General features: G+C 38.0%; 1 protein-coding gene and 1 pseudogene across 1 annotated transcript; one reads left to right on the top strand and one right to left on the bottom strand.

Moving 5' to 3' along the window:
- Positions 1-14,238: 14,238 nt before the first annotated feature.
- IGF2R (insulin like growth factor 2 receptor) lies at positions 14,239-172,241 on the bottom strand. Its single transcript, XM_072643845.1, has 48 exons — positions 171,921-172,241; positions 125,995-126,131; positions 118,196-118,320; positions 116,633-116,731; positions 110,874-111,006; positions 108,989-109,109; positions 107,845-107,950; positions 104,023-104,185; positions 103,602-103,779; positions 100,892-100,995; positions 96,262-96,426; positions 93,834-93,974; positions 85,283-85,426; positions 84,477-84,614; positions 83,389-83,536; positions 82,671-82,848; positions 81,920-82,035; positions 80,702-80,870; positions 70,103-70,282; positions 66,606-66,704; positions 64,509-64,610; positions 57,150-57,345; positions 53,744-53,914; positions 49,309-49,452; positions 49,012-49,187; positions 48,537-48,624; positions 47,892-48,107; positions 46,486-46,616; positions 46,223-46,320; positions 45,547-45,683; positions 44,842-45,035; positions 42,964-43,090; positions 42,132-42,251; positions 40,505-40,761; positions 39,965-40,180; positions 38,446-38,595; positions 35,211-35,372; positions 33,553-33,760; positions 33,021-33,167; positions 32,418-32,652; positions 31,588-31,724; positions 29,755-29,869; positions 27,291-27,437; positions 26,110-26,297; positions 24,931-25,117; positions 20,673-20,822; positions 16,700-16,769; positions 14,239-16,055 (listed from the first exon to the last, which is right to left on the bottom strand). The coding sequence occupies exons 1-48, from the start codon at positions 172,115-172,117 to the stop codon at positions 15,639-15,641; spliced, it is 7,527 nt and encodes a 2,508-aa protein (XP_072499946.1). The 5' UTR covers positions 172,118-172,241; the 3' UTR covers positions 14,239-15,638.
- Positions 172,242-246,224: 73,983 nt separating this feature from the next.
- Positions 246,225-246,521, top strand: LOC140523868 (heat shock factor-binding protein 1 pseudogene; annotated as a pseudogene).
- The last annotated feature ends 4,131 nt before the right edge of the window (positions 246,522-250,652 follow it).

The following is a 250,652-nucleotide window of genomic DNA, read 5'->3' as shown; positions in this document are numbered from 1 at the left end:
CTTGGGACCCCCTACACTCATGGTACAGTGAAAAGACCACTGAAGTCAGAAAATTTGGGTTCCAATTCCAATTGTATTCCTTTTTTTTTTTTTTTAATGATTCATATGATCTTGGGCTCATTAACCTCTCTGGCCCTGAGTTTCCTCATCTGTAAAATAAAATTTGCCTAGATTGTCTCTAAATACCCTTTCAGCTCAATCTATGATTTCTATCATCCAACGTTTATCTGCTCAGTGATTTGTAAGGAGAGAAGCTAGCAAATGGTACAGAGCCTGTGGTCCTCTAGGTCCTCAAGTATGGCCTTTTGACTGAATCCAAATTTTACAGAGCAAATTCTTTTATTAAAGAGTAGAGAAGGAAAAGTGATGCCCAGAGTCAAGTGACAGAGTGTCTTGTTCACAGATTAGCCATGATTGCAATGTCACTGGTAGGAAGAATATGGGTAAGAAAGTAAAGTGGAAGAAGACTTGAAAGACTGAAGAGGAACAAGATTATAAAGGGTTTTGAATGCCAAATAGAGAATTTTATATGTGATCCTGGAGGTGATGGAAGGCTACTATAGTTTTCCAAGGGGAGAAGGGTGTCATGATTAGACCTGAGCTTTAGGAAAATCACTTTGGTGGCTGAATGGAAAATGTATTGCAGTGGGAAGATGAGGCAGGCAGATCCACCATCAGGTAATTGCCAGGTGTGCACTAAGGTGATGGTAGCATGGGAGCAGAGGAGGTATATTTGGAGATGCTGCCAAGGTGAAATCAACTCACCTTAACAACAGATTGGATATGGGCAGTGAGAGATTAATGAGGAGTCCAAGCTGAGGGACGGGGAGCTGGTAGGGATTTACCTGGGCCAGGGTTTCTTCATTTGGGAGTATGTGAGTTTGTTTTTAAAAATATTTTAATCATTGTATTTCAATATGATTGGTTTTCTTTGTAATCCTGTGTATTTTATTTTATCCATTTAAAAACATTATTCTGAGAATTCTGAGAAGGCTACAAGTTTTTTCAGACTGCCAAAGGAATCCATGACACAGAAAAGATGAAGAATCCCTCATCTAGTCTAACTCCCTCATTTTACAGATAAGTGCACAGCCCAGGTACATCCGTTGACTCTAAGTATTTCATGATCATTCTTAAGTAGACTATATTGATTAAAGAACATTGTTTCACTGGTCCTTCTTTGGTCTCCCCTGCTACTGACTATCTCAATCAATATAAAGTTGCTTCAGTGTTTCCATGAGAAGAAGCTTTTGTCAACATTGTAGAGAATGGTGACTATCCTGCCCCGATGAGCTCACTGACAGTACTGCCGAAAGCTAACCAAAAGTGTGGCAGCTGATGAGTGGTAGGCCTGGATTCCATAGTCCTATAAAAGAGTGGACACTGACCTCTGTGCCTGATAGGGCAGGTTGGCAGACCACAAGTATTTATTAATCACTTGCTGTGCCTTGTTTCTTTAAAAAAAAAAAAAAAAAGCTTGTTTTTGTATCATCTTTATTGTTTTACTCTGTAACACTTCCTGCCTCTCATCCCTGATGTCTCATCCCTTATGCCCAAATACCTAAAAAATATAGGGAAAAAAGATCAGAAAAACCAAGAAACTCATCTGATTGTGACAATACATGCGATGTTTCCCTGCTTTAGTTGCAAGGCCTTTCTTAACAGAGCAACTTACAAAGTTAATGCATGAATTATGCGAATTCTTAAAAATTTTAAATCATTATGACAAAATAACTAGAGCAGAATGACTCGCTCTTTGTCCCAAAGCGAGAAAATTGAGAAGATCCTGGAAACGCTGTCCCTTGTGTCTTAGAAACAATAGCACCTAGTTTTTTTTTTTTTCTAGATCTGGATATTCTTTGCTGTGGGAAATATCAAGTAAGGAATCATCTCCTCCTGGGGTTTTGGGTGGAGATGGGAGGATCCCCACCAGCCCCACCACTAGTGTAGATTGGGAATTATTCTATAGTCTTAGAGAATTAACCTAGACGTCAACAGGTTCTGCTCTTTTAGCAATGCCACACTTGCCTCTCGTATCACTGATTTACAAACTTCAATTTTGTTAGGTACATACTATTTATGTTCATGAATTCTCTCCAGTGGCTCCCTGTCCTCCTCAGGACTAAATATAAAATCCTCTCTTTGGCTTTCAAAGCCCTTCATAATCTTGTTGCTCAGTCATTTTCCAGTTGTGTCCTACTCTTCATGACCCCAATTTGGAGTTTTCTTGGCAGAGATACTGGAGTTTGCCATTTTATTCTCTAGTTCATTTTACTGAGGAAGAAACTGAGGCAAATAGGGTTAAGTGACTGCCCAGGGTCACACGGATAGTAAGTGGCTGAGGACATATTTGCACTGAGGGAGATGAGTCTTCCTGACTCTCATCCTGGTACTTTATCACTTTATCCACCTAGACCCCTCCAACTTTTCCAGTCCTCCATTCCCCAACACATGATCTTTGATCTCATGACACTCAGCTTCTGGTCACTCCATAAACAAGACACTCCATCTCTCCTCTCTGGGCGTTTTCTCTGACTGTCCCCCATACCTGGAATACTGTCCTTCTTCAACTCCACTTACTGAGTTCCCTGGCTTCCTTTAAGTCTCAACTAAAATCCCATATTTTACAGGAAGTCTTTTCTGCTCTCTAAATTCTAGTGCCTTCTCTCTGTTATTTCCTACTTATCACATGTATATATATATATGTATACATATATATATACATGTATACATATGTATATATACATATATAGTATGTATGTATATGTGTGTATATATACATACATATGCATGACATCCTATTATATATACATATATGTGTGTTCCATATTGTTCCCCCCTCCCATTAGATTGTGAGCTCCTTGAGATCAAGGGGTATCTTTTGTGACTTTTTGTAGCTCCAGTCATAGCACAGTGCCAGTACATTGCAGGCATCTAATAAATGTTTGTTGATTGATTCTCTTTGGATCTTGATTAGGTATTGTAATAAGTCAGTACAGGAGACAGACACAGGAAAAACTACAGCTTATATACTCAGTGAACCACACTTCAGCAGCAGATGATGGATACGTGTCTGTTACAATTCAACTAGTGATATTTATTCGTCTCCTATTCTTCTATTCATTTGTTAGATGAAACAAAGAGGAAGATACCCTTTTTGGTCACCCAGGGAGGGTATGTGTATTTATAATAACAAAAGAGGATGCTCATCACTTGTTAAAATAGAAGGAATATGTCCTTGTTAGCATAATTATTCATTTCGAAGGGAACCACACATTACCTGCCAAATAAGACAGAAAAGAGAAACAGAATTCCTTGGCCTATCAAAATCCTTCTGTGCATAATAAAATATTTTATAGCAATTAGTTATTGTTCATTTTCTTTTTCAGTTGCATCTGACTCTCTATGACCCCATTTGGGGTTTTCTTGGCAAATATACTGCAGTGGTTTGCCATTTCCTTCTCTGGCTCATTTTACAGATGAGGAAACTGAGGCAAACAGGGGTAAGTGACTTTCCCAGGGTCACACAGATCGTAAGTGTCTGAGGTCAGATTTGAATTCAGGAAGATAAGTCTTTCTGACTCTAGACCCAGCACTCTATGCACTATGGTGCCACCTAGCTTCCCCAATAGCAATTAGAGGCATAAGAAAATAACTCAAGGAAAGAAGAAAACAAGTATTTTTTTTAAGTACCTATGTATTAGACCCTGTGCTAAGCACTCTACAAATAATTCATTTGATCACAATAACTTTACAACCCTGTGAGGTAGGTGCTGGGACAGATAAAGGTTAAGTGAATTGTGCAGGATCATACAGTTAAGTGTCTGAGGCAGTGAGTGCCTGAAGTCTTCCTTACTCCAGACCCAGCACTGTATCCATTGCATCAGCCTGCTGTATAGTATAAGCATAGGTTCCCAAAATGGGCGATACCACCCCCAGGAGGGCACTGGAATGATGGGGAGGGGGTTGACACATAGTAGCCTCAGGTGCAATTGTAGGTAGTTGAATAAAAATAAGGGAGTGGTGAAAATATAAGGAAAGAAGAGAAGAAAATTTTGAAAAACCTTTTGTACATGTTTCATTTGTTGTGTAACAGAGTTAATGTCACAGTGACTACATGATTTTTCCAAATAAACACACAAAATCCAAGTAATAGCCCATCAGTCATCAAGTTCACTTACAGGTCTTAACCAGCAAGTGTTGTCAGGTGAGCATTGCAGTACATTGTTAGTCCAAAATGCATCAGCTGGAACATGTGCATGTAACAACTTGTTTACAATATAATACTATACAGTTACATGATATAATATTGTATCATCAAAATTTCAATGCCAGGGAAAAAATGCAAATTTACAATAAGCTGCATTGATCAAGATGCATCATTTTTAAATGATGTAATTTTTTTAAAAAACTGTTGAAGTGTTTAAAAAAATAGATTTCCAGGGGAGCACTGAGTAATTATTTTTAAAGTGGACAGTAGGCCAAATAAGTTTGCAAAGCTCTTTTCTAAGGCAACACAGTCAAATGCTGAATATAGAATAAAATGCAATTGTATCAGTTCTCTACAGGCCACTCAGCTCCCCACAATCCACTTTTGACCCATGGTATCACTGGCAGAGTCATGCTTTCTATAACCACAGAATCACATAGATCTCTGATCCAGAAGGAATTCTAGAGATGAGTCTCCACAAACTCAAAAGACCTTGGATAGAGGTTCACTGAGCGGGCTATCTGCAAGCACAGCAAATCAGGGCTTCATTCATTGTTTTGTTGATTGTATCAATGGAAAAAATGTTAATTAAGCAGATTGAATTTACAAGTGGGTCACACACTTTTTTTTTTTTTCCCAAGAGAGACAGTTGTTAAATTTTTATAAGAATATCTAGGCTTCAGAGTCATCTAGTGTAACCTCCTCAGTTGGGAAACTGAGATCAAAAGTCACCCAGGTAGGCAGAGACAACATCAGAACCCAGGTTCTCCAATTCCTTCACTTTTCAGATCTGCAAAATGAGGCTCAGAAAGGTAAGAAAAGGAGCTTAAGTTCACACAGTTCATGGCAGAGCCAGAAATAAAAGTCAGTACTCCTGACTAATTTTGCTTCAGTGGCCTTCTTGATGCAGCTCACTGTCCTTAAGCTGGCAGCAGAAAAGTACAAGAATATTTAGCTATTAGTCTTTAGCTCTTTCTGGCTATCCCAGGCTTTCATGTATCAGATAGAAGATGGCAGATGTGAAAGGAGGCAGCTCAGGAGCATGTAGACACCTCCAAAAATGGTTCTTAATAGCTGCACACAATAGGGCCCAATCCCACGTGAACAGTTTGGGGCAGGGGAATGTGGGATTTCTCATAATTTTTTGTTCTCTGATTTTAGCTCTAGACTGTCTCATATCAAATAAAGCAAACAGAAGTTGTTAGGTGTAACTGGTTCTTTAGCATCTCAGCTGTCTGATCAATTGAATTTTTCAAATACATTGTTTAAGCACCTGTGATGCTCCTAGTATATGGTTCCTGAGTTCTGGGGCTATGATAAAGCTTTTGGAACCCTGTGGGGGCAGGGTAAGGAATTAGGGTTAGGTTTGGAGGAAGGAGAACATTCAAGACAGTCAAAAATATCACAGATGTGTACAAATAGTCCAAAAAAGCCAGAATATGATGCTGTGTAGAGGAAGAGTTATACTGTTAAGGGACTCTAAGAGAGAAAGGGGTGGGTCAGGAAACCCCCTGTGGAGGAGGCAATGCCTTGGTTGGGCATCAAAGGAAGAATATCTCACTTAAATTTTCAGAGATTGGGGTGGGGCTGCTGCTTCAGCGAGAAGGGAATGATGTGTGAAAATGCAGAGCAGAAAAGGGCAAGACAGATTCAGAGAAGAGAGAGTAGCCTAAGCTGGTGAAGCACTAAGTATATAATGAGGCGTAGTTTTTAAAAAAAAAATACTGAAAGGGAGGCTGGAAGCAGATTGGGGAAGCCTTAAAAGGCAGTCTAATGCACTTCTATTTTATGGGATAGCCAATGGGAACCTACTAAAGGTTTTTGAGTAGGATGCTAAGTAAGCATTGAGCCACAATCTGTATTTGTCACTGTCAATAAGTGTTGAAGTTTTTGAGATCTGTTTATTGGAAGGTATTATTAGAGGGTGGAGCCACGATGGCAGAGCAAAAGCAGGGACTTGCTTGAGCTCTCCCCCTAACCCCTCCCCCGTAAAAAAAAATGACTCTAAACAAATTCTAGAGCAACAGAACCCACAAAATGACAGTGAAACAAATTTCCAGCCCAAGACAACCTGGAAAATTGACAGGAAAGGTCTGTTATACCCAGCTGGGAGAGGAGCACAGTCCAGCACAAAGTGAGTCAGCGTAGACTGAGCCCCAGCAAACCTGGACCAGGCCTCAGGGAACTGAATCACTGGCAGCTATGGTGGTTTCCAGACTTCTCAACCCACAAATACCAAAGATAACTTAGGTCAGTAAGAAAGGTCTGTCAGACCTAAGTGAGAGAGGAGCAGGTCTAGCCCTAGCCCCAGGGCAGTGGCTATTTTCTGGAACTCTCAAGCCCACAATGGGTGGAGGGATTGAGCAACTGATCAGAGGGGGATTGCAGGGATCTCTTTGCTGGTGCTGAGGTAGGATTCTCTTCCTTTGCTCCTGCTTGGATCTAGGTCACAGTCTTGGGTGATGGTCCTGGGGCAAGAAGGAGCACTAGCATAGCAGAGTTTGTGGAGGTGGTGGAAAGGGAATCCTCTTCATAGTTCCAAGGCAGAAAAGAGTGCTTGTGATCACTTCACAGTCCAGAATACAAGCCAGGAGAGGAATAAACACCCCTCCTTTGACCATGCCACTTCAAAAGAATTGAAAATTACAGGTCCCTAGAAGTATCCTCAAAAACAGCTGCACAAAAGTCCTGAATCTTGGGACAGTACACCCTCCACACTGGAAGCAGAGCCCTACCTTAAAAAAGAGTTAAAAAGTCAAGCAATTGGCTGGGGAAATGAGCAAACATTGTGCGGGTGGGGGGGGGGGCAGGAAGGGAGGGGGAGTCAGACTAAAGAATCTTCGGTGACAAAGAAGATCAAAACATACAACCAGAAGAAGACAACAAAGTCAAAGCTCCTACATCCAAAGCCTCCAAGAAAAATATGAATTGGTCTCAGGCCATGAAAGAGCTCAAAAAAAGATTTTGAAAATCAAGAGAGGTAGAGAAAAAATTGAGAAGAGAAATAAAAGTGAAGCAAGAAAATCATGAAAAATGAGTTAACAGTTTGGTAAAGGAGACCCCAAAAATAGTGAAGAAAATAACACCTCAAAAAACAGACTAACCCAAATGGCAAAAAAGGTCCAAAAAGTCAATGAGAAGAATGCCTTAAAAAAGAAAAATTGGTCAAATGGAAAAGGAGGTCCAAAAGCTCATTGAAGAAAACAATTTCTTAGCATTCCTTATTCTACTGAGATAACCAAGATACCCCTAAACAGTAGGAAGGATACACAATCAGGCTGTTCCATCACACAAGCATACACAAGAGGGAGCTGTCATAACTGATAGTTGAGCGTTAATTAATTACCTTCTCATTCTGCTGCAGATGTTAGTTGGTGTTTCAATTCCACATTTCCATTCATTAGACTGAAATGCTTTCTAGAGGTCTTTCTGAGTCCTCACTATTCTCAAACTATCAGCTGCTTTTGACACTACTGACCACTCTCTTCCTAAATACACTCTCCTCTCCGGTTTTTCATAATCTGTACTTTCTCCTGGTTCTCCTTCTAACTGTTCCTTCCCAGTTTCCTTTCCTGCTTTACCTTCCATGTTACAGCCCTTATGATCCTGAGTCCCCATTCTCTCTCTAAACTCTATGACCTTATCAGCTCCCAGGAGTTAATTAACATCTCTTTGCAGATAACTCACAGCTCTACACATCTAGCCCCAATATCTCTCCTGGGCTTTAGTACCACATCATCATTTGTCTATTGGACATTACACAGTGATTGTCCCAGAGACATCTTAAGTTAAGATTTCCAAAACAAAACTCATTCTCAGCTTACCCCCTCCCCATCCCTTTCTGCTGAAGGAACCATAATTCTTCCAGTCTCGCATGTTTGTAACCTCAGCATTATCATCAACTTCTCACTCCAGACACTCATCAATTGCAAAATATTGTTGTTTCTATACCTCTGACCCCTTCTCTCTATTCATCTGGTTCCATCTCTTATCCCTTTCTTGTATATTATTGCAACAGTCTCCTAATTGTCTGCCTGCCTTAAGACTCTTGCAACTCTAGTCTAACCTAAGCGTTACTGCGAAAGGAATTTTCCTTTAATCTGTCATCTCCCTATTAAATTTTAGGAGCTGACTCTAGGACTGAATATATAAAAGTACTCTTTTTTGTACTCTATTCTCTTCTTTGCACATGATCTCCATCACCCTCATACCTTTCAATAGTGGAGAGGCTGCTCAAGCACTAACTTCTACTCGAGCTCTCCCTCGCCTCTCAATTGCTAGTGCTCTTGCCCCCAAACTACTTTGTATTTATTTGAATATATTCTCTTTACATTTATTTGGCCTATAGTACTTGTCTCCTTACAGTAGAATGTAATTTTATTGAGAGTATGAATTTTTTCATTCATTGTATTTGTAACCTTTGTGTTTGGTATATTGGAAGCACAATAAAAGCTAGATAGATTGATAACATTCCAAGAGTTGTCCTTCCTAACCAAAGCTTTGCAGACCAAGCAAATTGCCAATATTTATTTACATGGAGATTTGTCTGGACACATTATTGATTTAAGATCAGCAAATTGCAAAAGTAAAGCCATTTTCCTTTGCTTTGGTTTCTTTTTGGTTTGTTTTGGTTTCATGGTCTTATCTCCACAAGTTGAGCCAATGGAAAGGTAACAAGCACATTCTGGGGAAAAGCAGAATAAATTGAGTAGTAAAGCAGAAAAGTAAGCCACCACTTCAGCAAGTGTTTATGGGTATTGCCAAGTAAGAGATGCCATTTTCCTCTTCTCCAAGTCTCCATTATAACTACCAAATGCAAACCCTTCTCCAACCAGTCCCATTCCTATGGCCCTATATATGTTCTTTCCCCTGCTTCGCATTTGTCATCATCCTTTTCCCCCTCCTAGAATGCTCTCAACTTGGCTAAGCTTTCCCTCCTAATCAATCAACAAGCATTTATTAAGAGGTTATTTTGTAACAAGAAGGACAGCTAGGTGTTGGATAGAGGCCTGAAGTCAATTTGACCTCAGACACTTACTAGCTGTGTGATGCTGGGCAAATCACGTAACTGTTTGCCTTAGTTCCTTCCTCTGTAAAATGAGCTGGAGAAGGAAACAGTCAGCCATTACTGAAAAACAAAAACAAAAATGACAATATGTAACAAGCATTTATTAAGAGCTCATTATTCACCAGTCACTCTTCTGAGCGCTAGAGATACAAAGAAAGTTAAAAATAGTACCATTCAAGCAGAGGCTTACATTCTAATTAGGGATACAACACATGGATAAACAGCTACATAAAGCATACATATACAAAGTCTCTACAAAGTAGCCTTAGAAAGGAAGGCTCTAGATGCCTTGGAGCTTGAGAAAGCCTTTCTGCAATAGGTGGAAGTTTGAGGGGGTCTGAGGAAGTCAGGGATTCTAAAAGGTGATGAGGAGGGTGAACATTCTAGGCTTAGGAACATTTAGTACAAAGGCATGGAGATGAGAGGTAGAATACCTCATGTGAGAAATGGCAAATAGGGCAGTATGGTGGAATTGAAGAGTATGGGGAACGACGTATTTAGGAAGACAGGAATGGTGGAGAGGTTGCAGGCTATGAAGGGCTTTAAATGGCAAAGAGTATTTAATATTTGATCATGAAGATAACAGGGAGCCTCTGGTTTATCAAAGACGGAAGTGACCTACACTTTAAGAAAAATACTGTCAGCCAACCGTAGGAATGTTTGGATAGGGATTGATTTCATGTGCCTTTCCTCTCCTGTAGGAGTAGTTCTTTGTAAACTTTAAAGTGTTATAGAAATGTGAGTTATGCTTTAAAAAAAAAAACACTTCATCTTCTATTTGTAACTCATCTTATACAGTGCTCTGCATCCAACAGCCACTCACTGTTTGTGGAATAAATTTGGTATAACCATGACCCTTAGTGGTTCAGGAAGGCAAAATTCATTTTGTTTACACTTACACAAAACAAGGACCATGTGATTTTCCTTTTGTATCTGCCTATGGTGCTGGTGAAATAAAGACAAAACTCAGTCACTGTTCTCTCCAAAATCACCATTGATCTCTTAATCGCCAAACTTAATGGTCTTTATTCAGTTTTCATCTTTCTTGACCTCTCTCTAGCCCTTGAAACTTAAATCATCCTCTTTTTCTAGGTATGCTCTGAGACTGCATTTTTGTGACACTGATCTCTCCCAGTGCTTCCACCTATCTGATGGCTCTTCAATCTCCTTCATTGGATCTTTATTCTGGCCATGCTCACTAGCCACAGATATCCTCAAAGGCCCTGTTTCTTGGCTCTCTTCTCTTGTCATGAGTTATCATGTTTGATCCTTAGATCTATACATCTAGTCCTTATTTCTCTCTAGAGTTACAGTCCCACAAAAAACATCTTGGATACCTCAACCTGGATGCCTCATATGCATCTCAAACTCAACATGTTCAAAACACTGGCTTTCCCTCCCAGGCCCTCTTTTCAACTTTGCTAATACTATGAATACCATTATCCTTCTAGTCATTCACAATCACAACCTCAGTGTCATCCTTAACTCTTCTCTTACCTGCACAAACCTGTTAGTAAATCTGGTTGTTTCTGCCTTCACATCTCCTGAAGACATACCCTTCTCTCCATTCGTACAGCCATCATTTGGTTGGAAGTTCTTATTATTTCATGCCTTTACTATGACAGCTTTCTGGTTAGTCTCCCTCTCCCTACTCCCATCCATTCTTCACTCAGCTGCCAAAGTGATCTTCCTACAATACAGATCTGACCATGTTACCCCCTACACAGTAAATAAACTCCAATGAATTCCTGCTACCACCAGGATCAAAAATAAAAGGCTGTTTCACACTCTCAGGAGTCCTTCACAACCTAGCCCTGTCTCTCTCTCCAGTCCTTTTACATTTTACTCTCCTCCACACACATCGAGTATCTGAGGCTGGATCTGAACTAAGACCTTCCTAACTCCAGGTCCTATACTCAATCCACCGTGTCACCCAGCCCCAGGGAGTAGGTAGTACAAGAATTATTGCCATTTTACAGAAGGGGAAACAAACTCAAGAAAGTCCAAGTACATTGCCCAAGATTGTTTTGTTCCCTTGACATTGAATTAGGAAACAAGTATCAGTTATACAATTAGAGAATTAGAGGCACTTAGAGGTAGATTTATTACAGATTATGGAGTTAATTCTGTCATTAAGGAAAATTTAGGCTTATGAAGTGCCTTATCCTACAAGGTCATACATCAGGTTAATAACAGAACTGAAATTAGGCCTCCCATTTTTTTTTTACTTCCATTTTTGCTGCTTCTCTTAAGTATTCTCTTTTCAAACCTACATTTCCAGCTTTATCATACATTAATCCCCTTCATGTACTCTTTGGTCCAAACAAATCAGACTCCTTTCTCTACCTCCCATACAACACTCCATCTCCTGACTCCACACCTTTGCATTCATACCTACAGTGTACTCTGTCATCTCTGCCTCTTAGAATCCCTTGCTTCCTTCAGAACTCAGTTCATGTCACCTTCTCCATGAGGTCTTTGCTGAACCCTCAGCCTCTTTCTCCAAGCATTCTTTTATTTTATATATTTTGTATGGAGCACTGTATAAGATGAGTTACAAATAGAAAATGAAGTGGGGTTTTTCTAAAGCATAACTCACATATATATTTTGTATATATTTATATATTTATGATGTCTCCCCTGATGAAACATAAAGCCATTGAGAGTAGAGGCTGTTATTTTTGTCTTTACATTCTCTGGAACTAACACAGTACCTGGCACATAATGAATGCTTCTTTATTGATTGTAGTATTTGCTTTAAAACAGAGCTAATTGTTTTTTCTAAAGAAATAAACTAAAATAGCCATATAATTAATCTCTACTATGCTCTACAAATTTATATTGAAATAGAGGAAAACAAAACTTAAAGTAATACAGCCTTTCCCTTTTGGCTTAGCTTTGGCTTTTTTTGAGTAGCCTTTTCTCTGACCTGTGAGCTGGCTCACAGATACCAGAAAAACTTGGGACCCTTGGCCTTTTTCTAACTTCCAAAAAAGTTACATTACAAGCTCTCCAGGCTTAGCCTTCTCCAGTATAGCTCCAGAAAAAGCTATCTTGCCCTTGGGGAAATTTTAAAACAACTTCTCCTTAAAATCTTTATAAATCAAACTCAATAATAAAACCCTAACCTGCTTCAATAAGTTTGTGTCTGGAAAGGGGCCAACCTTTTATTTCTCTAAGCATCTGAAAATATAATTGAACCTTCAGTTGATTTAAAATACTTATAAGAAGACTTCTGTCTACAAAAAGGAGTACAACTGGCCCCATTCAGCAGTTCTCTGGATGAATCACATAACCAGGGCTGTCCTATAGACAAGTCCTATAGAAATAACAAATGAATATATAGTAATAACCTCACTTTACAACACAGAAAACTATCTCAAAAGTCTTATTATAAGTGGATTGTGGTGAATTGTAATTTTCACTACAGTTTCTTGGGAAGGGTAAGGGGATATAGGACAGTAAAAATTGTAATTTAAGGATGCAGCAAACTTCTTACAAATCACAAAGGGGAAAAATAAACCATGACAATTTCTTAATAAAGCAAAATTATTCTATTAAGTCTTGGACAAAATACTGAAATGTCATCCCAGAAGTCACACCCTAGATCTCTTGTGCTGATTAAGCCTCTGAATTCAAGTTATCTTTCCACCTTGAGGTAAATATTCCTGAAAGCTAGAAGAATAGGATAACACCAGAGTTCTTTCCTTCCCTTTGCCTTTAATAACTTTAAGGAACCAACCCACTGGTTTTACAGTATCAGAGGTGTCTAAGTAGATGAATGTTATGAGATTCTAAAAGTTAAATTAATCTATTCAAACTGTGTTTCTCTTATCTAAGCAAACCAAACAAGTCCGCAGGGTAAAAGCGAAACAATATCAAGCAGCACCCTAGGAATATGTAGAAAAGGCATTCCAACCCTCTCCAAAGGGTGAACGATCTGATTCAGACTCTGTAATAAGAATCTAGGGCAGAGAGGATGAGCTTGAAGAAGTCAATATTTGAAAAGACCTGGTCTGGTATTCATTTGTTTTGCTGAACGTTTTTTCCCTTCCTCCTTTTTTTTAAACTTTTATTTAAAAAGATGGCTTAATGAGTGGGTGCAGGAAGGGGCAGGGACGTACTTAGAAATAAATATGATATAAAAACAGAAGGTATCTATAAAAAATAAAATTAAAAGCATCTAATATTTATTTTAAAATTATATATTCTTCCCTTAACCTGAAACATAAAGAGGAAAAAAATTCAAGTAACCCCACAAACATAAATACAACTCAAGCATTTACCCCAATGTTGGCTATAGAAGAGAAAAATGTAACATTTTTACCCAAGTTCCTCTACCATTTTCCATATACTCTGAATATCTAACACTATTCTAAGCTTATCCTAGTAACACTCAAACTTAGAAAATTAGAATGACAGATCCTTCAAGGATTTATAAAATCAATAAACAGTATATTCTCAAAATATTTACTTAGGTGAGCTAACTTTTAGTATAGACATTGTATTAATTTTGTTTTAACGCTAATATACTCACTCTCGACTTTAAACCAGTCTCTTCCTTCAACAAACAAAAAACCCAAACATATTTTGAAACTTTTCCTTCACATCACCGTTACTCATTTTTAATGATTGCTTCTATTAAATTCCATATAGTTCCACTGTACTGTTATTTCTCTGGGATTCCAGGTCACCATTTGGGAAATTAGAATCACAAAGAGATCTGTTATCTTGGAACTATGAGAAAAATCAGATGAAAATGAAGGGAAGGGAGCTAATCAGGTCTGTTAGGATTTGGTACCCTTCTACAGAGAAAATAGCATCAAGAAAACCCAAGACTCATAAGTTAAGAGCCAGAACACTTTACATTTAAAACACAATACCTTAAAATCATTTTTCTTTTAAGGTAAAAGTCTTAAAAGTTCTCTCTCCACTGAGGAGAATAAACTGCAGTACCAAATTAATAATTTATCTTTTATTGAAATTGCAGAATACTTTATTTATATTACAGTAAATTTTATTGGAAAAAGGGGAGAGAAATCAACCTTTAAAAATACACTCATGTTGAAACCAAGTAAGCCAGCCAAACCAGGTACAAACCAGGGGACTTTGCTTTTTCTATTTGTTTTTAAGAATTTGAATACCACATATCTATATACAATTCTACAACATCAGGTTAATCCCCCTGAAGATAATTCAACACTTCCAGAAAGGAGTTAAGAGCTAGAGGAAGAATGCCATAATTTTCATTCTATAGAGGCAACACTATAAGTAATAATTATGACCTCCAAATAGAGGATGAATTGAAGTATGATACTACTGATAAGATTTTGGCCCATCATTTTTCATGCAATTAGTTCCATAAAGATACACATTGTGCAAATTAAGGCTTCTGTAGGTCCGATGGTTTACAAAGTTCTTTTTTTCTTTAAAAAATAGGATTAGACAGACAGTGAAGATGATACTGAGATGACCTATACCCACAATCCTGAGGAACCTGGTTATTTTCTGTGGTATGGCACCAAGTCTCAACTCCATAGGAAATCAATCTTTGGGTCAGTTGTTTGGGTTCACCAGAAGTCTAGCAAAAATACTGATAGATTTGCTTCATATGACCAGGACCAAGAATAACATGCAAAGAGCAGCAGCTGTTTTTGGCTAAAGCCATATACAGAATGTGAACCGTTTGAAGCACCCAAGAAACTAAAGAACATTTTGTTTCTTTAAAAAAAAAAAAATCCAAAGCCCAGACATGAAATATTTCAACATAAGGGATAAATGATACACCAGGTCTACCTCAGACCATCCCAGCATATGGATTAACACATTTTCTTTCTCCTACAATGGGTGAATCAATAGAATACCCCCCTGCCGGCAGGAAGAAATTGTTACTGTTATTTCAGCAAACCTGAGTAGTCAAAGTCAATAAATAGGGGCTGGAGAGAGAATTAAAATGCTAATAATCAAGTATCTTAAATGGTCTAAAGTGTCAGGGCTTTTTTCCCCTTCATTTAAATCAAACCCTGCTTTCTGGGAGTATATTTGTATTAAATAAGAGCTAATAAGCTTCTAATGGCTATGCTTCTAAATGCAGACATGGACAGAACCCTGGAATCAGAGTACCAATGTTATCTGGCTAACTTAGGCAATGACTTTTCCATCACCTGTAAACAAACAGGAATAAGCTGAGCCATCATTCCCCTTCTCCCCATCACCAGCACAAAAACTTCTTCCCTTTTGAATGAGTTCTGGTTAAAGGCAAAAATTAGAGAAGCATCAAGTTGTGAAGTCTTCATATTTGGTTGGAAATGCTTTTCTGTCCCACTAATACATTTTCTCTTGTAGGCACGAGAGGGAGTTTTAGACATGGAGCAGGTCTTCATCACTGTCGTCATGAAATGACATGGGGTATGCAGAACCCACTGCTTTCTGCTGTCCTGACTTAGCTTTTCCTTTCCTTTCTTTCTCTCCTTTAAGCAAACCAACTGTGTCATCATTCTCATGCTTGAATGTCTTCCTTTGCAGACTTCTGCCCCTGTCTGCTCCTCCTGGCCGTGGGCCCCTCGCTAAATGAATTTTCACATCAGGAATGGTCAGCACTTCATCTTCGCTATCCTGGTCATCAGCCTGCAGGGAAGTCAGGGCATCTGATTTCACAGACTTGGTGGTAATGTGGCCATTTTCTTGCCCTTCCTTCCCAGGTCTTGAAGCTGACAGCTGGATCTCTTCCATAAGCCACTCAGTTTCATTTTCATCTGCCTCTTCTTCTGTGTTTACCTGTCAAAAAAGCAGCAGCACAGCAAGAACATGATGGAAACGTTGTTTACAACTCCAACATTCCCCCCCACCACCACATTGGATGAAATGTTCTCAGTGTCAGATTCACTTCTTTTCAAACAGTTACCCATAGTGCCAGCTATGCTCTTCTTCCAGTTCTGGTCATTACTAACTGGGAGGACAAGGTAGCAGTTCTCGAACAAGGGCAAGGGCAAAACAGTCCTTTCTACCAACGACTGAGTCAGAGCAGGCCAATTAAGAGTTGTGGTACTTTGGCCTAAAGCTCACAGCTGTCTGAACAAAATAGTCATCAACTGAACAAGCCTTCTGCATCACTTGAGAAAGAAAAGGAGAAAAGCACCTTTCACAATTTGTCTGCATTAATTATGTCCAAGCCAGAAGCACCTGGAGGACTTCTATGAATCCCTGAAGTCAAAACATGCATGTTCTGATCTATATATCAGGAACCTATCTTAAAGATTTTTCCTTTTTAGCAAAAAATAGAATTTAGGAGAATGGATATGTATAGAATTGAGGGAAGCAAAGAGTAGGATAAAGTATGGATAAACTAGAGAAAGGGGAATTTCTTTAAGCGTCCAAATCTGAGAATCTAAAGTTCTATTCATAGTAGTCCAGAAAATTACCTTAGTGTATTTGTAAGACACGTTGGAACTTCTCTTACAGCAGTTGCTTATTCTATGCATGACAGTTTCCCTATGGAAAAATACATATTTGTGATGATAAGAGCAAATTAATAACTTCTCTTTGTTCTTAAAAGAAACAGCAGAATAGTGTGGTAGAATGACTAAAGAAATAGTATCCAGGAGACCTAGGTTCTGGTCCCAACTTTGTATTAACCCAATACAGGATTGAAAATGGGCATATGAGAGCAGTGTCATTATCAAATGTATTTATTAGAATTTTATACTTACAGTATCTTCAAATACAATTTCTCTGAATCCTAGGGCTACATTGCTAGGTATTTCTTTATTTTAAAAAACTGTAACAGTTTTTTTAAATATGTTCAAGCAATAATAATAATATTTATAAAATGCTTGGAAGTTTTCAAAGAGATTTGCATATTTCATCTCACTTGATCCTCACAACTTTTAATCACTTGAATAGGCATTTGCCTCAGTCAAACTGAGATCTGGGAAAGACCTTAGCTTAAAAAGGTTAATGTCTCCCACTTCATCTGAGGCCATCTCCAGTCATCCTGATCTAAATTTGGCCACTGAACCCAAATGGCTCCAGAGGAGAGAGTGAGGCTCGTGACTCTGCACAGCCCTCCTCACTTAAATCCAATTCACTCACAAGTCATGGCATCACCTCCCTGATGTCATGGTGCTCTTTGAGAACAAAGGACAAACAATATAACAACCCTATGAGTCAAATATTATTTTTACTTCACATTTTACAGATGACAAGGTGTCAAAGTTGGAGTCTGAGGCAGGGTTCAAACTCAAGTCGTCTTCACTCCTTCCTAGACAAGCATTCTATCCATAACACCACCTATCTGCCTAATATCTACTCTTCTATATTCCCCTGTCAAAAAGCAGCAGTATAGCAAGGTTATAAGATGTAAACCCTGTTTCAACCTCCTGGCCTTATTAATTTGTCCCACTTACCACTCCCTACCACCTTTGAACAAACTAAAAAGAAAACAAATTCTTCAATACATTTTGCACAATCCAGGAAAACAATTTCCCATATTAGCCATGTCTGATTCTCTCTCTCTCTTCATTTTAACTTCATCATCTCTCTGTTACGAGGTAAGTGGCTGACAATTTCTTTCCTTAGTTTTAGCTGTCGATATCTCTATGAGATTTCTGACTAAGATGGTGGACTAGGAATAGTCCAGCTCTCTTACAATTTTACCGTTGATCAAAAAAATAAACCCAAACAATAAACTGAACAATGATCAAGACATGAAGGGTAAAAACTACCACAAGTGCATTTTTCCAGTCCATGTCCATACTAAAAGACAGTCAGTGACCTGTAGGCTCTAGGCTAGGGGTCCAGCCTGAAAAGCCCAGCCTGGGACCATGATACATGGAAGCTAGGGATGCCTGGAGCCTAACCTGAGCCTAGAGAAAACAAAGCTCACACTGGGAAAGCAATGATCTGACTGTATCCTAATGCTCTGAAAGGTCACAACTCACTAGCCTGAGCTAGCCCTGAATCCTAAAAGAAGACAGTTCTCAGTAGCCTGAGGAACCAGAGGCAGGATCCCAGATAAAGTCCCATAAGGCAACTAAATGACCCAGTGGATTGAGTGTTGGGCCTGGGATCAGAAAGACTCAACTTCAGATCCAGCCTCAGATATTTACTAGCTGTGTGACCTTGGACAACCTCTGCTTGCCTTAGTTTCCTTATATCCTGTAAATGGGTATGAGAATAGCATTTACCTCACACAATTGTTGTAAGGATCAAATGAGATAATATTTTTATAGTGCTTAGAACAGTGCCTGGTACATAGCAGGCACTTAATAAGTGTTTGTTCCTTTCCCTTCACCTTGCCTTCCAGAAGTGTGTAAAGCCTAGACTCAGTTCAGGAAAGCTTAAAAAATAAGTAAATAGAAGGCATGATGATAAAGAAATATAACGTATCTAGGTATGTCTAAGTCGTAAACCCAGAAGTAACCTCCACAACATCTGTAAACAAAGCACCAAACAAAAACACAGCTTGGTTTCATGGTTTACACTAGAATTCCTGATAGGAATGAAGCAAGAGTTTTAAAATGGCAATATAAATAAAATGAGAACTCTAGAGAAAAGACATGGAAGGAGAATAAATATCTCTGTAGAAGAACTACAAAATCTTACTCAAGTAAGAAACTCCTTAAAAATTAGAATGCAGCAGATCAAAATCAATGATTCAATGCAAGAAATATTAGAACAATTTCAAAAGACTAGAAAAAGAAAATGTAAGTTATCTCTTATCGAAAATAACTGAGAAAACAGGAAAAGGAAAGATAAAGAATCATTTGACTTCCTTAAAAATCACCCTCCCCTCCACTAGAACCCCCATACTCACTACCCCACTACCTCAAAAAAAAACCTTATTTCAAGACATCATGAATAACAACTGCTTGGACCTATTAGATCTAGAAGACAAATAGAAAAGATGTAAAATTCCCAGGCACATCATGGTCAAAATCTAGGTCAAGGAAAAGAATGCCGCAAGCAGTCATAAGGGGAGTTAGTTCAAGTACCAAAGAGCCCATAGTATCACATGAGACTTGGAAGCTAGCTCTATAAATGAGAAGGCTTGGAATACAATATTCACAAAGGCAAAAGATAAAGACTTACAACTAAGAATAACTTGTCCAGAAACTGTATGGGACTTTGGGCAAGTTATTTCACCTTTCTATGGACCTGTTTCATTCCCTACAAAATGAGAGAGATTGGACTAGATGAATTCTAAGGTATCTTGTAGCTCAAAAGCTATGATCCTCAGACCAAAGATACAGTTGGAAAAGTCATGAACGACATCTTTGTCTCCTTCCTATTCAATGTAGACCACATCTAAGGTTATCAAGTGCATATTCATGTGACTTACATGAATGACATGGAATCATCATATAACAAACATGCATCGATCCTTCTACACCAATAGCACATGCTTAAAGAGGACATTCTGGTGCTATACATAATAGATGTTGACATTATGACATACACAACATTATCTGAAGCAAATGAATTCCAAATGGACCTTTGATAAGATAAGGACAGGTAAAATCTGTGATTTCATTATAAAAGAAACTCCTTATGAGGAAATTACCTCTACTAATTCCGGGCAGTATCTTCCCTGTGATAGTCTTAAGAGAGATGCCTAGAACTGGGAGAGGTTAATCAATTTGCTCAGGGTCAGACAGTCAATGTATCAGAGACAGAACCTGAACCCAGGTCTTCTTGTACTGAAGCTGACTAGCACCTTTCTATTGCTCATAAGTAGTTTAAAATGCTATGTAGCCTAGGGGCTCGATACGTTCCTAAAGCTGAAGCAATGGACAGACAACATTTTTTCCACTTATAACTTTCACATCTGAACTACTAACGAGACAAAGGCACTAAAAGATTGCTCTTGGAGAAAAGAGCAAAGGCAACATTTCTTAGGTCTTAATTTGCCTTTTTGTTTAGACCTCACACAAACATCTGAATAAAAAGTCATTTATTTAGAAAGAAGACAGTATTTAATTCCTTATAAGTCTTAGACATGCAGAAGAGACAACCAAAAAGAGCTCAAAATGGATCTAGTCTATGAAGAAAGTGGCTCACAAAGGCATTACTTCCAGCATGCAGGAAACCAAGAGCTCCAAGGAGCTGTGATCAGACTCAACGGTGCCAGCTTCTAAATTTCTTCACATCAACCATTTCTGGCTTCACTGAGTCGATATAAGCCTACCCTCACGACAGAAACAACAGAATCTATTTTCTTACATTTCAAGGGTTTTTGCACATATATCAACAGCTCACAGAGATTTTAAAGCTCTGGTGTGACTACTGTGTTCCTATATGAATGTTACCAGGAATTTTATTTGTCATGTGCTCTCACCTCAAACCCTAATAACCAAATCACCCATTTTTCCTTCTCCCCAATTCTTTTCTCCTTACCTTCTTTCTTTTTTATATAGTAACATAATCAAGAGACATGCAGTAAGGACCACCAGTAGTAGGCTGAGAATTGCCCCAACTGCCTGACTTCTTCCAGAGAGACCCTTGTGATTCTGCCCATCTTCATCTCGATCATTAATAATTTCCATCCTAGAAGGAAGAGAAAAGGTGATATCACTTTGACATAAATTATTTTTTTTTGCTTTTTAAAAGTCTACCCTAAGGATTCCTACCCAATAAATAGCTTCATTTTGATTCCTAGGGGAAATTTTTGTATCCAAGTGACAGCACAAGCTTGACCATGTTACTCCTCTGCTCAAAAACGTTCAATGGCTCCCCCTTATCTATAGGATAAAATATAAATTCTTATTTTGTCATTTAAGGTTCTCCATGATCTAGGTTCCACCTACCTCTCTTTCCTCATTTCTTACTATAGCCCTTTCAACATTTTGATAGGACCATTATTTACTAGGGTTTCCCCTACCACCATCACATGGGTTAGGCTAATTTTTCTGACAGGCAACATAAAGCCAGTCCAAGGACTTCATTGTTCCAGGGGGCCAAGGCATCTCTCATGTAGCAGCTTCCTTGTGGAATCTGTCCATATTGATGTACGGTTTCTTGGTCACTGAAGGGCATCAAAAGGACTACATGGAGTCCGAACCCTTAAGACTACATCAGTCACCATACTTTGCCCTGCTGACCAGACATGTTTCCATATGGAGGCAAGGGGGATTATGTCTACCCAAGACAAATGCTTCAGTATCCTGGCTGAATAATCTTCTTATGCTATAGCTAAGTAAATCTCCTCTTGTTAACCAATGAATCACTTGCGATTTTCATTTGGTATGAAAATTGGAACTCAACTAACAGAAAACTCATTTGAATCAAGTCCATCCATCGTATATATTCTAACCAAATTGGTCCTCTCCTGCCTCTGTGCACGTGCACAAGCCTTCACCCACGCTCAGAATGAATTTTCCTCCACATCTTCCCCAGCTGAAATCTTTTTCTGTCTTCAAGGCAGAGTTTAGGTAGTACATACCTCCTCCCAGATGAAAGCATCCTCTTGTCCTCTTCAAATTGGCTTCTACAGGTCCTTTGCTCTTAACACATTATACCTTGCATCTTGCTTATCAATGTTTATGTCTTCTTTGTATATATCGTTTCTACATGTCTAGCTAGTTTCCCTGAGCATGGCCCTATCCCCAAAGGCAGTATGATTTGGTTCAGGAATATCAATCAATTATGTTATAGTCAAGGACCACACAATTACCATCTAAAAATTTGCAACCTGTACCTGTGGGGTGAAATATACTAACTGTTAAATACTTAAGGAAAGCCTCAGCAAAAGAAAATGCTAAATACTAAGGTATTTCTTGCCACCCAAATAGTTATTGCTGCCAGCATTAACAGAGCACAGGGAAGAGGCCCTAATCCTTAAGAAGCTGCTCTACAACAAAGGGAGAATTTTATACAACTAAGTCTAAAAAGCAAAGTATGCTCAGAAATTCTGTGTAGAGGCAATTAGGAAAGAAGTCTTGAAAGAAAGCAGGTATTCACATAGTTATTATTCTTTTAAAACCCTATTTCCTACAAGAAATATGGTATTGTAAAAAGATCATCGAATCTAGAGTCAGAAGATCTGGATTCAAATCCTGCTTCTGATACCCAAGTAAAATCACTTGATCTTTCTGTGTCTCAGCTACATGTATAAAACATTTGGATTGGGCAAGATGATTTATAAGGCACCTTCCATCTCTAAATCCTATGCTCCTAACTGCACAGTTTAAAGCATTTTTTGTAATTATTTCATGATTCTCCAAAAAATCAAGCTGGAGGTCCACTGATGATCCACTCTAAGGCTTCATGGCAGTATGTATAAACCACTCTTCTGAAAGCTATGTAAACAGAGCACACTTCCAATAGATCCTACCAAGATGGAAAGGCTTCAACAAGTATAGTCTGGAAACAAATTGTATGCCTGATGACCAATGACTAGCCTACTTCATTACCAGACTGACAACTGGGTGATGAAAGTTTTCTTCAGAGCATCTCACAAAGACATCCATGGTTGAACATGATGCATGCCTATAGACACTGTTATACTGGGCAGGCTGAAGTTGGTGGGAATTCTGAGGTTCAGTGAGCTAAACCAATCAGGTATCTGCACTAAGTCCAGGAGGGAAGGAGGAAAGACAGGACAGATCAGGCTGATCAGCACTGGTGCTGGACCCATGAGTAGCTGCTGCATTTCTAGATTAGGAAGTATAGGGAAAGCCAGAATAACAGCAGCAGTAGCAACAACAGTTTTCAAATTTTTTAGTCTTGGGACCACTTACTCTCTTTAAAAATCACTGAGGACCTCAAAGAGCTTTTATCTGTGTGAGTTATATCTACTGTTATTTAGCACATTAAAAATCAAAACTGTACTATATGTTAGTGTAAATAACATCTTTATGAAAAATAACTACATTTTCCAAAAGAATTTAGTGAGAAGAGTGGCATTGTTTTATATATTTTTGCAAATATCTTTAATGTCTGGCTTAAAAGAAAATGACTGGATTCTCATATTTGCTTGTGCATTCAATCTTTTTCAATATATTATTTTCATTAAAGTAAATGAATAAAATCCTATTTCACACACATATGTAGTTGAAAAAAAGAGGAGCACTTTAATAGACAAATAACATCTCAGTATTATTAAGAAAAAATTTTGACCTTCAGGATCCTCTGAAGGCATTTCAAGAAGTCCCAGGAGTCCCTGGACCACACTTTGAGATCTCCTGCACTAATGCATAGGAGGGCTGCAAACTGCATCTTTTAAGGGAGTAAACACACTGATAAGATATTTGAAGTTAAGCATGAAGTATATTCAGAGTGCATACAAGATATGAAGTAGATTCCACAATATCTAAATCTAAGACAACTATTCCAGTACCTTCTCCTGGATTTCTAATGGTATCATTGTTCTCCTAGTCACCCAACATAAAGAACTTGAGGTCATCTTTTGATACGGATAGTGAAGAAAGGAGAGGAGTTAATTACTAAAATCTTGTTGCTTTTTCCTTCACAAAGCCTTCACACTTAATCCTCTTCCCTTCTCTTCCTTTCATTTCTGTCGCATTGTCACCACCCTAGTCCAAGTTTTCAGTGCCTATCATTTTGATGGCCTAACTGGTTCTCCCTCCCTCAAGTTCTTTTTGCTATCTTTCATCCTCTAATGACTGAAACATTAACTTTCCTAAAGAATCCCATCTTAACTTAACCATGTCATTTCCCTGCTCAAAAATTTCAACAATTTCAACTGCCCAACTCATGTCTTAAGTCCTTAAACTGGCATTCAAAAGTATGGTCCTAACTTTATTTACACACATACACACTTTATGACTTAAACTTGACTACTAGACATTCCGTGAATATACTGTGCCCTTTCTCATTTCAGTACCTTTGCCTACACTGTTCTTTCTGCCCCAAATAATCCCTTCTCTGTACTACCCCATCTTTCAAGGTTCAAAATAATACTACCTCCAACAATAAGACATCCCTGATTTTCCAAGTTTTTCAGAAATAATCTCTTTTTCCTTTGAATTCTTAATGCCCTTTAAAAATTTTTGTTTCTTTTATTTATGGCATTTATTACATGATACCTTATAATACATGTAGTTCTTAGAAAGAATCAACAAGAGAAGCAACTGAGAAGTTTTAGAAACATGTGGAATGTAGAATGACTTGGATGTAGTAAGGCTAAAATCTGCACCAGACAATGAAGTTGATAGTTTTGGGACAGGGCAGTGGGGATGAGAGACCATAAAGCAAGAACACTCAAACTTGACTCCTTTTGTTCTTTTGTTCATATCCAATCACAAATGTGAAATGTTTTAGCAATTGTGGATCTGGCAGGAGTCTAAAAGAGGTCTGCATCCCCCCACTCCCTTGATACACACGTTTACAGTAGAGCAGAAATGGGTGAACTGGATCAACAGAAATAAAGTACATGTTTATGTAATGCTAACAGTAGAGATTAGTCAGGAGGACAGATTCCTCTTGGTCTTTCAAAGTCCCACAGTAGATGTGTTGATTAAGCACAAAGACCTAGTTTCTATTCTCCTTTCTATCCCCCAACGCTGCCTAGCAAAGGGCCTTACATATGGTAGGTGCCCAATTATTTATCAACTTTTGTTTCAAAGTCAAGTTAACAAAAATGGAAAGGGACCATCTAAGAGTTACAGGGAAAAAAAGAAAAAACATCACTTACCCTAGAGGGCACACAGCAGAGGTATACCATGAAAAGAGGTACTGACAGTCTGCTGTTTCATGACTAAATTCAGGGATACCCTCCTTCACCAACGGGTCACAATGGAAAAAGATGGTAGAAGAGACAAATTTCGTATTATCTTTTCCACACTTAGAGGAAGAGGAAAACACAACATCTAGGTCATCATCTAACAAGAGAAAGGAACACATATTTTTGAAATGCTTTAACAACTTTCATCATTTCATGTTTTCCAGCTTTATTTAGTCTTTCACAGCTATAATTACAATCCTTCAAAATTACTTTCTACTCTGGCTTGTTGCAGGATATCATCAGTAATTGGAGAGTAATGGTTGAAAAACAAGGCTTTGAATCCATCATTTAAAACTCAATGGCATGTTAGTTCTTTCAGGACAGGGACTGTATCATTTTTTATCTTTGCTCCCCAGAACCTAACACAAAGCCTTGGATAGTGTTTAGTAAATTAAAAGGAAATAGAGGAGAGGAAAATACCACTAGAATGAAAGTCAAGCCCTGGTTTCAGTCTTAGCCTTGTGCAATCTTGGGCAAATCTTTTAGCTTCTCTTGAGTTGCAATTGCTTCATCTATGAAATCATATGATTGAACCTAATCACCAAGATTCAATACAACTCTAATATCTTATATTAAAAAAAGTAAAAACCTTCCTTTCCACTATAGTCTAGTCCCCTAGTCTGTTTAATTGTAGTAGGCATTATGTTCAAATACTCATTGGCACCTGTGAATGCCTTGTTAAGTTCACCTGTACCAACATTACTCCATTTTTTGGAAACCAAAAAATATGTATATTCCAGACCATCCAGCTTGGCATTGCTATCTACGATAGGATCAATGCCAAAATATCACAATGCACCTTCAATAAATAACCTGACAAAAGTATATTTTTTTCATTCTTTCTCCTCTAGGGAAATGTATAAGCCTAAATATAATATACACTTTATATTACCTAATAATAGAGCTGGCTGATTTGCTGATAAACAAATTTTCTTCTGAATATATTATATTAGTGTTAATAGCAAAGCCGTTATTAAGTATTATAATTCTAGTTCACAAGTTTAGTGAGAAATTAAGAGAGAATGAAATCCACTTGAGACTTGAAACCCATTTTGGGAAGAAGATACTGAGAAGATTAAGAGTAATTACCTTGAATGTAATATCGAGTTTTATCTGAAGACCCAACTTGTCTACCAAACTGCTGATCATTTGTTTTAATCTGACATATGCTAGCTCCATAACACAATGGATTTGCTGAATTTGTGATAGAAGAAAGTTGAATTTCATACATATAAGCATCTCCATTAGGTCTCATATCCCCAGAGGCACTGAATAACCTGAAATGAAAACAAAATATATCGTTATAGCGTCTCTAATCCCTGAAAAGCCACAACAGCCACACCACAGGAGTTGCCTTCTAGTCTTGCTCTAGTCTTGCACAACAATGGTTGTGGACAGTTCAGCACATAACCAAGAACCCTGACAGGGTGCTGTGTCTTACAACTCTGTCCAAACTTGGTAGTCTGCTCTTTCATGACCAGTTTCAGTGATACCTCTCCTTCTCCTAATGCAAGTTCAAAGTAGAAAAAAGATAGCTCCAGAGCCACATGCTTCACTTTGTCTTTTCTACACTGGAAGGAAGAGGTAAACAGCACCCAGGTGAACATACAACCCTAAGAATTTCTCTTAAGGCATGAGGTTCCTTATAATGCCCTAGCACTGTCACTACATGGTCATTTTTATAGCCTTAAATATACCTGGCAGGTGTTCATACTCTGCCTTCCCTCACTCTGGCCAGTGCGTTGATCATTATTAATAACCTCCAGAAACCAAAAAAGACTATAGAAAAATAAATTTTCTATGAACTATTAAGCATAAAGGATGAATCCTTTTCTTCTTAACATCCCAAATCCCAATAGCCTATGTGACAGATTATTTAAAAAAATCTTCTGTTCTTCAACCCTACTAATATAAGGGAAATGTTTTTGTTATATGGGATAACTCCCTGGGGATAGAAGAAAAGACAGGGCAGGGGGTGGGGTGGATTTAAGTGATGTAAAAACAAAAGATATCAATCAAAATTTATTTTAAAAAAGACTGGAGGGAGTAAAGAAGGGGAAAAATTTTTCACACTGTAGAATTCACCATCTTTGGTGTTAAACCTAATAGTTCAGTAATGCTTTCTCCCATAATAAGGAAAAATATAACTACCCCTAGCTACAGTAACTAAAACACAACACTAAATTTATCTTGCTTTGCTCTATGCTGGTGAATTAGTGGTTTAATTTTAAACACATTTTGGTACTCAAAAAGAAAAATATTTTACTTACTTAAAATAAATATCTCCTAGGCTGAGACGCTTGTCATTGACAGGATTGATGATGGTCCCATTCACCATTTCCACCTCCTGTGGTTTCACTGCACAGGCTGCACGAGTTTCCCACATAATGTAATATGTACAGTTCTCTCTATCAAACCTAGAAAGGAAAATGAATATATCATGAACTCGAATGATCACATTAGCCTTGGGGATTGTTGACTCTTAAAATATAGTTTATTGAGTGCCTGAATCAAACTTATTTGTTTTGAGAAACAGACTAGGAGAGTGTTCACCCTTCATGAACTAATACTGTCAGATAATCCCCAAAGTTTCCTATGCTAATTCATAATTTTGACATCAAAATAAAGTCAAGCTAATGAAAGATTGGTAAAATCCTCTTAATGACACAATATTCCATCTATACAAGTAAGAGGTATTTAGGGAAAGGGACCACACAGTATGTTGGCATTATTATAAAGTATGCAAACGTTTTTAAAACTACAAAAATATATGTTTTAAAATTTAAAAAATAGTACAAAATTCAAAAGAGAAGCCTATTTGCTTTTAGAATTCTTGGTTTTGGTTTTTGCAAACTTTTCAGAAATTTGAATCCTTTGAATTTGTTTAATCCTTTGCTATTTCTGAATTTTCTCTTTCCCAAACCCACAGAAATTCAAGTCATGGCAAGCCCAAGTTATTTGACTTTACTTTTTCCAGCTTCTTGGAAGCAAAGATATATAAACATTAGCTAACATACTCCCTCTGCTGGCCAACTTCCTCTTGACACAATTCATACATGGTAAATCAATCACTCAAAAAGCATTTAAGTACTTATTCTGTACCAGGCACTGTAAAGACAAAGACAAAAATTCTACAGTCCAGGGCCGCAAGAAAATTATATTTTACTGAAAGACACAGTCTGTAAATGCTCATAATTAAAACTATGCAAGGTGATTTTAGGGGATAGGGAGACAGACAATCCTAGCTTAAGAAAGACTTCTTCATATAAGAGGTAGCACTTGAACTAAGCTTTAAAAGAAGTTAGTGATTCCAAAAGGCAGAGGTGAACAGGAAATATATTCCAGGAATAAGTGACAGCCTATATAAAGTACAGAGACAGGAGACAAAATATAGTTTACAAAGACAAGCAAGCAAACTGATTTGGCTGAGCCCCAGAATAAAAGAAGTAATGTCTATCTAATAAGCCTGAAAAGGAGGAGGAGGCAGGCTGCAAAAGACTTTAAATGGCAAACAAAGGAATCTATATTTGATCCTTGAGGCATTAGGGAACACCAACTCCTCCACAACTTTTTGTATTTCTTCCACCACTCACCCACCCCCACTCCCATCTCTACCAAACCTCAGCTATTAGTATCTTCCTCATAAAAAATTACCTTGTATTCATTTTGTGTGTATCTTGCTTATACTCATTTGTGTATGCTTTCTCCCGATAGAATGTAACCTCATTAAAAGTAGGGAATGGTTTTTTTTTCATCTTTATATTCCCAGCACCTGGAACATATTAGGCATTTAATAAATGCTTGTTGTAGTGGGTTTTTTTTTTTAATTTTATTTGTCCAATCAGCAAATGACTGGATATAGGAGTGGGAGAGGAGAGAAAGTAGGAGTTGGAGACATCTATAAAATTGTGAACCTGGGTGACTGGATGAGTGCCCTTAACAACAATCAGGATATTAAGAAGAGGGGTGGAGTGGGTTTGGGAAAAAGATCAGTTCTGCCTTGGGAATGCTGAGTTTGAGATGTCAATCATACAGTGGGAAATGCCCAATAGGTAGCTAGTGTTCTAGCCCTGGAGCTCAGGAGAAAAACCAGAGCTGGGTATATAGATCTGTGCATGAGGAAGAACTGGAAGGCTAGTCCAGTTCTTTAATTTTGTAGATAAGGAAGCTTAGAGAATCACACCACTATTTACCTAAATGCACCACTGACATTTCAACATAGATACAAGGTTAAGAAGGACTTCAGAGGCCATGTTACCCATTTTACATAAGAAAAAACTGAGGCCCAAGGAAGTTAAGTGACTTGCCCAACGTCATAAAGGTCAGATCAAGTCAACAAGCATTTATTAAACACCTACTATGTGCTACTGGCTCTAAACTAAGCACTGACAGTATCAGAGGTAGGATCTGAACCTGAGGTGCTTTCCTGCACACAGTTTTTGTGAATATTACCTAATTAAATCCAGGGTTTGAAATATCCCACGAGAGTAATTTAAACAACACTTGCCTTCATACCCAGAGTTTGGGGATGGAGGTGAGGGTCTAAGATGTCTAGAAATGAACAAGGTAAGTTTTACAAAGTATATATATATTTTAAGAAATATAATTCTAAGATTTATTACTTTCTGGACCCAAGGCAGCCGTTTGAGGCCAGAACCACTGAGAAAATTCTTGTCAATATACAATTTCCACAATCCTATTCTGAAAAACAATTCAAATCAAAGCAATCCCTACCTCTTAAGTGTGGGCTTCCCAACTGTCTTTGCACATTTTAGCTCTATAACTGTAGTGGCAGTCTTATTTCGCCTGCATTCATAGCCATTTGAATAAGTTACAAGGACTCTGTCACCTGCAATAGATTAATAATTTAATTAAGCAATATTTCTAGTACACTGCAGAAAAAAGGACTTTAGGGAAATATACACAATATTAACAACCAAAACAAAATTCTGGCATGCTAAAGAGAAACTCATAACCATTGGTCTAATATTTATGTCTAAAGAGTCCTAATAAAAATAATTAACTCACATTAACATCATAACTCTCACATACCACTCTGAAATATTTACTAAAGATGAAAAAATTAATTGTTCATTTTGAAGAACTTCTGGGGGAACTAAGCTACTTTTAACATGTAGTCCTTGGCCCATTCATTTATATAGAGAAAAGGTTTATTTCAGTGACCTTAACTGAGCTCAAATCTTCTTTACAAGTGTGCAACATGTTAAAAACCTAAAATCTTTGCCCTTCTTAAAAAAAAAAATTACAAGATTCTGTATTGGATGTGATTATTTGATGCCTCTTTGAAAAAGGTCCAGCTTTAATGGTCTTGACAAATTGATGAATCTCATTTTTTTTAATTTGCATGAAACATTTAATCTGCTTTACACCCCTACTCTACTGGATAGTACGTACATGAGCCTCACTTACAGTGGTATCTGTCCTTCCCAATCTAAATTTGTTTACACTAAAGTCAGCTTTTATCATGACAGTCATCCAACCTCAATACAAATACTGAGGTTCTTAACCTTTTCAGTGCCATGGATACATTTATCAGTCTGGTGAAACCTAAGGACCCATTCTCAGAATGATGTTTTTAAGAGCATAAAGTAAAATACATAAAATTATCAAGGAAACCAATCTTATTGAGATGCAGTTATCAAAATATTTAAAAAGTAAGCTCAGGGAGCCCAGCGTAAGAAGCCTTGTAGAGTTAAAGGAAATTATTTTAGATATATGGTAAGGTAGGTCTTTCCATTGCAGTCCTCTTCTGATGATGTATCCCAGCATCAGAAGGGACTTGATTCCCACAGGCTATGCCAGTGTAATGCAGACTCTAGCAGAGCTTACACTGCTGGAAGGAATCAAGAGCAGGCGCAGCAAGGAGCGGTTTGAAGATCGGCTTAGCTAAGTTTGAAGAAGCTCATCATTAGAGGGAGTGTTGGTTAACAAGTGACTGATTTTTTTTGTTGTTTTTGGTCACAGCAATTCAAATGTAGAGAGGTAGAAAGGTTATGATCTACACTGATGGAAGAAGTTTTTACACAGATAAAAATCACAGAACTTTTGAAGTAATCAAGTTGAAAAAACTAAGACAATACAAAAATATATCTAAAAATAAATGTTTAGCAAGTTTCTGGGTAATCCTGTAAACTGCTTAAACAAATGTATATTTGCAAAACAGTTCTAGGACCTTTATATCTCATATAAGCCAGTTAAGCGAGTGGAACCAATATGGACTTCAGATGAACAGTAAATGACATGTGTCATTTATGGAATAGTAGTTCCCACTGCCTCCAGACTTAAAGTCAGATACTTGGGGCCACTAAACTTTGAGTATGGATTCAAATTGGACTAGGACTTCAAATGAGCTAGAAGACAACAATGGTTCACTTGATATGCAAAGCAGGTATTAAGAGTCAGTTAAAGTGTGAAAGTATAAGTGTACAATTTTTGGAAATCTTTCACAGACCTAAAAGACTGTCACAGATTCATTGAGTCATTTCGTTTTACAAAGATGGATGACCAGAACTTTAATCAATCGTTATAAGGATACAATAGGATTACCTGTCACATCTAGCTTCTGTGTATGAACAAGTCCCAAAACCTGGACAGTACCAGTTATACTCTTTTTGCAGATGCTCGCCCTTTCAGGGCAGCCAGAGGGCCCTTTATATATGCTCTGACACAAGTTAATATAGTACCTGGAAATCAACAGAAGAACATTGAGGAAAATGCAGTATGATTATTCTAAAGACACTAAAGATTATTCTAATGCACTAAGAAATGTACAAAATGTTACTCTCTTGAATTTTCAAAAAACTAAAATCTTAAAAAGAATTATAAATTCTTATAAACGAAAATTATTTGGTAAAATTAATTAGGATTGAAATTTTTTACAAAGAAAAAAAGAACTCAATATATTGATATTCTCTCATGAAATTTGGAAGAAAATACTCAGTTTGGGAAGTAGATTAATATTAAGACATCATACGACTGATACACACACACACAATTTTAAAGACAACCTAGCACCCTCGTGGACAGTAAAAGTTAAAATACTTTCAAAAAACCTGAGCAATACTCTCCAAGTGATTTGATTTTCATTTGAGGACAATAGTCCATATTCTACCTATTAGGACAGCTCCCCCATTAACTTAAGGAGCATTTATTTCCAACAATATGATGGAATTCAAGCACTGTATCCACCAGAAGATTTATGCTTTGTTCACATTAGGTGATTAATAAATACTTGTTGTATCTGAATTACAGTTAAAACTGAAAACAAACATTCTCTATTACCAATTAATGAACTTGAGATCAAGCAGTTTTAAAGTCCATCTAACACTCTACTGCTACTCCTATCTAACAGATGTTAAACAGAAATCTCTACTCACGAGGTACCATCATGGACAAACAACCAGGACCCAGTAAGAGAAGAAAGCAGTCGCAGGTCATAGGTTTTGTGTTTCTGAATGAATTTACAATCCATCTTCTTTGGGGGACAGACAACTTTTGTTTTCCATTCAAAAGTCACCTCACATCCACGGGTCTCACTGAAGACTTGTGGTGTCCCAATATCAATATTTTCATCACAGCTGAATATAATTGTAGATGATCGATAGCTATTTGCTGTGGAGAATAATGTTCATGAAACAGATTATATTTTGGGCTTTCCTGATTTTAAAAAAAACATCTAAAATTTACTACAAAATTCAGAATTTCTCTGTTCATGGAATTCCGAAGACACAAAAGTCTATGCTATTAATCTTGCAAGGAAATACATACAGTCTCCCTACTTCTCATCATGTGGTCTTTTGTTATAAATTTAACTTTATTATTTAACATTTCTTAGTAGCTTTGAGGACATCAAGAAGAATGGTGGGTTTTTTTGCAAAAGTATATGTAGATTAATGTGGAAATATGTTTAATATGATTGTACACATATGGCTGAAGATCACCAATGTTCTTTCATGGTCACAGGCAACATTTCGACTTACAAAATCTGCAATATCCCCATTTCTGATCTATGTCATAGTTTGCTGTTGTGGCACACCAAGGTTTTGCTTTATCTTCTCTAATACAATCATAGTAGCTCTTTTCATGATAGATGAAAGGAAAGACACAGGGATCACCTTGTTCAGTTTCTGAAAATAAATACCACATATATAATTACTATAAAAGTAGCATATGGCCCATGCCAAGGGGTTAGGTAGGGTTTGGAATGTAAGGCAGGAATTAATAACATTACCACCAGTTATAGAAAATCATTCACCTAGATAGTAATAATTACAAGTTGTGGTCATTAAATGTAAAACATTCTTCTGCATATAGTGCTACTGAGGTGATATTTTAAAATGTCTATATTAATTATGACTATTCCAAGAAGTTATATATTTTATCTCCCAATTTCAAAAAAAAATTTAAATGGGTTTGGCAGCTTTCAGTGTTTGGTGTTTTAAGTTCCCAGTTTTCTAATAATTCCCATAATTTATGTTTAAATTATAATATACTCCCATTATAATGACTCACCTGGAGGACACTGATCACCATTTAGATATTTTAAAATAACTGTTTCATCTTGATGTCTATAATCCAAACTCATTGATGCTAGCCGTCCAAAGGAAGAGGCCTTACTACCTGAGAGCAAGCACACCCCTCCATCTTTACAGCTCCCTTGAGGATCACTATTTGCTGCAGAACACACACCCACATTGTAAGTATGGGGTCCGTGAGTTACCTAGATAGACAAAGGATACTTCATGGATTACTACGAAAATACATCCTCAGTTATTTGGACTTTGCTACTGAATAAACTATCTTTACATAAGGCCATATATGTTGAACTACCTTAACATATGCACCCCTCTCACCTTTGTCACAGTCTTGCCGAGGTCACACCTTTGTTCCTTCCTACCAGAGGTTTACCTAGATGTGTTATTGCTATGGACAGGTCCTTAATCTAATCAGCCATCACCCATGGCAAGTCTGTCAAGAGCCTCTATTGATTTAGGATCTCTGCCTCCACTTTTATCATTCAGATTTCTCCTCCTTTCCTCTCCTTTGTTTCCAGTCCACCACCAAGGCTTCATAAATCATGCAACAGAGGCACACCCAGCTATCCACAACCAAGGCCTTAAGTCTGCTACTTGTATTGTCTTCTTTTACCCTGAGCTTTCACACATTAGCTAAGATTGTTCCATCTTTTCTAAGTCCCAGTGTACCTAACTGAGACTCCTTAGCAATAAGGGTGGGAGGCCATGTACATGTTTCCAACCTCAAAGAAACACAGATGTCTATTCCAAAAGTTGATCCTACAAGTATAACTTTTCAAACTCTATGTCAATGAATTTGATCACAACACTCAAGGCCCCCAATGGACAGACACATCACTTGGAAGATACTGCTGCAACTTAAACATCAATGACATTGGCAAACGACAGCAGGGCGTACACAAAACATAGTTTGTCAAGGCACAGGTGCTTCTCAAGTTGGATTCCCCTTCCCTACCTCTAACCTCACTTCAACTTTCTGATGAATTAATTGTTATCTACTTAATCTTTTTCAGCAAGTTGGCCAAAAGGCCAGAGAGTCAAAGAATTTAATACATTAAACTGCTAGCTAACATTTGACACACTCCACATGTGACATTAAATATACGCAGTAGCATCTAATACCTAATTCCCCATCAAATGGATATCTACCACTGGTCATTATATTTAGAAAGGGCAGGAAACTGGTTTTATTCCTCAAAACTCTGACATCTTTGTAGTAGCTTGACTTTCACAGCCCCTACGTTAAAATTAGCCACCACCCTCAGAAACACAAGAAGTCATATACATCTATAATAGTGAAAACTATTCCAGTTCTGGAGCAAAGGAATAATGAAAAGTTTTTGCTACCTGTGGTGATCTATTTGTTTGAAAATACTAAATATATTACTGATAAGGGGACACTTAAAAATTCCAAAGAACTCTATATTAGAATTATAGTTCTTTCAAAAATATTTGCATTCACAACGCATATAAACATATATGTCAAATTATATCTATATATTTACACACGGATACAGATATCTATATATTTACATATACAGATAAATATCTATATATATATGTATATATATATATATCTATATCTACACATGTAGATAAATAAAAGTTGATAATGACAAAGATTAAGAATATTACCTTAACTGTTTTTTTAGAAAGACTGGACAAGTTAAAGCTATAGTATAGCTGTTCATCTGTCACTGAACAGCCCACAGTTTTTACATCATCTGGACATACGATGGGAGTTTCCCATTCAAACACATAATCACAACCACTGGTTCTTATTATCTTTGGTGACCCCTAGTTAAAAAAAAAAAAGAAAATTTTAACTTCATAGGAAATGTCATAAGTTTCTTTAAATAGTACTATTATCCTAGATGACACAAAATACACAATCTGATTTATCAAGAGATCCTAACCACATTTGAGATAGACCACAAGGTAAAATAAGCAGAAGTACAGTGCACTGCCTACCAGAAGGTATTACACACCTGTTCTTCTGGGTACCAACAGTACCTGTTTGGCATATCAACAACAGCAAGATGGCACTGGGGACAAGGACCCAGGGCCAAAGAATGTTCCATAGCTGCAGGTAACTTGGAGTAGGCCTTCTCTGAAGCCCAAAAAATCACCCATGACAACTGCAAGGAGTTCCATAAAGGTCTCTTTGGAGCAATTCACTAGTTACCTGGAACTACCTACATAACTCCAGGGCATAATTACTAATAATTTTTAAATGCTACTTTACATTTATTCAGTGCATAATGCATACAAAGGGCTTTCACAAACATCTCACTGGATCCTCAAAACAATTCTATGAAGTAGAGAAGGCATCACTTTGCAAAAGGAAAAAAATGGCATTGAATTACCTATTCAATATCAACTCAGCTATTAAGTGGTAGGCAGTGCTCCAGCCCAGGTCCTCCAGATCCTTAGAGAGCAATGGCCTTTCCACATTACATCACACTACCCCAGAAACTTACAAGTCTGGATCAAGAAATTGAGATTTTAAGTAATCTTTGAAGGGTAAAAGAAAAGGGTTGTGAAATAGAGGTTGTCATTGCAAAAGACAGAAACAGCTTACTTCTGTTTATAACTAAAGTTACCTCCTCTACCAAAACATATGAATTTGTTATTTCTAGAATCTAAAGCCAATTAAAACAGTAGAAAAAGGTAGAATATACTCATTAGGCCAAATATTCTATTTCTGTCTGATGGTAAAGATTTCTTTTCCACATGATCTATATTCAATTGCTCCTACATGGTACACACCATTCAGGAAGGAAAGAAACCACAAGGAGAAAAATACTTCAAATAAGCCCCACAAACCTGGAATATTCAGTCTCCAGATTTCTAAAGGCAAGCAAACACTGACTTGTTGCCAACATGCAGCTACTCCAAGACTCAGCCATAGTGTTCCTACGTGTAATCCTAAATGAAGCATAAAGCCTCATTTATCTAACACTGTGAGAGAAAGAAGTGTCCCACATAAAGGAACTTTCTAGATTTACCTCTCCAAATACAATTTGAATAATTCCAACCTTTATCGAAATCTTTCTATAATATTCTTCATGGTTCATCTTCTTAGAACATGCTAAACACAACTGAACCTTTTCTTAATGATTCAGCATTATAAATGACAATTTTTAAACTAAATTAAAATATATTAAGAACCTCAGGAGCTATGTGATGCTATCTGTCCCTACACTAAACTATTCTTTTTCAGCTTCTTATTAATGTGATTTTTTGGAGGGGAGGGGGGAATCTCTTCTCATTATTACTGCCACTCTGTCTAAAAGTGTTGATAACCTTCCCATTCTAACTACCACCCCACCCCACCCCCAACTTGTCTGATATTCTTGCCTGAATTCACTCTGGATTCCTGGGAAATAACCAAGCTTTTTAAAAACAGATATAAAGGATGAAAAGATAGATTTATATCAAAAGACCCGAGGCCCTCTCCTGAGAGTAAAGTACATGGATTTTGACTGTAAATTCTGCCATTCAGAGTGGTCTTTTTTGCTTACTTCTGGGTCTGGGGATTTGTTCCATAAACTTGTTTCCTGTGGACAAGTCAATTAACTTAAGCATCAGTTTCCTCATGTGCAAAATGTGAATAATAGAACCTATTTTTCTCGATTGTTGTGAGGAATACATTTTGTAAACCTCTTAGTTCTTTAAAAATGTTTTGTCATTATTGTAACAAATGGCTAATGTTGCTCAAGATGGTCCACTGGCCAAGTAGTACCATGAGGTTATTGGGTGTTTAAGAGCATAAGAATTATAGAACTGGAGTTGGAAGCAATTTTAAAGGTAATCAAATTTAATCCCTACCCAAAATATGATTACTAAGAACATCCTTGAAAAGTAGTACCACAGTTTCCATAGCTAGATCACCAGTGATGGAAAACTCTGAAATTTGCATTAGTATAATTTTTTAAAAGCATTTCCTTATGTTGCTATTTAATGGCTGACTCTCTGTGGCCCCATTTGGGGTTTTCTTGGCAAAGATACTAGAGTGGTTTGCCATTTTCTTCTCTAGCTCATTTTACAGATGAGGAACTGAGACAATCAGGGTTGAGTGACTTGCCCAGGGTCACACAGCTAGGAAGTGTCTGAGGCTGGGTTTGAATCAATGAAGAAGAGTCTTCCTGATTCCTGGCCCAGTGCACCCTCTGGCTGCCTTATTTCCTTATATTGGGCTAAAATTAAACCCCTTGGTTTTACACTCAAGATCCTGAGCTCTAAAATACACTGCTACTACTTTATTCATAATTTACAATGACAAAGTTTTCTGTAGTAAAGAGTGATATTTGTTTTTCTATTGCTAACTTGTTCATTGTTCGCTTCCTAATTATTCTTTCCATCCTTGAACTAAAATCATGAATTTCATGAATCAGAAGAGATTTTAGAGATCAGCTAGTTCAATTCCCTCATTTTACAAAAGAGCAGAGAGGTTAAATGATCAGCCAGTATCATCTTAGAATCGGATTTGGAGCTGGCAAAGAACTTAGAGGTCTTCTTATCCAACACCTTCATCATACAGATAAAGAAACTGAGGCTCAGAGACTGGACTCTAGGTTACTCACAATTGTAATAAAGTCTTAGGTTCTCTGGCTCCAGATCTAAGCACTCATTCCACTGTACTCCCAGTGGCTACAGAGTTGATTGGTAGCAATGTTATCACATCTGCAGACTCCCAGCCCAGTGATCAGGACTAGACTTAACCAAAGTAGAGCAGTTTTACTGGGTTCTTTTTTTTTAAAGAAAAGGAAAGATAATATCCTTACACTGTAAATATACATTATGCCATGCATTTGCGACACCAATAAATGAAATGTTAATGTTTAGGCCATGAAAAGAAGTTGCTTACCATATTTATTCCCCTCTTACAATGAAATAAAATAATTGAGGAATAGTTAGCACTTCTATCTAAAGGACATGGGGTAGAACTATCAAAAGTGATATAAATTTCATTAGTTGCACGATTAAGTTGTGGAGGTCCAGTGACACGACCAACATCCTAAGAGGTAAGAGAAAAAACAATCAGCTCAGGAAAACAATTTCTGAAGAGAGAGCTGAAGTATTAAAATAAAATAGCAAAAAAGTATATACATCTATGAATCCATGTGCAATTAAGACTAGAATGTTTGCCACAGAGAGATCACATGATGCTACCAGAATATAAAGTTATCAGTTATGATCTAAAAAGTTGTTACAACTGTTAATTATTTCTATTTGCATATCACTCTCAAAGAATTTAAACTGTTAAATATTACTTCAAATGAGCTCATAGCTCTTATCTATCTGGCTACCCAGAAAGATGTTAGGTTACAAAGGGACTTAAAAGCCAAATGAAGAGTTTATTATTTCATCCTGAAGGTAATACTGAAGGAACCATTGGAGTTTACTGAATGGGGGGAGGGGTGTATGCATGTGTTTATGTGTGCAAGCGTGATAGGGAGAGACAAGGTCAGGCCAGATCTGTGTTTTAGAAGATCATTTTGATAGCTGAATGGAGGATGGACTAGAATGGGGGAGACTAGAGTCAGGGAACCCCAAAACCAGCAGACTATTGCAATGGTCCATGTGTGAGGAGATGAGAGCTGGCACCAGGATGGCAGTGTCAGAAGACAGAAGGGGGAGTATGAGAGATGGTGTGAAAGTGGCAGAAATGACACAATAAGAAGTCAAAGATGGTACCTAGGTTATAAGTTAAGGTGATTGGGAGGATGATGGTGCCTTCAACAGTAAAAGGGTAGTTAATAAGAGGTAAAGTGGTTCAAGTTTTGGAGAAAAGATAAAAAAGTTCAGTTTGGGACACATGAAGTATACAGTTCAGTTCACAAATAAAACTATCTTTTACATCCATCTTTTACAATGGTATTTAGTCTCTCAAACACTGCAAAAATATAGAAATAAAATGCTTTTTAAGACTTTTTTCCAGAAATCATAACCTGAAATAAGTGAATATGATTACTAAGAATGGTCAATATTAAAAACCTATACATTCATAACACTGTAGAAAATCAAAATACAATATATTCACTTTCCTGCAAGATTTATTTATTAAAAGGTCTTAATAGGAGTTCTTAGTCAATAAAAAACACTTGCATTTCACAGGTGTTTTGAATTGCATGTCTTATACTTCACATTAAGGAGTTAGGCTCAACAAATATCATTTCCAGGCCCTATGACTCAGGGATAATGACAAGTGAGACACACACATATTTAGACACACACACACGTATACATATACAAAGATATATACATATAAACAGTAGGTGACTCCTTAGCCTTCTCTCCATGTCAAAAGACACAGTATGCATACCAGTTTTATTTCCATAGAGGCTATTAAAATTATTTTTCAAACTTGTATATGTGATACTTACTATAGGAGAGTCATCAAGAGGAACCTTACACACTGCTGCTCCAGCAGGACAAGAAACTCCATGGATGGGATTCAGAGCCTGACATATGTTAACATAGAAATCTGGCTTGGTATCAGATAGATCGTCATTTTCATTATAGGCTTCATAGCCACCAGTTCGGTGGATCAAAGGACTGAGGTCAATAACAGAGCTTCCATTTTTCACTGAACACTGCTCCTGTTGCAGGAAATTTGGGTCATGTTATATATCAGCACATCCAAAGACATAAAGCAGGATTTATGTCAGAGGATTTGAAAACTCTACAACATAAACACAACTCTGAGCTAATTTTTTAAAAAAGTTTCACCATCTGTTATCTTCACCATCTGTTATCGTCTATCAAAGTGTGTTTTATGGCTAGCACAACCTGGGTAGATTCAGATACCTTCAATGTCAGTGATAAAATTGTAATATGAAAGACAAGACACTGAAATCCCACAAAGATATACCAAAAGTCAAAGCAAAATCTTTCAGCGTTGACACATAGTTCAGTGGACTCACCTCTTTTTCACAAGCCAGTGGGGTGTGCCAGGAAAAGTAAAGAGTGCATGTCTGTTTATCCAAGGAAACAAACACAGGCTTATTGGTTGCCCCAGAATTGTGTGAGCACACAAAGCTAATTACACTCTTATACTTCAGGAAAGTCTTGGAAGGACAAGGACCTCCATCATCATAAACAAGTTGTAAGACTTGATCTACATACATTAGCTTGTTGTTCCAACTTCCAGCATTAATTTTGCTCAATCCAAAGCAAACACCTGAAACAAATGAAAAGGAAAAAAAATTAATGATGCAAAGTACCTATTTTTCATTATATTATTCCTTAAATTCACATTCATATTTAAATCTCATGCTTATTTTTAAATAGCTCACTATAGCACTGTACATTTAAGACTACATCACTCATTTATCCATCAGCTTCTAAAGTGTGATATACCTCCATCAATGGATCTACAATCTCATTGATTATGACACTCCTTCCAGTGGTACAAATTGTAATTTATCCACACATTTTCATCCTGTATGACTCTTACCTTACATCTTTATGTCCTCTTTTACATATTCCACAGGGGCTCTGAGAAATACATTGAGGAATTTCCTCTGGATTTTCCATCATGCCATAGATATCACTGGAGTACATCAGTTGCCAATGATTATCTCTCACTCTCACTGTCTGACTGTTACACATCTCTAATGGTATCCTTAATGACACTTCTCTGTGCCATTCTTTGTTGGTAATATATCAAGGACTATTCATGCCACAATTAACTATTCAAGGTGTTTTAGGTGACCCACAATTTCAATTTCTGGTCAACTGTTATTCCTTGACTCTCAAAAAGCATCATAAAGAAAATATTTATGTCTTCTAAAAGATGTCTTTATTTCAGGGAGAAGCCTGCATAATTTCCCAGTGGTAATTCAGTCTATCCTTCTTTTCATTCTGTGCCTACACTTCACTGTCTTGCAATGGTGTCCATTGCGTATTGATGGTCTATCTGACTCTGATTTCCTTATGTGGATAGTCAGGTCAAACCCTTTTGAGTGACTAAGGATATCATTGAGGAAGCTCTGCAATGCTCTGGATTTTGATTTCATTAGTACAAGGTAAGGCACAAAAACCATCTAGTTCATTGCATCTGTTAATAGAGAATTAACTCTTCCATCTGGACTCTACATTGGGCATCCTTCATTACTATGAAAAGTAATTTAGGCAAGCATACATCACTGAGTATTAAAAGTATAGTTTGACTTAAGTTAGACATTCTTCTCAAATTCATTTAACTTTTCTTTGCCTCTAGGCAACCTAATACTAAATTGCAGGCAGGTGTCAATCTGCACTGTACACATTGAAATACAAAAAAAGAAAGAAATGAGAATAATTTTTTTTAATACACAGATAAAAACAAAAAAAGTTGCCTGGGACACTGAGTGATTAAGTTTCCTAATTCTTTGCTCTTCCTTTATACCAGAGTTCATACTTAAAATGTTCAGTTCAGAATTTAATTTTCAGCAAAATTGATAAAATAGCAGGATAAAAATATATTTCTCTCACAGTGCTTCAGCACGGGAACATCTCGATGCCCTAAAGCATTAGGACTTTAAGAAGGAAACCTATTTCGGCACTTACCAACTCCAGAGGGGCAGTTTTTAGTTCCTCCACAAATGCCCATATAAATTAATCCCTTTTCACTATAAGAAACTGAGTAACCAGAATCATTCTTTAAAGAGTTCAGATCAAATAGATGGCCTGTAAGAAAAGGGAAAACTTTAGTCTTTTAAATGACAGACATTTTGAAGAACTGGGAATACAATGTTTCCAGGACAGGTTTCTTTTCTTATGAGCACCACTACATTCTGTGGCTGTCAGTGCTAAATTTAACAATCTATCAACACTCTTTTCTACTGAAATAGCATAAAAAATGTGACAGACAATATAGATATCCTTCTCTAGATTGTAGCACTTAAGCCTTGCATTTCTAACTGAATGCCTTGATATTTCCCTGGAGGCAAGTGGCTCAGAATACACTCTTCCTTCCATTGCTGCACAATAAATACAATCTAGAGCTATGTCATTTACTCCCAAAGCCCTGATTTCTTGATGGGCTCTTCCAGATGTAGTCCTCTCAGTTTCCAAACAGAGGACCTTCTGAGAACCTTCAAGGTTCCCTTTTCCTTCAATCCATACTGGAGAAGCCTGTGTTCCACATTCAGATGTGCTTACTGAGGCAGCCCTCCTGATACAACAGCAGGAAGAGGAAAAAGCTGAGCCTAGAACCCAAAAAAGTAGGCCTGTGTCACTATAACATAGGCACTTCCTAGTATGTCTACTGCTTCTTCTGTCTAAACAATCAGTGTGGTCTTTTTTCAAGAAAAGATTTACACACACAAACCCAAGTTGGTATTCAAGTCAGGTTCTCTGCTTCTTAAATGTATCTCACAGAATCCTTCTGAGTAGTTACCTGTAGCAGGATTGGTGACTTGACAGTTCTCCTGTACATTGCTCTTTAAAGGACATGCAGCTGAGGTCTGCCATGAGAAAGTATACTCACAGTCTTCCACTGCACTTATAAACATGGGCTTAGAATCCTATAGGCAAAGTACAGACAAAGTCCAGCATTACGGGGAGCTGAAACAATACCAGTTTATATCAAATTGCTCTGAACACTTTAAAAACATTCTCAATGCCTCTACAGAAGAAGGGGTAGTGCTATATCATGATTACAGAGTGAGAAAAGAATTTGTTCCTAAACAGAGCAGAGGTCAAGTAGCAAACTACCTTTCTGGAAAAAGCTAAGCAAGTTTAAAAAACCAAGCCACAAGACACAGCTTCCATAGTGGCAGCTGCTAAGTAGGGTTATTTATCAAGCAACAAGTATTTTAATTGCCTCTTTAGGTACCACGCTCTGTGGTGCCCTAAGGATGCTGTAGCAATAAACACAAGGCATTGTGTCCTTTAATCTGGTGGAATAAAACAACTCCAAACAAACCAAAAAATCTTTATACTATTACTATTAATAACAATGATAATGGCAACTAAAATTTGCAAAAGTACTTTATAAATATCATCTCATTTTATGCTTACAACCCTGTAAAGTGGGTGCTAATATTATTCCCATTTTACAGATAACAAAACTGAGCCTGAGAGATATTAAGTGACTTGCCCAAGGTTGCAAAGCTAATAAAGGTCTTGAGGTGGGATTACAACTCAGGTGTTCCTGACTCCCAAACATCTTTCTTAAATATCTAGTACCTTATTCTTTTAAGCAATCTTAAAAGGTTCTCCTCTACAGTACACTGATTCTGAGGGAAATCTTACTGACCTTATATATTTTTTCTTTCCCTATTTCCCATTAGATACTCCTCTATGTATTCTTTCAAAGGTGTATCTCTCCCTCTCTTCCTGCCCCTTCCTCTCTTCTAATCTTCAGAGTTGATATTTATCATTCCATACTTGAACACAGGGCACAGAAATCAGCAACCTATTTGAAGGCTTCGAGGTGCCCATGCCACTCCCTTCTACAGAAGGAGCTCTAATTTCTATTCAAGTATAGCAGCTAGACTTCATAATTAAGGACCTCCTCATATTTCAGTGTCCTGGGACATCAGGACTATTACTTCTCAAGAATAAAACCTAGTTACCTACCACAGTCTCTTTGCCCTGATAGCCAAAAAGCTAGTTCAATATGGCCTGACTCTCTGACTATAGCCTCACACAGGCAGCTAGAACAATGCTTACTTGAGCCTAGAGCCGTAGGACTACCCCACAATCTGTAAGGCACTAACAAAAAAAATCATCTTATTAAGAAACTAATCAGATTTCATATACCAATTAGCTACAAAAGGCAACTGTGGAAATGAATGAAGACAGAGAATCACTACACATGTGGATTCTACACAAAGCCTTAAAGATAAGAGTTAAATACAAACATGATCAAATAATTTAAAACTTGCAGAGTAGATATTTCTTGAGCCAGAGAAGAAATCTTAAGTCACTGGTGACAACACTCTGTATGTCCTATTGCCATCTTGGTTGTATGGCAAGCTATGTGAGATAGCTTGCTGGCACAATGGACAGGGTGCCAAGTTCAGATCCTGCCTCAAAACACTGACTAGCTGTGTCACTTATTCAGTTTCCTCCTCTATAAAAAGGAAATAAAGGCATCTACTTCACCAGATTGTGAGAATCAAAAGATATGGGTAAAGCCCTCTGCAAAGTGCTAAAGTGTTTTGCCAGTGTTCTACCCCACTAACAAAGGGTTATTTGATTGCTCCAGCTTGGAAATTCCCATCTACAATAGGACACAGTTGGCAACTGTTAACTTAGTAATAACACTTACTATGTGACTCTCACTGCATGTTAGGAGGATTGTTGTCATCTTTCTACGAATCTTATCTGGGCACAGGTCTCCATTGAGATACTTCAGAATGGATGTGCCTTCACTGCTCCACTGAGGGCCTTCACCCACTCTTCCCAGGGTTGTGTATTTAGAGTTCTCCACCAAGCAGACAGCTGCATCAGGAGGGCATGATCCTAAAACACAAATCAGAGAATGTCATTTCCTCTTTTCCTTTTACCATGTGGTACAATATTGAGATTTCCAATAAAGCAGTAAGATGTCCACAGACCTTATCAAGGACAAGTACACAAAACCAGGGTCTCCCAGCACTCTACTCCTTTCTCCTAGCTTAGTAATCAGAAGATTACTAGCTTTAACTGCTGCTGCTACTACCTGTCCCTATACATTCATATCTATAAATTAGTTTATAAGCATCTAACCTTGATATAAATTATGTTTGAGCCTTAGTTTTATCTAGCAGTGTGAACACATTAAAGGCCACTATAAAAAACTGTGCTGCCAAACAATATTTGTTTTCTGTTTTTTCTGTTCCATGACCAAACCTACCAATCACTGCAAGAAACAAGTTCCTCAGTTTTATAAGTTTCATTCTCCTCAATGTTGTCCACCCTAACCTAATTATGAAGATAATGAAGACCATCAGTTCTCAACAACTCATGACCAAATTAGTAACCCTTTCCTCACCAATGCCAGCCTGCGGAGCCAGCGATTTGCAGATATTGATGAAGTAACGTTCTGTAGCACCAGTTCTTGTGATTGCTTCCCAGTTGTCGTTGTATCGTGATAGAGGAGAAAGGTCAAAGGAGTTTCCGTCATCATCTCTAAATTGAAAGATAGGAGCTCAGTTCAACCACAATTCAGTCATATATCCACAATATGCTAAATCAAACATTAACATTAAACCACATCACCATACACATCCTACCCATCTGTGCTTTGGTCAGTACCAGCAACAATATAGTGTTAGATGTCTTGAAATCTCATGATTATTTCATGATGGGAAGTGGGGAGGGGAGGCGCACAGGATGGGCATGATCATTCAAATTCTTGACTAGAAAAAGATATCTAATACATGGCATCACTGCCTCTGAAGGTTATTCAAAAGGTATCATGACATATACACTCTATGTGTCTATAAGTCACCTTAATATAAACCAATGATTAGAAAATCATACTTAACTGGACTATAGGACTCCTGGGTTCTCAGCCTAATCATTTATTATCTGATGGCTACTGTCCACATTAGGAGCTATGAGCCTCTAAAAATGTATGAACATTACAAATTAACTTTGGGAAAAGAATAAATTTAAGTATGATTTTATCTGTTGATCCTGAAGGGTAAAAGTATAAACTAACTTACCTGAATGAACATTCAATGGACTCAAAAGGTGGGCAAGCATATTGGGTTCTCCACTCAAACAAGTAAGAACAATCTAAAGTTTCCTTCAGGAACACTGGCTAAAGAAGATTAAGAATAAATAAATGTGTCACTATGAGAATGTAAAACTGGACTTTAAAATGAAAAATTAGTTTTCTAAAGGTGTTTTCTCTCTCTCCTCTATTAATAGAACACATTTTCTGGATGGGATCTTGGGACTCCTTCACTATGTCAAATACACTCACCTTCTGGGTGATGCGATCACAGTAAAAAAATATGGTTGTAGATCTTTGATATATTTTATGACATGTGTCCCCACCAGTGTAATTAATCTTTATTAATCCATTTTCATAAGTCAGCTTCTGAGTAAGTAACCCTATTTTAAAGGGAAATCAGAAGAACAGAGTAAAGTAAAACACTCACATTTGATACATTATCTAGCCTATACTTGCACTAAACCAACCTTTTTTAAAATAATAATTGCCAATTACTTTTACATAGTGCTTCATGATTTACACAATGCATTTTTCACACGTTAAAGCCTCATCTTTCCACATGATTATATAGCTAGCATCAAAAGAAAGATCTGAATACAGCTCTTCCTGAGTCCAAAAATAGTAATCTCTCTATTACGTCATGCTGTCTTTCTTAAAATATAAATGACCGTCCTGAAAACATCCTGATCATCTCAGTGTTCTAGGGTTATAGTGATCAAACATATGAAGTGAATGCTCTTCATTTAACAACTTTGAAGGATGACCACAAAAACACACTGATTCTCCAGCTCTTGGTTCTTTAACTAAGTACCACTCCAACTTTGTTTAAACTAGTTATCAAGCTCATTATCAACAAGCAATCTACTGACACAGTGGAGGTTTCAGATGCCGTAACATCAAATAACATTTCATTCTGTGACTCAACTCTATTTATTATTGCTACAGGCAACAGCTTCCCTAGTTTGCCCTGTGTTGAACCACCTAACAAGTTGAAAGAAAAGCCATTATCTTTCATTGCTAACAATGAATGAAAATAAAATAAAATCACTATAAAATCAAATAAATATTTGTAAAAGTACTTGGCAATTTCTGGCATATAGAAGGTGCTATATAAATGCTTATTCTCTTACTCTCCCCCCTCATAAAAATAAATTAGGATGTCAGAGAAACATAGAAAGATTTATGTGAAGTGAATTAGGGTAAGACAGCATCCACAAAATCTAAAATAATTTAAGTGACGGCATAATTTAAAAGGCAACCACAAAGAGATCAACTGGACTAAATAATCTTGGTGACAGAATGAATGATGAACTACACTTTCATGCTTTTGAAAGAGAAGTGAAGGATTATGGGATCAAAATGTTGTCTACATCATCAGCTTTGCAGGCTTATTTTTCTGTTATACAATACATTCTGATGTTGGGAAATGACTGGTGTATACACAAACACACCATAACATCTAAAAGCCACCCAATAAAACTTCAAAGAGAACAGAAAGTAAAATATCTAATATTTTGTCAATTTTCTAGATGAAAAAGTCAAATGAAATCCATGAAAGAAAAGAAGAGGTAATTTATCCAACTCAAAGTTGTAACTTAGCATCATGCCTTCAGTTCTCTATTTAACATTATCCTGAGAAGAAGCAAACACCCTACCTGCAGTTTTCTGGAAACTCGAAAGTCCCTTCTTTTCCTGACATGATGATACTTTTTTAGAGCTATCCGTAGACTTGCACACATCTGAAGACAGGCTCCCACAGACCCGGAAGTAATAGTTGTATTCACCCGCAGTCACTATTGTGTCACTTGCAGCAAGGGCCTTAAGGTTATAAATGTGGCCGTGCCTTGGATCTTTCACTTCACAGTTGTCTCCTTCGAGGTCACGTGGGGAAAAAAATTTAAGTGACAGAGCAAAGAGGAAAATACATAATACACACACACACACACACACACACACACACACAAACATACATACATACATACATAATGTCTTCCTTATGATTTAAAAGCTGAATAAAAACAGCATGCAGAGCTTTATAAAAGGCATTTGATACTTTTATAAAAATTAAAAATCAATTTTAGAAAAAAGCAACTTGGGCTCTACAATGAATTAAATTTTTCTAAGAGTCTGTTCTAAAGTTTTATATCTCAAAGGCTTTTCATATTAAAGAACTAAGAAGCAATGAATTAACTAGGGAACATTAAAATGTATCACATTAATATTTTTGTAATGATTAATATGAACTTTTAGATCAATAAAAAAAAAAAACTTTTAGAGTATAAAACACCACCAGATCCCACCTTCTGCTTTGCGAATAGGACAAGCGTCTATGGTTCTCCAAACAAATACATATTCACAATCTTCCTTATGCTGAAACACTGGTGATCCCTAAAACATAAGAAGACAACTCATTTGGGTGCAAGTTGTTCTTTTTATATTTATCAAAGGCAGCCAACCATAAAATGGCAGCTTCAAACAAGGAACCTAGAAAGCATTAATCAAAAGACCTAAGATTTACAAAAAATTAGCTTGGGCACAAATACATGGCTGTTCCTCAACACCTAGGAGTTAATATTTGACCTTTCTTGGTATACTCAAAGGCATAACATCAATTATTTTCCCCATCTGTAACCTTAAATTCCTGGGGGGAAAAAAGATATTTTCTGCGTGAAGGTCTTTTCAGTGAGTTCCCAAAAAGATTTTTTAAAATGCAGAATCATTAAAATGTATAGAAATGTAATTAGAAATGAGGTAAACGTTTATCTAGAAACTTACAGGTGTCTGATCACATTCAAAGATGATACGAGTAGAGAAACGTTGATTTTCACATTTGTCACCATTCACATAAACAATACTCAGGGATCCATTAGCAGCAGTTTGAGGACTGATCTGTACAACACCTAGGTTTGTGCCTGTTCCATTAGATTTTAAACAAGATCCCAATGCACTGCCTGGAGGAATAAGAAAGGCTAGCATTTCAGTAGTGTTTTTAAAATCCTAAGTCAAATGTTTTTAAGATCACTTTATCCAAAGACATAAAAAAACCAAAATAAAAAGATAAAAGGGAATCACCATGACATCCAGGAATATAAGGTAGAGGACTGCAAACATTTAAGTAGAAAGTTCTTTTTTTTCCTTCTGCTGAAGTATCAAGTGCAATCCAAGGTTCTCTTGTTTTACGCAGGCCACTTAGATCATATTCATTGCCCACAAGATCTGAAAAAGATATTGAAAAACACTGTACTTTCTTGTTCAGAATGCACTGTCTCAAAGGATTAAAGAATATTCTTTTGTAGTTATGACTTGCATTTAATTTAGGTTTTCAGAATTAAAGCAAATTCACAAAAAGCTATTTTGAAAAACAATCACAGATTTAGGGCTTGAATGGGACTTTAAGGCTGTCCATGACCTACCCCCTCACTTTGTAGATTAGGATATTGAGACTCAGAAAGCCCAAGTGACTTGAAGAAGGTTTTATCTATCTATCTATCTATCTATCTATCTATCTATCTATATATATATATATACACACACACACACACACACATATATATGCACATACATAAACATGTATGTGTATATACACACATACTTATATATATATGAGATAGAGAGAGAGAGAGAGACTGTGCAATATAGTCACATAACAGCATATATATTTACATAAAGAAGAATACAGTTCCTTTCCCTCAGACATCTTAAATGATTTTATTGCATATTCCCGAAATGAAAAGTGGTTAGGTTAAACTACCTTCTCAGGGCCTTGAACACATCCATTGAACACCTAAGATTCTCTCTAATTTTCTGTTCTTTTTTTTTTTTTTTAACTTTTAACATTCATTTTCACAAAATTTTAGGTTACAAATTTTCTCCCCTTTTAACCCCTCCCCCCCACCAAACCCAAGCATTCTAACTGCCCCTGTGACCAATCTGCTCTCTCTTCTATCCTCCCTCTCTGCCCTTGTCTCCGTCTTCTCTTTTGTCCTGTAGGGCCAGATAGCTATCTTGACCCCTTAACCTGTATTTCTTATTTCCCAGTGGTAAGAACATTACATTTGATCCTAACACTTTGAGTTCCCACTTCTTTAGCTCCCTCCCTCCCCACCCCTTCCCTTTGGAAGGCAAGCAATTCAATATAGGCCAAATCTGTGTAGTTTTGCAAAAGATTTCCATACTAGTTGTGTTGTATAGGACTAATTATATTTCCCTCCATCCTATCCTGTCCCCCATTACTTCTATTCTCTTATGATCCTATCCCTCCCCATGAGTGTCGACCTCAAATTGCTCCCTCCTCCCCATGCCCTCCCTTCCATCATCCCCCCAACCCTGCTTATCCCCTTATCCCCCACTTTCCTGTATTGTAAGATAGGTTTTCATACCAAAATGAGTGTGCATTTTATTCTTTCCTTTAGTGGAATGTGATGAGAGTAAAATTCATGTTTTTCTCTCACCTCCCCTCTTTATCCCTCCACTAATAAGTCTTTTGCTTGCCTCTTTTATGAGAGATAATTTGCCCCATTCCATTTCTCCCTTTCTCCTCCCAATATATCTCTCTCACTGCTTGATTTCATTTTTTTAAGATATGATCCCATCCTCTTCAATTCACTCTGTGCACTCTGTCTCTATGTATGTGTGTGTGTGTGTGTGTACTCCCACCCAGTACCCAGATACTGAAATGTTTCAAGAGTTACAAATATTGTCTTTCCATGTAGGAATGTAAACAGTTCAACTTTAGTAAGTCCCTTATGACTTCTCTTTGCTGTTCACCTTTTCATGGTTCTCTTCATTCTTGTGTTAGAAAGTCAAATTTTCTTTTCAGCTCTGGTCTTTTCATCAAGAAAATTTGAAAATCCTCTATTTCATTGAAAGACCATTTTTTCTCCTGAAGTATTATACTCAGTTTTGCTGGGTAGGTGATTCTTGGCTTCAGTCCTAGTTCCTTTGACTTCTGGAATATCCTATTCCATTCCCTTCGATCCCTTAATGTAGAGGGTGCTAGATCTTGTGTTATCCTGATTGTATTTCCACAATACTTGAATTGTTTCTTTCTAGCTGCTTGCAATATTTTCTCTTTCACCTGGGAGTTCTGGAATTTGGCCACAATGTTCCTAGGAGTTTCTCTTTTTGGATCTCTTTCATGCGGTGTTCTGCGGATTCCTTGAATATTTATTTTGCCCTCTGGTTCTAGAATCTCAGGGCAGTTTTCCTTGATAATTTCATGGAAGATGATGTCTAGGCTCTTCTTTTGATCATGGTTTTCAGGTAGTCACAGAATTTTTACATTGTCTCTCCTGATTCTATTTTCCAGGTCAGTTGCTTTTCCAATAAGATATTTCATATTATCTTCCATTTTTCGAATCTTCACGCTATGTTCTGTGATATCTGTCTTTCTCATAAAGTCCTTAGCGTCCATCTGTACCATTCCAGTTTTGAAAGATCTATTTTCTTCAGTGAGCTTTTGAATCTCCTTTTCCATTTGGCTAATTCTGCTTTTGAAAGCATTCTTCTCCTCATTGGCCTTTTGAACCTCTTTTGCCAATTGAGTTAGGCTAGTTTTCAAGGTGTTAATTTCTTCAACATTTTTTTGGTTCTCCTTTAGCAGGGAGCTGATCTGCCTTTCATGCTTCTCTTTCATCCCTCTTATTTCTCTTCCCAGTTTTTCCTCCACCTCTCCAACTTGACTTTCAAAATTCTTTTTGAGTTCTTCCATGGCCTGAGTCCATTGGGTGGGCTGGGACACAGAATCCTTGATTTCTGTGTCTTTGCCTGATGGTAAGCATTGTTCTTCCTCGTCAGAAAGGAAGGGAGGAGGTGTCTTTTCTCCGAGAAAGTACCCTTCAATAGTTTTATTTCTTTTCCCTTTTCTGGGCATTCTCCCCAGCCAGTGGCTTGACCTCTGAATATTCTCCTCACACCCACCACGCCTCCTGGTCCTCCCAGCCAGCGTTTGGGGACTGAGATTCAAATGCTGCTTCCCACCTTAGGGCTTTTGGCGGGGGCAGGGCTGCTATTCAGTGTGAGAATTAAGTTCAGATGGTCAGGTCGGGGCAGGGCCGCCTCTCAGGCCCAGTTCCCTCAGGGGGTTTATGCACAGACCTTCCACAATGGATCCAGGCTCCTGCCCGCTTGGGGAGCCCCTGTCTGCAGCCGCCTCTCAGCTTCTATCTCCTGGGGGGGCCGGAGCCATGGGGGCACCCCGCTCCCCTCTCAACCCGCCAAAGAGACTCTCCCACCGACCCTCGTCAACTGTGGGTGGGGGGGCTTGTGCCGCCGCTGGAGATCCCGTCCCTAAAGCCTGCTCGGATCTGTACCTCTCGGAGCCGCGGCCGCTGCAGGTCCGGGCTGGGCTCCGTGTCTGCAGCGCGACGGACCTTTTGCGAGAGGTTTGCAGGTCCCTCTGTGGGTGGAGGGACCCTTGTGGCCGCAGGATATCTCGTCCCCGTAGCCCGTTCGGATCTCCTCCTCACGGTGTCGCGGCCGCTGCAGGGCTGCACTCAGCTCCCAGTCCCGGCGCCCAGTCCACAGTGCGAAGGACCTCCCGCGAGAGGTTTGCAGGTCTCTCCGGAACAGAAATCTCCCTCGCTCCATTATTCCGTGGCGTCTGGGTGCAGAATTCACCGTGGGTTGGTCCCCTCTAGCTGTTCTGTGGGTTGTGGGTTCGGAGCTATGTGTATGTGCGTCTTTCTACTCCGCCATCTTGGCTCCGCCCCTAATTTTCTGTTCTTTCTAGCTCAGGTGTGATGTAGACATAAGTGTGTTCTTTTTATCTGAAGATACCATTACTGTTAGTGATAATGATCAGAGTACAATGACGGCATTAGAAAAACCCAGTGCAGAAGTCTTTTCTATATTTTCTGTTCTTTGTTTTGTAGCTAAACTCATGAAGCCTTAAAAAGATTCTGAGGCCGCCCGACTTGTACCATATACAATATCAATATTACTCACTATGTACAAGATCTCTTAGCACTGTTTTTATCGTTTTAATCTATATACTTTCTTTCCAACTAGTTAAGTGAGCCAGGACTATGCCTTGTCCTTTTTATACTCCAGATTTATGGAGCCAGTATCTTTCATCATACAAGCTTTTATTAATGATGATGATTTTCTTTTCCTATAAAATTATCCCTTCTATATAAAAAGATAGGACTACATAAAATTTATCACATAAAAATTAATTGAAAATAATTTATACAAGGTGATTCTAAACACTACTGCTTATGAAATTTCCTACATCTTCCCCTAACATTCTGTTTTCCAATCAAGAAGTGATCTTAAAATATATTTTCATGCTACTAATAAATTAGGCACACAACTTTTGCAAGATGCAAGCAGGAAAATTCTTTTATCTTCATAAATAGAAAAACTTTAGTGAAAACTATTAACATAATAGGGAACTAATATGGTATATACCTGCCTTCCTTCAAAATAAATCTCTCTGTATCTATCTATCTATCTATCTATCTATCTATCTATCTATCTTTCTATTTCCCTGATCTCAGGAACTTACCAGTAACTTGGCAGTCCACTGGAGAAGGTACACAGGCTAAAGCTGTTTCAAACTCAAAGAAAGTATCATAGATCCCTAGTTCAGAATTAATGTCTTGACGTAGGAATTTGGGTGTTCCTGGGTAAATATCATCATTGCAGATAAAACGTATGATGAAAGCATCTGAAGTACCTGTGGAAAAAAAAATAAAGGCCAAATTTCTGAAAAACAGAAACAAAAGGAGATACAAATAGATGCTAGTAAAAAAAAATGAAACCCGTTTACAACACTGATGGTGAGATGACACTAATCTTACAAGTTACACAAGGTTATCAACCATACTTCAGGGAGATATGATTTTGATTATTTATATAACAATGTACCATATTACGACTGATTTCAAGCTATAAGCAAATTATATTTTCTGTCAACATTCTGCATATTCCAGGATCTTCTACTTCTTTCAATTTCTCTCTATTTCTTTCAATTTCAATTTTAACTTATCTGGCTCTTTTAAACAAAATTTAAGTGTCATTCAGTTATCTTCCAGACAATACCAATGTATATAACTCTTTACCATTACAAAACAAAAAAATTTCTAATAGAGAATATTTTAAAGTTCTTTGATTTAAACTTGGCACATATATGGAACACTTTGGTCTACAAAGTGATTTAGATATATTATTTCATTAGATGCTCACAACAGATTTGTAAGGTGCACGTAGCTTCATCCCATTTTATAGATGGAAAAGCTAATGCACAATGAGGTTAAATGACGAGGCCAGAGTCACAAGCTAGTAAATGTCTGAGGAGGATTGGAACTTGGGTCTCTCTAAGTCTAGTTAGTGCTCTATCCATTACTATAAACTGTACCTACATTAAAAATAGAAGGGCAGGGAAAAAGCCTAACTTCTATAGGTGAAGCACTGAGCATATTAAATGACTATGAAAAGCAAGGGAGATGTAGAAGGAAATTGTAGTTACCAAAACTATAGAAATGGAACAGAAATCAAATGATTGACTAATCAGTTTATCTTGTAACAGGTGCTCAGGAAAGTTTTACAAGATTTTGAAATTGATAACTAAACCAATTAGCAAAAAAAATCATTTAAGCTTTGTTTTGTTGGGTGGTTTTTCTGGGGGTGGGGAGGTTAGCTCCTGGGATAAAAGTCATCCCATGAACATTAGCAGCTTTTAAGGAATCATTTGCTGATTTGTCACAATGAAAAAGGAATATGGGTTGTGATAGGCATGGAAGAACAGAGATTCAGAATATATACCAATTATATCTGAAAAAAATACCCTGAAATAGAGTATCAGAGAAAATATAAAAAGGCATAGTGAAGTAACTTTCAGAACTACTTTAGTCAAACCAAAAGCTCATACTAGAACCAAGTGTCTGAGAAAGGCAGGCTGGACAATAATGTAATAATACTCATTTCTTCAAACTAGATTTCAAGTAGTAAGTGAAAAATAAAGGAGAATTCTGTTTTCACAAGTGAAGAGATTTAATACAAGGACTTGTAGATGCAGACTCAGCCCACAATGACTGTATAGAAATATCAGGACTTTTGACAAAAATTTTGGCCATTTGATAAATTTTGAAACTCCATTTCACAGTCCTTAAAGTTCTGAGTTAGTTAGGTACACTGAGGTAATACTTAGTGCTGTTAAGAGAAGTCATGAGAAGAAGTTTGATGTAATGAATAAAAAGCTGGCCTCAGACTCAGGAAGACCTGAGTTCTAGCCAAGTTAATCTAATCTAATCTAGCCAAGTTACGTGACACTAAGGAAGCCTGAAAGAATCTAATTTGCAGAGTAGAGGCTATGTTGATAAAAATAGTTCTTCACCAGGCAGTATCTGTACGAATGAAATCACAGGTCCAGTTGTTTAAAAAAGAAAAAAGAATGTGACTTCCAATTTCACTGACCCTTAAATGAGTAGAATAGATCTAAAACAACATCCTCAAAATGGCATCAAGAACACAGCCCTGATAAAGATGCCCTAATTCAGAATGACTTCCATTCATGCCTTAGAGTACTCCTAGTGTCCAAATATTCAATGCAAGAACTGCAAATAGCATTGTTTACCTAACTTTCATCATAATATTGTGCTTCTCAAGAGAAAGTAACATAATAATATTCCCTAACAGAAGTGCTAAACTACAGCCCCAAAAGCAACAAGAAAAACGTAAGGAAACATGAGCTGTTGTTAGGTTTTGAGATAAGCGGAGTATACTATCAGAGTACGTTGGGCAGGAAAATGTTAAAAACAATTATTTCCTTTTAGTTCAGCAAGAGACAGAAAGAATTATAATGCAATTCACCCTTTCAGGTTAAATAATCTTTATCAACATCCTTGGTATGGCCCCTTATAACACCTAAGAATAAAACAAAACAAAAACTATAGGGCTTGAAAATGAGAAACATAGACTATAAGACAAAGTTGAGAAGATTGAGAAAGGGATGAGGGGAAGAGGAATTGGAAAGCAAAACAATGTCTTTAAATGTAATAAAATAACATCAAAGGCTTTTTTAAAATATCATCATACTATGCCCAAAAGGCTATAAAATTGTGCATACCCTTTGACCCAGCAATACCATTTCTAGGTCTGCATCCCAAAGAGATCATAAAAATGGGAAAGGGTCCCACATGTACAAAAATATTTATAGCAGCTCTCTTTGTGGTGGCCAAGAATTGGAAATGGAGGGGATGCCCATCAATTGGGGAATGGCTGAACAAGTTGTGGTGTATGAATATAATGAAATACTGTTATATTATAAGAAATGATGAGCAAGCAGACTTCAGAAAAGCCTGGAAAGACATATGAACTGATGCTGAGTGAAGTGAGCAAAACCAGGAGAACATCATACACAGTAACAGTCACACAGTACAATGACTAACTTTCATAGGGTTGGCTCTTCTCAGGAATGCAAGGATCTAAGATAATTCCAAAAGACTCACAATGGAAAACACAAGAAAAGAACTATGGGGTCCAAATGTAGAACAAAGCATACTATTTGCTCTCTTTTTTGTTTGTTTTGTTTTGTTTCTTCTTTCTCATGGTTCCTCCCACTGGTTCTAATTCTTCTTTACAACATGATTAAAGTGAAAATATGTTTAATATGAATATATATGTAGATGCTATATCAGATTACATGACATCTTGGGGAGGAGGGAGAAAATTTAAAACTCAAAAGCCTATGGAAGTCAAGGTTGAAAATTAAAAGTAAATAAATTAATTTTTTAAAATATTGTCACATTTTTTACCAGAGAACAGAGGTACATTTTCTTTCAAGAATCTAAGAAAAAAAAAAAAAAGAGGCCTATAAGAAACAGGATTTGCCCAAAGATTAAACAAGGCCTTTGTGATCACTGTTCACTTCTTATGACAATGATCAAATTACATTTGGCTTTTAAGTTTACCTGTAGATGGTGAAAGGGCTCCTCTGTAGGTAAGTGTTATAAAACCTTCTGTGGTTAAGTGAAGACTTTTCTTAGCTCCAACTCGCCTTTCTGGTTTCAGATTATTTGGGTCTTCTGATTTGATCTCTCCTTCACATCCAGCAGCTTCCTTCCCTTCTATCATCCCACAGACAGGCACTGTTCCACAAATATTAAACTGGAAAAGAGACATTTTATAAAAACAGCAACAAACATCATTACATTATGCTATTTATTGCTGCATTACCTTTTCATAAAGTATTATAAACATCTACCTCCTAGAAACAAAGCCCTCTGAACTTAAAAAAAAAGTTTAGAGATTCTGCACTTTTTAGTACTGACAATTTAGAGATTTTAAACTGTTTTTGATCCCATTGTTTCATGAGGTATAGGGTAGTGTGGTTGAGAGACATGTCGTGAAGAATTGAGAGGGTATCACACAGAGGGCAACGATGCAGTGCATGGTGAGGGTGAGAAGAATGCAACAGAAGAATGAAGAATTTCAAAGAAAAAATTGAGTTGTTAGTCTTCAGAGAAAGACATGTTTAAAAAGGGGGAAAGGGCAGGTAGGTCTTTAGCCCACTGGGTGGCCCTCCCTTTGGTGAATTTACAGAACATGGACAAGCATTTGGTCAGGCAGATAGATTGTGATTTGTACCACTGGAATCAAATCAATGAGATCACAGATCCATCATCATGAGCTGATCCTAGTATCCTACCTTAAGTATTGGTTGAATTTATAGAAATGCATGCATTGAATATACTACTATTCCCTCTTGGTAAAGGATGTGATCTTAGGTATTAAAATACAGAAGTCATTCACTTCCCCAAAATTTCACAATAATTTCACTAAAAGCTTGTACACTAGAGAGCAAGAGATGCACAAAGAGTAGTTTTTAAGTCCAGCTTCTGTCTACAAATAGCAGGACCTCAAGGATCTCATCATCTTAGGAAATACCTCTTCCATTTGGACTCTGCAATGGACATCTTCCATGACAATAGCAAATATATCTGGCTGCATTTCCAACTCTACAATGCCCTAGAAACTTCTTCACCCTAGAAATTCACTCCATCTCTGATTTTATACAGCGGAGGTATCCTCAGCCTCTGTGACTGCTTCCTCTTTGATTGACTGGTTCCACCCAGAACCACCATTTTAAGGAGGAAGCTCATATCAATCATGTCTTCAATCTTCTCGAGGCTACATTCCTGACTCCCGTGGATTTTCTCTACCATACTCCAGAAACCTCTTCTCACTAGAAGCTCCCTCCAACCCTAGACTTCACACAATGGAAGGATTCACTGCATCTGTAGCTTTTTTGGCGGAGGATGGAGGGGTGGAAGGGGAAGAGGAGGGTTCCTTCCTGAATTTCCATGTAAAGGGGGAAGAGGTATAGTCATGTCTTCATTCCTCTACAAGTTGCACTCTGGACACTCCCTGACTTTCATTACAAAGTTAAGTATCCTCATCTCTTCCCATCCTTGACCTCCCATCTTCTAGCTTTTCAGTTCTCTTTTATTTGTTGTCCTCTCCCATTAGAATCTAAGCTCCTTGAGGTCAGGATTCGCCTTGCTGTTTATGTTTATATTTCCAGAGTTTAACACAGTGCCTGACACATAGGCACTTAGCAAATGTTTATCGAATTGTATCTCTCTAAGAAAAGAGCAATAGGAACTAAACATCAAACAAAATCATAATTACTTCTTTGACTTATATAAAAGTGTTCCATGTGCCTCCCTATTGGAACAGTGATTTAAAATTTTTATATGAAAAAATATCTCACTTCACACCTTTCTGGAAGTGGGAGATTCACAGGTGGCAACATCATATATAATTTCAGGGTTTTTTTCACTACATTGATCAGTTTTCTGGTTATTATTTTTCTCTTCTGTTTTTTTCTTTTAAAAAAATATTACTTGTCATAGGACATGACCCTCTTGGAAGGGTTAAAGAGAAGAAATACACAAGGGGAAATTTACAGGATATAAAGACAAATAATATCAACACATTTTATTTCAAAAAATAAACAAAACTGTTAGTTCAACCAAAAGAAAGGGGAAAAAATAAATTTATTAAAGTTCTTTCCTTTCCTTAACAAATTACCAGCCTTCAGGAACACTGTATAATAAGAGGGCTTTAACTTGGGGTTCATGGATAGATTTCAGGGGGTCTGTAATTTTTTAAAAACATTTTGATAACTATTTCAATACATTCATTTTCCTCTGTAATCCTATGTATTGTTTTATGCATTTTAAAAAATTTTATTCTGTGATGGAGTCCACATAAGTAAGCCTTGCCTGGCTGCCCAAAGGGTCCATGACACAAAAAAGGTTAAGAACTAGTCTTCAAAGTCCCAGATACTCTATTCTATTACATTCTAAAAACCTCCATTTGTTCTGCGTCGTAATCCAGGATGTGCTTTCTAGCATGTTAATCTGCATTAGTATCTATACATCCCCTCCTTCTGACTATATTTACTGACAACCAAGGTATATAAGCAGTTACCTTGCATCTCAAAATTTCTCTGCTTGTTAAACTGTCCTATACACAGCTCTGATGCCTTGAAAAATCAATCATGTTAACAGCTACATTCCCTACTGGGGGCAAGGTGGGAGCCACAGCTTTAGTTGGAAGCCCCAGAAGGGCCACCTCCTGTCACTATTTCACAAGCTTATTATGAGCTCTTCTCCTTTCTCACTTGGTATAGCAATGGCATTTTTATTTTGCTTTAGGCTTTTATTAAACTATCTTATCAAATAAGAAAAGTTCACTTATTTCAAACAGAAACTTCTCTCTTCTGGACATCTGGTTTTGCTAGTAGTATTAAAAATGCAGAGCTCAAAGAAGTCCAAATGTGGGTGGTTATTTTTCCCCTTTTAATTAAATGCCAGTTTCCAATGGAAATATAAATAACCCTTGATCCTTCTCTCCAGTTATAACCTCATGCACATGCATTTGGGAAATATATTCAGGAGGTTCTACGGCACATAATCAGAGTGTTTCCTTTTTCTCCTTAACTGAGTAACATAACCACTGTTTCCTTTGGACCCTACAGTTTCTCAGTAACAGAACACTGGATCATGCAGAAATGTGCTAAAAGAAAGAAAAACTTTGCAAATGAAAGACATAAAATGCAAAACTAGGTCTTCCTATCTTGCCCAGACTTGAAGTGAAATGGCTTCTGTCAGGCCCACTCCCACTATCAATTAGCACTGCAGCTTTGACCTCTTCCATTCTGACCCAGGCTGGTTCACCCCTCCTTTGGCAGCTTGGCTGCTCCCTACTCCAAGGCCTCACAATATTGATACCAGTCTTAGTTTGAACAATGGAATAGCTTAGTACTAAAGTTCAGAATTCCAGAGCTTAAGTGATTCAGTAGCCCAACTAAAATGGCTCTTTCCAAAGTAGAACATTAGTTTCCTAATAGAAACACAGCTAAAATATTTGTTTCCTTTCTAGATTCTCCTTTCTGGTTACAGATAAAAAGTCATCTTTCTAATAGGCAAGGTTTACCTAGGGGAAGAGACTGTAATAGCAGCAGGGAACTGTGTGACAAAGTGTATAGAGCACTGGAGCTGGACTGAAGAAGGGCATGGTTCAAAACTAAAGGGTTAGAAAACTGTGTATATCCTTTGACACAGAAATAAATATCACTCCCAATTATAAATGGTCAAAAGATATGAACAAGCAATTTTCAGAGGAAGAAATTAAAGATATCCATAATCATATAAAAAATGCTCTAAATCACTTTTGATTAGAGAGATGCAAATCAAAACAACTCTGAGGTACCACATCACACCTATAAGATTGGCAAATATGACAGAACAAGAAAATGATAAATGCTGGAGAGGATGTGGGAGAGTTGGAACACTAATTCATTATTGGTGGTGCTGTGAGCTCATCCAGCCAGTCTGGAGAGTGGTTTGGAATTATACCCAAAGGGTTTCAAAAATGTGCATACCCTTTGACCCAGCAATATCGCTACTAGGACTGTATCCCCAAGAGATCATAAAAATGGGAAAGGGTTCCACAAGTACAAAAATATTTATAGCAACACTCTTTGTAGTTGCCAAAAACTGGAAGTCAAGGGGATGCCCATCAATTGGGGAATGGCTGAATAAATTATGGTATATGAATGTAATGGAGTACTATTGTGCCATAAGAAATGATGAACAGGGAGGCCTGGAAGGACTTATATGGTCTGATACTGAGTGAAAGGAGCAGAACCAGGAGAACTTTGTGCACAGCAACAACCACAGTATGCGAGAGTTTTTTCTGGCAGACTTGGAGCTTCGTAATAACACAAGAACTTATAAAAAAAAAAAAATCCCAACGGTTTTCTAAGGCAAAATGCCTTCCACACTCAGAGAAAGAACTATGGAATTCATTCACAGAATGTAGCAGATCATGTTTGTGTGTGGGTTTGTTTGTGTATTATGTTTTGATTTGGTATATGATTTCTTCCATTTATTTTAGTTCGTCTACATAGCATGACTATAGTGAAAATGTATTCAACAGGAAAGTATATGTAGAACCTACATAGAATTGTATGCCATCTTGGGGAGGGAGGGGTGTAGTGAGGGGTAGGTGAGGGGGGGTTAAAATCTTAATTTTATGGTAGTGATTGTAGAACATTAAAAAAATAAATAAATAAAAATTAATTTTAAAAAAAAAAGAAAAGAAATAAATACCACTACTAGATCTGCACCCCAAAGAGATAAAAGAAAAGGACTTATTTGTACAAAAATATTCATAGCAACTCTTCTTGTGGTGCCAAAAAATTGGAAATTGAGGAGATGCTCACTAACCGAGGAATAGTTGAACTAGTTGTGGTATATGATGGTGATGAAATACTACTGTGGTATAAAGAAATAATAAGCAGAGTGCTCTCAGAAAACCTGAAAAGACTTATATAAATTGATGCAAAGTGAAGTGAGGAGAACCAAGAGAAATTATACACAGTGAAAACAACATTGTAAGAATGATCAAGTGTGAAAGATTTAGCTACTCTGATCAAGACAATCATCCAATACAGCTCTAAAGGACACATGATGAAAAATGTTATCCACTTCCATAGGAAGAATTGATGAACTCCAAACAGTAGCTGAAGTACATGCTTTTCACTTTGTTTTTCTTGGTTTTGCATGTGAATGTTTTCTTTGGCAACATGGGTAATATGGAAATATGTTTTGCATGAACTCTCATGTATTATCAATATCATAATGCTTGCCTTCTCAAAGGATGTGGGATGGGCACAGGAAGGGAGAGAATTTGGAACACAAAATGTTTAAAAATGAATGTTAAATATGGTTACCTGTAATTGGAAAATATTTAATGTAATAAATAAAAAATATTTTTTGGAAAAAAAAGGAAGAGGGGGAGGAGCCAAGATGGCGGAGCAGAAAGACACACATATGCTAGCTCCCAACCCACAGCCCATAAAATAGCTGTAAAGAAGAACTCCCAACAAATTCTGGAGCAGCGGAAGCCACAGAACAAGGGAGTGGAGGAGATTTCTGTTCCAGAGAGACCTGAAAACCTGACGCGAGAGGTCCGTCTCCCACCGGACCAGAGCACAGCCCAGCCCTGCCTTGGCCACGCAGCACCAAGAGGAGCAGATCCAAGCAGGCTTCAGGGATAGAATCTCCAGCAGCTGTGCAGGTCGCTCCACTCACAGGTGACAAGGGTCGGTGAGAGGGTCTCTTTGGCTGGTCGAGAGGGGAGTGGGGTGTCCCCATAACTCAGGCCCTGTGGGGAGGCAGCAGCAGGGGGCAGCAGACAGGGGCTCTCCAAGCACGTAGGAGCCCAGATCCATTGTTGAAGGTCTCTGCATAAACCCCCTGAGGCGGCCCTGCCCCCACCTGAGCACCTGAACTTAATCTCACACTGAATAGCAGCCCTGCCCCCACCCAAAGCCCTGAGGCTGGGAAGCAGCATTTGAATCTCAGACCCCAAGCACTGGCTGGGCAGATCTGGAGGCATGGTGGGTGTGGAAAGAAAACTCAGAAGTCAAGTCACTGGCTGGGAAAATGCCCAGAAAAGGGAAAAAAAATAAGACTATAGAAGGTTACTTTCTTGGTGAACAGATATCCCTCCCCTCCTTTCAGATGAGGAAGAATAATGCTTACCATCAGGGAAAGACACAGAAGTCAAGACTTCTGTATCCCAAACATCCAAAATAAATATATCTGGACTCAGGCCATGGAAGAGCTCAAAAAGGATTTTGAAAATCAAGTAAGAGAGGTGGAAGAAAAACTGGGAAGAGAAATGAGAGAGAGGAAAGAAAAGCATGAAAAGCAGGTCAACACCTTGCTAAAGGAGACCCAAAAAAATGCTGAAGAAAATAACACCTTGAAAAATAGGCTAACTCAATTGGCAAAAGAGGTTCAAAAAGCCAATGAGGAGAAGAATGCTTTCAAAAGCAGAATTAGCCAAATGGAAAAGGAGGTTCAAAAGCTCACTGAAGAAAATAGTTCTTTCAAAATTAGAATGGAACAGATGGAGGCTAATGACTTTATGAGAAACCAAGAAATCACAAAACAAAACCAATAGAATGAAAAAATGGAAGATCATGTGAAATATCTCATTGGAAAAACAACTGACCTGGAAAATAGATCCAGGAGAGGCAATTTAAAAATTATGGGACTACCTGAAAGCCATGATCAAAAAAAGAGCTTAGACATCATCTTTCATGAAATTATCAAGGAAAATTGCCCTGAGATTCTAGAACCAGAGGGCAAAATGAGTATTCAAGGAATCCACAGATCACCGCCTGAAAGAGATCCAAAAAGAGAAACTCCTAGGAACATTGTGGCCAAATTCCAGAGTTCCCTGGTCAAAGAGAAAATATTGCAAGCAGCTAGAAAGAAACAATTCAAGTATTGTGGAAATACAATCAGCATAACACAAGATCTAGCAGCTTCTACATTAAGGGATCGCAGGGCGTGGAATATGATATTCCAGAAGTCAAAGGAACTGGGAGTAAAACCAAGAATCACCTACCCAGCAAAACTGAGTATTAATACTTCAGGGGAAAAAATGGTCTTTCAAGGAAAAAAAAAAGGAAGAGTACAAGACCTGAGTTCAAATATGGCCTCAGACACTTACTATCTATGTGACTTAGGCAAGTCACTTAACTGCTGGTTGCCTCAGTTTTCTCATCCGTAAAATGGACATAATAATAGCATATTGCCCGCCTCTCACAGTTGTTGTGAGCCATCAAATGAGATAATATTTGTAAAGTGCATTGAAAACACAAAATACAAATAAATACTAAAAATCATCATTTTAAAACAATTTCAATCATTCATAATCAAATGAAACTTTAGCATAACTCTTACCATAAAAGCTTTTCCAACACCTTGGAGTACATATCCATTTTGTTTAGTTAGTGGGTCAAAATTAAAAACAAATCCACTGTTTGGGTCCTTTATAGAGCAGGCCTAAAAAAGAGACAAAGATACACATTCGCATACAAAAATTCCATAGAAACAAAGTACAAAATCCTGTGTAAAGAATTAGTCACTAACACATTATAAAATTGTTTGTTTCCTCACAATCAGTTGTGAGATGATTCAATAGGTGGCAGGAAGGAAGTTAACTTTAAAATTACAATAGAGTACAAAATACATTTCCTGTGCAGCTTTAAAAGCAGCATGGAATCTATTTCCTCATTTTTCAATGACACCCAAGGAATATTCTTATTGACCCCTTCAGTAATATATAAATATACACAGATAACCTTGAAGATTTCTCTTGACAGGATTAGCATATTTATATGACCTAACAATTTATTAGCAAATACCTATAAGGTACATGGGATGTATTAGGGAAAGAAAGTTGGTTCTTTAACAAAAAATTAGGCATAAATTATTTTTCCAACAAATTTTAATAAATTTTACATCTAATATCTCTTCTTTAACCCTTCTCTAACTTGACCTATCTTCCCATTACACACAAAATATTACATTCCAAAAGAAGAAGCTAACTATCTCCTTCAGCCTCTTGTTCTCCAGGTTTATTACTTGCACCACTTTCCTCATCATGTGCAGGCCCTGTCAGAAATCAGTAACTGAGTAGGAGTCATGTAAATTGCACTCCATCATAACTAGCCAACAAAGGATTCAGATTTTCCCTTTCTAGCTTCCAGTTCACTTGATACACAGCCAAGCTCCTGGCATATAAACCTCAGAGATGCGAGCAATGAAGTGCTGAATTTAGGCTGGGCTATATTTATATAGTAGGCAAGGTAGAAAAATACGAACAACTCTAGGACTGTCATTTATGATTCCACTCAAAAAGCTTTATCCATTTCCTTGTCTAGCTAAAAGCAAACAATCTCCAATGGTTGTGGTAGACAAAGGCAGACCACAACATACTGTCTACTCACAGGAACGTGAATATTTCAAAAGTTTAGACACTGTAGCACATCATACAAAGTTAAACATGGGATAGACATAATGGGATTCCAGTTTTAATACAAAGGAGATATTCTGGAGATCAGGCCACAAAAGAACAAAAAAAAAAACAGACACAGCACTTTAAAAAATATTATCACAAAATTGGTTTCCTCTATGAATTAAATTTGATGTTTTCAATATTTAAAGTTCTGAATCCAAGAATACCTCCTGTAATTTTGATATATTGCCATTCAGTGTTGGGTAAGGAATCGGAATGGCAAGCATGGTTTTCCTAAATTCAAGACAGCAGTTTTCTGTCCCACTTTTATGCCAAATTATAATTATTGATTTACAAACTATAGCTTTGTGGTAAAATACATCTCTTTGTTAAGTCTTGGGATATTTCTTTACAACAATTTTACAAAAAAGAATTCAGAGGACACACAAGTATCTTTTATTTCCTAATTCTTGACTGCTCCTAAAATAGTCTTAATAGACTATGAACACTAAATTAAAATTCAGGGTGAATTTTTAAAAGTAATAAATGAATCTATTAATATCGCCAAGGGAAGATAATAGTCTTGACTGCTTTCTGCTACTTAAAAGACTTGTCAATTGAATTTTTCATCCACAAGTTTTCTTGCCCCTTTTCTGTGTACTTCCAGAATAATTTTCCATCCTTTTTTCTTACCTAATTTTGTCTTAACAAAGATGTTTAAAGACACAGGCATTTAGCAGAAGAGGCAAAATAGGTCTCAAAACCTTAAGTTTGTCTTCCATCTTACTGGTCTTTTTCAGTACTATCAGCTAGCATATATTCAATATACTCAACAAGAATTCTTATCACCTACTAATCCACTCTTGGAGGCAGGGTACCTGATTTAAGTTACTGATTTTACAAACCTTCTACCAATCTCTGTAAGATATGGCTTCAGTTAGAAAAGCAACTTTCCTTTTTTTAAACTAGCTTTATCACATATGTTGCAACTATTTCTTTCTTTTCCATGTTTTCTGATTTAAGGTAGAGAAAACACTCACCTGATTTTCATCAGTTGTTGTGATTGGACAGGCCGCTTCTGTATTCCATAGGAAAGTGGCAGTACATTCCCGAATAATAGAAAATACTGGGTGAGTATTCTGAGAAATCAAATTCGAGAGCAGAAAGCATAAAAATCACAGTGTGACAAAAAAAAGACACCAAAGAGCCAGTCTCAACCCCTTTGACTATAAATTACGTGGCACTGGAAAAGTCCCTTTCCTTGTCTGAATTCTATTTTTCCCATCTACAAAATATGGAAAAATGCCACCACCACCCCTTCTACTTAGGGTAAATGTAAGAAATGAAATCATCTGTGCCTTAAAATTACAAGGGGCTATGTCAACATGGAATGCAACTGCCTGGAAAGAAGCTGCTGATGGTTGTCTTTGTCTCCACTGCATGCAGCAGAACCTTGCACGTAGTCAATATGTGGTAAATGCTTGCTGAATCAAACTGAAATATAAGGTACTATAGGAAACTTTAAAAAGAACAGTTTTAAGGAATACCAAAATGATTTCTCAGAAACAAGCTTTCATGTTATAAATAATTGCAAAAGCCACTCAAAGAAATTAGGGAAAATTAAGTTAGATGACAGCTTTTTAGATTTACTTTCTTCCTGTTTGCTCAACTTGTACATAATATTTACCTGCTCATACTTCTGTAATTTGACAAGAGAAGCAAAGAAAAGATTCAAGAGGTGTTAGTCAATCAACAAGCACTTCCTAAACACTATGTACGGGAGCTGGGAATACAGGTTAAAAATAAAGGGGAAATTTCATACTCTTCATGGACCTTACATTCTATGAGGGGAAGAAACATGTACATACCCAAATTAATAGAAAATAAAAACAAGATTTAGAAGTAAAAAGGAAATTAAGACCTCATGTAGTCCAACCCTATTATTCTGAGCTCAGGAAACTAACACAAATGGAAGTTAAGAGACTTGCCCACACAGCAAACAGAGCTTGTTGTTCAAAAGATTGAAACTAAGGTATTCTGACAGCAAAACAAGTATTATTTCCACTATTAAATACTGTCATTTCTGTTTGGTACTATAGATGTGAGAGTCAACAGTACAGGAAGTGTCCAGAAAGAGTACGAGCAAATAGCATATATAAACACTCCTTGGGGATCACAACTGAAAGTAGAAAACAAATAGGAGACATACCACACTTAGGGCAAATAAAGTAAAAGGGCCCTGAAGCTCTTAAGGTACCTCTTTCCCGTTGTATCTATAATAAAAACCATAGCCACATGCCAATCTAGTGAATGGGTTTTATCCTTCTCTTCTGTAATACACACAACTAAGTATCAATAAAATAAAGGAAAGACAAATTGGCTTAAAAACAAAAATATATTCTTGATTTTCCTATACCAGGTCCAATGAGCATTTTAGTATAACTTACTGTTAATTATACTGTTGCTGCACAACTGCATTTTTATTTTGAAATTTTGACACAGAACTCAAACACAGATTTTTACTCATGTTTCTTTGCGAAAATAAAAATTACTGGCTTATCAAATATCCCTAATTTTAACTAGTCTAAAGATTTAATTATTGGAAACAATTTCTGGACAAGTCATGAAACAAAATACTTTATCCTTGGGCATGAAAGAGTTCCCAAGGATAGGGAGAAAAAAATCTTAATATGTACCAAATTCCTTGGGTTTTATAGTTTCTATCATTTTACAGATAAAGAAATCATTTTATAAATAAAGCCTATGGATGACTTGCCCACAGAGACTGTGGAATCTCAGAAAAATCACCAAGACTCTCTTCATATATAAAATGGAAGGCTCAGACTAAAAGAATTGTAAAATTCTCGCTAGCTCTGACATTCTATGTCTTTACAATTCTGAAGCTCAGCTTTAATGATCCATACACACAGCAGCAACAATGAAGATATTGAATTTTTTATTAAAAATGTGAAGAATCTTTACAGTTGCATGAGAACTGTTATTGAGAGTCCCATATTAATATGCTGCACATGATACACACTTGAGACTCCTATAGTATATTAGAAAATTAATGACGCTCTTATAGAAATAATTTTGAAATTTAAACTTCATGAGTTAGTTTTTCCTCTCAGCTAGTTCACAGCATCCACTGAATTTTCTCTTTTTACCTTTCCTACCTTTCAGCCTCTCTCCCCATTATCACCATCCTTCATTCTCTTTCCTTTAATTCCAGTCTTTGAAGAAGTGACTCTTTATCTCCCAAAGGTCAACCCACACATTTGCCCTCATTCACACTCTATTCATCAGATTGTCCCCATAATCACACCTGCTCCCCTAATGTTCGATCTTTTTCTATCTACTGGTTCCTTTGATGATGCCTGAAAAAAATGCCCCAAGTCTTCCTCATCCTAAAAAACTCTCAAGAGACTCTACAATTCCTTCAAGCTATCATCCTATATCTCAACTCTTTTACTTTTAGAAAAGGATATCTAAACCCACTGTCTCCACTTCCACCCCCCACATAATCCAATCTTTTGTAATTTGCATTGCAACCTGATACAGCTGACTGTCTACTCTTTCTAGATATTCTCTGTTTTCATGACATTTTATTCTCCTACCTATTTGATTGCTCCTTATCAGTCACATTTCCTGTTTCAACATCCTTGACACACCACACTTGCTGGTTGTGACTATGTTCCAAAGATGCTGGGCCATTTACTTTCCATATATTCTCTCACTCGGTGACCTCATCAGTACCTATAATTCAACTGCCATCTCTATGTTGTATATACATATACATATATGTGTATATATATGTGTGTATATATACACAGATTTATACACACACACATGTACACACATAGATATATATTTAATAATCAAATTCCAGACTTTCCTGTGCCCCAGCTCCATTTCACCAACTGCCTATTAGACATTTCAAACTGGACAATCAAACCTATGCTCATGCCAAAGAGACCTACCCACTGTTCCTTACAAATCACATGCTGTCTCCTATCTTCATACCATTGCTCTGGATGTCCAGGAAGCTTAGAATACACTCCCTTCTTACTTCCTTTCTTTTATAATCCCTTATTTCACCCAAAATTCTGCTCCAAGATTATCTACCACATGAAACCTTCCCCAACCCCTCCCCCAGTAACAAGTGCCCTCCCCACAAAAAAAAAAAAAAATTGCTTTGTCTTTATTGAGTATAACACCTATGTACATGCCATCTCCCCCAAAAGAAAGTGGGCCCTTGGAGGGCAGGGGTGGTTTTATTTTTGATTCTGTATACTTAATGCACAGACTGCTTTTAGACATCTTTAAAGAGAATTTCTCTACTTACTAGTCCCCCATGAAGTTAATACCTATATGACCCTGGGAAAGAAAATTCAACTCTCAGGACCCCAGTTTCCTTATTTGTAAAACGAGGGCATTGTAAAAGATAATCAAAATAGCATTTCAGTAACCCCACAGTATTCTAGTTATGCTTTTTAAACTACTAATAAAAAGTCATTAACAATGTATTACATCTTACCAGACTTCCTCTAGAACAGATAAGATGGATTCTTGTAGAATAAGCAGTGTTCTTTCCTTCACTATTAACACATGAAGAGCCATTCACATACTCTAGAATGAGGCTACCATTGCCATCAATTACAGGACCTGTTTTTGCAACACCTAAGTTGCTGATTGCCACTGTTTCAGAAAATGAATCCTAGGAAGAAAACAAAAAGCTTTGTTAGGGTTTTTTTTCCATAAAAAGAAAACATCAAACCTAGTTCATCAGTACTACTATAGAATAATCTCTTTTAAAAAACTACACTGAAGGGTGGAGCCAAGATGGTGGAGTAAAGACAGGGACTTACTAGCCTGAACTCTCCTCAAAACTCTCCAAATACCTCTAAATAATTACTCTAAACAAATTCTAGAGTGGCAGAACCCACAAAAAGATGGAATGAAACAATTTTCCAGCCCAAGACAACTTAGAAGGTTAATAGGGTGTTGCATCAAGGTGGGAGAAAAGTGCAGTCCAGCATAGGCTACACCAGTGCAAACCAGAGTGACTAAATCAGTGGCAGTAGTAGCATTTTCCAGACCTCTCAGCCTACAGACAAGTAAGGGAATCAGATAATGGGTGTGAAGGAGATTTACAGGGATCCTTTTGCTGACACAAGGGGTAGGACTGTTTCATTGCCTATACTTGCATCTAGGTAACAGTCCTGGATCTTATTCCCAGTGTGAAGAAGGGCACCAGCATAGCAGAGCTTATGGCCACAGGGGAGTGGGGACTCTGGTCATGTTTCCAGGGCAGAAAAGAATGCTTATGGTGACTCACAAACCAGTGCACAGTACAGGAGACTAGTAAGCACACCTAGCCCTAGAATCCTAGATCATACCACCTTATAAGAATTAAAAACTTACAGGTCCCCAGAATTACCTCTGAAAATAGCTACACACAAAGCCTGAAGCTTGGAATTGTGCCCCTCCACCTGGGAAGCGGAGACCCACTTTAGCTTAGAGTTAAAAGTTAATAAATAGGTTGGAAATGAGCAGACAACAGGAAAAAAAATCTGACCATAGAAAGTTACTCTAAAACATACACCCAGAAGAAGACCACAAAGCCAAAATTCCTACCTCCAAAATCTCAAAGAAAAATATGAATTGATCTCAGGCCATGGAAGAGCTCAAAAAGGATTTTAAAAATCAAGTAAGAGAGATAGAGAAAAAATTGGGAAGAGAAATGAGAGTGATGTAAGAACATAATGAAAAAAAAAGTCAACACCATAGTAAAGGAGACACAAAAAAATACTGAAGAACACCCTAAAAAATAAAATAGACCCAATGGTAAACAAGGCACAAAAATCCAATGAAAGTAAGAATGCCTTGAAAAGCAGAATTGGTCAAATGGAAAAAGATATACAAAAATTCATCAAAGAGAAGAACTCCTTAAAAAGTAGAATTGGCCAAATGGAAAAGGATGTACAAAAGCTCAGTGAAGAAAATAATTCCTTATAAGTTAAAATTGGGCAAGTGGAAGCTAATGACTTTATAAGATATCAAGAAAGAAACAAAATCAAAAGAATGAAAAAAATAGAAGAAAATGTGAAATAGATAATTGAAAAAACAACTGACCTAGAAAATACATCCAGGAGAGATGGAATGATTGGACTACCTGAAAGTTATGATCAAAAAAAGGGCCTAGACATCATCTTTCAAGAAATTATCAAGGAAAACTACTCTGATATTCTAGAACCAGAGGATAAAATGAAATTGAAAGAATCCACCAATTACTTCCCAAAAGAGGTCCCAAACCCAAAGCTCCCAGGAATACTATAGCCAAATTCCAGACTTCCTAGATCAAGGAGAAAATACTGCAAGCACCCAAAAAGAAGCAATTCAAATACAGAGCCACAGTCAAGATAATACAAGATTTAGCAGCTTCTACATTAAAGGATCAGAGGGTTGAGAATATATTTCAGAGGGCAAAAGAGCTAGGATTACAACCAAGAATGACCTACCCAGCAGAACTGAGTATCATCTTTCAGAGGGAAAGAAGGGATATTCAATGAAATAGAGGACATTCAAGCATTTCTGATGAAAAAACTGGAGCTGAATAGAAAATCTGACTTTCAAATACAAGATGTTAAAGAAGCATAAAAACGTAAACAGGAAAGAGAAATACATAAGAGATTCAAGAAGGTTAAACTGTTTATATTCCTACATGGAAACATGATATCTATAACTCCTAAAAACATTCTCATTTTTAGGGCAGTTGGGAGTATACATAGATAGAAAGCAGAAGTGTGTTGAATGTGATGGTATAATTATCTAAAAAAAATAAAATTAAGGAATGAGAAAGAATGCACTGGCAGAAGGGGAAAAGGAGAGGCAGAATGCAATAAGCTATCTGACATAAAAGAGAACTGAAAGAGATTTTTACAGTGAAGGAGGAAATGGGGAGAGGAGAACATGAACCTAATTCTCATCGGAATTAGCTCAAAGAAGAAATAATATACACACTCAATTGGGTGTAGAAATCTATCTTACCATAGAGGAAAGCAGAAAGGGAAGGGGAGAGGGAGTGGGGGAGCTGATACGAAGGAGGGCAGTTTGAGGCAGGTAAAAGTCAGAAGCAAAACACTTTTGAGAATAGACAGGGTAAAAGGAGAGAGAGAGTAGGATAAATAGGGGGGAGATAGTAGAGAGGGAAATACATAGTTCATTAATCATTACTGTGAAAAAAATTTTTACAGTGTTTCTCTGATAAAGACTTCATTTCTCAAACATAGAGAAAACTGAATAAAATTTAGAGAAATAAGAACCATTCCTTAATTGATAAATTGTCAAAAGAAATGAACAGGTAGTTCTCAGCAAAGTAATCAAAGTTATTTGTAGTCATATGAAAAAATGTTCTAAATCGCTACTGATGAAATGCAAATTAAAACAATTCTGAGCTAATACCTCACACCTGTCAGATATGAAAAGGAAAATGACAAATGTTGGAGGGAATGTGGCAATCTTAAAACACTAATGTATTATTGGTGAAGTTGTATACTGATCCAAGCATTCTGGAGAACAATTTGAAACTACGCCCAAAGGGCTATAAAACCATGCATACTCTTTGACCAAGCAATATAACTCTTAGGTCTGTATCCCAAAAAGATAAGAACAAAAGAGAAAAGGACCTTCGTGTACAAAAATATTAATAGCAGCTCTTTTTGTGGTGTCAAAGAATTGGAAATTAAGGAGATGCCCATCAACTGTGGAATGGCTGGACAAGTTATTGTATATAATTGTGAAGGAATACTATTGTTCTTTGAGAAATGATGATGAGGATGCTCTCAGAAAAACATGGAAAGATTTATATGAACTGATACAAAGTGAAATGAGCAGAACCAGGAGAATACTGTACACAGTAACAGCAATTATTTTGTCTACTATGAATAACTTAGCTATTCTCAGCAATATAAATGAAACAAGACAATTCTGTAGGACTTCTGAAGAAAAATATTGCAGATCTCCAAAGAAAGAAATGGTAGAGCTTCAATGAAGATCAAAGTAGCTTTTCCTGTACTTTCTAAATTTTTTGTAGGGTATTTTTTTGTCGTGTTTGCTTTCACAGAATGACTTACATGGAAATGTGTTTTGCATAACTACACATGTATAACCTGTATCAAATTGTTTGCCTTCTCAGTGTAGGGAGTAGGGGTGGGGGGACAGTGGGGTGGAAAGGGAAGGAGGGAATTTGGAACTCAAAATTTGCAAAAAAAATTAAAATTGTTTTTAAATGTAATTGTGAAAAAATAAAATAAGATTTTTTAAAAAGCAAAAATTAAAAACTACACTGAAGTTTTCCACAAGATGAGGAAGTGAGAAGTTAGTTCTAATTACAGCTGAATCCATCCCCATGTACAAAATGAGAAAACCAAACAGTATATTAAAAGCAATTAACAAGAAAGGGGGGATCACAATTACCACAGTGAGTGGGGGGGAGAATCTTTTGGTCTTTGTAATTAGGTGGTTCTTTATTAGTTATGCCTAGCACATCCCCAAGGTTCATATGGCTAAGGCAATGAAATTATCTTATGGGCAGGCCTAGGAGTTCTAGGCTTGTTACACTCTTATAAATGCTATGCTACTATACCGTTTGTAGATGTTATATATCTAATATAATACCAAAAAGAAGGAGCCTTTGACAAGAAACTCAAGAGGTAGGTGGAGTATAAACCCAGCTACAAATCCCTCTCAATCTTGTAATTAGTAACTCAGTTAGAAACTTTTACCTCTTACAGGAGAGAGGTAGTAGAATTTGTCCCAATCTCCTAGTCTGTACAGGAAAGTAACAGATCACCATGACAGGAGAGGAGCCCAAATGTGCTAGGACTATACTAATGTTACTTAGTACAGGAGGGAAGGGATATCCAGTAAGAAGGTTAATCAGAAGAAAGATATCATAGGAGAGAAAACAGACAAAATTTCTGAAATGAGAATCTCTAAAAAGGATACATTCAATAAACAACATAAGGTGAATGAAACAAACTAAAAAAGTTCAAAGGAAACTATTACAAGAGATTTTCTTGGACCCTCAGAAATAATAATGGAAGTGGGAGGTCCACAAATGTTTTATAATGCATATATTTTCAGACTTTTTCAATGTACTGATTAGTAACACTAATTTTTCCCCTCCCTTTTTTTTTCTTAAAAATACATTTCTTATGTGGGATGGTTCTCTGGAAAAAGAAGGGGGACAGATACTTGAGGAGACTGCGACAATATTTTTAAAGACATCAATAATACTTATTTTAATAAAAAGACAAACTATAACACGACAGAATCAAAAGGACACCAAATGAAAGAAATCCAAGTTGAGCTCATAAGAAGCACTCTGGTCAAAAGTCCGAACAAAAAGTAAAACAACAAATATTGTAAGCAATGAAGAGAAAGTCTCACTGACAAAGAAAAATTAGTTGAAAATTGCTCAGGACTCCTCATGATCAAGGGAAAATTTGGAACGATAGTCCAAAAGCAATGTAAATCAATTTGTACCCTAAAATAATATCTTATTAAGCTAAACTTAATTCTCAATTTAAAAGAGATGTACTTTGACCAAAAGAAAGAAATTAAGGTATTCCTTCAAAAGAAATCAGAAGTGAGCGGGGTATTGGATATGTCAATTCATCAAATGAAAGAAGCTAAAGAGTAAGAAAAAAATAAAAGAGTGAAATCAGTGCTATGATGTTTCTAAGACTAGACAAGAATGTGGGGCTTTTAAATTCCCACATTCTTTAGGACTTTGAGAACACAAAGATATTTTAGGAATAGGTATTTTAGGAGAACTTCAAGCAGGGGTTGACTACCTTCAGACTACTTCCCAGTTCAAGAGATTATTGGGGTCCCAGATGGACATAGGTCCAGAGGAAGCATAGTCAGATACTAAGGGAAAAAGCTAAGGGAAAGGTTGATCCCTATGATGTGGAATATAGAGTGCCCCACCACATACTATGTTCATCATGAATATTCTAAGAATGAGACTCTTTAGAAGATTCTTTAAAAAAAAAAAATGTTAGGAAAGGGAACATGGAAGACATCTATAATCTCACTACCAAGTAAGATGATTAGAGAAGGCAATGAAGCTTTAATTCTTTAGAAACCATACCTTATATGAGCTATAAAAAGAAAACCAAAGCAGTATGTAAGCACAAAGTCTATGAATGAGAACTTAAATTCAAGAAAGGTAAAGGAATAGAAAGTGACTGAATTAAGTTAATATTCTTTTAAAAGGGATATTAAAAATTAATGTCCTTCAAACTACAAAATGGATTATAAGCAAAGGGGTGAAAAGCAAGGAGTGATTCTATTCTTAACTGTGAAATGAAAGGGTTTTAAAGAATTAACTTGGAAAATGAGATAAGGCAGAGAACTAAATAGAAGGCAAAGAATCTGCTGGAAGTTATTAGAGTTATCATAAGTGAAACAAACTGGGGAGACTAATGATTTAAAAGACAGAAAACAGTGCCAAAGAATTAGAGAACACAGACTTAGGGTGCAATGCATTAAACTCATTCACAAAACAAAACAGAATTGAAGAATGAATAAGAAAGCAAAACCTAACAATTTGCTGCATATAAAAAATGCATTTAAAGTGCAAACAACATTTTTATAGTGAATAGTTTTCAGATTTATTGCTGTAGTCTCTTTGCTTATATTTTATTTTTTAAGTTTTATATCAACACTCATTAATGAAAATGGCCTCTAATTCTTTTTCTCCTTCCTGATGGGGGTACTGATTTCATAAGAATATGAATGAGTAATTTATGATTCTTTTTATGTCCTAGCAGATGTTCAGTTCTGGTAAAGGTACAGCATGAAATTTAAAATGGGCATATTCTTTAATATTTTCATTCAGAAGTCACCATGAGTCTTTTACATTTTTTTTTGGGGGTGGGAGAGGGTGGCAATAATTTGTACAGCTCTATGTTCCAATGTTTATTTTGGTGTTACATACATCCCACACTGAAAAAGGATCATTAAGGTTTTCAGTAGTTATCATACTGACCCTATGTACACATTTTTATGAATGCTAGTCATTCATTTTTATGGTACTTTTGAGTATAATATAGCTTCTGTCATTTTATTAATTTTATCTGAAGTCATATTGCAACTTCTATTTTAGAGAAAATTCCTCAAAGCACAATAAAAAAATGTTCCAGCTCACTTTCATTCCCTGTGTCTTTGTATTTTTAAAAACCCGTTTCTTGTGTGAAGCAAATAGAATTAATTCTGTTAATCCATTCTGCCACTCCCCTTCATTCACATTCTGTTTGTAGTTAAATCTTCTTGAATACATTAAATTCTTTTGCAAAGATCTTTATCTTCTTTTTTTTTTTTTGATAAAGTCAGAAGTCAGTTCTCGCAATTTCTGTTGCTCACAATTTGTTTCTTTAAAGCTTTACAGATGCTTTTTTTACACCAATTACTTCCCAATCCCTTTTACATCCTCTCCCCACCACTTAATCATTTCCTGTAATTAAGAAAAAAATTAATTAAAGCTCATCACCACAAGGCCTCGTTCTGACAGTATATGCAAAATTATACAACTATGGTTCCTCCTACCTCTACTAATAAGTGTATTTCATCATCTATCCTCTAAAACAGTGGTATCAAACTCAGAAGCACAAGCCACTAAACCACACATAAGGATCCCTGTGGGCCACATATTGATTTAAAGAGGCATTATTATCATCAATGCTTTATTAGATTTTTATGTATTTTGTTGGATATTTCCCAATTACATTATAATCCTGGTTGAGTCACACTTGGAAGTGCTGTGGGACACTGAATTTGACACCAGTGCTCTTGAAACAACACTGGTCATTGCTTTTAATCTAAATTCAGTTACTTTTGCCATTTGTACAATTTTAAAATAATTTTTATTCGATTAATAAGCATTTCTTATGTTTTTTCCATGCCTTCAACTGCAACGGAGGTTGAAGACCTCTTGTGACAAATGTTATCTATAGTAAAGCAAAACAAATTGTCACATTAGCCATATGAAGAGGTGGGTAACAGGCATCTTCATTTTTCATCTGAAATTCTAGCTGGTCACGGTGCTTGTCCCTAGTTCTAAAGCCTTTCAAAGTTGTTTGTCTTTACAACATTGTTCTTGTATAACATTTCTGCTTCTGTTCATTTTTTGCTGCATTAGTCCATGTAAATCTTCCCAGGTTTCTTTTGAAATCATCCCTCTAATCATGATGGCAATCTCCTGCAGAATCTCCTCCCCTCTTCTCATCCCTTCTGCTCCTATCCATTATCTCACTCCAGGTTCACTGAGTTGACTTTGCTTTCTTTTTACTCTTAATTTCACCCAGCCCATACATAAGTACTTTTCAGAATACTCCCTGCTTCACTCCCATCCATCCAGTCTCTTAATTTGGATAGTATTCATGTGTCACATCCCTTTTAGAAGTATTCATTTAATTCATCTCCTTCCATATTCCTTTCCCCTTCCCAGTCAGTATGAAATCTAACATCTTATTTATGGGCTTTCTGGTTAAATATTCTTTCTTTAATTTATGTTACTTAAACAAAGTGGGGCATCTGGAAAACAAAAGCCTTCTTTATCGTGTGTGTCTGTGTGTGTGTGTCTGTGTCTGTGTCTGTGTGTGTGTGTAAAATTACAGACCTACTCAAGCCTCTACTATATTTTTTTTAAGGTTTTACAAGGAATTGCATTCCCAGGAATATAAAAATTTTAATGGAGTAGTGGTATGGTGGAAATTCCTTTGTGTAGCCTGAGTAAAGGGGTCCCATCATATTCCATTCCCTTCCAGTCACCACCTACGTATGCCAAGGCCATTATGTCCTATCTCTCAACATATGTGCCCCCTTTTACCCACTCTCTATGCCAGAAACTCTCAGGGGCCCAGCCAACCTTGCCCTTCTAAATAGTCAGAATTAATTTTGTTAATCCATTCTGCCACTCCCCTTCATTTACATTCTGCTTGTAGTTGTTAAATCTTCTTGAATACATTAAATTAAAACAAATAAATTTTAAAAATAAAATAAATGCCTCTCCTCACTAAAGCAACTTTGTACTTCTCAATCACCACCAATACTGATTAATTATTCATTTATGTACAAACTATGGGTTTTAGTATAAGAAATTTCTATTACATTCTTCTTTCCTTCCTCATTTTTTAACCCCTTTGGATATTCTGATCCAGGATCCCTTTTGACCCTAGATGTTCTTTATTGCAGTTCCAAACAATTTGAGGTTGGTTGTCTTTAAACAATAACTGAAGCCAGCCCATAGATCACTGATTTCAAATATTTCAAGGTTGCATGCAATCTCTAGGTTTCCCTTGAAGGAAAGACTTAAATTCTTCCTTGTTAAATTTACTTCCACTGTTTCCTGAGTGGTATTCAATATTTTTTGTTAGGTTGTTTTTTTCTACATCATTATGTTTTTGCAGATCAATCAACCTTAGGTTATCTCAGTGGTTTCTTTCTTCAAGGTTAATCATTTTGGCTAATATAGAATACGTGTTCTTCCAATATTATCCTTTGATCCTGTTCTATCAAATTTTCTTCCACTGTTATATTTCTGAATTCAAAATCTGCCATGTCTCTTTTTCAGAGCCTCTGTTTGGAAGAGATTCTTCTGCCTTAAGTTCTTAACTGCTGATTTTCATTTGTTCTATTTCTTGAGTGCTCTGATTTCTGCCCTAATTTTCATCCTTATTTTCTTCTTTTAATACTTCTAATTCTTTTATTTCTCTTCTAAATCATTCTAGAATTTATATTTGCAGCTCCATTACCATGGTAGTGGTGGAGAAGAGGGGTAAAAAGAATCTGCAGAAATTATTGCTTCATTTCCCATTTATACACTATCTCTCATTCTGTAGTATTTATTCATTATTGTGCTCTTCTTTGGACTGCTTCATTCTTCTGATGCTCCATCTATGATGTCTGGTTGGTTGCAATGACCTCCTCTTATCAAAGGTGGGGAGGGCCCACCATAGAGAGAGAAAGGATCAGCTGGATCACTATAGAAGAAAGGCATCCAAGGGAAAAACTGCTGCTGCAACTGAGCTAACATCCCACCTTTTCCTTGGCGCTCTCAGAAGCCCCTTCTTTTCTATACTATATAACTATCTAAATGGTTCTCTACTGCAGAACCCTTTCACAATTCTCCCATCCAAGGCACCAGGATTGTGGGCAGGAATCGGTAAGAGGACAAGGGGAAATTCCACCAAGACAGGAGAAATACTACCACAACCACAGAAAGCTACAAGTCCAAGTACAGCAACACAAATAGCCAGTGGGGCATTGCATTGATCAGATGCCTTGTTTTGGTTTGGTTCAGGGTTTTTTGTTTTTTTTCCAAGTGTCTCCCTTCTTTCTCTTGCCACTTTCATCACTTTCTTTTGTACCTTTCTTGCTTTGAAGTGGCGACAGAAGCTAGGCTTAGAGTCAACCTTTCACTCTACCACCCTGCTGGACTTTCTTCCTTCTTTAAACAACCTTCAAGCTACCACATAAAGAAAGCCAAGAAAAGTAAATCGCCAAAGACCCATAAAAAACTACAGGAACACAAATGTATCTTTTTACAGCAGCACAAACATATCTTTCATGCAAGAATTAGCATATTCAAACAACCATGGAAAAATATACAGAAGTCGTTCCAGTAACTCAGTCACTTAATGCTACATTGCTAATTAGTCTCCTTAAAAAGCAATTATCTAAATTTCAGATTTTTTAATTAATCCAGAAGCAAGACTTATTTGGTAGTGATGCTGAAATAACTCTTCTTGTATTCCAGAAAATGAAGCTGAATCACTCAAAAGTCTTTGAGTTAGAATTAGTCACTAAGTACCTCCATTCCTTCAAAATCAAAAGTCAGAAGCATTATCATTCTTAATTTAATTTTTTAAAATTTTAAATCTAAATAAATACACAAAATCCCCTCAGCAAGTTGATGAGATTCAAGGTGTACACCTAAGATCAGTAATCACACTCTTGTGACTGCATTACTGTATTCATATTTACAGTGATACTGAGCTTACTGGAATGAGATATACTGGCCCATATCCACAGAAAAATAAAATAGCCAGTAGAAGACAAGACTTACGTGATCCTTTTCATATTTCATCTGACAAGCTGAAGCATTTCGATCACAGCCTGGAATTGGGTTCAAAGGTCGACAAATATTTATATAGTATTTCTTCCATGTGCTATGTTCCCCCGAGTTGTCCATTGCATACCAATTTCTGCCACTACTATCTTCAGACTTTGCTAAACTAAAAAGTCAAAATAAAACATGCCTTTAAACATCACATATAACGTACAGCTCCTAAGTATATGAAATAAGCAGAAAGATATGCCCAATTTCAGAGAAAAAGTTCCCTCTCATTCAAAATTAATAAAATTTGTTTAAATTATATGCTACCATGTTAGCTACTGATCCCTGTCACCAAAAATAACTGCTTTTATTAAAAAGTTTCATAAGGACATAATGAATCTCTAAAAACCAACTGACCTAAAAATGTACCAAAAAATCATCAAGCATGTCCTTCCTATGAAGCTAATTCAATTATAATCAACAATTTATTAAGTTCCTCCTGTCTATAAAGAGTAGAAAAAGACAAAAAAAAAATAGAGAGAGCTTGTTTTAAAGTTTACAATCTAATAGCAGAGAGGTGAAGAGGCAAAAAGTACATTTTTACTTACTAATGATACAAGGGAGAATATATTGGAAGCAAATGAGAGGTCTAGGCAAAATGCGAAGAAAAAATTATTGAGGAAGATATCACTTTCAGCTGAGCAGGGAGAAAGAAGGCTTTAAAAGGAAGTAATGGTACCCAAGTTGTTCCTTGAAGGAAGGGAGCAACTTTATACAGAAATAGGAAATGGATTTAACACTGAATCTTCATTGTGACACACAATGGCTATTCTACCATACCATGGTACCTATTTTATATACTATATCTACCATATCTACCTATTTTATAGTAAGAAAATAGAGCTCTGGACTTGAAGTCAGGAAGGTCTGGCTTCAGACTTCACCTCAGACATTAGGTAGGTTATTCTGAGAAAGTCAATTTCAGCCTCACTATGCCTCAGTTTCCTAAACTTTAAAAATTTGGGAGTTCCACTCTATGGCCTCAAAATTCTTCTAGCTCTAAACTTCCTATCTTTTGAGCCAAATTCCACTTTTGTTCATGTACATGCAAAATTAACTACTTTTGAACATCAATTCAGGTGCATATTCATTAACAATTTCTAAAAGACCAGACATAGTTACCTGCACCCATTCCAGTGAGCAATGGAAAGCCATGAATTACCCTACCTGGATAAATCATACTGTTCCAAGGTTTTGGAATCTGTCACCATACATTCCAGTGGTTCCTCTGGGCATGCATAACTAGTATACCACCTAAAATTATAGGTGGAATTATCTTCTTCCTAAGAAAGTGTAATGGGGATAGAAAATGGAAGAAGATAAAAAAAAAATCTTTTAGAATGAGGCACAGCAAAAAGGAACATGACCAACTTTTCTATTAATATATAAAATAAGTAAAACCTATTTTATTCTTAATTATCACAAATTAAGCAGAGATTTCAGGATTTTCTTCATATCATCATTGCTAAAGGAGAATGAGAACATAAGACCCTTATGTTTTATGCTATAAAATTCTGCAGCATTCCATACTACGTACACTGCACTAATACCATCTGGAGCTTAAGTAAAGGCATTCATGACACCAAACGATTTAGAAAATGAATAGCGCTAGTGTATTCTGGCAAAACTAAAAGAAGCAATTCAGATCCATAGCAGACAAGAATTTGGCCAGGAAACCAGACTAATAGCTCTACTTCTAAGAAAAACATCATGACAGCTTCCTGGATAAGTTTAGGGAAAAAATATATAGCAGTTAGCATCATAGGTTATGTGTAAAGAACTTTGTGGTTCATACTTTCCCTACTATTCATGACATTTCACTTGTAATTCAGAAATGTTATAGTAATTTCATTAAACACAGTACTTAACTTTCCCTTTCTTTTAGTTTTACTTTTCATATATAAGATGTACTTTTTACCTGGTACTCTGGAGCACCTACTCCAGCATCTCTGTCACAAAGGAAAGTGATAAGTGTAGCTCGTGGTGTGTGATTTTTATCATTGTAAGGTGTACCACCTTTGTAGCTTAACTGAATCATCCCATCATAATAAGAAAGGGCAGAACTCTTCATTCCCAGATTCCAAGTTTTCATTTGACTAAAAGAAAAGCATAAAGCTCTCTCAAAAGAGAAATTAAAAGCAATAACATTTTTGCAAAAGAAACATTAATTGTTCAAGGTACTGTTCTTTTTAGGTAAAAAGACACTACTAGTAAAGAAATACACATTAAGTGCACACTAGCTACCTATTCTGAGCTGTTGGAGTGTCTAAAGTAGAATTTAACCAATCATAATGATGGTAATAAGCAACAACTTACAATTATTATCAATTTTCTAAGTTTTTTTCCCTATCACAACCCTCCAAGGTAACAGTTTCAGGTCTTCACTACAAGCCCAGTGCCTGAATCACACATCTCTTCAAGAAGTTTTATTTGTAATATTAAAAAAATAAGTTATCACCATACTCCAGTCACAGATTTTTCTTAGTACAACCAAAATAAGGTTTTAAGCATAGGGTAGGCTTCAGGTTTTACCAGGATACTATAATCTACTCCTGCTCTAAAGCATATTTTATAGTATAAAACCCTCAAAGCATCAATTACTTAAAAGCATATTCAACTGAATAGAGACTACTTGCCTTTTTTCCACTTGGCATGCGCCTGAATTTTGTTGACACATATTCTGAGAGACAGCACCACAAACATTTATATAGAAGTTGTATTTTTCTGTTCCAACAGAATAGTCCCCATTTTTCTTAGTCAAAGGTGACAAATCAAAAGAAAATCCTAAGCGTAAAGAAAAAAGTCAAGACATATGTAATAATTAAGACAGATATTTCTTACAGTGGTCCCATTTTTATGCTCAACTACCACCTCTGTCAAAAGAACTAACCCTATGAACAAATTTTAAAGCAAAGTAGCCATCAAAATTACAATATTATGTGTTAAATGGGTCAATTGTTTCAGTCAACCCTGATGTGAATTTGGCACAAAGACTATTCAATTGCCTTTCCTTGATTCAGCACTTTATACATAGTAGGCAGGTGAATGAAAACAATTTGTTAAGTGCTTACCCTTTGGCAAAAATTGTGTTTGTTAAGTGCTTGAGATACAAATAGAAAAAGACAGTCATTGCTTTCAAGGAGTGCACACTCTAACTGGGAAAGACAACACTGCCTAGAAGAGCTCAGCTGCAGGCAGAGAGAAAAGGAATGGGAGTGTTTAGGAACCACCCGAACAGACCACCAGTTGGCAGGTAGAGTGGACTTACTTACTGGTCAGAGTGGAGAGGTCATTCTCTCTGGCAGGAATGGGGATAAAGTATCAAGCCAGGAAGGAATGATGAAAGGAAGCATTGCCAGGAAGAGTGGGAGTGGACGCTAGGGTAGGAAGAAGTTGGGTCCCATTTTGGGTAATACTTAAGTAGAACAAAACTGAAATTAGGTTTTGACAGAACTTAAACCCTCATTTCCAACATCATAAAGAGCAAGAAGCCACAATCATATAATTTCACTGCATTTCCAAAAAACTGGGTCTCATATTTTAGGGTTCTAAATGTAGTACCATCTAAAATGTACTCATTTGGATCAAAGGGTTGGGGGGGGGGGGGGGAATGACTATAAATATTCCTTATAGAAAGCTGAGTAGATAAAAGTTCTGTAGATCTTACATTTTCATAATTACAAAATAGTATTCACAATAATGTGGATTCTGTTCAGATACATACCAGCCTGTGAATCAGTAACTCTGCAGTTATCTCCTTCAGTCTTAGACAACACACAGGCAGCAGCTGTATGCCACTCAAATTCGTATAAACAGCCGTTATCCCCTGAGTTTCTCAAAACCGGAGCACTTTCAAAATCACCTATCAATAAGAAACAAGAGTGATAATCTCCACTATCAAAAACCTTCTTTTATTCATCCCAATAAACTGAATAAACCAGAATGACCTATCACCTCTAAATTAAGGCAATGATCAGAAAGCTTTACTCATACTCATCAATTTATATTATTTCTAGTTGATTAAATAATCTGTAAAATTACAGAAGCTCTCTACTTCAAATGATAAGCTTTCATTGCCTTAAGATATATCAAAAGGGACTAATTATCAGGAGAGTGATTAAAAGAGAAAACACGCATAATCCAAAAGTCTGAGGCCAACCAGAAATTCCCCCTACCGACCTTTTACTCCCAAATCTCAACAAGCATGTATTATGTGCCTACTAGGTGACAATTGCTATGCTAGATGTTAGATAAGTTAAGACAAAATTGAAACAAACATTCCCTGCCCTCAACATTCTAAAGACAGAGAAATTGACACACAGAAGGAAGTCAAACACATACAAAGTAACTATTAGATGGGGGGGTTGGGAGGGTTGGAAATCAGGCAAGGCCTGTGAAGGATGCAGTCCCTGCGCTAAGTCACAGAAGCGAAAGGATCAGACTGCTACACAGTGAATAGCTAACAGGAAAATAATAAATGCAGGAAATGGCTAAGTTCTACAAAAGCCAAAAGAACATTGTTTTTTTTACCAGGCTTGCATATAAGCGTTATGACGGTTGTGATTGTCTTGTTAGGGCCACAGTTATCACCATCAGAGTAAGAAAGCTGAATGTTTTCCTTATTCTTTATTGGAGAAGACACAAACTTGCCCAGATTTTTAAAACCTTGATCACCTGGGAGGAGAAAGCGAAGAAAACCTGGTCAAGAGACAATACGGATAATGAACTCTGCAAACCTACAAGTGCTATGTAAATACGAGCTAACACTATAGCTGCTTTACCGTCGTATGTCGCAGCACAAACAAACAACGGGCTTTCTCAATGCTGGGTGTGTGTTTGCTTTTATTAGTGCCTAAGGCAGTCTTAGTTCTTTCAGGGTGTAATTTGTTCGGAAGAGATACAGTAGAAATAGACCAGAGAACCATAGCTTTGGGGGAGGGGGAGAGACCAGGATTCTAATCCCGTCTGTCATCGTCACATCTTAGGCACGTCGGGCAACCTTTCTGTGCCTCGTTACCTTCATCTGTAAAATTAGAGGGTGTATACACCAGAGTGTCTCTACAGTCTTAATCTAGAGATGTATCTTCATCTTCATCTTCAAAATCAGAGTTGTATCCCTTCTAAGTCAAAGTCTATGAACTGCATCTCCACCTGTAAAGTGAGGCGGGTGTAGACACCAGCCCGTCTCCAGGGTCCCTTCCCAGGCTTAATCTAGGAAAGTACGAATAGGACAGATGTCCACACAATACGGTCTGGCTGTTTTTCACATTCCTTCTTTCCCCTTCACAATTCCTCCTCATAAAAGCTTTGCATATATGCCGAGAATCCTTATGACGAAGGGCATGCGTGGGCATTGCCTTAAACCAGTCTAGAGGAGAGCGGTCTCGGCCCGACGTGCAGGCTTCCTTCAGGCTCGGTGTCAGAGCGCCTCCTAGTGGCCATGTGTGGGTGGGCGTACGGATGGGCCTGCGTCCCTATGTACATATAAATGTACATATGCACGCACTTACGTATGGCATGTACGTAAGCATGCACTTATGTACAAATGAACGGCGATACCATAGTCAAATGGTTAAGAGGGTGCTTCAGAAAGGTCCTAAAGTTCTTCCAAAAGGGCAACGGCTTCACAATGAGGCTTTAATCACAAGTTCTGTCCCAAAGCGTGTACGAAATGCGTAATATCCGGTAGGCGGCTGACGTTTTCAAAAAGCGCCGCCGAAACGCAGAGGACAGAAGACAAAAAACCAAGCCAGGCCGATGATCGTGCGCATGCGCACACGCGCTCGCTCGCATCCTCATCAGAACGCACGAGAAACAGGCAGGTGGCATCAGGCGAGCTTTTGCGCCGGACGCTAGGCTTGGCTTCAAGTCTGCTTTTGCGGATCCTGGGGGTCCTCATCAGTATCCCCAAAGCTGTTGGCGGGAGAACCACTGGACCGCGGCATACCACGTGGTCCGCCAGCACGTCACATCCGCGGGCGACAACCTTCTCCCCGCGATCCACCAAAGTTCCAAGGGGGTGGGCCTCACCGCGGAATCCCGGCAAAGGTCGCCTAGGAAGGGCCTGGCTTTGGCCACGAGGAGGCGCTGCGGCCTAGGCCATGACCAGAGCTATGCTTTTAAGGGTCACAGCGAGACTGCGCAGTCCGTGTTTTCCCTGTAGCCCGTTCGCATTGTTCCAGACCATCGAGCTGGAGAATACAAAGTTCTAAACTGGTTTGCCTTTTTTTTTTTTTTTTTTTGTCTCGTGTAGACTGAGGCTGGTGGGCTTTTTTTTCCCCCAGGGGACGAGAGTTGGAGAGAGGCAAGAAGAAAAGGTACATAGATAACCATGATAATATCTACTGGAAAATTTTACCTTTCATATCTACCTGCCTTTCGCATGGATATTATTATTATTACAGATATTTATGGAAATCTGTAATCTGCATGTGTATCTTTCCAATAAATCTTGCTACTGTAGAGTCCTTTTTCTTCTAATCCCTAATTCCGTATACATGGGTGTACGTATGTAGCAGTAAAGACGCAGCCCATTCAAAAAGGTATTGCACCAAACCAGGTTTTTACTAAGAAATCCTGTCCTCAAACCGTGGTGGAGGACTTGGGTGCGGACCCCTGCTGGTGTGGTCTAAGGGTCGGAGCTGCTACGATCACTTCCCATACAACGGCCTACAGTGACCTGCTCAAAGCCATCCAAGAGCCGCCAGAGGCAGGGTTCAAACGCAAGCATTCCACCTTTGAGTTTATGATAATGAGAAACGTTTTGGACAAGCTGAATTTTGAGTTATCAGGGTTAAATGCTTATGGAAGGCAAGTAGGATAGGTATAAAAATGTGATAGGAACATGGATTACACTTCATAGTGAATTCCATTAAGGAAGAAACCCCTTCTCTGCAACTTATTTTAGACCCCTTGCTTAGGGCACTGACATTAAATGACTTACCTAGTATCAGAAAACCAACACGCAGTCCAAGGGCAAAACTGCAAAACAAAATATTCTTGGCAACGACATGGACTATCTGTCCACTATTCCATTCAGTTTCTCTCACTGTTATTAACATTAGTTTGGAGACCAAGGTCAGCAACTTGGAAGAAAGGAACTAGAGAAATATTTTGTGCAACTGTTTACCAAAAAAAAAAAATTTAAGCTGAACTCATCAGAAAGATGGAGACTGCCACAGAGATTATACCAACTTTCAGGTAGAAAGATTCAGGAAGGAACTAGGGAAGAAGGGAAACTGTCAGGACAATGAGCATGGCCCTACAATCAAGAAAAGTCTTATGTATAAAGGAGGGAATTCTAGGCCATGCAAAAATGTTTAAGAGAAGCTTACAAAGAGCATGAGAAACAGTGGGGATATGGCAAACACTGGTAACCTTCTGGGTAACCTTGGAATAATGGGAGCAGAAATTACATTCCAAAGCATGCAAGATTAAGTGGATGGTGAAGTGGAGACATTAGTAGTGATTACTTTTACAAGTTTAAAAGTTAAAAAAGAAGTAAAAATGGATTGGTAGCAAATTACTATATAGGAAGTCAGATGGCTACCATTAATGAAACTTACCTTAAAAAGGAAGAAACTTAAGGAGGATACAGAATATTTTAAAGCAAATTACTATACTCCATCAATAATGAATGTTTCTCTTCCCTTCTGAACTGCCCCTTTACTCCCCTTAAAAAAACAAAATACATGGCACCCAGACCTGGATAAAACTCTAAACCTATGACTGGTAGAGTCTCCATGTTCTAGACACTAGGGGGCCCTTACACAAATCCACATTAATTAGCCTAGAAGCTAACAAGATTTGTCTTTCTAAGGTTTCTATAATTCTTGGGGGGACCAAGGGTATGAAACATTTACTACCTGTTTCACTCTCCTCCATATGGGTAAAAAATAATCAACTGTGAAACTATAAAACTGGGACAGTATGACAGTATGGTGTAGGAAAAAAATTAATTGTAAAACTTTAATTTTAAAATCATCTGCTTAGTTTAATAAACAATTCTGTTGAGGGAGAAAATACTCAAAATAGCTTAGTCTAAAGAAAAAAAAGAATTCTACTGAAAATAGACATATTGTGAATTATAGTTTTCTACCAACTTTTCATCTATAAGATGCAATTTACATGTTGTACCTCAGAAAAACAATTTAGACGCTTCCAAAAATTTTTACATTAAGAGAGGAATATCAATGTAGGATAAAAAAAAAGTAATAGGGCTGATCAGGGAAACGTACATTTTCTACCATGGTCTACATCTTAGACACTAGGAAGAACTACCAAGATAAAATGCTAAAAGCCAGAAACTATCATCTTTGAATTGCTATTTCCTAGGGTACTAAAGAGACCTCCTGCTTTTTCTTCTAAGAGCCTTCTAAAAGAAACAACCAACTTATCTACGACAGGCTGTAACAAACAACCTGAATAAACAGAGCCCAGAGGTAGCCTTGAACCTTTCATTTTCACTGTTCCAATTTCATCTCTCCCTCCTTTCTCCCCAACATTTTGCCAAGAAAGTAAATGAGTTTCTCTCTGGGTTTTACTTGATACTTGATGGGAGCCTCAAAATAAGTATAACCCACCTTTTGAAAATCTGTCAGAAGGACTCAGAGGGTAGGGTAGGAACTGCCTGCTAACTTCCCCACAGTTCTCCAAGTGCCAGAAGATTTCATAATTTACCTAAGGGTAAATTACACAGTGTCTTAGATCCTGACCTTGACAGGGTTGTGTATTAAAATAAAAGTGTAACATCATAAGCTGTGGCTCTACCACACTACAACTCAGTTTTAATTCTTAACTGGACAATTAAGTTGTTATATGTTATCTTGTGGGTATCTTTAGATGGTCAAGATAGAACAATCTTTAAAATGTATTGAAAATATTTCCTATAATAAACCCAGATCTAAGGCATATATTTCATAGTGTCTCTATGGGTATGTGTGTTCTTAAGTATCTGGATGAATAATTAAGTACTAAAAAAAAAAAGTATGAATAAACTGGAAGGTCAAACTACATTAGCACAACCTAGGTTCCCAAAAGCAAATAAATGTAGGCAGTGTCCACAACTCCTTTGGTGCCACATTTCAGAGAGGACAGTGACAAACTAGAACATCCAGAGAAGGTGATCTGGATAGATAGTGAGCAGACTACAGAACCTGTCACATGAGGATAAGCACGGATTGAAGCAATAGGGGCTATTTATAAACCATGGGGAAGAGAAGGCTTAGGAGTAAATATGACAACTGTATTCAAATATCTGAAAGGGTGTCAAGTGGAAGAATTAGTCTCATGCTTCTTAGCCTCAGATTAGAATTCAGGAGCTATGGTTACAAGTCACAAAGAAACACAGATATTTTTTAAATAATTTTTATTTTTTATTCTAAATTCAATACAAACACATTTCCATATACAAAGAACAAAAAAGAATTTTATATATATGAAACTATGAATCTCTAATGTTTACAGCTTGCTTTTTAAAAACTATATACTGGTCACATTACTTTCAAAGCTGTCTTTCTTGACATCTCCTTCTGAGCTTTTCTGTTTGCTTTTTAAATAATGTTCTACTTACCCCTCTTTTCTTTTGGCATTACTATTGCTGGTTCTTTCTTCGAGGGTCCCTCTCCAATCCCCTCCACAAATTTTTCTTCCACAATTCTCTGAGAAATAAAAGGTCTTTTTTTTTTTTTAAATCACACATAAACAAACACGCATCTGCAGCTTTACAGGACTGGTCCTCCATTTTAAAAAGATACTGATATCAGCGTTTAAGAACCAAAAGGAAAATTCCGAGGAAGGATCCCAAAATTTCAGAATGTCAGGGGTATTTTCATCAGAAATAATAATGGTAATAAGCTTAATATGGTTGAAACACTAGTATCAAAGAAATGAAAACTAAGCTATTAAAAAGCTTAAAACTGTACTAAGACTTTTGGCATTACCTGAGTATTTCCATCCACTGAGGAACAGCTAGACAAATGGTAGTAAATGAATATAATGCCATAGGAACCAACAAAGGCATATGAACTAAAGTAAATTGAAGTAAGCGGAACCAGGGTGAATGCACAATGATTACAGTAACTGAAGTGCAAAGAACAAGAAGAAAACAATCAAAACTGAATTCTACAAAATGATGATGAGCACTCCTGGCTCCAAAGAAGACACAGAAGAAGGTACCACCCCCTTCTTTTTTCAGATGTGGTGGGACTATGGAAGTGGAACACCATATATGATATTGGAGTTGGATGTGTTAATTAAGATTCTTGAATTGTTTCCCGTTTTTTTTTCTTTTTTGTTGTGTGTTACCATGGATGAATTTCAAGGAGGAGAAAAGGAAGGGGGACACAGGAGAATAGAAGGTTAGGAAATACACATGAAAATAAAAGTTACCAATAAAACGCTAACATAGATGACGAGGAAAATTCCACCAGATTTAGTTGATATTCCAATGAGTTTGATCAACTCAACCTTTTTCAAAAACCCTCCTCAACTTTTTAAAATTCTTTACTAAGTAGGATAGTTTGCAGGTTAAGAAAAGGGATATAGATAAAAACAAAGGCAATATACAAATAAGAGCGATAAAATATATGTTTAAAACAAATATTATTTCGAAAACAGGCATTGTTCTGTACATAGTATAGGCTCAAGTGGAATAAAATATCCTTTTTTATACTTTGATAAAAAATCACATTGTTATAACCCCTTCACAATGTAAAAATATGAGAAAAATGACTTTTATAACTCCACATTATGTGGAAGTACATCATCTATGTCAGAGGTGTTATACCTGTGGCCTGCAACACTCCAGAGTGCAGCTGAAATTAGATTAATATGTAATTGGGAAACATTTAACGAAATAAATAAAAATACAATAGAACATATATATTGTCAATATGTGGTTTTCTGAGTCAATATGCAGCCTGCAGCGATCCTTACAGTTTAGTGACCCCCCATTTCTATTCGAATTTAACACCACTGATCTGATGTCACAAACATGAGCAATTCCTGCTAAGATTCTCTTTCACTTAGCCAACATTTTCCAGAAGATTCTCTGGAACTAGATTAGCATTCTCAGCTGACATATCAACAATCCAGTTAATACACCAAATGCTACAGCACTAAACAAAGAAAAGCAATTAATTATTCATTTGTTTCACCTGGAAAGATAAAAAGTTCAAAAACTGACATTAACTCCATTATTTTATTTTTAAAAAAGTTTTACGAAGATGTAAAAACTTTTCTATCTTTGGGCTTAGATGAGGGACCATTATGAAGTCCTACTTATTAAAAATTTGTCCTTAATTGCTTTATTTGTTGTTCTTGTTGATCAAAGTTTGGTTCCGAACAATGTGTATATATATTGGCATGGGGTTATAATCTAAAGATATGAAACTGTGTCTTCCTAGTGTGATATGCAAATACCATTCCATTTGTGATAAATGTCATTTTCAAAGAACCATCTTTTTGGTGGTGAAGATTATGTCTCTTAATCTTGGCCAGGACAGAAGTAGAGGCCACTCATAATCCTGATCCCAACGTTAACCAGCACAGAGGCTTTCATCTAATTCATTTCTCACCCCCTCCTTAAACAGCCTAGTGGTTGCCCCCCATCCCAATCCTCCCACTCCCAAGAGCTACACCACACTGTTGTTGAGCTGAGTGCAGATAACCAATTGACTTTCGCTCCATTGCAGCTCAGAACTCCCTAGTTCCACCAAACTCCACCAGCCTCAGCCTCCTGGGGGCAGAGATTAGAGTATGTACCACTATAGTCAGCTAAGAAGTCATCTTTAAAAGGAAATATACAATATTACTGATAAAGACAATGACATTTCACTGACCATAAAGTGATGTGAGGTTTCTTCAAATGAGTAATGCCCATAATTACCTTTTTCTGTGGTCCAGACCTATGACTCAGTTTGAAAACTACCTCCACTGATGCAAATGTTTGACATTCAAAAACCAATCAGCAATTACTTCTGGAAAATCCAGAATACTGTACATACCCTCCACCAGTAAGCAATGTAGATGAGGGTATCTAGGGCACTGAGAGGTGACGAGACTTGTTCATGGTCACACTGACAACATGTTTAGAAAATACATTCTTCTAGGGAAGGAGTTGTTTCCTTTTTGCCTTGGTATCCCATTACCTATTACTGTGCTGACACACACAGAAAACATTCAGAAATGCTCCAATTGGATTAAATGTGTGAGAGGCAGGACTTTCTTAGGTCTTCTCAATCCCAAGGTTGGCTCCTTTACCCTCTATACCATTTTGCCCCTCATTGTAGTCAATCTATTTTGCCTTGCAGCCATAATAACCCAGGCTTTTATATATTAATATATGAAGCAATATTCAGAGGTTTTATACTGGGAAAGACACTAGCCAGTTGTTCCTACCATTTTGCCAAGAACACCACAAACATTCAAAATACACATGTATATATAGCCATAAACATATAAAATACCAGACAATTTGGCTAGATATCTCTGAGAAGTTAAGAGTTTTCTCAGTCTCTAATTTAAAATAGAAAATCTTTTACATTTTAGCTTTCTGAATGTTTCTTGATTCAATCAGTTACTCACTGCTAAAACACTGGAACTCGTAGGCCATTGCCTGATTTTAGGGGACAACCGAGCACAATATTTGACACTGTACCTGTCCCAGACAAATCTGGGTTACATGATCAGTTGGATAAAGCTTTTTCTTAAACCACAACTTAAGAAAAGACTCGAGTAATCAACTATAACAGCACAGTTAATGTATACAACCGTCAACAATACTGTCTTAAGAGCACGTAACAAGAGTGTTGAGGGACTGTTTTCTCTGTGGTTCTTTATGCTAACAGCTTTGCCCAACACCTCTTCCATCTACAGCCAGTCTTTATTTCTGACCCTCGACTGTAGCCTCAGTCAGAGAAGCTTTACATGAGACTCAAAGTTCACTGAGCATCACAACCGTATAGCTTATGAATGAGATATTTATGACTCTGAAAAAACAACCAAATTCATTTAAAGTGATAAAGTTTTATAAGCCCTAGAAGAAAACTACCACAGTGTTTTCTGGGGATGTTATACTCACCAACAGAACATATAGCTGCATCTTCTGGGCAGCCTCTAGCCTTTCCTTCCTGAAGTACTTTGTGACAAATATTGATGAAAATATGTTTCTTTCCTGATTCTATGTGGCTGCTGTCCACAACTTCCCAATTTTTTTCCAATTCTAAAACAGAAAAATTTACTTTCAGCCAAAAACAATAGTTTTACTAAGTCACCACCACCACCACAGACAATTAATCTAAACAAAATTAGAGTTAAATTTCAGTAACCTATACTAGAAACTTAACCCAAATAAAAAACAGATGAGATTTTCATGATTGTATTTTAATGTCACTGGAATAGGCTTTAAAAAAGGGAGGAGGAGTGAGGAAAAAGACTCAACAAGGTTCTTCAGAGTCTCGTTTACTATACACTGCTATATAAGAAAATGAAAAGCCAAGGAAGAAGCTACATAGAAATAAAAAATCCAGCTTGTTTTTTTACAAGTCTGAAAAAAAGAGATGTGATACATCAATAGGCCATCAAGTTTTAAACCTGATTCTTCAGTAGCAGTTTTCAACCTTTCACATCACCAAGAAGTTTTACTAAGTGCCAAGAAGTTCCTTTGAATACAAAAAAAAATATTTTTTTGAGACATAGTACTACCTACCCTCAACGGGCTTACAACATAGTTGAGGGGAAAGGATTTGTATGAAACAGTGGACCCATTCCTTGGTAGAGAGGTTACTGGCCAGGGATGTAAAAAGAGTAGTACATTTTCAGACATAGCCACTGTTTCTCATGACTAGGCTTAGGTGTTACTAGAGAAGGCTATTTGGTGTGTGTGTGTGAATGGTGAAAGGTGGGAAGGGTGAGAAGGAAGTAAGAGAAGTTTAAAATTTTACTTAAAGAGCATCACTAAAACATTTTTTAAAATATACTCAAGTTCAGAAGGAGGCACAAACTAACAGCAATTTGTTAGTACCACGCTAAAATTAGCATATACTTAAAAAAAAAAGTTACGTACGAGAGGTTTCATGGTTTCATCCACAATCTCCTTTTTCCCCTTTGTATACTGATATGTTTGTTGATGCTGGCCAAGTTTTAAGTTTATAACAAAAAGGGAAATTTTTAAATAAGATCTGACCATAAAAATATAAAACAATATAAGATTCCAGATGTCAACAATAAATGAGTGGCAAAGACAGTGCACCCTTCATCAAAACAAAACCTCTGAAACAGAATCAAAGACTGTAAATAATAGTGTAAAAAGTCAATCTTTCTTGGCCACAGGGAGCCACAAATCCAAGTGTGACAGAAACCAAAATGGTCCTCACTTTATTTAGCACTTTTGAGGTTTAGCAAATGCTTTCTTCACAAGCTTGTGAGATCAATTGTCATCCCCATTTTACAGATAAGGACACTAAGACTCACAGAATTTAAATGAACCAAAGATCATGTAGCTAATTAAGTGGTAGTACACAAAGGTTTATTATTTCCACAGTGATCTAATGATCACATAGAAATAATCACAACTAATGATACCAATAATCTTGAAATACAAAGACTAGCAGTACACACACTGCTGATGTACTTAATATGCTGATGTGCTGACAGACACGTGGCCAGAAGGTTTCTGAACAGGTTAGAAAACTAAACATTCACAAGAAGAAAGGATGCACTTTAACGCAACAAAAAAGTACAGCAAGTTACTACACGTTTTAGAAAGTGAGTTATATGAGAGGAATCTAATGTGACAATACAAATCATACCAGTGACATACTTCAGTGGAGGTGCAGAATAAGAAATATAGAATATATACATACAAAGGACTCCTGATTTGCATACTGCTTTAATGTGTACATGAGTACATACATGCACAGACATGTTATACAATGCCAGGAGTCAGACTTCATTTCAAAAAGCAACATTTTCTTTTCAAAAATTCTAATTAAAAAAAAAAAACAACAACCTAGAGTTTCTGGTCCAAAACCTGTGATTAGCTATGGGACTTCAGACAATTCACTTTATGGCTGCTTCTGTTTACTCATTTTTTAAACTGCAATAATATCTGCTCTATTTTATAGAGTTTTGTGAAGATAAAATAATAAAAAACAAAAATAGAGGTGAAAATTTGAGTAGTAACAAGATCTATACAAACCTAAGACCAAGACAGGAACCTATGGAAGGTGCTTTAAAGATCAATTTCTTCTCAACCTAATTATCCAAAGTACTAAGTGACCTTGGGCAGGTGATTTTTGTCTCTCTGAATCTACTTCCTCCCTACAACCTTGTGAAACCTGGATTTTCTCCTTTCTAAGGTCCCTTTTCCATCCCTAAAATTCAATATAACACAATTATGGGAAGAGAGTTAAGAGTCAGAAATATCTCCGTTCACCCACTTGAAAGAATTGGGGAGAGAGGAAAAGAGGGAAAGAAGGGAAGAGTACAAATGGCCACAAGAAGTATACCTGAGTGACGAACCAACGAGGACAAATCATATCGCTTGTTTCCATCAGTGACTCTACAAAGAAGATCTTCTTTCTCTTTGACACAAGCATATTTTGTATCCCACGTGAAAAAGTAGGTGCAGTCAACCTCACCCGTGAACACAGGAGTTCCTTTTCCATCATTGCCTATAGAGGGAAACGGTACACCACACACACATATATGCACATACAAACGTGTAACATGCATACAACACACACACACACAGACACACAACAAGTGGTTATTATGGTCAAAATCTTAGGATCTCAAATGTGAGGGAAAACACTAAGGTGTTTATTGACCAGTCACAACTCCATATCTAAGTCATATTTCTACCAAGTGATAAATACCTTTGTGTATGACATAAATATAGAAAAACACTAGTTACATATTTTTAGAAAATGTTCAGTGAAGAAAACTAAAAGTGTAAAAGGTAACAAGTAGATATCGTACTAAGGTCAATCCCACTGCCACTATTAACATTTCTGAAGGTATACTTTCTTCATATACACCCCCCAAATTCCCTCACTGCCCAATGCAGTGTTTCCTGAAAGCCTCAATATGCACCCTTCAAGGCCACTCTCACCACATCATTCATGATTTTAAAGAATTCCCTCATATCTGCTCTTTTGTAAAGAAGTTTATCTTCAGTCTAGTTCCTTCAACTCCCTTCATTATTTCAGTTTTTCTTATCCAGATTGTTCATGGCTTCACTCATCTCCTTCAGGCCCAGACTAGAAAAATACACAGCATCCTAGGTGTGAATACAATATGTTGCCTCATAACACTTTCATCCAATCTTTCTCCTGATGACGCATGGTATTTTGTTGATAGACATGTGTCAATATCTTTACTAAACAATCTGATTACTAGTTCCCTTTTTTTAAAAGATTAATGGAAAATTTGGAGCCTATCATCTGAAGTAAGTGAAGCATTTTTTTCTGACCTGGTAATACCACTATTAGGTCTGTTTCCCACCCCCCCAAAAAAAAAATCAGAAAAAAAAAAGACTTATGTATTCTAAAATTTGTATAGTAGCTCTCTTTGTGCAAGCAAAAAAACTGGAAATTGAAGGGATGCTCATCAACTGGAGCACAGTTGAATAAGTTGTGGTATATGTTTGTGATGGAATACTACTGTGTCATAAGAAATGAGCAGGTTGATTTTAGGAAAACATGAAAAGATTTGCATGAAATAAGAAAGTGAAACAAGCAGAACCAAGAGAACATTGTATACAGTAACAGCAATATTGCTGGAAGATTGGAACTCAAATGTAACAAAATATTTTTTTTTCCGTAAATATTATCTTTGCCCATAATAATGTTTATCTGCTACATTTTTGAAGATAAAAAGCCTTGTGAAATCTTCCTATGATTTACAAATACTGGATGGGCATTTTACTAATTTGAAAAAGCTTTTACAAAAAAGTCTTTGCAAAGTTACACTTTTCACACATAAGATTCTTTTTCAAATGATTTATTCTCATTTGAATTTCAGTATTGATCACTAAAAAAGACCCTACTGTTAATACTTCTCCATACATAGAAGAATTCATTTATCTCTACTTTTACTTCCTGTTTCTAAGCTAGTTTCTTATCCACTGAGATAAATACTTTCAACTAATTTAATATTAATTTAATTATAATAACTTGTTACTTTCTCTGATGTAATTTACTCCTGCAATGAACTTTGATAAATAAACCATTAAGATTTTTCCTTTTTCCCTTATGCAAACTATACTAACTTCTCCTCTATTTTTCACACCCTTCACTTTTTCCCTAAGTCATCTCCTAGTAAAAATCCCCTTTTAAGGTTGGAAAGGAGGTGAAGACTTTATAACTTTGACCTAAGAAGTATATGGGGAGGTATTCCAGCAATAATATCAAATAATAAAGCATTTAAATAATGGTCATATATCGGGGTTCACGAAGGTGACCATTTAAAGATGTGAAAGAAATGGGGGGGAGGGGAAGAATCTTGTGGAAAGCAATAGAAAGACCAGACAGGTAAAGGAATATGTTCTATGAAAAATGTGGGAAAGAGTATTCCATGGAAAAGATAGCTAAAGTATGAAACTTTATAAGGTCAAATGATCCAAAGAGAAATAACAAAGAAATTGAACTTTGTAGAAAGAAATACATTACTTAGGAAACACAGTGGTTCCTAAATAATTATAGCCAACTGATATTCATATATGTGTTTAACATTATAGACAATCAGTTCGTGTGAACTACAAAAGCCTACAGATAAATATAACTGTAGTGGTACTGACTGAAAAAATTGATATTAAATTAGTCCTCTCCATCAAAGACACTTTCATCTAGAACTTTACTATACATTTAAGCCTAACCTCACTCCACAGCAAATTATTCTCATTACTATTATCCTTGTCCTATTTACTATAGTAGTGAGGAATATAGGACTCACTTCTTCATCCACGTTGCTCACATAGGTTCCTAAAGCATAGTCCCTTTACCTCAAGACTTATATTCAAATCTAAACACAGAACAGATCTCTATAGGAATTTTCATATATGAACTACACAAAAAAAGTAAGTTGCTGTATTAGAATATTACAGAAAGGGTATTTGTGGTTTTTAAAAATGCCAAGTCCATATGATTTCAAAAAGCCTTCCCTAATTATGCATGAAAATCAGCAAAAGCTTGTGCTGCACGTCCTATAACAAGCAACTGCAGAAATGTCTGTTTACCAACAGGCTCCTCTCCCTAAGCACATAACATAAAAGACACATAAGGCAACATGGCACAGTGGGAAAAATGCTGGACTGGAAAGTATTGGCTAGCATCCAGATATTGCTGCAGATACTTAATACAGACATCCAACTAGGGACAAGTGACCTCTCTGAGCTTTGGTTTCCTCAGTTCTAAATTGGGTATAATAACCCTCACACCAGCAACCTCACAGGATGGTTGTGGAAAAAAAGCACTCTGAAAACCTTCAAGTGCTAGCATAATGTTATTAAAATTACTATATATGCTTATTAAGTGTTTTGTAAAAAACCCAGATTGTGGCTGAGCTAAAAAATCTGTGAAAAACATTAAACAAATATGTCTTATTAATAAATTTTAAATTCTATCACATCACTTAAGACACACAGACCAAGGAAACTAGATTTTGCTGTATCCTATTCCTCAATGATGGAATCAGCTTCTTATCTCATGTCTTGAAAGAAGACATTCTGCCAAGAGGGGAAAACTGCATAAATAAGGTGTGTATTATTTATGCTTTTTCACTTCCTTAGATCTGACTTTATTTGTGTGAAAAGCGTTTTGTAATTGTGTTCATACAGTCCCTGGGTTTGTTTTGGCAGGCAGACTCCCAGTTATTTTATAATGTTTTACTGTTGCTTTAAATGGGATTTCTCTTTCTTTCTCTTGCTGTTGGGATTTCTTAGTCATATAGAAATGCAGATAATTTATGTGAGTTTATTTTGTAACCTGCAACTTTGCCAAAGTTGTTTATTATTTCAAGTAGTTTTTTACTTGACTCTCTGGGATTCCCTAAGTATATCATAAATATACTGTGTGATGACTGCTTCAGATGACATAAATGTGTTAGAACAGAATAAGTTCAGAAAAAACATTCAGTCATCTAATATCTTCCTACAATCCATTTCCATTAAAGCTTCCTTAAAATTAATTTCTATGCACAGAGTTTAGACATTTATTTCAAAATTTGGGATGATGACTATCATGACAATGACAGCACAAATTTATACTGCACATTAAGGTTTGCAAATGCTTCACATTATCTCATCTGTCTTCACAACAACTTTGGGAGGAAGAGATGCTATTATTATCCCCATTTTACAGATGAGGAAACCAAGGCAGAAAGACGTCTGCCTTCCCCAGGGTCTGATAAGTATCTGCGGCCAGACCTGAACTTAGGTTTTCCTGACTCCAAGCCCAGTGCTCTAACCACTGCATGACCTATGTGCCTGAGGTAACCTATAAAGGAAACTTTTAATTTTTTAAAAAAATTCGATGATGGAATAACCATTTATTTTCAACATTAAGTGTCAGTTTCAAACGTCTTTCACGTAAAAGGCACTATGCTAGGTATTAAATAAAGGAGAAAATACAAACATAGATAAGATATATTCTCAGTGCCTCCTGAAAGATTTATTATCAAGAAGGAAAAACAAGACAGAAATGTACACAGATAATAAGATTAAAACAAAGTAGACCATAAGTATACAACAAAAATGAAAAATACTTAGTTTTGATAAAAGAAAAATTACTACCACCTGGTTAATACCAGGAGAGACTTATAGAAGAAATATTTGAGATGAGGCTTCAATGACGAAGATTTCAAGGAGATCAAGATTGTTGAATTTACTTTTATATCTAATATATCAGTGCAGAAAAAAATGAAAGCTCAACAAGAGTTTCTAATAAGCTGCTGGCACAGCAGCCGTAAAAGTTCAGGTCCACAGAACAACATGCCTAGAGAAATACTCTTATCCATTAGGCAATGGAAAAAAACGTTATCTTGTCACTGCCTAGTTACTACTCCATTAAGCTATCTCCTTTTAACACAAGATCATGAATTCAAATGCGGCAAGTAGATTAAATAGAACTATAACCTCACCTGCTGTTTTGTTGCATTCAAAGTTGATGACTGTCATTCGTTGAAAGCCTGATCTGCATGCATCTCCACCAGGATAGATCAAGGTGAGATCTCCATCGGAGTATCTAGAATTCATTAACATAAATGCATTTTACAGTCAAAATTCACCAGCTGTCCTCACTTCCTTCCCTCCCTCCATTAAGATTTTTGACACACAGAGAACCAATGAGTTTTCCAACAAGACAGTAAGCTATTCAGTGACCGTTAAGTTTTCAGAGTAAATCAAATCTTTTAATCATTTTAGCCTAGGTTAAGAATTAGATTTAAGACAAATAATTCAAAGATATTTTGCCACAAGAGCTAGAACATTTTTTCCTCTTTATAAATAAAACTTCGGGGTTCAATATGTGAAAAAATGCTCAAGATGAAAACATAACAGATGCAAAATTAAGTCAACCACAGCCGTTTCCAAAACAACATTCTATGAAACCCTAATATTCTAGAAAAGATTGTGATGTCAGTGATTATTTCTAGGGGACAAGAAAAGAAAGGAATCTAGACCTCAAAATTGGAAGAGACCTCAGAAGGTATCTCATAAAACCAGTAACTCAAGGATCCAGTCCATAATATATGCTACAAGAAAGTCATTCAACCTTTGCTTGAAGGCCTTTAAGTAATATTCAATCAAGTACTTTCTCCAAGGCAAGCCATTCCATTTCAAGATCTCTAAATGTTAAGAAATTTTTCTCTTACATAAAAGCCTAAATCTGCCTCCCTGAAACTTCCACTCATGCTCTTAGTTCTTCCCTCTAGGGCCAAGAGAACTAGCTTAATAATACTTCCTTTATTTAACAGCCCTGCAAATACTATAAGATAGCTATTATATCCTTCCCATCCCCTCTCCCTCACAATGCTTTCTCTCTGACCAATTAAACACAGCCTGTTCCTCCAACTAATCCTTCAGTCTCCTGATTAAGAACTTCACCAGGTTGGCTGCCCTCCTTTGGCCACCATCCAGCTTATCAATGTGCTTCCTTTAAAACGTGTTGCCTATAACTAATGCTAAATATAGTCTCCCTAAGACACACTGTAATGAAACTATCACCTCCTTAATCCTGGGCACTATGCTTTTCTTTTAACGTTATATAAGACTGTATTTGTTTTATTGGCTGTATTACCAAATTTTTGACTCACATCAAGAACACAGTCCACTAAAATATCCAGATATTTTTCTTTAGAAGTGGTATCTAAACATCTCTCCCATCTTACACTTATGATAGTGATTTTTTTTAATTCAATTATAAGACTGGATGTTTATCCCTGTTAAACTTCACCTAAACTGATCCAGATCAATATTCTCCATCCTGTTTAGATATTTCCCTTTCTTGGAATCCCTTGTGCTTAGTATTAGTAGCATAGCACCTTGTATGAAGTAAGTACTTAACAAATGGTTGTTGACTTGATTATCTTGTCTTCCAACATATATTTAGCAAGGAAGACTCAAGACTTCTCAACCAGTATCAAAGAAAATAAGGTTAGAGGATAAGAGTTAAAAGTAAGCAAGCACTAGAGTGGCTTTTCATTTCTTCCTTCAGCTATAGAACATGAGTTGCTCAGAGTAAGGCACAGAGGTGAGTATATCCTAGAGTCCTGCTAAAGGGCCAAGAGAGGAAATTGTGATACTGACTTTAGACAAGACAAAGGTCTTGGCATAAGTCAAAGACAGATCTATGGCCAAATTTAAGTAGAGGACCTCACAGACAAGCAAAGTAGGCTGCTTTTAGACCATACATCATGAGAACAGAACTCAAACATATTAAAGTCTGTGGTCAATTGTTTGATAACACTACTATTCCTAAAATCTACAAGAAGTCACCAAGGCTACACTTCCGTAAGCCATGGCAGTTCAAGGTTGTGGCAACTGAGATGTGGAAAATTACATGCAGCAGTTATGAAAATTGGCTTAATTTCCTTTATTTTGCTCCCATGTTTCCCTAATATACTTTAAGAAAGAAATTTCATACTCCCAAATCTGCTAGGTCACTAGACCAGCTTTGTGAACTTTATAAACATATTTCAAACCTAAAAGTATTACATGGCCAAATTAATTTGGAAACTTAACTAGACTGGTGAAAGTCAGTACCTATTCTCACATAATCACACGGGTCCACAATATTTTTAAAAGATAAAATACACTCATTTAAATGTCAAAAGCTGCATTGAAACTACCTTTGAGAAATTATCTTTTCCCTGTAGTTATTTGCAAGTTTCCTTCACACACTATAATTTGTCATGGAACGTCATCAGACATTACAGATGTTATAGAAAAACCAAGCTATAACAAAAAAAACCCCACAGATTTGAATTTACTGATATAATTACATTAATGTAATGTAAATACTTGTGTGACTTCTATAGAAATGATAATATTTATAACAAATGCCTATTTTAATATAAGATCACTTATCCATACTACAAAGATAGAATTCCAACTTAATAATACTTAATCATTTGGGTGATTTGATACCAAAACAGTCCTACAAAAAAACACAAGCCTAATTGCAGCAGAAAGGAATGCTCGCTCAAGGTCACTTTTCTGTATACTTTATAGGACTAGGGAGGAGGTGAAAATAGAAGAGAGAAAGGATAGAAAATAAGCTTCTTAGATTTGTTTTTTTAAGCAAATAAGCAGAGGTATGAACAGCATTGCACAAAAGTCACGATAACACACCGGAGAGTCTGGTTCTGGTATTTTCCTGCCACTTTGACTTGTCCTGGATCAGTCTTCTTCACCTGACAAACAGCAGCTTCTCTTTTACTACTGCAAACCTGGGCTCCAGTTCCTCCACATACATTGATATAATAAAAATATTCTTTTCCATCTGTAGCATAGTATGGTGACTCATAAACTAAAAATCAAAAATAATCAAAATGAAATACACATTTAGTGCCAAGTAAGAGTTTCCTTACGTTACTTGGGATCAGAAATATCTTTTCCTTACTTCACTTCATTAAAAATTTCTCATTTAAGTCCCAAACTAAGCTCAATATGATAATTATACCTGATGATTATACAAACTTCCTTGCCAAGAAATTTCTTATTAATAAAAAAACAGGAGGAGGGAGTAAGGGGGAGACTATGGTACACATACCTTTCTTTTGGGTGAGAGGGTTAAGGTCAATGGAGATATCATGTTGTTCACTATTCAAAATACAGGTTTTACTTTCCAAATAATCTCTGTGGCAAGCATACTCTGTGACCCATTCAACTTCAAATCGGCAATTGGATTTAGCAGTAAGCTTAGGAACTGTGCCCTAATAAAACCAAACAGCAAAGAATAGTTATTTAAAAGCACAAAGCTCCAGTCATGTCTGATGAGCACACCACTGGTCAAAATGGGAGCTGTGGGAGCCCAGATGGTGGAGTAGAAAGACACACATACGCAGGGGTCTCCCCACACAGCCCATAAAACACCTGTAGAGAGGGGACTCTCAACAAATTCTGGAGCAGCAGAACTGGAGAACAACAGAGTGGAGGAGATTTCCAGCCCAGGGTGACCTGAAAGGCCCACAGGAAACCAGCCTTGGGCATGGGCACGGCTCACAAACAGCTCTCAGGGGCGGAATGTCCAGTTGCAGAATCCCCAATCCCAGTAACAGTGGGTTCACAGAACCCTCAACCCACAGGCTCCAAAGGTCAGAGACAGGGTTTTTTCAGCTGTCCAGGAAGGCAGCCGCTGCAGAGGTCACATCAGCAGGCCGGATCCATTGTTGGAGTGTAAAATCCCTGGGGGCACGTAGGAGTAGATTCTTGCCTCAGCCCTACGTAGAGGCCCTGGGGGAGCTGGTCTTTGTCTCTCACTGAATGTCGGCCCTGCCCACCCAGCTTATCTGAAAATCAGCCCCCAGTGCTGACTTGGTGGAACTGGAGGCCAGGTGGCTGTGAAGAGGTAACTGCTAAGATTCTGGGCACAAAAATCCCTCTCTGCGCCCAGACCAGTACACACTTGATTGTGCCACCTTGGAGGAACTGAGATCTGACAGATTCCCAGAGTATACCCTACTCTTGACAAAGGACCCAAAAGTCAAGTAACTGGTTGGAGAAAATGCCCAAAAAAGGGGAAAAAAATAAGACTACAGAAGGTTACTTTCTTGGTGAACAGATATCTCCTTCCATCCTTTCTGATGAGGAAGAACAATGCTTACCATCAGGGAAAGACACAAAAGTCAAGGCTTCTGTATCCCAAACATCCAAAATAAATATTCAATGGGTTCAGGCCATGGAAGAGCTCAAAAAGGATTTTGAAAATCAAGTAAGAGAGGTGGAGGAAAAATTGGGAAGAGAAATGAGAGAGAGGAAAGAAAAGCATGAAAAGCAGATCAACACCTTGCTAAAGGAGACCCAAAAAAATGCTGAAGAAAATAACACCTTTTTAAAAATAGACTAACTCAATTGGCAAAAGAGGCTCAAAAAGCCAATGGGGAGAAGAATGCTTTCAAAAGCAGAATTAGCCAAATGGAAAAGGAGGTTCAAAAGGTCACTGAAGAAAATAGTTCTTTCAAAATTAGAATGGAACAGATGGAGGCTAATGACTTTATGAGAAACAAAGAAATCACAAAACAAAACCAATAGAATGAAAAAATGGAAGATCATGTGAAATATCTCATTGGAAAAACAACTGACCTGGAAAATAGATCCAGGAGAGGCAATTTAAAAATTATGGGACTACCTGAAAGCCATGATCAAAAAAAGAGCCTAGACATCATCTTTCATGAAATTATCAAGGAAAACTGCCCTGAGATTCTAGAACCAGGGGGCAAAATAAATATTGAAAGAATCCACCGATCACCTCCTGAAAGAGATCCAAAAAGAGAAACTCCTAGGAACATTGTGGCCAAATTCCAGAGTTCCCTGTTCAAGGAGAAAATATTGCAAGTAGCTAGAAAGAAACAATTCAAGTATTGTGGAAATACAATCAGGAGAACACAAGATGATCTAGCAGCTTCTACATTAAGGGATAGAAGGGTGTGGAATATGATATTCCAGAAGTCAAAGGAACTAGGACTAAAACCAAGAATCACCTACCCAGCAAAACTGAGTATAATACTACAGGGGAAAAAATGGTCTTTCAATGAAATAGGACTTTGAAGCATTCTTGATGAAAAGACCAGAGCTGAAAAGAAAATTTGACTTTCAAACACAAGAATGAAGAGAAGCATGAAAAGGTAAACAGCAAAGAGAAGTCATAAGGGACTTACTAAACTTGAACTGTTTACATTCCTACAGGGAAAGACAATATTTGTAACTCTTGAAACTTTTCAGTATCTGGGTAGTGGGTGAGATTACACACACACACACACACACACACACACACACACACACACACACGCACGCACGCACAGAGCACAGAGCGAATTGAATAGGATGGGATCATATCTTAAAAAAATGAAATTAAGGGGTGAGGGAGAAATGGAATGGGGCAAATTATCTCTCATAAAAGAGGCAAGCAAAAGACTTTTTACTGGAGGGAAAAAGAGGGGAGGTGAGAGAAAAACATGAAGTTTACTCTCATCACATTCCACTAAAGGAAGGAATAAAATGCACACTCATTTTGGTATGAAAACCTATCTTACAATACAGGAAAGTGGGGGAGAAGGGGATAAGCAGGGTGGGGGGGGATGATGGAAGGGAGGGCAATTGGAGGAGGGAGCAACTTGAAGTCAACACTCTTGGGGAGGGACAGGATCAAAAGAGAGAATAGAAGCAATGGGGGGCAGGATAGGATGGAGGGAAATGTAGTTAGTCTTACACAATACAACTATTATAGAAGTCATTTGTAAAACTACACAGATATGGCCTATATTGAATTACTTGCCTTCCAAAGGGAATGGGTGGGGAGGGAGGGATGAAGAGAAGCTGGAACTCAAAGTTTTAGGAACAACTGTTGAGTACTGTTCTTGTTACTAGGAAATAAGAAATACAGGTAAAGGGTATAGAAAGTTATCTGGCCCTACAGGACAAAAGAGAAGATGGGGACAAGGGAAGGGAGGGATGATAGAAGAGAGGGCAGATTGGTGATAGGGGCAATCAGAATGCTCGGTGTTTTTGGGTGGGGGGAGGGGACAAATGGGGAGAAAATTTGGAACCCAAAATTTTGTGGAAATGAATGTTGAAAACTTTAATTAATTAATTAATTAACTGATTAAAAAAACAAAATGGGAGATTTGCTTTTTTCTCCGACAGCTCAACAGACAAAAGGTCAAATATATAAAGGAGATTAATCTGGAGATGATAACTTGCTTTACAGGAGGAATCTCTAAATAGTCATTTCTCTAACTGAATTTGCTATGACACAGTAACAACTCAATTTATACACAAGTTTCCAGGAAACGAGTAAATTATGAGAAAGTATCTTGTACTACATAAACAGCTTTGCATTAGGAAAAGACCTACTAAAAATATAAAGTAGATTACTTTTGACACTTGCTGGGGAGATAAGAATTTCAACTATAAACTAGAGACACAGGTCACATATACACATGCACATATGCATGTACCTCAGAACATTAACAAGTATTAGAAAAAATAAATAATCACACAAAAACACATTTGAACAAATACTAGCCAAATTAGAATAAATCCTAGAAAATTTATAGGAAGCATTTTTAGGGACAAAAATGATATCAATAATTAAACAACAGCATTATCTAAAGAGTAGCTAACTAAAACTGCGTAAGGATATGCTAAAGAGACTCGTATTACATATATTTGTAAAGCCCAGAAAGCCAAACTTAACTCTATAGGTCTCATCAATTTTATATATTTACTTATGTACAAATTGAATCTTTTTTGCTCTTCCCTTTATGTCCAATAATGCAGAAACATAGTCACCCTCCTGAGTTATTTCAGCTGCATGATAATTTAGCAGCAGTTCTATAGAACTTTCAAGAAGTCACATCACAGAATAACTTACTTCTCTTCTCTCCGATGGACAAATAAATGTAATCGTCACTGCTGGAGTATGACCTTCACAGAAAGTAGGCTGATCTTCCCCTTCTTTCACGTAACTAAGAACAAGCCTAAGACACAAATTAAACAGAAGATATCAGATTAAAAGTCAATGTGCATTTTAAATGTACCATTTGCCTCCAGAGTGTAGAACACTTACCCACATTTACTCTTGTTAGGGTTTAATGAAAAAAAAATTATGAGTAACTCATTAAAAAAAATTTTATTTTCTTTATTTCCACAAAATAAAACACAACAGAGACTCTGAATGAGAGTACTGTGTGGCTAGAGCATTTAATCATCCCTTTAAAAAATAAAAAGTAACCCTCCTGCCACAGACATAATATAAATCTCCACTTCAGAGAATCCCTCCTTCCCTTCATGATACAGCTCAACTCCTGCCTTTTACATGAAGTCTTTCCCGAGTCTCCCAAACTGCTAGTGCTCTCCCTCCCTCTCTTCTATTTAACTTCCTTGTATTTGTTTGTATTTTCGGTGAATATGCTTACTGTCACCCCCCACCACAGAAGACAGGCCAACTTTAAAGTAGATAATGTTTCATTCTTTACATCTGTATCCCCACTGTAACCCAGCACAGCTTAATAAATGACTGATGATGGTGGTGTTGGAATACAAGCTCAACAAACAAAAAGCTGTAACCCAAAAACTGAACCTACTTAGTTTTGAATTATGAAAAAAAGTGTTTCCTACAGAGTAGAGGAAGGCAAAGAGAAAAAAAGGAGATCCACAGGAGATGACTTGTTGGTACCGTTTCCTTTTAGAATGCTCTCTCCCTCAAGTGGTGCATGCACTCACTCAAGGCTCAACTTCAAAAATCTCAGATAACTACATCACTTATAATGAATGTCTATGACTTCAGCAAATTACCCACTCCTGCAGGCAGGAGTGGCCTAAAGGTAGCTCTGAAGGTTTATACCACCAGGGCAGTCACTAATGAGCATAAAAGCAATGGCAGTTTTTGGTGCTACAACTTTAGCACCTGGTGAACAAGATGTCAATGATTTTCCATTTCAAATGGAGGAAGAATTATTAATTTAGATATTCCTCAGGTAATAACACAATGGGCAAGACTGGTATAGAAGACTGACCTGTCTTTGTCCATTAATTTCAGTCCTTCTTTTGGTCTTCCAACATCATAACCTTGATTCCCCTTCACCAGGCATGCAGCACTACCAGAGGGACAAAAGCGTGTCTCTTGGCTTGCACCACCTAGTTTAAAAGAACAAAAAAAATCAAGTGACAGATTATATTACAGAAATAGCAGGTCACTTAACAAGGTCTCATGCATGTTGTATATGTTACCATCAGACTTCCTATCCTTTACATAACTTATACCATACTTTACATACTCACACCATAACTACTCTAAGTAGACCATTCTGCCCATTTCAAGAAATCAAGAACCTGAGACTTTGGTATGGCAATTCTCTCCCTTGATGTAGACTTTAATTAAATCATAATTTACAGCAGTGGCATCAAACTCCAAGAGAAACAGTCTTTAGTATTTCCCAATTACATTTTAGTATGATCAGGGTCACACCCTCTAGCCCTCAGGATTGCTGCTGGCCTCAACATGACCTGTGGCTGCGGCTATGTGTTTAACACCTCTGACTTACAATCTTAAACATCAAAGAGTTTAGCTGCCTTTCCCATGGTCACATAGCTAATAAGTGTCAGAGGCAGATTAACAGATCTTCCTGACTACAGGAAGCCAAATGTTACTGGCTAATTATGAAGGCATTCTAGTTTTCAATGCATTTGAGAAAAAGTCCCAATCTATAAAGAACTGTTTTTCTCCAAAGCAATGAATTTCAAGAGGATACCACTGACAGCAAAGAAAAATCTCTTGTCATAAACTGATACCAAAAAAAAGAAAATTAGCTTGAATTAGTTTAGATAAAATATTCCATACAACTGGTGGACTAATTTTCAAAAGTTCTTTTTAAAACTTTCCTAGGATCAAAACCTGAAAAAAGTATAAAAATGGGAAATTTTGGGTAGAAACATATATATATATTTTTTAAAACTTTTGCAGTTTATAGTTTAATAAAAGGTACAATTTAATGAACACAAAAGTACTCAGCAAACACAACAGAGTGTCTTTTTAACTAGATCATCAGCAGTAAGTATATACCAGTCCTAACTGAAGACTCAGTATAGGAGAAAGTTGGCACTATCTTTGTTCTCCTTAATTCCTGTGCCACAGAAAACTTTGGCTTGAAGGATTGACCATATTGCCCTTAGTAGAACAGCATGACATTCATCTTTAAGAATTAAAACAGAGCCAAGTACAAGACTCTACTAGGGACTTGAGCCTTTAGTCTGCTAAGAGCTACTGAATTGGCCCAAGTCTTTTTCCAACTATTATTTTGCAAAAATCCCAAGGCACCTGTGTCAACAAGTTTTAGAATGTCTCAGGACACACACAACATCTAGAAAATGAAGCACTACAAGTAGATGTAAAACTCCCCTAGGGTTTTCCCCTAGAACACAAGGGAGTCATAGCTGTGCCTAGTCCTATCTTACCCATTTAAGTCACATCTAAGGAATCTAATCTGATTCTTTTCTGGATCAGTGATACAAAGGATTATCAGAAAACAGGGCTAAATCTCTAATTTATACTTTACCTGCCCTCTTACCCAATATCCAACAACATAACAATGTTAGTTTTGGGGTTAAGAGCTACTCTTGGGAATCCTGTTAGGCATAAAGCTAACCCAGCACAAAGGGTTTCACCTTGATCAGTTTGATCAAGAATATGTACTGCCGGAAATAAAGGGCAGAAAATTACTAGATCATGAATAGAGAGGGAGAGTAAAATATTTAGGACAATTATAAATGTCGATTTGAAATCAAAAAAGAGACAAAGCAGCTTCAGAAACTCAAAACTTGAGTCTTGAAAAAATCCCAAACAACAATACTAACACTAACACACACACACACACACACACACACACACACACAGATCCAGACCTATGTCTCTACAAATGTTGATGAACAAGGAAGTATCATGATCGGAGTCATCCACCAAGTAGCTACCAGAGGTATTGATCAGTGGATTCAAATCATGCTTTCTTAACTCTTGATCAAACACATAGCAAGGCACCTAGAAAAAAGAAAAAAGGTCAGCAAATAAATGCTGTAATGCAAGCACTAAGTATATTTCATTTATGAAACTAGTATTAAGAATTTTACATATCATAACACCTAGGTTAGTTTGATTCACCATCAATTATCAGCATAGATTATTACTTACTTTGCAACTATGAAAGCTATGTACATAAAATTCAAGCAAATCTGAAACAAATTATGTGAATAGGTCTAAGTAAAAAAGTACACACCAACTCCATATAAACTTTTGGTCACTGGTAATGTAAGAAAAAGAAATCTGCCAAGTTACATGCATACATACTCTCTCTCCCAAGCCTTAACGCAGTTAGCATGAAATTGTGCGCGTGCATGCTAGCAGGCGCAGGTCTACAGCAGCACTCAATTAAACCTGCACATACTGGTACACAAACTGCACATACTCAGGATGAGTAAACTTCCCTTTCCAATGCAGATTAGCATATGCTTAGGACCTTACCATCTTAGAAGGTTGCCTAGGGGCACTGAAAAGTTAAGTAACTTGCCCACAGTTAAATAGCTAGTAAGTGTTTGAGGCTAGGAAAAAGAAGACGTCAGGCCTGGTGCTCTATACATTGTGCCACCCAGCTGCCCCTAATCTCCCATTACCACCTCTGTAAAAAATATTTTTCCATCCTTTTAACCAAAGTTATGTTCACAGGCAGGTCTATTTTTAAAATTCACTTAAAGTTATACTTGACTTTCATACCTTACTAAGACTTATGGGAAATTTCTAACCTATTAACCTTTTCTTCTACTTCTGTTTTTTTAAAGATTTCATTTAGATTTTCCATAGATAGGGTCACACAGCTTCATAGTACCTATTTCTCATGAGTATTATGGAATCATTTTAATCATATTATTAAAGCAAAGACCTCACAAATTTGCCTTTCATTTTGCCAACTGTGAGAGAGAGAGAGAGAGAGAGTGTGTGTGTGTGTGTGTGTGTGTGTACATCAAGGATCCACTAATGGAGCTTGGACCCATTACTGTTTCAGGTTTATAATCACACAGCGTCAACCACCTAGGTAAAAAAAAAAATTCATCATGACCATAATATCAACAAATTAAGCTAAAATAGCTTTTATTTATGAAGTCATTGTGACTCCTTTTAAAATGTTCCATCAATTCAGGAAAGCAACATAAAGGTTCGACTGTCTGGGAAAGGAACTAAAAGAGAAAAAGAAGTAATCACAAAAAATAAAATAAATCCAATCAGATAAAGTTAAAAAGCTTTTTGCAAAACACAAAATTGTTTCAGTCAGGATAATGACAAGAGAACTGTGAAGTTAGGGAAACATCTTTACATTAAATAGATTGGATGTAGAAATCTGACATCAATTACTAAGATCAAGAACCATTACTCATAAGCGGTCAAAAGAACAAAGTTTTCTAAAGAAGAATTGCAAACTACCATATAAAACGCTCCCAATTACTCATAAGAGAAATGCACATGAAAACTCTGAGGTTTTACCTTCCACTAAAGTGGCAATAGTGATAAAAGATAAAAATTCAATGTTGGAAGGACTGCAGAAAGAAAGATATATTTAAACACAGCTGGAAGAGCTGTGAATTGGTCCAACCAGAATGGAAAACAACCTGGCTGCAATTGTATAAAAAATGCCCTTCAACTGTTCACTCAGCCTCAGAGATCCCATACAACAGCAGGGGTTCTTAAACATTCTTTGTGTTACAATCTCCTTTTGCAGTCTGGTAAAGACTATGGACTCCTCAAAATAATGTTTCTGGAAAAATGTTATAAATTAAGGAAACACTATGTTTAAGTTACATGTTAATAAAAATAAAGATGTAATTTTTTTTTCCCTCATCCAAGTTCACAGACCCCCTGAAATTTAGAGTGCATGGAGCATAGATTAAGAACTCCAGTTCCATGGAACACATATCCCAAAGAGGTCAAAGACAGAAAGAAAAGCTTCATGTATACTGAAATATTGAGAGAAACACTTTCTAAAGAAGCAAAAAATTGGAAGGGAAGTACAGAATGATCAACTGAGAAATAAATGAACAAATTATGGTATGGTACCACAACTTGGCCATTCCCTAATGAGTGGGTTTCCAGCTTTTTTCTATACAAGAAGTGCTGCTAGAAATATTCTGGTGTATATGTGCTTTTTTTTATTTTTGCTTACCTCTTTATTTGGTGAGTGATTCAGCGTGTTGTGTTTTCAGACATATCTGCTCATCTCACCATTCCTTTCACATTGATTTTTGGAATTCTAGCGTCTATCTTATGTTTACACTGATGAAGTAGCTTCATATTAAATCTGGCTCACCATTCTAGGCTGCTAAAATATCTTTGGATCCTAAAGTTATTACTCACTGTGTTAGCTAGCCTTTCCAGCTTTGTGTTATATGCCATCTATGCCTCAAAGAAGTCATTGAAAAAAAAGAAAAAATCATTGAACTCAGGCCAAGGACTGATCAATGGGACTCTCCATTAGAGATCTACTCTGAACTGATCACGTCATTAAAGACACCTAATTCATTAATCCAAACCAGTTCCCAACATACCTATTATTATTTATTACATATCTCCCTATCTTATCCACAAGCATAGCATAAGACTGTTAAATGTTTTGTTAAATCCAGACAGACTATATCTATAGCATTATTTTGATCTAGTAATCCTGTCAAAAATTGGGGGGGGGGGGGGGGGGGGGAAGAAGAGTGCAGAAAAGTTAGTCTGGCATGACCTGTTCTTGACAAAGCCATGATTGGCTCCGAGTAATCTTCATTTTCTAAAGGTTCACAAAAATTTCAACTTTACTAGGAATTGACTCAAAGTTCACTTGGTTCAAATTTTCAGGTCTCCTTTTTGCTTCCCTTCATCAGGCTTTTGCCCTTCTCCTATACCTCCTCTTCCATATACTTTCTTTTCCTTTTCTACAAGATCTTTTAAAATTTACTGACAATAGATCAGCAACTACATTTGGCACCTCTTTCAGTACTTTGGGAGGAAGACTCAGTCAGTTATTAGCATACTTACTTAGATTAATATTTTAAAGTCAATTTTAATTTAATTTTTTTAATTTAAAATTTAAAAAATAAAATTTAATTTAAAATTAAAATATTTTAAATATAACTAATTTAAAAAATTAAAAAATTTTAATCCCTTTTAAAAAAGGAAACCCTTTTAATACTGATTAGACGATTTAATACTATGATGAAACTGTTCTTTCTAAAAAAAAAAAAATTGAGATTTATACCTTGGGGAAATAACAAAGATGACATCATTTAGACAAATAAGCAAAGAAAGAAAAATTAGTGTTTACCCATCTTTGAAATTTTTTTCCCTTACCAGAAGGAAGCCATACAATAGTCAAAATAGCAAAGCAAGATAAATGGGATACTCTGATAATAAAAACCAGTGGCAGCTATCAGGGTAAAATGGAAAAACAAAACACAATGAGGACTGTGGAGCTAAAAGGTCAGAACTCCAAAAAAGAAAATTAAAGACCACTTTAAACTAGCTTACTAAAGGACAAAATCTAAAACTCCATTTCTAAATTGAGTGCCTCAACGTATTCCCCTTTCAAGAAAATAGGTGAGCTCCTAGTACAGTGGAGAGCCTGGAAAGCCAAATTGTAGTGCTAGCTCTTCCTACCTATGTGATCTCATAAACCAATCAGGAACTCTCTCAAACTCTGGGTTTCTCTAAATAAAAGATAGTGGATTAGAATCAGACTGCAGGCTCCCCAATCCTGGATTAGATAATTTCTAAGGACTCATGAGCTCTAAGATTCTTTACTCAAGCACTCACTTTCTATTAAAATGTTTACAGATTGACAGTAAGAATGGGTGTAATATATGGGCTTTGTTGGGATGGGGGGAGATATCACTCATGTATTCTCTTCAGAAAAATTAGGGAAACTCAAGTTTAACACTGATTTCCACTTCAGAAAATACTGTCTGCCAAAAAATTCACAAGCTTTGCCATTCCCAACCAATAATTTTCCCTCTTTGGCTGAATCTCCTCCCCTCCATTCCAGAAGGGAACCATTTATCTCTCTTCTCTGCCTGTCTATTGTCATGTCTTCTTTTTTCTTCTTTTACTGCTTTACAAGTTTGAAATATTAGCATTAAATTACTTGATAGTATCTTTAGCTTTCATTATTACCTACGGCATAGTCCTTCAATATATGGTATTAAAACAAAAAAAGACAAACAGTATCTCTTTAAAAAGAATAAAGGACAAATATATTTGGTGCAGTAGTAAAACAAAGTAGGATCAAGGGAGTTAGAATTAAGGAATTAATAATAGCTCACATTTTTCTAGTCCTTTAAGGTATGCAAAGTACATATCTCACTACATCCTTGTAGTAGGTAGTATAAATTCTTTAACTACAAAGGTGAGGAAAATCTACAATTTCTAGTCTTGGACAGGTGTGTGGGACACTGAGATGTTCAGTGTTTTGCTAAGGGTATGTTTCCACAGTGGGGCTTAAAACTAGGTCAATCCATGGTCCACTTTCTATTCACTAATCCATTCTAACAAAACTGAAAATGAAACAAGTGAAGTGACTAGCCCAAGGACACACAGCTAGCGTCAAAAGTGTCAAAAACAAAATGTGAATATGAACCAAGGTCCCCAGACATCAGTTATCATTTCTCTTTCATTTCCACTTCAGATAGAGAACATTATGAAATGCAAAATGGATAATTTTGATTACATTAAGTTGAAGAAAATCCTAGAAAGACTTATATGAACTAAAGCTGAGTGAAATAAACAGAACCAGGAGAACACTGTTCACAGAAACAGTCACAGTGTGCGGTAGCTGACTTTGATAGACTTAGCCCTTCTTAGCAATGCAAGGACCTAAAACAATTCCAAAGGACTCATGATGGCAAATGCCATCCACATCCAGAGAAAGGACTATAGAGTTGGAATGCAAAGCAAAACAGGTTATTTTCTTTTTTGTTTTGTTTTCTTTCTCATGGTTTCGCCCATTTGTTATAATTCTTCTATGCAACATGACTAACACGAAAATATGTTTAATAGGAATGTATGTGTAGAGCCATATCAGATCGCATGCCGTCTTAGGGAGTGAGGTGGAGAAAATTTAAAATTTATGGAAGTGAATGTTGAAAATTAACAATAAATTAATAAATTTTTAAAACAAAGAATAGCTGCTGTGTAAAAAAAAATACAATGAGATGGTCAAGACATAGGGAGAAGGCAATCATGATAAGGAATACATAGAGGTGGAAAGTTCAATGCAGACACAAATAATGATCCAAGATCTTTATCCTGTTGGCTCTCTTATTTAAAATAAATAATCTAGTCATAACCAGGGCAACATTTAGCCCATAGAGCTTAAGAAAGTAATTTATTAAATGGTGTCCAGGAAGAGTTATAGTCTGCTTCATATATGTAAACAGGTTAAAAACTTCCAATCTAAGCATCATGACCTTTAAAATTTAGGCTCTCTTGTTCTTAACTTAGATACTGCCAAACTTATTTTAAACAGGCAACTAAGCTGTATAGGTTTGATAATTAAAATGTTCTTCATCTCTCAAAACCAGCATTTCGACCCTTGAATATCACCACAGGTTAGCTGGTAAACATGCAAAAATTCACTTGTTACCTCTTTATTAGCTTTAAATGTGTCTTTTTTGCAAGCCACAGTAGTCCTCCACTCAAAGTAATGCACACATTCTGTTGAAGTTACAAATTCAGGCGTTCCCTATTTTAAAAAATTATAAAAATTAAAACCACAATTATAAAATGTCTTTAGAAATTCTTTAAGATTTTTAAAGTTTCTTTAAAATAAAATCAAGATGACCATTTGGTTTCAGACAAGCAAATGAACAGGCCTATTCCTACACGAAAGGGTCACTGACATTGTCTTAAGTCACCTAAAGTTACATATGACCTTCAGTCAACTGTACCACTGTTATCGTGTTAACATGCAACAAGTAGGTGATAATTAAATCATGAAGTGTTTTCTATCTGCAAATTCCAGATGTTTCCTCTTATTCAAATGCCATTTATGTCAAAGCTAAAGTACATACCAAAACATGTGAGCTGAGTTAGAAGACTCTAATCTCTCCAAAGTACCATCCCTCTGAGCTCAATTCAAATTCAAATAAATTACTTACATGGATATTCAATTTCAGAATAAAAGCAAATATAAGTGATTTTTGGATATGCTAGAAGATAATAGGTCTCAGGATGGTCGACTCCAAATGCCTAGTAACATGTCTCAGAAGAAGGAGGTATGAGATTAGACATACTTCTTATTTATTGACTTTTAATTTCTTGTGCACTGAAGATGGAATTAATTAAATGAAGGTAATTAGCTAAAATTTAAATGCTGGCTGCTTTTCATCATTAAGCATGTACTTCATAGTTTCACAGCATTGCAAGCAATTTTAGGCCAACTGAGTAATCTAAACCAATCAAAAATTAATACTAAGAGTTCTATTTTCAAATTTCCTCAGGCACCAGTACTTTATAAGGAGTTTTAAATCAGTGGTTGAGGCATATAAGCATCACTCACCCTATTTTTCTAAACAATGATGTACCTGCCCTGCTTTGGCAGATTTAAATTTAAATCCCCGTCAACAGGAATGTCATGACACTTACTAATAAAAGAGGTTTGGGAGACCCCCTAACAGCTCTTAACCCCCAAATGCTAAAAGGTGTTTCCTAAAAGGATCCTCATGGTAAATATCAGTGATGGCATCTGACTAATCAAATGACTATATGTTCAGTTTCACTATTTTTTTATGTCATTACTTTTCACTTTAGCATTTAGTTTCTCAAGGGTTATCAGCTCTACTCCTTACTAGTGGGTGACCTTCCTCTAAATAGATCCTCTTACTATTTCTCAAGTTTAATATAAAGTGGGTGAACTATAAAACATACACTCTCGACAAAAGGAATCTGCTAAGAACAGAAAAAAGAATCTGCTAAGAACACAAAAACTGCCCTATAACTAACTTAACCATTCTAAACTGTCACTCTCTCCATAGCATGCATTTCAAGTTTCACCGAAAACACTGTAAACATCGATTTGAGGTAGTTTAGGATTCATATGCTTTCTTTTTAGCTTTGTTTTTTTACTTGTGTCTAACTTTAACAGAACTAACAAGACACCTGTTACCAGATAATAGACAACATAAAGAATGAATCCATGTTGACTAACCAGTGTTTTCCCACATAAGAAGGCAATGCTACTATGTACTGTTGTCTTTGTGCCTTGCTGGGAACAGGAAACCCCTGTGTTGAATTCCATCAAGGATCTGGTTCCATTTTTCAAAGATAAGTCTCCTATGAAAGGGGAAAAGAAAAAGCCAAATATAAAAGAGATATACCTCAAAGTTAATTCCAATGGCATACAAAAAAGGTTGCAGTTTTTCAATAGAATATTTTATTTAGCAACTTAGAGAAAATCAAACTATGCAACAAAGCATTTCTACATGTACTGCCATCAAAAATTAATTCTTGGAGTACCTGGTGTTAAATAACATTAAATGTTACTGTGGAAGTAATTATCTGTAATGAGGGCAAGCTCAAAGCTTTCTCAATACAATCAGGGGTGAAACAAAGATGCCTATTAACACCTTTGTTATTCAATATTATTCTAGAAATGTTAGCTACAGCAATAAGAAGAAAAAGAAATTAGAATAGGCAATGAAGAAACAAAAATAACACTTTGCAGATGATATGATGTGATACTTAAAGAATCCTACTAAATCAAAAGAATCAACTGAAAAGTCACTTAAATTATTAACAACTTTAGTAAAGTTACAGGATACAAAATAAACCATAAATCATCAACATTACTATTTATTACCAACGAAGTCCAGAAGCAAGGGACAGAAAGAGAAATTCCATTTAAAATAACTTTAGACGATATATTACAGGTGGGAATCTGCCTGCCAAGACAAACCCAGGAACTGTATAAATTTAACTATAAAACACTTTTCACACAAATAAAGTCAAATCTAAACAACTGGGAAAATATTAATTGCTCATGGGTAGGCTGAGCCAATATAATAAAAATAACAATTCTACCTAAATTAATCTCAGTGCCATACCATTCAAACTATTAAACAATTATTTTATAGCACTAGGAAAAATAATAACAAAATTCATCTAGAAGAACAAAAAAAAAATCAAAGATATCAAAGGAATCAATTAAAAAAAAAAAACAAACACTGAAGGAAGGCTAGGGTCTAGCCATACCAGATCTCAAACTGTACTATAATATGGCAAATATCAAAACAATCTGGTACTGGCTAAGAAATAGAGTGGTGGATCAGTAAAACAGATCAGGTACAAATTACATTACAATAAATGACCATAGTAATCTGGTATATTATAAACCCAAAGATCCAAACTTTTAGGACAATTATTCATTATTTCACAAAAACTGCTGGAAAACTGGGAAAAAAATATGGCAGAAACTAGGAGCAGATCAATATCTCACACTGTATATCAAGATAAGTTCAAAATGGGTACATGAGTTACACGTAAAGAATGATTATCACATAAGCCAATTAGGAGAGCATGGGGTAGTTTATGTCAGATTTATGGATAAGAGAAGAATTTATGACCAAACAAAAGATAGAGAGCATTACAAAATGCAAAACAGATAATTTTCATCATATAAAACTAAAAAGTTTTTGCACAAACAAAACTAATGTAAGGAAAGCAGGTAACTGGAGGGGGGGTGGATTTTGCAACAACTATCTCTGATAAAGGCCTCATTTTTCAAATACGTAGAAAACTGAGTCTATATACAAGTCATTCCCCATTTGATAAATGTCAAAGGATATGAACAGGCAGTTTTCAAACCAAGAATTCAAAGCCATCTGTAGTCATATGAAAAAATGCTCTAAAAATCACTACTGATTAAAAACCTCACACCAATCAGATTGACTAATATGACAAAAAAAGGAAAATGACAGATGCTGGAGGGCAGGTGGGAAAATTGGGTCACTAATATACTATTGGTGGAGTTGTGAACTGATTCAACCATTGTGGAGAACAATTTGGAACTATGTTCAAAAGGCTATAAACCAATGCATATCCTCTGATTCAGCAATACCACTGTTAAGTCTATATGCCAAAGACATCAAAAAAAAAAAAAAAAGGCGAGGGGGGGAACCTATATGTACAAAAATATTTATAGCCACTCTTTTTGTGGTAGATAAGAACTGAAAATCAAAGGGAAGCCCATCAATTGGGGAATGGCTAAACAAGCTGTGGCATATGATTGTAATGGAATATTATTGTCCTTTAAGAAATAACAAGCAGGATAATTTCAGAAAAACCTGGAAAGACTTACATGAACTGATGCTAACTGAAGTGAACCAGGAGACCATTATACACAGTTACAGCAATAATGTTGGATGAAGAACTATAAATGACTTCGCTAGTCCTCTTGGGAACTGCCTTCATGACATGGAGTTGACTCTGGTTTCTTAAAGGCTATGCCAAGGAAACACAAGCTCTGGTAGGCCCTTATATCAAGCTAGAAAGCTAATTATAGATCTAGCCATGAATTGTATGCTTACTCTCTGAAAACCAAAGTTCAAAGAATCTATCACCACAGTAGTCTCCAAGTGATGAATTTTACAAATATGGCAACTCTTGAAGGCTATAAACCAAATTAAAGGGACTGTGAGTTAAAACGTTGAAAAGGGTGTACTCCTAAAACGATAAACTCTTTAAGTAGCCAAGAAATTGCCAAGTTTTATTTCTTTTAAATGAAATGAAACTCCTTAAGAAAAGTGATCAATGCTTCAAGAATTCTGAACCTTGGTATTACATACAGTGCAGTGTTAAGGGGGCAATGAGAATCACATTAGGTGCTTAATGAATATCAATCAGTTGTAATTGAATTGTGGGTATCCATTAGATTTCACCCATCCACAGACTCTGAAGATCATCTCAGGATCCCACTTTTGTTAACAAGATCCTCAGACACTTAAAAATAAGGTGAAGAAGTCTCATTAAGTACTTCAGGAACAAATTTACTTTGATTTCTCTGGGGATAAACAAGTAAAGTCACTTAAAAGCAAAAAACAGTCTACAAGATTCAAAATTCTTTTAATTGCTTTAATATTCATTAAGCTTTTGCTTTTCTTTTTTCATAGCATTCAGCATATTTTTTGCTCATTCAGGAGAAAAAACCTGGAATCAACAAGATCCCAGTGCAAACCCTCCCAACATGACCACGGTTTAGTTATTTAGCTTCTAGATAACTTCTTAAAACAGTAAATTTACATCTGCATTGAAGCAGTTTCCAAATATGTGAGATTCCCTCACCCCACCCATCCCACTCCCACTTCAGATCACAAATCCTGACATCTCCCCCCGCAAAAAGCCACCATAATTCACAAATGTCTGAGAGTCCAGAAGCTGGCAAGCATGCAAAACAGTTTTACTTCCATTGTATGATACAACCACCAATCCTACAGAAGACAACCTAGCTAAAAAAAAAAGGCAGATTCCAACAACATTACATAGAAAACAATTAGCCATTACAGATTCAAAACTTGAGAGTATGTACATTTACTATTAAGGACTTTCTTTCATTTTCCTTTTATATTTCATACTCCTTTAATTCCCTCTTAAAGACAGAAATAAGACCATATCATCAAAGATTACTAAAGTATAACTATAAATTGTCTAATTTACCCTTGTGATAGCAACTGTGGTGACTGAAGTATGTCAGCAAAGTATCTTGAATCTGCCTCCACAGACAATATTCAAAAGAATGCAAAGTTCTAGAGATAATTTCAAAGGGGGAAACCCAAAGAAACATTTTGTGCAAAGTTAGCATTTTTGTAACAAAAGTATAGTGTTGACAAGGGCATTCGTTAGGATATGTGGAATAACAAGCAGTGTCTTAGGCATAAAATCCTCCCTTCTATGTCTTTCCCATGCTTTCATCTCTATCCAGCTGAATTATAATCCTCTCTAGATTTACTCCACCATTGTTCAACCCTCTGCTAGCCCCTTTCAGTGCACCTTATGAAAGCCTTGTTCTATTTTTTCTTTTTTTTGCTTCATTGACAGGAATACATCTATGATGTGAGGTGTCATGAAAAATCAATCAGCCATGTATTTATTTGCTATCTACTATAACTATATGGCAAGCTCTAAGGATACAATAAAAAAAAATAAAATAGCTCCTACTCCCAAGAATTCAGTATAATCAAGAAGTCCAATACGAGTGTGTGTGTGTGTGTGTGTGTGTGTGTGTGTGTGTGTGTGTAAAACACAAAATAGAATGTATACAAAATAAAAGGCATGACCAACTGTTCCATGTTTTAGTAGTATCAGCATTGGTGGAATACTTCAAACCTCTCTCCTATCTGGTAAATCCAAAAGAGATAAGAAACAAAGGCTTCCGGTACAATGTATAACTCTCATCATATTTGTTTTATGCAATATGTGAGGTACGGTTATTTCCTATTTGCATGTTTCTTTGGATGCTTATTCCTGGAGAAATATTTTCTGCTCCGCTGGACCTAGTCAACAAATTTGTAGCCTGTGTTAGTAGAAGTTTCTTCACTAAGTGTTCCTTTTATCAATGAAAATACAGCTTGACTCTTCCAAAAACATAAGAAAATGGAGAGAAATAAGTTCTTAAGAATGATATGATAAAAGTAGAAAATTAGCCTTGGCAGGCTACAAATACATAGGACAGACTAGAGAAAATAAAGAACGAGTTAGGAGGCTGATGGTGGCAAAAGGTGATGGGGGGCCTCATTCACAATGAAAGACAGCAAATAGACATTTGTAGCTAACCACTATCCCATAAAATAAGAACTATAGGAATTTCAGCTAAAAGGGACTTTAGAGGTGATATAAACCATCATTTTCAGGCTACAAGTTCACATTACTAATCCTTGAATCAAAAATTCACAATAAATATAGCCCTGTTTCTAAAGCTAGAAACCACAGCTGGAAATCTAAAACCAGATCTTTAACCTCAAGGACAACCAAGAAATACAATCTCTTAAGAAAACCAATGCATTTCTTTCCTAGCAAATTCTTGAGTCACTGGCAATAATTAAGAGGATCTAGTCTTTCCAAGGACCTGCATATCCTCCCACACATGCATAATCAGCTGAATAAAAACAAATTTCACAAATACATAGTTGAGCTGAATAGAAAACGGGAAAGCCCAAGAGTGTTATATCTGCTCTTACAGAGACTAGATGACAGATAATTTTTATGCTACTAACCCTCTCCTACATATTCTTCTGAAAAGTATTAGAGAATTTAATTTTTGCCTACACCTTCTCAGAAAATTAGGAAGTTCTCTACAAAACTGGTTCACTCTGACAGAAATCTTCACTCAGGAGACCATTATTTGGAATTCCTCCTTTTATACAAAGGGCAAAGAATTTTATATATTTATATATTCCTGAGAGACATGTATAAAAACCAAATTTTTTAACTCAAATCTTACTTTAAATGCACTAGAAGAGCAGACTGTTAAAGATAGAAAGAAAAGTGAGACAAATATTTTTTTTAATTGTGATAAATGGTCAAAGAATATGAACAGCCAGTTTTCAGAGGAAGAAATTAAAGCTATCCATAGTCACATGAAAAAATGCTCTAAATCACTATTGATTAGAGAGACGCAAATCAAAACAACTCTGAGACATCACATCACACCTATCAGATTGGCTAACATGACAAAACAGGAAGATGATAGATGGTGGAGAAGATGTGGGAGAGTTGGAACACTAATTCATTACTGGTGGAGCTGTGAGCTGATCTAACCATTCTGGAGACAGTTTGGAACCATGCTCAAAGGGCTACAAAAATGTGCATATCCTTTGACCCAGCAATACTGCTTCTAGGATGGTAACCCAAAGAGATCATAAAAATGGGAAAGGGTCCCACATGTACAAAAATATTTATAGCAGCTCTCTTTGTGGTGGTCAAAAACTAGAAATCAAGGGGATGCCCATCAATTGGGGAATGGCTGAAGAAGTTGTGGTATATGAATATAATGGAATACTATTGTGCTATAAGAAATGATGAACAGGAAGACTTCAGAGAGGCCTGGAAAGACTTACATGATCTGCTCCTGAGTGAAAGGAGCAGAACCAGGAGAACTTTGTACACAGCAACAACCACAGCATGTGAGGAATTTTTATGGTAAACTTAGTATTTTATTACAATGCAAGGACTTAAAAAATTCCCAATGGTCTCTTATGATAAAATGTCTTCCACATCTAGAGAAAGAACTATGGAATTCGATTGAAGAATGAAGCAGATCATTTTCTTTTGTATTATGTTTTTGGTTTGTTTTATTCTTTCTCCCATTCATTTTAATTCTTCTACGCAACATGACTAAGGTGAAAATGTATTTAATAGGAATGTATGTGTAGAACCTATACAAAATTGCATGTCATCTCAGGGAGGGAGTAAGGAGGTAGAGGGAAAGGGGGGCGAAGGAGGGGAAAAAATCTAAGACATACGAAAGTGATTGTAGAACACTGAAAACAAATAAAATAATAATAAAAAAAATAACATGAACAGGCAATTTTCAGAGGAAGAAATCCAATCTATCAATAGCTATGGGGAAAAAAATGCTCTGAATCACTAACAATTTTTGTTGCTCTTCAGTCATTTCTGTTGTGTCTGACTGACCTTATTTGAAGTTTTCTTGGCAAAGATATTAAGGTGGTTTGCCATTTCCTTCTGCAGATTCATTTTACAGATGAGGAAACTGAGGCAAATAGGGTTATGTGACCTGCCCAGGGTGACACAACTAACAAGAATCTGGGGCTAGATTTTAACTCAGGTGTTCCTGAGTCCAGGCCTGGCACTCTATCCACAGAGCCACCTACCTATTCTTCACTAATAATTAGAGAAATGCAAATGTTCTACCTCACACCAATTAGAATGGTAGTTTATAAAAAAAGAAAAAATGACAAATGTACCATCATTTGGGGCTATGAGAAAACAGGCACATTAAAGTACAGCTGGTAGAGTGAGAACTGGTCCAGCCATTCTGGAACTATGCCCAAAAAACTATTAAACTGTGTATATTCTTAGACCCAGAAATACCATTAAGTCAGTACTCCCAAAGAGATAACATAAAGAGGGAAAGGACTCACACAAACAAAATAAATGTAACAGCATTTTCTGTAGTGGCAAAGAATTGGAATCTGAAGTGCCCACCAACTACAGAATGGTTATACAAGTTACAGCATATGAGTGTAGTGGAATACTTTGCACTGTAAGAAATTATGAAGGAGATGATTCTGGAAAAACCTGGGAAGACTTTTATGAACTAATGCAAGTGAGTAGAACAAAAAGAATAATTTATATAATAATATTGTAAAGACAAATAACTTTGAAAGACTTAAGAACTATGATTAATATAATGACCAACCATAATTATAGAGGACTCATGATGAAACATGGTATCCACTACCGAAGTTAGGTGGCACACTCAAGAACACAGTCAGTCTGGGGTTTTTTGTACATGACCAAGGTGGCTATTTGTTTCACCTGATTATACCAGGTTGTAGTAAGGATTTTGTTTTTCTTGAATGCTCAGTAAGGGGAACAGCAAAGGTGAAAGGAGGGAGAAAAGGCAGATCTTCATGAACAAAAAAATAAAATTTAATTTTGAAAACACAGCTGTGATATAAAGTATTCTATTATGTAATCTTAAAAAATGTTAGTGAAATGTTCAAAAACATTAGACTTTTTTTAAAAAGGCCATAAAAAAGGCCATCTCTTAGCTTTTCTAACCCAATGACAGATGTGACAAACAAAAAAATCCTAAAACCCTCAATTGTTAAATAGCTTACAGAAATTTGGGAGCCAATGAAAGAACAACTTTACATTTAGGATACAACCACTGCAAGTGTTTATAATGAAGAAGAGATTTCAGAACTTATTTGTAATAGGTTAAAACTGAGCACTAAACATTAAAAAAAAAAAAGTGGATTAACTTACCTACTGAATGATACAATGAATCCTTCAAATCATATGCACAGATGGCACTAGACTCACATTTGGGAATAGACATACTTCCACAGAGGTTTATTTTATAAAGTATACGCCTTTCAATATCAACAGCTTCCCATGTATAACTAGAAAGAAGAAAAAATAATAATTACATTCTAGTAAAAGTGAATGAGAATTTTATTAGTCAACTCTGTTTAAGGAAGTCACTATAGGGGGCGGAGCCAAGATGGTGGAGCAGAAAGACACACATATGCTAGCTCCCAACCCACAGCCCATAAAATATCTGTAAAAAAGAACTCCCAACAAATTCTGGAGCAGCAGAAGCCACAGAACAACAGAGCAGACGAGATTTCTGTTCCAGAGAGCTCAGAAAACCTGACTCGAAAGGTTCGTCACGCTGCAGACACGGAGCGGAGCCCAGCCCAGCCCAGCCCTGCCTTGGCTGCACAGCACCAAGAGAAGCAGACCCGAGCAGGCTTCAGGGACAGAATCTCCAGCGGCCGCGTGGGTCCCAAAGGTTGGTGAGAGGGTCTTCTCGGCTTGCCGAGAGGGGAGTGGGGTGTCCCCATAACTCAGGCCCCCTGGGGAGGCAGCAGCAGAGGTGGGAGCAGGCCTGGGCTCCCAGAGCAGGCAGGAGCCTGGATCCATTGTTGAAGGTTTCTGCATAAACCCCCTGAGGAAACTGAGCCCTTTGAGGCAGCCCTGCCCCCACCTGAGCAGCTGAACTTAATCTCACACTGAACAGCAGCCCTGCCCCCGCCCAAAGCCCTGAGGCTGGGAAGCAGCATTTGAATCTCAGACCCCAAGCACTGGCTGGGCAGATCTGGAGGCAAAGTAGGTGTGAAGAGAATATTCAGAAGTCAAGTCATTGGCTGGGAAAATGCCCAGAAAAGGGGAAAAAAAAATAAGACTATAGAAGGTTACTTTCTTAGTGAACAGGTTATTTCCTCCCATCCTTTCTGATGAGGAAGAACAATGCTTACTATCAGGGAAAGACACAGAAGTCAAGGCTTCTGTATCCCAGCCCACCCAATGGGCTCAGGCCATGGAAGAGCTCAAAAAGGATTTTGAAAGTCAAGTTAGAGAGATGGAGGAAAAACTGGGAAGAGAAATGAGAGACATACAAGTAAAGCATGAAAAGCAGGTAAACACCCTGCTAAAGGAGACCCAAAAAAAAATGCTGAAGAAAATAACACCTTGAAAAATAGGCTAACTCTATTGGCAAAAGAGGTTCAAAAAGCCAATGAGGAGAAGAATGCTTTCAAATGCAGAATTAGCCAAATGGAAAAGGAGGTTCAAAAGGTCACTGAAGAAAATAGTTCTTTCAAAATTAGAAATGGAACAGATGGAGGCTAATGACTTTATGAGAAACCAAGAAATCACAAAACAAAACCAAAAGAATGAAAAAATGGAAGATCATGTGAAATACCTCATTGGAAAAACAACTGACCTGGAAAATAGATTCAGGAGAGGCAATTTAAAAATTATGGGACTACCTGAAAGCCATGATCAAAAAAAGAGCCTAGACATCATCTTTCATGAAATTATCAAGGAAAACTGCCCTGAGATTCTAGAACCAGAGGGCAAAATGAGTATTCAAGGAATCCACAGAACATCACCTGAAAGAGATCCAAAAAGAGAAACTCCTAGGAACATTGTGGCCAAATTCCAGAGTTCCCAGGTCAAGGAAAAAATATTGCAAGCAGCTAGAAAGAAACAATTCAAGTATTGTGGAAATACAATCAGGATAACAGGATCTAGCAGCTTCTACATTAAGGGACTGAAGGGCTTAGAATAGGATATTCCAGAAGTCAAAGGAACTAGGACTAAAACCAAGAATCACCTACCCAGCAAAACTGAGTATAATACTACAGGGGGAAAAATTGGTCTTTCAATGAAATAGAGGACTTTGAAGCATTCTTGATGAAAAGACCAGAGCTGAAAAGAAAATCTGACTTTCAAACACAAGAATGAAGAGAAGCATGAAAAGGTAAACAGCAAAGAGAAGTCATAAGGGACTTACTAAACTTGAACTGTTTACATTCCTACATGGAAAGACAATATTTGTAACTCTTGAAACTATTCAGTATCTGGGTACTGGGTGGGATTACATACACACACACACATGCACATGCACACGCACACACACATAGAGACAGAGTGCACAGAGTGAATTGAAGAGGATGGGATCATATCTTAAAAAAATGAAATCAAGCAGTGAGAGAGAAATATATTGGGAGGAGAAAGGGAGAAATGGAATCGGGAAAATTATCTCGCATAAAAGAGGCAAGCAAAAGACTTTTTACTGGAGGGAAAAAGAGGGGAGGTGAGAGAAAAACATGAAGTTTACTCTCATCACATTCCACTGAAGGAAGGAATAAAATGCACACTCATTTTGGTATGAAAACCTATCTCACAATACAGGAAAGTGGGGGAGAAGGGGATAAGCAGGGTGGGGGGGATGATGGAAGGGAGGGCATGGGGAGGAGAGAGCAATTTGAGGTCGACACTCATGGGGAGGGACAGGATCAAAAGAGAGAATATAAGTAATGGGGGACAGGATAAGATGGAGGGAAATATAGTTAGTCTTATACAACACAACTATTATGGAAGTCATTTGCAAAACTACACAGATATGGCCTATATTGAATTGCTTGCCTTCCAAAGGGAAGGGGTGGGGAGGGAGGGAGGAAGAGAAGTTGGAACTCAAAGTTTTAGGAACAACTGTTGGGTACTGTTCTTGCTACGAGGAAATAAAAAATACAGGTAAAGGGGTATAGAAAGTTATTTGGCCCTACAGGACAAAAGAGAAGATGGAGACAAGGGCAGAGAGGGATGATAGAAGAGAGAGCAGATTGGTGATAGGGGCAATAAGAATGCTTGGTGTTTTGGGGTGGGGAGAGGGGACAAAAGGGGAGAAAATTTGGAACCCAAAATTTTGTGAAAATGAATGTTAAAAGTTAAATAAATAAAAAATAAAAATAAATGGAAATCACTATAACTGATTAACATTTAATTTTTCCATAGTTATCATATTGTTCTGACTGCAAGTATAAATACCAAATAAAAACCACACTCCCTACAATGATAAATTTTAGGAGGGAAAAAGCACATATGCACACACTGAAAAGTTCTACCAATTATAAACCACATTCAGTTTTTTACCAGGTAGATTTAAGAGAAAAAATACAGCCTGTATTAAGACTATTACAATAACTCTCTGAAGTTATATTCTGTATCTTTCTAGTTCATCTAACTATTTTCATCTCCAGAATCAGATACACAACTATCCCAGAATCAAAAACTGATAGAGCTGGAAGAACATTCAAGGAAATGTAGACCAACTCCCTTCATTTTGCAGTGAGGAAAAGTGAGACCCATTTAGGTTAAATAACTTCCCCAAGATCACAAGGAAAGGTTAAGGGAAAAGCCAAGATTAGAATCTTGTTTTCCTTGACTCACAGTTCAGTGTTTTTACTAAACAATAAATGTCTCACTGGGTATTTATTGTTTATGGGCCCAAGTAATAGGTGCTTGGGGAAAGGGGAGGGGGGAGAGAAGAGGGAGGAGAATTAAGTAATATAAGTACAAGGAAAATATCATCTAAGTAGGGAAACAAAGAACAGTTAAATAATAAAATAATACCTTAAAATTAGGGTAAAAAAAATAACAGTAATGATATCTTATATGGAAGTGCTAAATAACAATAAAGTAATAGTAATATTTTAAATTTGAATTTAGACAAAAATATAAGTGATGCCACAAAATTAATAAATAAAGATATATACACTGGTGATAAACTTAAATTACACATTTGGGTTAAGTCAAGGTAGTCACCTGTTTTTATTAGTACTCCATAACACTGCAATCTAAGTTTTTGCTTCCCTTCACAAAATATTAATCAATTACATACTAACACTGCCTACACCTTAGTTCAGGCCCTCATCACTTCACTCTATATCCATTACAAAAGCCTTTGAGTTGGTCTACCTGCTTCTCTTCATTTAATACCTCCTCTACTAAGCTGCCAAAATGGTCTTTGTAAAGCATAAATCTGACCATGCCATCCTCCTATGTAATCCAGTGACCCCCTAAATTACCTTCAGTTTGGAACTATGCCCAAAGGGCTACAAAAATGTGCATACCCTTTGACCCAGCAATATCCCTTCTAGGACTGTATCCCCAAGAGATCATAAAAATGGGAAAGGGTCCCACATGTACAAAAATATTTACAGCAGCTCTCTTTGTGGTGGCCAAGAACTGGAAATCGAGGGGATGTCCTCAATTGGGGAATGGCTGAACAAGTTGTGGCATATGAATGTAATGGAATACTATTGTGCTATAAGAAATGATGAACAGGAAGACTTCAGAGAGGCCTGGAAGGACTTATATGAACTGATGCTGAGTGAAAGGAACAGAACCAGGAGAACTTTGTACACAGTAACAACCACAGTGTGGGAGGAATTTTTCTGGTAGACTTAGCCCTTCACAGCAATGCAGAGGCCTAAAACATTCCCAATGAACTCTTGAGGACAAATGCCTTCCACATTCAGAGAAAGATCTATGAAATTGGATTGCAGAATGAAGCAGAATATTTTCTCTTGTGCTATGTTTTATTTTGTTATGGTTTTTCTCATGGTTTCTCCGGTTTATTTTAATTCTTCTATGCAACATGACCAATGTAAAAATGTGCTTAATAAGAATGTATGTTAGAACCTATATAAGATTGCCTGCCGTCTGGGAAGGGAGGCAGAAAGGAGGGAAAAGGGAGGGAGAAGGGAGGGGAGAAAATCTAAGACTTAAGGAAGTGAGTGTAGAAAACTGAAAACAAATTAATAGAAAATTTTAAAAAAAGAAATAAATTACCTTCAGGAACAACTATAAAATCTTGTTTGGCTTTTAAAGTCTTTTATAACCTACCCACTTCCCACTTTCCCAGACTTCTCACACTTTACTCTCTACATACTCTGCAATCCAGTGATACTGGCCTCCTCACTGTTGCAAGACATAACATCTTTCAACTGTGTGTTTTCACTAGCTGTCTTCTGTGACTGGAATATCTCTTCTTCATCTCCAGCCCCATCTTCCTTGAAGTCTCAGCTAAAATTCCACCTTCTACCCAAGGCCTTTCTTCTGCCCATAAAGCTAGTGCCTTCTATTTTTGGATTACCTCCAACTGACCCTGTGTATAATTTCTCAGTATTTAGCTAAAGTTTGCATGTTGTCTCCTCCATTAGACTGTGAGCTCCTTGAGAGCAGGGACTATGATTCTGCCTTTCTTTGTATCCCAAAGCTTTTTATTAGCACAATGCCAGTCACTGGCAGGTACTTAATGCTTTGCTAACATAACATGTTCATTTGAAAAACAACGCTAACAAAAGGCTGGACAACAGGCCTTAGAAAGCACCAAGCAACCCAATTAAAGCAAGCATCAGTGAATCTGCCAGAGGAAAGGAATACTGAAAGTGAATAGCAAAAGCAGGAAAAATGGGAAAGGACAAGAAATGTTCAAATAATGAGCTAGAAAAAATCCACTTTTTAGAGTTAAAAAGTGAAGTTAAAGCCCCCCTTCCACATTCCTCTGCAAAAGGGCAAAATCTACAAGTCTGATTCACTGTATGTATTTTCAGATTTTTTCAGTGTATTGATTGGTTTTGTCTACTTTTTCCTCTCTTTTCTTTACAAAATATCCGTCATATGGCTCTCAGGAAGAGAGAGGAGAAGGGAGATTGGGAGAAATTCTGGCGATCTACAAAAGAAAAAATACAAAAAAAAATTTAAGAACTTAAAAATCTAGTTTCACTATCAAATCACAGAATAAGAAAACAGGCCCAATCTTCCTTCCAAACTCATCCCTCATTAAATTTCTGTCTCCAATCTACTAGCCTTTTTCTCTACCTTCATTCCTCCTGATCTATCTACAATATTTTATACCATCAGCCACCCTCTCTTCCTAGTTTTCAAGACAGGGATCACTCTGGGTTCATCTCTTTTGTTACAAATGTCATCACACATTTGAGTGTTCCACCATGGTCCTCTCTTCTCTATATATACTGTTGTTCCTGGTGATCTCTCATCAGCTCCCATTATCATCTCTATGCTGAAGATTCTCAGTTCTACTTACCCAGCCCTAACTTCCAGATTCACATTTCCCACTAACTACTGGACATCTCAAATTGTATGTACCAAAGCATCTCAAACTCAACATGCCCAAAGCAGAATTATCTTTCTCTCCAAATCTACTCTTTTTTCCTATTTCAAATCCTATCTCCTCTTCTCCATTCACATGGCCTTAACCACCTCTCACATGGGCAACTACAATAGCTTTTTATTTGCTTTACCTACTTCTAACTTGTCCTTACAGTGAAGTCTCTATATAGCCTAAGTCACTAATCTGATCATTTTTCTACTTAACCACTTCTAAGAGCTTCCTCTTATTTCTAAGATCAAATATAAACTCCTACGTCTGACATTTAAATCTTGGTCCCTTTTTACCTCTCCATACACAGCAATATCCAGACATACTGGCCTATCTGCCGTTCCACACACGACGTTCTCCCACCTCTGTGCATCTGTACTGACTGTTCTCCTTTCAGCCTCTCATAATCCCCAGTTTGCTTCAAGACTCAGCTCATGAACAACCTTCCAAATGAAGACTTTCGTGATCCCTGCTTCCGTTAATGTATTCCCATACCTAAACTACCTTTGTTTTTATTTATTCTATATAAACTTGTTTTTTCTGCTCTATACAACACACATATTCCTTAAGAGAAGGAACTGTTTTAGTTTTGGGTTTATATTCCCCACACATAACAGAGTATGTTTCATAACGAAAGTGTTAAATAATTACTTGTGATTTAATTAGCCCAAAACTCTTTTCATTCACAAAACTGAAAGTATCTTTTAGAGGGGAAAAGCTCAGAATCTTTATTGTCATTTTAGATAGAACAAGCAATCTGACTGTGATCATGCTGGGAGTGCAGCTCTAAATGGGAATAGAAATATCCCACAGATTTTTCTTCTGTTTATAGTGGTAAAAGTTGTAGATAATTTCCAGGTCTACACCAGAAAGGAAGGGAATAGTTGGTTGGGAAGATGGTGTCTAAGACAGCAACTTTTATGAAAATAAAGTGGAATTTTAGTGTATCATAAGGTTGTTATCAGCCAAAAGGGTGATAAGATAGTCAAAATAGCTAATTAATTAAAAGACACTATCTTGGTTGTACTGTATCTAGGGTTCTGCGGTCAGTTCTTATCACCATGTTTCAGGAAGAATACAGACAAGCTTAAGAACATTCAAAGAAAATTATGATGGTAAAAGGTCTCAGGATCATTCCATGAGGAAAACTGAAGTGGGGGTCAGTTAGCCTGATGAAAAAAAGGCATAGACGGCTATATCTTTGTATATAAAAAACTAAGAACACCAAGAGGTTGAAATGCCAAAGATCACACAGGTATTAAAAGCCTGCTACATATGTATGTGCCAGGTAACAAGAAACACAAGAATAAAAGCACAAATAGTCCCTGTCCTAAAGAAGCTTACAATCTAAGCAGGAGACAACATGTACATTATGGGCAAAATAGATACAAGATGATTAGAGAGATTCAGAAAAGGGTAGAGGAGAAAAAGAAAGATTTCAGGGAACTAGAGACTAAGAGGCAAGGATAAAGAAGAAATGCATTCCACTTAAAGTGAAAAGCACTTTGCCCAATGCAAAGGCACAGAAATGGGAAATGGAATGCCATGTTGGAGAAACACTGAGAAAGCTAGACTGAATGGATCACAAAATATATGAAGGGGAATAATTCAAAAAAAAATAAGATTTGTTCTGCTTGTCCCCAGAGTATATAACTTGGAGCCATGTGTTGTTGTGTTTATCCTTTGTTGCCAAAGAAGACCAAGCCATCAGAGAAATAATGACATGACTTGCACTTGACTTTGTTTTGAGTGAGGGAAGGCTGTGCAGGTCAGCAGCCTCATTTCTCCTCCAGAACCATCTGAATCCAGTGACCAGATATTCATCAGGATGACTAGAGATGACCCAGGATGAGGCAATCGGGGTTAAGTGACTTGCCTAAGGTCACACAGCTAGTGAGTGTCAAATATCTGAGTTGAGATTTGAACTCAGGTCCTCCTGACTCCTGCACTGGTGTGCTATCCACTGCAACACCTAGCTGCCCCTGGAGCCATGAGTAGAAGCCAGAGGGAGGACTATTTAGTCTTGATTTAAGGGGAAACTTAACAATATAGCTATCTCAAATGTAATGGGTCCTTCAGGAAGTGGTAGCTCCCCTCTCACTGGACATTTTCAAAGAACAGCTAGTTGACCACTTGTCCAGGATGCTGTTGCAGGGAGGATTCTGGGCCAGAAACTCTATAACCTGGAGTCAAAAAACTTGGCTTTGAGTCCTGGCTCTGATATTTATGATCTATGTGACCCTGGGCAAGTCACTTAACCTCTCCAAGTTGTATTAATTACTGAAATTTCCTCCCACTTCTAAATTCCTTGATCCTAACAAGGTTCTTCTGGTAATCAGAGGCTCTTAAAGGATCCCAAACCGGCTGATTTTATACTGAGTTCCCTACTAATTAAATATTCTTTGAAACCAGTATGTTGGCAAGGATTATTCATTGATTGAAATGATAAAATTTGATCATTAGTAGCATTCCAGACCAAGGAGAAAATAAACAAACTTCTAGATCTTTAGTGCAACTTCTTAAGTCAGAACAGCAAGCTCATTCATTTTTAAATTACAGGTTCAGGTGATGGCAATAACACATATAGAAAATGGTCCAGACTCAACTGCCATTTTTAAGATCTATTTTAAACATTTCTATATGACTTTAGATTTAGAGCTGAAGGTACCTTAGGCCCTCAAGTCCAGTGCCTTTATTTGACAAAGGAGGGAACTGAGCCCCAAAGATATTAAGAGATTCCCCTCAAGTCTCACAGAAAGAAAATAGGAGGTTTGGGATTAAAACCCAGGTCTCTTGACTCTTTCCAATGCTTTGTTTGGTTGGGGTTTTGTTTTTTAAGGGGGAGTTTTGTTTTTAAGCTCAGAAGTATTACCTTTGACTCTGCCTTCTTATCAGCGTCAGTCAAACTTGAATTGACAATATATATTGTCAATCAATTGAACTGACAATATTTTTGTCAATCAAGAACTTAAGGCAAATAATTTCTGAACAAAAAATTAGGCAATATTATCAGTTTTGCCAAAATCATCTAGATAATCATCTTCACTTGACTTGAGTTAAATCACCCTCTTTATAAAATGTGCTTTCATCTTCCTGAACAACTTAAAAGTATCTTCAGAAAAAAAAAAAAGATTCTATTCTACCAAGATTAATTAAAGTTACCTACCAATGGCAGAGAGAAGAAAGGGTGTCAAGTTCAATTAAAGAAAAAAGGCAGTCCTACCCAAAGACAGGAGGAGATGAATAAAAGTGGAACGTGTGTGTCCTAAACACGGCTGTAATTTGTAGTTTTATCTCTCCTACTGGATCCAGAGTATGGAAAGTGTGGGAGAGAGTGTGGACTGACTACCAAACTGAAGATCTACAGGGCAGTTGTGCTGATCTCACTGTTGTATGCCTGTAAAACCTGAACAGTCTACCAGCACCATGTCAGGAAACTGAATCGCTTCCATCTGAACTGTCTTAGGAAGATTCTGAAGATCACCTGGCAGTATAAGGTACCAGACACTGAGGTCCTTGCTCAAACTAAACTGCCAAGCATTCAAACTATGCTTCAGAGAGCACAACTTCGAAGTGTTGTCCACATCTGGCAAAAAAACTATTTTATGGAGAACATACAGATGTAAAGCAAGTGCTCATAAGGTGGTCAGAAAAAGCAGATACAATGACACTCTCAGGGTCTCTCTGAAGAACTTTGGAATTGACTGTGTGATAAGAGACACTGACAGAGGACCACTCAGCATAGCATGCCCACATCAGAGAAGGTGCTGTGCTCGGTGAGCAAAGCAGAATTGAAAGAGCACAAAGGAAATGCAAGATACACACATTTAGAGAATCCACCCAAATGATCACATGGACTAGTTGCGCCAAAACTGTGGCAGAGCATTCCAAGCTCATACGGGTTGGATCAGCCAGAGTTGGGGCACACAGAAACATGACTCTAGCATAGTGATGTCATTTAGATCCAGAGCTTCTTGAGGGCAGGGACTGCCTTCTTCTCTGTATCCTCAGTGCTTAGCACAGGGCGTGGTGCGTGGTAAGTGCTTAATAAATGTTTACTGAATGACAACTTGAGATTTCTTCAAGCCTTCTAATTTAAAGACATTCCTCTTCCAGATACCAGAGTACAATAAAGCTCAGTCATCTAAGAGTACTTTTTATCAAGACCTGTGATCTTATCAACCTAGGGAACTCCCAACTACCAGAAGAACAGAAGCCAAGTAGTATCTTAGAGTTGCCTGGGGCACTGAGAAATTAAGTGACTTAATTGCCCAGAGTCACACTTGGTATCTGAAGTGGTTTGATATCCTAACTCAGATACTGATGGCCCTCTATCCACTACCCCATACCATTTTTTTTTTAATTTAAAGCCTAAAAATAGGACACACTTCCCTTCCCATCCCACCTTTCATTGAAATGCTGCTAGGCAACAGTCCCCTCACCATGTACAAGCCTACTTCCAAGGTCTGCATCAACATATCTAGTCATGAGTTTAATATCCATAGTTAAGCTAGGCAGGACTCCAAGCATTCTGCCAGAGGACAAAGAGAATTAGGTGCCCATCAAAAAAATACATAATGACCAAAGTTTTAAGGAAGGAATATACATTCTAGCCGGTCACAAAACATTCATCCAATTAGCTTTGAGCTTACCCAAGTGTTACAAACCTGACATTCAGTAATCTTCAACCAAGCACTAGAAAATCCAAAAGCCTGTGTGCACTCCATGAAAAATTAAGGCTGTATTTTTGTTAAGAACAGCATCAAAGTATATATTCTTACAGACTAAGAAGAAAAAAAAAACTATTTCCTACCCAACAATGAAACTTTGGAGGTGAAATCACTAAATTGTTTTATACAACTTAAGGTACATGAGGCATTTTTAATGGGGTTGGGGGACTAAGTGGAAGATATGGGTAGCAATAGCGATGTCAAAAAAAGAGACAGCAAAACTTTTTTTTAAATGCACAGAAGAGAACAGAAGGAAGCACAGATAAGCAGGACAGTTTTGAAAATAGTGTGGAATTTACTACATATTTTTTAAAAAGCAAGCAATATAAAATTCAGTTTCAGATACAAACCTTTTTGTTTTGTGCTATACATATATTTTTATATATATACATACATATAAATATATATGGAAATATTCTTTTGACATTTAAGTTCAGAACAAAAATAATTTTTTTAAAGAAAGTGGATAATGCCAGAAGAAGAAAAAAATGGATACATATTCCCTCTTTTTGCCAACTTACAATCTTGCTGTGTTATACATAGCCCCAAACTGACCAATACACAAATATTCCGTTTAATTGTGTATTAACATGTATGTATTTTTTAAGTACATAACAGCAGAAAAAGTGGCAACCTTTTAGAACTGACTAGGTAGAATTCCATTTTAAAGATATTCAGAACACCCAAAGTGGTACATTATAGAGGGGCACAGCCAAGATGGCAGAGTAGAAAGACATAGATACGGAGGCTCTCCCTACACAGCCCATTAAAAAACCTGTAGAGAGGGACTCTCAACAAATTGTGGAGCAGCAGAAGTGGAGAAAAAAAGAGTGGAGGAGATTTCCAGCCCAGGGTGACCTGAGAGGCCCTGCACCCAACACTGAGCTGCGAGTGGAGCCCAGCCCAGCATTGGCTGGACGGGTGCGGCTCTCCAACAGCCCCTAGGGCGGAACCTCCAGTCCAGGAATCCCCAGTCCCAGTAACAGTGGGTTCCCAGATCCCTCAACCCACAAGCTCCAAAGGTCAGAGATGGGGTTTTTTCAGCTGGCCAGGAAGGGAGAAGGGCCTTCCCATAGCTCCAGCAGCAGGGAGCGGCCACAGAGGCTGCGCAGCAGCCCCTACTGACTGTTCCATTTGTAAAAACCCCTGGGTGCACTGAACAGCTGATTCTAACCTCAGCCCTGAGTAGAAGCCCTGAGGCAGCTGGTCTTTGTCTCACACTGAATGGCGGCCCTGTTCACCCAGCTTATCTGAAAATCAGCCCCCAGTGCTGACTTGGTGGAACTGGAGGCCAAGTGGCTGTGAAGAGGTAACTGCTAAGATTCTGAGCACAAAAATCCCTCTCTGCGCCCAAACCAGTACACACTTGATTGCGCCACCTTGGAGGAACTGAGATCTTACAGATTCCCAGAGTATACCCTACTCTTGACAAAGGACCCAAAAGTCAAGTAACTGGTTGGGGAAAATGCCCAAAAACGGGGAAAAAAATAAGACTACAGAAGGTTACTTTCTTGGTGAACAGATATCTCCTCCCATCCTTTCTGATGAGGAAGAACAATGCTTACCATCAGGGAAAGACACAAAAGTCAAGGCTTCTGTATCCCAAACATCCAATGGAAGAGCTCAAAAAGGATTTTGAAAATCAAGTAAGAGAGGTGGAGGAAAAATTGGGAAGAGAAATGACAGAGATGCAAGAAAAGCATGAAAAGCAGATCAACACCTTGCTAAAGGAGACCCAAAAAAATGCTGAAGAAAATAACACCTTTTTAAAAATAGACTAACTCAATTGGCAAAAGAGGCTCAAAAAGCCAATGGGGAGAAGAATGCTTTCAAAAGCAGAATTAGCCAAATGGAAAAGGAGGTTCAAAAGGTCACTGAAGAAAATAGTTCTTTCAAAATTAGAATGGAACAGATGGAGGCTAATGACTTTATGAGAAACAAAGAAATCACAAAACAAAACCAAAAGAATGAAAAAATGGAAGATCATGTGAAATATCTCATTGGAAAAACAACTGACCTGGAAAATAGATCCAGGAGAGGCAATTTAAAAATCATGGGACTACCTGAAAGCCTTGATCAAAAAAAGAGCCTAGACATCATTTTTCATGAAATTATCAAGGAAAACTGCCCTGAGATTCTAGAACCAGGGGGCAAAATAAATATTGAAAGAATCCACCGATCACCTCCTGAAAGAGATCCAAAAAGAGAAACTCCTAGGAACATTGTGGCCAAATTCCAGAGTTCCCTGTTCAAGGAGAAAATATTGCAAGCAGCCAGAAATAAACAATTCAAGTATTGTGGAAATACAATCAGGAGAACACAAGATCTAGCAGCTTCTACATTAAGGGATAGAAGGGCATGGAATAGGATATTCCAGAAGTCAAAGGAACTAGGACTAAAACCAAGAATCACCTACCCAGCAAAACTGAGTATAATACTTCAGGGGAAAAAATGGTCTTTCAATGAAATAGGACTTTGAAGCATTCTTGATGAAAAGACCAGAGCTGAAAAGAAAATTTGACTTTCAAACACAAGAATGAAGAAAAGCATGAAAAGGTAAACAGCAAAGAAAAGTCATAAGGGACTTACTAAAGTTGAACTATTTACAGTCCTACAGGGAAAGACAACATTTGTAACTCTTGAAACTTTTCTCAGTATCTGGGTAGTGGGTGGGATTACACACACACACACACACACACACACACACACACACACACACAGGGTGAGTTGAATAGGATGGGATTGTATCTTTAAAAAAATGAAATTAAGGGGTGAGAGAGAAATATACTGGGAGGAGAAAGGGAGAAATGGAATGGGTAAATTATCTCTCAGAAAAGAGACTTTTCAGTGGAGGGAAAAAGGGAGGAGGTGAGAGAAAAAACATGAAGCTTGCTCTCATCACATTTAACTAAAGGAAGAAATAAAATGCACACTCATTTTGGTATGAAAACCTATCTTATAATACAGGATAATGGGGGAGAAGGGGATAAGCAGGGTGGGGGGGATAATGGAAGGGAGGGCAGTGGGAGGAGGAAGCACTATTGGGGAGGGATAGGATCAAAAGAGAGAACAGAAGAAATGGGGGGCAGGATAGGATGGAGGGAAATATAGTTAGTCTTACACAACACAACTATTATGGAAGTCATTTGCAAAATTACACAAATATGGTCTATATGGAATTGCTTGCCTTCCCAAAGGGAATGTGTGGGGAGGGAGGGATGAAGAGAAGCTGGAACTCAAAGTTTTAGGAACAACTGTCAAGTACTGTTCTTGCAACTAGGAAATAAGAAATACAGGTAATGGGGTATAGAAATTTATCTTGCCCTTCAGGACAAAAGAGAAGATGGGGATAAGGGAAGGGAGGGATGTTAGAAGGGAGGGCAGATTGGTGATAGGGGTAATTAGAATGCTTGGCATTTAGGGGTGGGGAGAGGGGAGAAATGGGGAGAAAATTTGGAACCCAAAATTTTGGGGAAATGAATGTTGAAAACTTAAATAAATTTAAATTTAAAAAGTGGTACATTATATTTAAACTTCGTTAAAATAGCAGCTCACTGCTACTGTTTACAGAGAGGTAATATTTTACTGTTCCATTTAAACAAATAAAGTAAGTAATCAATCAGTGTACACAGCTGGGGAGGCAGAATGCAATAAAGAAGATTTTCCTTACTCGATGGGGGAGGGGATGGCAAGAAGTCTGAATCTGATCATAGACTGAGCAATTGCTCCCAGAAAAATAAACATTCCTACCACTATCTGAATCTATAACCCTTAAACTGTGATGTCACAAACATTTTTTAAAGTATTCGAAGGGTATAAATCATCAACAAACTTTTTAGGGGTCCATTAAATCTTTAAATCTGCTCATTTAAATCTGCTTTTCTGGAAAAGATGGCAGAAGTACTTCCTTTTGGAAACCAGAGGGCTGTTGTCATGACTGAGGAATGGAACTGAATTGCCAGTCCAAACCAGACCAGAGTCATGTGAGGAAGAGTACTAAGCAAGTTATCAAGACATTCAAGAACAAAAAAATGATATCCTTAACAGCACTTAGGAGTTAAGTCTGTAATAGAAAACTGGCAAGTAAATGATTCCTGAGGACAATACTCAGTTATTCCACAAAATCTCTCAGGTGTCATAGAATTTGTCAGAGACATCAGGTATTTTTACACAATGGAAGCATGATGTTGTGATTAGAAAGCTGGTCTCAATAATCCCAGTTCAAGTCTCACCTCTGATACACACTATATGACCCTGGGCAAATCCCTCAGACTCAGTGCTCCCAGACAATGCTCCCAGACAACTAAGACTAGATGTGGCAGAGGGGCACCATTAGTGGAGGTTTCCTCTCCTTGCACCACTGAAATCACAGGTCTGGGCTCACCACTAAAGGTATATCTATAGATATAGATATACAGACTTATTTATGTATTTACTCTATAATGATCAAGTATGCAAATCCATATTTGTATAGGAACATGAATGCCACATTCAAGACATTCAAATGAGCTCTCCCTGAAAATCCTGAGGGCAAGTTCACTGAATAAACAATGAACAAAGTTCAACTGATATATATACTGGTAAACTAGTTACTGGTAAAATAGTTACAGGTATGTTCATGTGATCAGATATCTCCTAGTTCTCCCCATCCCCCAACAAAACTCATTAATCCTAGATCTCATTCTTTCAGGCCCTAGGAGGTTCCTGGATGGAAAATCTAGAACCAAAGGACTAGAAAGGAATAATAACAAAAAGCATTTACACAGTGTTTTAGGATTTACAAAAATAGCCCAACTGATAAATGGTCAAAGGATATGAACAGGCAGTTTTCAGACAAAGAAATCAAAGCTACCTATACTCACATGAAAAAATGCTTTAAAAATCACTATTGATAAGAGAAATGCAGATTAAAATAACTCTGAGGTACCACCTCACACCTATCAGATTTGTAAGACAGAAAAGGAAAATAATAAATGATGGAGAGAATATGTGGGAAAACTGGGACACTAATGCACCGCTGATGGAGTTGTGAACTGATTCAATTATTCAGGAGGGCAATTTGGAACTATGCCCAAAGGGCTATAAAACTGCGCATATCCTTTGATCCAGCAATACCACTGCTAGGTTTGTATCCAAGGGAGATAAAAAATGGGAGGGGGGTAAGGCAACCACACATATTAGTATGAAAATCTTTTTATTCATTTATTTTAAACTTAAATGCTAAAATTTGAATATACATACATATACATATGTATGATATTATTGAATATACATTATAAACATAAATACAAAATAAAGGAAAAAAGGATTGCCATGTACATAGCAGAACATAAGATGATTCAAAATATACAGCAGTAAATTTCAATTTCAAAAAAAGCCTATATAATAAATACTATGCATTGTGTTCAGAGCTGTCCATCTTGCTTTTTAAGTTTTCTTTTGTTCACTACTGTGCACTTTTTACTTGGTTCTTTTCTCCCCCTTCTCTACTCCCCAGAAGGCTACAATTAAGTCTTGTGTGTATATACATATGTATATGCACACAAACATATACATACATACACTTACATATATATGCATATAATTAGATACACTTATAGCATCTCTTTGTGTGGTGGCAATCAATTTGAATCTGAGGGGTTATCCATCAACTGAGAAATGGCTAAAAGATGTAGTATACACTTGTGATGAAATATTACTGTAATATCAGAAAAACCTGAAAAGATTATATGAACTGATGCAAAGTGAAGTATAGTGTATAGAACACTATACGTAGGAACAGCAACATTGTATGATGACCAACTCTGAATGACTTAGCTATTCTCAGCAGTACAATGATCTAAGACAACTCCAAAAGATTCATGATGAAAAATGCTATCCCTCTCCAGAGAAAAAACTGATGGAATTTCATTGCAGATCAAAGCACACAATTTTTCACTTTCTGGTTTTTTTTTGTTTTTTTCCCCATTGGGTTTTTGTCTTCTTTCACACCATGACCAATATGATACTATGTTTTGCATGATTACAACCTATTTCAAATTGCTGTATCAAATTCCCCTCTTCTTAGAGGGGAAGAGATGGAAGGGGGAAAGGAGATAATTTAGAAATCAAAATTTTTTAAATAAAGTTAAAAACTGTCTTTACTTGTAATTGGAGAAAAATAAAATATTATTTTTAAAAATCTTTGCAAAATGTTTTGCATGTTATCCTTTTTGGTCTTTACAACTCTGTAAGATAGCTAACACTTTACAGATTTTTACAGATTAGGAAACTAAAGCTGTCAGGTTAAGTTATTTACCCAAGGTCACATAGTTGGAATGAGAAGAATATGAACTGAGTCATCGAGAACTCTATCTACCATGCCATTTACACCTCATGGATGAGGAAACAGAAGCCAACAAAGAAGCACATGGACAAGTGCAGATGAATGTGGACTAAAATGCAGCTGTAAGTGCTGATGTCTCAGAAGTGGGAGAGGTATCTGAGGAAAAGAAAGGCAATTAGGAATAAATACATTGATACCTGGGTTGAGGAGCAATGAGACTTGACTAGTCTCCAGTGGCATCTTGGGTCAAACTACAAATTCAAGGACACCTCAAATCTTCTTTTCCTTACCAAGGACAAGAATGGAATAAAATAAATTATCCTGAGTTTAAATTATGCCTCAGACACTAGCTGTGCAACGCTGGTTAAGTCACTTAATGGGTCAGCCTTAGTTTGGAAAAAGATGAGGGAATTTAAAGGGGAGATTTCAAAGTGACAAACTGCTTACTGTAACCCAGCTGTGTTTCCTGGCTGAAAGGGCATGCATTGGGGAAATGGCTGCTTCAGTTTTTCTCCCACTTCCCTTTCTTCATTAGATCATTTCTTCCTTTACCTTTCAGGTCCCCTGTTAGCTCATTAAAAGACCAGTAATTTCAACAACTTGCTTTGAACTCTCTTGAGCCTCAATTTCCTCCATCTGGAAAATGGGAGAATTGAACTTGCTGAGCCTTCCAGTTCTAAATCTTACTATCCCTATGACATCTGTGAATCACTGTTAAATACAATCTAGCTGCTTATCAGCCAATGGTGTCAAACTGCGTAGAACAACAGCAAAAGAAGCTAAATTCTGGACTTAAGCATAAGTTATCTGAGCCACAACATGAGCAGGCAAAAGGGAAATAATGGGAAAAAATATCTAAACCAACATATAAAGGAACTGAAACATGATATGAAAAACTAATTAAACACCATAGCAAGAATCAAAATCCTGATGCTATTAACAATCTATTTTGAATTTTTAAATTTTTATTAACTTTAAAATTTTAATTTTATTAAATTAAAAACCTGTTATTTAACCTCCAAATCCTTACTTTTTAAAAAATTGACTTTTTTTTTAAATTAGAGGGAAAAAATTAGAGCAGCAATTTCCCAAATGTATACTTATTCAGGCAGGAAACACTACTAAACTACAGTAAGAAGTTTATCATTTTAAAATTTCGCTTTCAATCTCTCACTCCTCCCCCAAACCATGTCCAGTGACCTAGGATTGTGAAATTTTGCTTAATCTACCCAGAAGCAATAGTTCAATCCTGGTTAGAACTGCTCTCCTGAGCACAAAACAGCCTATTCAAGGAGTTGGAGGGTAAGCCTAGCTTTGGAATTCACAAAAGTAAGCAAAATTTCCTGCTGCCTAGCATCACTATGTCGTGTACTGAACACAGTAAAGCACACAAAAACACAAGCCTATTCCAAATAGATGAAACAGGCCATATAAACCTCTCCCAGTCATTTGATTTTTCCCTTTTCTATAGCACTTGCTATCTAAATACTTCACACTATACGGCTTAAGGAAGGAATAACATGCTCACTCAATTTGGTATGAAAACCTATCTTACACTACTGGAAAGTACAGGAGAAGGAGACAAGTGGGGTGAGGGTGATGATAGAAAGGAGGGCAAATGGGAGAAGGGAGTAATTAGACATAACACTTTTGGGAAGGGACAAGATCAAATGAGAGAATAGAATAAAGGGGGAACAGGGTAGGATGGAGGGAAATATAGTCAGTCTTATACAACATGACTATTATGGAAGTCTTTTGCAAAAGACACATATTAGCCTATATTGAATTGCTTGCCTTCTCACTGGGGATGGGTGAGGAGGGAGAAAGGGAGAGAAGTTGGAATTCAAAGTATTAGAAACGTACGTTGAGAATTGTTACTACATATAACTGGGAAATAAGAAACACAGGTAATGGGGCATAGAAATCTATCTTGTCCTACAAGAAAAGAGAAGATGGGGATAAGGGAAGGATGGGGTGTGACAGAAGGGAGGGCACATTGAGGGACAGGGTAATCAGAACGCAAGGTGTTATGGAGTGGGAAGAGGGGAGAGATAGGGAGAAAAATTGGAACTCAAAATTTTGTGGAAATGAATGTTGTAATCTAAAAATAAATAAAAAAATAAAGCAGGAGTTCTTTTAAAAAAATATTTCACACTACTAACTCATAATTATCTTTCTCATGCATATACACAATACTGCAAGCTTCCTGAAGGTAGGGCTATGTCATTTTTTTCTCCCATGATAACACAGTAGTTGTTCGATAAATGTCTGTTGACACTGAATTGAAAAAGAAACAGCTGAGTCACTTGGGATGACAAAGGGTGCCAGCCACCAGTTCTTACTATTTCAAAACATTAGACAGATTCTAAATAGCAACTCATACTATAATTGAGGTAAGATGTCATTAAAAGAAAAAAATTGCCACAAGATCTTAATCTTGGAGCTGGAAAGAATCACAGTGCTAGCACATGGTAGGCATTTAACAAATGCCTGTTGATGAATCACTGTAAGGGTAAGAGAATTTGAAGATCTTCCCTGCCCTTCAATAGGCCCATGTGACCTGCCTTGAGTTTTCATCCAGTCCACAGCCTGAGTAACATGGAGATGATGGTGGGGGGACCTTGCCAAATGGTAGGAGTAGGAAGAGAGAGTGAGGTGAAACTGAGAAAAAGGAGGCAGAGCAGAGCAGCTAGCAAGAGAGGAGTGATTCTGCCTAAGGGAGTTTGCTTGTGACAGAGGGAAGGGCTTGAGGATGGCTGTGCTCCCTTTTCTGCTAATGTGTACAAAATTTTGTTGTTACCATGGTGAAATTGGCTTTCTGGTATCTAAATAAATATTTTGGTTTCGTCCTTGAGGAAGAGAGTTTATGTTTTGCAAATTTACCCTGGAAATATACATGCATATCCACAGCAGCTGCAGTGGGTATCACATTGGTGCCTCAATCACCTGGTCCAAAATCATTTTATAGAACTAGAATTTGAACTCAGACCCACTTACTCTTAATCCAGCACTCTTTCCTCTACACCACAATAACTTTCTATACAGCAGAAGGATTTTCCACTTGTTGATAAACTGTATGTAGCAAATGGTCACTACCAAAAAGTTCCTATATAACAAAAATGAGGCCAATCCTTCAGAGTTCTTTATCATGGTATGGTCTCTATCTTTTCAATGTGAGTTCATCACAGATTGCCAATAACGCTGGTTTAGTTCAAAGTGGCTAAGCCTCTCTGATGATGTCTCAGAGAAGAGCTATGGATTTTTTAAAAGGGTAACTTCCATCAGATCATATTGACCAAGAGATCACATGCTATTTTTTGCTCAAGTTCTTCCCTACCCGGACAGCAGATTCTACTATTGGCTCCCAAAGCAGTTCTGCTTTCTTCTTCCTACAACTCAAATGGCCAAACCTCTTAGGAGAGACCTTTGTTACTAATCCATGACTACCCTCTAAAATAACTATCAGTTTATCCCTTTCCTCTTACTGAATGCATTCTCATCATTTTTTGCATCCAAACTCAGGCTCTGAGCCCCAAAGAGAACACATCTATATTTATCTTAGTCATCTCAAATTCACACTTTACAGAAAGATAACTGGTTAGCTACCAAATGACAAGTCCAAGTTAATGGGCCAAAGTACAACTCTAACAGTCTTCACTAACTCTGGAGCCTTTCTTTTGGCTAATACATCAGGCACAGGAAGCAAAAGTTCAAAAAAGAAAAAGAAGAAAGCAGCATGTAATTAAAAGCCCCTCTAATATCCAGAAGTCTTGTGGTTTAAAAGTTATTCTGGGCATCAAGTCACATGAAACCTAAAGTCAACAAGCTTTCCCTGTATCTTGCTAGCTCAGAAGCAACACCTTTTCCCCTCCAATTCCAACTTCCTTACTCCTGCAGAAACTGCCAGTAGGTATGACTGCCAATCAACATCTGTATGTAGAGCACAAGGGTTTCATTCTAATTTTATTTAGTTTAAATTTCATAACATCCTGAAGATGTTGGCAGAATACCAAGTAGATGGAAATACACAAGTCCTACACTGTAAACCAATTCTAAGGAAGGAAGAAGTTGCTCCTTTCCCAATACTGCAACAACTTGGATAACACATTTAATATAAAAACATAGCTGGTTCCATAACCAGACTCATTCAATATAAGGGAAAGGAAGCAAGCTTTTAATAAGTACCTACTATGTGCTAAACACTTTACAAAGGTTGTTGAATAATCAACACAGGATTTTATTTCAGATTCTGGAGGTAATAGGAAGCCACTAGAGTTTATTGAGCATAGAGTGGTGACATGGTCAGATCTACACTTTAGGAAGATTTTTTGAGAGGTGAGTGGAAGATGGAATGGAGTAGGGAGAGACTTAAGGCAGACAAACCCACCAAGTAGGCTGCTAAGATTGTCTAGGCATGAGGTGATGAGAACCTGAAGAGTGGTGACTATGTCAAAGGAGAGAAGGGGTGTATACTAGAGACATGGAAAAGGTAGAATCAACAGGACTTGGCAAAGTCTGGACATCACCACTCATAGTTCTAAAAACTCAAATAAATGTGAGTTTTCCTCAAAGATCTATGAAAAGGACCCAAATGTATCCTATTATGCCTCCCAATGTGTGTTCTCTTACTCCAGCAATATGCAGAGCAAAAAAAAATAGAAAAATGAGATAAGACAGAGGGAAACATTATTAATGAGTGACAGAATGTCAAAGCATGAATATTTAGGTCAAAAAACAACATACAATCCAGGGTGCCTATTAATAACTAAATTCACATAACAGAGGGCATACATAAACCATGTGCCAAGGTCACCTTTTGTCATCTTATTTAACTAATCTAAATGTTTAGAATTTATAAAAAATTTTCCACTTGAATATCCCCTAAGGTTTTGACACTCCTTACTACACAAGCTAGCAAAATAAGTTACTCATCAAGTCCATTTACTTAGTGCTGCCATTTTCCACAGTTAGTCTTCTAGGTCATAAGCCTAGGGGAGAAGGAGAAAGATGTGGGAAGAGAAGAGAAGGAGTGGGGGATGGAAGGGACCAGGGAAATAGAGAGAACACAAACCTTCCAAATCCAGGGAAAGAAGGGAAATAGGAAAGAGAACTGGAATGGACATTTATGGCAATGTGTCCACTTCATGGTATATTCAATATTGTTAGCAAAGTGCCAAAAGTAAAGTGAATACCCAGGGGGAGGAGTGGGAACCTATCTTATTGGGAATGATGGATTTCTACCCTGATCTGGGGGTTATGAAAACAATGCAACACAGCAGCTAACACTTATACAGGAAATAATTCACTTCCTATTTTAACAAACCCACAAAGCTGAGTATAGAGATATATGACCTAGAGAGAAAGGCAGGGAGACATAAGACATTAATCTTCAATTTCCATGGACAGTTTTATGCAGTGTCAGGAATCAGAATGTACACATAACTGGTGTAAGCTACTGTAAAGCAGGCTTTGAAGTCCTAAGTCAGAAATTACCCTCAAATATAGTACAAGAACAAAGAAAATATGTGAAAATCTTTTTTCTTCTTTTTAAAATGTTGACCAAAGATATAGTTTATTACATAATTTTTAATGGTACTACGTCTCCAAAAGTGATCATGAAGTGAGTTTTCATCATTTCAAAACATTTATTAAACACCTGCTATGGGTAAGGGGCTGGGTTAGGCAACTGGGACAAAAAAGGCAAATATGACATAAACCACAGTATTGAGCAGTTTAAAATCTAATGGAGAGGAAAGACACAGATAGCTACAACATAAAAGAGGATATGATAAAGGAGAGCTCTAGGTAAAATGCTACAGTAAATCTGTAAAGAGAGAAATGAATTTCAAGTAGAGTGGAATCAAGAAGGACTTCATGAAGAAGCTTGGCATAGGACTTGGACATCAAGGCAGGGAAACACCTTCAGAAATTAGGAATGAGGGAGGATAAAAATAGATAAGATGCAATGTAAACAAAGGCTCAAAGATGGAATAGAACAGGATCAGAAGAGAAGATGAAGAACTCCATTTTAGTTGGATTTGGAAAGTTACAGTATATTCATATGCAGTAAAGCAACTTGAATGTCAAGATCCAAAATTCCTATTTCATTTGGTAGGCAAACATGGAATGTTTTTTAAAAAGGAGCAGTGATCATAGTGGTACACTATAAAACTTACTCTAGTGTTGTGTAAAACATGAATTGGAAAGAAAACACAATTGAGGTAGGATGATTCACATGGAGGCTATAAATACCTAGATAAGAATTAAGGGGCTGAATAAGCTGCTTGCAGTGGTGCTTGAGAATGCACCAAGATGCAGAGAATGATATGAGTGAACCACAGGCTCGGGAGACCAAATGGAAACGTAAAGCAGGGGGAAAGGGAAAATCAAAAATAATTCTGAGATTACTGGCTGGACAAACAGAAAGAGAGCCAAGGGAAAAGCAAGGTTTGAGAAGAAGATGATGAGTTCAAAGTGCCTAAGGGACCAACTACATCCAGGCAGAGATGTCTAGTTGGCAATAATATGGGACTGGCTAGCACAGTGGAGCACTGGACTGGTAACAGGGTCAAATCCAGCCTTCACACTTAGCAGACTGTGACCACTTAACTTCCCTGTGTGTCAGTTTCTTTATTTGTAAAATGGAGATAATAACAGAACTTACCTCACAGGAATTGTTGAGAAAATCATGAGTTAAAAAAATGCAAAGTATTTTGCAAACCTTAAAATGTTATAAAAATGCTGTTATTATTACAATAATACAGCAGTCCTGATCGTCTTTCTTTCTTCACCTTAGTAATCTAAGTAACTCCAGTTTTTCCTCTGAGTAGGTAGGGAGGTTCCAACAACTTAAAAAATGAACATAAACTAATTTGACCCAGTGGCCAAAGATACCCCAGGATGCCAATAAAAGCACTGAGGTAAAGGAAAACAATGACCAATCTGACAACAAATCATATAAGAGAAAGATGAGGGCCTTTTCTGTGACACAGCCTTTCCATTAGCTTTTCTGTTTTTCATGTCTAATACCAGGTTTGGTTATCTCTCTAGACCAGCTGGCTCCTTCAGAGGGATGTTAATGAGGCCCAGGTCAGGTGCTCTGCCTCCATAAAGGCCAATTAGCTTCACAGAGAAAAACCAGGCAGACAGGTTTTTCACAAGGAGGATTAGACAACACAACGTGGATGGCTAGCCACTGGAAAATACAACAGTAGATGCTCTGATAGTAGATAGATATCAGTTTTATTTGATGACTGATTTAAAACATATACACACACTTACACATACCTAAGTCTTTAGACAGACAAATACTAACTTGTAATAAACCTTAACAGAAAAGCATGTACTGATTACTAATAGATCCATTCTTAGAAGGTAACAGAGGACACACGTTTTGGAGTTAGAAGACCTAAGTTCACATCACATTCTGCCACCTACTACTTTTATGACCAGTTACTTCACCTTTCTGGGCCTCTATATCTTCATTTGTAAAATGAGAACACTGGACTAGGTAATTTAAGGACACTTCTAGCTCTGATTCTATAATTCAACCCTAAAAGTTATTTAAGCGATTTGATGGCAAGCAGGTGACACGATGGATAGAGTATTAGAATTGGGAGTCTGAAAGACTTAAGTTCAAAATTTGCCTCAAACACTAGCTATGTGACTGAGCAAGCAGTGACCATCTCAGACTCAATTTCCTCATCTATAAAATGGGGATGATAGTTGCACCTACCTCACAGGGTTGCTGTAATGATCAAATGAGATGACACATATAAAATGCTTTATAAACCAGTTATTATTATTACTATTACTAAATGTATAATGCAAAGGTCAAAAACTAACTGGTCCCTTGAATTGAGCCAGAGGAATTCTAAAAAGTCAGGAATCTGCAAAGTCACAGCTGAGCTTGCTCTAAAAAGAACACCAAGAGCAGGCTTAAAGCCTGCATCTGTCTTGTGGTGAGTGAATTATTTAAAGGACAGGTGGAAAAACTAAGTCAAAAGGCACCTCACACCAACAAAAAAAGATGACTAATTTTAGCCTGAATGGATTTATGAGAAACATTTCCCCCCTCCCTTTTTTTTCTTTTTTTTCCTGTTTTTTATTTTTTATTTTCTTGTTTTTAACACAGTTCATATCACATAACACAATTCCAACTTTTGGTCAGGTGATATTTCTTTTAAAGCATTTACAATATAGACCACAAACTTTTTTTTTTTAACAGTATCCAACTGAGACACGAATAATAACTATGTATGCTAACTTCATAAGCCCTTGACCTAATTGTCTCCACACTATCACTAAGAATTAAAGGACCCTAACTTATTGTTGTGGGTCTAGTCCTAAGCCTAATAGCTTAATTTAATACATCTGGTATTACGCTTACAAACCTTTTGACAATAGGACAATTGCCACTAAGAGTAGGGACATTGCAGGGAAACAATATCTCCCCAACTTCACGTCAGTTCCACGCAGGAATAGAATTCAGTGAGGCTTAGAGTCTGCCAGGTGTCAGTGGGGAAATTGAGTCAGGAGAATCCTACCTCAGCCCAGGCTGAACAGCCACTCTCCCACCCTTCCCATGAGATCACCTTATGCAGTTCATACCAGCATCTCACCAGCGTACTGGCATCATGGATTGGATGGCTCAGACCACCTTTCTTGCTATCCATACCTGGAGTTAGACTCAGAAGAACAGTCACTTAATAGTCCCATAGCATCTTAAAATAGCAAGTTCCAATAACCAGATTTCAGATATGACTATAATTTCACATTGGCTAAGGAACATCTTTTGAGGCAAGTCTTAAGTGGCTTACATGCCTTTCTATATCTGTTCTAGTTCCTGCTTAAAAAACAATCATAATATCAAATTTACCATTAAAACCTTAACTTTTCCATCAATGCCAAATTTTACCATAAGTTACCTGCCCCTACGAGAGTTAGACTAAAATTCATTTCCCCAAACTAAAGATGTCTCTGATTTAGTCTCAGTAATTCAGTCAATTGTTTTAATACTAATTGCTTTTACATCACTTTGTAACATGTCCAATTTTTCTCCCCATCTCTCCCCTCCCCCACCCCCAATATCTAGCATTCTGATTACTGCTTCCCCCCTCACTCTTTTTATAGAAAGTATTTAAGTTCTAATGGAAAAAAAACTCAAAGAATTAAAATTGAGACTAAAATAAAGACCACTTTTTCAAAATCACTCTTATCAAAATCCAACAGTTAATTCTGAATTACTCATCCCAAATTAAGATCCATTTCTACCCAATTAACTTGAAATAAAATCTGCACATTTTATAAAGGACAAAAATGACATACTTCCTCTTGCACTTCCTAAATCTTCAGCCAAATTCTCTCACTGGTATCTGAATTACAAAGGTCCCCTCTGGTTGCATTGTTATTGGTTTCCCCTTCTCTAACCAATGCTTCATTAACACGAACTCCAGTTTTAGATTTCCTACATAACCTTATTTGTATCACGGGGCACTTCGCAGTCTTTCCTGCCTCCCCCTAGTCTGGTGTTTCTAAATGCATAAAATAAAATACAAAGGATTGCAAAGGAAATCAAAGGTTAGTGAAAATAAAAATGAAAAATATTTTCCCATCCAATACATTGATTCCCTAAAGTATGTCAATTAAAAACTCTTGCTCAGGCTCTTACCCTTCTCCCCCTCCCCCAATTCGATGAATACCATTAACTAAAGGCACCTGCTCTTCCCCCACAAAAAAAAAAAAATGCTCTCCCCATTTTTAACTGTCAAACTATAGGAGACTCAAAAGGTTCCAGACCACACATTGGGGAAAAGTCCTATTAAGGGTTTCCTCTTCAAAGGGAAGCTTTCTAACAAGTTCCCAAATCGCATAACAGGCACAAAGCTAACCAAAGGACTCCACTGAATATAAGAAAAGTGTCTAACTATTCACTCAAAACATCAGTACTACAAAGTCAAGAGTTTCTTGTATTCTCTAAAATTTTATGTGTAAGTTGGAAAGGGACTACATTCATAGATGATGAAACCAAGATGCTGAAAGGGGTGATTTAGAATCATTACAATGCCAGAACCGGAAGGAATCTTGGAAATACAGGCCCTAAGAGAAGAAGTGATTTGTCCAAGGTCACAGTGCTAAGACAAGGTCTCCAGATTCCCAGTATATTTCTCTTTGCACCATATTCAATCAATCAACATGCATTTACTGAGTGCTTAGCCCTGCGCCTGGCGTTAGACATTAGAAAGAAAAAAGAAACAATCTTTACTCTAAAGGACCTTAACACTCTACCAAGGGAGACCATGTACCTATATAAGTATATAAAGAATATGATTATTTAATGTAAGGTAATTAGGGAGAAAGGTCACCAGAGGTAGGGATTATCAAGAAAGGTTTCAAGTATAAAGCAGCGGTGCTTTTAATAAACTCTTGAAGGAAAGAGTGATTCTACGAGGTGAATGAGAAGATAGTGCATTCCAGACATGAGATGACCAGCAAAAGATATGGACCTGATTAACAGAGTGCCGTGTGTGGGGAACAGAGAGAAGGCCAGTTTGAATGGAATGCCCAGTGAGAGAAAAGAAGTAAAGCATTAAGAGGTTGGAAAGATAGGTTGGGACCAGGATATGAAGAGCTTTTCTAAAAAACTGAACTTATATATAGTCATCCTAAGGTTATTTAAGGACGAAAATGGAAAGACAACAAACAGTAGAAAAATAGAAAAGATCTGCAAAGATTCTGACTTTGCAGACTCCTGGCTTTTTAGAATTTCCCTGGCTCAATTCAAGGGATGAGAGGAAATTCCCATGAACCCCAAAGGTTATTTGCAATTTGAAATAGGATTCACAGCACAGATATACCAATATCCTCACCTAGCTAAAACCTTTTTATATTCTGTCATGATGATGACCAATATAACATAAAATCAATTCTTAAATGCTACAAATTTTTTTCCCATCTCCCTTGGGATTTGAATTAGAGCTCGTTCAGCCCTGAAGTGAAGTTAACCAGTACTTAACTGGTTTTACCACTTTGTTTTTACATTGCCTTATATTGTTCATTATATTTTTATGATCAGTCGTTCAATAAATTTTTATTGCATGTCCATCAAGATCAAGAAATCATGGTGGGAATATGTATTGCCCTACCAACTAAACTCTAAGCTTCTTGAGGAAAGGGATTATGACTTATACTTCTTTGTATCCTCCTGCAGTTACCAGTGTGCAATAGTAAATATTCAATAAATGCTTACTTAAGAAAAAAGGAAAAGGACCTATATGAACGAAAATATTTATAGCAGCTCTTTTTATGATGACACAGAATTGGAAATTGAGAGGATGACTATCAATTGGAGAATGGTTGAACAAGTTTATATGATTGTGATGCAATACTATTGTGCTGTAAGAAATGATGAGCGGGATGGTTTCAGAAAAACCTGGGAAGATGTGTACAAACTGATGATGCAAAGTGAAGTGAGCAGAATCAATACATTGTAAATAGTAAACATTAGTGTAACCAGGATCAACAATGAAAGACTTCATTACTCTGATCAATACAGTGATATAATTCCAAAAGACTTATGATGAAAAATGCTATTCACCTCCAGCAAGAGAATTGATGAACTCTAAGTGCAGATTTGAAGTATATTTTTTTTCACCTTTTTCTTTCTTTTTGGGCAACATGGCTAATGCGGAAATGTTTCACATATTTTCACACGAATTAATGGGTGTCATATTTCTTGCTTTTTCAATGGGGAGAGGAGGGGAGGGACTGGTGAGAGCGAGAGAATTTAGACTCCAAATTTGCTTATAGCCTGAAAAAATAACTAAATAAATGGAGATTTTAAAAAATCCTATTGAGTGATTAAGGGAGGGATGGGGGTTGTATTTTATCCTAGATGCAATAAGGAGCCATCAAAATTGAGCAGGGAAGTGACATAATCAAGCTACATTTAGGGAAAATCACTTTTGAAGATGGATTGCAGTAAAGATTTGAGGCAGAGAGACTAATGAGGAGTGCCACTATAATAGTCCACGCAAGAAATGAAGGTCTGAATTATGGTAGAAAAGAGGAAAAATGTAAAAGATACTGTAGAGGTAAATAACAGCAAGATGTCTGCAACTAATTGTAAATGTTTTTAGTAAAGGAGAATGAGAAATTGAAAACAAAACCTGTCACAAACCAGGGAGGCTGAAAGACTGGTAATATCTTCAACAGAAAATGTAAAGTTTGGTTGGGGGCAGAGATGGTTAGGGAAAGGAGGTAATGAATTTGGTTCTGGACCTGCTGGGTTAATTATGATGTGTGTGTACATACATATGATTGGTTGTTGTCCTTCATCTTCAAAGAGGACCAGAATGACATTACCATGATAAAGTGAAAATTCAGTGCGTCCAACTGTGGCTGATCAAACCACTTGAGCTTGGAATGTTCTATCACAGGTTGGGCACAGATATTCCATGTGAATGTTTGGGGTGGATATCCCAAATTTGCACATCCTGTATTTACTTTGTGCTGTCTCAATTCTGCTTTGCTCAAAGAACACAGCACCCTTTCTGATGTGAACACACCATGCTGAGTGGTCCTGTGCCAGTGTCTCCCATGTTGCACAGTCAAATCCAAAGTTCTTGAGAGAGACCTTGAGATATACATAAATACATACATATATATATATATATATATACACACACACTTCATTTGGAGATAAATCAATAAACATTTTTTTCAAAGATTTGTACTGAGATTTTGTTTTTACAACACCTAGCATTCTTCTTCCCTCACAGTAAGTCATACAACTTTTTTAAAAAGAAAAAAACCCAATCCAATTCATGCATCCAAAAAATCTAAAACTATCTTCAATGTGTCACACCCACTGCCCTCCAGGTCTCTGTTTTCCTGAAACTCTTCTTTTATAGTTTTGCGGCATTTGTCTTCAGGAGATCTGGTTGCTGCTCCTTTCACTTATCCTGATGTAGTCACTGTGCTGTTTCCTTGGCTCTGCTTACTTCATGGTGCTACAGTTTATGTGAGCCTTTCCATGCTTCCTGTAATCATCATTAATAATCCCTTATTAAGCACCAACTACATGCCAAGCACTATCCTAGGTACCAAAGATAAAAAGTGGTTTTCTTTTATCCTTACAGTCAAAGAGATTACGTTATATTTTGAAAGGGGAAATCATGTATACATAAAAGTACATAGAGAATAAATAAAAATAAATATAAAGTCAATAAGAAGTAGTTAGGAAAGAAGACTTGCATTAGCACAGGTGTGGAACACAAAAAAGGGAGAGAATCAGGTCACTGGCTCAAATGGACCTATCCCAAACAGCTGCTACCTACAGAGCAGGCACTTTGGTTTGGAGAATCTCTCAGATCTATTGTGGTCTTTTCATCTCAAAACTGTCGATCTCAAGATTAACAATACTGAAATGTACAACAGATTGCACAGGGCTCTGCTTGTATCAGTACAACTGATTCCATAGTTTGAAAACCAGTAACTTACCTAATGAAAACACATAACAATAATAAAACCTTACCACTGAACAGCACTGTTGTCACTTGTTATTTGACAATCATTACCTCAAGGGAGACTCAGAACAAGCCTATAATATAGGAAGGGAAAGTATTACTTCTCCCATTTTACAACTGAAGAAAACTGAGGTTCAGAGGATTTAAGTTACTTAACCAAGGTCATATACTACCTAGCAAATGAATGAATGAAAAAGCATTCATGAAGCAGTAACTACATGTCAGGAACTACTCTAAGTGTTCAGGACACAAACACAAGACAAGTTTGTCCTCAAGAAATTTACATTCAAATAGTAGTAACCAGAGAAGGGTGTAGAGGTAGTAGATAGATGTCCCAAGGCTGGGGAATGGAATGGTCTCTAGATCTCCACAGATAATGACTCCAAAGAAGTGTCCTTTGTACTAGGTATGCTACTCTTATCTCTCTTAAAGGGGAATCCCTCTTTTATTCCCTCCCAAGAAGGATGTATTTGAGAAGCCTTAGGAAGTCAAGTCATCACCCTAAAGTGGAAATGTGTTTAATACACTTGTACGTGCATAATCTATATCAGATTACTTGCTGTCCTGGGGAGGGGGAAAGGGAGGGAAGTTGAAAAAAATTTGGAACTCAAAATCTTATAAAAGTGAAAGTTGAAAAAAAAAAAAAGAAAAAGGAAGTCAATTCACCAAGCATTTATGAAGAGCTTATTATGTGTCAGGTACTCTATTAATGCTAGGGACACAAATTCAAGCTAAAAGGAAGACATTTCCTGCCTTCAAGGAGCTTATGTGCTAATGGGTAAAGATCACGAGTAAAGGGAAGTGAAAAGTAGGGGGTAGAGGGAGAAAAGAACCCAGAGAGAGACATAGTCCATAAATAGCAGAGATGACTGGTCTGGGGACCTTAAATTCTACTGGAGAGCAGTAAAGCACCTAGCTCCAGTAAAACAGCCCGCAAATTTCCAAAGCAGGACTCCAACCCAAGCCAAATTCCACTACTCTACCCTACCTTCTATATTAGACAGACTCCATTAGGCCTCTTCTCAATTACTACCCATCCCATTAACTAGAAATTTCCAATTCTACCTCACCTCATGTCCTTATGGCAAATACATATTGTTCTTGATAAACTGTCACATCTTTAGGATTTTGCTCAATTATTCCATTATCCAAAATTCAGATTTGGAGGAAAGTTTAAACCCCCATACCTTTTTGCAAGAACTTATCCAAAATCGGAACAACTTAAGATGCCTATATTTGGATAGAGTAAAAATTTTTTAAATTATAAAATAAGAACCTAGTAAAATACTAGGGAAAGAGTTGAAAAACATCATATGCTAATATTTACATACTCAAATTCTGTAATTGGAGACATAATTCCAAAGTAATATGTAATTAGATATTCTCATGTCTTTTCTTAAAAACCCACCAGAATTATCTTTTCTCCAGTAGCTAAATCCCAGAGATTAGGATGATTCTCCAAAACCGAACATTCGATCATTGCTTTCATTAGTGAACACTGCAGGAAGTAACTCTATTTCATATTCTTTATAAGTGTTTTAAAAGAAACAGAAAAATTCTCCAGTTTACCTTGTACCTAAGTGATAAGCTGAGTGAACAGCCAGTCAAGAGAATGACTGGAGGGAGACAAGTCCTTCCTGAACTCCAAAGGGACCATTACATAAGTCTAAGAAACCAGATGGCAGACTGTGAAGAGATGCTGAGGCAATATTTTGGTTATAATACAAAAACACTTATATATGCACAATGAAATCTAATACCAGGATGATAAAAGGGCCACTTAGAGGCATTTAAATTTACTCAGAATCACAGAATAATTTATATAACTCAAAAAACATTCTTCTCCAAAAACCACCTGAATTAATCATGTTTCAGATTACTAATCAATTCTCTACCAGGCCCCAAAAACTTCTTCAATCAGGAAGATCACTTCAGCATAGAAACTTACACCTCAAAATACCTTCTGCCGCAAGCCCCTCCCTTTAATCCATTTAAGGAGGATGTTTAGGTAGGTCAGCCATCCTTTTCATTTCCCACCAGCTAGCACCTTTGGTCTACATCAAGCTGCCCTTCCCCCCCAGTTTCCTTTTATGTTATCTTCCCCATTCAAATGTAAAATCCTAGAGAGCAAAGACAGACTTTCTTTTTGCATATATTTTGCATATATAGCCTATCACTTAGCACAGTGCCAGCACATTGTTGTTGTTTACTTAGTCATATCTGACTCTTTTTCATGGGGTTTTCTGGGCAAAGATATTGGAGAGATTTGCCATTTCTTTCTCTAGTGTGTCCCCATTTTACAGAAGAGGAACAGAGGCAAATGGTAGGTTAAGTGATTTGCCCAAGGTCACACAGCTAATGAGTGATGGAGGCAGGATTTAGACTCATATATTACCAACTCCAGGCCACACACTCCATCCACCACACCATCTAACTGCCTCTGCCTGGCACATAGTAAGGGCTTAATAAATATTTTTTGACTAATCAATCAACAATGGGGGGAGGGGAAAGGAAAGAGAAGTGTTTATTAAGTCAAGTACTATGCTAAATAACTTTGTAAATATCTTATCTGATCCTTACAATAATCCAGAGAAGTTAATGATTATCCTCATTTCACAGTAGAGGAAACTGAGACAGACAGAGGTTAAGTGATTTGCCCAGTGTCACAGAGCTATTAAGCGCTTGAGGCCAAATCTGAACTCGGGTCTTACAGAGTCCAGACAAGTGCTTTTATTCACCTAGCTCATTATGGAGTACTCTGACATTCAACGCTGTTCAGAAGGTGCTAAAAGCACTGTCCCTTAATTGAGAGCAATTTTAACAGACTGTGTTACTCTAGAGATCAAAGAACCTTAAAGGATGGGTAGATAAGAACTAGACAGGTAGAGAAGGAAAAGAGACATTGTATATGTGGGATACAATACAGACAAGTGCATTGATACAATGTGAAACAACGAGGAGATCGGCCTAAAACAAAGTATACTGAAGGTGTGCTGAGAAATAACCTTTGCATCGACCAAGTGGGCCAGGCTATGATTAGTCTTGAAAATCAAACAGGAGTTTGGACTTGATGTAGTATATAAAGATGGGATGCCATGAACTTCAAGATAAACAAGCCAAATCCCCATTTTTTCAAAAAGAATGCTCAATTATATATAAGCAAACTTAAGTGTGAAAAATCAAGTAAAGTTGGTTACATTGTTTTTAAAGTAAAATATGCTCTCCAACAATTATGCATTTTTGAGAACTAGAAATCCAACTGTTTCAGTAACTAATTTTTTTTCACATCAAGGTATTTACCAAATCTTACCTTTCTCAAAGAATGAAAAAAAGCATTGTTTGGTAACTTCTGAAAATATCTACGTCTGTGTAAAATTATACCCTTCACAATACCATGACAATTTTTATTGTTTCAACTGCTTGCCCTAGCAAAAATGACTAAGCAAATTTAGAAGAGGGTTAGATGGTTTATTAAAAGTGAATCTATAGCAAAGTCTGAAACCAAACAGGTATTTTGAGAACTGCCCAAATAAAGTTTACTGATTGCTTTAGCCTCTTTGTGACTGTCATTATTTCATTCCCAATGCCAATGGGATCTTACAAAAATGAGAAGGAACATTTATGTTGTCATTCTTCTCTCTTACTTTACTTTCATCAAAGGAGCTTTATATTCAGAAGGTACAGAATGCAAAGGTTTTTTTTTATTTTAATTTTTCCTTTGTTTTTACGTTGTCTAAATTTCCCTCCGTACGCCCTCTTTCCTTTCCTCCCAGAGAATTATCTCATATATCAAAGAATTTAGCTAAGAGTTTTAAAACATATTACCTTCCCAGTTCGCGAATCTAAAATGGCACCCAATTTGTCCCAATTACCACCTTGAGTCAGTACATCCTTCCTCTTTCCCCTAGTAGTGGCCATAACTCTTGCTCTATCTAGCCTCAAGCACCTTCAGTCTTAATAAAATGGTTAATAAACTAAACAAGACCCTCAAACCCTGAGTCCTTTGTTCCCCTGCCCCAGCATGACTTAAGTCATGCAAATCCCAAGATTCATATTACCTCTACTTCATCCCTTCTCTGACCCTCTCCCAACAACAATGGAAGAGGTCAATTGACAATTGGGTACATACAAGTTCATCTAACTTCAACTGAGCCCTCTCTCTTTCATAGCAATAATATACTCTTCTCTGTCTGACTCTGCCAGAGGCTGTTCCAAAACTTCCTCCCCTCCTCTTGCCCCACCCCCCTTCCCTATCAGCAAAGAATTTTGCCTCCTACTAGGAAAAAAAAATGAATTCAATCCATCCATCCATTATGAGTTCTCTCTTTTTTACATTCTTCAAAACGTTCATCCTCTCTGCCAGTCTAAAAGAGATGGCCCTTTTCTTTATGAAGGCCAACCCTCTACTTAGATAAGTGATCATTCCTCCTCTCATCTCCTTACTTAGATAACTGATCACTCCCCCTCTCATCTCCTCAGGGTGTCATTCAAGCTCCCTGGACCACCTCAACTCTCTCATCTTCAATTTCTTTATCTGTCAGGCTCAGTACTAAGTTCTTTAAAAATCTTATGTTGGCCTGGTCATCCCAATAACCTCTTGTCTGAAACCTCTCCTCTCATTCACTGCCAAATTTCTCTTTTTCCTCACACATCACAAACTTCTCAGCTCCCTCCAATGTGACTTCTAACGCCACCAATGGACGAAAACAGCTTCGTCCAGAGTTACCAAGAGATCTTTTAATTGCTAAACGCAATGGTCTTTTTTTAACCCCCAAAAGTCAAAGACTGGAAGCTCCCATATCAAAGTGGGGGTCCATAGATTTGGGAATGATTAAATAAACTATGATCTATGACTGTAATGGAATATTATTATACAGGAAAAAATGATGAATATGAGGAATTTGGAGACATAATGGAAAATCTGTATGAACTAGGAATGACTGAAGAAATTAGAACTAGTAGAATATACATAATATCATCAATAACGTAAATGAGGAGAAAAACTAAAAGGAAGTCGTGTAACTCTACAAATCAATATTGAGAATAGCACCTCCCTCCTAGGGGACATTACACACATTAGATGAGGTCACTGTTGTCAGTTGTCGATTTTGAGGGTGGGTTTGGGGAATTTAGAAATCACTTGCTTTTTTAATCACCAGTAAAAGTTGTTTTAAAGTTTTAAAAGTTTTAAAAAATAAGTAAATCTTAATCTTCACCTTCCTTGACCTCTATTCAGTTTTTGACAGTAATTGTTGGGGGGAAAAACAGATATAAGGTCAGAACATATACATCCGAGACCCTGGTCCACACTCCTCCTCCCTGTGCCTCAACTCGGTTTAGACATGCTCTAAAATTCTTCCTAGCCGTAAATTTTTGATTCTACATATTCTTCTTTCCTCTTGAATACTAACAATTTTTAGAAAGCACAGGTCTGACCATGACACCTCCTCTCCTATTCAAACTGGTTCCCTATTACATCTAGGATCAAACCTAAAACCCCATTTGTCATTTGAAGCCCTTTAACAACCTCACCCATTCCTATATTTCCACCCTTCTCACATATTCTTTACTGCCCTCCCCATACACTTTGTTCATTCCATCCTTACGACATCTTTCATATCCATCTTACACTCTCCATTCACAAGGCCAGCAGCCTAGTTCAAGCTTTCATCACCTCTCACCAGGACTACTGCATCAGCCTACTGTCTTCTTACAATTACTCCCCTACACACACTGTATAATCCAACACTGGCATCCATCTCCAAACTCTGCCTTTTCACTGGCTGTCCCCATGTCTGAATTGCTCTCCCTCCTCACCTTTGCAGGAGTCCTGGCTTCTTTTAAGATTTGGCTTAAATTCCAACTTTCTGCAGGTCTTTCTCAGTTGCCTCTCCTCCAAAAGGCATCCCTCTGAGATCCCCTTCCATCTACTGTGTATATCTCTTTTGGGTGTGTATTTGTTTACATGTTGTCTCCCCATCATTCTGTGGACTCCTTGGGGGGAAAGACAATGTAATGTCTTTCTTTGTATCCCTGACATTTAAGCACAATGCCTGATATATAGTAAGTATTTAGTAAATGCTTGACTAACTGAACTAATCGTCTCCTTGCTTCCTGTATCTCCTTTATCCAACCCATCCTCCTTACCCTTGACAATCTTAGTGCAGCCTTTCCAGGCTCATTGTATGTTACTCCCCTTTACAAACTCCAAATTCCAGATAAATTGGCCTTTTTGCTCTTTCTCAACCCTCTACTTCCCACTTCTGTGCCTGTACAGGCTGTTCCCATAACTGATATGCACATCCTCCTCATTTTAGAGTCCTTATCTTTCTTCAAAAAATTCAGCTCATATGTCTCTGCCAATGACTTTTCTGATCACATTAGTTTAAGGTGATCCATCCCTCCTCAAAAGATTTTGTATCCCCTTATCCTAGGATGGAAGTTTCTTGAGGCACTTTGTACAAAGTAGGCACACTTAATAAATGTTAGTTCAACTGGCAATTAATTGAATCTACATAATCACATCCAAATTACTTTCCCATAATATAGAACCACCACCCAATTATTATTGTTTTGCAAAGCATTATTTTAGACAGCTAGGTAGCACAGTGGATAGTCACAAAGACCAGGCAATCCAGTCTCAAATACTTAGTAGCTATAGGACCCTGCAAAACTCACTTAATCTCTGCCTGCCTCAGTTTCCTCAACTGTAAAATAAAGTTAATAGTAGCAGCACCTACTTTCCAGAATGTTAGGATGTAAGGATCAAATCAGATAGTTTTGTAAAATACTTAGCATAGTTCCCATGCTTGTTCCTTCCGTTTTTTCTCTACTGCTGCCCTTCAAAAACCTCCTACCCTAGTCAAACTAGCCTGCTTCTCACATGTATAACGTACTCTTCAGGCTCTACGTAATGGCTGTCCCCTTTAACTAGATACAGAGGTGGGGAACCTTTGGCCTAGAGGCCCACATGTGGCCCTCTATATCTTCCAAGTGTGGCCCTTTGACTGAATCCAGACTTCAGAGAACAAATCCTTTTATTAAGGCCACAGGTTCACCACCCCTGAACTAAGATGTACTCCGTCCTCACATCCATTTCTTAGAACCCTTAGTTTCTTCCAGAGCTCAGCTAAAGTACTGCCTACATGTACATGGCATTTCATGATCTTCCCCAGCTAACAGCGCTTCCTCAACGTTACTTTACATTTATCTATATGTGCATATTGTCTCCTCCACAGAATGTAAGTTCCTTGAAAATAGGGGCTGTTTCATGTTTTATTTATCTCCAGCACATAGGAGCTGCTAACTAAATGCTTATAAATTGAATGAGCCTTTGTTCAAAATGTTCTCCCCACCTTGCACTGAAAATCAGGAGAATGGTTCAAATCCCAACCCTACCATTAACCAGCTAGTCACTTAGCTTTTCTGAGTCACCATCAGGGAACAGCATAGACAGCTTCTAAAGGTACCTTCTAACCCTAACATTTCATGATTCTATTCAGCCCACACTGAATTCTCCTCCTCTAAACACCTATTAAACTGTGTGGCACTGAATTATATACTAGTTTGGATTGGCCTAATTGTTAATCTTGGCTTTCTAAATAGTATGTGCTCCTGACAATTAGAAACATTATACTTGTCTTTTTTTTTTATCTCTAACCCCTCTACTACTCCCCCACCATACACACACACACACACACACACACACACACACACACACACACACACACACACACACACACAGCAAGTATTTAGCATGCTACTGATCACATAGCAGGCATTAAAGATACATGTTGCTTAGTCATTATCATTCTCTTCAAGGGCACAGTATTTAGCAATAAGGCCTACAGAATATTTATTTACTTTTAAAATATTAAACACATTCAGAATGGTAGTACAAAGTCAGGTATACTCTGGGAAACCTGAAATGGATGGACCGAGACAAGCACAGGCAAGAGTTAATTGAGAATTTGGGAGCGTCTTTATTAGCCGGCGGCTGTCCACAAAGGTGGCAGCCCTGAACAAAGGTGTGTGTGCCTTTTAAGCATCTTAGCACTTCCCAGTACAGCCTTGCGGTTCCAGTAGCACACATTTTTCACAGAACAGTTTTGACAGGGGTTCCTAGGTACTGCTAGGCAAGGGGGCACAACAGAGAGGGGGGCCCAAGCAGCTGCTAGGCAAAGGGGTACAACAGAGATGGGGGCCCAGGCAGCTGCTAGGCAAAGGGGTACAACAGAAAGTGTAGCCACTAACACAAAGTGGCTACTAGGCCCAACCCTGCCTAGAAACTCAACAGACATTATCTCAACCCAGGGGCTGGGGAGGGGGGGAGGGAGGGAGGGAATAATGTCTACTTCAAAACCTTTATTTTCATTTCCTGTTACTCATAACATACTTCTCCCACCCCCAAATAGAGTCAAATCAAGGTAACATGAGAACCAGTCAAAAAAAAGGGATGATATTAAGCTCTAATAAGAGAAGTCTCAGGAAAGAATATGACAGCTACCTTCAAGTATTTGAAGGGCTGTCATCTGGAAGAGAATGATGCTCATTCTGCTCTGTCTCAAAGGGCAGAGTCAAGAACAATGTGTGAAGTTTTAAAAAGGCAAATTTATGTTTCAAGTCAGAAGAAATTTCCTAAACAATTAGAGTTATCCACAAGTGTAACAGGATACTTCCAAAGGGCCTCAGGAGGCTCCCCTTCATTGACAGTCTTCAACCAAAGGTTAGTTACTTGTCAACTACATTATGGAAGTAGCCTAAGAGGTCCCTTCCAACTCTACAAATTCAATCATTCCCCAACATCTGTAATTGATAAACTGGCCAGGGACATGGTTTTGAGAACTACTCTTCAGTAGCACCTTCCTTCCTTCCCACCACAACCAGGGGTACAACTTCCTAACTCTCAACCAAACTGGTAACACTGAGAGCTTGTGTCCCCATAAACAATTTCAACTTCTCAATATGAAGAGCAAAAATTACTCTCATCCTCTTCCACTTTTCATCACTGGCAAAAGCCAACTAGCTCTCACACATCTTCCCTTACCAGTGTCCTAGAGTTCATAGCTCACCTTCCAATACCTCCTCCTCCCCAACCAGAGCCCTTCAGGGAGTCCCTGCTGCAGTCTCACCTCCATTAGGAGGTCTGTATACATTATAGGGATGGAAGGAATAAATGTCCTTTCGCTACTGAAGGAATCTCTTCCTACAGTTCGAAGGTGAGGAAAGGTCTGTCAGTATTAAACACTTACTACGTACCAGGAATTGTACTAAATGCTGCTGAAGGATCACCTAGTTCCCAGCTGTAGGCAAGACCTATTTTCCTCCACAGGAACAGGAAATTATAGTTCTATTCATAAAGCTCAATTACGGTATGAGTTCGGATGAATAAGCAGGAGGAGAGCATACAGAAGGTGGGACTGTGCAGGTACAGGGAGGTTAGCAAGTGTGGAGAAGTAGTCCCTGAAGGGCTACCCAGGTGCTAGATTACAAACTAAGAGGTCTGTCTAAAGGAGCTGGAGAAGGAAAAATTTAAAAAAAATACTTGAGAAGAACAAAGGCCAACCTTGTGGAGCAGAACATCTTTGTGGGATGACAACAGAGATAAATAAGTACTGGCCAATTTAATGAAGCTAAAGAATGAGGGACTGCCAAAACCAGTCCTGTCCATAACAAGGTCAAGCCATGAGGGGGTTTCTCAGGGAATTCAGGGGTATTATATGTTCTCTTAACCAGAAGGCATGCTGGGGGTTGAACAGTTATAACTCCTCTTCTCCTCTCCTGCCCAGTATTACCCGGGCATTTCCTCTTCTTCCAAGGACTCGGTACTTCGTTTACATGTAAAACATGCAATGTTACATGTATAACACAAAATAATGACACTAAAAATGAGAGGAAGGGAGAGACTTCTTGGTTGTATGGTTCCCGAAGACACACAAGACATGCAAAGGCCTGCCCAACCAAGGTTTGGATTCCTAGCCTTTGGAGATTAAAAATTCATCCAGTCAACCTAAAGGTGCAATAAGTATGTACAAAAAGGGACAATTCAGGGACCATTTAGGAAGAAGCATACTACCGAAGTACTATAAATTCTGGATATCCTCTCCCTCCCCTCCCACGCTATGGTCATCTCAACCCCTACACAGCTTGGTTGTATCACCCCCAGCACACCTGCACCCTGGCTCCCTGAATTTTAGTAACTGAAAAAAAATGTATTTTATAATATCAGAAAATATAGTATTATCTATCTTTCAATATCTAGTTCAAGTCCCATCTTCTGTATGAATGCAGTGTGCTACAATAGAAAGATTAATAACCTGGAAGTGAGGAGATATCATCAAGTCTTATGCCAGCTCTAAGTAAGCTCCAAGTAAGGCAATGGAAGAGGACTACAGGGTGACATGGGAACAAATAAGTAAATGTAACTCTGAGAGAACATATATACTAAATGGCAAGCAAATTATCTAGCTTTTAGAATATATTAATAAACTGTGAACAGATTATAAATGACAACTTGCAAAAACAATTCAAACATTTGCATAGTTTAAGGTACCTTTCCACCCATAGTCAGTAGCTACTTGAGAGGGAGGGAACCAGTGCAAGTATGAATATTTTAATGTCAACTATAAATGCTGTACCACCATACCAAATACCACATCCTGCTTTAGCAGTACAACGAATACTCAGCACTGCCACCTGGATTTAAAAAAAAGAAAAAGATCTGATCACTTTCTTCAAAAATATACTGCAGTTTAAAAATTCTTAGTTGTTCTACAACCTGAAGGTCACACATTTCTTACCAGAATCAAAATATTATACAAGCATGAAATATGTGTACTGGAGCCAGACAAAATGTTGTATGAATTTATACAACATTATAAAGCAACTCGGACAAACTTCAGCACTCTGATTCATTCAATAACAACCCTTATTTCCAGAGAACAGATGATGAAGCATGTTCCCCACTGCTTGTCAGGGAGGTGATGGACTCAGAATGAGAAATACATTTTTGGACTTGGCTAATGAGGGAATTTGCTTAGTGTGATTATTGTTATAAAATTTTTATTCTTTTTTAAAAGTGTTCCATAGAGGGGAAGAAGACAAAATAAATACTTGTTAGCTGAAAAATAACAAAATTAATTTTGGAAAAAAATGGTGTATGTATCCAAAGTTAAGAGAACAGAGGGATAATAATCACTAAAGTAAGTCCAGAGAAGTCATACAATTTGGAATGAGAGCATCATTTTAGTTAACTCCCTCATTTAATGAGTGAGAAAAATACAGGAAGTCAATGCCAACAGGGTCACCACCAAAGCAAGTTAATCTTTAATTACAATTCTGTTTTGAAGACTGCCTTTTATATAAAATGGAAAACCCTGGTCTTTCACAGTATAACAAATAACACTGACTAAATATGCATTCAACTCTTTACAGCTGAGGGGTGGGGAAAATGTCAGAAGGCTAATAGGACTGCTTTTTTCTTTATCACCTTAGATCAACTTGCAGAAAAGCATAAACTCCTCTCCCTCTAATATAATCTAAGATTATAATAGCAGATCTTACTCAATTTTGATTTAACTTTTAAACTTTCATTTAACTTTCACTCTAACTTTCATTATGGACACTTTAATAAAACTATTACCTACAACACAGTTTGATCTGTAATTTAGGCATAAGTGTGATTGTAACCAGAAGTCTTTAAAGATAAAAAAAAAATTTACTTCCTACTTAACTGAAACATTAGCAGAATATGAGCTAATACACTCACGTGACTATCACAAAGTAAAACCAAGTATCTTTATTCACCCGAGGCACATGGTACCCTACTTTACCCTTAAAATTCACCTATAAACTTACAAGACAATGAGTATAATTATCAGGCCTGAGGATTCAAAGTCATTAGCATGTTCTCAAATTCTAACTCTGAATGTTCATCTGAGTGAACAAGTCTTAAGTAGTTTGGGGGAGGTTGGTTTCTCCTTCCTAAAGATTACTATACCTTGGTTTCTGTCCGTCTCCTACTTTCAAGTCACAGAATCACAGAGGAAGAGGCCTCAGAAATCAATGAGCCTGACCCTCTCATTGGACTGAGAAGAAAACTGAGGCCCATATAGTTGAAGTAATTCCCCAAGGTTGTCCAGCTGATAAGTAACAAAGCAATTTCTTCTAAGTTTGAGACTCTTGCCACTCTGAACCCAATACTACCATGACCTTGCTCATCCTATTTAGTATTTCAGGGATATCTTCTGTACAGTAAATTATGCATTTTAGTGCCAGCAACAAGCTACTCCTCTATATGCTAATATAAGCTCAATAAAATGGTGGCCCCTAAGGGAAATGAACTTCTCCATTGTATTTTTGCTACTCTTTCTAAAATAGAAATCAGTCAAACAAAAATAACTTAAACTCTAACTATGTACTAAGCACCTCACCAAGTGCTGGGGAAACAAAAACAAAAAACAGTCGCTGTTCTCAAAGAGTTCACAGTATAATGGGAGAAATGTAAATGTACTACTTCTATATACAAACAAAATATATACAAGATAAATCAGAAATCAACGGAGTTTAGGGTGATCAGAAAAAGATGTCTTGTAGAAGGTGGAATTGAGAGCTCCTACAAGTACTAACTTTATGAGTGCTCAGCAAAAAATTCAACAACCAAAATTTTAGTAAACATTTACTATGAGTGAGGGAGAAACTATGCCAGAGGACAAACAGGAATAGGGAATCTACCTGTGATTTCATCAACGTAGGGTACTCCCAGGTGGAGCAAATTCTATCTACCAATGCTAGTCAGCAACTTCTCTGCAATTTTTAATCTTAGAAAAATGACTAGAGCACTGATAAATTAAGTAACTTGCCCAGGATCACATAGCCAGTATGTGTCAGGAGACAGGGCTTCAACCTAGATCTTCCCATGCATTTAGTTACCTATCCACAACACCACAGAAGCCCCTTAAGAAAGTGAGCCAATTACCCAAAACAAAAAAGAAAAGGAGAAAGTCTTTTCCCTCAAGGAATTTACATTTTACAGGATTAATACACAGAACAAGTCACAACTAAAGATATACCAGCTCAATAATAATATAACACTTATGAAGCATTTAATATATGCCAGATATTTACAAAAATCTCAATTTGATGCTCACAACAGTTTTGGAAGGTAGATACCTATTATATCCCCATTTTGTCGATAAGCAAACTTATCATACACAAAATAAAGACACAAGAAGAGACTAAGAACTGGAGATATAAAAAAAGACCTTTTGTAGGTCTCAAAAGGAAACCTTTTGAATTGAGCCTAGAAAAGAGCTAGGGGTCCCAGGAGGCTGCAGCACAGGCTTTACTGGAAAGTACTTTATAATCCACTAGAGAGGGAGGCAATAGCAACATATATGGTTATACAGTCCAGGACCTAACAGGCATTCATAAAATTTCTATTATGTTCTGGGTTGGGACACAAATAGGCAAGCTGATTCAGTGCAAAATGTCTATGGAGATTCAAGAAGGGAGGAACCACTTCTAGATGAGAACGATCTCAGCTGAAAAGCTTTAAGATCCCAGAAGGAAGGAAAAGATGATATCAACTGACTGAAATGAAGGAAGCCATTCCAGGCAAGCAAGATGGTCCAAAAAAAAAAAAAGGCACTGTAATAAGAGAAAACAGGACAATATCTGCAAATGAGTAGTGGTACAATTTGGCTGGAACACAGTGTGTAACGGGTAATGTTGGGAAGAAAAAAAGAATAGAAAAGGTAGGTTGAAGACAGGTAATAGAGCTTGACTAAAAATGAATAATGCCTAATATAAGTTTAAGTTCTAGATTGCAAAGACTGGGTCCTACACATCTTTGTATTCTGCTCACTCCCCAGCACTATCTTTATATTTATATGCAGCCTCCCATCTCCTTTTCAAATTACAGAATCACAGAAGTATACCTAGTTACCCACAAAAGGTGCCCAATAGCTGTTTGCTGAATTTAAAAAATGGATCTCGTATTCAAAGTCTCATTTGTGGGTTCAACTACATATAGCTTTTCAGAACTCTTCATACTACTTTGTTTTAATAAAAAAGTTTTTTTTTTAACCTCTGAGTTTCACTGTTTATTTTACATAGCCCCAAAAAGAAAATATAAAGATCTCCCCAAAAGAAGCTCCTACCAATATGCAAGTCATTTAACATCACACGACAGATGCAGCAATAATACATTTGTGGTTTCTGGGGCAAACAGCCCCTAAATGACCTCATCTAAGCAAGTGACTTATCAGCCACGATACAAGAAAATAGCTACCAGTTGGCTGAAGGGTAATTTCTGAAAGGCAGACAGTTCAGATAGATTCATTCCTTCTTTCCTGCCCTCCCTCACCCATTTCACACGTACAGCAGGAAACCCACCAGTTACTTAAGGAAAAAAAAAAACCCATGGTGCAATGGAAACAAAAAGCAGCTATTACGAATTTGCAGTGCGGAAACTTGGTTGGTGTGTGTTAGGAGCCTCACTAGGACAGCCTCTATTTGTGAACCTTGAAAAGAAGTTTATACCTTCCTTCTCCACACACACACACACACCCACCCTTCTCCTACCCTCCCCCCTTCCCACCCCTCCTACACCTACACACACACCCCCTTCTCCTAGCCTCCCCCCTTTCCTCTTCCCACCCCCTCCTACACCTACAAGCACACACACACACACACACACACACACACACACACACACACACACACACACACACACACACACACACGAACAACTTTCCCAGATGCACCGTGATGCAGAGCAGGAACTGCACAGCAGCCGCCTGTCACCCAGATGGGCCACGGCAGCCGCCGCGAGGCCCCTCCGCCTTCACACAAAGCAGCCCCGCACGGAATGACAGCCACAAGTGGTCAGGGCCCCGGGGCTTCCAGGGCCAGCACTCCGCCTCCTCCCCAGGCCAGGTGAAAGAAATCCTCGGTGCTCCCCCTCCTCTCCTCCCGAATGGTTACAACTTAAAGGGGAAAAAAAAAGAGTGAGCACGGGCAGGGCCCGCGGGGGGGACCAGAGGGGGCCAGGCAGAAAGCGAGGGGATCAGGAGAGCTCGAGGAGACGCAGCTGCCCTGGAAGCAGGCCCCTCCACCTCCCCGCATCTCCCTACCTGCACAGCTCCGGGTACTCGAAGCTCTGGGCCTCGGCGATCTCTCCGGCGGAGACAAGGAGCAGCAGCAACAGCAGCAGCGGCGGCGGCGGCGGCAGCGGCCGAGGCGGACGCCGAGTCCAGGGCCGCAGGTGGGCGCTGGGCGCCGGGGCGGCGACGGAGGCGAGGGCGGCAGCGGCGTCGGCGGCGCCTCCCATCGTGCTCGGGGCTCCGGCCGGACTGGGGACTGGACGCGCGGGCGAGGGGCTAGCGGCGCGCGGCGGCTCCGGGCTGCTCCCGGGTCATGCTCGCGCCGCCAGGGCCGGAAAGGGAGGGAAGGAGGAAAAAGAGGAGGAGGAGGACAGCGCGGCTCCGGCGGCTGCGGCGGAGACCCAGTAACTGCGCGTCACATGACCCGCAGCCGCCCGGGCACCGCCCCCTCCCCTTCGCCTCCTCCCCCTCCTCACCAGCCTCACATGACCGCCTTGTTCAGGTGATCCTCGCGCTCCTCTCGCTCGTGTTGGGCCTCCCCGGGCACGCAGGGGCGGAGCATTCGGGAGGAGGAGGGTGCGCGAGGCCGGGCACCTGGTCACCCCGGGCGCTCTCATCGGGGCCTCGGCAGCGCGCGAGTGGCGGGCGGCGTGGCCGCCGCGCTTCTGGGGAGCAAGAACCGCTGGCCCCCGGGCATCCCAGGAGGCCTCACGGACGCCGGACCAAGGCGTTTCCGTGGCCCCAGCTTCTAAGTGAACGCCAACCGGTGCTTTTGTTACGTAAAGTGGGAGTCGTCGCTCGGGGTTTGGCCTCCCCTGCCCCTGCCTCGCGGGAACGTTGTGGGGATGAGATGAGAGCACTGATGGGCACCTGAGAGCGCTGCGTCAGCGCTGCCTGGAGCGGGTCCGTGCGCGCCGTGGGCTCCCGTGCCCGGCGGGGTCCCGTTCACCTGTACCCCGCGGGCCCGGGTGGAGCCGTATACAAACGGCCTGAAAATCCGGGCTTCCCTAGAGGACCCCCAAACAGCTGCTGAAAAGCCTGCTCTGAAGAACAGCAAATGGAGAATAAAATCAGGAATTCCGAAGATGATATAAGCGCGCGTTACGTATTAACCTGTGTGATAATGGGCAAGAGAATTGAATCTCCCTAAGCCTTGTCATCTATCAAGATGAGACAGATGAGTGTACAAGCCCCTAAAAGATACAGTTTAACAGAAATAAATATGAAGCCCCACGACTGAGTAAAAAAACCCAAAACACAGCTTCCTAAGCCAAACATAGGGAAGACAGCCTGGAGTTGTATTTTTTTCCCAAGTGAAAAAGACCTGGGGGTTTTAGTGGACTGCCCACTGAGTCACCAGCAGGGCATGTTAGCCAAAAATATTGTGATCTTAGGTTTCAGTGATAGAAACCCTGTTCAAATAGCATCCTGAATTATTATGTTCAACAAACGATTCAAATTAATAAGCTTGTACTACTTCAAGCCACGTTGGGGAAAAGAGGAGGAACAAAGAAGGGACAGAGCCATTGGTGTGTTAAGATAGCAATAACGTAAGAGGGAAAAGGCATTGCTGCTCTACTGTTACTTTGCTTCTGTTTCTGTGCCAACAAGAATGATCTTTGGACCAGGAAAGGAAATAAAAAATGAAATTGGGGATTAATGACCAGAGATAAGTAAGGAGGTAGTATGACAGCACCTAAACATCCTTGATGAGTTTGTCACCTGGTGATCTTGATACAGAAAGAACTGGCAAACATTGCTGAACCACTGTCAAATGAACTTGGAAAGATCTTAGAAGATGGGAGAGATACCAAGGATTAAAGAAAAGCAGAAAAGGTGCAACAGTTGTTGCTTCAGCCTCCCACTTTGCAGTGAGGCAAGGGGTGGGGCGTGGCCTGTTTATACATATTTAGGTATCAAAGGGAATTGGAAGTGTGAATTAGAAAAGGCTTTGAGATGTGGTAAAGGACACCTGTTGGATCATATTTTACTGCTTGGTAGAACTTTGAAAAAGAGCAGATTCATATCCTTGTTGCTGTTAGTACTTCCGGCATTTTTCTCTGGCTAACTGAGCTGGGGTGTGAGGAAGCAGGAGCAACACAGAGAGAGGTCTCAGGCATTTGACCATATGGGAAGCTTGAATTAAGAAATTTTTCTGGGAGCCAGTTCATGGAATTACCAAGCACATGAGAGGCCCATGGGCTTCCAACTGTATCAGTTAAATAGGACTGAATCTAAAGTTCAGTTAAGATGTTTGGGGGAGAGGGAAGGAAAGCACATTGTCTGAGTCTGACTCCAGGGCACCGGTGCTTCAGCTTCAGAAAGAAAATGAGAGGAGACACTTGTAGTCCATTGAGAAGCTAACAAAAAGGACCTTTATTTAGCCTGTGGCATGGAAAGGATACTCAGCAAGGATATAGTATTGATTCAGTTGAACATAGCTTTCCTGTTTCCATGTTGGCTATGAGTGCTCTCTCAGAGTAACCCTTGCAGCTGGCTTTTGTACTTGAGCAACCAGGAAACTATGGGAATGGTCCAAGCTTTAGTCCCATGAGCCAATTAAGTCTTGAGGATATTTTCAATTCCTCTTACGGAAAAATTAACCTAAAGTACAAGGCAGATATTTCTCCTACCACAGGGACTATATTTAGATTCAATATGTAAGGGCAATGAGCCAAGTGTATTATGAGTTATTATAGGGATATCTGTGTAGTCCCCTCTCCGGGTTATTCCCCAACTCATAATCTCAGATTGAGTAGCCTGTGCAGCAAACTACCCACAATTCAAGTTAATCTGTGGATTTAGACTCTTGGAACTATATATAGCTCACAAGTTGCACTGATAGGTCTACCTTTATACTAGTTAGCCAGAGAATACAGTGAGCTCAAGCAAAGGTATTTATTAAAATGGCATATTATAACAAGTAGCAGTAGAAACATGTCCCCGTAAACCTGGGGCTCACTCTCAAATACATCTAGCATCAGTAAGAAAAGTTGTTACTCAGAGAGGTGACAAATAAAGAGGCATATATACAGGGAACACATGTGACTAAGGTATATTTCAAGGTATGTTCCAGGGAGGCCAACTCATTCCTCTGATACTGAAGGGCCACAAGTTTTTATACTTCTCTGACCAACTTTGATCTCAAAGTTTCCATTGGGTGATATCCTACGAGTCACTACTAGACACTGCTTCCCTGGATGCTGCTATATGCCACTCCCATGCATACTGCTTCATTTTTTGACTGTGGTCATGACTACTTCAAGCAGGAACCATGTCAGCTGTCTTCTTCCTTCTCCAAGGAGCAGGACACATTAAGACTTTTCTCCCTAGAACAGGAGTTCTTAACGTAGGTTCTGGGAACTTGTTTTTAAAAGCTGTTATGATAACTATTTCAATACAATGGGTAGAACATTGGGCCTAGAATCAGGAAGACCTGAGTTCAAATTTGGCCTCAGACACTAGCTATGTTTACTTCAGTCTCCTCAAGTGTAAAATGGGGATAATAAAAGTATCTACCTCCCAGAGTTGTTGTGAGGATCAAATGAGATAATTTTTGTAAAACACTTAGCACAGTGCATGACATATATAGCAGGAGCTATATAAATGCTAGCTATTATTATTAATATTATTATTGTTACATAATTGGTTTCCTTCCCAAGTCTGTGTATTTTATTTTATGCTTTTAAAAAACATCATTCTGATAATAGGTCCATAGGCCTTACCTGACTGATAAAAGAGTCATGTCATGACACAAAAATGTTAAGAACTCCTGCTCTAGAAGATCTAATACTTTCAACTCAAAGAATTCTTGAACTTGGAATTACCCATGAAGCAATTCTCAAATCTGGTACTTCCCTGGAAATCTATTTTTGCCTCTGTCCAAAGAATTCAGAATCCTCCCTCCTCTGCATAGAAGACTGTAATTCAGGAAGTAATGTTCTGGGACTATCCTCTCAAGCTTTGTGTAGGCACATGTCTCCTGCAACCATGTGTTTTTACTGGAAGATTCGATTGACAATGTGATGGGAGAAGAAAGAAATCCCCTTTCCTTCCTTCCTTGCCCACCACCCCCAGGTTGCTAAATTTTCCAAGAGACACAAGGGAAAAGATGAGAAGCAAACTCTTTGGACCTGCCTCTTGCTTTTTAAAAACCATGAAAGGTAAAGCCAACCCTTCAGCCCACCAACTGGTAGGCATTCCCTATGTCTTGTCAGTTACTTTCATCCCCTGGTGAATGCCTTATAATTAATTGCTCAGGCTCATTGAGGAACTTCTTCAATTTGGTCAGTGTTTTGCAGAGATCATTATGTGATTGTAGAGTTGTTTAGGGTTATTTAAGAGAATTCCTAAATACCTCCTTTATAGTTTTGCCCCTCTACAGGCCCCCAAAAGCACAAGGGAATTTATAAAGGTTTGGAAGATTCAGAAAACTAGCGCTACGTGGTATGTGTGGAGTGAATGAGCTCATAGCTCAAGGACAGAGACATCCTTGTTTTGCACAGTCCCAACTGAGTGAGCTAGCACAGCTCAAATTTGAAGTGTCATCTGATAGCTTACCAAGATATAGCACCCTGACAGGCTACTACAGGCATGCTCCCTGGTGCTAGGTGAACCACGGCCCTTGGAGGAAGTGTTTAGCAATTTTGGTGCCCCAGGCAGTCACCACAAGAGGAAGCATAGAAGGTGCCTTAAAATTAACTTAAGACAAACATACTTGAAGAGAAAGGAGAACTTCAGGAGATATCTCAGAAGTCAGGACATGGTGCTCTATCAAGCCAGAGAGACCCTGGGAAACTGTAAAGCAACTACTGGGGAGGCTGCTGCTGAAGGAAGGAGAAGGGCATGGCCTGGTTGGGAAAGGGTCCAAATATAGTTTGGGAAGACCTCTAGCACCCACCCTCAGCCAGCATGCTTTCGCCTTCATTGCAACAAGTGGCTTTAGACAACTTCTTAACTCACATATGTTAGACTCCTTGGCTAGCAATTCCAGATGGATAGAATAGGTTAGTTGACAGTTGTTGAAATTCACAATAGCCCCATCTTGGGTCCCCAGGGATAGCAGTACAAGAAGGTTGAGGATCACAGAAAAGAATCTCTAGACAGCTCTTTGAAAAAGATTTAGAGGTTTTAGTGAACTACAAACTCAACATGACGCAGCAATGTGATGTGGCAGCCAAAAAAGCTAATGCTAATGAGATACTGGGATGCATTAAGAAAAGCAAAGCTTCCAGGAATAAGGAGGTGATAGTCTCTGTGGATCTTGCCTTGGTCAAACCATATCAGGAATAGTACAGTTCTGGGCATTATGCTTAATAAGGACATCAATAAGCCAGAGAGCATTCAGAGGGCAACAAGGATAGGTAAAAGGCCTTGAGCTTGTCATATGAGGATAAATGAAAAAAACTAGAAAGTTTCACTTAGGGAAGGAAGACAGGGGAGACATCTAGCTTTCTTCAAGTATTTGATGAGCTGTCATGTAAAAGAAAGGTTCAAACTGGTTTGTTTGTTGCCAGAGGAGAGACCAGGAGCAATGGGTGAAAACTATAAAGGGGTAGCTTTTGGCTTGAGATTTCCAGCTACTCTGCTCATGCCTTTGAAGTAGTCAAAAGAAGAGTCTGCCAATGAGGACAAAAATCAGGAGATAATCCACACAAATGTTTAATTGACGCTGAAATAAACAAGTTGGCTCTGCTGACCTGCATTATGTAGAGGTGGTGATTATATTATTTGTAACATACTTTGAAAATATGAAGACTTGTTATGAGTTTTACTGAACTCCATTTTCCCTTTCTTCAGTATTCTTTTATAAGGTGGTTCTCTGGGAAGGGGAGATAAATTTGAAAAAGAAGGGGGTAAAAAATGCCAACAAAATATCTTTTTAAATAATATGAAGACAATAATTTTAAAGGATTAGCTACATTTGATAAATATTAATGATAATCAAAGATGTGACTGCAGACTTCAACAAAGAGGAATGTAAAAAGCTGGACTTTGCTCAGAAGGCCATAGGGTTGTTATGATAAAGGACTTTGAGAAACTTCTCTCCTTAGGGCTTCCAGTTTTGAAACTAGATATGATCTCCCAGTGGGAGAAAGGAGAAGCACCACCGAAGCCAGAGGGAGAATTCCCAAGAGGTTTCTGTCTTGATAAGCATACTCCCTAACTAGACCAATCCAAACCAACTACATTCATTGCTTGCTGCTCTCCAATAATCTTCGTGGAATGTCTTCTAGCCTCCAATAAGACTCTCCCAGCTAGCTCCTGCCCTGGGGTTCTACTTTCTCCTAATTGATAAGAGTTTTCCATAATGAGCCCCACCCACACCTATAACTTCTGCCAGTTATTCTCCAACCTTCTTCATATTGAATATTCTTGCACATACTTCCTTCCCTCCTTTCCCCTCCTAGCTCAGGTAACAGACATCAAATTAATATCACCATTCCCTGAGAGGACATGATAATCAGTTTCCTTATAATTTAACTCACCATCCCTGTGACTTCCCAGATCAAAACACCTCTCCTTTTCCATTCTTCCCCTATATGTACTGGTCTCTTTTATTAGAATAGAAGCGCCTTGAGAGCAGAGACTGTCTTGATTTTTTAAAAATATTATTCTCATCACTTAGTACATGCACATGGTAAGGACTTAGTATGTTTTCATTCATTTCTAGCAAGCTTCTCTTTATGAAAATAAGTCTGAGAAAACATAGGCCCACTTAGGAGCTAAGAAAATGGAGACTTGAAGTAGGGAATGGTTGGAAAGTATAAAGAAGCTTTAGAAGCATCCGGGCCCCCACTCCTCAACTATAGAATTACTTCTTCTTTGACTTGACATACGTGGAAAGTCCAATGGGGCTCCGTAGCTTGAGGATAGGAACTGAGATTCTGTGTCATCAACACCTTTATTAAGCTCTTAGAATGCATGGAGCTCTATGCTAGGCCCTATGGGAATGCAAAGATTTTTAAGTTGATCATCTATTTTACTCTCATCATTTTATAAATGAGGAAACTGAGACCTAGACAGACTGTGACTTTCTTAGGATTATACACGTGGTAAACATCACTGCCAGGATTTGAAACAGATCCTATGACCTCAAATTCAATTTTCAATAAACTTACTATCTAGTTGTTATTGAACCTCACTTTGGAGGCTCTCTCAGTCTTTATGCAATATTCAGCATACCACCAGAATCCTTAATGAATCATCATCTTCTTGATACAGGAGTTCAGGAGGATTGGTGACCTTGTTGTTGGTCCTTTGGAAGAGGACCAAAGACATCAGAGGGTGATATCTTGACTCACCAGTGAATTAGATTTAAGTGAGATAGAGTTGAACAAAGTCATCAGCCTCATTATCTCTTGCAGAATCACTGAAGTCCAGTGGTAGGATAAAAGTCAAAATGATCCAGGATGTGGTGAACAGTCTTGGCATCTTTAATGTCTGACAGAGCTCTAAGCACTCCACAGTGCCTCCTTCAGCCTCCTTTACGACCATTGGAATAAATTGTTCTTGTCTGCCCATTCTGCCAGGAGAAATCTTCACATGCTTGGGGTAGACACCCCCTCCCAACTCAACAATAGTTTGAGGCCTGTCAGTTACCCTCATACTGGTTTAGTCCATTGTTGACACAGGTTTACTGGGATGTGGCTACTATGAATGTTATAGCTTCTTGGAGCCACAGGTGGGAGTTGGGTGAAGGAAGACACCAAAGGTGAATGAACAGCCCTGAAAAGGGCACAGCAAACACTCACATCAGAGGTGCTGATCCTTCCTGAACACCCTATACATCTCATTGGTGGTCTTAGAGAACTGGCATCAGAGGTCTCTTCTCAACCCCACCCAGTCACTGGGGAGCAAATACAGTTACACTATATGTTCCATACCTATATTCCACTAAACATTTTGTTTCTTTCATCAATTACAAAAACAAAGTCACAAAACTGTCTTTATTATGTGTCTTAGTTTGAGTTCCCCAACCCACACCAAAGAAAACCCAGTGTGTGGGAGAAGTAGTAGTGATTATTAACCTGTCAAAATGATGTGGAAACAGTATTCTAATAGTCATTGTGGGTGTGATGAGATTCTACATGCCAGGAAATAGTTGAGTGGGTTAAGGATGAAATTGTGGGAAGAGGATTTTCAGAAGAAAGTAGGCTTTTCATAAATTTCCATCATTTCTGTGCCTAACATCTGAAAAATGTAAATAGAAAATTGTGCTTTATTATTTACTAAAACCAACAATATTAGGTGTGTTGGTCATGCCTCTGGGAAGAGGACAAGTCTTTGACAAAGCTTAGAACCCAGGGTAGAGGAAAGTCAGTCATTTAGAGGTAGCAACAAACCTACCATCAGAGGAATGTATGCATATGAACACATGTACGGGAGCTCATAAGAAACTGATGTCCTTTTGTATGTGAGAGCTATTCTAGCTTTAAATTCAGATAGAATTGGTCATGGTCCAACTTCTAGGAAGTCTGAAGGTGCTCCAGGTTTTTATCATTGGTGTGGATGCTAATGAAATTTCATGCTGCTTTGAGATGGTGACCTCAAAAGTAGTCGTGTTTCCTTCTTCTATATTGTGTATTTAATTTCTGTGATAAGACAAGTTGCAGAAGTATATACAGGACCAGGGCATAAAAGAAGGCAGGGTGGTCCATGAAAAGATGGTCCCAAAAGTGACACTAGATTATTATGGTTTTAAGATGAACCATTAATATGGGTTTAGATAAATTCAATTAAATTCAGTTCACACTAACAAGCATTTATTAAGCACCTGCCCTTTGCCAGGCACTATCCTAGACAATAGGGATAAAGCAACAAAAGAAAAGCTATCCCTGCCCTCAAAGAGTTTATATTCTGCTGGGGGAAAATAACATCAAGTTAAAATGTAAATTCAAAATGTATATAAAATAACTGGTGGGAGTGGGGAAGTGGAGTATTAACAATTTAAGGAATCGAGATGAGATCTAAGGCAAATTTATAATTGAGCTGATGGAAGTGCCTTCTGCCTCCAGTGTTTGTTAGAAAGTCTTGGAACATTTCAACTGGTTGATGAGAAGCGCTTCCGCAGTAGAAAACTGTGGAACGAATGGCAAGAACAACAAAACTTGAGAAACCACTACAGTTATTTTACAGGGGTACTCAGCAGTAATGCCATATACCTTTTGGGGAACAGAGCCAGTGAGAGAAGTGCAATGACATTGCCAGACAGCATGGATGACCCTGGGAGGAATGGGTTATTCCCTCCTCAAAGGTATCCTGGTCTCACGTGTTCTCCACATGTATGCCCTACATCTGTGATACTTATGTGTACCACTTTGCCCCTGAATGGTTGTAATGCTAATGAGAGTTAAAGATCTTCCCCAACCATTAATGGGCCTACTCATTAAGGAAACCTTGATTAGAGGAGATTTATTTTGTTGGAAGGTCCACACCTTTTGTTTATTTTTAATGAGGTCCTGGTTCTCAAGGTCTGTGATACCTTCTGGCTCTGAAAAGTGTATATATCCTCTGAAATGATATTTTACTTTGGGGCTTAGTTTTTGAAAGGTTCATGTGCCAGATGAGACTCTGGGAAGCTGCTAAGGAGCCCCCCTGCTTTGAAAACCCAGATGTTGGTGCTTCTCCCTCTGGTAACTATGTATGTATGTAATAGACAGTTGGATCTGTCTGTTGATCTGATGTATGTATTGCTTGTGGTCAGACAGTTGGAAGACCTGTCTGTTGATTTTTATTTCTCTGTATTTTACTTTGAAGTTCAGAGTGCTTTTTCCCCTGAACTAAGTATATGTGCTTGATTAAAGTGATTGTTGACTCCTCAAAAGTTGCTTTCCTTTTTGAAAAAAAAAAAGCAGATCTAAGAACCTGTACAGCAATCCCTCCTGTGTATGTTGGGCTCCTTGCTGTTACAATGACGTCTATATTGGTAGGATAGTACCTCCCAGATTTATGGAGAGGGTGTTCTATTGTGGCTTTTATTGTTATGCTACTTCATTAAATGTCTTTTCTGTGAACTTTACGTGCCCTTTGATTAACTAGAAAAAATAGTAAATATACAATGGGGGTTCATGAGTTATAGTTTTGAGCAGATTCAGACTCACAAGCATACTTTGAATTTGGGAGAGCTAATCTGGAGGTACCACATATGACAAGAGTGCCCAGGTCCTACGTTATGTATTACCCTCAATTTTATAGCTACCTTGTTGAAAGTACTGAATAACTTGATCCTTTAATACATGTTTTTGGCCCTTTTAAAAGGGAGATCACTTTATTTCCTATAGGCAGTACCACTATCAAGCAAAGGCAAGCTATGCTGCCAATGTGCTAGGGAGAGGGAAGAATTTTCTTCTCTAATTGCTCCTTCATAGCCTGTCACTCTCATCAGCTCATATTTTCTTCTAGGAGTACATAAATCCCAAATTCATATGCTAGTCTCTTATGGTGCTGTATCACTCTTTTCCTAATATTTTTCCTAATATCCCAGGGTAGCTACCACTGACCAAACCTTTTGCCTCTCTTATTTTTTCCCTGTTTATGAGCTTTAAATAACACATAAGGTTAATGTATCCGCAGTCCAACAGTGTTTTGTAGCAAGTACATAAGTTCTATACTGAAAGCAACAGAAACAGATCAGACCAGCTAGCACACCTGGATAGCCAGAAAAGAGACAAAGTCACCTTGGCAGGAAGGAGAAACAACACCCAGAACAGTTTCACCCATTGGCCTGGCTCTCACCACCCCAGAGCTCTGCATCCTCTCACTGCTGTTGCTTCTACTCTCACTGTATCACAGGATAGGATCAGGCCAGATTTTCATATAGGTATCTCTCTCATAGCTTAATTCCCAGGATTACTTTGCTTACTTTCATCTCAGATCTCTAGTCCTCTTTTCCTGCTTGGGCATAAAGGTCAATCCTTCCCCTCAAGTCTCTCAACCCCAAGGCAGATTACATCTTTCATATTATGGAAAAGCTGCAAGTCAAAGCCCCTTAGTCTTATTGGAGATTTTAAGCTAATGTGAGGTAGTTCAATGTAACAAAAAGGGTGCTGACTTGAATGAAAATTATCAAAAAACCTATTTTCTAGTCTAGTATCCATGATTTATGAACCTTGGGAAAGTCAGTCATCAATAGTCAATAAACATTTATTAAGCATCTACAATGTACCAGGCATTGTACTAAACTCTGGGGATACAAATATGAAAAAAGAAAGACAGCCCCTGTCCTCAAGGAGATTACAATCTAAAGGAGGGAAGACAGTACATAGGAAAGTATCCCAGGAGAGGCAATGTAGTAAAGCCAAGTGAAAAATGAAAAGATTTCTGTACTGCCTCCTCCTTAAATGGAGATTTTGGAGTTCATGGCTCTGCCTACCAATCACAGGGGCAGAAAAGAATGATAGTCGCCAGCTAGATGGCACAATGGATAGAGTCACGAAGGTTCATCTTCCTGAGTTCAAATCCAACCTCAGATACTTACTAGATGTATAACCCCGGGCAAGTCACTTAACCTTGTTTGCCTCAGTTTCCTCATCTTTAAAATGAGCTAGAGAAAGAAACAACAAATGACTACAGTATCTTCCAAGAAAATCCCAAATGGGGTCACAAAGAGTCGGACACAATTGAAAATGACTGAATGACAACAAATGAGCACCAAGGCTGATTGGATCTTGAAAAATGATAAGGTTTTCCCAATAATGAGCTTTCTGGGGCATGGCAGAAAATTCAGAGAATCTCTGAGCAGGTAGTATAGTGAAAATGAATTTGGAATAAGAGAACCTTATTTGGATTTCAAGTTACTACTTACTACCTATGTGACCTTGGGCAAATCAATTCACCTCTCTGCCTCATCCGTAAAAAGAAGGGGCTGAACTAGATGACCTCTAAGGTCCTTTCTGGGTCTAAATCTATTATCCTATGACTATATGATATCTGAACTCCCTTTTAGTTTTAACATGTGATTCTAAACACATTCATTGTACTTCTTAGGTACAAGAATCTTCTGACAAGATTGTTCTAGTAAGGAGCTAGGAAATATTTACAAATTAAATCAACCAGTATTCACATTCCTTCACATCAATACTTGTCCTTTTTGTAACATTTTTATTTTCTCAGCTATTGCGTATAATGAAGGAAAACGCAAGGATGTCCTCTGACATTAAAAAAAAAATGTATGATTCATATATGTTATCTACAGTAATACAACTTAAGCCTGTTACCATTCCTTTTTAATGTGCTCCATAGTCACAACATCTGTCCCTAACACCTCCTGAAAGTTCAGCCTCTCCTTTAAACATCTTAATAAATATACTGAATTCTTGCCTTGCTTCCACTTTCAGGGGAAACTAAGAGAGTGAAGACCTAGAAAGGGTAGAATTTAGCAGTACTTCTTAATTAGCCTAAAGTGAGAGGCATGCCTGATTAGAGAAAGAGCATTGTCCAAGGCAAGCTCCCAGTGAATAAACAGATAACCAGGTCAAGGTCTAAGTCAGGAGCTCACAAAAGAGGCCATTTCAGAGAGTCAGGCATAAAATCAACCTGAGTTTGAAAGAAGCAGGAGCAATACCAAGAGGAGGCTGGCATGGATAGACATCAGGAAGAAACCCATGGAGGAGGAGCAGCCCAAAGTGACTTACAGTTTGTCTCAAAGAATCAGGCAGGACAATGCCTTTGGATGACTGTGGTCTGCTCTCTCATGGGACTGTTGTAAGAAAAGTATTTCATGTACCTTCAAATGCAATATTAATGTGAGCTATTATCATTATCAACCACATCCCCTTGCAGCATCATACGATTTGGATCTGGAAGAGAACTTAGGAATCATTTAGTTCAACTCCCTCATTTTACCAATTAAGAAACCAAATTCCAGAGTGATAATGCTATTCCTAAGGTCACACAGGTAATATATGCAGTCAAACCAGGAATCAAATGGGGGTCTTCTGAATCCAATTCCTGGGCCAGCCTGTTTGACTGCATGTATACCCAGTTGTGAGCTTGATGTTCACAAAATGTTCACAATCACAGGCTTCCATTGCACAGCAAAACCACTGGAAACCGGTTGTTTTAATTGTTTGCCTTATCTTGGCACTTATTCTCCTTGCCATAGATAGAAGTTGTACTTTACTTCTTTTAGGAGCTTGTGAAATATTTATGATCTAATTATGGGATAGCAGTTAGAGTGACTTCCTCTTTCCCAAGGGTTTTCCTCCAGCAATTGTGGTTATAGATGTTAGAAAAGACTGGGTGGAGTTTGGGAGTATTGTCTGTGGGTTATTGCATCATAATTGTCTGCTGACTCAGTGCAGAACATGTGGACTTCCATGCTTCATGAACAAGTGTGCAAGGGAAGAACCAGGAAATTTAGGACTAGGTTCATAGGCAGCAGTGGTATATCCTATTTAGGTTCAAGTAATCATCAAACAGATCCGTGTGCACTTACTTATAAATGAGGGAAGGAGACCATTCCATGACATTCTCAGTACAGATATGGACATAGGTTATTGCTGAAGGCAGAAGCACCGGCATCCCGAAGATAGTTTAAAAAAAAAAACCTAACCCCAGATTAGGTTTTTAAAAATGAGTTACATTCCAAGAGAAAATAATTCTAAATCGGACCTAGAGGTTTCATTGATTATTCAGCAAGATTGAAATTCACCGAGACTGTGTTTGGGAGGGGTAAAAGGGTGTTGAGTTTTTCCCATTCTACTTGACAAAATAACAGTTTGTAAGAGAAAGTTGGCAGAATCAATGAGGTTTTATGATTTTAAAGGAAATGTGGTGGTTTTTATACTAAGTTACTATATTAGGAAAAGTGATAATCTTTAATAAACTTCTTGAAAGAATTATAGGACTACTAGCCACTGGCTGGCTGAAGATCTGTCATGCCCCATGAAAAGGTAGAACACAGTTCTGAAGAAAGTGAGTTGACCATGAATTAATAACCAATGAATTGATTATAACAGTAAAATGAAATTATTACTCTTCTACTGAATCAACAATGAATTGTTATAACTATCATAAAATTGAACATATTAATGAAACTAGTAAATGATCACATGGGCAAATTAGAGTATGATTTATTTCTGATAAAGTCAAAATATTGTGGAAACCATACAATGATTTTGTTCATATTAGTTCATAGGACAGCTGTCTTTCAAAAGCAATGTTACCAAGTTTCTCAAAGAATAGAAATGAACATTATAGATAAGGAAAAGTACAAAACAATAAAGGAAGAGGAAACAAAAACTCTTTAAAGAGAGGAGGCTGATTGCCTCAGACTTAGCAGAATTCCACTGGAAAAAAAGTTAGCTTGATAGTCTTATGCAAAACATGAAGGAAATTGTTACATAAAATGATACAGTAAAATGGAGTTCTCTGAGGATTTCACCTGACCTGTAACTAAAGCTGCTTTATCAATGCAATTCCTCTGCTTTGCCTTGCTATAACCAGGGTTTGTGTCCAGTCTATATGAGCTTATGGGCATCAGGTAAATAACGTTGTATAAAAATGTATGAATAAATGAATGAGTATATGTCACTATATGAATGTGAGCTATTCTTTTTTGAGTGGAGTAGGGACTATTTCCCCACGTCATGCTCAGAGATGTCCTTACTGGTTCCAGTTGACCTTTGGATCTAGCTTCATGGATGACTCATTAATGAGGAGTAGGTACTCCTCTACAGCTGAATGGCTTGCTTTGTTTTAGATAGATAGATAGATAGATAGATAGATAGAATAACTCTATTTTATCTATCAATCTGTGCACACTCAAGGTATGATTGATTGTCTTAGCCAATCACAAGATATTTCCTTTGTGATGTTAGTCACTTTTTTCCAATAACCAAGCCCCTAATAATCCTCTCAAGCTGCCAGAAGCAATTTCTTCATGCATTGTGGGGTTGTGGGAAAATTCTTTCACCTTCTTAATATTTTTTAAGTACTTTCTAGGTCTTCTGTGACTATTTCAGCTGAAGTGGAGAGGGGAACTCCATCTCAGATAAATATTTGCTATTCCAAGCAAATTACCTGGAGTACTTTTGGCAAAGTCCACAGTTCCAAGTCCTGGATAGATCTCAGTTGACTGGGAGAGGCTTAAGTCTGTTTGAGTGCCTTCCCCCAGAGCTTTGTACTAAAGAGTCTCAGAAGAGTTCATGTGGAACTATTCACAAATAATTAGAAATTTACATTCTTCCATACTCCCAAACACATGGTGTTACAAACAAACTTAACAAACAGATGTCAAATGCTTCTCTTGGGGCTTGCAAAAGCCTTCCCTAACCCAAAGACAATGAAAAAAAAGAAAAAGGAAATGAAAATCAAACTTCCCTGCTCAGAGGAAAAGCCAGAACCTTACAGAGCTCTGAGAATTCATGGGGCCCTTCCATAGGGATCAGAGACTTATGCCTCACTCCAAGGTGAGAAACCAAACTCTGAAGCATGAAAATTCTACAGTGATTCTCTTTAACATATAGAGAGATCCAACTAGAGATGCAGACAAAATATCTTCAGGTGTCTTGCACAGAGCACCCCAAAATGTCTTCAGGGATCCCTGAAAACATAAGGCAATCCCACTGGAAGTACACACTCATTTCCTCTGGGTCTCTGCACTACAGGGCATCTGAAATATCCTTAAGGCATTCCTGCCAATGCAGAGACCAATCTAAATGGAGTTCTTAATATGCATCATAAGGACAAGCAGTTAATTCAAAAATAAAACAAAGTCAGAAAGCCCCAGAGAAATATAGGACTCCCCAAAAGGGATTAAGCAGTTGGGGTTGATTACTTAGGGTTTCTAGGTCAGAAGGCAAACTTTATTCTGTGGATGTGACATTCATAAGGATATCAGAGAAACCATCTGAACTCATGTCACAAATAAGGTAAAGTCTAGTTCTGCATAAAAATAATCTTAATAAACTTCCAAAGTATTTTTTGAGTAAATTACTAGATACCAGTATTCTAGGGATACAATTCATACTGCTTTTATTAGCTTCCATATTGCAAATGGATATAGTAATACAACAGACATCAGTACATAAAAATTCAAATAAACAAGTTGTCTCAAAGAAAATTCTCTTAAAAAGGAAATACACTGGATGAAAATTTTTTGTTGCTGTTCAGTCATTTCAGTCAAGTTGGACTCTTTGTGACCCCATTTGGGGTTTTCTTGGCAGAGACACTGGAGCCATATGCCATTTCCTTCTCCAGCTCATTTCACAGATGAGGAAACTGAGGCAAACAGGGTTAAGTGACTTGCCCAGGGTCACATAGCTATTAAGTGTCTGAAGCAAGATTTGAACTCAGGAAAATGAGTCTTCTTGACTTCAGGCCTGACCCTCTATCCCCTGTGATACCCAGCTGCCCCAGGAAGACAATTACAGTTTTTTATAAAAGAAGAAAAAAGTGTAATTTTTCTCCAATGGATCCCTGAAAAGCTAGAATTTACAAGAGCAAACATCCTAGATGGAAAACTTCTCTACTGGATACCTGCAAAGATATGGAGGATCCAGATTTATCCTAGATGAGTCCCCCACACACAGTGTAGCACTGAGGAAACAGTATATGGACTATAGCATCTAGGGAACTGAGTATCTCTCTGTTCTATACTCAGACATGTGGGTAAAACTAGGTTCAGTCCTAAAAAACATGCCTCTACTTAAAGGAATGAAGCTCCCTTTTCTAATACTCTTTGGCTTATTAAGAAACTCCACTTTGGTGACCTTAGGAATGGTTTTCATTTATAGCTTCAGTTATGGTTCACACGTCAAGAATTTCCCCAAAATGGGGGAGTACAAAGGTATAATGCAAATCAGATGTGGAACAGATAATATATTCTCACACAAAAGAGAAGCTAACAGAAAAAGCTCATATGTCTAAATTTAACCAGAATTAATAGGATTCAGTAACTTAATTTATAACTATTGTCACAGTCTTCTTTGGGCTAATATTTAAAGCTCCTTAGAACATAGAGCAGTTTGCAGAACTGCTAATTAGTCATTTTACATTTTACCTCAACTCAACATTGATCAAAGTGAGATAGTAAAGAGCAGGGTTTCTTTACTTAGGGTTCAATGACCCCCACCCCCTCAAGGGGGCCTGTGAATTCAGATGGGGGAAAAAAATTACATCTTTCTTTTCTCAAGATTCTAACTGAAATTTAGCATTCCTTCAATTGTTTAAAAAAAATTCTGAGAATGGGTCTACAGGCTTCACCAGATTGCTAAAGGGGTCCATGACACACAAAGAAGTCAAGAACCACTGGTATAGAGTGAAAAGAGAAAGAGGCCCAGGACAGAGCTTTAGGGGATACCCACCATTAGTAGCCATGACATGGATAAAGAACCAGCAAAGGAGACTGAGAAGGAATGGTTAGAGGGAGAGATTGAGAACCAGGAGAGAGTAATCTCATTAAAAATTAGAAAGGAGAGATGATCCAGGAGGAGAGGGTGACCAACAGTGTCAAATGTTCCAGAGAAGCCAAAAAATGGGAAGACTGAAAAAAAGTTATTAGATTTTGTAATTAAGAGATTGCTGGTAACTTTGGAGAGGGCAGTGACAATTGAATGATGAGGTTTAAAGTCTGACTTCAGATGATTTAGAAGAGAGCAAAAGGAGAGGAAATGTAGGTACCAATAGTAGGCAGCTTTGAAATATGGGCTCTACAGATGTTCCTATTTATGAAAGTGTTGGAGGCAGGCCTAACACCAATATCCCGTCAGTTCAGGTTCAACTTTAGGATAAATGAGGTGCTCATAAATTATTGGGTAATTAACAAAAGGAGGTGTAATTTGCCCCAGCACAGCAAGGATATGCAACATGGATTACAGTGGCACTTAGGTTTTCTGGACCTGGTCCCCCTTGTCTTCATATGGAAATGCATCTGCTCAGTAGGCAGAGTAGAGTGATTCATAATGCTCTTCAGGTACCTACCAAGTCAGAGGTGCCCTGACTCAATTTCCATGTTACCTTTTATGTCGTTAGGTGAACTGGAAGTTGCATCAAGGAAGGTAGGGGCTAATCAAGAGCCAGGGACAGCTTTCTCACCTTTTAGAAAAAACCAAAGGTGGCCCAGTGGGTAAGAGTCCCAGCCCTGAAGAGTGCCATTTCCTGAGTTCAAATTCTGGCCTTGCACTTAGTAACTGTCTGATCCTAGGCAAGTGAATTAATCTAGTTTGCCTCAGTTTCCTCATCTGTCAAATGAGCTGGAAAAGGAAATGGTTAACTACTCCTGTATCTTTGCCAAGAAAACCCCAAATGGGGTCATGAAGAGTAAGACACAACTGAAATGACTGAACTACAACAACAATCTTTATAAAGGGGAAATGGAGAGCACTAGTCCTATTGAAGAAGTATACTGTGTTGGAGGAAAATATACAAGTAATTACAGCTTAGAATGTGAAGGGGATGAATTTACTCATAAAATGGAAACTGATAGCAGATTAAAAATTTGAATTCAACAATATCTTGCTTTTAGGAAATGCTATGAAAATGAGAAATACACACAAAGATAAAATAAAGGTCAGGAGTAGAATTTATTATATAAAAAACTGGGAGTAGTAAACTTGATTACCTGGGTAATCCACCACTCTAGGTTCAACAATACCTAGCATACTTCTATGTATATTTGGAATGAATTCTGAATGAGTGAATGAATGGGGAGCAAATATTGAACTTATAGGCTTTTCTACAAAGAATGAAAGGGGGGAAATTCCACCAGGAGGGATTTAGAATAAACATTTGGAAGAATTTCTTGACTTTAAGGACTGGTCTAAATTGAGATTGTTGGCAAAATCTTTTATGATGTATCTATTACAGAATTGAGGTTGTCAGTCTGGGAAGTATTTAATGAGATTTTTCTTGGTCTAGGCAAAGGAATTTGGCCAATTTATAAATATTTATTGAGTCTACTCAGTTCCCAACACGGTTAAGCAATATGGAGAAATAAAAAAAGGACAAGGCATGTTCTCTGCCCTCAGAGAATTTAATTGAAGAGACAAGCTCAATTCGTATGAAACAATCAAAGAACAATGAGACATAGTCTATAATTATTTTGAGAAGGACAACACCCTATCCTTGTTTTTTCAAACTGATGACTCCTTCCTCTTCCCTCCCCACCCTTGAACATTAATGTTGTGTTGTATTTAATTGACCTGAAATTAATTTCATCTTGAGAATTTCACAATATCCTATGCAATAATCAGAAATACTCTGAAGTGTCTCTAGAAAGCAGAACTGTCAATTTATTGAATTTAAGTACAATTTGGAAGAAGTATGGCTAGATAGCAGTTTGTCTAAAAATATCTGGAGGCAGGGGGAGTTAATAGATTACATGCTTAATATGACACAGCAGTGTCATTAAAATACAGAAGATCTACTGTAAGCATGGACTGCATTTAGAAAAGTACAATTTACAACAAAAAATGGGTAATAATCCTGTTGTCTTCTACCCTGGTCACATCACATCTGGAGTACTGTGCCCAGCTCTGAGTACCACATTTTAGGAAAAGTCTCATCTTGATGCTGATAAAACTTATTAAGGATATGGAATAGGGCTAGTAAAATATAAGTTGAACTAAAAAGCCTCTGAGGTCACTTCTAACCCTGAGATTGTATGATTTAATAATAATAGCTAGCATTTGTATCGTGCTTGAAAGCATTTTACAAATATTATAGTATGTGATCTTCATAACAACCATCGGAGGTAGGTGCTATTATTATAATCCTCATTTTTACAAATAAGGAAATTTCACTAATTTGGGTTTCTCTCACAAAGGGAACATTGGACTGAGATGATTTGTTTTATAAATATAAGCTCGCTTTCAGTCAATCAATTTTCCCAACTGCTGGTGTGCTTTAGGTGATTCTCCTATGTTCCTTTTTCGTTCAGTCAATTCCAGTCATGTCCAACTCTTCGTGACCCCATTTGGGATTTTCTTAGCAAAGACACTAGAGTGATTTGCCATTTCCTTTTCTAGCTCATTTTATAGGTGAGGAACTGAGGCAAACATGGTTAAATGACTTGCTCAGGGTCACATAGCTATTAAGTGTCTGAGGCCAGAGTTGAACTCAGGAAGACTAGTCTTTGTGATTTCAGGCCCAGCATTCTATCCTCTGCATAGTACCACCTACCTGCCCTAGTAATCACTAAGTCACATTCCATCCTCTTGATGGTGACTTGAATAGATATGCTCTGAGGCCTGGTCCACCTCTTTGGAAAGTGAACCAAGGGCAGTGTTTGTACTACCAGCATAATAGCTAGGCAAGAACAGGCAAGCTCCAGGAAGTCCCCATAGGCTAAACACTCTTTTCTCCAATCTTCAAGAGTGGTATCAGTTAAAAATGAGATCTATCTGCCACACTCCACATCTGTCTAGTTTAGGGTTACAAAGTTTAGGACAAAGGAACCACTATCTCTTAAGGGATAAACTTATAAATATAACTTGTTACTCACAATAACAAGTTATTATTATAAATATTAAAATATAATTATACAACTGTGTAATGTATAAATATAAATTATAAATATAATATAAATATAAATTTTATAAAATTATCTCGTGCAATATATATGTATAAGCATATAATTATAAGATAATAGATATACTTACATAATTAATCAATATGAATAATAGTTATCATTAATACCTTAAGGAGGAGGGTAGCCCTTACTTTACACTCACCAGCTTCGTTCCTTCCCACCAAATGCTGGTTACACAAAAGACCATCGCAAAGAGCAAATAGTGAGCAAACACATTTACTGAAGCAAAAAGTAAACAGAAATTGGAGATGTTACACAGATTCAATCAACTACAGTCAAAGAATACCCAAGAATGAACAAGCTCTTCAACTGGAAAGGAGATGAGAACTTTTCTCAAATAAAAGAAAAGGAATAACTTCATCTAAAAAAGAACTATTCTAGCAGTGTCTAGAATTTCAAGCAAGTCCAGAGACATGACGGGACCAGCCTTCTATACATATCTGCTATTCCCAAGTCTTTCTCTCCTCCCTGTAGTAGTCTCTGTCCTAGTTTTTTCTCCCCAAGAAATGCCTCCACGGAATGTTTTTGAGATCAGTTCAGGTACCCACTGTTGCAGTCAACACTGTCTCCACCAAGCAGAAGTCATTCATAACAGCACACAAAATGCCACAGGTTTGGGTGGAAACCAGAGTCTATAAAAAAGAACAGTATAATTGCTAGTCTAACCCAGTAAATAGGAATAATTTAACCTAATCACTGTTTTCCTCTATGCTCACAAAAGATAATCTTTTTCACTATTTGGCCCCCCAGGCAAAAAAATTTAACAAGGATTTTGTCCTTTCTTACTGGGTAAATGAATAAATCTCCAGACCCTTTATGAAGCTGAGTCTCCTTCACCAACATTTATACATACACAGAGAGAAAAAGGAGGCAGCAGCCAGGGTAGTCTACCTTGCTCTCAGTCTAGTTTTTCTCCATTGCCTTTTTGCTTGTTGACCACCAAGATCAGGCCTCTACATAATTAATTAGATAATCCTGTCTGGGCTCATCTCAGCCAACTTAGACTCCTTTAGGTATTATAATAGAGAATGGGACATCCAGGATCTAAAAGCCAAAGATTCTATGGCCTATGAGTAGTAAGATTGGGTGGGCCTATGAAAAGAAAAACTGAGAGATTAAGAGATTTGCCCTCAGTCACATAGCTAGTATACAAAAAGAACTGCATCCCAATTCTAAACTTGAAGAAGAAAAAAAAATTAAATACTTTTAAATGAAAACGAGGCAAATCATTTAGCTCAAAGAAATTCTGTCATTTACCTGGAAAAGGTGCATACTATCCTTTCAGGAGGGAACAGATTAATTAAATTTCATTCTAGGATGAACCCCCATCTTCATTTCCTGCCTCATCTCTCCACTCCAGTTTAAATGCCTTCGTTCTCCTTTTTCTTTATTCTTTTCCTCTTCCACTGCTCCCACCTCTTGGATGTCTTGAAAGACTGGATCTCACCAAGTACACACCAAACTTTCACAGGCTGACAGATCTCTTTAATGCGAAGCTGCCATTACATTAGTCAATGTAAATATGACTTATCTTGCTAAATCATAAGACTATAATGTCAATCAAAAGTAGCTCTTCATCAGGAAAATGTGAGGTATTCCTACTCCACAATAATAGCATTAATAAAACATTTACATGGTGTTTTAAGATTTACAAAGTACTTTCCTCACAAGAGCCCTCTGAGGCAAGTGTTTTAGTATTCTATTTATCCTCATTTTACAGATGAGAAAAGGAGACTCAGAGAAGACAGGGAAGTTACCTATAGATACACAGCTAGTAAGTGTTAGAGCTGGGATTTGAGCACAGGTCAAGTCAAATCAAGTTAAATCAACAAGCACTCACAAAGAACTTACTATGTACCAGGCTCTGTGCCAAGGTCTTCTGACTCCAAGTGAATTATTATTCCTAGTACATATACAATGGGCTAGAACATTAAAAAAAAAAATTTGTAGACCACAAGGTGGCAGAATTATAACACTGTACAACACTTTTTTTTTTTAAATCTCCAATTCTACTACATAATAAATGTCCTTAAGATTCATACTCACCTCCTACACACATCCCCACTTAGTCCAGGACACCAGTAGAATCCTTAGAGCACAACCTTTGTGTCATCATCAGGCTCTCTGTACCATCTTCTCCTCCCAATTCATGCTTTCTTCCTCTCGCTGAGCACTACTGTGTACTCTCAAGGTCTCTCTTAAGAACTTGGGAATTGCTTGTGTGACATGAGAGACACTGGCACAGGACCACTCAGCATGGTGTGCCCTCATCAGAGAAGGTGCTGTGCTCTATGATCAAAGGAGCATTGAAACAGCTTAAAGGAAATGTAGAATGTGCAAATTTAGAGAATCCACCCCAATGTTAAAATGGACTATTTGTGCCTGAGCTGTGGCAAAGCATTTTGAGCTCTTATTGGTCTGATCAGCCACAGTAAAACACTGAAACTTGACTCTAGCATAATGATGTCATTTTGGTCCTCTTCATGAATGAAGGACAACAACCAACCAAATTTGCCAAAGAATGATAGTTCTTCAGCTACTAAGCATTAATTTTGCACCTGGCCTATACTATAGACTAAGAATTGGGGTGAAGAGAAAAAGAGAAATATACAAGGAAACCTCCAAGAAGCTTCTATTTAAGAAGAGAAAATCTAAACAAATGAAAAAGATTTAAGAATGTTGACACAACACAAGTTAAGGGATGTCTCAAAGTCCCATGGTTATGAGTAGTACAGTTCAGACTGTGACCTAGGTCATCTGACTTCAAATCTAGATACCACAAGGCCCTACCACAGAATGATAAAAGATTCTCCTTCCTTCTTAGTGATTCTTGGACATCCCCATCTTATCTTCTGGAGTCCTGCCTACTTAACTATTTCACTAGTGGTCTTTTTTAGAGATTAATACTAGCAGATAGGATCTTTTTCTATCTCTCCTTAATCACCAGCTTCCCTTTTTCTTCATTCTTTTCTCTTTCTGTAAAACAAGAGGTATATGGAATAGATAAACTCAAAAAGCCCATTCCAGTTCCAATCTTGTATAATTTTAGATTTTATTTGTGATTTGTGATTTTATTATATTACTTTAATAGAAAATGTCAAATAGAAAATATTGTCAAAGGTACTTCTAGGGCAGGGCAACTAGAGCTTTGTTTCAGGGTGCTGAAATTTAGAAATCTGACAGCACTTGGTAACAGGGAAATAATTTAACTTAACACCTAAAGAAGCTATTGGATAGGGTCACATCCTAGCTGAACTCCTCTATGACCAATCCCACCCTATCCTCCCCTCCTCAAAAAATCATATTGATCTCCCCAGAAGCAGCTTTATAGTGTCCTGGGATTTCAGCTAAGGAAAATCAGTAACCAGGGTCTCTGTCTCTATAAGAAAACCGAGCTACAAGCTGAAGTATCTTAGGTGGCAAAATCCCTAGTTATAGCTGGTTCTTAACCTATTTTTGTGTCATGTACCCCTTCAGCAAACTGGTAAAGTCTCAGGACCTTTTTATAGAATAAAGTTTTCATATGAATAAAATCAAATATATAAGATTACAAAGGAAACCAATTTCCCTGAAATAAAGTTATCAAAATTATTTTGAAAAACAAAGTTCATGGAGTCCAGGTTAAGAACACCAAATGTGGGGCAGCTAGCACAGTGGATACAGTGCCCATCCTAATAAGGAGGATTTCAGTTCAAACCCTGTCTCAGATACTTACTTAGTTGTGTGACCCTGAGCAAGTCACTTAACCACAATTGCTTAAAAAAATAACACCAGATCTAGTCCAGTCATCCCAAACTATGTTTTTTACCTCTAAGCTGATGCTCCCTTTTCCCTCAGCCCACCTATTGATCCTAAACCTAAGGGCTTCTTCCCTAATCCTCTGCATTTTACATAACTGAAATCAGAGAACCATAGGAATTTGAAGTTGGAAAGGATCTTTGGAGATCTTAGTTTTTGAGGAGAGTTGTAGAGCTCATCTGCTCTTGACCCCTTTATTTTACAGTTAAGGAAACTGAAGCCCAGAAAGGTTAAACAACTTGCCTGAAATCACACAGATTGTAATTGGTAATCTGAACTAAGGTCCTCTGATTCCAAATCCAGCGTTTTTGCCACTGTGTACTACTTTACCTTTCCTCTTCTAGCTCAACTCCTACAGGAAACATAAATATTCCCTACAAAATCCCCAACAAGTCCCTACGTCTTGGCTGTTTGTGTTTGAAAGTGATACTGCTGACCTCGACTGCTTATCCTAATATGTGGCAATGGATAGAAATATCATGGGAAGCCAACCTTTGGTTTGGGTGGCAGTGGCTCTGGGTGAGTTGGCTTCTTTGTTTCGTGGAATTTGATTCCCTTTCTAAGAAAGGGCAGCCTGTATCTGATGACTGGTTGCCACTTTGGTCTATCTGCCACTTGTGGTTTCTCAGAATACCACAGCTCTACCACATCATTTAAAGCTGCGTGCATCCTTAGGGTCTTCGTTCTTCCTACCTAACTTGCGGGTTGTTCCACTTCACATAGCAAATGTGACTCTGTTTGAAAATCCTGCTACAAGTCATTCATCCTCCTCCTCTGTTCCACCTAGTGGAGTCATGTTGCAATAAACATAGTTTCTGTACTTCTTAATAACCAGCCAGCATACCAGGCCTTTCCTGTCATCATGGAAACACAGAATGATGATTAAATCCAAGAGGAGGAAAATTTCTCAGTTGTTATCTAGCCTAACTCTTTACCTCTACCACTGCCCAAAAAGTGCTCATTCAGCCTTTGCGGGAAGAGGAGGTATAGCCATGACCATATCTGTAGATTTAGCATGAACCTGCTAAAATCTGGATGGCACAAAAGAAAAATGATTTAAAACATGTTAAACAGAACTCATACATTTCTTTCAGTGTTTCTCATTTCTCTTTCAATGTCCCTTAATGTTCTCTTCTTCTGGCTCCTACCATTCCATATTGACTGATGCCTAAATATCTCATTTCAGTGATTCTTGTCACTTAGTCCTTCATCTGTTACTTTTGGATCATTGAATCTTAGAGCTGGAAAGGATATTTGATATTAGCTGGTCTAATCTTAAACCCCTTTATGTCATGGAGTCTTTTGGGAATCTGGTGAAACCTGTGAACCCATTATCAGAACAATTTTTCTAAAATTTCATAATTGAAGGAAATTTCACTTAAAGGGTAGTGTATATAAAGATGTAATCTTCACCCATACAGGTTCACAGGCCACCTCCCTCAATCTATCCACAAACCCCTTGGGTTCCTTGGACCCGAGGCTAAAAATTAACGATTTAGTCCAATCCCTTCATTTTGCAAATGAGAGGCCTAAGGCTGGATAACCATATATTGTGATATCATCATTATGAGTTTACCTTGTTCCTCTCTTTTTTTTAAAAAGATGCTTTTTTTTTTTACATTACATTTTTACATTGCTTCTACTTTTCTCTCTTCCTCAATAGAACCCTCACTTTGTAAGCATAATAACATGTTAGCGATATTTGATATTGTATCCTTCAATTTGCAACTGTGGTCAGAGAGGAGGAAGGCACTATCAATTCACTATCAGTCCCTTGAAGTCAAAATTATTCACTGTATTGATCAGAGCTCTTAAGACTTTTATTATCATTTTCCTTTCTATTCATGTATTTGCTATGTAAATTGTTTTCCTAGTTCTGCTTACTTCAGTCTATTAGTTCATACAAGTCTTCCCATGTTTCTTTGAATTTTTCATATTTATTGTTTCCTTTGATGCAATAATAATCCAATAATATTTCCCCAACTAATAGGTATCCATATTGCTTCCAGCTTTTTGCTACCACAAAAAATCAATGCAAATAAATATTTTTGTACAACTATGATCTTTCCCTCATTATATCATATTCTACATTTTATTGTATTTCATAATATTTTATATCTTTATAACACTTTATATTCTATAACTCTTACAGTATATACCTAGTAGTACTAGTATTGGATGAAAGAGTAGGTAGTTTAATAACATTTCTCACATAATTCCAGAATGGTTAGACAAATCCAAAGCTCTACAAAGAGCAAATTAGTGTGCCTTCCTTTCTATAGCTCCTCCAACATTTCCCATTTTCATCTTTTATCATCTTTACCAATCTGAGCAACATGAAGTAAAATTTAAGAGTTGTTTTAATTTATATTTAATTGGTTATTTGAATCTCTCTTTTTTTGAATATACAATATAGAAATATCCATATATTTGACTACTTCTCTATTTTTATATATTTTCTATATATATTGGATATTGTACTTCTATCAGGTGTTTGCTACAACAATTTTCCCCCAATCAATAACTTCTCTTTCTATTCTACCTGAACTGATCTTATTCATGCCAAAGCTTCTTAGTTAAGTTCAAAGACAGTTTTGTTTGCATTTTCTGATTTGTTCTGTTTTTGAGATATTAAGCTTGATTCTCCCTTTCCATTCTGAAATGAAACAAAGGTCTGCCCCCTTCTGCTTTGTTCCCAAAGTCTCTAGGCCTGAACATCCTAAAAGAATTTCCCATCTGTCATAGCAAAAAGATTCCTAGCCTGTGGAGTAAGCAGAGTTTGAATACAAAGAGCTAAATATTGCAATGGCCAAACCACAGTCTCCCCATATACCTGTAATGCTTTAATTCAAGAAGTAATCCAAACATGCAAGCTACTTAGAGAGAGTTCTTCTCCTTTAAGGCATCAATATGTGGTCACTTCCCAATGCCAACCAATTCACTTAGTCACCTGTTACCAACTCTGAGAGCATTCATGTATCAAGTCCTGAAATAATTCAGTCTTAAGTGGAGGAATAAAGCATTTTTAATTGAGAAAACAGAATAGCCACCCTGCCACCCTGGGGGATGTCCAATCAGCAGAATCACAGGAAAAAGTTCTTTTACTTTTAGGAGAGGGGGAGGGTGGTCACATTAGGAGGCAGGGCCTGGTCATGAGGTCCCAGGAGCTCTTGGCAATCCCAGCAAGAATACACACTCGTTCTAGTTAACTTACCCTTCATGATCTAACTTGCCATAATGAAGAGTACAAGGATGTCAGGAGCAGAGATCCAGATCAGTCTGGTTTCCTTGACAAGGTAAAATCCTTGGGTGGGAGACTTAGGGTGTGGTTCAGGGCAATCAAATCCAGAATAAATAACTTAAGGGTAGGAATGTAAGGACATTACTGAACTTCTGACATTACTAGAATCATTTAAGGGAGTAGCAAGTAACATTACATTTGGTATTAACTATTTTCTGACATTATATTAACAATATTTTTGTCATGTTGTGCCTTATATCAAAGATATTTGTGTACAAGTTAGCTCCTTTATTAGTCTCCATAAGGGCAGACCTTTTGTTCGTCTTTACATGGTCATTTTTAGTTGAGGAAGCTGAGGCTCAAAGAGGCAAAGGGACTTACCCAAGTTCTCATAGCTGGTAAGTGTAGAAACCAGGGCTCAAATCTAAGTCTTTTTCCCAAGTCCAGCGTTCATTTTTCTACTGCACAGTGCTTCCGAAAAATGATGAGTTTTATTATTGGACTAGACCTATGAGGTCACTTGCACAATAAATTCCCAGTGAGGAAACTCTGGTCACCAAGCCAGTATATGTCTGAGGTATGATACCAGGCTGTGTCTCCCTAAATAGAAACCCCTTAAATACTTGTTGAATAATTAGACGAATGAATGAGTGAGTAAGTGAATTCGAAAGGTGTGGTGAAGTAGTGATTGAACTTTAAGACAAAAATGTTATTTTGTACTGATAATATAGAATTTCTCTATCTCTCTTTAGTAATGAAAATTAAGAATTGGTTATACTCTAAAAATGGGGGGGGGGGAGGAGAGGGAAATAATCTGCTTTATGTCCTATGCAAACCAAGGACCATGATATTGGTAAGATTTTTGTGTGACCTAACATACAGTAAACACTTGAGAAATAGCAACAGAAATAGTGATGCAAAGAAGACTTACTTCTTGAAGTTCTAAAGGGTTACCATTTGCATTTGTTTATTTCCTTCCCAACTAAAAAAATGATTTTGGGCTTTAAACATCTCAATTATTCAAACTAGATTATGTTTGATGACTTTTTTTAATTTAGCAAAGTACAAGCTGAAAAAATAGCCTTCAGACTCATCCATGAAACAGAAGTGGGTTTGTTTTGGTGTTTCCCCCAACCTGCCTCTTCTCAGTCCAGACATTCATCCATCTGTTTCTCACTCCCTTTCAACCTTGTTCGTGTCATCTTTCCTGGTTTAATCACACATGAGAAAAAATAAAATATTGAGAAAGCCTGCAAAGTAGAGAGTTAGGAGATGAACAGTGGTTGAGGAAGATGGAAAACATTTTAGAAATGAAAGATGGGGATCTCTGAGCACCAACTTCTGTCGACCTCCAGCTACATTTTTAAAAGTGACCAATTAAAAGTGACCAATAAAAGTGATCAAGACTTCTTGGTAAAAAGAAGAACTCTGCTGAAATTCATTCATCTGTATACCGGCTCAAAAAGAGAAAGAAAAAAAAAATACAGTTACCGGGAACAAGGTAACTCCAATGAACTAGCTTGCTATGACTCGTGGGAACCAGTACTATACAGAGGGAAGTCAATCCAGAACGCAAATACTAAAGAGGAACATAGAACTAGAGTAAAAGAATAGGAAAGTATATTAGAGGTCATCTAATCCACCCCCTCCTCAATTCATAAGTGAGGAAACTGAAGTTCTGAGAAGTTAAATGACTTACCCAAGGTCACAAGTACACAAGTACTGAGTGACCTAATCTCTGACTTTAAATCCAGCACTCTTTCCACTAACAATTACATTATCACCCTTTGCCAGCAATGACTAAGACAGAGATCCCTCTGTGATTGTTGCAGGACAATCTATTACTTTTACCTTTATAGAGATGGGCAATGGAGGCATCCTTGAGTTCCTGGGGGATAACCTCCTCTTACTATATAACCTGGAAATTTTGCTCATACAAATTGCTTTTGTATGAGCAATGGTCCCCCTACCTTGTAAATCTCAGCTGGAATAGAATCAGCACCAGGTGCTTTGCCACATGAAAGGAGCCCAATGGTCCTCAAAACCTCTTCTTCAGTTGGAAGTTCAGCTAAGGAGGGATTGACTTCAACCTGAGGTAAATAGTCAATGGCCTCAGCACTGATTGATGATGATCTGTTGAGAACACTCTGGAAATGTTCAGCCCATCTCTCTAGGATCATGTCCTTATCACTAATCAATGTGGCTCCATCATCTTGCTAGAGTCCTCCTTAATAGGTTGATCCTTCACCTGGAAGATGGTCATATACCTGAGAGCCAATGTGGCTTCAGAAAGGGCTGAAGAACAGTCAATATGATGTTTGCTGCCCAACAACTCCAGGAGAAATGCCAGGAGCAGAACAGAGATCTGTACACAACATTTGTAGATCTGACCAAGATCTTTGATACTGTTAGTCACGAGGGCTTATGGAAAATTATGTCAAAATTTGGTTGCCCTGAGAAGTTCATCAATATTGTATGTGAATTTCATGATGGCATGTTTGCCTGGGTTCTGGATAATGGACAAAGCTCTCGTGCCTTCCCTGTTACCAACGGAATGAAACAGGGCTGTGTGCTTGCTCCCATGCTTTTTAGCATGATGTTTTCAGCCATGTTGACAAATGCTTTCAATGAGGATGAACATGGCATCAAGGTCAACTACTATAACGAGGGTAAGTACTTCAATTTGAAAAGACTGTACAAGCCAAGACCAAAGTGGAGGGGGTATTGGTGTATGATTTTCTGTTTGCAGATGATTGTGCACTCAATGAAGCCTCTGAAGCTGAGATGCAACAAAGTATGGATCAATTCTCTGCTGCTTGTGCTAATTTTGGCCTAATAATTAACACCAAGAAAACACAGGTGCTCCATCAGCCACCACCACACCATCCATATCCATTGATTACAACAAATAGAGAAGTTTTGAATGCTGTGGATAAGTTTATTTACCTTGGTAGTATACTTTCCAGGGATGTACACATTGATAATGAGGTTGATGCACACATTGCCAGAGCTAGCTCAGTGTTTGGGAGTCTCCAAAGAAAAGTTTGGGAGAGAAGAGGTATTAGACTGACTACCAAACTGAAGGTCTATGGAGCCATTGTGCTGACCTCATTGTTACATGCTTGTGAAACCTGGACAGTCTGCCAGCACCATGCCAGGAAACTGAATCACTTCCATTTGAACTGTCTTAGGAAGATTCTGAGGATCACCTTGCAGGATAAGGTACCAGACGCTGAAGTTCACGCTCAAGTTGAACTGTCAAGTATTCAAACTATGCTTCAGAAAATGTAACTCTGATAGACTGGCCATGTTGTTCCAATGCAAAATGTACACTTGACAAAAAGATTATTTTATGGAGAACTCACATGGGGCAGGCAATCACATGGTGGCCAGAAGAAACGATACAAGGACACTCTCAAGGTCTCTCTCAAGAACTTTGGATTTGACTATGCAACATGAGAGGCCCTGGCACAGGACCACTCAGCATGAAGTGCCCACATCAGAAAGGGTGCTATGCTCTTTGAGCAAAGCAGAATTGAGACAGCACAAACTAAATGTAGGATGCGCAAATTTGGGATATCCACCCCAAATATTCACACAGACTATCTATGCCCAATCTGTGATAGAACATTCCGAGCTTGTATTGGTCTGATCAGCCACAGTTGGACACATTGAAATTTCACTTTACAAAAGTGATGTCATTTTGGTCCTCTTTCAAGACAAGAGATAACAACCACAATAGCACCCAGCTACTGTAATCACGTAAAACATATTTAAATATTAACCACTTATGAAAGAAAACTTGAACAAAAAAGAAAGGAAGGAAGAAAGGGAGGGAGGAAGGAAAGAAGGAGGGAAGGAAGGAAGGAAGGAAAATAATATGCTTCAGTTTATATTTAGATACCATCAGTTTTTTCTCTGGAGGGGGATGGCATTTTTCATCATGAGTCTTTTGGCATTGTCTTGGATCGTTGTATTACTGAGAATAGCTAAGTCATTCACAATTCTTCATCATATAATATTGTTGTTACAGTGTACAATGTTTTCCTGGTTCTGCTCACTTCACTCTGTATCAGTTCATCTAAGTTTTTCCAGGTTTTTTTGAAATCATCACAATGTTTTCCTGGTTCTGCTCACTTCACTCTGTATCAGTTCATCTAAGTTTTTCCAGGTTTTTTTGAAATCATCACAGGGACTCTTTTTTGCCTTTCTTTGTATTCCTAGCACTTACCTCAGGGCCTGGCACACAGTAAATGCTTAATAAATGTTTTTCAAATTCCTGACAGAGAGATAATATCATCACCTTCCCCAGGAGAAAAGCTCTTCAGAGCTCAGCCTGTATACAGAGACTACTCTAGAGCCCCTGCCTACTCAAAACATACCTCTGAGCCAGAGGGCTTCTATTCTTTTGAAACTCTCTTTTTATAAAGACTACACAGCTACTATCCTCACACAAAAAGGGTCACTCTGTGGGGCACAGGAATACTTCTTTCCTTCTTGCTCCACTGAAATGAGTTTTGTTCTCAACTGATAAGTCAGACTTCCTTGACTCCAAAGTCCCTAAGCAGTCAGTATGTTACCCTGTTATGTCATTAACTCCAGTGCAGTCTTAGGGTTTGGAGGGATATCCCATTTTCTTCCCCTTTCTGTATCCCATCTTCCTCCAGGACAACTTGATTTTGTAATTAAAATCATCCCAGAACTGCTTTACAAAAGATTTCCAAAAGGAAAGGGAGAGAAGGAACAATACCTACAATTCCTACCACTGATCTCACTTTGAGGGTTGTTGTGTTGGTACAGCTGCTGGAGAAGAGGAAGCAATGGAAAAAATACAGTGGCCATCTGGCTCACACACAAGATCAGCTCCCACCTACTCCTTTAACATCCTTGCACTGGGTGGCCCCCATTTTGTGAATAAATACACGCTGTCCTCTTTTCCACCTAAGGGAAACCTTGGTTTCCTTCAGGATAACTCAAACATCACTTTCCAGGGGAAGCCTTTTCTCATCTTCCCAGGAGCTTGTGTCTTCCTTCCCTCCTGCTGTCCCTCCACTTCCACTGTATTCGTTACACATGTGTTTCAGGGATTTGAGAAATGATGGAATTACTGGGGATCAAGCTCTCCCCTCTCAGCCCTGAGAACAGTTTGAGATAGATAGGACTTTTTAACTCCAAAGTAGAATTAAAGCACACCCTGGGATTCTTAAAGGGGGGAAGAGAATAACCATTTATGAAGTCTACTGTTATATGCCAGGAGGTAAGTGCTAAGTGTTTCACAAGTATTATCTTATTTGATCTGCAGACAGCCTGAGGGAAAGGAATGAGGACCTTAAGAACTTAGCAGCAGCAGCGGCAGTAGCAGCCATGGGGGCCTACTAGGCCTACTGCCAGGACTTAAAGATCTTAACCAGAAAGAATCAGCGACCTAGGGGCAAGCAGCAGAAGGAAAAAATGAAAAGAGCTGTTGGCTCCATCTCCCAGGCATTTTGGAGCTACCAGTTGTATACACATCTTCAAGGACTGAGGGATATTCCAAGAAAAAGTCTACTCTTTCCCCAACTCCCCCCATCTTAATTCCTGTCTGGTAATAGACAGAGATAAATATACATTTAAATTATGGCAGAGAACTAAACTTCTGCCGAGACGTTAGGAGCTTTGCTAACTGAGTAATATGAGCTATTATGATTTTTACAACCAACTTTTTGTCCAACATAAACTCCATGAAGGAATAGAAGAAAGGATCACATAGACTCAAGGGGCCATTATATTGCCCTTAGGCCAAAAAAACAAGCTAATTGCTATAACAGATTGTAGCTGATAAATCTCTTAGAGAATAAAAGGGGTAAGAAGCAGAGGGTGACCAACTGTACCTTCCACAATGACACCTACAACCATGGTGTTACATATGTATTACATGTATATTAATATGTGGACATGTTGCCTCTCCTCCTAGAATGGAAGCTCCTCAAACACAGGAATAACTTGTCTTGATAATGCAAGCATTTAATGAAAGGCCTGCCAAATAGTAGGTGCTTAATAAATGCTTATTGATTGATTGTTGTTACTGAGATAATGGTATTTGAGGTGTGATTTTTAGCACAGTGTTCAATTCTTCCATAAATTAAAAATGCTATGTTCCATTTTTTAACCTCTTATTTATTCTTGGAGACTTAAGCCCAGAAATCAATCTAATTCAGTAGTATTTTAGATATCCAGTATTTGTGTGCGTGTATGTGTGTGTGTGTGTGTATGTGTATGTATATGTGTGTAAAGAGACAAAGGAAAAATTCAGCACTAAGCAGGATGAGGAGGGCAAAATTGCTGAGAACAGGGGGAAAGGGATTGGGAGTTTTGGGAAGATGGTGATAAAGGTGCCCTTAGAGGAGCAATTACTGGTACATGGAGGGAGCTGACTCAGAAGAACTATGCTCAGTACTGCTCCTTCCCAGGAATGATCATCATTTAGTGATCAACTGCGGTAACAGACATACAGAATGGGAGAAGGTTGCTTCTGAGAACATGGACAGAAGGACAGGAGAGGCTTCTTTCAAGAAACATGGAGCTTGTGTCATTTCAGGAGCATCAATGGCTGAGGCCCTGGGTATACTTTCTGATTCTTTATATAGACAACTGGTCCAATACAAAGGAAGATTAATCTCAAAGTAAAGTCTACCCCATCCCCACCAGTGATGTGCTGGTAAATTTTCATCATTTATTTATTTATTTATTTTTTTGTATTTAAATTTATTTATTTAAGTTTTCAACATTCATTTCCACAAAATTTTGGGTTCCAAATTTTCTCCCCATTTCTCCCCTCTCCCCACCCCAAAAACGCCAAGCATTCTAATTGCCCCTATCAGCAATCTACCCTCCCTTCTAACATCTCTCCCTTCCCTTATCCCCATCTTCTCTTTTGTCCTGAGGGACAAGATAAATTTCTATACCCCATTACCTGTATTTCTTATTTCCTAGTTGCAAGAACAATACTCAGCAGATGTTCCTAAAACTTTGAGTTCCAGCTTCTCTTCATCCCTCCCTCCCCACCCATTCCCTTTGGGAAGGCAAGCAATTCAATATAGGCCATATCTGTGTAGTTTTGCAAATGACTTCCATAATAGTTGTGTTGTGTAAGACTAACTATATTTCCCTCCATCCTATCCTGCCCCCCATTTATTCTATTCTCTCTTTTGATCCTGTCCCTTCCCATGAGTGTTGACTTCAAATTGCTCCTTCCTCCCACTGCCCTCCCTTCCATCATCCCCCCCACCCTGCTTATCCCTTTTTCCCCCACTTTCCTGTATTGTAGGATAGGTTTTCATACCAAAATGAGTGTGCATTTTATTCCTTCCTTTAGTTAAATGTGATGAGAGTAAGCTTCATGTTTTTTTCTCTCACCTTCCTTCTTTTTCCCTCCATTGAAAAGTCTTTTACTTGCCTCTTTTCTGAGAGATTATTTATCCCATTCCATTTCTCCCTTTCTCCTCCCAATATATTTCTCTCTCACTGCTTAATTTCATTATTTTAAGATATGATCCCATCCTATTCAATTCACCCTGTGCTCTCTGTCTCCCTCTATGTGTGTGTGTGTGTGTGTGTGTGTGTGTGTGTGTGTGTGTGTGTGTGTAATCCCACCCACTACCCAGATACTGAAAAAAGTTTCAAGAGTTACAAATATTGTCTTTCCATGTAGGAATGTAAATAGTTCAACTTTAGTTAAGTCTCTTATGACTTCTCTTTGCTGTTTACCTTTTCATGTTTCTCTTCATTCTTGTGTTTGAAAGTCAAATTTTCTTTTCAGCTCTGGTTTTTTCATCAGGAATGCTTGAAAGTCCTATTTCATTGAAAGACCATTTTTTCCCCTGAAGTATTATACTCAGTTTTGCTGGGTAGGTGATTCTTGGTTTTAGTCCTAGTTCCTTTGACTTCTGGAATATCATATTCCACGCCCTTCTATCTCTTAATGTAGAAGCTGCTAGATCTTGTGTTCTTCTGATTGTATTTCCACAATACTTGAATTGTTTCTTTCTAGCTGCTTGCAATATTTTCTCCTTGACCTGGGAACTCTGGAATTTGGCCACAATGTTCCTAGGAGTTTCTCTTTTTAGATCTCTTTCAGGAGGTGATCGGTGGATTCTTTCAATATTTATTTTGCCCCCTGGTTCTAGAATATCAGGACAGTTTTCCCTGACAATTTCATGAAAGATGATGTCTAGGCTCTTTTTTTGATCAAGGCTTTCAGGTAGTCCCATAATTTTTAAATTGTATCTCCTGGATCTATTTTCCAGGTCAGTTGTTTTTCCAATGAGGTATTTCACATGATCTTCCATTTTTTCATTCTTTTGGTTTTGTTTTGTGATTTCTTGGTTTCTTATAAAGTCATTAGCCTCCATCTGTTCAATTCTAATTTTGAAAGAACTATTTTCTTCAGTGAGCTTTTGAACCTCCTTTTCCATTTGGCTAATTCTGCTTTTGAAAGCATTCTTCTCCTCATTGGCTTTTTGAACCTCTTTTGCCAATTGAGTTAGCCAATTTTTAAAAAGGTGTTATTTTCTTCAGCATTTTTTTGGGTCTCCTTTAGCAATGTGTTGACCTGTTTTTTATGCTTTGCTTGCATCTCTGTCATTTCTCTTCCCAATTTTTTCTCCACCTCTCTTACTTGATTTTCAAAATCCTTTTTGAGCTCTTCCATGGCCTGAGCCCACTGAATATTTATTTTGGATGTTTGGGATACAGAAGCCTTGACTTTTGTGTCTTTCCCTGATAGTAAGCATTGTTCTTCCTCATCAGAAAGGATAGGAGAAGATATCTGTTCACCAAGAAAGTAACCTTCTGTAGTCTTATTTTTTTTCCCTTTTTTGGGTATTTTTCCCAACCAGTTACTTGACTTTTGGGTCTCTTGTCAAGAGTAGGGTATACTCTGGGAATCTGTCAGATCTCAGTTCCTCCAATGTGGCACAATCAAGTGTGTACTGGTCTGGATGCAGAGAGGGAATTTTTGTGCCCACAATCTTAGCAGTTACCTCTCCACAGCCACCTGGCCTCCAGTTCCACCAAGTCAGCACTGGGGGCTGATTTTCAGATAGCTAGATGGGCAGGGCCACCATTCAGTGTGAGACAATGACCAGCTCCCCCAGAGCCTCCACACAGGGCGGAGGGAAGAATCAGCTCTTCAATGCCCCCAGGGTTTTTATGCTCCAAAAATGTATGTGTCTGCTGGGCCTGCCATGTAGCCTCTGAGGCTGCTGCCTGCTGCTGGAGCTATAGGAAGGCCCTTCTCCCTTCCTGGCCAGCTGGAAAAACCCTGTCACTGACCTTTGGCGCCTATGGGTTGAGTGATCTTTGAACCTGCTGCTGCTGGGACTGGGGATTCCACGACTGGAGATTCCGCCCCCAATGGCTGTTCTCAAGCCGAGCACCACGGGGCCAAGGCTGGGCTGGGCTCCACGCTTCACTCCATGTGCAGTGCCACCCACGTTTCCCGTGGGCCTTTCAGGTCACCCTGGGCTGGAAATCTCCTCCAGTCTGTTGTTCTCCACTTCTGCTGCTCCAAAATTTGTTGAGAGTCCCTCTCTACAGGTATTTTATAGGCTGTGGGGGGAGACCCTGTGTATGTGTGTCTTTCTACTCCGCCATCTTGGCTCCGCCCCCTGCTGGTAAATTTTTAACAGACAGCTCGTGGGGATGGAGATATATATGTTTGACACACTTGTAATCTGCACTATTAATATTTTCTTCATCACTTCTTAAATTTAGACAATCAAAAAAATAGCAAATGAAACCCTGATTTGTAGTATTTGCCAATTTTCAATATTTAAATGCTCACCTTGAAAGTTTAGCATCTACTCTCAAGCTCTACATATTTTTTGGTATATTCTAGCCTCCATTTTCTATTTCTTATTTTGTTTGTAATAAATGTGTTTGTTTGACATTCACTATTTCTGATGATCTTTTGTGTAACCAGTTGTTTGATGAGAAGTAGCTAAGCTGACAAAGGGAAGCTAAAGATTACCCTCCCCTTTAGAACAATAAGAGCTTTTGTTCTAAACCTATCATCCCCTAGACTACCAATGTTTGAGGGGAGCCCAACACCCTTCTCAGAGGCTAAGGGAGGAAAGACTACGCAGTAGTGGCTATTATTCTGAGGTGTGCTTTCTCTGCTTTCTGCACCTGCTAGTATACTAGTGATACTGGCACAGCCCTTGTAAGTCACATCCATGTATTTAGACAACCTATGTGGCACATAGATTAATGTAGCATATGTATATCCTTTGGAGTAGCCATAATTCCATTGTAGACAAAGAAGGTCACACATGTCATTCATATGACAAACACTTATTAAGCTCCTTCAGCATGCAGCACTTTGATTTAGGTGCTGAGAAAGAAGCAAAGTTTAGATTAGTAGCTATTGGGAATAAGGCAGAATGGTAGAGGAGTATGTTGGAGAAACAGAAGAAAACACAAAGAGATGACAGAAGATAGCCTGTGTAGACTGTATGTTTAAAATCAGTGAGCAATGCTAATTACCTCTCTTGCAGCAACAATGGTTTTTATAAGCATGTGACTATGTGAACAAGAGGGAGTCTTACCTTGTCCCTAGTTACTGAAGGGGAAAGGGAAGCTCTGAAGAACCCTCTCATTTGGAGGAGATGGTGATCCAGGAAACACTGAGTCAGCCTCCTGCAGTGGACAGAGCACTGAAGTCAAAGTGAAGTCAAAGGACCTGGGTTCAAGACCCAGTTCTGCTCCGTACCAAGTCTGTGACCCATGGAAAATCACTTAAACTTTCTGGATGTCAAGCTTCTCATCTGGAAATGAGAGGTTTGGAGTAAAGGGTTTTAAAGGTGCCTTCAAGTTCTAGTTCTAGTCCTAGCTTTTTCACTGTGTGGGACCCTACAAATTAAATATGCTGGTGACCTTTGAGGGGAGCGGTCAAGTACCTGTAAATGGTCCCCCTCTAAACTGAGTTAACTATGGCACAGAGATTTTTTTTTTTTAATGTTCTAGTCGGATTGTGGTGGAGGACGTGTAGTTGGAGGAATTGTACTTTTCCTCCAACATAGCTGGCATCTGTGAAATTGGGATCTGTGGAGCTGGGCCAAGTGGTAGGCAGTCTGCTAGATCCAGGCTGCCTTTTCTCCAAGTCAGACTTAGGCTTTATTGCTAGGAACAGGATAATTGTTTTTGGTGGTATTTTTTCTTCCTTGGTTTTCTCAGAAGGTCTTTTAAGTCCATGGTAGCCTCTCCTGGCCCTGGATTCAAATTTGAACAGAAAGGAATAAATTCTTCTTTTTTTTTTCCTGATCGCGTTTATCCAGTTTTGTAGATGGAAAGTTTTTTGTTCTTTGAGGTGAGCCAATAGTATCTGAGAAATAGCAGTAGCAATTTTTTTTTAGACTGGACCTGTGATTTTTCTCAATATAGGGAACTCCCTTCTGCAAATTCCCTCTACCAATGCAAGTCATCACCTACTTTGTAACTTTTAATCTCAGAGAGTTGCTTCATCCTTGTCATTTTTCCACCCAGCTATTTTCCAAGCCTTCATCACCTCCAGAAACTCATCATTCTGTAAGATTAATCAGCTCAGAAACTCACACCTCCTCAGCAACCCCTGCCCCTTGGGCCACTCTCTCCCTCTGCTTGGGGCAGTTGGGAGGTGGACATCTGGCAGCTTCTCCCAGATCCTCCATAATTTAAGAAGGGCAATCAGGGAATTCTCTCATCATTTCCTACCCAGCTACCTTTCTGGACTTCATTATCTTCGAAAACACATTATTCTACAAGTTGAAATCAACTCATAAATTCATACCCCCCCTCAGATTATTTCTTACCCCAGATGCATGAATTCATCATGCCTCCCCTCCCAGAACATGTTCCCCCCCCCCCCCCCATGCCCCAGAACAAGTAATCTCCCTTGCTTCTCAGCTTCTTTTTATGTGTTTTCTGCCCCATTCAAGAGGGAGCTCCTTGAGGCCAGGAATTGCCTTACACCTTCTTTGTATCCCTAGCACTTAACACAGTGCCTCGCACTTAATAAATGCTTATTGAGTCTGATTCTGACCTGCTTTTGGACTTTTAGTCTCAGAGTTGCCTTGGGGTACTTAGAGGTTAATGACCTGCAGTCACTTCACTTAGCCTGTGTTGGTAGGACTTGAACCCAGGTCTTCCGGGTGGGGGAAATCTTGGAGTAGTTGTGATAGTCCCCACTTTGGAGGAGAGCGTGAGTGTACTCAGTTTGTGGAGGCTTTTGACTTGTTCTTGTCATGTCTTCTCCTTAAATATCCCTCTGTAAAAATTAATTGATGTTAATTGGTTATCAATGATATTGAAGAGATGACTGACTGATATTGAAGCAGGGATCACCAGTTAAAATACTGGGAAGACAGAAACTAGTGGTGATATTGGGGGGATACACAAGAGGGAGGGTTGTGGTCAACAATACCAGAAAAGATACTGCTGGCCCCTCAGCATTACCTCCAGAACTCAAGGTGTTAGTCAGTGTGGGCTGGAAGAGTGAGCTGCCAAAATAACCCGCAGAACCAAAGTCAGCCAACTCTATTCTGAGCAATGCTTATGGACAACGGAGATAATCCACTGTTCGTTCTCCTGGCAGGATTCTGTTAGACTATAATTAACTATTTTCTGTGGAAAAGACCTGGGATTTCCCTGGTATAGGAAACTTCTTAGAGAATTACCTGGGGCACTGAGGAGTTAAATGACTTGTCCAGGGTCACAAAAGCCACCGTATGTTAGATGCTGGACCTGAACCTGAATGGACTTGGCTCCAAGCCCATGTCTCTATTCACGATGTGACACTCTACTGCCCCGTCCCTCACTCTGGAAAATAGGAGCAGTGAAATGAGCAACAGTCTACACTTATGCCTTTTTAAAATACTCTATTTCTACCTAAATTTATAAGTTACCTGAAGGAAAGTAATACTATAATATTTCAAATATCAAATTATAATACTAGAGATAACCTAGAAAGGTCCTTAGTTAATGTTTCTTTAAAGACAATTGCCAAAAGCCAGGATCAGGCTGAATCAGAAGAGTCTAGACTAGGGAACACCTTAACTGGGAGTCCAGGCAAAGTACTGCATGGTTTAGAGATGTAAGGGGGTTGATACCAGCATGAAACGGTGAAAAAACACTGGTTTGGAGTCATAGGATCTGGATTTAAATCCTGGTTCTGCTACTTTCTACCTGTGTGACCTCTGTTAGTCACTTAACCTCTTTGGGCCTTAGTTTCCCCATCTGTTAAATAAGGGAGTTGGACTAAATTAACATCAAGGCCCCTTCTAGCTTTTATCCTATGTCACTTTACAAATATTATTTCCTTCAATCTTCACAACAACCCTGGGAGGTGGGTTATTTTCCTCATTTTACAATAGAGAAAATTGTGGCAAACAGAGGTTAAATGATTTACCTAAGGTCACCCAACGAATAAGGGTCAAAGGTGGGACATGAACTTCCTGGTTCCAGGTCACTGTACCAGCTCACTTCCTAAATTCAAGGTGTCTAGAATGGGGAAGACAATTGGCAAAATTCTAAGAAAAAGGAAGAGGAGCAGCAGGGAATGGCAACAGTCGGCATGGGGTTCACTAAGATAAGGAGACTGGGATTCAGGGTCAGAGAAGCCAACTATGGGGAAGACTAGGATAGCAAAGCACCAGGCAAGAGCCCAGTCATCAAAGGCTGGTAAGGGTTAAGCCTGCAACTCAGTTATGAGGAAGCTAGAGGAAATAGAGTAGGAAAAGCACTTCCGAGGTCCAAAGGAGAAATTGAGGACATGGGAAGAACTGATTTATGGAGATATTGACTTCAGAACAATAACAAGACTGCTACTGCTGAGACAGAGAACAGCTGATGTAAAGTTCTTAATAACCTGCTTGCCTAGAGCCATGATTAGTCCCAAGATTTGGGGCAAAGCTTAGTTTACTTGAAGGATTTAAATTAGAATCTGCTTGCAGGGTTTAGAAAGAAAGGATAGGGTAAGATAGTGGGCAGTTAGGCGTCACAGTGGATAGAGTGCTGGAGTCAGAAAGACTTCATGAGTTCATGAGTTCAAATCTAGCCTCAGATACTAACTCTGTGATCCTGGACAAGTCACTTAACCCTGTTTGCCTCACTTTCCTCATCTGTCAAATGAGCTAAAGAAGAAAATGGCAAAACCACTCCAAGTATCTTTGCCAAGAAAATCCCAGAAGGAGTCATGAAGAGTGGCACATGACTGAAATCACTTAACAACATACAGTAGGATGGGACACAGTAGGGTACAGAGGAGAGTCAAACAGTTCATTATAGAACAGAGACATCAAAAGAAATCACAGAATCTTAGCTTTGGGAGGTAATTTACATGTTACCTAATCCAATCCCTATTTTGAATTCCCTCTACATCATCCTTGACAACTTGTCACTTGGCCTCTATTTGAATACTTAAAGTGACAGGGAACTCACTATCTAAAGAAATCCATTGCTGGACCATCTAATATTAAAGAGGTTCCTTTCGATCTCTAAAATCTACCAGTTGGTTTTAGTTCACACAGATTAAGCCGAATCCTCTTTTCATATGATAACATTTTAGCTTTTGTAAATAGCAATCATGTTAGTTTTCTCTTCTCTGGTTCTTTCACCAAATAGTCATGACTGTATTACAAAGTGATAATCATCAAAACAATCTGGTACTGACTAGGAAATAGAGTGGCGGACCAGAGAAATAGATTAAGTACATAATACACATACCCCTAGTAATGTTATGGTTTGTCAGGGTCCTTCCTAAAATGTTATGCTCACATACTATGGTTATCTAAACTTCTCTCTAAATGCTCCCTAGATGAAATACCCTCCTTCATTTCAGCATATGAGCAAATGCTAGTTCAGCGGCTAAGGTCAAGAGTCACCATCTGGTACTTAGAAAAAACAATTGCAGTCAATACATATGAATGCAATGTGGCTTTGATGCTCCCAGGTCCATAAGAAAGCCTTTATCAGGTTAAAATAGATCTAATTTTCCATTTTCAGTGTAAACCATATAGTCTATAGCAAGTATTTTGAATCAAAAGCAAAATATGGGGTAGGAGGTGGAGGAAGGGATCAATACCTTCTTTTAGTAGCAAGTTCCTCAAAATTAAGGGTGTCAGGGAAGGAAAATCTTTGAATTCATAAACTAGATCTCATATTCCTTGTCCTTCCTGTTCTTCATTATTGTTATTTTTTCCCTTTCATTCAAAGTGCTTCTTTTTTTATTTTCTTTTTTCCAATTACATATAAAAGTAATTTTTAATATTAATTTAAAAAATTTTGAATTCCAAATTCTCTCCCTCCACCCTTCCTCTCCCTCCTTGAAAAGGAAAGCAATTTGAAATAGATTATACATGTGCAGTCCTGTAAAAGTTCCATATTAGTCATGTGATAAAAAAAAGACTGAAAAAAAAACTCAAGGAAAATTTAAAAAGTGAAAAAATATTATTCAATCTACACTTAGACTCCATTAGTTCTTTCTCTGAATGTAGATAGCATTTTTCATCATGAGTCTTTCAGAATTGTCTCTTATCATTGTATTGCTGAGAACAGCTAAGTCATTCACAGTTAATTATCATACAATATCGCTGTTACTATGTATGTACAATATTCTCCTGGTTCTGCTCCCTTTGCTTTGCATCAATTCATGTAAATCTTTCCAGGCTTTTCTGAAATTATCCTGCTCATTATTCCTTATAGCAAAAATAGTATTCCATCACAAGCATATATCATAATTTGGTCAGCCATTTTCCAGTTGTGGGGCAACCCCTCAATTTCCAATTCTTTGCCACCACAAAAAGAGCTGCTATAAATATTTTTGTATATATAAGTCCTTTTCCTTTTCTTAAAAAAAATCTCTTTGGGATATAGACCTAGCAGTAGCATCGCTGGGTCAGAGTTCTATAGCCTTTTGGGTTCCAAATTGCTTTCCAGAATAGTTGAATCAGTTTACAACTCTACCAACTATATATTAGTGTCCCTAATTTTCCACTTCCCTTCCAATATTTGTAATTTTCCTTTTCTGTCATATTTGTCATTCTGATAGACAAGAGGTGGTACCTTAAAGTTGTTTTAACTTATATTTCTCCAATCAATAGTGATTATGAGCATTTTCTTTCATATGACTATATATAGGTAGCTTTGATTTCTTCTTCTGAAAACTGCTTCCCTTCAATATCCTTGAAGTCATGTCCTATGACTTTTATTCTTATAAATTTGACTCAGTTCTCTCTATATCTGAGAAATGAGGCCTTTATTAGAGAAACTTGCTGTAAAACACTTCCCCTAGTTTTCCAATTTCCTTTTAATCTTGGCTGCATTGGTTTTGTTTAACAAAAACTTTTTGATTTAATATAATCAAAATTATCCATTCTGCTTCTCATAACGCTCTCTATCTCTTGTTTGGTCATAAATTCTTCCCTTAGGTCCTGCCATAGTGCTTTCCAGTTTTCCTAGCAATTTTTATCAAGTAGTGACAACAGCCTGAATCTTTGCATTTATCAAACACTAGACTACTATGGTCATCAGTACTGTGTATTATGTACCTAATCTATCCCAGTGTTCACCACTCTACTTCTTAGCCAGCACCAGATTGTTCTGATGATTGTTACTTTACAATACAGTTTGAGATCTGGTGCTGCTAGCTTCCTTCACATTTCTTTCCCATTGATTCCCTTGATATTCTCCACCCTTGATATTCTCCACCTTTTTGTTCTTCCAGATGAGTTTTGTTATTATTTTTTCTATCTCTATAAAGTATTTTTATTGGAATTAATTTAGGTGGAATTGTCATTTTCATTTTATTAGCTTGGCCTGCCTTGCTCATTATTGTTCAGCCCCACATGTTCTTGGCTCCTTACTAACCCATTCCAGATTCTAGATGAGGGATTCTCACTGTAGGGTCTATGGATCCCTGGATTTTAAGGGGTCTGTGAACTATAGGAAAAAATGCATCATATTTCCATTAACTTAGTTTCCTCATCTATAAAATGGGGAATAATAATGGCTTGTAGCTCCCAAAGTTGCTGTGAGGATCTAATGAGATAATGGCAAGGTGCTTAGCACAGTACCTGGCATACAATAAAGACTATGTAAATATTGGCTATTACTGTTAAATAAACATGACACTGAGGGTACTTCCTTTATAAAAAGTAATATTTCAATTTCCTGATTTGCTATGGGATCTATGATCTCAAAGACCACAACCCACCCATGCATGCCTACTCAATCATCCTGATTCTCACCTACACCCTACAATAAGTCCCCTACAAGAGGACCACCAAATGTATCAGAGGGGGCCTTTTTTTATGGATACTGGCAGGACACATGGACTGTACATGTTATAAAGTCATTAAAATTTTATCAGGAAGGAGAAAAAAATTTCATCCTAACAAAGTACTCTATATTTCTAAATTTAAATAGTGGATTAGTTTTTACAGCTCTTACATGGTGGAAATAGGGTAGTACTCTTCTGTGATTTGTTGCCAGAGCACAACATAAATTAGATTTGAAGAGGGCAAAGCTGTAACGTTTTAAAAAATATCTTAATTCTTTGAATAGTGTTATCAAATAAAGGAGAGGATGATTTCTGATCTTTTATTCTTCTTGTTTATTTTGTTGCTAATAAATATATTTAGAAATTCTCTTTGCCTCACAAAAAGAAATTTTAGGGAAAAAGTTAATGTTCATTGTACATAAGAGACAATAGGCAGAAATTATAAAATACTATTTATGGTCTTTTCAAGAAAAGGCTGAAGTACAATTTAAGTGCTTTATCAAGCTCCTTCTATCTCTGTAAGCCAATAAAACTCAAAAGCTCTTAGTGTCAGGGCCCTAAGACTAAACTGCTGACTTCAATTATCTGAAATGTTTTCATATGGCAAAGGGATTCAGAGTTCTGTTTTGGTGTGGGAGCAGGACCTAGAGGAGAAGTTGGAAGTGATGTACAGATGACTTTAGGCTGACTATGAAGAAAAACTTCCAGGAGCTCTCTGAAGGTGGAACAAGAACTAGTAAAGGAGTTAATATGTTACAAATATTAACTTATTTCATCTTCACAGCAACCTGAAGAGGTAGGGGCTATTATCATCATAGATGAGGAAACCAAGGCAAATGGAGATTAAGTGGGTCACACAGTTAATAAACTGGGCCTGATTTGAACTTGGAATGAAGACCTTTTTTTAGCCTCAGCAATCATATTACACTTCAGTGTCCCTATGTGGCATAGATACGCCACAAATATCCTCACTGGCATTTCTGTAGTTTTAGGCTGTCACACCAAAACATCTACCTGAAAATTGGAAGGTCAAGTCACCACTTGTGGTTTGGATGATAAAGGACCTCTTCAGAGATACGAAGAACTAATAAAGGAGATGGTTTGGTCATGCAGGAAAAATAAGAGCTGCTATCATCATCATCATCATCCTCCTCATCCTCCTCATCCTCATCCTCATCATCCTCATCATCATCATCATCCCTGAATTTAGGTCTATTGACCTAGCCAATAGTCATTGACTCTAGGTCAATGCCCTATCCACTCCACCACCTAGTGGTGCCTTTAGGGCATGTAGATTAATCAGTTAACTTAGCATTTATTAAGCACCTAATATATTTCAAGCACTTGCTTTAAGTGTTGAGGACGCAGAAAGACAAGAAGTAGTCCTTTCTCTCAAGGAGCTCAAAGAATAATGGATATCTTAGCAACAGTCTTCAAATAATTTGGATGAGCATTTGTGTGACACATTGTAGAGAAAATTTCTTTTTGGATTCTGATTGCACCACATAGCCTCTGGTGTCTCTTCAAATTTGAGATTCTAATGGAAAAAAAAATCAAAACCTTGAAAGAGTTATCTGAAGTCCATACTGATCTGGGAAAAATCTTTGCTTCTATTCCCTGACAGTCTGAGAGTTTAGTTTCTTTCTTGGCTGGAATTAATACCAGACTATAGAGTCCCTTGAAAAAAAGTTTGACTGTTTAAAATACATTGCCACTTGGTGATCTGAATCTTTAACAAATACACAGTAGGGTCTTAGATTTAGAGTCAAAAGGGACCTTAGGGCTCATCTAGTTCAACCCCCTCATTTTACAGATGAAGGAAGTGAGAGGTAAAGGGACCTACCCATACATGATCACATAGGTAGTAAGTGACAGAGGGAAGATCTGAACCCAGTTCTTCTTAAGTCCAAACCCAGTACTCTTTCCTGTTTCAGGGCTATGCAAATTATCTTGAAGCTTCAGTAAGCCTCAACACTTAACCCTGGAGGAGGCATGCTGCATTTCTGCTGCTATACCCAGGTCTCCATCTCCTGTATTAGTTATTTGGGTTTTTTCATTCTGCTTTCTTTTCAGTTCCAAATTCTTTCCCTCCCTGCAGCCCCTCCCCAACATTGAGAAGGCAGGAAATATGATCTCCATTAACGACATGAAGTCATACAAAGCATATTTCCACATTAGCTATTTTGTAGATCACTTATTCCGGTGCTTAATTACATACTGCCCTGCATTGTTTCATATGTAGATGTCTTTCTTCCACAACTTCATTATTAGTTGTTGCAGGCTAGCAAAAGCTGTGCTACACTTCTTTAATAGCATGCCTCTTCCTGATGTCCATCCTTTACCCATCTCCCTCTCCCTTCATGCTCAAAGCACATGCTCAATAAATTCTTAAAGGAAAGAATGAAGTCCTATTTTTAGCCTCAGCAATCATTATAATTTGTCAAATTCACTGCCTCTGTGTGGCATAGATACTCCCTTAATATTCCCACTGGCATTTCTGTAGTTTTACGTTGTCTCACCAAAACAAGTAACTGAAAAGTGGAAAATCCAGCTACCTCTTGTGGTTCGGGTAATGAAAGACCTCCTCAGAGATATGAAGAAACAGCAAAGGAGGTGGGTTAGCCACAAAGAAAAAGCAAGGGCTCACATAATAATAGGTAACATTTATGTAGTGCATATTGTGGGCCAGGCATGGTGCTGAACACTTTACTATCATCTCATCTGATCCAAGGACTACTTATGTAGTTCACTGGTGTCCACATGATGTTAAATCAGGAGGACTCTGAGCACGTGGGGTGGATCTTGTATAGAAATGTGTTAGATGGATGTGACAAGAAGGCCTGCAAAGGTTGCAAGCTGCCCACAAAGAAGAGATCACATAGCCATCAAATTCTCAAAGTACTTACCTTTTAAATATGTGCACAGTGATAAACATTCTCTTTACTGTTTGCTTTGGCATATAGAATCTTGTTTTGAGTGAATTATTGTTATTATTATTTTGGAGGCAATTGGGGTGTAATTGGGGTTAAGTGATTTGTCCAGGGTCACACAGCTAGTAAGTGTCTGAGGCCATATTTGAACTCAGATCCTCCTGACTCTGCCCCAAGTGAATTATTTTCTTGTGAGTCACTCTTATATGAGGTTTCACCTTTCTCTGTTAACACATTCTGTCCCTAAGAGATGTCATGGTTTTTTATGTCATCAGATATGTTTAACTACAGACACTTTCAACTTTTTAATATTTTCTAGTAGCCTTCTGTATTGAAAGATTTTATTAATTTTTTTCAATTTCCTTTCATTTTTTCTTGATTTATATTGCTTTGCTCTCTGTCCGTGACTGCCTGAAAAAGCAGCAGCATTTCTTGATGCAAAATGTAAATAAGTTTGGGGGAGTAGGGAGGCAGGATAATAATAATAGTCATTGACATTTATACAGAATTTGAAGGTTCACAAACTGCTTCCCATACATTACCTCATTTCATCCTCACAAGGACTCTGTGAGGTAGGTGCTAATATTGTTCATTCAATTTTACAGATGAGAAAACAGGCTCAGGGAGGTTCAGTGACTTGCCTGGAGTCATACCATCAGTGAGTATCTTGAGGCGGGATTCAAACCCAAACTTTCCCGACTCCAAGTCCAGTAGCTAGGTGGCACAGTGAAGAGAGCTCTGCCCATGGAAGACCTGAGTTCAGATCCAGCCTCAAAAGAACTGGGTTTCAGCGAGGTAGAGCTGCACAAAATCATCAGCCTCACTCCTCCAGAGACATCAAAGTCCAGTGGCAAGACAAACTGACAATGGTCCAAGATGGCTTAGAGTGAGTGTAAATAGCAATTGTTTTCTGCTCTAACCAGAAACTTTGAGGATCTTCCTCTCTCAGAATGATACTGGTAAGTTAGACCATCTTCTATCTCAGTTCTTAAGTAGCCCTTAGTCATTGAGTGCATGTTGCCTCAGATAAACTGGGACCTGGGAAAGACCTTAGTTTAGAAGGTCAAGGTCACCCACTGCCACAATAGGAGCTCTAAGGCTGAAAGGTCTTCAGAAGGAAGCTAGGGCCAGACTAGCTGCACTCAGTGGGTATAAATCTATGCACTTGCCCAAATACTCAACTGAGTAGCACTAAGCTGAGACAACACAACTGCTTGGCATTACCAAATGTTAGCAGCCTGAACCTAGGAGGTTGCCTTTCCCTCAGCTCCATCTTGGATCTTGTTTGGATTCCTGGTTTGGACCTTGTTTCCATTTTTAGTGCTTGCATCCTGTCTCTGGTCTTCTGAACTCCATGCCTCATCTGCCTTTTCCCTAGTCTTATGCCAAGCCTAGAGGCCTGTATTGGGCTACCCGAGTCTTTCCTACCTGTCCCAGGTCTTCGGCTGGCCACGCCGGATGCACATATGAGAGAAAGGACGTTCCAGAGTCGAACAGGGGTTGAGCTTTAATCCAGGGAATCAGTTACAAGTGCAGGGGGTCTTCCTTAGGAGGAAGAGGGGGAGATTTCCTAAGGAGGCTAAGCTTAAGGGATTGGAAGTAGAAGTACAAGCGGGGAGAGAGGGGGAGGGGAGAGAGGAAGGAAAAGAAGCGGAGCCCTACTTTTCTCTTTGGCTCCACACGTGCTAAGAGAGAGCTTTCTGGCTTCCTCATTCCTACTTAATCTTCAGCCACACAGTTTGCATCTCAATACCATGCTGTTAGGTAACTAGGTGTGCTCCAATCCGGGACGACCTCGAGGGCAGGGAGACTCCACCCATCAGGTATCTCCAGGGGAGAGGCGGAAATACCCGAGCTAGCCGAGCTAGCTCAGTCTGACCTTCTCGAACCCCCGCTGTTCATGGAGGGCCTCGTAAGACTCTAAGATTTAGAAGTCCCACTTTTACCTGCCCGAGACTATCCACACGGAATTGAGCTTCCAGTCCCAACAGTCTTAGCTTATTTCCTCTGTGATTCTGACCTTTGAATTTCTCTGCAACTGCTGCTTACTATCCAAATCAAGAAGCATTCAATCAGCACCATTTAGTCCTCTCTGTCAAAGCCCTGGGAACAATACGGACCTGAGGATAGACCTTGATACCTGGGCCTGGATTCCTGACCTTACTTGCTGCCTCATGAGGAGACTGCTTTCTAGTCCAATGTAAAAACTTCTCTCTTAACCCTCAGGAGATGGGGTGATATCTGAATTTTTCAATTACCACCTCTTCTTCTTCTCTGTATTGCCAACTTTTTGGGTCCATACTCTGTGAAGAGACTACTTCATCCTCTCATGTACTGGGATTCAAATTCTCTTAGACACAGACCCAAGTTCAGGCCTCTCCCTGGGAAAAGAAGTTGCCTTAATGAGTGATTAGCAATTTGTGATCTAATATGTCCAAGCATTTATTATTACTAAGCACAAGACACTGTATTAAGAAACTAAACTTGTAATTGAGGGGAAACCTTAGATGAGGAAATTCCCTCTACTGTTGGAAGCGGAATGCTTTTTCTGCAATTTATGTCTTAGAGATTTTCCCGGAGATGTGTGAGCCTGAGCAACTCACTGAACGTCTCTATGCCTCATTTCCTCACCTGCAAAACAGGGTAACTTCCTTCTAACTTCCAAGGTCACACAGCTAGTAAACAGAGGCAGAATTTGAACGCAGGTCTTCCTGGTTCTGATACTGACTCCCTAACAAACATACTACGGGCCTCTTCAGGTTACAAAGACAACATGAAAAACATCTTCTGCCTTCAGGGAGCTTAAATTCAAGTAGGGATACAACATTTAGAGAGATATTTTAAAATTCAAGATAGATCAGGAAGGGAAAGCACAAAAGAATGAATGATTAGAAAAGATTTTCTGTAGCAGGGGTACTGTAGAGAAATGGCAGTAAGCTGGGATCTAGGGGAGCTCCAAATCCCTTCAAACAGAAAAGATCTAAAAATATGCCAGAAGAAACAATGATAAAGAAAACCAACAAGAAATAGTCATAAGCTCATCCATCCAGTCCAGGACTGCAGAAAAAGATAACCAAGATCTTGAGCAAGTTCTAAGCAAAGAGATGAACCAGGCAAAGGATAAGAGACAGGGTCACACCATAGCCCAGGCAGCAAACGGTGGAGTCACAGCAGGAGAACAGGCCAGGGAAGTACCTGGGAAGATACTGCTATCAGCACAATCCACAACGTCTAACTGGAGCCTGTGACAGGTCAACAAAAGACAGAACCTTTTCCAGGTTCAGAATTATGCAAGGAGACAGGAATAGAGAAGGAGTTAAGGGTTAACCAAAGTCAAGTCAGCAGGAAACTGAGACAAAACTGCCTGTCACTGAAATTCCAGCTTTAGGTCTTCTGCATGTTTGATTAGCATGCCAGTTATACATTTATCCAAGTAACTGATAAAACTAGGAAGCACAAACACAGACGCCTTCAAAAGATGCCTTCCAAATTTTGGTGAACCATTAATTACTAGCTTTTGAATCCTGCTAGTTGGTCAATAAGCATTGATCAGGTGTCAGGTGGGCAGCTAGATGGCCCAGCAGATAAAGTCCTGGGTCTGGAGGCAGAAAGACCTGAGTTCAAATCCAGCCTGAGACACTTACTCATTGTGTGATCCTGGGCAAGTCACTTAACCCTGTTTACCTCAGTTTCCTCACCTGTTAAAGCACTAGAGGAGGAAATGAAAACAACTTTAGTATCTTTTCAAAGAAAACCCCAAAATGGGGTCACAGAGTCAGACATGACTGAAACAACTGTTAGGCACTGTCTTACGTGCTACATATAAAAGGAAAAGGCAAAAATATGGTCACTATTGTGCTAAAAATTAGGTATATATAAGATATATGCTGAATAGATGGAAGTTAATTCAACTAGTTCTAAGTCTTCCTAATTGTGCTATTCCAATAGATGATTAACTGGACTCCTATTTTATTGGGCCCCTATTTTATTCCAATCAGTTTGATATGATTCCATAGTGGTAGTGACTATAAATTCTGATATTAGGCCTCAGAGCTGTGAACTGTACATTATAAGTTCACTTGCTTAAGCATAGGAAGTTAACTAGAGGACCTCCACTCTTATTTTTCCTTGTTATGATGACCAAGCCCAGCATGACAGAGATGACTGACTCAGTTACATGGAAAGTCCCCAGCTATCTCTGTTGCCCCTCCATCTTTCTATTGTCATCTCTCTACTGCTCAACATGGGGAGATGACTATGAGACAATGAGTGGCTTTGGTTGCTGCCTGTGGCCTCCCCTGCTACCAGCCCATCCACCTACTTCCTCGTATCAGCCCAATCCCATGAGCCTGCTCATTGAATGGTAGAACCTCCTGGAAGATCATAGGTCTGTTAAGGTCTGTTTACTAGCCCATTTGTCAACCAGTGGGATTCTGTATTTTGTGCAGACTCTCCTGCAGTCTACACAAGGGCAAGGTCTATCAACCAATGAGATTCTGCACTTTTGATCTGCTCCACTTGTATTATCTGGGTCCAGGCACTATACAACTAAGGCTCTGGGGGAAGGGGACATCTCAGAGAGTGAAGAAGATCTGAGTTCCACTTCATTAGAAGGGCCATGGACCCTTTAATAAAGTGTCATTGGCTCAGATCTCTGCTTCAGTAGTTTTTTTCTGGCAGACTGGACAATTTTGAAAATCTTCATACTATTTTTTAGCTTCTATCTCTTGATCCTGTCCATTAGAACAGCACAGAAAACTTTGTCAAATGCTAAAATCCACATCAGCTGTATCTATAGCATTACCTAATCTACCAGATTCATAATCTTGCTAAAGATAAAATTAGTCTGTCATGACCTGCTCATGGTGAAACGATGCTGTGACCCTTCCTTCCTTTTCTAAATGTTCACTAATCATAACACCGTATTCTAAAATTTTGCAAAAATCTAGGTCAAATTCACCAATCTGTAGTTGGCAAAGTCTATTCTTATCCCTATTTTGAAAATCTGGAGAACGTCTGCCCAACTTTCTCCGTCTCTCTTTTTCTGTCTGCCTCTTTATCTCTCCGTCACTGTCTCTGTCTCTAATTCTATTTCTGTCCCTTTGTCTGACTCTGTCCCTGTTTCTGTCTGTCTGTCTGTCTGTCTGTCTGTCTCTCTCTCTCTTCTCTCTACCTTTCTATAAGTCAATTCTACGTTCACACCAAGTCATGGGCAGTGGGAAGACATGAATCTTTATGGAGGAACCAGGAAAGCCAGCAATAGTCAGGGCTAGAGATGGGGCTAGCTGAGGGTTAGGAAATAAATACCATTTGCGCCAAGGTCCAGAGTCAGGCATAAGTCAAGGGATAGGTAGGTGGTCTGGGCTGCAGAGTTCAGTGACTTAGGTAAGGAAATGGCAGCAGGGATTTAGTTATCTTGGCAAGTGGCCTAAATAACAGCAGCAGTCTCAACAGCAGGGATTATCTTGACACTGAGCCAAAGGCAGTCTGAAACAGAGGTTTCCTATTTGATTCCTTGAATGGGCAGGAACTGGTCTCCTGGGGTAATAGGGCCTGGACTCTATGACTAGGGAAGTATCTGTAGCCAGTAGAGGAAGAATGCTGTAGTCACACATGCTGTAGCCTGCGGAAATCTTATGGATTTTTAAGGATTTCAGCTCCTTCCAGAAAGGGACCGTGCTTTTTGCTTGTTCTGTACAACGTATACTATACTGTAAGCACCTAAAGATTATCCCTATTATCAAAACCTACAGATTACCATACAGTTCCTTTCCCTAGCCTTTTATTCTTATACCTTCCAAGCAAAGTCACTCTCTTCATTTCATTGATTTAATAGAATATCATGTCCTTTAGCTCATTTATTTTAACCTTTGAAAATTGCTTTTCTTTTTGTCTCATGATGCTTCTAAATTGTCCTTTGTGTTTCCAACTCCATCTGTCTTGGATCTGTATCCTTCAAATCTCCAGGTTCTGCACTGGAATACTTCAGTCACTCACTTTTCTCAGGATACTTTGTTTCCTTATTTTCAATTTGAACCTAAGGAAAAAGATTGTAACCCAAGACTTCCTGGAAAAATCCTAAAAACAGCATCAAAATCCCAACAACTACATTGTTCCTACCTCCCATTTCCTGTGTCCTACAGGCAGCTGGGAAGCTAAAAGTTGAATCTTTGTTAAAAACTGGAATGAGAACATTGGAACAGGCTCTGCTCCATTTCTTTAGTAAAGTTTAACCACAACATACCAAATCACAGCAGGTGGGCTGGAGGAGGGAGAGAGGAGAACAATCTCATTAACCAGAACAGTGAGAATTAATTTCCTTAATCACTAAAAACGTTCACTATGAACCACTAAGAATATTATCAAGTTCCAGAGAAAAGTCTTAAAGCTTCCCCAGTGCCTTTTTTTTTGCGGGGTGGGGGGGGGAGGTTAGAAGGGAGGGTTCAATTTTTTTGTTCAGTACCCCAAGGTTTATCACTGAAACTTTCCCTGATTTCCCTTGTATTAGTGCCTCATTTACTTCATCCTCTTGTTCGTCCTTCGGTGCCAAAGAAGACCATGCCATCAGAAAAATGATGACATGACTTGCACTTGACTTTGTTTTGAGTGAGGGAGGGCTAGGCAGGTCACCAACCTCACTTCTCCTCCAGAGCCATCTGAATCCAGTGACCAGATATTCATTAGGATGACTGGAGATGGCCCAGGATGCACTGGAAGACCTTGGGATCTTTAGGCCAAGGTCTTTGCAGGTACTCACTTAGAGTGAGGCAACGCCCATTCATCCCATTCATCGAATAGGCCTTTTAAGAAGTAGCCAGGGTATGGCCCCTTTAGTGAGGTCGAGAAAAACCAAGACATGAGGTTGGGTGGGAAACAGCAACAGTTACTATTGATAATCACTCTAAAGCTATGGGTTCCAGGAGCCCTTGGCAGGGGCCCATTGGAGTCTCAGTTTCAGAGTGTAGTAGGGTTAAGGTTTTGGGAGAGGACAGGACCGGGGAAAGAACAGGAAAGGGAGGGAAAGGAAAGAAAAGGGAGGGGAGAGGAGAGGAGGGGGGTAGGAAAGGAAAGGGTAAATGCAGCTGGCGGAATGCTAGCTGGGTACCTCACCTCCTCCTCTCTAGTCTCCCTCTCCCTCCCTTCCTTCTCCTCCACAAAGGAAGGGAAATTCGGATGGCCAAAAGTTGCCCAGTTGACTTGAGTTTCACTGCCTCCTTTCCTTTCTTTTACTTCATATTTATTTTATAAATACCTAAATGTACATGTGTTTTCCCAGCCTCCCCACTTGGAATGTAAACTCCTGAAGGACAAGGCCTTTAATTTTTGACTTTGTACTCTCAGTGCCTTGCATATAGTAGGTGTTTTTTTTAAATAAATGCATGGTGTTTCATTGTTCAAATTTATAAGAGCAAGAGTCATTCCTCAATATATAAATGATCAAAGCTAATGAAGAAGCAGCCTTCAAAGGAAGAAATCCACGTATAAACACATGCAAAAATCTTCCAAATTGCTAATAATTAGAGAAATAAAAATGAAAACAATTCTGAAGTTCTACTTCACAACCACAGGTTGGCAAAGGTGACATAAAAAAGATCAATTTATTATTTTGGGAATCTACTTTTAAATAAGTTCTTCTTTTAAATTAGTAACAAGCTATTCATTCTACCTATTATCCTATATCTTTCCTACTTTTCTCAGCCCTATTCCTTGAAAAAGCTACCTGTACTCCTGAGCCTTCATTTCCTCTCCTCATTCTGGCTCCTGACCTCATCACTCTATTTGAAACTATACCCTTCAAAGCTACTAACAATTTATTAATTTCCAAATCTAATGGCTACTTCTCAGTCTTCATTCTCCTTCATATCTCTGCTGCATTGGGCACTACCTTAAGAGGTAGGGCAGCTAGGTGGTGCAGTGGATAGAGCACCAGTGCAGGAGTCAGGAGGACCTGAGTTCAAATCTCACCTCAGACACTTGACACTCACTAGCTGTGTGACCTTGGGCAAGTCACTTAACCCCAACTGCGTCAGCCTGGGTCATCTCCAGTCATCCTAATGAATATCTGGTCACTGGATTCAGAAGGCTCTGGAGGAGAAGTGAGGCTGGTGACCTGCACAGACCTCCCTCACTCAAAACAAAGTCAAGTGCAAGTCATGTCATCATTTCTCTGATGGCATGGTCTTCTTTGGCAATGAAGGATGAATACATCACACCACACCACACCTTAAGAGGTAGACCCAAAAGGGAGAAAGTGAAGGCAGTTGGCAAGTAAAGACAAAGCAAAGTAAATAACAGGTTAACAGAGGGCTAAGCGAACTGGTAAGAGTGAATTGGTGGAAGGGGCAAACGGGTTGAACAAGTGTCAGTGTTTTAACATGAATAATTGATTATAATAAGCTTTAATCAGTTACTTAGGGCAGCAGTTCAAATGTCTATGAGTAGCTTCAACAAAGAAAGTTGAAAATGTCAACCATTATGGAAAATAGAGGTAACTGCACTGATTTGCATTAAGTATGCAATTTTGTATTTCTGCCATTGGGTAGTGACTGTTAACTATGTTGTTGTTATTATACAAATGAGAAAAGTGAGGCAAACAGAGATCAAGTGATTTGCCCAGGGTTACACAAATTCAAAAATTCATTTGGGAAAAGAACAGCTGACTAAGAAGGTGGCATTTGAAAATGGGATTTAGATTAAAGGTAACTTTTTTTGTCAGTGGCTTCTCTCCATCCCTCTCTCCCTCCATATTCAATCTATTGCCAAGTCCTGTGGATTCTGCCTTCACAACACCTCTCATATATGTCCTCTTCTCTGCTCTGACACCATTATCACCATGATGTATCACTTTAAATCCAAAATATTGCAGTTGACTTCTGGTTGGTCTATTTGCTTCAAATTTTACCCCACTCCACTCCATCTTCCACTCAGTTACCAAATTGATCTTCTGAAAGCTCTATGTCAACTTTCATTCTACACACTCTAATGGCTCTCTATAACTTCCAAGTTCAAATATGAAATTTTACTGGCTTTTAAAAATCTTCATACTTGTACCCTTCCTACCTCTCCAGTCTTCTCATACCTTATTCCCTGCGATGCAGTGACCCTGGATCCTTGCTGTTCCTTGCACAAGACCCTCATCTCCTAGCTCCAAGCATTTTCATGGACTATCCCCCATACCTGGAATTCTTTTTCTCCTTATCTCTGGTTTCCTTTAGGTCATAACTAAAATTCCACTTTCTGCAAGTCTTTCCCAGTCTCCCTTAATGCTAGTGCCTTCCTTCTGTCAATTATCTAATTTATCCCTAAGTTATCCCTTCCACTTCATGGGGGTCAGGGGCACAGCACCTCCTCAATCAGGAAAATCTACATAAAATTTTTTGGTCTTCCCTTTGTACCAGAGAAGAAGTCTGAATTAATATGGTATTAAAAGAAAAAAAAATGCTGTTATTATGTAATAATACATATATTTTATGCATTTCTGAGTTTCTAAACTTCTTTTTTGTCATTTGCTGACCTTCACATATCATCTGTGGCTTTTGCAAAACTCCCCAAAATTTCCATTTAATTTTTTATGCCAACTCACAACATATCAAAACCACAATGGGGAAAGTCATGATGTAGAAGGAATATTTGTATATATCTTGTTTGCACATGGTTACTTTCATATGGTCTCTCCCATTAGACTGAGAGTTCTTTGAGAAGAGGGACTGTTTTTTGCTTTTTTTTCTATCCCAAGTACTTAGCACAGTGCCTGGCACATAGTTGGTACTTAATCAATGGTTACTGGCTTGAATGAAAGTATACTTAGTTAGTATTCTCATCAAATTCAAAGATGACCCAAAACTGGGAGGGGTGAATAACACAGTGGATGACAGATTCCAAAGGATCTTGGCAAACTAGGGCACTGAGCTGAATCTAAAAAAGGTGAATTCAAAAGGGATAAATGTATAGTCTTGTACCTGAGTAGAAGAAAAAATGAACTTCATCAATATAAGACAGAAGATATGACCACATTAGGAGAAAATGAGGAAGGCCTCCAGCGTGTTGAGAGGATCCTTGGAGTCAGACTTCTGGAAAGACACAGATGAGAGTGGAACAGATGGACAGACAGGGCCAAGTTGTGTTCTGTATAATTGGATGGAACACCTGAATCCTTGAGAACACGACTCTATTTGTATTTTGAACTTTCTATACCTCATCTATTACAGGGTAAAAGTTTTGCTGCATTTCATGTATCTCCAAGAACTTAAAAAAGTAAGTTTTTTTATCCTCAGCACTGATCTGGCCCTCACTGGAATCCTGTCTTCCTATTTTATGTGGAAAACAGGAAAGTTAAAATAATAACAATTAGAAGTTGGAAAAAAAAAGGACCTAAGATCAAATCAGTTGGGAGAATGCAGAGAGGTAGTATGATATTTATAAAACTGTGATGAATGAAAAGTTCAAGAGACATAATTTCTAGGTAATTAATAATTTTATTAATTATAGCTAGTGAATAATTAAGAAAAGGATGGTCATTTGGCTTTCTCTCATAAACCAAAGACCCCTTATGGAGCCCCCTTGATACTTATATATACTTGGAAGAGTGGGTATTCCCAACAGGGAACAAATTCTGATTACTTAATAATTAATGAGACTGAATATTATAATGAGAGATGGGCCTGTTCTAATGAGGGGCTGGGTACATGACTCTTATGTCACTCTTGGACAAAGAGAGACTCATCTCAAGCCAGACTACTCCCCTGGGCAATCTGTACAAAAGGGATCTGCCCCCCACCCAAGCTTATGAAGTAGAACACAATGGGCCAGAATTTACCTACATCAGATTCTTTTTACTCTTTAATCAGAACAGTGTGTGGTTTGACCTTTGTTCTGGAAGAGGGCCATGACATCAGGCAGGTGTAATATGACTTGCAATTGATTTTGATTTGAGTGAGGGAGGGCTGTGCAGTCACCAGCCTCACTTTCTCCTCCAGAGCCATCTGGGTCCAGGGGCCAAATATAGATCAGGGAGACTAAAGATGGCCCAAGATGCAGTGGGAGATCCTGGCCCTTTTAAGCTAAGGTCTTTTCAGGTTCTCACTTTGAGTGAGGCAATACCCATTCAGTGAAGAGAATCAGAACTAAGCTTCCCCAGTTGGGTGAGGTGCAGTAAACAAGACTGAGGAGAATGTTAAATCTAATCTCATCATCAGCTCAGTTCTTCAGAGGGTGGCTCAATAACCTACAAGAGGCTGATTTCTGAATAAGGAAATAGAACAGGTAAAATCTTAATCTCAATTAATAACTGGTTATCAATACAATAATTTCTCTCAATACTTATTGTAGAAAAGGTGTCTGTCAGTTATTTTCTAGTTTCAGAGAGTAAAAGATTGGATATAGCAGTTTTCAAATTGTGGTCTGAGAATGACTGGGGGTCCATGAGATCCTTTTGAGGGGTTTGTGAAGTCAAACTTTTCACAAATAATATTGACATTCTGATTTCTGACATCATAAATACTGACAGATAAATCTCGCAGAAACAAAAGCTCTTTAGCATTTCCAACCATTTTTAAGCATATAAAAGAATCCTGAGACCAAAAAGTTTGAGAAGTTAGAAATAACAAAGACTAGAACAGTTAGCTACAGAGAGGCAACCTTTCTTTCTTTAGGAATAAGATAGGATTTTCTAAGGGAACCAAAGGCACTGGGACAATTGAACAGCCCATCCTGCTCTCTAATCCATGGAACCAAGTAAGTAAATTCTCCTTGTCCTTGAACTACAGAATTGAGAGGAGAGATTTTGGAATATTAATCTCATGCTAAGTGCCAATAGATATGTTCATATAGGATTTAGTACTGGAAGGGAGTACTTTATTTAATCCAACCTGTTCATTTTACAGAAGAGGAAAAATGAAGTTCAGGAAGGTTTTGATTTATCTACTTGTCCCCCAAATGAGTTAATGGTGGGGCCAGACCTAGAACCCAGATCTGGCATTTCTAGGGTGCTAGTTCCACACCTTGCTGTTTCTCTGACTGACTGCTCTAATTTGGTGAGCCTGATTATTGTGATGCATCATTCATGATCCTGAAAAAAAAGCCATTTCTCATTATTACCCCTCATACCCTGAAGCAGTCTAACCAAAGTAGCTGTTCCCCAAACTCTGCACTCCATCTTCCAGGCATATTATGTGTGGGTACTTGAATCAAAGTATCTGAGTGATGATCTTAATTTAGATTCAGAGGAAAATTTCTTAGAGATCAAGAGTGAAATGATTAGATATAAAATGAAAACAGTTGTTTTGGTTTTGATTTTTAATTATTATAAAGACAGTGATTACAAGAACAAATTGAATTCTGCTTGGGATAAAATTTCAGATAGGATCTTTTGAAACAGTCTAAATAAAATCCAATGAATTAATATTAGCACTAGGATTTTTTCACCAAAGGTTGAATTCATCTGAACTGGCAAACCATGCAACTTCATAATATATTAAATGAAGTACATTAGCATAACATAGAGCATTGTATATAACACAGCAGTGTCACCATCTTTGAACAAATTTTCCCCCCCATACTTAGAATGCCCTCTTTCTTCATCTCTGTCTTTTTGCTTCCTTCAAATCTCAGATTTTGAGATTCCTTCTATAGGAATCCTTAGGAAGCAGCTTGGTGGCCCAGTGGATAGAGTGAGTGCTGGGTCTGGATTCAGGAAGACCTGAGTTCAAATCCGGCCTTAGACACTTTCTAACTCTGTGTCCCTGGGCAAGTTGCTGAACCTATTTACCTCAGTTTCCTCATCTGTCAAATGAGCTGGAGAAGGAATGGCAAACCATTCCACTATCTTTACCAGGAAAACTCCCTGGACAGTACGGTCTATGGAGTCATGAAGAGCTGGGCACAACTGAACAACAATAAGAAGCCAGAGTGCTCTTTTGCTCCATGAAGTATTTTGCATTTACAAGCCCTTTGCTCCATTTGAGGATGGGAATGGGAATTTTTCTCACATTTAGGATTTGTTTGCTTGTTTTTGGCTTCTTATCTACTCTCTTTTCCCCCAAAGAGAAGGTAGCACTGGACCTTGCACATAGCAGGCATTTAATATTTGTTGAACTGAATTGCTTCTCAGGCTTTTCCTCCCAAGGAATAGAACCTCTCCAAGCAGAAGCAGAACCTAATAGGGCAGCGAATAAAACAACCAAGTGCTGAGTTACTCAGATGTATGCTTTACATACAATCCCATCCAATTGCCAGGCTCTAATCTCTTCTTCTCCTCCTCCTGTTCCTTCTCCTTCTTCTCCTCTTTCTCTTTCTCTTCTTCTTTGTTTTAATTTGTTGCTGCTTATTTTATGGATATTAATGAATGTTTTGTGTTTTAGTCAGTAAGTCAACAAATATTCATTAGACTTGGACCAGAAAGCAAACTTATCCAAGAGTTAAATTAAACAAAAAAAGGAAACAAATAAATCAGATAAATGTAAAGCCTTCCAATTTAACTCCTGAAATACCGGGTATCTCAAAACTTAAAACTGTATACGTACCCTGTATTTATCATACAACAGATAACAGATAAAGTGAAGAGGGATAGGATCTTAAATAGGATCCTAGGATTCCTTCTGTCATTGGCCAGAGAGAATAGGGTCTGCCTGAGGCATGGCTAAAACAACCAGAAGCCCAGGAACAGATGTGAGAGATAATTGACAGTCTTGGGTGATTTTCAATTTTAGAGACCCATATAAATGTTAGGGCTACTAGGTGGATAGAATGAGGGGACTACCGTCAGGAAGATCTGAGTTCATATATGATCTCAGACACTGACTAGCTGTGTGAACCTGAGAAAGTCACTTAACCATATGTTTACTTCAGTTTCCTCATTTGTAAAGTGAGCTGGAGAAGGAAATGGCAAACCATTCCAGTGTCTCTGCCAAGAAAACTCCAAATAGGGTCAGGGAGAGTCTGAACAATAACAACATATAAATGTTAGCTATTTGAATAATCCAATTTGAGTACTTTAGAGATAACTGAGGGGTAATTAAGATACTCCTAATCACTTTAAGATTACAACTGGTTAGCTATAGCTGTGCAACCTCTCTTTAGATGGCGGATAAACTTTTTAAAAAATTTTTAAAAAATTTTTAAACTCAAACACCAGAACTCAAATACAGAATAGAGAAAAGAAAAAGTAATATATCATAAATTTAAATATTGAAACTTAAATGCAAAGTAAGAAAGGGGGAAACAGCATATCACGTGCACAGCAGAACATGAGAGGATTCAAAATACATAGCAATAAATTTTCATTTCAAGAAACGGTGTATGACAAATACTACACATGGTATTGAGAGTGGTCCATCTTTTCTTTACGTCCTTGTAAGTTTTCTTTTGTTCTTTACTGTGCACTTTTTACTTTTTTCTTTTTTCCCCTTTCCTCGTCCCCTGCAACAGCAAGGTCTCCAGCATACACAGGGGGGTCCACTGCACAGGTTCTTAGATCTGCTTTCTAAAAGGAAAGCAACTTTTGAGGGGTCAACAATCTACTTTAATCAAGCACATACATCATTTACTTAGTTCAGGGGGAAAAGTAAGTACCCTGAACTTCAAAGAAAATATGGAGAAATAAAGACCAACAGATAGGACTTCCAACTGTCTGACCATTACATACATATAATTACCAGAGAGAGAAGCACCAACATCTGGGTTTTCAAAGGTGTGTGTGGGGGGGACTCCTTAGCTGCTACCCAGAGTCTTGTCTGACCAAACAAACACTTCCAATGAGTAAGCCCCAAACCTCACCTCAGAGTATAAATACACTTTTCAGAGCCAGAGAGCATCACAATCCCTGAGAACCAGTGCCTCATTAGAAATTATCAAAAAGTGTGGGCCTGACTTTTTGGGGGGGTGGAGCCAAGATGGCGGAGTAGAAAGACACACATAAGCTAGCTCCGAACCCACAGCCCATAAAATATCTGTAAAAAAGAACTCCCAACAAATTCTGGAGCAGCAGAAGCCACAGAACAATGGAGCAGACCAGATTTCTGTTCCAGAGAGCCCTGAAAACCTCTCGCAAAAGGTCCTTCGTGCTGTGGACCCGGAGCCAAGCCGAGCCCTGCCTTGGCTGCACAGCACCAAGAGGAGCAGACCCGAGCAGGCTTCAGGGACAAAATCTCCAGCAGCCACGCGGATCCCTCTACCCACAGGCCCCAAAGGTTGGTGAGAGGATTTTCTCGGCTTGCCAAGAGGGGAGTAGGGTGCCCCCATAACTCAGGCCCCCTCAGGAGGCAGCAGCGGAGGCAGGAGCAGACCCAGGCTCCCAGAGCAGGCAGGAGCCTGGATCCATTGTTGAAGGTCTCTGCGTAAACCCCCTGAGGGAACTGAGCCCCGTGAGGTGGCCCTGCCCCGACCCAAGCAGCTGAACTTAATCTCACACTAAATAGCAGCTCTGCCCCTGCCCAAGGCCCTGAGGCTGGGAAGCAGCATTTGAATCTCAGACCCCAAGCACTGGCTGGGCAGATCTGGAGATAAAGTGGGTGTGAAGAGAATATTCAGAAGTCAAGTCACTGGCTGAGAAAATGCCCAGAAAAGGGAAAAAAAATAAGACTATAGAAGGTTACTTTCTTGGTGAACAGATATTTCTTCCCTTCCTTTTTGATGAGGAAGAACAATGCTTACCATCAGGGAAAGACACAGAAGTCAAGGCTTCTGTATCCCAGCCCACTCAATGGGCTCAGGCCATGGAAGAGCTCAAAAAGGATTTTGAAAATCAAGTTAGAGAGGTGGAGGAAAAACTGGGAAGAGAAATGAGAGAGATGCAAGAAAAGCATGAAAAACAAGTAAACACTCTGCTAAAGGAGACCCAAAAAAATGCTGAAGAAAATAACACCTTGAAAAATAGGCTAACTCAATTGGCAAAAGAGGTTCAAAAAGCCAATGAGGAGAAGAATGCTTTCAAAAGCAGAATTAGCCAAATGGAAAAGGAGGTTCAAAAGCTCACTGAAGAAAATAGTTCTTTCAAAATTAGAATGGAACAGATGGAGGCTAATGACTTTATGAGAAACCAAAAAATCACAAAACAAAACCAAAAGAATGAAAAAATGGAAGATCATGTGAAATACCTCATTGGAAAAACAACTGACCTGGAAAATAGATCCAGGAGAGGCAATTTAAAAATTATGGGACTACCTGAAAGCCATGATCAAAAAAAGAGCCTAGACATCATCTTTCATGAAATTATCAAGGAAAACTGCCCTGATATTCTAGAACCAGAGGGCAAAATGAGTATTCAAGGAATCCACAGATCACCGCCTGAAAGAGATCCAAAAAGAAAAACTCCTAGGAACATTGTGGCCAAATTCCAGAGTTCCCAGGTCAAGGAGAAAATATTGCAAGCAGCTAGAAAGAAACAATTCAAGTACTGTGGAAATACAATCAGGAGAACACAAGATGATCTAGCAGCTTCTACATTAAGGGATCGAAGGGCATGGAACAGGATATTCCAGAAGTCAAAGGAACTAGGACTAAAACCAAGAATCACCTACCCAGCAAAACTGAGTATAATACTTCGGGGGGAAAATTGGTCTTTCAATGAAATAGAGGACTTTGAAGCATTCTTGATGAAAAGACCAGAGCTGAAAAGAAAATTTGACTTTCAAACACAAGAATGAAGAGAAGCATGAAAAGGTAAACAGCAAAGAGAAGTCATAAGGGACTTATAAAAGTTGAACTGTTTACATTCCTACATGGAAAGACAATATTTGTAACTCTTGAAACTATTCAGTATCTGGGTACTGTGTGGGATTACACACACACATGCACATGCACAAAGAGACAGAGTGCACAGAGTGAATTGAAGAGGTTGGGATCATATCTTTAAAAAATGAAATCAAGCAGTGAGAGAGAAATATATTGGGAGGAGAAAGGGAGAAATGGAATGGGGAAAATTATCTCGCATAAAAGAGGCAAGCAAAAGACTTACTAGTGGAGGGATAAAGAGGGGAGGTGAGAGAAAAACATGAAGTTTACTCTCATCACATTCCACTAAAGGAAGGAATAAAATGCATACTCACTTTGGTATGAAAACCTATCTTACAATACAGGAAAGTGGGGGATAAGTGGATAAGCAGGGTGGGGATGATGGAAGGGAGGGCATGGGGAGGAGGGAGCAATTTGAGGTCGACACTCATGGGGAGGGACAGGATCAAAAGAGAGAATAGAAGTAATGGGGGGCAGGATAGGATGGAGGGAAATATAGTTAGTCTTATACAACACGACTATTATGGAAGTCATTTGCAAAACTACACAGATTTGGCCTATATTGAATTGCTTGCCTTCCAAAGGGAAGGGGTGGGGAGGGAGGGAGGAAAAGAAGTTGGAACTCAAAGTTTTAAGAACAACTGTCGAGTACTGTTCTTGCCACTAGGAATAAGAAATACAGGTAAAGGGGCATAGAAAGTTATTTGGCCCTACAGGACAAAAGAGAAGATGGAGACAAGGGCAGAGAGGGATGATAGAAGAGAGAGCAGATCGGTGATAGGGGCAATTAGAATGCTTGGTGTTTTGGGGTGGGGGGAGGGGACAAAAGGGGAGAGAATTTGGAACCCAAAATTTTGTGAAAATGAATGTTAAAAGTTAAATTAATTAATTAATTAATTAAAAAAAAAAAAGTGTGGGCCTTCCTACAAAACAAATGTCCCCTAATCAAGCTTCCCTTAATGGACAGGAATAGATGGGGAAGATTTTTAACTCTCATTAGCATAATTAACATTACATCCCTCCCAGGCTACAATTAAGTGCAGATATATTTTTGTGTGTGTGTATACACACACACACACACACACACACACATACATGCATATACTATACTTTCTCTAACAAATTCTACTCCTGATCTTTGTTTTTATGTTTGTGTGCATCTCTTATTTTCTGTCCCTCCTAACTCCTCTACTATACTTCTTCCCACTACCTTGCCTTACTATTACTTAGCCTACCCTCCCCCCAGGGATCCTTCCCCTATCCTCCCATTCCTATAAATCTAAACATCCTTCTGTACCCTCCTATAATCTATTCCCTCACCCTTCCCCATAGAGATCCCTCCCTTATCTTCCCAAGGATCTCTACCTTATTCTCCCATTCTCTTTGATTTAAACACTCGTCCATACTAAATTTTTCCAAGAGGATTTAAAGTACTGAGACAACTGATTGGTCCATCCTTTTCTTTAATCTATGCAACCAAGTGAATAACCCTTATACTACAGAATTGGCCTTGAGTAGATAGCATCCCTTTTGGCTGTCAAAGGAGGGGGTAGGGGCATCTATGATCAATCACATATGGGCTTGGAGTTTGTCCATAGTCCCTTCTAAAAATGAGCAACAACTGGTTGCTGGACCAACCACATTTGGCCCTGAGGCTGAAGAGAGTGATGTAGAATGTGATCAACGATAGGAAGCTCCTGGGTTAGCAACTGGGATATCCTACAAGGATAGAAGAGGTGAAAGGGACCTTATCCCCTCATTTTAAAAATGAGAAAACTGAGGAACTGACGGAAAGGTTGAGTGACTCGTCTGGCATCACGTAACTAGTGTCTGAAGCAAGGTTTGAAATGTTCCTGACTCCAGCTCCAGTGCCTTATACACTATACCATGCTTATTTAATCATAAATTTTTAATCATATATTTAGAGCTGGAAAGGACCTGAGGGATCATTCACTTCAACCTTCCTCACTTTACAGATGAAAAAAGGCACAGAGAGATTAAGTGACTTTCCCCAACCAGCATTTGAAAGTCTAGGAAATTTGTATTCCATTTGACCATACTGACTACACTGCCTCTTATAATACAGAGTTGCCCAACAGCAGGGTGGGTTTCTGTGTGAAGTTGTGCTTTCTCCAACATAGGAAGTTGTATGTAGAATCATAAATTCATAGTCAGAAATTTCTAGTTTAAGTCTCTCATTTTGGAGATAAGAAAACTGAGGTTCAAAGAAATTAAGTGACTTGCCCGAGGCAATACATACATACATACATGTATGTATGTATACACAGACACATGTACATACATACATGCAGATATATACATACACACATGCACACATATACATATAAATATTTAAAATAACAGAGCTGAGAATCAAACCCAGGTCTACTGATGATAAATCCAATATTCTTTCTACTCCAACATTCATTCTACTCATAGAAAAGGCAAGATGGATGGCAAATATTGTAAAGAGCATTCCCTTGAAAACATTCTGAGTAGGAAGATTTAAGCCCTTTCTCTCATCCTTATTAGCCATTTGACTGTGGTACTCCTGATTCTCAATGTATTTCCCCTATTAAAAAAGAGAGAGAGAAAACACCTATAGTACCTACCTCATAAGAGTGTTGTAAGGATAAAATGTGGTACTCTATGATACAAATTTTTTCCTTTTTTTTTTTTAGTTTCTAATTGGGAAAGGAATAGTTTGCAATAGTGATGCAAAAAAAGGGGAGTGGCATTTAAATATCATGAAAAATTCATGAAAAAGAACAAAAGTAAATTCACAAGGAAGCACAAATAAGGTGAATATGAAAGGATCATGGAATTTATTATATACTTTTTTTTTTAAAAAAGCAAGCAGTATGAAATTGAAATTACAACCTCAAATATAATCTTTTTAAATTCAGTTATTCATTTGGGAAATGTCTTTTTTGGTGTTTAAATTCAGAATTGTAAAAAGTAAATGTATTTAAAAGAAAGAGATAATGTGTGTAAAACACTGGTAACTTTAAAGCGCTATGTACAGAGAACAAATATGAGCACACTAGAAAGGGGATTGACTAGATGGCCTTTATCATCCCTTTGATCTCTAAGTTCCTATAATTCTTACGGTGCTACTTATGTTATTTTCAGATTTCAAATAAAAGCTCAGCTTGCCCATCACAAATTATTCTAATAGACTCACCGGGAGAACAAAGAAGAAAAACAGGAATGGTGGTGGGTTTCTGTAATGGCTACATTAGAACAAGATTGAAAGATCAGATAGATGCCTCTTAGCATGAATGACCAGCAGGACATGGAGGCAGAGAATTCAGTGGCATCTGACATTTGTTTTATAGAATGATATGACTTGTTGATGTTATGTTAGAAATTTGGTAAAGACAGTGATCAATGGATAAGGTGGCAGTAAGCATAAGATAACTTATGTATCATTCAGGAATCCCACTTGTAGCAAAATAAGGATTCAGAGAGCACTTTTAGTATGAACCAAGAAAATTAGGGGGACAGTTATGTTGGTCCCATATCTTTAGTAAATGTAAATGTTTCCATCAGAATCTTTGATTCCATTTTAAAAACAGGTTAATCTCATTATATGATATGCTTGGTTTTTTTTTTGGAGGGGGGGTTATTGAAACAATTAGGTCTAGATTCTTTTTTATTTATATATAATTACATATAAATATAACAGGATAGGTATATCCACATGGGTAATCTAAATACATGGACCAGACTAGGTGTTGCAGAGAGATATGATCTGAGGTCTGGAAAAACCAAGGACAATATCTACATGGCCAGGACATAGAAGGGAAGGGGTATTATGCCAGAATTACATCTTTCAGCACCCCTCTCAAATACATCCAGTCTCAAGGTATGTCTGAGGGTTTTTTAAAGGAGAGTTTCAATATCTCTAAAAAAATTTTTTAATGTATTTTATTTTTAATTTATGGAATAAAATGAGCATTTCCATAACACAGCATAATAAAAAATATTATTGCATGTGAAACTGCAAATCACTAATGTACAACTTGTTATTCCTTTTAAATATATAATAATCATGGAAATTTCTTTTTTTTCTTTTTTTCTTCCCTCTTCCCCTTGCCCTCCACCCAAGCTAAAGATGGCTTCCAATGGACACAAGTAGGTGTGTGTGTATGTGTGTGTGTGTGTGTGTGTGTGTGTGTGTATATACATATATATATATATATATATATATATATATATATATATATATATGAAATGTAAAATTATTTTATACGTACTTCTATTTATCAGTTCTTTCTCTGGATGCAGATAGTTTCTTCCTATGTCCTTTATTTTTAATTTGTGTATTTATAATGGTCAGAATGACTTAGTTGCTCGGTCATTCTTAAAATAATATTGCTGTTATTATACACATGAATCTAAGTTCTGAAGTTTCTGTGATTGCTCTTATGGGTGAACATAGTCCTTATCTTATACTCTCCAGCTTACTTCTTTCTCACCAAACTTTGGTTATACAAAAGAACGTCACAAATAGAGAGTAAACCTATTCATCCAAGCAAAACAGCAAATAGAAATTGGAGTTCTACAGACTAGAATACAGCAGAAAATATACGAGTGAGCTCTTCAGCTGAGGACGAGCCAATCTCACCCAAGGAGATCCATTCTAGAAGTCTCAAAGTAGGCAAGTTACGAAGCCAGTTCGTCATTAGAAGCCAGTTTCTCTAATGCATCTGCTCTTTCTTTTTCCATATATCCCAAGCATATCTTTAGAACCCACTTGGTAAATTTCTTATGCAGGTATGTGGTGTTGAGCTCAGCTCCACCAATCTCTCTGCCAATCAGGAGTCACATCTCCCTCCCATACATAGCAGTGTGCAAAATGTCCTAGGGCTGGATGGAAATTGGATTATATAAATAATGTTATATATTATGTATATATATATATATATAAAACATTAAAAATACATTATAGGGTATATAGACAGTATTTTATAAATATTATATTACATTATATAAGACTGTATTAGTTTTTGATCCTTGATGGCCAAGATGATGGAAGGTCTAGAATTCCAGGGATATGAAAGGCAATTGTTCTGGTAGAAGAGACCTCAGTGAATTCCAACTGATTAGCCTAAGTAAGTACAGGTGATGCAAGCCCCTTCAACAAACACTAACCTGCTATTTTTTACAAGTTCATAACATCATAGCATTAGAACTAAAAGCGACATGAAAACAACCTCTTCATTTGACAGGTGAAATGGAGACTCAGCTAGGTTGTGACTTGCTCAAGATCATACAGAAGAGTCCAGTATTCAAATTCACATTGTGTAACTCAAGTCCAGTGTTCTTTTCAGTGTACCAGCCTTTAGATCAAACAGCTATTCAAAAGAAACTCAAACCTGACATTCACTCACTTGAGGACAGATTTGATGTTTGGTCATTTCAGTCATGTCTGACTCTTCATGACCCCATTTGGGCTTTTCTTGGCCGAGATACTGGAGTGGTTTGCCATTTCCTTCTCCAGCTCATTTTACAGATGAGGAAACTGAGGCAAACAGGGCAAAGTGACTTGCCCAGGGTCACACAGTAGTAAGTGCCTGAGGCTGGATTTGAACTCAGGAAGATTAGTCTTTTTGATTTGAATCTTCTTCTGGTCACTTCCAAAAATGGTGACTAAAACCAAATACTCCATTACTCCAGATATGTGGTCTGACCAGGACAGAAGTGTCTTTCTTAACAGCACCTAAGACTGGATTAGGGCAGCTAGGAGATGCAGTGGATATTATGCTGGACCTGAAGTCTGCAAGGTTCATCTCCCTGAGATTAAATCTGGCCTCAGACATTTAATAGTTGTGTGACCCTGGGCAAGTCACCTAACCCTGCTTGCCTAAGTTTCCTCATCTGTAAAATGTGCTGGAGAAGGACATGGCAAAACACTCCAGTATCTTTGCCAAGAAAACCCCAAATGAGCTCATGAAGACTCGGACACAACTGAAAAGTCAACCACAAGAAGACTAGATTCGGTTTTTTTTGGCTGCCAAAATCACATCACATTATTGATTCATAATCAACTTACCATGCACTAAAAAGTCCTAGATCTTTTTCAAATAAAGTGACATCTAGCCTCCTGTCCCCTATCTTATACTTTTGAAGTTCATTAAAAAAAAACAAAACCTTATCCCCATTAAATGCGATCTTTCTACCTTGGTCCATTGTTCTGGTCTATCATACTGACCCTGTCATCTACTGTGTTAGCACAATGCTCTCATCTTCTAGATGAGGAAACGGTCTAAAGAAATTACTTGGCCTTCCCAAGGTCACACAGGTTATAAGTGGCAGAGTCAAGATCCAAACCCAGCTCCTCTGTTTCCACTGTAATGCTGTTATAGGGCTCCAGTTTAGTATCAGAGCATTGATCAGAGCCATAATACAATGCTGGGAAGTGGGTGTGACAATCTAAAATTTTTATTAAGCACCTACTATGTTATGTGTCAGGCACTGTGATAAGTGCTGGGGATACAGAAAGAGGCAAAAGATAGTCCCTGCCCTCAAGGAGCTCAAGATCTAAGGGAGGGCAGGAAACAAGCAAACAAATATAAACACACTATCTGTATAAAGGATTAATTGGAAATAACTGAGAGAGGGAAGGCACTCAAATTAAGGGTAAGGCTTCCCACAGAAAAGGGGATTTTAGTTGAGACTTAAAGGAAGCCAGAGAAGCCAATAGGCAGAAATGAGGAGGGAGAGCATTCCAGGTATGGGGGATGGCCAGAGAAAATGCTAGGAGCCCAAAGAATGTCTTGCTTATGCAATGGTCAGAAGGCCAGTGTCACTGGATTGAAGCCTACATGGCAGGGAGTAATGTGTAAGAAGACCAGAAAGGTAGGAGGGCACTTTGAATGCCAAAAGATTTTGTATTTGATCCCAGAGGTGATAGGGAGCTACTGGAGTTTACTGGCTGGCATGATGGTAAAATAAAGTGGCACTCTAGTCAAATCACTTTGGTGGCTGGTCCTAGAGTAGTCTGTGATCCAGATACAAGACCAAAGAGTTCTATTTCCCCCAGTCATCAGTGGACTAGAGCAGGCAATCTTTTACACTGGTGACTAGGGCATGATACTTGAGAAATTTGTTGACAGCTGGGACACCACACTCACTTTTCTCTTTACCCTTCTTATTCCCTCTCTTCTCCATCCTCTTTTCTCCCCTTCCGACTGTCTCTTTTCCCCTTTCTTTCCTTCTTGCCTTTTTTATACCTGCCAGTGATGTATACAGACTGCTTATCTAAGCTGTTCGAACTCAGATTGCTGACTTGATAACAATAGTAAAACAGGTCTCCTATCTTCCCAGGGCATGTATCCAACACATGGTGCAGAACCTCACAAGACTCATCAAGCCTGATTGCTACTACCCACTTCTGGTGATTCACGTAGATGCAAATGATGCTGATAGAGGGAACCTAGAAAGCATCACTAAAAATTATGAAGTCTGGAGCAAAAAATTATGGCCTTGGGAGAGTAAGAGTTTTTATCTCTGCTGTCAATCAAAAAATGGCTTTGAAAAAGATTGGAGAGTAAATACCTGGTACCTGGCTAAAAATATGGTATTTATAGATGTTCATTTTGGGGAGAATAGCTTAATAAATTATTATACATGAATATATTGATATTATTGATCTGCAAGTAATTACAAATATGAAAAACATAGAGAAGCTTAGGAAGACATGAACTAATGAAAAGTGAAGTAAGAAGAAGCAGGAAAACAGTATATACAATGACTACAATATAATTACTACTACTAATAATAATTACCATTTATACAGCACTTTAAAGTTTACAAGACACAAACCTTATTTCATTTGATCAAAACAAAACTGAAACAATGCCATGGAATCGCAAGAACCCAAATTATAACCTTAGAAAAGAGATGTGAGAATATACCTCTCTCTCTTCTTTGCAGGAAGAGCAGACTATATCAGTCTTAGTTAATTCATTGAATAATTTTCCTGAACTGTGGAGGTTTTCTCCTCTTTCTTTTTTATTCTTTATTTTAAGAGATGTCTCTAGTACGGGGTATAGGGTGAGGGTGAGATATATTGGGAAACAAGGGTGATATAAAAACAGAAGCCATCAATAAAATTTTTAAAATAAATTTTGCAAAGGAGACAGTAACTGAGAACATAATTTAGACTTCTGGACAGCTTAAAATATTAGAATGATGGCATATTAGCCTTACTTAGCATCAGTGTTCAGGTTCAAATGACAAAAGTATTAGAATTGAAGGATATAAGATACTTAGAATACTAGAGATGTTTCTTGAAAGGTACGTAGTATCATAGTACACTTAAGGAAAGTCCCGTAGTGCTTAGTTTGCCTCAGTTTCCTTATCTCTAAAATGAGCTAGAGAAAGAAATGGCAAAACTATTCAAACACCTTTGTCAAGAAAACCCCAAATGGGATCACAGTCAGACATGATTGAAAAATAACTGAACGCAGTATTAAGTGGAAATTATCAACCCCATAATCCATTTCAAGTTGTGCTGAAGTAGCAGTCCTCACTCATTAGGACAGCCAGACAGCAGTCCTGGGTTCCTGAATGCTATTGTGTGCTCCAGGCTCCAAGTTAGAGGTACAAGGTGACTAATAAACTGTCACCCTAATGCTGAGCTGATCCATACCCCTTTACTACCCTCTTCTATGATGACCTCCTCAGAGGAAAGAGAGAAGCACCAGCTATTCCAGATCCTTTGTGGAATGGTGATGGGTCAGTCTTCAACTGGTCACTACCCTTAGTCGCATGGCCCTGTGTTGCCTCCATAGAAGAACTGTGACTCATGTACAATGATCTATAAGCAATATGGAAAGGCAGGTTTTTCCCCTCATTTTGTTGTGGGCAATAGTTGGGTACATAAATCAACAAATTCTATTATTGCTAATTATCAAGATGTGCTCTGTGTGTATGTGTATATACACATATGTGTCTGTGTATGCATGTGTGTACATACATGTTTGTCTCCCTGTTTCTGTCTCTGTTTCTCTGTGATCCTTTGTCTAACACAGTATTAATATTCGCAGAAAGGAAATATACAAGTACGGGTACTGACAAAGTTGGGAATGATAGTTAACATCCTGGATGATAAATATTTGACACATTAGAATGGAGAGTTGAACCTAACAAGATGAAACTGAAAATCGATGATTCTTGTACCGTCATCTGTTAACAAACCTTCTCGTGTCTCCTCAAACCACCTACACCACCCCTGCCCTCTCTCACACAGGAGAGGAATTTGCCTAACATTTCACTGAAAAAAATAGGCCATCTGTCACCAGCTTCCTCTACACCCCAACTCTACATCTCAAATTCCCTCAGTATCATCCTCAATGCTCTCCTCCTTAGCTCCAGTCTCAGAGGAGGATATGGCCTTTCTCTTTGCCAACAAGAATCCTTGTGCTCATGCCCTTTGGACCTTACCTGTTCACCTGTCCTCTCTTTGTTTTTCTTCTTTTTCCTCCTTTCTTTTTCTTTTTTGAAAAGGTGAAAGCTTTTAAGACCACCACTTCTATCTTTACAGAAACTATCTGGTGTTGGTATTTACAGTTGTGATAGGAAACTGGAAATCTAACCTTTAACTGGGTAAGAACTCTTAGATATTGAAATCAGCAGAGAATGATGATGTACATTCTAAGGTGCTCAAAGAATTTGGCTATCTCAGATAAATAAGTCATTTGTTTTAAGAAATCATGGAAGATGAGAATCCCTGAGGATTAAAAAACAAAAAAAGGGCCTTAGAGACAAATTGGGAAGCTGAGTGCATTCGGGAGCCAGTGCTATGGCAGAGACAGACCCCAAAACTGTTCAAATGCTTCTCCAGCAGATACAGGACAAGTTTCAGACCATGTCAGGCCAGATAATTGGTTGAACTGATGATATGAGCGGTCACATTGATGATCTAGAAAAAAACACTGCTGACCTTATGACCCAAGCAGGGGTAGAAGAAATAGGAGAAAACAAAGTACCTGCTACACGTAATAGTTAAAGGTTTTGTTAATCAATTAGAGTGAATTCTGGAAATTTTTTTTTTTTTTTACAAGCAAAGAGGTGAATGAATAGCTTTTCTCAACTAACTACTGTGCACAAACATTTTTTATTCTATAGCTTGTATTCCTAGAATATGCAGTTTAGTTAGGTTTTAAAGTGATTTATTTTTTGATTTCTTGTACATGGTAGCTTCATAATGTATGACATAAAATCTGTAAACATTAGTTAGTAAACTGAAATTCTGACTACTAGGCTCAAATTTAAAAATTTTTTAGTGCATTTATTGTCAAGTCATTTGTTCCTTTTGTAGTAGTTTCAGTTTAATAACAAATTGCTGTGTTATTTTTAAGAAATGTATTAATTTTTTCAACTGTTAATTAGAATCTCTTTGTGAAGTAAAAAAAAAAGGTGTTATAAAATGTAAAATGTTCATGTAAAATATTGGGGGGAGAAAGATTAGTCTGGAAATTTCTGATTCTTCCTAATTCCAGATTTCTATCCAATACCAAACTGGGAATATATTTAATATATGCTTTAATGACTAACTGGCAATCACTCAGAAGGGAAAGAGATGCTATGAACAAGTAATATGACTTAGTACCAAACTCCTGCAGCTGCTGTGAGGATCAGATGAGATAGTAATTGTAAAGTACTTAGCAGCGTGTCTGACACATAGTAAGCACTAGAAAAATGCTATCTATTATTGTTATTATTTTGTCTGGCCAATATAAATAACTTCCTCTGGCAATAAAGTGACAAGCTACATAAAAGAAAGTAATTGGTATAACCAATGGACCCAAACCCCAGCATTTGAGTTCACATGGACAGGGGCTTATTCATGAACTGTTCCTTGGCTTGTGACACCTTCTCCCTTCCCCCAGTTTCTCCTGGAAATCTCAGAATTTGGCTGTTTTACCCACATCCAGAGTGTCCCCAGCAATATTAGAATATAGCTTTTATCTCCTCTTCCACAGACCCTTGCCCCCTTGGCTCCCTCTTTCTAATTTTCAATTTCTTTATTCACTAGCTCCTTCCCTGCTGACTTTGAACGCACTCAGATCTCCCTTATGTTTAAAAAAAATTCTACCCATGACCCTGCTGTCTCTTCAATCTGTTATTCACTATCTCCTCCATTTCATATCTTGTCAACACCGTGAAGATAGTGTAGAAAAAACTCTAACATGTCATTTCTTCTGGACTAATTTTTCATCCAAGAAAATGGAGATGTAGCTAAATGACTTGATGATATGCAGTCCTTTCTTCCTGTTTACTTTGGCCTCACTCAAAGATTCTCAGTTTTGGATGATATGATGTACATATAGAGGATAATGAAGAACACCCAGTCCCTGTAGATCATAGACAAGTTGTCTCCTCTATGGGTCTTGAGGTCCTCCTTTGCAAAACCAACCAGCCAACATCTAAATAACTTTCATTATGCTTTTCTGCTCAGATTCAGTGTTCCTCATGTAAGAGCTAAAGATTTAATTCCAATAGAATGATCATTAACTTTTCTTTTATTAAACTAAATGAAATAAAACACAACACACCTTTGTTGATTGATAGTTCCTTCTATCCCTCCCCAAACTCCATAGTGATAATTTTATATCTCTTCTGCCTATACTTACAAATGTACATGTTCTTTCCCCCATTAGGACATATATTCCTTAAGGGGAAGGCCTATTTCACTTGTCTTTATATATCTAGCACCTTCTATTATGCCTACAACACATATGACCTAGTGCTTAATAAATGTTGGCTGATCGATTATCCATATTCTTGCTTCTCGTTCAAGTTTTTCTAACCTGTCTTTGGTCAATATATTGTTTTTTACACCATTTAAGGTTTTGGATAAAGTTCTAAAGGCAGTAAATGAGTTCTTCCCAGACTACATTAACTCTAGTCACCGCAGCATGGAATTTGGTGGCTTGCGCAATGTAGATGTTATACAGTTTAGTACTAATAGATTACACTTATATAGTGTCTTATAGTTTACAAAGCACTTTATATACATTATTTCTGTAGTCAGACCCTGGACTTACCTTCCCGATATGCATTATCAGGTTAGGTTCCCAGAAAACAACTGGCTATATCTCCCCGAAGCGTATATGGGGTATTCAAACTAGCACCTCTCATGTAAGGGCTTGCCAAGCCCTTTTCAGGGCTGTACATCCACCTTTCATGTCCACATGCCACCCCACTCTCACCTGTGGCTCCAAGAAGTTACAGCATACACAGCAGTCACACCCTGGTAAAACCATCTTCGCAGAAGGGCTAGACTGGGTTGGGGGAAACCAACAGGTCTCAGACCTGTCAATGAGTTAGGGGGATGTCTGCCACTTCCCCAGTGGAATTAGAGGATGAGCACAATTTGTTCCAATGTCTGAAGGTAGCTGAAGCAGGCACAGTGGAGTACTTAGAGCTTGGTCAGACAGTGAAGACACCAAGGTCATCCCCTGCATCTTGGGTCATTGCCTATCATCTGGACTTTAGTGAGTCTGGAAGAGAGAGTGAGGCTGACAACTTTGCACAACTCTGCCTTATTTAAATCTAATTCTTGTATGAGTCAAGACACCACCCACGATGTCATTAGTCCTCTTTGAAAATGAAGGATGAGCAACAATGTCCTCTATTCCACAGTCAAACTCCTAGAAAAGCTGTCTATACTCTCTCTTCTTCCATTAACTTCTCAGTCTCACTGACTTCTCACTGTATTGCAAGCTGGATTTCCGACCCATCACTCAACTCAATCTCTTCTCTCCAAGTTCACCAATGAGCTCCTTATTGCTAAATCCTTTTTGTTAAAATGACATTTTCCCAATTTTGATAGTTCTGTGTAAATACTATTCATGTCCTACCATGCTTTATATGTGTCTATCCCAAAGCCCTACCTTGGGCCTTCTCTTCTCACTCTAGATTCTCTTTCTTGGTGACCTCATCGACTACTGGATGCATGCAGATAACTCTCAAATTCATAGAGCTAGCCCTTATCTCTCTCAGAGCTCAAAACCATATCATCAATTGTCTGCTGAATACCTCCACCTCAATATCTCCTAGGTATCTCAAACTCATCATATATGAAATAAAATTCATCTTTCTCATAGGCATCACCTGACCCAGGTTTGCCACCATGTAGGCATCCACAATTCTTCACTTTCTCTCACCCCAGAATATCTCATTCACCCAATAGGCAGTTGGAGATGTGAAAATGGAGGTCAAGAGTTTAGGACTGGATAAACAGATCCAGAAGCCATCTACATAGAGATGACAACTGAATCCATGGCAGCCAATGAGATCACCAAGTAAAACAGAATAGAGGGAAAAGAGAATAAGGCCCAGGTCAGAGTTTTGGAGGGTACCCATTATTAGCTTCTGTGACATTCAACTTCATCTATAAAATGTAGAAGTTACACTCAATGACCTCTGAGGTCCCTTCTGGCACTGACATGCTATGACCTATAGCTTAAAACTTATAGCACATCCATGTTTCTTTAAACTTATTCTTACTTAAATTTCTAAAATGAATTTGGAAACAATTGGAAAATAAAATATCATACAAAAAAGGAAAGTGAAATTGTCAATACAGATCTCACAGCAAATTTTAAAATCCTGAACATATCACTAGCAATGCTTAAATTACCAGTTTTGAAGATAACTTTTAAAAATGAATTTTTCTCAAACCCACTAGCATTTCATCTTTAAGCATTTCTTAATTCAGCACACTGGAGTGTATGATTTTATATCAGGCACTGAAAAGATTTACATCACAAGGGAAAGATTCAGGCTCTGCTTTCAGTGAGTTTACTGTGAGACAGAACTTGCAATCTCAAGGAAGATGGCTTTAATTCTTTTTTTGGTCATGAAATTAATTGTTTCCATTTGCATTGTCATCAATCAATTAATCAACGAGAATTTCAATGTCTACTATGTGCCAGACATTGCATTAGACTCTAAGGATACAGACAAAAATGAAGCAGTTCCTGACCTCAAGGAGCTTATAGTCTATCACCATCAGTTCCTGCAATCATTTCACTGCCTCAACTATACTGAAATCCTAGGACATTGTTATAAAGTCCCTTCCCTGCCCTGGGTCTTAGTTTTTTTTGCCTACAAAAATTGATGATAGTGGGGAGATAGACTAGATGATCCACAGAGTCCCTTATAACTCTGGCATTCTGGGATTTTAAGAGGGAAGGATCCAAAGCAGATCAGACAGAAGAGA

This window comes from Notamacropus eugenii, chromosome 2 (assembly GCF_028372415.1).
Source record: "Notamacropus eugenii isolate mMacEug1 chromosome 2, mMacEug1.pri_v2, whole genome shotgun sequence".
NCBI lineage: Eukaryota > Metazoa > Chordata > Mammalia > Diprotodontia > Macropodidae > Notamacropus > Notamacropus eugenii.
This window is presented reverse-complemented; position numbering and strand designations above follow the sequence as displayed.

Excerpts from the sequence above, each read along its gene's own strand:
- IGF2R (XM_072643845.1), bottom strand. The coding sequence starts at position 172,117 with ATGGGAGGCGCCGCCGACGCCGCTGCCGCCCTCGCCTCCGTCGCCGCC. Across the intron at positions 64,611-66,605 it reads CAACAACTGATGAAAATCAG|GCCTGCTCTATAAAGGACCC; the intron begins GTGAGTGTTTTC and ends TCTCTTTTTTAG. Across the intron at positions 31,725-32,417 it reads TTTGTCCATGATGGTACCTC|GTACTATATTAACTTGTGTC; the intron begins GTGAGTAGAGAT and ends GTTGATTTCCAG.